We start from the raw sequence: 208,201 nt of genomic DNA on the forward strand, positions 1-208,201 counted from the left end.
TTCTCTAGGTTTATAATTCTACGCACCCGTAGTCAAGCGAAAATCTAAAGCGCTTCATGAAACTGGTTTCTGTGTAAGTGTGCTTAAAATATCTCACAAATCTATCCTTCCATTTCTAAGCATTTAGTTCAGGGGTGGGGGACCAGTTCCCTCCCCATGTCATGGACTCCAATTTCCATCAGACCCAGCTAGCATGGCCCATGGATCGGGATGGTGAGACCACAGCAATGTCCGGAGGACTTCAGGCTCTCTACCCCTGGTTTAGCTACACTAAAAAATAAATGTATACTAATGCAATAATAACAGCAAGAGAACATCTAATTGCAGTGGTAAATTCTAGTGAGAGCAGGTAAGCTGTCAGTGACACCCTGCTGAAGGTTAAGGTGGCACATTAATTATAAATAGCACGCCTAATTGTGAATTATCCACTATTTTGACACTCGGCCACGCAGAAAACAAGTTTTGCCATGCATTAAGATATTGCTTGATGTAAATCTGAGGATCCATTTTTCATCATAAGTTTTGTTAACACTGTTGAAGGATTCCACCCAGAGCTCTAGCCATTTGGGTTGCTATCCCATACACACTAACTTGGGAGTAAGCCTCATTGGAATAAATGGGACTTTCTTCTGAGTAGTCAAATACAAGGTTGTGCTGTCAGATAGCAAAATACCGTAGTCAACGGGTTATTAAAACAGCACTGCATAGGGCTCAGTTTGGTGTTCTCCTTGATGGTCTAATATTCAGGGACCTTTTATTTTTATTTATTTTTCGCAGGGACAAGTAGGAGAGCATTTAACCTGGCAACCACCCACCTGCATCCTGAACTGGGAATTTTTAAAAACCACTTTATTCTGCTGAATGTGCAAACTGGTCCACATTTAACAAGACCTGGTCCCCTGCCCAAAAAGGGCTATTCCCCAGGCTTCTATATCTCATTGAATCTCAGGTGGTATACAGAAATATAAACCAATAAACACACACACACAAACACACCCCAACAGTTCAAAATTAGTTAAAACCAGTAGAGCATTAAGAACATAATCAAGCAGTAGAACTGCAAGCAGGTCAAGCAATACTTTAAAATGCCTGGGTGAGTAGAAAATATATTTGCATGGTGCCAAAAAAGACATAGAATTACAGAGTTGCAAGGGACCTCAAGGTTCATTTAGTCCAACCCTGTGCGATGCAGGAACCTCAGCTAGAGCATCCAATGCAGATGGCCTTCCAACCTCTCCTTAAAAACCTCCTGAGGGAGTCTGTTCCACTGCCATACAGCTGTTACTCTCAGAAAGTTTTTTCCCGAATATTCAGTTGGAATATCCTTTCTTGTAACTTAAAGCCATTGGTTTGAATCCAGAGGAGGAGAAAACAAGCTTGCTCCCTCTTCCATGTGACAGCCCTAGAGGTGTCTGAAGATGGCTCTCATATATCTCCTCTCAGTCTCCTCTTTTGCAGGCTAAACATACCCAGCTCCCTCAACCGTTCCTCATAAGGCTAAGGGAAAGCGGGAGTCAAATCAGAAACCAGGATGGCGTCTGGTCCCTGGACTGCTCCTGGAAAAGAGGAACACTTGGAGGGTCTGTGGGCATGCAGAAGGCAAGCACATAGCAGCATTCAGAGTTTCAACAGGCAGCCTCCTCCATGAACTTGCAATTCTGCTGCATCTCTTCATCCAGAGCACAGAACAACCCCATCACACTCAATGCAGGGATGTGTCTGAACTTCCCGTCCCCAGTTTACTGTTTTGGCCTTCCCTCTACTCAGAGAGAGTAACCTGCATTGAGGCTATGGGGCCAAAGGAACTTGAATTATTGAATGAATCATGACACATTAGCAGTGTTCTTGCAGTGAATTATGAGGGAATTACTTATCTAGCCTTGGCAAAACACCCTCCCATTACTGTTGGGGTTTCTCTCTTGTTGTCTCTTAGCATTAGACTTTTCATCCTTAACTTATGTTCCTTGCTATTCTGGAAAAGGAGAACAAGCACATTGCTAGAGAGGCAGATGTTTCAACAAAAATGCTAATCGCTACGACTAAGGGTTGCCCCTAGTCAGCCTCCCAGAATCACTGTGATTAGAATGGCTGTATTCTCCATAGCCTGAGATGCAAACCTTCATATCTATTATTAAGCACAGAGATGGAGAAACCCCAATTATGTTTTGCACACACAAAAACTGTCAGGTGAAGCAGGACTGCGTTCCTGGCCCTGCTCTTAACATCCCACCCATGAGCTAGCCCTGCTCTCTGACATCCCTGCTGGACTGGCTCCCATCCAAAACACGCAGACAGAAGCTCTTACTTGTAAGCAAGAAAGAGATCTTTATTCAGCCAAGTAACAGTGTAGGCCCTGCAGCAGACACAGTGCCTAGGAGTCATGATTCAGGAGTTCAGGAGCAGGACAAGTACTTCAGAAATGAAGCGAAGTGCCAAAGATGTCCCCCACTTTCCCACCAAGCTTGTGGGGATATCAAGATTGCAAGTGGATGCTCTGTCAGGGTGGCTGGGTCTGCTGCCACCTGAGAGAGCAGCACCTGGTTCAAGATGAGAAGGCTGCACCCTCCTGCTCAGTTGCTGCTGTCTTCTGTTTGGCTGACCAAAGTCCCCCACTCCCAGCCCCCCATAGGCTCTCTGCTCCAGGAAGGTCAAAGGGGGGAGATGACATCCCTGGTCCCCCTTCAGAAATGACTGAAGTCCAGACCCTCCAGTGTCCCTATTTTCCAGGGACAGTCCCGGATTTACAGATGCCATCCTGGTTTCTGAGTTTAATCTTGGAATGTCTCGCTTTTCCTTAAAAAGGTAAAGATATCCCTGACCATTAGGTCCAGTCGTGACCAACTCTGGGGTTGCGGCGCTCATATCGCTTTATTGACCGAGAGAGCCGGCGTACAGCTTCTGGGTCATGTGGCCAGCATGACTAAGCCGCTTCTGGTGAGCCAGAGCAGTGCATGGAAATGCTGTTTACCTTCCCGCCGGAGCGGTACCTATTTATCTACTTGCACTTTGACGTGCTTTCGAACTGCTAGGTTGGCAGGAGCAGGGACCGAGCAACGGGAGCTCACCCCGTCACAGGGATTCGAACTGCCGACCTTCTGATTGGCAAGTCCTAGGCTCTGTAGTTTAACCCACAGCGCCACCTGCATCCCTTTCGCTTTTCCTTAAAGGTAAAGGTAAAGGTACCCCTGCCCGTATGGGCCAGTCTTGACAGACTCTGGGGTTGTGCGCCCATCTCACTCAAGAGGCCAGGGGCCAGCGCTGTCCAGAGACACTTCCGGGTCACGTGGCCAGCGTGACAAAGCTGCATCTGGCAAGCCAGAGCCGCACACAGAAACGCCGTTTACCTTCCCGCTGGTAAGCGGTCCCTATTTATCTACTTGCACCCGGAGGTGCTTTCGAACTGCTAGGTTGGCAGGCGCTGGGACCGAGCAGCGGGAGCTTTTCCTTAGGACGCCCCTATTTTCATGTTGGAGGGTATGAAATGCATTTGCAGGCAGAATTGCGGGAGGTCATTTTCCCAGGCTCCTGTTTCCCCTGGCATGCTCCTGAAAAGCTACTCCAGAGGGTCTGGAGACCCCCCAGAACAGTGTGGGAGGTGATACAGGGACCTGCAGGGGGAAATCTGTGAAAATTGTTTCCTTTATTTCCTTTGGTGGATTGGATTCCCACCTGGGAATGCAAAGATCCTGCTCTTGGCAGAAAGGCATCCCTGGATCCATCCCGCTACTACCCTATGTTTGACATTTTAACAGTATCTCTACCAGCAGAGATCCATCTGTGGTTGAACTGATATTAATAGTATGACTGTGAAATAAATGGCTTATCTGTTGCAGCCTGAGACTGTAGTATCCATGACATAATAATATGGGAGCTTTGTAAGTGCAATGAAGCACCTGCAGAGATCTGGACTGAAGCCTATGTTTTTAGGATTAAGGCAAACATCCCTTACCCTGCCCCCTGCCCCATTATGTATCCTGCTCTGTTGTGAGTGTATTCCATTGCTGTCTATGGAAGCCCTGTGTGTGAATTTCTTTGCACGTGTTCCTCTGTGATTGGAGTTTAAGTATTCCTTTTGAAGTGTTAACACCCCAATAAGTTCATATATTACACACACTGTATTTTAGAAGCAGTCCAGTGTGGCTTAAACACTTGAATCAACAGTTATACGGCTCACACTTTGTTAACTCTATCTGAGCTCAGGCACAGTAGGACAGGAAAGTTGGAACATTTCTGCTTTACGCTGCTGCCAATAAAAACTCGCCCTACCTCGCTGGACTGAGTCATGTAAGTCCCACTGTGATGATGGAGTTCGGGCTGCACAGAGAGTTCAGGTTGGGCTGACTGCGCAGTACCACCCTGGAATGCAATGTACAGTATCTCTCTTGTATATTCCCCAGAGGTGGGGAATTTATAGCAAGCACTGCTTTGGGGAACTGTGTTAGCAGCTGAGAAACAGCAATATAAAGTAGCTTCCTTGTAACTCAGGGCTACTAGTAGAACAATGCCAGCAAAACAAAAATAGCATTTTGCTGGCTCATCTAAAGCAGCTTTAAACTGGTCAGATTTAATTAAAAGGGGTCACGTTAAATATACTGGAAGGATTTAAATTTGTGGAAGCAGCACTTAAAAAAATATAGATAAACCAATTCCAAATCAGCTTGGCAAAGATCTTTGGGGGCACAACCCCTGCTACCTGTAAAACATAATTTTAATTAAGATTGTATTTAAATAAATAACTTGATATACAATGCAGAGAAAAAGATCTACAGGGTCACCTCCCCATAATCCATAAATCTGAGCTGGATAAACTGTGACTATTTTATATGAAGGACAGAGTGGCCAATGCTTTAGATGTGGTATAAGCACTTCTCTTATAATGTGTGAAATGAGACTTGCGAATCTTTTCTATGGTTTCCTGTAAATTTCTCAAAATGGGTGAAATATGTGGGTTATACTTCAAGTGTAATAGTAGTATCAAAGGGGAAGCAAAAGTAACTTGAGGTTCACCTTACTAATGTCATTGTGTTGTTTGATTCAGCTTCAGTGAGTGATCCTAAATACAGTAAGTATATTTCTGTCTCTCTGTTCCGTGTCAGACGAGCCTTGTTTTGATAGTCTTCCTGCGTGAAAAGTTGTTAGTATGAAGTGTGGAAGTGGATCTGGCTGATGGGCCAAATCCTAATCTCCGCTTACACTCCACACAGTGGAGTGCAATCAGTGGACTGGGGGACTAAGCTAGTCCCCTAAATGTTCCCAGTAAATTAGAGTATTAAAGTATTAAAGCCTGGTGCCTTCTTCCCAAAGCCTGGGAAGCATCTGCCTGCCCAGCTTAGGGAGGAAGGCATGATTCTTCGATGGGTTCAAGAGCTCTTCTGCCACCTTCCCAAAGTCCACCCAACTTTGGGAAGTAGACAAGAGGGCTCCAACATCCTGTTAGAGCTCTGACACCTCCTTCCTAGAGACTTATGCCCAGCTTAGGGGGGGAAGCATGCTGCTCACATACGTGACATGAGGATGCCATGCACGCAACATCCTCCCCACCCCCAGTCATCCTTGCAAGCTGGAGCCTCTGACTCTGCCGGCCAAATCTGACAGGTGGGCAGGGCTCCCATCACCTGACATCACAATGATGCTAAGTTACACTGTGCTTTGAAGCCCTGACAATTGTTGGAACTTATTGGAACTGCACAGCGGGGCTTGGAGTTGCAAAGAGCCCTGCTTTAAAATCATGCCTTTTGGCCCAGTCCAGACATGTTTTTACTTGCCCATATGACGGGCAGGTGGACATGGTTTGGCTAAAACGACCCCATCCTGTATCGTGCATTAGGTTGTATATCTGTATGCCTTGATATAATCTAAGCCAAGAATGGTGAACTGGTATATGTGGTCCCCAAGGCAATTGTGCTTGATCCTTGATTGTCCTACTTTTAATCAAGGTATGGCAGAAATTTATTGCAGCCACAGTTTCACTTATAAGGAATAGAAAAACAGTTCAGTTGTAAGATATAGGGGTACGTCTTAATCTTTGATTATGTACACAATGTACAACTGCCTATATTTGTATGTTATGCAAATATATCCAGGACAAAACCAAATGTGATGCAGCTGATCCTGATCAGGATTTCCCATAGCCAACAGCAGTTTTGTGGGGATGTGGGATGATTTAGTTTGGGAAAAGAATTCAGATTAAGACACTGTACCCATCGGGGCAATTTCCCCATTATTCAAAGCGGTTGTGGGGATGTACTAATTAATGAAAGCAAAAAAAGTGGGTGATCATGGATGTCCTACATCACATATGCTTTGGCCCCAAGCATGTGTACACGTGTGGCACCAAATTTATTAAAGAATCTGACTGTGCTTGAGAAGGTCAGTTTGTACACAGCAGCTCTCAAGTGTGTAGAACTTGGCTACCATCCTAATGTTCATACGTTAGGAACACACTACTTTTGTGTGCATGCATCCATGTGGGGGGCTGTGGATCTCTATGGATTGTGTGTTCTGAATTCTGTTAGTCCCCCGAGAAGGGGATAGTGAGGGTGTGATGTGTGGGTGTGCATTCTCAGCTGGCATCCCTAAGGGCAGGGCAGATCTTAGGGGTGTCCTCTGCACAATGCATCAAGCCTGGGTGGCCGTGGACTTTGCTGTCCCTTCCAAGTACACGCCTTAGGTTAAGAAGAGCATTGTTCTTTTGGGTGGCCATGTACTTTTGACTCCTCAGAGAACAGTAATCTAATTTGTTCCACTTCCCGACCAATCCTTTCCCTAGCAGGTAACATTCTCATTTTTATTTTTTTTTGTGACAGCCTACACATCCTGTGCAGGGTCAAACCTCACCCTCTTTTTAAGCTTGACTGTGTTTAAAATGCAAATAAACAGCACTTCCCAAACTCTGTCCTACTCTCTCCTTTGGATCATTTAAACACAAATACTTTTGCTAGGACAGTCCAGTTGTGATATTTGTTTCCTCCATTTAATTACCTCCAGCTGATGGACTCTCTCCAGGCTTTGTATTAATGACAAGTATGTAGGATGGGGAGGTACCACCAGACTTTGATCTAGAAGTGACTAATAACAACTTATCTTCCTCTTTCCTTCCAGCCCAGCCGCCTTGTGTGGTTTATTGACCATTCCACGACACCTTCATTTGTAACCATTTCTTCCTGCTCTTATGTCTGGAATGTAGGACAATAATCATTGAAGGCTACAGAGACTTGCATTCCCTTCAGAGCTGAATGTTGGAACGAGCCTTGCAGACTAGTTTAAAGATTGTGAAGCCTTGCCAAGGTTGGAGGCTGTAACTTGAAACATCCTTCTGCCTTGCCTGTGCAGCTTTACTAAAATGTATTTCAGGTTGCAGCCATTATGAAAACAGCCTCCTATTATCAAGCATAATAGTAGTCTTGTCTAAATTTAACTTCGTTTTCTGAATTCTGGCATACGCCAAGGGCATGCAATTAAATTTCATGAAGGTCCATAAAAATCACAACAGCAGTAGCGGAGGGTGTGTGTCTGGAATCTGGTTGCTTTCTCCTGCACACAAGAGCACTTTCTCTTTTATATCACAGCTGAGTGGGTGGCCTATAAAACATGGAGTGGAGGTCCAGTTATGGACCTCAGACCACAAATGGTTTAAAGTCCACCTCTGCTCTAAACCTTCTCTTTTTCAAAACTACCGAAACAGCTCTTCTTTGTCCTAAAACGTTGTTCCCATACACCTTTATGTCCCTTATGAACACATTTCGAAGTAACTGCAAGGTAGATATTGAGCTAACTTCACACAAATGTTGTCTAGTAGACAGAATGCTGATGCACAAAATCTGCAAAATCTATGTAACCATGAACTAGAGGCATGGCCTTGGAAAACCTGTTCCCTGGCAGGTCATCATCTATCTGTTGCAATGGTATATATTTATTACCTAGCTCAGTTTTTTTGGGAAGCGTTAAGATTACAAGGCAAGATCCTGTGAGTGCCATGCAACCCTACTCAAAAGCCTCAGGGCGTTAAGCAGGGCACGCTGCCGGCACACACACTTAATTCCAATTTGTACCTATCAGGTTCACAAAGCATTGCCCTTCTTATTCAGAAAATGGATCTTGCATCTTTACTAGTTCCTACTCCATTTTGAACGCTAAGAGCAAATGCTGCTTTGGGAAGTGCAAATCATGGCCACCAACTTGGATGGCTTTAAAAGGCATATAAATAATAAAATGATCATCACCACCATTAGTATTATTGAATAGTTTGTCCCTAATTTCATCGGGTAAATGCTGGAAAGTATGGAGTTATGTCCCCTTCATGGATCACTGCCTTGCTGTGGCAAAGGGGCTTCAATAACTCAGAGAAGCTATGAGCTATGCCATGCAGGGCCACCCAAGACGGACAGGTCATAGTGGAGAGTTTTGGCCAAACGTGATCCACCTGGAGCAGGACCCGGCAAGCCACTCCAGTATCCCTGCCAAGAAAATTCCATGGACAAAGAGCCCCTCAGGTTGGAAGGCGTCCAACATGCTACTGAGGAAGAGCGGAAGACAAGTACAAGTAGATTCAGAGCTGATGAAGCGGCTGGACCAAAGCCAAAAGGTCGCTCAGTTGCGGATATGTCTGGAAGCGAAAGGAAAGCTCAATGCTGTAAAGAAAAATATTGCATAGGAACCTGGAATGTAAGAACCATGAACCTTGGTAAGTTGGATGTGGTCAAAAATGAGATGGCAAGAATAAATATTGACATCCTGGGTATCAGTGAACTAAAATGGACGGCAATGGGCAAATTCAGTTTGGATGACCATCATATCTACTATGGTGAGCAAGAATCCCGTTAAAGAAATGGCGTGGCCCTCATAGTCAACAAAAGAGTGGTGAAAGCTGTACTGGGATACATTCTCAAAAATGATAGAATGATCTTGATACGAATCCAAGGCAGACCTTTTAACAGCACAGTAATCCAAGTGTATGCACCAACGACTGGTGCTGAAGAAACTGAAATTCACCAATTCTATGAAGACTTACAACACCTTCTAGAAATGACACCAAAGAAGGAGGTTCTTCTCATTATAGTGGATTGGAATGCTAAAGTAGGGAGTGAAGAAATAAAAGGAACAACCTGCAAGTTTGGCCTTGGAGTTCAAAACGAAGACATCTTGAAGGCAGCCCTGTATAAGAAAGTTTGTTTAATGTTTTATTATGTTTTTATATATGTTGGAAACCACCCAGAGTGGCTTGGATAACACAGTCAGATGGGTGAGGTAATAATAGTCGTCTTCTTCTTCTTCTTCTTCTTCTTCTTCTTCTTCTTCTTCTTCTTCTTCTTCTTCTTCGTCTTCCAAATCTTTCGGGGGGGGGGGTCACCCCAAAATCAATAAATCAATTTTTTGTACAGTATATGAAACTGTATAATGTATTATGTAATATAGAGCTTGCAAATTTTGTAAGACTTGTACAACCTGATAAATCAAGCTGGCGTTTGTCTTCGTTTCTGAGGCAAGCGTCTTTCTCAATACCAATGTTTGGATTTTTCTAAAACATTCTAAACAGTATAATAACAACAGCAGCAGCAGCAACAACAACATATTATTTATACTCCCGGCCATCCGGCTGCGTTTCCCCAACCACGCTTCTTCCAGCAAAATATTAAAATACAATAATTCATCAAATATTAAATTCCTCAAATATTTTAGGAACTTCCAGGTAGCTGTAAAAGTTATGAACAGTTCCCCAAAGTTTTTAAAAGTGAAAATCTTTATTTTCTTAGGAGTTCTTTAATCAGATGCAACACTAAAACTTAGTTACAGTATCGTGGCAATCCACATTACCATTTGCTCGATTTTGCATTCTCCCCACAACAAAACCAATACTTAAAAACTAGAGAGAGAGATCCAACCCATATGTTAGCACCTGCCAGACAGCAACACCCTAAAAATGCTTCTTTGTAAAACCAACTCGGAACACCCCCAGCAAACAATCTTTTCATTCATTGAATCTTTTTAAAAATACAAGAAATTTCCTGTTCTCATCTGTAAACCTCAGAAGCCTCAAGTATTTTGTTGCTGTTGGTACAATGGATGCTTTTCTAGATTTTATGGATATTGAAGATGTATGTCTCCCCCAAACATAGCTGTCAACCTCCCCTTTTTTTGTGGGAAATTCCCTTATTCCAGCGCCGTTTCCTGCTGTTTCCCGCTGCTATCCCATTAGATATCCTGTAGACTGTGAGGCTGCTGATCCCTTTTTTTCAAATCTGAAAGTTGACAGCTATGCCCCTAATCTGTACTCCCTCCAAACTGGACACAAGTCTTAGAGCGGAGAGAAGGACAGGGGATATGAAGAGAGACACGCACAAAGACTGATTCAGTACATTATTTTGGTATTCTCTGGAAAATAAAAGAGACAGGAGAACAGAAGTTGCGAGTCTAGGGGATGGTTGGGATGGAAACAGAGAAATGACAAGCATCCCTACCCATGCTTCTAAGGGGCTGGGGAGACGTCTACAGTGGAGCATCAAAGAAGTTGCTTCCCCGAAACACGGAGAGACGATCTTCCCGGTGGAGTTGATGGTCCCTTCGCTGTCTGAGCTGGACTCTGAGTCGCTGCTCCCAGAGTAGGCCCCGAGGCCCGGCAGGATCCCAATGCAGACAGCAGCCAGTGGAGGGCAGAGCCGCTCATGGAGCCGTTGCTCAGAGGGCGGCCTTTCTGGAGTCTTGTCAAGGTCAGGATCCGGATGGAGTTTCAGTCTTTTCACACTGTTGGCACCTTCTGAACTCCGACATTTCACAGCTCCAGCCAACAGCTTTGCCTGTGAGAACTTGTTATTTTCTGCTGATTTCGCCGGCAGTTTCTTGTCTGCCGCCTCCTTCAGGTCAGCACTGGCCCCCACCTTTGACAAAGTGCTTCTGTACTTGGTAAGTTGTGGGTGAACATATCAGACAACACAGCGATTCTTCAAACGGTTCTAGTTTATTCACAGGCCAGAACAGAACTGGGCTGTGAAGGGTTCAGCCAACCTGCTTATACAGAGCTCAACTACAAAGCAACAGTAACAACTTTCTGTACACATCCAATCACTGAACGTCACTTCCAATTCCTTATTTGCATATGCGGACCTGAGTGAAAACTATCTACAGTATCCCCCTGCTGGCCCAGGGTGAGAACTTCAGTACATAACAGTACTCATTCAGCTCGAGATCCTCCTCTTGCCACTGCTTCTCTATTAACGCTTGCTGCCAAGAAACCTCATTGAGAAACTTGGTCTCCTCTTCGTCTAGGCCTCTGACCATGTTTTTTAACCTGAACTGCTCCTCAAACTCCTGCTGATTTTTGTCCTTCCGCTCCTGGAGCCTTTCGTAGTCTTCACGGTCTTCGGATTTCCGAACGTTCTCCCATTCTTCCTGCCTTCGCTTGCGCCACTCTTCTATCTCCACTTCAGACACAAACCTTTTGTCACTCACGAGGTCGGCGCTACCTTCTCCTCCATCCATTGTGGAGCAGCCTCTCTGCCATGGACCCCTCCAGCGGGGCCTTCAAGTGAAAATACTTATGAGTAGTAATGTTACATATAGGGTGACTTTTCATTTCGGGGTGACCTTTGTTCACAGCTGAGGAGAATGAGCCCCCCTTTCAGTGTTTCTAAGCAAAAGTTCACTCCTTTATGACACTGGAAATCAGGCTTTTTTTTTGGGGGGGGAGTCTAAAAGTTATAACCCCAGTGTGTACAGTGGTACCTCAGGTTAAGTACTTAATTCGTTCCGAAGGTCTGTACTTAACCTGAATACCACTTTAGCTAATGGGGCCTCCTGCTGCTGCCGTGCCACCGGAGAACGATTTTTGTTCTCATCCTGAAGCAAAGTATTTAATCTGAAGCACTATTTCTGGGTTAGCAGAGTCTGTAAGCTGAAGCGTATGTAAGCTGAAGCGTATGTAATCTGAGGTACCACTCTATATGCAGATATACCTTATCCAGCAGGTAAGGCAGTTTTCCAAACTTTTCATGTTTTTGACAGACTTTTTAGACACACAGCATTTCGCGACGCAGGAATTCAGGTTTTACAAGCCAACTGGAGGTTATAAACTAACCCCTTATTAGAGATACGGACATAGACATAAATTGTAATATCGAAATGTGTGGGGACACAGCTTGTAACACCATTTGGAAAGCTCTGAGGTAAGGAATTGTTCAAGGGGGAGGAAGTTAAAAACAACACGGGTGGGGAAGTTGAAAAAGAACCAAAGGAAAATTTATTACGTTTTGGAGTGTATACGTGAAAGTTTTTGAAATTTAATAGAATATAATAACTTTTCTCCCCATATCCCTCTCAGTGTAAATTGGGCCTATTTCCAAACAGAACACCAAAAAAATTCTGTCCCAAGTGTCTCTTCAGAGGCAACAGAAGGTGCGAAAACGCAGAGTTAGGAGACGCACAGGAAAAAGAGCGGGAGTCTGAGGCGCGAAAACTTGCGCATGCGCTGTAGCGACGCACGGACATTAAAAAAGAAAGAGAGAAAGCATTTCCCCCTTCCGCTCCCCTCCATCCCCGCTCTGCAGCCGTTAAACGGGCGGTGCGGGACGCGGCGTGCTTTTTCCTGTGGTTCCTATCGCCGCCCGCCCTCACTCCCGCTCTGGAGAAACACATTTCGAAAGCAAGCAAAAGCGGGCAGAAGAAGGACGCGAGAGGGAGGCGGGACGGCGACGAGGAGGCGGTGCTTCGGCGGAGCCCTTCGTCTCATTGGTTCGCAGGCGCGCTTTCGATTTTCAGTGGCGCGCGAGGCGAAGGTTCATCTTTGTAGTCTCCCCCCCTCCCAACTGCCGCTCCCCCCCACCAAAGAAGGGTTTTCTCCTCAGCATGGCTTCTTCTTCCAAAGGAGGGAGGAAGAGTCCGGCTCCCGCCGCGTCAGCGGCATCGCGGGTCTTGGCCCTGGAGGAAGAAGTGCGGGGCCTGACGGAGGAGTTGAGCCAGTGCCAGGTGGGTACGGGGGCGGAGGAGGAGGAAGGGGCGCAGGGCCTCGGGGGCTGGGGGAGAGGAGGGCCTCCCTCACTCCTAGACACAAAATCCACTCGGCAGGCAGGCAGGCAGGTAGGCAGCAGGGGAAAATAGCGCAGCTTTGTGTGGCGTGGGGAGGGGTCCCCAGAGGTCATCCAGTCCAACCCCAGCCATCCGACAAGGCAGGAGTCTCAGCTAAAGCATCCCTGACAGAAGGACATCCAACCTCTGCTTAAAAACCTCCAAGGAAGGAGAGTCACTGAATCATAGCGTTCTGGAGTGGGGAGGGGCCCCCAGAGGTCATCCAGTCCAAACCCACCCTCGGTGCCAGGCAGGAATCTCAGCTAAAGCATCATTGACAGACTGACATCCAACCTTTGAATTTGTTCATTCCAGACTGGAGTATATATGATAACAACAACAACAACAATAATAACAACAATTTACTATTTATACCCCACCCATCTATCTGGGTTTCCCCAACCACTCTGGGCGGCTCCCAGCAGAATTAAAAGCACAATAAAACATCAAACATTAAAAATTTTTCCAATATAGGGCTGTCTTCAGGTGTCTTCTAAAAGTCAGATAGTTGTTTATTTGCTTGACATCCGATGGGAGGGCCTTCAACAGGGCAGGCGCCACTATCGAGAAGGCGCCTGGTCATAGAATTTATGAGTCCTAGAATTGTAGAGTGGGGAAATCTACCCAGAGGTCATCTAGTCCAACCCCCCCCCCCCCAATACCAGGCAGGAATCTCAGCTAAAGCATCCCTGACCGATGGCTCTCCAACCTTTGAATTTGTTCGTTCCAGACTGGAGATTATATGATAATAATAACAACAATAATAACAATTTATTATTTATACCCCGCCCATCTGTCTGGGTTTCCCCAACCACTCTGGGCGGCTCCCAACAGAATATTAAACAGAATAAAACATCAAACATTATAAACTTCCCTAAACAGGGCTGTTTTCAGATGTCTTCTAAAAGTCAGATAGTTGTTTATTTTCTTGACATCTGGTGGGAGGGCGCCACTACCCAGAAGGCCCTCTGCCTGGTCCTAGAATTTACGAGTCCTAGAATTGTAGAGTGGGGAGGGACCCCCCCAGGGGTTATCTTTGCAGGAATCTTTCACTCCTTGTGGGGCTCGAACCCTGGGCATGCCCCATCAGGCATGCCGTAGGAACCACATGCTGAAGAGGGATCAGTTGTGCCAGGAGAACAAAAAAGTGAATGCAGAGCAAATACAGTGGAACCTCGGGTTACATACTGTCCTCCTTATGAATGCTTCGGGTAACGAGCTCCACTAACCCGGAAGTAGATGCTCCTGGTGGCGAACTTTGCCCCGGGATGCGAGCAGAAGTCATGTGGCGGCAGCAGGAGGCCCCATTAGTGAAAGTGCAACTCAGGTTAAGAACGGTTTTGGGTTAAGAATGAACCTCCGGAGCAAATTAAGTTCGTAACCGGAGGTACCTCTGTAGTCCCTGATGACTCAGGCAAGTAAGCCAAGCTACACACTATAAGGAAGGGAAACAAGAAGTAGTTATTGTGACGGCTTCTTTCTTCTTAAGGGCCTTATGATTTTTCATATGGAAGCTGAGAAGCCTGCCATAAGTACGTTTTGGTCTGCAGCTTTGGTTCCACTGCTTGAGAAAATCCAGTACCGAGGCAAATTCCCATGCAGTCTCGTTGACTCCCCTGCATATGAACATTACAAAAGGCTTGTTCACACGTTATTCCGAACACAGGTGCTGTGTTCTACGCTTGCGCGTGTGTGCAAGTGTCTTCTGACTGATTTGTACACCACCACTGTTGTATACACAGATACTCCACCACTTGGTGAATGTTACATGTGAATGCTGCTAGAGCAACTTGAAAAAGTTAAATATTATTAAATGATTACAGTCATACCTCGGGATAAATATGCTTCAGGATAAGTATTTTTGGGTTGCGCTCCGCAGTGACCCAGAAGTAATGGAGTGTGTTATTTCTGGGTTTTGCCACTCGCGCATTCGCAGATGGTCAGAATGACGTCACGCACATGCGTGGAAGCAGCGAAACGCGACCTGTGCAGACACGCAGTCATGTCTTACGTTCTTTTCAGGATGCGAACAGGGCTCCGGAACGGATCCCCGTTCACATCCTGAGGTACCACTGTAGTAAGTATTGATGATGGGACGACAAGTTAGCTTAGGGGGCGCATGGCAGACCAGGTGGCACATGTGACTTGCGCCTCCACCTTTTCACCACTGCTCCCTGCACCTGCCATCTCACTCAGCCTAATGTTAGCTCCCTGATACAAATATGTGATACCACTTTCATATTGCAAGCTCTCTGTATGGTTGTTTAAATTCCACATTTTATTTTAGCGGTGTATGTAAAATGCCTTCTGGTATTATGTGTGACATTGCTGCCTATGACAGCCTGGTACTGCAAGTCAGTAATAACTCCTTTGCTGGATGAAGTAGAAATCCTAGCTGGTGAAACATATTCTCAAAGGGCAGCTAGATGCATCTAAGAATCTCAAATGCAGTGTTTGATGATGATCATCCCCTATTTTATTTCATAGGCAGAGGTCACCTTTCTCTGAACATGCAGCTTCTGTTTTAAGCTATCATGACTAATAGCCATTGATGCATCTGTGAATTAAAAAAGCCAATCTTGTGGCTATTGCTTCATTGTGTGTCATTGAATTCCCTACATTATTTATGCATTGCATGTAGTCTTCTTGTGTTCCCTGAATCTGCTGTCCAGTTACTCCCCTCTCTTTTTCTCCTCCTTTCTCCCAATTGCCACCAGTATGAGGAAAATTAACTATGTCAGCTCCCGGCCTGATTTGTGGATGTGTCAGGATAATGTTGGGTCTTTGGATCCTCTGAATCTTAGGCTGCCTTGCCTTGTCCTTCCCTACGATCTGTAGAAGTCCACTAGTGGCACATCCTCTCTCACAGCACAGTGGCATTTATGCCACTCCCCTCAGCTGGCCTCATAGAATTGTAGAGTTGGAAGGGACCCCAAGGGCCATCTAGTTCAACCCCTGCAATGCAGGAATCCTGCCCACAGCTGTCCCTGGTTGGGCTCAAACCACCAACCTTCTGGCTAACAGCCAGACACACTGACCCATTGTGCCACTGGGGGCTCCTTCATCTAAGTCTTTTTTGGGGTATATTTTCCAATTCTCTGATAGCATTGTGATTCTTGGTTTATTTTCAACCCATATCCTAATAATTCCTAGTACTTTCTTTACTTGCCCCTTTCAGTGAGCTTTCTGCTATGCCTTTAAAGACCTACTTTCTGGGTATGCACAGCCATCAGAATTTATGTGCGTCGCTTTTTGCACTTACTGTTTTTCAGTCTTATTTGCCATTTTGTTGGCCAATCCAGCAGTTTGGAGAAATCCTTTTTCAAACTTTCCAGTATCTGTACTACCCTGAATAATTGGTGTCATCGGCAAGCCTGGCTACTTTACTGTTCTCCCTTGACTCCAGATCATTTATGAATAAGTTAAATAGCACCAGTCCCAATACAGATCCTTAGGGGACCCCCTGTTTTCTATGAATTTATCTGGGACAGATGTTAGGCTGACTGGTCTGTAATTATGTGGATCCCCCCTGGATCCTTTTTAAAAAATTGATGCTGCATTGGCTACCTTCCAGTCCTTTTCTAAGAAGATTTATTTTAGTGATAAGTTGCATATTTTTGTTAAAAGATCAGCAGTTTCACATATGAGCTCTTTAGAAACTCTTGGGTGAATGCCATCCAGCCCTGGTGACTTATTTTTAACTTGTCATTTAGTTCTAAACCAGCTTCCTTTGTCACCTCCAATTGACACAGTTCATTGGAGTGGTTGTTCAAAAGTAGGAATCTCTTCCAACATCTTCAGTAAGGACTGATGAAAATAATCCTTTGAGCTCTGACTTGCAGATAAGACCACAAGAGATACAATGCTGCCTCCTTCAAAAAGCTTTCATTAGTAATTTTTGGCATGCTATTTGCCACGATTCTGGTTTAGAAAAGCTTCTGCATGGTTGTTTGAAGGACATACTTATTCTTCACAGGCAGCTAGATGAGTGGCTGTGTGCAAACATGTGATTTACGGTACCTTTCTATAATTTCCCTGTTTCCTTACATCCTGCTATTGTACCTTTGTCTTCTTGTATCTGGTATACTGGAAAGCAACCACAGCTCAGTGATAGAACATATGCTTTGGATGCAGAAGTTCCTACCTTCATGCCCATCATCTCTAGTTAAAGGATCTCAAGAAGCAAGTCCTGTTCCTATAGGGAAGATACACAGCTGCCTGCCAGAATAGACAATACTTGGCTAGACATATCCAACAGTCTTCAGATGTTCAGGGTTTACATGCTTCTGATCTACTCAAGTATTTATTCATTTTTAAAATATGTGTCATGTATCTTAAGGCTGCAACCCTATAAAGTGGTACCTTGGTTTATAAACTTAATCCATCCCAGAAGTCTGTTCTTAAACCAAAGTGTTCTTAAACCAAATCGTGCTTTCCCATAGCAGCGGGGGACTCAATTTACAAATGGAATACACTCAACAGGAAGCGGAACATGTTCTGCTTCCAAGGCAAAGTTCACAAACCAAAACATCTACTTCTGGGTTTGCAGCATTCTTAATCCAAGTTGTTCTTAAACTAAAGTACCACTGTACACATATGTTTAGGGGCATACTTTTATTAGGTCAACCTGGGACTGGCACTGTGCTCTTGTGGGTGTCATGTGACTTGCATAGGTGTACGGCCCTGAAAATGCATGGCCCTCTTTTGCCTTAGGACGTGTTGGAGGATATGGTGACACCATTTACATAACAAAAACTACCATAGAAATATCAACATTTTCAAAAGTAGGAGGTCCATGGCTTGGCTTTTTGAAAAGTGGGAACCATTGGGCTAGTTACTAGTACACTACCAGTAGCCTTCAAAAAAAAGTGCATTATGGATTAAATACAAACAAATTGACCCTGGTGTTCAGGCTCTGTACAATGATGAATATGCAGCCATCCCCTGAAACATGCATGTTCTCTTTCTGAAACAGCTGAACATCAAGCCTGAACCCACTGGGAGTGTTATTTGTCTTTGATGCTACATGTTTGCAAATGCAAGCTTTAAAAATATGGAAACTTTGATACAAAATTGATGTCAACAAGGACCACCTCAGCAGTGAGATCATAAACTCTTCAGTGCTCATAATTCTTTAACATTTTTATGAAAAGCTAGTTGAAATTTGAAGTAGCTTATTCTATCTGTACACCATTGTCACTTGCCAGACGGTGGCAAAGCACCTGCAATATTTTTCTTCATTCCTCTTCTCCCAAAATACAGATATATACAACACGATTATCGGTTTTGAATAGTTTTCATTTGGTTAGGGCCAGGGTCCTTAGAGTTGAAAGCTACTTTTTTTTACCATGACTGCTCCTCCCATTTCCTTTTTCTTCTCCTTAGTATTTCAGATATTTTCAGTATTTTGCCAAGACCTGTGGAATATTGTCATTTGACATTTGCGAGCCTAATCAAGGAATTATATGCTTGCAAGGGTGTGGGACAGAAGTGGCTTTCTCCAACACTTGTGAGGAAAGGGTTAGTCCCAAATTATTAACCTGACTTTCTCATATTGATGGAATGAGTTTTCTCTTTAAATTTCACTTTTCCTCCAAGGAGCACAAGTTGGTATACACAGTGTGACAACTGGTCCCCAATTTTATTCTTGAAAAAATTCTGTGAAGTTTTAAGCCAATACAAGCTTATTTTCTGAGTTTCTAATCCTATTGTTATAAGGTTATAAGGCATTCCCCTCCCTCTCTTCCTATTGATGCTTTCTCCCCCATCCAGAAAATACCCCAATGCTCTAGAGCAGAATTTGGGTGCTACAAGAGGGGAAAAGGAAAAGGAAGCCCTGTTTGCTTGAGCAGAAGTTTGTTGCCAATTGAATATGGCCCATCATTTAGCACAATCTAAGTACGTAGGATTGTTTCACATAGTTCCTAAAGTGATTCTTGTCTTTGATCCTAGGTTTTTGCAGCTATAGTGGATTGAGATCTATGAGGCTTATCAGTGGTTCTATCAGTGGCTTATCACCAAAGCTGTGGCTCTCTATAGATCCTAATACAGATTTTCTGCCTCTTGAATTAGTTGTCAGATAAATGATCTTCCAACACTGCAGTGAGCTACAGAGTGCTTAACAGTTAAATTTTCTCTATTTAGCCACATCAACTCTCAAAAGAATGTGCCAAGTATATATGTTTGGCTAGGCTATCTGTATCCTGGGATTTCACAGAAATTCTACATTGAAAACAGCTTTGAAATTTACAGACAGATGAACACTATGCAAATGCTGAGCATCATTAGGAAGCAAGGAATAATAAAAGATTCCCATCAGTCCGATGGATGTTCTGACCATTAGAATCCACTCTGTTCCCCGAGCCAGTGATCAAATGCAGAAATCCTGATTTCTCAAGTTTTGCTCACCTAGAAGATAGCTGTGTTAACCCATAGGGATGTATGTAGTTTCGGTATTCTATGTATTTTTTCACTAGGTTTCATTTGTTCATGCTGAGTTCTCTGAAAGAGTAACTCATTGAGGGTACAATCCACATCTTCATTCAAAAATTTATAGCCTATCTTAATGGCTAAAGTGAACAAGAAAATAGAAACGAAATGACAACCCCAAAACATATCCCAGTAAGTGCCGTAATCTGAGTCAGCCCAGCTAATAGCTAGCAGACCCAAGACCCAAGATATGGGCAGGCCCTGCCAGTGTGTGGAAGCACTAGGGCAACTTTGGTTAATTTTAACTATTATTTTTTTTTGCGGGGGGGGGGGGGAACCAACCTCAAACCATGGTGTAACATATTTCTCTAAGCTATGGTAGAGACTTAGCATAGTTTTGATCCAGACATGACAATAAAGGTAAAGGTAAATGAACCCCTGACCGTTAGGTCCAGTCGTGGCCGACTCTGGGGTTGCGGCGCTCATCTCGCTTTATTGGCTGAGGGAGCCGGCGTACAGCTTCTGGGTCATGTGGCGAACCAGAGCAGCACATGGAAACGCCGTTTACCTTCCCGCCGGAGCGGTACCTAATTATCTACTTGCACTTTGACGCGCTTTTGAACTGCTAGGTTGGCAGGAGCAGGGACCGAGCAACGGGAGCTCACCCCGTCGCGGGGATTTGAACCGCCGACCTTCTGATCGGCAAGTCCTAGGCTCTGTGGTTTAACCCACGGTGCCATCCGCGTCCCGACATGACAATAATCCACTGTTAATTCACAACAGAAGTAAAAGCATCCCACAAGCTTCTTTTGGGCCACTTTTGAGAATAGGATGCTTTCTGGATTAAATGGGCCTATGACCTGATCCAGCAGGGCACTCCTTATGTTCTGGTGTCCTTGCTGCTGTGCCAAAGGCGGAGAGGAGATGGGGAAGTTGAATGTATGTGAGCCTTGTGCAGATAAACTACAGCCTATGGCTTAGTGTTTTGTCCAAACCAAATCAAAACACAGGCCACTTCCCACTTACACAGCGGTTAGGTTCTGGGCCCCTACGCACATAAGTGAAATTGCGTTGGGAGCACCCTCTAAACATGTTTTAAATGGCCTCTCTGCCACACTTTCTTCAATCCATATCCAAAATACTGTATCCAAAAATATGTGCAACTAGAATTGGAGCTCTGGGGCCGGCAGGAGGGTGGAAGATATGGGGGAAAGCAGTTGCTGCTGCTGCTGCTGCTGCACTACCCTGCACATCATCTGTTAGGCAGGGAGGCTGAGCAGTGTAAACAAGCTCCCCTGTGCCTCTGGTCTCTTTGGGGCTTCATCCGCCCTCACCAATGTTCTCTTTGGGCTCCAGGGAGGGTCTTCTCATGAGCTACGAAGACTCTCCAGCTCTCTCACCATTTCCAGGTTTGAAGTATTTCCTGATGCCGTGCATATACATGGTCACAAGTGAGTAGAATGTGCATCAATGGGAGGGTGGCTGCATAAGACTAGCCCGTGGCCCACGCAGTCCAGCAGCAAGTTCTCATGGTGTTCAACCAGGTGCCCACAGGAGGTCTGTAAGCAGGGCCTGAGCTCAACAGCATACTCCCCTTGCTTGATTTCCAGCCACTGGTATTCAGAAGTATAGACATCATGGTCAGTAGTTATGGATAGCCTTATTCTCCACAAACTATCCCAAGCCTTGTTGAACATAGCTTCCACTCCCTCGCTCATCTATTTTTCTAACACAAACCAGTCTGAAAGATGTACGTATTTGCTTGTGGGCCTGAGCATTTACTTGAAGCTTCATAGACTTTAGAATGGAAGATTTACATGAACTGAAATGTGCTTCTCAGCTCTTTCACAGGTGGCTTGTTTCAATTGTTTGTGTATTTTTTCAAATGTTCATCAGTTTCTTTCACTCAGTGAGGCAAGTGAGAAGCAAGAGGAATCAAGCTGTGTTGAGCAAACCTTGCAGCTATGTTGCAGGGGCAATGTGTTTGCCAAATTCCTGGCTAGCTCTCCTGAAGTAAATACATGAAAGTGTTCTTTATTCTGCAGCATTTGAAAGTGCTTTTTCAAGATCAAGTCCTAAGAGCTCTGTTTGTTTAGTAATCCAGTCAAGCATAGTAGTAGTGCTGTCTTAATTAACATGCTACGTTTGAATCTTGGATCTAAGAGATTTGCAGCAATATGAACTGGTTGAAATAATATTATTTTTAAAATATTGCTTTAGATGAGCTGTCTTGGACTATTTTTTTTAAAAAAAAGAAAAGGTGGGTTATAAATTGTTAAAATAAATCCATAAGATAAGTTACACTGAGATGGTCCCTTAGCCTGGTCCTCACTTTTTTCTGGGATCAGGTCAGGAAAAAGGGCAACAAAATACAGCCTGATTCAGTTGGCCAGCCCGGATACCAGGACTTTGCAAGTTTTCCATCTTCCCCTGGAGATTTGTTCTGTGCAGCCAATAATTCCTTGCCTGTTTCATAACCGATAGAATTCTACAGGATGTGCTGCTCGTGTGTGAAAACAGTCAAGATCTAATAATCTCCAGGCATGCACCTCCAGACAGGGTTCGAAATTAGCAGGGTGCCAGGCACATTTTGACCTAAAGATTCTCCATTTGCTTGCACGTAAAAAAGTGGGTGCCATTTTCTGCGCCTGGCAGACACTCGGGTATTCCTGAAATGTATGTGCTTTGAAGCCTCAAAGTATACGTTAAGGAGTTTAACAACAAAGAGTGTTTTGAAAACTGAAGTATGCTACCAATATTTTTATTGCAAACACCAAATTAAACATTTATTAACAATTTCTGTTAAAATATGGTATCAACAATGTGTCACTTAGGTGAATTGTATATTAATTCATGCTAATCAAAATAATAAATAGAAAGTGTTGCAACCCCCCCCCCCCAAATGGCGACTAGACAGTCTGTTTTGGTGCCCACAACCCAGGTCCCAGAAGCCATTTGTCTCCTAGCTTTTCTATCCCAGTTTCTAACATTTCCACCAGATGGTAGAAATGTCAGGTCCCATCCTGGCACCCGGGCATCTTGGTTGCAATTGGCCGATATCCAGGTGCAAAATGTGCCTGGCGCCTGCTGAATTTCAAACGCTGGGAGACTGCTATTGCACTCATGCCCCACATGAGGCATCTGGGTGGTAGTACTGTGAGTACTAGACTAGATAGGTGTTTGGTCTGATCCAGCTGTTCTGTTTTTATGGCGTTCTGGGCTTGGCCCATGTGCCTTGGGTGGATTCCAGCTGGTATCCTTATGCTCATGGAAGGATTTGGATACAGCAGACACCTCCACTAACACAAGAGGAAGGAAGGCATTTTCTGCCATTCCCCCTGCAGCCCCACCACTACCTTCCATCCTATGCTGGCGTGTCAGTCAACCTTCAGGGGGTTCCTGTTGGGATTCGCAGGATCCTGGATAAGTCTGCAGGCTTCAACAGGATGATGCAATACTCTGCTGGGTCAGAGTGACTCAGCAGGAGTGTGATTAATGTGATTGGCTATCACCTGTTTTAAAAAGGAAAGCCTGTTTAACAGTGGGTGTGGTTGGTGTGGTGGTTGTGCTGTAGTGTGGTGGTGCTGTGGTGGAGAGTATTCATTTGTAAGTACTCTGTATGGACTGTTTCTTTTGTAAATGCCTGTATATAACTCACATTAAAAAAAGACTGCACTGGAAAAACCTGGAACTCTTAGCGTCTCTGCTGAAAGCGCCGCGTGGAATACGCGACAGGGTTATGGGCCCAGCACGCTTCCGCTGCGCAAGAGTACAGGTGGCAGTTATCTAGCCGTGGGTGCTGGAGTTGAGCTGCAGTCATGGAGCAGTCCAGAATTGGCGTGTTGCTGGAGAAGCTGACGGCCACGAACTACAGCATCTGGTCGGTCCGCATGCAACACTTCCTCAAGCGTGAGGGCCTGTGGAAGGTAGTGGAAACTCCACCGCAGCCCCCTGAGGAGGATGAGGACAACGATGAAAAGCTGGCACTTGCAGAGGCCCAGCTTGAAAAGGATGAGAAAGCTTTGGCTACGATCATCCTTGGAGTGGACGACAGCCAGCTAGTCTACGTAGCTGATAAGGTGACGGCAAGTGAGGCATGGAATGCACTCAAGGCTGTCCATGTGCGAGAGACAGCTGGCTCACTGATAACACTGACCAGGAGACTGTACCGGTGTCGGAAGAAACCGGGGGACTCCCTGGTAAACCACCTAAAATTCCTAACAGGCTGTTTCCAGGAGCTAGCCTTAAGTTGGAGGCCTGTGGGGGAAGAGGACAAAGTCTTTATAGTACTGAGTTCCGTGGATGACAGCTATGATATGCTGGTCAACTCCCTCGAGTCGGTAGAGACTGATAAGCTGACTCTGGAATACGTTACCGGACGGTTGTATGCAGAGGAGGACAGGCGTGCAGAGCGAAAGATGACCTCAGCCCAGCTGTTGGAGCATCCCAGAGGGAACAACAGCCGGGAAGAGTAGAGGTGTCGGGAGCCGGAGAAACAGCCTGGAGGAGCTGCTGCAGACCAGCCGGTGGTCAACAGAGTAAAAAGGTGTTTTTGCTGCAAGTCCAGTGGACATCTGCTTCGGGACTGCCCGAGAAAACAACAAAAACAGCAGAAGCACAGGAGGCAGCAGAGAGAATCTACCGCTTGGGTGTCTGCAGATGGTCAAGAAAATGAAGAGCTGTGGGTTCTGGACAGTGGAGCTTCTCAAACCTTTTGTAAAAGAAAAGCATTGCTAACTGATGCTAGGGCTTCAAACAAAAAACATGTAAGTCTTGCTACGGGCCAGAAAGCTAATGTGGTTTGTGAGGGGGAGGTTGTGTTCCCACAACTGGGACACACATTCAGGAATGTGTTGTGTGTGCCTAGTTTGCAAAACAATCTCCTGAGCATTCCTGACTTGGCAAAAGCAGGCTTTGAAGTAAACTTTGTGGGAGATCAGTGCCAGATAAAGCAAAATGGGGCAGTGTTGGCAAATGCTAACCTTAGAACTAATATGTATGTACTGCAGTGTGAGTCTAAGGTTGCGAATGTGCGAAATGTCCCAACCCATGATATGTGTATTCATCTCCTGCACAGGCGTCTGGCTCATGCTAGCTATAAGGTGTTAAACAAAACATTGGAGTTGTGTGGGGGGATGAAAAACATAAAAAGTTGTGATAATTACTTAGACTGCAATATCTGCAAGGAGGTTAAAAGCAGGGCTTGCCCAGTAGCAAGAGCAAGCCAGAGAGAAACCAAAAAACCACTGGAGTTGATTCATGCTGATGTAACTGGTCCTTTCCCACCAAGTGTCTCCCACAACAAGTACTGTTTGATCCTAGTGGATGACTATTCTAGATTTGGCTGGGTCTATCCATTAAAGCAAAAGTCTGACGTTGCCCAAACTTTGAAGTTCTGGGTAAGAAGGGTAGAAAGGCAACTTGGTGAAAAGGTGTGTTCTATTCAGTCAGACAGAGGAGGAGAGTTTATGGCAAGCTCCCTAAGAAACTGGTTGCGTTCCCAAGGGATTAAACATAGGCTTACCAATGTGGCGACGCCTCAGGAGAATGGAGTAGCAGAGCGTAGGGGAGGTGTCTTGCAGACACAAATGAAAGCATTATTAGCAGATGCAAATCTCCCAATTAAGTACTGGGCTGAGAGTATTAAGACCGCAAATTATATTGGGAATCGCTTGTGGTCAAGGGTACTAGATGACATACCCTATAAAATTCTCTATAACAAAAGTCCCAGTTTGCAACATTTGAGAATCTTTGGGACAAAGGCATGGGTTGACATACCTGTAAAGAACCGAAGAAAAGGTGGGAAAAGGGCACAGCAGTTACTATTCCTTGGGTATGAAAGTGGTACGAAAGCCTACAGGTTTGAAGATGATAAAAATCTTTTGAGTTATAGTCGATCAGCCAGCTTTAATGAGCAAAGAAATTGGCCCAAGATACATGCAAACCTCTTGCCAGAAAAAGTTTTACTGCCAAGCGTACCTGATAAGGCAGTTGAAACAAAGCTAAGAATTGGTAGCTCTCCCAGAGAAACTGAAAGGGAGGAGGTAAAGGTTGAGCATTTTTCTTCAGCTGCTAGCATGGAGCAGGGGAGAGAAGAAAGTGCAACAGGGACAGGAGGAGGTAGATCTCCAGAGTCAATCCACCCCAAAAGCAGTCCTGAAGGTAGCCCAGGGGGTGAGATTAATGAACCAAGGAGGTCTGGAAGAAGTAATAAAGGTCAACCTCCAGACCGTTATGGGTTCCCAGCCACCATAAACCAGGTTTGTGTAACTGAGCCAGAAAACTTTGAAGAAGTGCAAGAGTTACCTACTCTAGAGAAAGAGGCGTGGTTAAAGGCAATGCAGGCAGAGTATAACTCTCTGCTAAACAACAATGTGTTTGTACCTACAGAATTGCCTGAAGGTAAAAAGCCCATAAGCTGTAAGTGGGTTTTTAAAGTGAAAAAGCTGGCTGATGGTAGTTATCAGAGGAAAGCCAGATTGGTGGCAAGGGGCTTTACACAAAGGAAAATGATACATTATGATGAAGTGTTTGCCCCAACAGCAAAGGCTGAAACAGTAAAATCAGTTTTAGCAATGGCAAGTCTGAGAGGGTTAAAAGTTAATCATTTTGATGTTGCCTCAGCATATTTAAATGCTCCTATTGACGCCGAGGTGTATTTACAGCAAATACCAGGTTATGAGCTTGAAAAAGACAGCATGGTGTTAAAGCTGCAAAGGGCACTATACGGTTTACACCAAAGTGCACGTCTATGGCATGAATGCATAGACACAACTTTGAAAAAGATGGGATTCAAACAAAGCCTGGCTGATTCCTGTTTATATTCAGCAATGGTGCAAGGAAGTATTTGTTATTTACTTTTGTATGTTGACGATATCTGTCTGATAACAACTGCACAAAAGCAAGTGTCTTGGTTTATAAACAGCCTAGGTAACAAATACAAACTGAAGTATTTGGGAGAGATTCAGAATTACTTAGGAGTAGAGGTTCAGAGAAATGAAGAGGGAGTCTACTCTCTGAGTCAGAAGGAAAAAATTGAAAAGTTACTGAAGACATATGGAATGGAGAGGGCAAATGAGGCTGACACTCCCATAACTACCCAGTACACAAATGAACCAGAAGGACAAAAATGTGAGAATGCAACAGCATTTCATTCTCTGTTGGGTTCTCTGTTATATTTAAGTTGTTGGACAAGACCTGACATAACATTGGCAGTGCACATGTTAAGCCAAAGAAGTGCAGACCCGGCTCAGAGAGATTGGGTAGCACTTAAAAGAATCCTAAGGTATCTGAAAGGCACAAAAGATTACAAACTGGTGCTGGATACAGGATATGATCAGCAAGTGTATGCATACGCTGATGCCAGCTGGGGGGACAGAGAAAATGGAAAGTCTACCACTGGCTATGCCATATATATTGGAAATGCCCTGGTTCAGTGGAAATCCCAGAAACAAACATTTGTTGCCACAAGTACTTGTGAAGCAGAGTACTCAGCCATAAGCGAATGTGTATCACAAATAGAATGGTTTGCTTGCCTAACAAAAGAGCTTGGAATACCTTCTGAAATGCCAATCACTGTGCTAAGTGACAACATGGCTGCACAACAGCTTGCTAACCAACAGAACTTTAAAAGCAAAAGTAAACATATAGCTATAAGATACGGAAATGTGAAAAATGCTTTGGAAAGAAATTTGTTAAAGGTACAGCACTGTAACACAAAATGTAATGTGGCAGATTTGTATACAAAATGTTTGGATGCTCCTAAATTTCGAGACTTAAGAGAATTACTAGGTCTCAAGCCTTTGACTTAAGGAGGAGTGTTGGGATTCGCAGGATCCTGGATAAGTCTGCAGGCTTCAACAGGATGATGCAATACTCTGCTGGGTCAGAGTGACTCAGCAGGAGTGTGATTAATGTGATTGGCTATCACCTGTTTTAAAAAGGAAAGCCTGTTTAACAGTGGGTGTGGTTGGTGTGGTGGTTGTGCTGTAGTGTGGTGGTGCTGTGGTGGAGAGTATTCGTTTGTAAGTACTCTGTATGGACTGTTTCTTTTGTAAATGCCTGTATATAACTCACATTAAAAAAAGACTGCACTGGAAAAACCTGGAACTCTTAGCGTCTCTGCTGAAAGCGCCGCGTGGAATACGCGACAGTTCCAGGTGTCACGGTCCAGTTCACGGGCGATCGAAGTCCCGGCTGGGGATGTCAGGACCGGGGCCAAGATGGCGGGGTTGGAGCAGGAACAGGAGTCCGGAAGCCAGGAGTCCGGAAGCCAAGAGTCTGAGGGTCAGAGAGCTGGGAGTCAAGAAGCCAAGGGTCAAGGAGCAAGGAGTCATGAAGGCAAGGGTCAGAGGAGCAAGGAGTCAAGGTACCAAACACAGCAAGGCAGGAAATGTGTTGCTGTGGCAAAGAGCTGAAGGGAAATGCTGACCTTATATCCCTTCCCAGCTCTTGCCACCAGGTGCTGTGAGTAACCAATCGGCCTCACTTGTGCGGCCGTGCCTTGCCTCTTCATAACAAACTTAGGAAGGCCACAGGCCTGGTTACAGGGCCTGGCTCCTGCACACACACCTGACACCAGGGAGTGTTAGCAGAGCTGCTGTGGAGGAAGGCTAGGACAGAAATGGAATAAAACAATGAATAACTTCCTGGATGAAAATACCTTCTGTGAGCCTGAGGACACCAGTTGGATTTCATTCCTGCGTATCTTGGAATATCATTGACTGCAACTTGGTCAGGAATTTTAGTTTATTTGGGTATGTCTTGGGCTATGTGCCTGGGACTAACGCTGGCTCTGGGACAGAGTGTTGCCTGCATGCCCCTGAAAGAGACTGCTCTTGTTGAAGGTCTCCATGCTGCTCCTGGGAGGCTTTGCTGCTTAGGTTTCTTGCTTAGCAGCTGCAAATTAAAAAAAAATGAAGGGACCTGGATGCTTTGAGCTTAGGAAAACAAGAGGCCTGGAGGGAGCTCATGGCTGAGTGTTTGTGTGTAAGGGTTGCCTCCCGAGATCTTTGGCATCCTCAGTAGAATAAGTGTGGGCATGATATTAATGTAAATAATACTTTCTGCTTCTGAAGTGTCTCTATGTGAATAGAGGTATCAGTATTCTGCTTCTGGCTCAATTAGCACACCGGGAAACCGGATTGATGAGAGAGTATCAGAACAGTTCACATTTTTCTTGTAGGAAAACAGTAGTAGTGTGTGTATGTGTGTTCAGGAATAATGGAAATTGATAGAATAGTGTGCTTCTGAGCTGCATTTAATTTTAGAATGCTTTTCACCATAGCCATGACTCTGTGTGCTTTTCACTTGGTCTAGATCAGTAGCTCCAAAACTTTGAGCCAGGCGGAGGGATTTTTGTGCTGCTGGTAGTAAGTGAATAAATAGCAGCCAACTTCACCAAGGTGAGAACCTGCATTCCCTCCAGTGGAACCTTCGAAGGGTTGGTGGGGCAAGAGGCAAAAGTGAATCAGTTGATGTGACTCTTTGTACTGTAGGCTACATTCCAGGTGAAACTAAGAGATTTTCTCACACGTTTCCATTTCTTCATTCAGATAGGCAAGATGGATGGGTCAGTCAGCCAGTCAAGTTTATTGCTAATAGCCAAAGGCTGCTGCAATGTATACAGTGAGGATGGATCAGTCTGTTTCACTTATACACCACTTTTCTACAATGAGCTGTGCCCAAAGCGGCTTACAGCAGACATTCAAAACATAAAAATAGAGAACATTTGATGTACAAAAGTACAAAATACAGAACATGCCAGGAAATTCAAAATAACAAAAACCAATAACAATTGCACTGTACTGAATGGAAGCAGGGGCTTTCCAGAGATTGAATATTTGATCACCATTGAATTATGTATGTAAAAGGAAAACAGCAAGTTTTGCCTTCTTTACAAGAGAACTTCATAATACAGGGACACATTCCAGCCAGGTAGAAGGATTCAAGGAGGGAGGTGTTGTGATTTGTGGCCTGTGGAGAAAGCTCATGGTTTGTCAATTGAGCCACGGGCTGGGGAGAATCCCAAGAGCTGGAGAGAAAGGGCTCGAAGGCTGCATTTGCCCGCAGACCCAAGATTTCCCATCTCTGTTCTGGCCCCCCTTCTTACAGCCAGTGGCTAATTTTGCCACATCTCAGTTTTCCGAGAGAGGGAAAAAATACCTCAAGTTTTTCCTTCCTGTCTCGTAACAATGGAACTTGGTACCACCCAATGAAGCTAAATGTTGGAAGATTTGGGACAGGCAAAAAAGTACTTTTTCACACAGTTCATAGCTAAACTAGGGAATTTGCTCCTGTGAGAAGTAGGAGCCCATTGTGCACAAACCTCTTGTATTTATGCTTCTTGCTTCAGCCAGATTGTTGGTGACCTCCCATTGGAAGTCCAACTCCTTCCCAAGAGAAGTGGCTAGCACAAGTATGGGACATTGCACTGCCTGAATATTTGACACACAAACGGAGAGTCCATAACGGTTCTTTAAAGCAGTTATTTTTTATTCAACATGGTATAAGCCTTTTTCCCTATGTTAACTCAATTGAACAGCCCACTAAACCCCCTGTTCCACCCCATTTTATTTTTTCTATCTGCATGCATTTATTTTGGTTACACTTATTACTTTTACAGTATTTTGTATGTGTATATCTATATCTATATCTATATCTATATCTATATCTATATGTATGTATGTATGTATTAAAAAACAGCAGTGATGGCCACTGACTTGGGTGGCTTTAAAAGAAGATTAGACACATTCATGGAGGATGAGGTTGCTAGCCATGGTGCTTGTGTTCTGCCTCCACTGCCAGAGGCTGGGCAGCACAAGTAGGGAGAGAGCTGCTGCACTTACGTGCTGCTTGTAAGGTCTCTGGGCATCAGGTTGACCACTGCAAGACAGGATGCTGGACTAGATGGGCCTTTGGCCTTATAGCAGGCCTCTTCTCACGTCCTCCTTTGGTGTTATTGGACACAGTAGAATTACCTGTTCTTGCAAGAGGCCCACTCAGAATAGGGACCACCACAGAAACATGTTTGTGTTGCATGCATGTGTGTAGTTCTCTGAAGGCGAGTCATTCTGGTGCTGACACTCAAATCTTTTCAACTGAAAGAGTACAGTGTTCCAGTTTTAATTTACGAGAAGAATTTGTGTCGGCTATCTGAAGTGTGGAAAATGTGTGTCTAGGGTGAGCATCTCCTGAAATGTTTTCAAGGCCAGGGCTCAAATGCTGAGGGCTGAATAGTCCTACAGTACTAAACTGAAGTCTTAAATAAATGTTGATGTTTTTACCTTTTCATAGCGTATGGGCTTTTCGTGGGGCGGGAGGGAAGGTATATGTCTGAATATTGCATGTAGGGATCTGCTCTGTTCCTATTATGACACGACCGTATTCAATAGTAGCAGGGATCAGAGGCTGGGTTGTTCTGCATTTCCATATGTCTGCTAACATGACGATGATGAGGTATAATTATTTTCACTCTTGACTGAAGCACAATCCCATTGTCTCTCTCTTTCATAACTGTCACTTTTCCAGTGCGAGGCCTGACCTGCAATCATTGCAGATCCTTTGCTGCACTGGGAAGAGCATCTCACTTTCAATATAGTTCCCAAAGCACTCTAAATATTTATGTTTTATACATCTCTCTTTCCAGCCTGCACACACATTCCCAAAGTGAGCAGCTTCTCTTTCTGACACACAGTGGTAGTGTGGGTAATTTTATTTTTAATGAGGAAATTTGAGGGAACCTCCGAATGACATCTGTGTTCTGTCCTGCACAGATAAGTTCTCAGCTGCTCAAGGTACACCTCAGCTGACCTCTCTGTGCCGTTAACATACGCAGAGTAGACAGAACAGTCCTTGGGTACATTGAAGATTGATATATCCCAGGCATTGACAGCTGTAGAGCTGGGCTGCTGTGCCAATTTCAGACGGGAGGTTTTGTCTTGCTTCAGAAAAAAATTAGTTGGCTCTCAAAACCGTTTAGAGAGCCATCTTACCAAGATGGCTAATTGTGCAAGGAATTTTATAAAAAGCCTTTACGATGTTTTATTCTGAACAATTGCCAGCTAATATCACTACTTCTATTAGTCCAAATGCTTCTTATAAAATTAAGAATATTTAATAGCAAACATTTTGGGTATTTTCAGTTAGAACGTAGTTCAGATATTCAAATTTTTCATGCCCTCTATACATATGAAGAAGAGGAAGAAGAATTTGGATTTGATATCCCACTTTATCACTACCCTAAGGAATCTCAAAGTGGCTAACAATCTCCTTCCCTTCCTCCCCCACAACAAACACTCTGTGAGGTGAGTGAGGCTGAGAGACTCCAGAGAAGTGTGACTAGCCCAAGGTTACCCAGCAGCTGCATGTGGAGGAGCAGGGAATTGAACCCGGTTCACCAGATTACAAGTCCACTGCTCTTAACCACTACACCACACTGGCTGGATGTGCCCTGTTGCTTGCCTTCCTGAGTTCCTAGCCATTAGAACTTAGAATCCTTAGGATGTCTGTGATTCTAAGAAATGATATTTATTGTTGGGGATGGAGTAAGCTGAAATGCTGGGCAGGCAAAGTATGGTGGCCCACCACAAAAGCAGACAGACCTTTAGCCTTTGTATTTAAGAGGGAATTTCAGCAGGTGTAGCTTTTCTACATCTGGCTACCTTGTAAGTCTTGTAAATGCCTCTTTTTAAAAAATAAAAATAAAAAAGACTCTTGGGAGATAGACTGGTTAAAAGAAGTGGGATGGGTTCAGCAAATGATGTAGGGAACTGAAATGATGGGGATGAAGAAACTGGAGTAGGGCAGGGGGAGATCGGACAAATCCTTGATTAGAAATGTTCCCATAGGAATCAGTGGAAACCATGGACTTGATATGTGAATGAATGAATTATTTCCAGGAACACATTGTGTTTGGTAACCAGGACCTGCATGTAGTAGAGGTTTTGTATGGCTTATAATGTAGTGTCAACATGTTTCATGCTTTCATTTTATGTTTGTATTATTAGGCTGATAAAGAATTTGTGTGGTCTTTATGGAAACGTCTTCAGGTCGCAAACCCAGATCTGACACAAGCAGTCAGTATGGTTGTCGAAAGGTGAGTATGGGCGATTTTTCTCTTTGTGTTGTTTTCTCTTTTAATTATAGTCATGTTCAAGTGTTCGCCTGAACATGCAATGCTTAAGAATGAGGACAGGGTGCACATGCAAGCCGCAGCCAAAACATCCTCGTGTTCATTCATCCTCATGCACATTAACATTGACCTTCCCATGTAGGCTTTTGCCTAGATTTGCTTGAATAGTGGTAAAAACTCTGCACAGTTTGAGACATTGATAAAGCACAGTCTCCCATTGGATGGAGAGTTATAGTCCCGTTTAAATGCTTCAGACTTTTCGTGCTCAACACAGGAAGGTCTGGGCTCATGCACGCAGGGATGCTGTGTCTGACTGCCCTTTATTTTAGATATTGCATGTTCAGGCCTGAACATATCATTCCTTTCTCAGATATGAGGAAACTGTTTAAAATCACAAGGGTTTGCCCTAGGTAGCTGGCCATACAGAGAGGGCAGAAATGATGTCGTACAATACAGTTGAATAACTCCGTTCTCCATGTATTCAGGAGATCAGTGCTGACTTATTGAAGGTGACAGGCCTAGTTATATTTAGGGCTGCCATTTGGTTAAAGGAATCTTAGTCCATAAATTTCATGAGTGTTAGTTGATTGATTAATTAAATTGAATTTGCATATGATCAACAATACGTCTAAAGACAGAAATCAGTTGTGGGGTGAAGGTAAGATGATGCATGTATCTCTCACAGCAGGCATCATTCTACTATCTCATCTTAGAAGAAGCACTCCTATTGTGTAAGCGAAGGGTGAATACTTTTTGATGACACTTGCCATTTGCAGTGTGTGTGTGTGTGTGTGTGTGTGTGTATCTTATCATCTATATCTATATCTATATCTATCTATCTATCTATCTATCTATCTATCTATCTATCTATCTATCTATCTATCTATCTATCTTCTGCCTGATTAATTTTTCAGTTGATCAGAAGGTTTTGACCTGATTTATCCTAGCCTATCAGCCAGATAAATGTTGTAGCCATAGCATTCATCTCTTGATACTTTGTTTTAGATACGTTATAAAAATTTTAAAGTGACAAAAGTTGGTTTTAAAACGTTGTTGTTGTTGTTGTTGTTGTTGTTGTTGTTGTTGTTGTTATTGAACCATAGAACTCTAGAGCTGAAATGAATCCCAAGTGTCATCTAGTATGATTTTAGTAATTATATATAGAGGGAGAGATTTAATTCTGTTAATAGAAGAATAGACTTTATTTGCGTAGCCGACAGACCATAGCATCAAAGGACAAACACTGACAAAAATACATTACGAATATAATGTTAATTCTGTTAATAATTGTTTTTCCCATCAGGGAACATGGCAGGATATAAATAAATACCACTACCACCACCACCATCATTAAAATGACTTAAGAATGCCACTTTCTGAGATGTTGGAATACTTGCTTGTTAAATATACGGACCTTAATTGTTGAAAACATATAGTCCTTTTTTTTCCTGAGTGAAGAAATAATATGAGAACCAATAAGGTATGAAAAAATAATATGAGAACCAATAAGGTATAGTTGTAAAGTGTGGAACTAGGACTAGGGAAATCTGAGATCAAAATCCCACTGAACTATGAATCTTATGGGGTGAATTTGGGCCAGACATTGGCCTGCTTCACACATCATGCTAAACCAAACCATAGCTTAATTCAAATGTATGGGCTCTGAGAGAAGAGGTTATGGCTCCTTTCTCATCCCTGGTCTCTCTTCTGCTGCACTACGCTGAGCTGAACCACGGTTTGGTTTGCACATTGTCTGAACCAGCATACTGTACTGGTTTACCTCCCTCTAACGGTCATGAACCTTGTCACTTTTGTTGTCAATTTTGTTCCTAATGATCTCTAGCACCAAATTAGCCCTTTTCACAGTTGCTGCACCTTGGGTAACTGAACTATTTTCTATGACCCTATGATCTCATTGTGCTTGTTCAGACCCCATTATTTAATGTACACATGAAATTAGGATTTTTTTTTTGGCCCTATATTAATGTTTCCATACCTGAGATGGTCACCACCAAAAAAAAAGGCCTGTCTTTTTTAGGCATTCTTTATTTAGTCTAATTGTTTTTATTTAACCAATTAATATTTCAGTAGACTTATTTGCAACACTTTTAAATATCCATTTTTATGAGACTATGATAATTAAGCTGTGCAGTTGAAAAATCTTTTGGGGAATTATACCTTTGTACTGGTTTGATGTGGAAATATTTTGCAACTGAAGAAAGTAACTTTTTCCTTTTCAGAATTCTTTCATGTTCCCAAATAGGGATTGAACTGCCCTAAAAATTTCAAAATGAAACTGGAACCTCATTGTCTGTAGCGTTGATTCCTGAGATACACAAAATAGATTTCACTTTTCAGCATTCGTTGCAGTTCTTATCTGGTGACTGTAATAACATTCTCTGTTTTAATATTCAGGTACAAACAAAAAATATCTTTACTGTGCAAATGAGAAAAGCCTTTGGGATATGTTAAAGCCTCCAGGTATTTTCAAACAAGCCATTGTAAAAGTATATCCATGTTAGTGTATTTTCCAACTACTTTAAATACTATTGATCTCTGAATTATGTAAAAAAAAAAAGGTATGCTATTTCTAGTTCATATGCCTTTTGAAACTTTTTTTTGATAAAATTAAGCACAAATAAACACTTAATCAGTAATTTTGAATACCTGTGTTTATCAGGTAAAAACCTGGAAATGCTTCTGTTGCTCTGTAAATGTTTCTAGAAGGAGCAAGCCAACTGTACGGAGTTTTGAAATTAACTTTTAAGCTATTTTGAGTACCTTTTATCAATGTTTTCCCACAAACTCAGCATATTTTAATGAGTGAGAAAGTGGACAGGATAAATGAAACAGTCCATCTGACCATATGTTCCCCTGGTACCCGCCCTTCCTGGGCTGGTTAAAGATAGCTAGAGCAGGGTGCCCAGGGTGTTGTGAACATGCCGTTGTGTGATGGGGAGGTGCCAGCTGCCCTTATAGAGGTGATGGTGTGACCCACCTGGAACCAATGGTTGTAAGAACAGAAGAAGAGCCTGCTGGATCAGGGCAGTGGTCCATCTTGTCCAGCATCCTTTTCTCACAGTGGCTACCCAGATGCCAGTGCGAAAGCACAAGAGCAGGCATAGGCAAGCTCTGGCCCTCCAGATGTTTGGGACTACAATCCCCATCATCCCTAGCTAACAGGGCACTGGCCTGGTCAGGGATGATGGGAATTGTAGTCCCAAACATCTGGAGGGCCAGAGTTTGCCTATGCCTGCACAAGGTAAAGGGTAAAGGGACCCCTGACCATTAGGTCCAGTCGTGACCGACTGGGGTTGCGACGCTCATCTCGCTTTATTGGCCGAGGGAGCCAGCATACACCTTCCGGGTCATGTGGCCAGCATGACTAAGCCACTTCTGGCGAACCAGAGCAGCGCACGGAAATGCTGTTTACCTTACCACTGGAGCGGTACCTATTGATCTACTTGCACTTTGACATGCTTTCCAACTGCTAGGTTGGCAGGAGCAGGAACCGAGCAACGGGAGCTCACCCCGTCACAGGGATTCGAACCGCGACCTTCTGATCGGCAAGCCCTAGGCTCTGTGGTTTAACCCACAGCGCCACCCGCATCCCTAACACATGCCTGCACAAGAGCATAGTGCAAAAGGTGGTGACGGAGCGACTTCAAGTGTTCCTGTATGACCCTGATTATCTAGATTCATTTCAGTCTGGGTTTAGGCCAGGTTTGGGGAGTAAACGAGCTTCCATTGCCTGGATGGAATGAGCTGCATTGGGAGAAAGCCAATGGGAATGCAACCGTGTTACTGTTACTCAGTCTCTCAGCAGCTTCTGGATTGGCTGTGTAGGATGGTGTGTAGAAACACTGTACTGCAGTCATCCCATTCCTACTTGCACAGTTGAGTGTAGAGAATAGGATTGGGGGAAGGAGTGCTTGTTGACCCATGGCAACTGTGCTATGGGGTTCCGCAGGACATTCACTCCAATGCTATTTAACAGCTACATGGAGACACTGGGGAGCTGTCACTAGACATTTTGGAGCACACAGCCATGGTTACACTGGTGACCTGCAACTCTACTTCTTCGTAACATCTGAATCAGAAGACACTGTGGAAGCTCTGACCTAAGGTCCAAATGTAGTGCTGGTCTGAATGCGTATGAATCCTGGGAAGTTGGAGGCTGTGTGGTTAGGTGGTTTCTGTGGCCGGATGATATGCCAGGGGCCTATAAGCAATAGTTTTTGACTTGTGTGACAAATCTCCAATCAGAAGCAAATGGAAAGCATGACCCACATACATAGTTTTTGCTAGCAGACCCTGGTCCTACTAGGACTTGGGGTGGGGGCTCTGCTTCCTTTTCATAGAATCTTTGTAGAATGGTAAGGGAGCCTGGGGGCCATCTAGTCTAACCCTCCACAAAGCAGGAATCTCAACTAAAGCAGCTGTGATGGATCGCAATCTAACCTCTGCTTTAGAACCTCCAAGGAAGCAGAGGCGACCACCTTCCAAGGGAGTCTGTTCCCCTGTCGAACAACTCTTGCCATCAGAAAATTCTTCCTGATGTTTGTGAAAACAAACAACCCTGACTTTTTAAGATAATATTTTTGTTTCCTGTTAATTATGTTGCTTTGAATGTATACTTTGTATTGTATTTCTTTTGTGTGTGGTTTTTCTGGATTGTTTTATTTGATGTTTTAACGTAGGTTGTAGACCACCTGGAGATTTTCTTGTTAAAAAATAGAAAGCGGTATATAAATGAATTAAAGAAGAAAAAAATTACTTTGAAGACAAGGCCAGAGAATTACCCTGAAAACTCATGCACATAAGTTACCACAGTGACAAAGAGTGCAAGGGTCAATGATGTCCGATAAGTTTCCAAACCTCCTATAAAATGACATTGGTCTTGTTGGGAGTGGCCATTTTAATGTCGTATATGAAAAAGGACCTAATAATGAACTTCTGCTGTTTCATAACAGCTGGAGGAGACATGTCTTCCTCTGGCTTACACATGGATCATTCACTTGGGTGAGCAAATGCCTTAAATCGGAATATTCCCAAGTAACAAATTTCTTTATTCTGGATCAGAATAGAGATTTTGCCATGCAAGGCCAACTCCCCTCTAAAAAAACAAAAACTAAAAAACTCTTGGGGGCAGAGCAATAATTTAATGAATTTAACTACATATTTTTAAGCCAAATACTAGAGCAAATATTCTTAAAGTTGTGCAGTGACATTGTGCAGTGCTTTGGCTATTCATATCTTGGTTCCCCCCACCCTGCTTTTTAAAAAGTTCCTTTATCCAGACAGCTTGCAGAGATTGCCCTGTGCATCTAATGTGCTTCCGTTTATTAAAGAAATGTGTGAAGCTTTACTCTGTTTCAGTTATAAGTTATAAAATAATTTTTCGTTCCTTCACTTACATATGGGTAAAGATCTAAGCAACCGGAATCTGTTTTAAAACTACTTGGTCTGTTGGGTTTCCAGTCTGTTACGGAATAATGCCAATCTTGTAACTACATGTTTAAATTCATGAGCAGGGCATTTATGTTGGTTTCAAGTGTCAGCTTCCTCTAGGGATTGTGGATTATGTCCAGCATGGACTACAACAGTTGGGCTCAGACTGGTGAAGGTGGAATAAACCATAATATTTTTCCCCCATTGAGTTGAGGCTGTGTGTTACATTGTCTGTACAGCCTTCTTCAGTGTTCTATTTAGAGGGGAAATATAACACCATGGCAGGATTTAAACATCAAGTGATTTATATCTGATCTTCTGGTGGCAATATCAAATGAACTTGTTTGCATTAAATCATTTAGCAATGCTCATTGATTATACTGCCAATAGACAGAGTAATTCAATCAATGCAACTTTGTCATTTATCAGCTTCCTTCCTCAGTTAATCAAGGCATACAGAGCACCGTCATAGACCGCTTAGCATATGGGCACTCATTTAAACTATAAGATTATGCTATAGATGTGGATTGGAGTAAAACAAAATGTAAATGCCTGGTCTTTCTCACTCTAAAACCTTTAATGTAAGCTGATTAATATTTTCTTAAGTGAACATATAGCAGCAAAGGTTTTAAAACAAGGATTTTGTTTTTAGCCAGATCACGCAATCGCTGACTGGCATGCAGAAAAGAATAGTGGGGTGTCGAGGTGTATAACCTTTGCCTCTAAGGTCAAATAATTGTGATTGTCCACAACTGATGAAAGTTTAATACCCTGTTTCATTAAAAATTCTCAGAACATTGAACATAAGTCAACATTCCATGGAGAAGAAAGTATTACGCAGCTTGCATGTGTGCATATCTGCATATCGGAGCACAAAATATTGACATGATAATTGCAGTCAAGCCTGAGTGAACAGTGGCCTATGGGAATTCAGCTGGTGTTGTACCAACTGGATGGCTGCTCAGGACACAGTTTGAAATGCAAGGTGCAAGTTAGCACTTTATTCAGCACAGGCAGGCATCATTTAAAAATCCTTGGGGGAAACCCTGGTGATGTGCAGATGTTAGACCAGTCTGTTCTGAAGTGCTGATATTTTGAGCACTGTAAGAAACTTGTGCATTTTATATGATAAGATGCTTTCAAAATTAAGAAAGAAATATGATACTTAAAGTGTTCAGCTTAGTACTTTAAGCCACAACCTCCACAATGTACAGGAATGCATAAAGAGTCATCTGTGTTCATAGCTATAAAAATCATGATTGATTTTAGTCATTCAGTTTACAAGTACAAGACAATTTCTTTCCTTGAATCAAGCTTCTCTAGTAGACAAAGCAATATGTAGTGAAATAATGCACAGAGCAAAGACATAATCAGTTAAGCAGTTACTTAATTTTAAATTAAGCGATGTTAGAAAAATGTAATTTATATTGATCATATGTTCTTTAAATGTTTTCATTATAAAAATAATTGATATGGAGACTCAGATATTTTAATACTTTGCAAATTAGGCTTTCTAGGTTGTTAAATAAAACAAAAACGGCATGTAAAATTTGGTTTGGCAGTCTCACGTTTTCCATTTTTCACACATGTTAGCATGTATGGAGGTTTAGATGCAACCCTATACTTGAGATCTCCTGGCTGAGGGGCTGTATAATGCCACAAAAGCCCCACTATGCTGGCAGAGTCACTGAAGTGGGGTGGAATTATGGATGGAGAGAACACAACCAGTTTCACTGTCTCCCCCACCCTTCCTGTTCAGGAAGCGCTGAAGGCTTTCTTCCAAAGCCCTATGTCCAGAGAAATGTTGACCCTCCCAGCCTTCATTTCCTGTGGGAGAGAATGAAATATATTGTCACTTCTGCAAGGTAAACTGCACCAGGAGGCACCATCAGCAAGATCCTGCCGTAGCGTAAACTGCTTTTGAAATTCTGGGGAAGTTTCTTGTGTCTGTTTGTGGACGGTGGTGGGAGAAGGATAGTCAAAGCAACACATATGTGTATATGTGAGCTCTGGTATCCTTAAATGGTCTCACAAGTCTCACCTGCACAATCTCCATTCATTTTAATAGCAAGGTTTCCTAGTAACACAGGGTTTTGAGTAGACTCAATGAAATGAATGGGAAGTGCCATGAGCAGTCCAAAGCAGTTGAGGTTGTCAAAGTGGGGTTGTTTGTACATGTGAGAAAAGCAACGAGCAACTAAATAAACTGTGATCTACACAAAAGGTAAAGCCTTGTTTGGTGTAAGGTCGTTTCCTGTATTCCTAGAGTGGCTCGCATAGGGCCCAGTCCATCACCCATCTAGGCATTGCTCAAGACCACACTTACTTTGCCTAAGCTAAATTGTCTCCTATGCCTTCAGACTCCTTTTTTCAGCATCCTGCTTTGACAAACCCAAACATTGTGTTGGCATTTCAAAATGCAGCTTTTCAGTTCAGAGGGGGCTTTGGGAGAGAAATTACAAACAAACCCTTCTACACTTGTTGGCGCCTCGTTGGGTTGTAGCCACTGCCTTTTATCACTTACACTTTTGCTACAGTAATATGAAATAGCATAGCTTTTGACTTCTCTGTGTTTCACTTTGTGTTATGAACAAGTTTAATTGATTTCCACCACAGATCTCTATTTGTCCTCCTGCCCATAATTTCTCTTCAACACCACTGCTTTGCATATTTATTATAGAAAAGATAATATTTTATAAACTTCAGCAGGGCACCTTTGAAAATATTTGCGGTTTTTTAGAAACTGCAGGTTCTATTTTCACACCTCATTCGTAGTTAAATGCTTCCTCGTCGTATCCAATATTTCATTTTTGACAACTCATTAAAAATGGGCCAAATCCCAGAAAATATGGTCCTGTCATGTTGTATAATATATAGCGTGGGCCATATGCAATAGAAAATTGTTAGTTAATGGTTTAGTATAATTTCTCAGATTTTTTGGCTTTCGGTGGCTGGTGAAAACTGACTGTGAAAAATCCATGTGGTTAAATACAGCTCTGTTAAACATTTAAAATAGGCGGTACTCGTGGGAAAAGTGATTGGAGCTTAAAACTTGTACAAATTGACAGCCTCTCTTCACTCCATTTTTCATCCTAAAGAAGTCTGCAAATATTCTTAGCTCACATCATTATTGCTCATCAGTGGTTCTAATTAGCTAAACTGGAGTTTGTCTCGGTCATTGATCATCATCAACTCTTTGACAGTGCCTGAATTATGTTTTTTTCTTATTTGGGCGAACACTTTTTAATGTATTGTAGGCATGTACAGTGTATATTAATTGAATCAACCATATTTTTTTCCGACTGTGCCATTTACCTTTATAAGCAAGCCTTTCCTCTGCTTCTACCCTTTCCTCCCGTTTATCATACTTAAAATGTAGCAGTGGGTTCAATGATATGCTAGTAGCTTGAAGCATACAGCAATATTACTTAGCGCCTCTTCTGGGACCTTCCCTGTAATGAGTATTGGAAGTTATCCTATACCACCAGGAGGAGCTGGTGATAAAATTCTATACCAGGTTTTTAATTTATGCTGCAGCATCTACTTGCACCCACTGTATGCAAAAATTGGAGCATTTACACAGTATATACAATGATTGCACATTTCTGACTTAGTTTGTACTGCAACTACTCTACTAAAGGCTGCTTACCGAAGGAACTCCCCCCCCCCCCCCCAAGGTGTTAATTTTTTCCCTTTTCTTTAATGGAATGTACATACATTCTTGGAATTCTCATTTGTGCCCCTGTTAGACACTGGGAGTGATATCTAATTTGTGGCGTTCTACTTGTACAACAGACGCTTGGATTGCAAACATGATCCATACGGGAGGCAGGTTCGCAACCCGAAATCGCACAACCTGAAGCGTCTGTAACCCTAGGTATGACTGTATGGGGCTTCCCTGCTACCCCCCAGGTTTACAGCTTGCTATGAAAGCGAGAGAGCTCATTTCCCCCTCAGCCAGAAGATGACCCTTCCTGCATCCCCAGGGGGTTGGGCTAGATGTCCCTTTGGGTCCCTTCCTACAGTTCTATGATTCCATCAGTGAACGGAGCAGGTCTCTAAACTATTGCCTCGCAACTGCGAGGTGAGAAATGACAACTGTGAAGGTGGAGATGCTCTTTGTCCAGCTGGCCAGTCTTCATTTGGAATTTTTTTACAATTCCTCCAAACATTACCCACAACTAAATCAAACTCCTGAGGCACAATTGATTGCAGGATTTGTTTAAGAACTGTATAAACAGGTTGCAGTAACTAAATGAAGAGTAAACCAGCAAACCTGATGAATGCAGCTGAGAAGCTGGCACCATTTGTTTTCTCTTTCTGTTCCCATATTATCATCCTAGTTGAAGTTATGATACACAGGATGGGATGGTTGCCAATTTGGAACTTGACTGAGGAGAATAAATCATTAGGGAATGAAACATCTCAGCCCTGAATTTACCAATTGTTGACGGTTTTAGCACAATATAACTTTTTGCATTTACCAGTGGGAAAATGGCGATGGTCCTCAATTTGTTGCTCTTTTTATATCCCTAAAATGAAACCCAGATTTTATTGATATCAATAATGAGGAAGCGGGGGAGTGCTCATAAAAAAGGCTTCATTTGCAAGATACTCCATATATCTTTTTTTTTTAAGTAAGCATATCTAGACTTGGTATCATAAATGCTGCTTCATTTAGAATAAAGTTGTCTTAGTTGTTTGCAGATAAAATTTGCTGTCACTTGCCATATGTTCCATGATTAATTCTGCAAGGGCTGTCAGCCTCAGATAATTTAATTTCCCATGCTTTAAAATGACATTCATTATCAGGACATGAAAAATTCAAATGATTAGCAGCAAATTATGACTAATAAGTGTCAATATATTTTTGTTGTTTCTAGAGAAAAGCAGAAAGCTGAACTCAAGGACAGGAAGGTTTTAGAAATTTTGCAAGTTAAAGACAACAAAATACAGACATTGGAACAGGTTAGTGTTATATTTAAACTAACAGGTGAGAATAATGTTGCTTCTTCTAATTTGGCTTAATCCCTATTGTTTGAGTTCTGTTTCCTAAAGTGTAAAGAGCTACTAGAGGGCTCTGGAGCTTATCCAGCTCCCTGAACCCTACTGTATTTCCATATTGTTTCCAGTTTCCAACTTTTCATTCCCAGTTTTCAACCTAGAGATGAAGAAAGTGTAGCAGCTGATGAAGTTGGCAAGAGCATTTCACTCTAATTCTTCTTCAAGGCACAGCTCCTGTAAAACTAGCTGTCATTGTTTTTAAAAATATATTTTTATTAAAGATTTTCTTGGTTTACAAAGGTACATATACCTTGCCTCTTTTTTCAGGTTGTATAGTCTTTCTTACAAATCAGTTACATTTGTTGTGAGACATAAGTGTTGAGTACAGTATCAGGTTGGGGAAGAAGAGGGGGGAGAGGAGAGGTGGTGTGGTGAGGCTTATATTATTTTATATAGTGTACATGTGGTTTTGTGTCAGCATCAGTTGGGTAGGTTCTCTTTCTATCTGTTTATTACATTTCCTTGGTAGTGAGAGGGATTGGGGGGCAGGGTGTGGTTGGTTGTCTGCAGTGGGGTTTGTTTGCATTTGTGAGGGGGGAGGACTTGTTGGGTCAGGTAAGCCAGATTGATTCGTATGGTGTTGGTGGATTCCTGTTGTTGTCTTGTTGGGCTGTGTATGTGATAATGGGGTGCCATACTTGAGTGAAGGCGTCCTCTTGTATTTGTCCCCGTGTCAGTTTCAGTTTATTGATTAGCATTTATAGTTAGGCCATTTCCCATACATGGTCCATGTTTACGCCTGACAGGTCTCTCCAGTGTCTGGCTAAGAGGCTTCTGACTGCTGGGAGTAGGTGGGTTATAAGCTCTGTATAATGTGAGTGATCATTATGATCGTGGATGATGTTCAGTAGGGCCAGTTCTGGGGTGAGGTCTAACACCTGTTTAGTTACCATATTTTTCGCTCTATAAGACGCATCAGACCACAAGACGCACCTAGTTTTTGGAGGAGGAAAACAAGAAAAAAAATATTCTGAATCTCAGAAGCCAGAACAGCAAGAGGGATCGCTGCACAGTGAAAGCAATCAATCAATTTCCTTTATTCAACCGATAGTCAGAAATAAAACACAGAAATAAAACACAATACAGAATTATGAACTAAAACATCATAGGGGTACATGAATAAGGTAGGGCCACAGCACTAAACCTCTCACAGATAACCCACATCAAGGCATTCAATTGTACGTTTTCGACGCTTGAGTGCCAGGAAAATGAATTTAGCCACTGACAAAGTTGTTTTCCTAGAAGACTTATTTAGCAGATATGCTGTCTGCTTTCCTCTTTGTCGGGGACTAAGCTGGGGTAAGTATGGGGTTATAAGATACTGTCTTAAATCGTTGTAGAAGGGACAGCTCATTAAAATGTGCTCTGTGGATTCTACCTCACCCAACGCACAATGGCATAATCTCTGGTCATATGGGACTCCTCCATATCTTCCCTTCAGAACCACCGAGTCAAGAACATTCAGCCTAGCCGCGGTAAATAGTCTGCGGTATTCCACGTAGTGGATATCCGCCAGGTAGCGAGCTGGAGCAGCTCGGTACATCTGCTCCCCCAGAAACAGCCCAGGTTTCACACGGGCTATGTCCTCCTGTCTCGCAATATCCCTTAATCTTTGGGCGATCACTGCCTTTGCGTGGCTATACGTCATGGACTCTATATAAAGGGAGGACAACCCACACTTCTGCACTTCCTCCACTATCTCCCCTTCCCATGGAGATTTAAGGTTATCCCTCAGAATCAAGGGGGCCAAACCCACCGGTCTGAAGCAAAGCTTAAGCCAAAGGCATAACTTCGCTTTCAGGGCCACATACCAAAAGGCTTGGCAACCGGTTTCCAATCTCATGATCGCACCTGCCACGGAGGGGGGGGGGGATCCTGAGTATGGCCCTGAGGAATTGGGTTTGGATAGATTCCAATTTTTCAAAGTCCCTACGTGAGCCCAAGGCAATGCCCACCAGTAGAAGAGGGAGGACTTTCATTTTAAAGAGTCGCAAGGCAACTTTGACAGTTTGTGCCTGCTTCTTAGAGTACAGGGTTCTAATCACCAAGGCTGCTTTCGATGCGTTCGAGGCTATGTATTCTCTGTGCGCCAAGAAGGACCTATTTGATCTAACAACCTGACCCAGGTATTTGAAGCAGCTGACCTGCTCTAAAGGAATACCATTAATTGACCATAAATTAGGTTTCGGTCGAGCGGCAAAGACCATTATTTTGGTCTTGGCATAATTTAGTTGGAGCTCATGTTGGGTCACATATTCATGAAGAGCTCGAAGCATCCTCCTTAATCCGATGGGGGACGTAGCTAATAGGGCGGCATCGTCCGCATACAGCAGGACATTCAAGGCTCGTCCTGCCAGTTTTGGTGGATGGAAATCAGTATTTGCCATATGCACCACTAGCGAATTAATATAGAAATTAAACAGGGCAGGGGCAAGCAAACAGCCCTGTCTTACCCCCCTAGTGGTGGCATCCGGATTGGAGACTAGCCCCTTGCTATCTAGCCTAATCCTCAGGAAGGTATTTGTATGCAAATTAATAATCAGCAGGAGAAGGCGGCGGTCGATAGATGTCGCTGCCAATTTTGCCCATAGCTGGTTCCTGGGAATTAGATCAAAAGCCTGCTTAAAGTCTATAAAGGCGACGTGGAGGGCTTTTAGGCCATTGTCAGCATACTTGGTGGCCAAGTGATTTAGGATCAAGATTTGGTCTGTTGTTGATCTTCCAGGGCGGAAACCCGCCTGTTCCTCTGCGATGATGTTACTTTCCATCCAGGTCATTAATTTGTTAAGTAGAAATCTTGAATAGATCTTCCCGATAACATTTAGCAGGCTAATTGGTCTAAAATTGGCCGGGTCTGTGCGTGGCCCTTTCTTGTGGATTAACACGCACAGTGAAAGCAGCAATCCCTCTTGCTGTTCTGGCTTCTAGGATAGCTGCGCAGCCTGCATTCACTCCATAAGACGCACACACATTTCCCCTTACTTTTTAGGAGGGAAAAAGTGAGTTATAGAGCAAAAAATACGGTATTTTGCATATCTCTTGTAGGACTGCTGTCCAGAAGGGTTGGATTTTAGGGCATTCCTACCGCATGTGGAAGGGACGCAGGTGGCGCTGTGGGTTAAAGCCTCAGCGCCTAGGACTTGCTGATTGAAAGGTCAGCGGTTCGAATCCCTGCGGCAGGGTGCGCTCCCACTGCTCGGTCCCAGCGCCTGCCAACCTAGCAGTTCGAAAGCACCTCCAGGTGCAAGTAGATAAATAGGGACCGCTTACCAGCGGGAAGGTAAACGGCGTTTCCGTGTGCGGCTCTGGCTTGCCAGATGCAGCTTTGTCACGCTGGCCACGTGACCCGGAAGTGTCTCCGGACAGCGCTGGCCCCTGGCCTCTTAAGTGAGATGGGCGCACAACCCCAGAGTCTGTCAAGACTGGCCCGTACGGGTAGGGGTACCTTTACCTTTTTACCACATGTGGAGGTATGTGCCTGTGAAGGTACATCCTCTCCAACATCTTGGTGAGGTTCCTGGGCATATCAATGCCAGTTTCTGTGGTGTTAAGTATCACCTGCAGGTAGGCAATGTGTAGCTTCATGGTGTTTATGTATGAGGTGATGCATTTTCTTTTGGTAGGATTTCCCAATCTCTTCACATTTAATGTAATTGCTTTTAAGATAGACATTTTGCATGTCTATTTTATAGGATGATTCCCTGCCAACCCGTCTGGGTTGTCCTGTATTTCTCACCTTATATTGTCTATCAAACCTAGTGTGTTGTGCTGACATATAGTGTGGTGGGTGGGGGAAGAGGGGGTTAAGAGTTAGGGGTGGGCTGAAGATTGAGGGGCAGGTTATAGAGAGTAGCCTATATGTAGTTATATAGGTGTTAGTTAGTTTGTTTGTTATATAGTTGTTTGTTAGCTTGGACCATTTGGCTCCCAGCCGGTTGGTCCTGTGTCTCAGCTGGCATGGTTGGCCTTGTCTGAGAACAGGCCATCCCCCCTTTCGCTTGTGATAGGGGTGGGTCAGTGAGACTGTGTCAAGCACCTTTGTGGCGCTTGTGTTGGGTGTAATGTTCATTGGTTTGTTGGGGTATTAGGGTTGTGTATGTGGGAGGTGGATTCTTATTTTTGTTTCTGTGCTTATTTTTTGTGTATAGTCATTGGAACGAGGGGTGCATGGGGTTGGGGGGGTTGTTGGTGTGGGTGGTGAGTTCTAATCATTGGCAGTTGTTTTGGAGCAATATTTTCATTTATTATTTGTATTTGTTCCAGATAAGAGCGATTTGAGCATGTTTATACAGAAGTAAATCTGTTCAATGGGATTTACTTCTGAGAAAGTAGGTATAGAATTGCAGGCTTAGATTCCTCCTTAGGCAATTCCTTAATAAGCCTTAAACACAAACATAATAATTTTCAGATCACAATAGTGAAAGAAGGGGTGGACACATAAAAACTAATATACGTCTTTGAGTAAGTACATTTTTCTCTGTTATAAGCATTCAGCTTTCAGAAAACCTGTCAGTGCTGAGCTCGGCCACTTGGATGCAGCAGAAGATCTATTCAAAAACCATTAAAAGAGTTGCTTATCTTGATTTTTCTGTCTTTATTCTCTACTTATACCATGTTTCTGAAATCATCAAATACTAAGGATATTTTCCCACATCATGTCTTTCAAGTGACCTTTTCAATTAATGCAGGTTTACGTTAATCAGCTGTGCAGCTAGTTGTTTGTCAACCACATGGGGCAATGTCACTTTTGCCTCATGTGCATCCTGTACAATTGGCTGTTTGAGATGCATTTGACTAATTCTCATCCATATACACAGCCTAGGCTTACCCACTTTGAGGCCCTGGTTTACCAAAATCCAGTAAGACACTTTGTCTTCTTTTTTATTTTCATTTCACCTCTTTTCTAGGATGCTCAGTAGCATGCATGGCTATCCTGGTTTTTACCCTGAGATTATTTCTCAGGTAGATAAGGCTAAGAGAAAAAAGAGGGGGTGAGTGTCTGGCTCATGGTCACCTAGTGAGCTTTGTAGCTAAGCAGGGGTCTCAATCTGGGTCTCCCTGATCCAGAACTATTGCTGCTACAGTTGGGTGCAATTGTGTAGGTTGCTGGTGGAAAACTGTGGTTGTACCTGGAGACAACCTGCAGCCACTATAGATAGTGACACTTTGTGCCTTAACATCCTGAACTATAGTTGTCTCTCCAATGACAGAGAGAACAGCAGTTAGTTTGTGGAGAAACAAGACACCCATGATGTTGGTAGCAAGTAGTGCAGAGGTCACCAGTGTTGTGTTCTCCAGATGTTGTTGGACCCCAGCTTTAATCAGCTCTAGCCAGCTTAGCCAACAATAAGAGTTGTAGTTTAACAATATATGGAGGGTACCTTGTCAGCTACTACTGGATTCATGTTCATTAGCTGAAACAACAATTATTATAATAACTGGGTGCTTATTAGGAATTGTTAGGTTAAGCAAGAGAGGATGTTATCAGCTTGGATCTTCTTCTCTTTTACATGCTTCAGATTAGCTCCTTGCTCCTAACTCTGGATGTGCACTCACTTACTAATTCCCCTGAGCTGATGTTCTTCCTTGAGGTGATAGTCACCTGGTGTAGGGAACTGGAATGCTAACTGCAGCTTTGTAGGAACTGGCTTTCATAAGTTCTGGTAGCTTCTGCATTTCTGGTACTTTTACTATTTTTCAGATTAATTTCATCTAACTATTGGTTATAATTGTAGCAATTGGTGAGGAAAGATTTGTTCCGAAGGTGTAGTACAGAAGATTGGGTTATATCTAGTAGCATCAGGAATACTACATTGTATATGCATGCTGACCCACAGTTCATGATGAATATTCTGTTACATCTTTTGGGTAGCTAATTAGCATTTGTTATTTGTGAACTGCCATTTGGTCGTCTTGACATGTGGGTTAGCAAAATCATTAAAATCAGTTTCTCATTTTTCAACAGAAAACTGCCCTGAGCCCTTGGGATAGAGTAGGTTATAAATCTCAAAATAAATAAATGGAAACATCTTTTATTTATTTTTTAACTTTAAAATGAAGACATATTTAGATCTTGAAATACTAATTTTGTGGCTGTTTTTTTTTTAAAAAAAAGACCTGTAGTTCAATCTCTGTACTTGCAAAATTATGAGCTTTAGCGTTTGCACAGTTGTGAAGACTATGTGTCATCATTGCAGGCACACAGATCAGAAAACCAATGGAGGGAATGTAATATGTGGTATGGCGTTAAGTTCTGTGAATTAGTTTCAGGGCTTGTTAATGTTAATTAGTTTAATACAGGTAATCACATACTTGAAACTGGTGCTAATCCACATCGCTTACACTGGAATCATCTGGAAATCAGTGATGTGTGTGTGTTGGAATTTAAGTTGGCGTTTGGAAAAAAAATTATGTTGGCATGCATCAAATTGTGTTTCTCTGGAGAGGCAGATTTTCCATGGCCCTCCCATTGGTTTTCCTCTAGCAGAAAATACCACATAAATATATGTGCAGATTGTAACTATTGCATTTCCATTTTGTTAGCTGTGGTTATCCTATTTTATACCCATGAAGACCTGTAAAATGGGCTAAAGGCCACCCATGGAGCTTTGTGACTACCTAAAGGTTTGAATTTGGATCTGGCTTTGTTGAGTCCCACACTCTGTTCCCATACACGGCACTAAATAAAGCCCTACCCATACCTTTGACTCTGACCTCTTCAAAGGTTTTCCCTTTTAGGATTAGTTCAAACCGCACATTTTTAATCTATGCAAAAGACCCTAACCATTGCTAAGCTATGTGTCTCCATCAATAAATGCAATAAGCGAACCATGGAACATATAAATGGCAGCAATGTTTGTGCCCAACAACAACAACAACAACAATTCAGGGCAGCTTCCAACATGTATAAAAACATAAGAAAGCATCAAACGTGAATAGTAGCAATCTGATGCAATATAAAAAAGTCAAAATGACTACACAGTGCCTTTGTGATACAAAGAATTCCTGGTGACACAGAAATTACGGTATCATGTCCACATTTTAGGTTTGTCCATGTCTGTTGGTGGCTTTAATACTATCTCAGGTGACAATGTAAATCTTGTTCCTCCTGTGTAGTCCACACAGTAGTCTCGAAATAAAATGTAAAGAAAATATGCTCACTTGTTTTTTCTCGGGAGATGAAAATTAAGGATGAATAAAAGTACAGTAAACCTTTACCTTCTTTTTTTATAGCACTGTTATTTAATTAGCTTTCAGTTTTGATCTGAAGAGACTAAAGCTAATCTTTTTGTCCTAGACCTTGTAATCTTTCAAAACCTTATCAACCAATTATACTCCAGAGGGGTTAAAACAGTACTAGCTGCCTCATTATCTCCACTTGAAAATCTTTGGCTTGCTGTGCAAATCTATATTAAAGCCCCCTTTAATAGGTCCAATTGAAAGAAACATAACTCTAGCTTCGAGCATTAATTAACTTTAATACATTTCGTTCTTAACTTTTACCTAGCCTATTTATTAATTCAATTTTCTATACCTTGATTAAATTAAAATCATATTGTAGAAGAAATTACTGTAATATTAATATTTTTTGAAAGATGGAACCTCAATAAAACGTTACTGACAAAATGGGAATATTTCATCATGATAAAAAGAGACAGTTGCAACGTGTCATGCAACTCTTGAGCAATTGTAAGAAATGTAACATGATTTTTGGAAGGCTTGAAAGAGGCCTGTACAATCATCAGCCGAAGTGCTGAGTGGCCAGAATTGGAGTGGGGAACCTTGTCTGCCCCTCCCAGTCTGACCGTGCCTCTACTGAAAAGGGTATTTCACTCACAGCTATTCATCATGATTTCTTCTTTAGAGTCTAGTCCAAGCCTCCACAGGATAAGGTCCAATGGGGCAAACTGTGACCCTTTCCCATCTGTTGCAGTTTTCTGGGGGGAGTTGGAATGCCTGTTGTTTTCATTGCTTTTTCATGTCTGTGTAGGACCATCTATCTAATCCTACTTGCTTCACTATACAGTCATACCTTGGATCCCGAACGCCCTGGAACTCGGACATTTTGATTGTTCCGGTTTGCAAACGTTATTTTGGAACCTGAGCATCCAACGGGGCTTCTGTGGCTTCTGATTGGCTGCAGGAGCTTCCTGACACCAATTGGTTTTCAAACGTTTTGGAAGTCGAACGGACTTCTGGAATGGATTCCGTTCGACTTCCAAGGTACGACTGTATCTGTAGAGCTTTTAATCTCTCTGGATTTAGAAATGTATGGTGGAATTAGTGCCATTTTTTTCATCTTATTGCTGTCAACTAACAATGTTGCATGGCTCACCTGCGTCTGGTATGCATTGCTTGGAGAGGGGAAATTTTGTGTGCTGTTGTCCCTAAACTTAGTGAGATGGAATAGGGATGGGGGGAATAGAAAAGGGGTGCAGGGAGAGGAATAGATTAGAAGAAGAAAAAGGCGGTACAAAAAGGATGTGGAGAGAACAAAAGCTTGGAAGGGGGTGATATAGGATAAGAGAAAAAGGGAGGTAGCGTGTGACATGCAGTGTAGTAATCATAGATCACAGAATCATAGAATTGTAGAGTTGGAAGGGACTGAGGACCATTTAGCTCAAATCCCTGCATTGCAGGAATATTTTGCCCAATGTGGGCTCAAACCCACAATGCTGAGATTAAGAGTGTTGTGCTCTACTGACTAAGCTATGCTTAGGGCAAATTCCATGTTCATCTGTGGAGGCTTCCTTCGTGTTTTGGAACCCTGATTTTTCCAGAGATCCACACTAAAAGTGCTCACAGTGACGTTGGAAGTCTGAAGTAATGTGTCCCAAAGATGTGAAATATACTAGCCTACCTGTGCTAGATACATAGGTACTGCTCCGGTGAGAAGGTAAACAGCGTTTCCATGCGCTGCTCTGGTTCGCCAGATGCGGCTTAGTCATGCTGGCCACATGACCCGGAAGCTGTACGCTGGCTCCCTCGGCCAGTAAAGTGAGATGAGCGCCACAACCCCAGAGTTGTTCGCAACTGGACCTAACTGTCAGGGGTCCCTTTACCTTTACCTGTGCTTTAAGACCTGCTGTGGTGCAGGGGTAGGTGGCAGGGCATTCCACAGCTTTGCAACGACCACCTCTTTGAGGTGCTTCATGCTCCAACATTGTTTTCATTTTCAGCAAGTGACTGTGGAATGGGGACAGATAAAGATCTGACCTGCCAGGCCAAAATTGTTCCCCACTCAGTTGGTCAGGAGCTGCCTGGGCAGAAATCTGTATGCTGCTCCTAGTGTGGCCAGCCAAAATTGGTGCAGGTTGGAGTGTTCCGGTGGCAGTACGCTCCTAAGTAACTCCATCAACCCAAGATACCCATCGGCTCCCACTGACATTTTTTTAAATAAAAAAAATCTTGAGTTGGACTAGGATATTGCCTGATGAACATCTGTATCCTCTGTTTCTGGCTCCTGGGTATTTAATCTTCAGCAAAACGAAAATCTTCCTCATTTGCACAAATTTATGATGTAATGGATCCTTACATTCAGGCAATAGTTTCAAATCCCTCTCTTTTTGATATGCCAAATAGTAATGTAATAATTGGTTTGGTTACTGATAAAATGTTTGTGTTTGTCACAAAGCTGTGCTGCAAGTACAGGCAGATTAGATAAAACAGCAAATGTTTTGCTGCCTGGAAAATGATATTTTGAAATGTGTTGATTTTCACATCATCATCATCATCATTATTATTAAACAATCTTTCTTAGAGAACATGTGGGCAACAAGAGGAGATAAACAACCTGGTACAGAGAAAGCTTGCTGTGGATGAGGAAAACGCAGTCTTGAAGACCGAGCTCTGCATCTTCCAACAGAAATGTAAAGATAAAATCCAGGAACTTAAGGTATATTGACTCGTACATAGTACTAAGATGGCCACAGCTTTGAAGTAGCTCTTTGAGCTGCATCTGTCTTTGTGGCATGGAAAGTGACAAGCTCAGAGGAAATATAGCCTTAGGCCTTAGGCTGTACCTTCCAGTCTTCTCTCATGCACAAAACTCGGAGAAAGATGCTTTAAAGTGAAGAATCCACGCTTTGTAACTTTTGAATAAATAGTTAATGATGGAAATGGAGCAAAGAAAGTAGGAGTGTGAAGATGTGGCTTCGTGTAATTAGATTCTGATGGGACTGGCATTATTAATTGATAAAGCCGAGGTCTGGGAGGATATGTCTGTGTGGGTCTCAAAAATAGCTGGGGACAGCATCAAAGGCAGCTTGATCAATTAATGGGCTCTTTGCAAATGTGTACTCATCAAAGCTGTCATCCAGCTAAAAAATATGACCCTTCCACCTGCATGAAAGAGGCCAATAAAAGTACACAGGTGACCTTGGCCATCAAATATAGAAGAAGCTGCTGCGAGGGTAAAACTGCACAGTTTATATTTGCTGATTAGTTCTCACTTTTCTCCCCCCCCCCTCCTTTCCCTTTTTCCTTGGTTTTGTTTTTGTTTATCGGCCCTTGTGGTACTGTTGTACAGGACACTAAGGAGTGTGCACTGAGAAAGGAAGAGCAAAGCAGACTGGTTATAAAAAACCTGGAGGAGGAAAATGAGGGATTAAGTACACGCTATGCTGACCTGCTAAATGACCTGGAGAAACTGAGGAAGCGGGAGGCACAATGGAGAATAGAAAAATCTGGCATCGAAGCAAAAATAAAGGTATGAGGAGGAAGAGACTCCTGGATGTGATTTCGGCACCAGCTTCTCACAGGCTTTATGCTACATGTTATTTTCTTTAAATAACAAGTTATATATTCATAAGTACCAATGGGGACTGACATTCATTTACATTCCTTCACTTAAGACCCAAAGCTTTTTAAAAATTGATGTTGCAAAGCAGGAAGCTGACTTCAAATAGCCACCCTAAAATGTAATCATTAAATAATAAAAGATATTTCATTCAAATATAAACATGTAGTTTTTTTAAAAAAATAAAATAAATAGAAATTATCCTATCACTCCAAGATTTCTCCCCTCGGTGAGATTGGCAGCCCAGTCCTGTGCATAAAAATGATCTGACCCAAAGGTGGGTCATTCTGTTCCCAGCAGTCCAGAACAGGTTTACTTGGAAGTATGACCCACTGCAATCAATGGGCCTTACTTCCAGGTAAGTGTGCAAAGGTTTGTAGTGGTCATTTCATTTCTCTAATGTTAATGTCATGAATTACAGCATGTTGTAATTAATTGTTCTTAAACTTTGCAATACATTTCTATCATTCTTTAGAGAGCTCCATGCATGTTGAGTTTTTATATTGTATCATTTTGCTTTCAAAACAAACAACTTTTTGGAGTGATTTTGATAAATATGCTGACTCTTCCATTTTGTTAGGATGTCTCACATATACAGATTTCGGCGTCTGTTTGTGCATATCTATAGCAATATGTTGTGTGATGTATCTAGACTTCTGTGAGATCGAAATTATTAAGACTAAATGCCACTTACATAGCTATAGCATATTTGTTGCTTTTGCACAAATGAGACATCCACAGATAGATAAGCTATGAATGCTTTATAAATTAGGCACTTTAAACCCTTGTATTTTTCTCATAGAGATTTGTTGCTAAGGCATGGTGCGGTTGTTGAGTGAATCTTGCTATTTCTCTGGACATAATCTATATTTCAGACATGTGTCAGTGCATTTTATGAGGCTTGCCCCCTAGAATCCTGGGAATTGTAGTTTGGTGCTGCTGCGGATAATTCTTTAATAGATTCCTAGTCCCAATCTCAGAACTGCATTTCCCAAGGCTCTTTGTGGAGAAAAAATGACTATTGCATGAGGAGTGTGGCTGTGTCGATGGGTGAGTGTCAGTGACCTAGGTTTCACCTCGTACTATTCCTCACATTTCCCTAATTACTCCCTAGCTGTCTCCTGAACCCCTCAATTGCTTCTTCTAATCTCCTTCTCACTCACCTTGCTTCTCCCAAAGTCCCACCTTTTGCACTCTCTCTGCCTCTTCAAACTAGTTCCCTTGTTTTGCTCCCTCCTCATTTCTTCCTGCTCTTATGCTCTTTTGCCTCCTAAATCTTTTTCTTTCTATCACCATTTCTCATGTCTTGTCTCTTCCTTGGCTTTCTTCACTTCATCTTTTCTGTCTGTTTCCCCCTCTTTCAACTCAATCCGTTCTGTGCATCCCCTACTTTGTCTCTTTGATAACTTCAGCTTCCCTTTCATCCTAAAACCAATACCACAAATGCCTTGAAATGTTGCTGTTGCTGCTCCTGTCGCTCCCACCAGCTTTCCCTCTGCCGGCCTTGTCTTTTAAATACATAGTTTTATTGATTTCCAGTATAGAACAATTATAAAAAAAGAGAGAAAAGGATACAAAAACAAAATCCCAATTTGCCCCCTTCCCTCCCCCAGGACAGATTAATCTAGTTAAATTTTCCAAAGTCTAATCTGTGATTTTGGTAGTTGCCATTCTTCAGTATCATCAGTAAAGCATTTTATAAAAGGAGAAGGAGAGAGTGGTGATGGCTGCTGCTCAAGCTGACCCCAGAACCGTGCACTATAGAACACTCTGACACAGATTTTTGTGGGGAACTCAGACCACCCACAAGGTTACCCAGCTTACCAACAGAAAGACACAAGCGAGCGCTGGCCTGATGGCTGCTTGATCCCTGGAGCTCTTAGAAGGAGAAGAAGAGTTTGGATTTGATGTCCCACTTTATCGCTACCTGAAGGAGCGGCTAACATTTTCCTTTCCCTTCCTTCCCCACAACAAACACTGAGGTGAGTGGGGCTGAGAGACTTCAAAGAAGTGTGACTAGCCCAAGGTTACCCAGCAGCTGCATGTGGAGGAGTGGAGACGCGAATCCGGTTCACCAGATTACGAGTCTACCACTCTAATCACTACACCACACTGGCTCTCCCTAACCTAGGGTTAGAAGGCCATCAAGCAACACAGTCTGAATGAACTCTTAACAATCACAAAGAAACCTACCAAACCACCCAGCCCCAGATTGACACCATAATAATAATAATAATAATAATAATAATAATAATAATAATAATAATTTATTATTTATACCCCGCCCATCTGGCTAGGCCTCCCCAGCCACTCTGGGTGGCTTCCATAGAAACCAAAAATACAGTAAAATATCACACGTTAAAAACTTCCCTGAACAGGGCTGCTTTAAGATGTCTTCTGAATGTCAGGTAGTTGTTTATCGCTTTGACACAAGATCTAGTCCAAGGTCAACAAGAAGACCAAAATGGCATCGATTAAGGGAAAGACAGAAACCAAAGAGACAAGTTCCCCAGATAGTGAATACGCAACAGTACCAAAACAGAACCTGGAGGAACTTGAATTGAAACTGAAAGAAGCCATTTGAGGCTCTCTCATGGACTATGCAAAACCTGAAAAGAACCCAATGACTCCCTTGGAGCAACAGATCAAAGAACTGAACTCCAAGATGGAAATTCTTATGGGCACCATCTTCAAATATAAGAAGTACAAATAGTCCATGTCTAGAAGTAAAACACAAATATAAGAGATACACTAGCTGACTTGGAGAACTGCCTCCAGAAGCTTCCCCAGCTTCCCCAAACAAGTGGAGAAGAGAGACCCAGCAGGCTCTGGAGCAATAGAAAACACATTTGCTGCATCATCCATATAACAGCCCTTCAGATATTTGAAGATGGCTATCCTGTCTCCTCTTAATTGTCTCTTCTCCAGACTGAACGTACACAACCCTTGATTCTCAGTACTTAGTTTCTAGATCAAATCAAATCAAAATCCGTTTATTGTGAGGACCATGCCTGTGCACAAAAATCAACACTACAATAGTTAAAAATATTAAAATTCATTACATACTGTGCCAACAAAACCTTCTTCCCACAAAATAGAAAAGGAGGGAAAGTTTCTAGAAAAGGAGAGAGTTTCTAGATCTCTCGTCAGCTTTCCTCCTTGTGCATAGTCTCTGCTTGTTTCCTCTTATGTGTCCATGACAGTCATTTGGAAACCTGTTGCTTTATATGGGAAAACAATTCCAGGAAGAAACAGTGTAATTTGAAGGAACTTCAACATTAGCATGCTTTGAATGCTATGTTGGATGGATTTTTTCAGAGTTCCTCACCAGTCACATTCCTTATTTTGTGTTTTTGGGACATCTGAAGTTTTATCAGCTCTGCTGATGTTTTCCCCTTGTTAACATGCTTGACAACCTAGAGATCTAAATCAGAAAGCTTATTTTACTTTAGCAGTCTATTTCCCAGAATGGAGTTCTGCAATTTGAACTATTTACAATATTAGAGGGTTTCACAAAATGCCTGACCCCATTGCCTGCTCATTTGTAAAAGAAGATATATACATTTATCTGTGTATACATGACCGGCTCATTAAAGCAAGCTCCAAGGAGGCAATCAATTAACATTGATCGCATTCTCACACTACTGTAACCTTTTTCATAATAAACGATGAGAAAATCTCTCTACTGTTCTGTGGCCCTGGAATAGGTAAGAGTCATGACCACTAGAAATTAGCAACAGACTCCATGCCTTAGTGTTTCCTGTAGCCAGCTGTTCTCTAAACTGTGGAGAACCCAAATCCAATGCCCGTACCTTTTAACTAGTGCAGTTACTAGAAATATGAAAACTCCATTGCCTCATGGCAAGGTTTGTGTATGACGATGGTCGAGGAACAGTAAGAAATATGCTGGAATCAGGGAGGAAGAAGAGAATTTTCCTTTTTTTCTAGGGGCACTTGGTAGAACCTCTGGCCAGTTGACACTGTCAGCATCTAGAGCATCAAGAACCCATGAGTCTGTGCATCATTACGCCTGATGCACCTCAGCTTTCCATAAGTCCCACCTGATCCAAGCAAGACATAATTTCTTATTGTGAGTCAAGTTAAGAAGCCCAAACCAGGAGACTTTATACCAGTTCACAACAGTGACTTGTTTTTATGTGATGTCCAGCAAACTTAACAAGGCCAATAACATTTCTGAAACCATTGAGAAATAATGTGTGATGATTTCATTTAGCACTTATTCATTAAATACAGTCTACTCTGGGTGCATCCGTACTGATCTTATTTATGTGATCTGATTATGGGTGGTGGTGGAGAGAGTTTATTGCTCCACTTCTAAGTTTTCTCATGGATAGCTCGTACCTTGTTTTTTAAAAAATAAGTTTTTTTCCAAAATTTGTCTAGTGACAGGTCTCAGTGGTGTCCAGAGGCACCATTCTTGTTGAACTAATTAAATTTGATATTGTTCCTCACAATCCTGGTATTACTTAAGGCTCCCCTGTCCCCCCCCCCTTTTTTAAGTGCCAGATACTGTATTTCCAATGATAATTTTTCATCAGTAATCAAATCCACAACAAAAATCTTTGTGCCACATCTGTTTACTACTGCTTCTTCCTACAGGTTGAATGCAGAGTTACCATGAACTTTCCTACTAGAGGAAGCAAGGGAGGAAGTGATTTTTTGCTGATTCTACCTTCCCTCTGCGACCTTTCCACAAACAGAGAGAGTCCTTCTCCTCATGGAAGGAACATTGTGGTTTTAACCTTCTAGCTTTGGAAGTGACTTCTGTAAAAACACATGTGTCTACATGGTCAGGTATCACATTGAAAACGAATAGCTCAGTTGGTAGAGTTGGGTCATGGATTTGAGTTCCACGTCAGGCAAAATATTTCTGCATTGCAGGGGATTGAACTAGATGACCCTTGTGGTCCCTTCCACTTCTGTGATTCTATGAGCTGATGTTATGCTCTGAATTTATGTGTGATGATGCTACTTTTAATTTTTTGAAGTGGATGCTATAATTGCATCATGAATAGCAGACCTGTATTAAGCAGTTTTGGCTCTGCAGCAAAAAGGCTATGTTTTAATTTCATTTACAACAAAAAGGTACCATCTACAGCAGCTCTTTTTTGGCACCCACATGAAACTTTTGAGCCATGAGTTTGCCATTCTTAGTTTGAGCTGGTAGCTAATTATCTATGAATTAATTGGAGTCACAGAGTTTTCTTGGTAGACAGAACTTAACTCAAAGAGCCAAGCTTCCATGATATGATGAGGGTTGTTTTACTGCCTACACCATTATTTAATCTAGCTGCAGATATCATTTTAGTTTGCTAAGCTTTTAGCATGAGTTGAAGTTCCACCACCCAATGATGTTGAATTGTTTTATCCTGTTGTTGGTTATGGCTGATTTTAGTAATTTGAATTACTTTTTAAAAAAAATATTTTACGCAGCTTGGAGTTTTCTAAATACAGAAAAGCAGGGTGTTGTTTTCTTAAAAAGGGGCAAAAATCCATACTATTTTTGATCCTGTTGTAATGATGTGCATCCTTTCATTTCTGGTTTAATTTTGTCTATAGCATAATATATGTTTTCCAGAATTTGGAAGCTGATTTAACAGAGGCAAGTGGGCAAATGGAAACCTTACACAGCAAATGCAATGATCTGGCATCTCAGCTGGGTGTTAAGCAGATTGAACTAACACAAAAAGATTTGGATGTGGCCAGAACTAGGTATGTATGCAATGTTTTTATAAAGGGTTTGTGAGCATTCCCATGATAACGAATATGGGGCAAAATCAAATGGTTTGCTTTTTGTAGTATGTTTTGTGCATTATGAGAAAAGTTTAGAATGTCTACTGTTTACGCTGACTATCTCAATGCCTTTTGACTTCTGTTATGGACATTATTTAAAAATTGCACATCTCTAATTAGCATTGGGTCAAAGAGTTCTCAGTCTCTGCTGCAAGTCACAAAACATCAATATGATTAGTAACATAAGCAATTAATTTGAGAGGCTAAATGCCTGAAACTGACAAAAGTTTGAAGCCTAACTTTCACTTTTTAATTAGAGTTAAGTCTGACAGGTCAGCAGGAGTCTGCTACTAAAGGTTTAAAATGTTGTGATTTTAGCTTTATCTGAGCGTTTCACATATTAAGTTGGATCATGAGGATTAATACTGCATGTATGAAATATGACTGACACGTAAGGCAAGTCTGAACCAAGAAGCACAAGCAGGGCAAACTTACGTTTCAGCTAATACGACTGTTGCTATGCGGGAGCTTAGATCAGTGTAAATAATTGGAATCTTATGCTGTCCCCAAAGAAATGTCCAAGCACAATTAACAGCAGTAGAAAAATGAGGGAACGTATTAATGATGACAGCCACTCAGAACCCCTAGGAACTGTCTCGCAATCACCAATCACAGTGTTGCTGCAGATGATGTCCCATATTAAGTGTGCATAGATTGTGCAGACAGTGGCCATGTTTTGGATGTGAGCTGGCAGTCAAGGGCTAGGCAAATTAGTTTGTGCTTGGGCCACACTCCTTTCTACCTCACAGCAGGGGACCAAACCCAAGACAGCTTTGCTGGACACACTTCAGAACCCCTTGAAGCTATCCCACCAATGCAGGAACCTTTTGGGTAGTGCTGGTATGACACATATTGCTGCTGCTCCCTGCTCAAGTTGGCATTATCTGTTCAGGCATAATGTCTGGAAAGAGCTTATGTCATCTCCAAATACTGATTTTCTGAACGGCCACTGTGCTTATCTAGCATACATTTAGCTTTCCATAGAAATGCCATGATGCCTCTACCGTTTGCTTCCACTTATTACAACTCCCATCATCTCTCTGCACTGCCTATGGGAGCTGGGACTGATAGAAGTTGTAGTTAAACAACACCTTGAGGGTCACAGGTTGGCCATCCTTGTTTTGCAGTTTTATTTTCTCCCATGGCCTTTCTGTACCTTTTCTCTCTGTGCATGAATTTAAACATATATGTGCATGCACACAGAAGATAGATGTCAATTATTTGCATGCTACCTTTCATTTCAAATAAATACAAAAGCAGTTTGTAGGACAGTAAAAATGACAACGTTTAACAATAACAATAAAAAACCAGTGTGTCTGAAGAAGTGTGCAAAAGCTTATACCCAGAACAAACTTAGTTGGTCTCTAAGGTGCCACTGGACAATTTTTTAATATATTTCGACTGCGTCAGACCAACATGGCTACCTACTTGAATAAAAACCCAATAATCAGTGGCCTCCTCCAGAGGGAGATCAACTTGTAAGGGAGGTGCCAGATGGTGAAATCCCTTCTCTGCACCCCTGTGAGGTAGACCTCTGCAGGCTGTGGTCTGGTTAAGAGGGATGCTTCCACAGTTCACAGCAATCAGACTGGTCATTGTGGCAGAATGAAGTTCGCTCAAATCACCTGGTTATTTAGGGCTTTATAAACCTGTACTTTATAAGCCAGTGAGAGCTGGACCATAAAGAAGGCTGATCGCTGAAGAATTGATGCTTTTGAATTATGGTGCTGGAGGAGACTCTTGAGAGTCCCATGGATTGCAAGAAGATCAAACCTATCCATTCTTAAGGAAATCAGCCCTGAGTGCTCACTGGAAGGACAGATCCTGAAGCTGAGGCTCCAAGACTTTGGCCACCTCATGAGAAGAGAAGACTCCCTGGAAAAGACCCTGATGTTGGGAAAGATGGAGGGCACAAGGAGAAGGGGACGACAGATGAGGAGATGGTTGAATAGTGTTCTCGAAGCTACCAGCATGAGTTTCACTAAACTGCGGGAGGCAGTGGAAGACAGGAGTGCCTGGCGTGCTCTGGTCCATGGGGTCACGAAGAGTCGGACACGACTAAACGACTAAACAACAACAACAAGCCTGTACTTAAACTTCAAACTTTGCTCAGTATCTGATAGCCAGTGCAGCTCTTTCTGAACAATTTTTCATGCATGCAGTGATGAAGTGGGCTCTTGTCTGTGGAAGATTGTGCCACGATAGGTCTTCGTTTAATGTGTCACAAACCTCCTCCTTGTTTCTGCGGTAACAGTCTTGTCCTCAGGCTGGCATTGGAATGTTTACCCATTGGGGACATCGTGAGACTCAGAAGCAAAACATGCAAAGGTTTGCACTGTTAACACAGCTGCACCTCTGGAACATTTCCCCTTATATTCTAGGCAGTAATTCTTCTATACAATGTCCATGGCAATAAGTAGCCTTCAAGGAACTTGTGTGGTGGTGACAGAATTGTCCGTCTTTACAGTGCACAAAGCCAAGAAAAAGATAATGCCATTTAGTATGCAAGTAGAAAGAGGCAAGAAATCTCCTGATAGTAGTGTTGAAGAAATTAGCACGATAGTCATTGTTTATAACCCTATAAGGCTCTTATTCTGTACCTACAAATAAACATACGACTACGACTGTGAAAGATCTACAATACTTGTTGTTAGTATACCAGTAAGACAAATCTACAAAATATCAGCAAGGGTTATCCTGAGGATGATAGATGCCATGGGCATGATGTATGTTCATAATTGACACATCTAGCATCTGGATTGGAAAGTTGCACTTCAGTTTGAAACCACTAAGATTCATAGGACTTAATATTCAGTTCAGGTGTGAACTGGGTGCTTGGAATGGGAGCCTAAGTGAAACTCTGACATACTTGCTTTGCAAAGAAGCTGCGAAGGATATTGCTTCTCCAATTGTCCAACTTAAAATTCTTTTTATTTCTTGCTGTATCTTTTCATTGCCTGTGGTGCATATCTATTATTGGCTCCCTACAGCTCACAATGTGCAGATTCTGAAATCAGCTTCAGGAATCATGCTCCTTCCTCTACTGCACATTAACTCTCCACTTCAAGTGCTGGCATTAGCATTGCCCCAGTGTACAGCTAAGTTAACCATGGCTAAATTAACCAGGGTTCTCAAAACCACTTGAAACCCCATTTTCAGTCACCCACATGGATTAGACTGTGCACACCACTTGATGACTAAAGCTTAAGACATTAATCTGTGTTCAGTGATCTTTGCTATTATTCCAATATGTTGCGGGGAGCTTCCTCTGCTAAAATTGTGTTGCGTTGGCTACATCACAAAATGGCAATGCCTACCTTTATTACTTGGCCAGAAAACTAATAGGGGAAGAATGACGTCATTGCTTATAATTACCTCCCCTAGTCTCTGTATTTGCATGATAGGAACTGGGATAAATGTAAATGTATCCCTTTCTTGTTTGTATTATTTGGGCAAAATTACTACTTTATTCAGTCCATACATGTTCAGAAACCTGCAAAATTGAGCTGTGCACCCAGCAGAATTACAGCTGAAGCAGCGAACCACTTACTAGCAACCCTGTCGCTTATGCTCAGGTCCTTTGTTCTGCTTTGTTGTTTAGACATTTACTTGTAGGGCATTAACCTTGAAATTTGCAGATAAATGCTTGGAATTGTGAGCTTTGAGGTCTCTTCCTTTTATAGTCTTCGCGAGGCTCCATTAAAACTGCTAGGTTTTGAAAAGTATCCTGTGATCAACTGCAGCATCCCTGCTGCTTGGCTGCTCTATCTCTTCTTACAATGTAATGACTGTGCTTTCTATGAAAGTTCGCTCGGCAGGAGAAGGCTTTGACTTCAGCAGCTGTGGGAACGAACAGAGCAGCTGCCTGACCTAAAGCTCTTTCAGACACACACACACACACACACACACACACACACACACACACACACCAACCATAGAAAATCCTCACTTGCTCCACCAGTCTGGTGCCCTCCATGGCAAATTTCAGAAGTGGGGAGAAAGGGCAATAATTCCATTTTAGGTATCAGATCTTACTGACATTGGTATCTGCATCAGGGAAATGTTAATTTAATTAAAGTGCATTGTTGTAGCACCTGAGAGCAGATACTTGCTTCAGAAAGAGCAAATTATAATACATGGGTTTTTTTTGTGAGAAATGATAATAATCATTTTTAAACAGGGAGATCCTTGAAGTAACTCCACAAAGTTAAATTAGGAGAGGGGATATTGAAAACTTGAGATCAGCATAGAGTCCAGTGGGTTCCATCATCCTTAAATCAATAGCTAACATTAATCTGGCCTCCATTCTATTACCTGCATTTCTTTAGGGGACCCCCAAGGAGATCATAAGCAATGGAAGCATTCAGAAGTGCAGGGCAGACCACATTATACCAGTGCCAGGAATCTCAGCTCATGATATACTTGTAATTGGTGTTTCAAGCAAGCGACCCCTCACTGTTGGGGAAGTTATAACTGGCATAATACATCCAGTTTGTGCACAAGATAGTTTCACCGTGCAAGTTGGGCTATGAATATAATCCAGAGCGGACTGCACATAGCCAGATTTTTGCTGTGTTGCTTTCACTTCCGCTAGCACCATGGAACTTCCCAGCTGAGTTTGAAACACCCCAAAGTTTAAATACAAGTTTGAAGAATTAGTTATTTAAAAGAAAGACTATTGTGGCACTTTAAATACTATACTAACAGACTAATTGTGGCATAAGTTTTCATAGCACAAAGTGCTCTTTCCTGGTATTTATAGACCTTCCTATTTGTAGGTTTACAAGACAGCCTACAATAAAGTTTAATTAAAAATTCATCCAGTAAAATTGAACAGATTAAAAACGTGTTGTAAAGATAAATTGCCTAAAAAACTAGCAGTCAATTAAAAGGCATTGGAAAATAAAAAAGACCTTTCCCTGTTCCTGAAATGATATCCTGAAGTTAGCCTCCCTGGTAAAGCTGTTCCACAGCAAGGGTGAAAAGACCCATCCCAAATAGTCAATATAGAATTGTCACAAGCAGTTTCTCTTGTATTTCCTGGTAATGCAGTCCTACTTTTGCAAGGTAGTCAAGAGGGTTGTGGTTGTGCAGCTTCAGATGAAACAGGTTATCTTCACCCATTTTAGCCTGGCTTTGGTTTTCGTACCAAGACAGCTTTGGTTAATCTGGTTGATCACCTGCTTTGTGAGAGATGGGGAAGTTCAAGTATGTTGGCCTTGTGGCTTTTGATACAATCACTCCACCTCCCCCCCATCCAAAGGTTGGGGTCACAGGGTTAAGGTGTTTTTGCTGCTACGTACAGGGCCACTTCCAGAGAATAGCATTGGATTACTTCTGCTTGGCCCTCGTGGCAGTTACTCTGTGGGGTCCCACAGGTTTCCTCCTTGTCCCCAGTACCATGTAACATCTAGATATAGAGCTGGGTAAGGTTGCCAGGGAGACTGGGAGTCTGCACCACCAATACACTGATTACTCCCAATTCTGTATCTACATACCATCCAAACCCGGTACTGGAAGGCATTGACAAGCTGGAAGAGGGCCAAAAAACTGAAACTGCATCCTGACAAAATGGCGGCACTGTTGGTGGCAGTTCTCATGTCTGAGAAGTGGAAGTTTGGGTTTTTCTGGAGGGAGTTGTAAAGGAGCAAGTGTGTAGTTCAAGAATGCTCCTAAACCCAATAACTTCACTAGAGACCCAGGTTTGTTTAGCAGCTGTGGTCATTCCTGGATTGAGATTCCCTGGTGGCAGTTTTGCTTGCTCCAAGATCTCCCATTTGGATTACTGTAATACACTCCATATGGGTTACCCTTGAAGGCAGTCCAGAAACTGTAGCTAGTGCCTAACATTGCCGCACAGGTTTTAACAGTTGCACTAGTAGGGAGTCATAATTTCCACTGGCTGCCTTTATGCTACTGAGCATCTAGCATATGTTTCCATTCTTCCAGTAGTAAAAGGCATTATTTTGTCAACTATCTGTTAGCATATTAATTCTCTTGAGTCTTCTGTTTGTTCTGTTACATAATTCATGTCCCTGTCATCTGAATTTCTTTCCTCCTTTGGGTTTAAATGGACACATAACGATATTTCTGTTTGTTTTTTTCTGTAAACAGCATGCCATTTTAATGGCATTAGGTACCTGATTCATACGGTAAATCTACACAAAATGTTGTTCCTCTGTAATAAAGAGAAGCTAAGATTTTAAATTTTTAAAATCTTAAGATCCTAAATAGATACAAAGAATACTGAAAATAAAAAGCAAGATCAAAATATATAAATCAAACTGAACCACTGTTTTTAGCTGTGCTTTTAATGATCACATATCTGCTCTCATAGGAAATTCTGAATTGCTAAACATTTTTGCTATATAGTAGAATGGAAAATCAGAAATTCAAAAGCTAAGCCTTCTTTGAGTGGTATTCAACAAAGTTTTACACAGAATAGACCTGTTAATATTATTCGGTCTAGCATAGTCATGTTTATTGATTTCAGACAAGTAGAAATGTTTGCACTGGCAGAGTGATCTGCTTAGCACTATCTTGAATTCTACCCCCTGTCTTTGGCCTGATATAAGGTGGGTCTTTCAAATTCCTTAAACATTACAAGAAGTTTCACAACACCTCTTTGGACTAGTTCTTAGTGTCCCCTTGTTATGTGTTCTGTTACATAAACTCCTTAGTAGGACTTTTTCACTGCAAGCATATTTTATCAGGAATCAAAAAAGGTATGAATAAAAACAGTGAAAGTCACCATGTATCCCTTCTTAGGTTTTTGCTTTAAAAAGTATATTGAATAATGAAAGGAGAACTGCAAGTGTTTCTGTGAGAACTTGTTGAAGACCATTTATTTTACCATTCATATTGATGAAATGAATTAAAATGAAAACTGACATTACAGTTAATATTTCTTTTCTTTTTAGTTCATCACTCTTTATTATCACTTAATGAATCTGAAACTATAGATGAGAGTAGAAGATTTTCACATAAAAACAGCTAACATAACTGTTTAATTGAGATGATTGCAATATTTCTTTTGCTCAAGTTTCTTGTTTCTTGCTTGCTTTGCACAGGAAGGAGTTGCAGGAGCTGCAGAATCTCTACAAACAAAACACTGAACATGCAGCACAGCAGGCAGAGCTGATCCAGCAGCTTCAGGCTCTCAATATGGATACGCAAAAAGTACTGAGAACTCAGGAGGATGCTCACACAGCTGAAACGATATCATATCAAAAAGTATGTAGGCGCTCTGAAAGTGCGTTTCCTTCTTTACAAGGGCAAAACTTTGCAAAAGTGTCACCTTCACTATAAGTGCAATATGTGGTTGGACTTGTGTGAGTAGTCATTGAAGGTCAGTGGCAAATAGCTTGTTCCATCACTGCCCTTGGCCTCATCACTACCACACTGTTATTGACATTTTTCTCTTTGCAGCTAAGGAAGGAAGGACATATAATTCAACACTCCTGTTTCCAGACGGGGGAAATATAGCACAATCAGTGTGCACCAGTTTGCTGTGTTTCTTTTTCTTATTTTATCTGTTTATTTTAATTAACAAAATGTATATACCACTTACACTATAAAGGTAAAGGTACCCCTGCCCGTACGGGCCAGTCTTGACAGACTCTGGGGTTGTGCGCCCATCTCACTTAAGAGGCCAGGGGCCAGCGCTGTCCGGAGACACTTCCGGGTCACGTGGCCAGCGTGACATCGCTGCTCTGGCGAGCCAGAGCCGCACACGGAAACGCCGTTTACCTTCCCGCTGGTAAGCGGTCCCTATTTATCTACTTGCACCCGGAGGTGCTTTCGAACTGCTAGGTTGGCAGGCGCTGGGACCGAGCAGCGGGAGCGCACCCCGCCGCAGGGATTCGAACCGCCGACCTTTCGATCGGCAAGTCCTAGGCGCTGAGGCTTTAACCCACAGCGCCACCTGCGTCCCTTACACCTTACACTATAGAATCATAGAATTGGGAGGGACCCAAGAGTCATCTAGTCCAACCCCCTGCAATGCAGGAATCTCAGATAAAGCATCCATTACAGATGACCATCCAACCTCTGCTTAAAAACTTCCAGGGGAGGAGAGTCCACCACCTCTCATGGGAGTCTCTTCCACTGCTGTACAGCTCTTACTCTCACAAAGTTTTTTTCTGAATATTTAGTTGGAATATCCTTTCTTGTAACTTGAAGCCATTGGTTTGACTCCTACCCTCCAGAGGAGGAGAAAACAAGCATGCTCCCTCCTCCATGTGACAGCCCTTGAGATATTTGAAGATTGCTCTCATATCTCCTCTCAGTCTCTTCTTTTCCAGGCTAAACATACCCAGCTCCTTCAAACGCTCCTCCTAAGGCAGGGGTCGGCAACCCGCGGCTCCGGAGCCGCATGTGGCTCTTTTACACCTTTGCCGCGGCTCCGGGGTGGATACTAGCGAGGGGAGGAGGCGCATTGTGCGCCCCGACATTCCCCACTGTGGCAGGCGCTGTACTGGCTGTGATGTCGCATGGGTGCGGTGCGTGCGTTAGTCACGCACCATCCTGATGTCACCTTCCCACCCGCCTGCTACATTGTAAGGGGCATGTACGCTGGTCACTGTTTTGAAGGGGAGTGAAGAACACACACACACAAAAAGGTAACTTGTTAATTTAACGTTTATTTCTATGAGGAGGAGTAATTCTGAAGGGTCAAAGAAAGAAATAATAAAAAAGTGACAAAAAAGTTATTTTTATAATGACGAGTTTTGCGGCTCCCAGTTTTTTTTCCTTCGGAAACGAGTCCAAGTGGCTCTTTTTGTCTTAAAGGTTGCAGACCCCTGTCCTAAGGCTTAGTTCCCAGGCCCTTCATTATCTTGGTTGCCCTCCTCTGCACACGTTCCAGCTTGTCAACATCCTTCTTAAATTGTGGTGCCCAGAATTGGACACAGTATTCTAGTTGTGGTCTGATCAACATAGAACAGAGATTTATAAAAGACAATCTAAAATATTCATTAACAAAACAAATAAAATGAACATGTAGAACAACTTACATTAAAAAACCCTAGAATTTTCAAAGCAGTTATACTTAATAAAATTGTGTGTTTAGAATTGCACACCAAAATTACATGTTTGGGTGGGCTTGCTGTGTCTGTGTGTGGGGGGGAAGGTTTTTGTAGGCCTTGAAAACAATATTGTGAAGGCACATGGTTAATATTAATGGGAAGGGAGTTCCAAGGATTGGGTGCTACCACACTATAAGGTTCAGTTTCCTGCAGAATGAACACTATGTGGCACTTCATCACATACAAGAAACAGTGTAAAACTGATTAAAATTAAAATTAGGAACAGAGACAGCAGGTTAGAAGCCAATGAAGGTTTACAAAAACCTAAATATGCCAGCAGCCTGAAAGGTAAAATACCTGTTAAAATCAGCAGTCTTCATATGCAAGGTTATAATCATGCCTCCCCAATGGTATTATTATTTCTTTTGATCTGGATGCTGTACTTCTGTTGATGCAGCTTAGAATTGCATTAGCTTTTTTTTTTTTTTTTGCTGGTGCATCAACACTGTTTGTATTGTGGTCTACTAAGACCCCTAGATCCTTTTCACATGTCCTGCCTCCAAGCCAGGTATCCTTCAGCCTATATTTGTGGAACTGATTATTCCTGCCTAACTGTCTGCATTTACAGTTGTTCTTGTTGAAATTCATTTTGTTAGTTTTGGCCCAGTTCTCCAATCTGTCAAGGTCATCTTGAATCCTGATTGTATCTTCTGTGGTATTACCTATCCCTCCCAGTTTAGTGTAAAAAATAATAATAATGACTAGCATCTGCTCTATTCCTTCATCCAAGTAAATTATAAAGATGTTGAACAGCATTGGGCCAAGGCCAGAACCTGTGGTACTTCTTACTTTTTTCCTGGATGACGAGGAACCATTGGTGAGCACTCTTTGGGTTTGGTCAGTGAACAGCTACAAATCCACTAATAGTAATATCGTCTAGCCCATATTTTACCACCATCTCTGCAAGACTGTCATGGGGGACTTTGTTGAAAGCCTTACTGAAATCAAGATACGTTACATCCACTGCATTCCCCTGCCAGCCAAGCTGGTAACTCTATCAAAAAAATAAGATTTGTCTGACATGACCTGTTTTTGAGAAACTCTTGCAGGCTCTTAGTTATCACAGCATCCTCTTCTAAGTGCTTACAGACCGATTGTTTAATTATCTGTTTCCATCCTTATAAAATCTGCTCTCTTGATCCACTTGGAAAGTCAAGCCTGTTTTTGTTCTCCCTCTTTCTCTAGGCTTCGGACAAACAAGTGTGATGTCCTTTCAAGCTAATGATGTGACCATGGATTTATATTTGGAGAGCTGATCAAGTTCATTTCGGGTTTATCAAGCTCATTTGAGCAAGCTTTGAAAAACAACACTTGATTGAGTACATCGAAGACACTTTGTTTATCCGTGTTGCTGGTCCCAATTTCTGTAGATAGAGGAAACACAGATGTGGTCTAGGATTTAAACTTAGTTTCCTGTTTGGGAGCAAACAGTGTTACTTTTGGACCATTGAGAAAGCTTTCCTTTATGAGATTTTCAATCAGACCAATTAATAAATAGCTAGGCAGCCAAGACCTCGCTGAAGGGAAGTGCTGCATTTTGAAACAAAACTTTTAAACTGTAAATTTCAGAGTGTGCTGATAAGGTAGTCTGGAGACCGAGAAACTCTTGTTGTCTTATTATCCTTAGTATTGATTTAAGACTCACTACCTTGAGTCTTAGGTGAGGATAAATCTATTGAGTCTCATTAAAACCAGCATGCTACTGGAGCACTTGGTGTGTCTGGGACCAGTGAAATAGTTGGTATACATTTTTAGAAAATAATTCCTTTTCTTGAGAAGAAGAGCTATAAATACAGTATAAAATAGATGTCAATGAGTTTCCATAAACCCACTAACCTAAAATATTTGGGCTGAGGGGAAGTAGTGTTGTGTAGCCCATCTTGATATTAGTGTGGAACTGAATGCCTACATCCAGTTTTTCTAACTTGGGATCATTGGTTAGACTGTGTTCTACAAAAACGCCTGAGAGTTTGGAGATGTTTTCCATTGTAGTTATGTCTGGATATGTATTTATAAGCCTCTCAAGATGTTATATCTAAGAGCATGATACAAGCGTGAATGGGCTCATGTGATTAATCTGGGGCAAGACTGTCCAAATTTAAAATATAGGTGGAGAATTAATAATCATACTATGCATTTTTGTCATGCGTTTCAAGAATTCAAGATTACCAAAAATGTCTGAAAGCATAAAAACCTTTAGACTGAATATTTCCTATATTTAAAAAAACAAAAAACAAATCCTGGATATATAGATGCTAACACATCATAGAAAAGGTTCGGGTAACTCTTTTTGACATGTTAGGTTTGTTTGTTCATATGTGTTTGTTCATTCAGGGTTTTTTTTATGTTGGGCATATGGGAATGTTCAAACGTTCAGTTGCTTACTCACAGCCTGATTACAGCCTGCTACTGTATTGTTCAGAAGCAGGGAAGGGCTTCACCCTTGGTGTCTCTAGTTCAGGCTGGGAATACCTCCCATCTGAACCCTGGGGACCTGCCGCCAGTTTAGGGTAGACAATACAAAGGAAAATGGATCAATCATTTGACATGGTATACGGCAGCTTTCTGTGTTTGTGTATATCACATGAGATTACCAATCATTTGCCTTCACTCCTGAAGCTGCAATCCCACACACACAACTAGGATTACGGTATGTGCCATTGAACTCATTGGGACTTACATCCAAGTAGGCATATATACAGAATTGTGCAGCAAGTTTGTCAGAGCAGCTTTGTTTATTTCAATCTTCTTTTGTTCAAGGCAGCTTGCAGTAGCTTTTAAGCCACGGGATCAAGTGAGACCTAATAAACTTGGTCTGTCTGTGCAAATTCCATTATGTCCTAAATGATATGCCAGTGAGTCACATGACCTGAGGTTCTGGGCATATGGGCTATCTGACCACTAACAGAGGTCATTGATCTTGCTATAAGGGACGATATATCATAGGACGTACATGCTGATAGGCATTTGGAAACGTAGAAGACTTTTCCTCTGTGAATTTGCCTATAGAGTGGCTGACAAGTCCTTATCTAGTTCTTCCAGCCAGCACACTAATGCAAGGGAGACAGTTGTCTTGGAATACTGCACTTTTGATTTGTTAGGGGAATATAAAGTCTGTTATCTGGTTTCAGCCATTTGGAGGATGAAAACTTGTTGGGCCTTTTGCAAATGTAGACATTTGCGTTGCTGGGTGGCTGCAAGTTTTGTTTTGTTTTGTTTTGTTTTGTTCTCTTTAATATTTTTATCCAGACAAGTTAGATGGCTTAGAGAAACCTGATCATCTTACCTGCTATGTAAATAACAATAAGCTACTGTGGTGCAGGAAAGAACTAGGAAATGGTATTCTGTTATACAGTAGCTTCAATTAACAGAGAACTATATATATATTAAATAGAAACTAGAAAAAATCATTTGTATGCACAAGCCCTAACCATCCATTTTCTATAACCCGTGACATGTGAAACTGTAACCATCAAGCTAAAGCTGAGTTCATGTTCTTAGGACCAAAATAGCCCTGGCAGGCAAAAAATGTTTGTTGCATTTGTCATGTTGCTGTGTCTGTTCCATTCATGAATAAAGTAGATGTGGTCTAATTTCTGTAGGAGTTTTTTGCAGAGGCAAGTTCCTTTTCTGTCCCTTTCCCTCTCCCTTCTGTCCCTGCATTCTAGGAATCTCAGGCTCTTTTCTCCCAGGGCAGTTCTGATACTGGAAGTGTGCCAGAGCACGGCAAGATTAAGTTCAGGTGGATTCAGGTCCTTTCACATACTGTCACCTTTCGTTATAAAAACTAGACCCACCCCAATTTATATGTCAATGTGATAGAATGGTTGCTTCTGTCATGTTTTGTTTGGCCTATAGCCTTCATTTAGTAGTGTAGAATTTAGATTTCTGGGATAATATTGTTGCGAGCTGTTACATCTAAGATAGTTTTATGCAGAATAGCTTCTGTAGATTTACTTAGTGTAAAATATAGGTAAGTACACTATAGGTAGTACACTACAGTTCCAGTGTCAAGCATTTTCTTTCTATGTGTTGATGAAGGGCATTGGAACTCTGTCTCAAACGAAATCTGGCAGAGTGGGATCAGCATTTACAAGGGTAGAAAATGGTTTTAATTATACTGGTTCTCTGAATTTTGTTGCTGGATTTCACACTCCAGTAGTTGCATATTTATGAACATGTGCTCTTGTTCATGGCACTTTTTCTTAAATCTTAAATTTTTCTTAAATTTCTTAAATTTTAAAATAGCTTTACAATGAATTGACCATATGTTTTGAGAAACTCAAAGCAAGTGAGCTGGAGCTCCGGCAAAGTCAAGCTTCTCTTCAGAACCAACTACTTGAAAAAGAACGACATATCAGTCAGCTGGAAGAACAACTTCAACAGGCTCTCAGCTCTCTGTTTTCAAAACCTGAAAGTCCTTCAAAACAGAGAAAAGAGGTGAGAGAAAAATTGTTGGCAAATAGTATTTTTAATTATCCCACTGTCCAAGTGAACAACCTGGTAGATATAACACCATGCACCCATGAAACAATCAAGCAGCAGCTAAGTTAAGTTTTTCTGCAGCACTTGTGTTGTTGTTGTTCACACAAAAAATGAGAACACAAAATACATAATGAAACGAAAACAAAACAATAACCCCCCTCCCACAAACACATTTAAAAGGCCATAAAATGTTTGATCAGCCCAATGCCTGGTTATAGAGAAATGTTTTTGCTTGGCACCTAAAGATATGTAAGGAAGGTGCCAGGTGAGCCTCCCTGGGGAGAGCATTCCACAAAAGGGAGCCACCACAAAAGAGGCCTGTTCTCACGTTGCCACCCTCTGGACCTCTCATGGAGGGGGCACATGAAGAAGGGCCTCAGGTGATGATTGCAGGGTCTGAGTCACTTCATATGGGGAAAGGCGGTCCTTGAGGTATTGTAGTTCTGAGACATTTAAGGCTTCATGGGTCAAAACCAGCACTTTGAATTGGGACTGGAAATTAATTGGTAGCAAGTGCAGTTGGGCCAGGATCAGTGTAATATACTCTAACTGTCTTGCCCCAGTGAGTAACCTGGCCGTCGAATCCTCCACCAGCTGAAGTTTCTGAACTGCCTTCGGAGGCAGCTCGACATATAACATGTTGCAGTGGTTTGCCAGAAGCGGCTTTGTCATGCTGGCCACATGACCCGGAAGCTGTACGCCGGCTCCCTCGGCCAGTAAAGCGAGATGAGCGCCGCAACCCCAGAGTTGGTCATGACTGGACCTAATGGTCAGGGGTCCCTTTACCTTTAGTACAGTGGTACCTCGGGTTACATACGCTTCAGGTTACATACGCTTCAGGTTACAGACTCTCCTAACCCAGAAATAGTCTCCGCTCCTCCACATGCAGCTGCTGGGTGACCTTGGGCCAGTCACACTTCCTTGAAGTCTCTCAGCCCCACTCACCTCACAGAGTGTTTGTTGTGGGGGAGGAAGGGAAAGGAGAATGTTAGCCGCTTTGAGACTCCTTAAAGGGAGTGAAATGCGGGATATCAAATCCAAACTCTTCTTCTTCTTCTTCTTCTCCGGTCAGCATGGTCAGTGATGATGGAAGTTGCAGCCTTGACAGCATTGGGTGGTGGTGGTCCAGGGTTTCCATTCCTGACTTGCACCATCCTCTCCCTGGTCCAGTTTTCTGCCACCCCAGCCCCCGCTTGAGTTGACCCATGCTTAGCAGCGCTGGCCACAAAATGCAAAGAAACTTGCTGTTTCTCCTGAAATAATCTTGAAATCCTGGATCAGTGGGCATATTCCTGCATTTATTTTTTTAAAGATTGTTATGGGAAATTAATGTAAAAAACAAAAAATGCTTTTCCCTGCTTCAAAGTGGTCAGTTCTTCAGGTGAAATTGTGTGCCTCTTTTAATCAATTGTTTTAAACCCATAAGATTAATCAACTATGATTCTTGCCCCCTGTCCTTCCTATTTTAACCCCATCCCTTTGGAAAAAACCTAAATATTGAAATTTACTCAGCGGTTTGTGAACACATGGAATGAGTATTATTTATGTATTTATTTCCTTTGAGAAATGCAAATGATAATCCTGCTGATTCAAATAATAGTACTTAGGATAATGTTCTTGAGTAATCCATACACATTTTATCTTCTGCATAAGCACCCCTATAGTAACCCGTGTGTGTGTGTGTGTGTGTGAGAGAGAGAGAGAGAGAGAGAGAGAGAGAGAGAGAGAAAGGGTTATCATTTCTAACTTTCATTTCAGTAATTTCATTCACATCGCTAGCAAAATATTTGCAGAGACAGTATTCAGCTAAATGTGCTGTATACAAGGCTAATATTAATCATTACTGACCTTTGCCTCTTATTTACGGTTGCAGCCATGTGATGTTTAGAACTGTTTTATTTTAATTTAGTAGCTTCCCAACCCTGCAACGTGGTATTTTGCATAGGTGGAATGCATAGACAGTTCTCTATTGCAAGGTGAGGAACATCTCATGTTCAAATAAATGTGGAGGGTCTCTGGTAACAGGGCTGCTGGGAGCAGTGCATCAGCAACATTATTGTATGTAGAAAGGTGCACAATAGGAAACATAGTTTGAAAAGGTTGCAAGTGTTGGGTTTTACCATCTCTAGGAGCGGTTTTGCATGCAAGCCCCACCCCTGCCCTTTTGATTGAATTCTATTATCCAGTAAGAAGTTTCAAGCCAGTAGCAAAGTGCCGTATCCAAAGTTTCTGTCTTCAGGACTTGTTGGTGAAGCTTAAATGTTTATATGCTTAATAAGCCAGCAAAGCGAATATCCATTTCCCACTCAAAGCAAAGGCAAGCAGTAAGAATGGGAAAGTGCAGGGCTTTATTATGGAAACAGCAACTCAACTTTAACTACTCTATAGTGGCAGTGTTCATGCCGCTATAATAAAACTTAAGAACGTTTTAGTAATTTTTTCCCCTACAATTATTCAAAATTACATTACCCTTACTGAAAACTGAATGGCTTTTAGTGGATTAATTAAACTGTAGCTGGTTTGCCATCTGGGTGCAGCCTGTTTAGCTGCTTTTCACAGAAAGATTTTTCACAGAATAAAGAGCATTTTTGTTGTTAGAAAGCAGCTGCTAGAGAATACGCTTTAAAATACAAATGATGTGTGCCCTAATAATTTATGTTGCTCTATATTAAAAATAATGTGGAAAAAGAACTTTTTTAACATCTTATTTTTTTGTCAGTGTTGCTTTGTTGAAGCCATGGAGCCTCTTACAAATCAGCTTTTATAAATATATTCACTTTTTCCCATTCGGGTTGCTCATGATATTGTGCTAAGAGTTCAGGGTTTAGGCTAGATGCAGAAGAGGAACTAAAAAGGAAGAGAGAATTAAGTAGATCTGATTTTATGGCTCAAGTGGTTTCATTAAATTAGAGTGCTGTGTGCTCCCGTTCATTAATGAACTTTTGCCATATGCTTTAACTGTTCTGGTCAATAGCTGATAAAGAGAAGCTTGTGTTAAAAAACAAATCTGGATAAAAATATCCCTGTGATGGGCTTTTATCAAAGGAGTTGCTTTGAATTCAGTAACTACTACTGAGGCAATATGGCTCACAATTTGCGACCCAAAGGTAGTCATACATTATTGGAATAGAGCCTACTGCGCTTCACATTACACAGATGTGAAGACCTGATTATAGCTGCTTCATAATTAACAGTGATCCGATTTGTTTTGTGGCATAAATGGTGCATGTGTAGAACATTAGCCATGGCACTCTCATTCAAATTCAACTCGAGGGCTCAGCGGCAGGCGGGTCACGAGCTTCAGGGAGTAGCAGCACAAGCTCCTCCATATGTTCTTGCGGCATCTTACTATGGCTATGAGTGCAAGATAAGTTCCCCAAAGAACCTAATCGTGTTCTGTAATTACAGTGCGGCTTTCTGCTGGCTAGAAATGAGGGAGAAGCTAAAACCCTCATCAGATAATTTGTAAATTACTTTACATGGCGGATGCCTAACTCAGTTGGTTTTCAACTGCTGAAATTATAAATAATTGTAACAGATGTGGCAATATGGCTGGCCTCCAATAAATGAGGCCCTTGATAATTTGGCCGACCCTTTGACAGGCCAATTTAATAAAATGTGAACAAAATCTTCTTGCTAATAATTTATCATCCCTTTTCCCAATAGAATAAATTTAATTACCCTAGCAGTTAACAAGGTCACACCCAGATGCCAAACTCAGCTACAGTTTTGATAATGCAATCAGGAATTGAGAGGTGATGACAGCGTTGTTGTTTTTTTCATTACCTGGCTTCACATAAACACAGGTGGCGTAGCTTTCTTGTCAGTTTTTAATAATTACAGGCTATTATGGAATGCATAGTTAGCAGATTGAAAACCACACTTTGGTGAATTTGTTTGAGTATGATTGAGATTCTAATGTATAGAGATGATAATATATAACAAGCGTCGCTCCTGGTTTACTCCGTTACTGTGCAAGATTTGATTTCTACTGGTGACAGAAGTGTAACCATTTTGCAAACTTTGGTGTAGCTGGCTTATAAGGCTGTGTTTGTTAGCAACAGTAAGATGGAAGAGCCAAACAACACCTTTTCCTTCCTAATCAAACTAACTCTGCCTTCCCAAGCTAATATACAACCGTATCACACAATTGCATGCTGGTAACCCCAGAGGAAACCTTAAGGTCACCAGGTCCGACTCTGCATATGAGGCAAGATGCTCCATACACAAGCGTTACTATATTGGATTAGAAAACACAATCTAGGTGTCAGTGTGCTGAATGCAGAAAGAGCGTGCAAAATATACTTAAAATGGCGTGGAAAGGCGTTTAATTGGAGTCTCTGTAAAGTACTGACTGCATTCAACAAAATTGTTTGAAAGTCTTCTCTAGCACTGATAATATGGTCAGCAATATGTAGAACAGTTTAGCGTGAAATTAATGCTGCAGTTTTGATTTCAGTGAGGCATTGGAAAGGACTTAGAATGATAGTCACAGACAAATGTCCAGATGGCACCCCACACATTAACATGGGGCTTTAAGCTACAACAGGAGAAAGGTGTCTAAGTATTGCCGAACTGTCTGGCATATGGACTCTGGATTATGGCCATATGCAACAATCATACAGAATTCATTATGAAGTTAGAGCTCTGTGAGTCGTCCCCCACCCCTGCTTTCTGTCTGCATTGGGCATTCTTCATCATGGACATGGAAGATTCCAAGATGTAGATGAAAATTGGCTAAGCTCATCACATCCTGATGTCTTTAGGCTCAATAAGGCTCAGCCCTGTTGTGTTATGGAATGTTATCATGGTCTATAAAGTTGTGTTGCTGTGGCTTCCCTGATGAGTGCCCCATTTCTCTGAAAATTCTGTATCGGCTTCTAGGAATTGTAGTGTGATCCCCATCCTTGTTGCCTTGTTTTCACTCCACAGTACCAACCATGGTGGAGTGCACCTTGAAAATTCAGCCTCCCCTAAATTCAGTGTTCATTTAAAGGTGAACATACCTAGTTGTACCTTCTGGAACAACAAGTAGACTGAAGCTAGCCATCCTTACATTTGCATTTCCCCCTGAATTTCACAATGCAATTATCCAACCTAGTAATAATGTGTACAGAAATGCATATACTGGGGTAAAGTATGCATAAAATATTTGGGGAAATTGCTCTGCAAATATGTGTATATTGGGCAAAATGATACACACAGGTTTGTATATTAGCAGAATATCACATTCGAATCCTGATGAGGATGTGCGTATGTATTTCAAAAAATTGCATGTGGAGACCTGAACTTAAGACTGGAAAATGACAAACCAAGAGAAAACAAAATTGACAGATTCTCTCCCCTCATTCTCTCCCCTCCTAATAACCACATTAAGAGCATGCAAGTCTCAAAAGAAGTTAAGAGTAAATAGTTTCTACACATTCCAGCTTTTCAGATCACCTAATCACCAAATCTGATTTATCATTCTGAGATGGAGAAGAATTTTTGGGGGAGGAGGGCAGAATGGTACTCAACTTACATTATAGCTGGGCCTTATATTTTGAACAGCTTGTATGCTATGCCTAGTAATTACAAATTTTGATGCTATTCCTCACTATATAGTGTAGTAAATATTGTTACGATGTTTATAAAAATTGATTTTGCTTGCTAGCTGCACTTGTATAAAAACTAAGTTACTGCAGTGTTAACTAAGAAAAACAATTAGTGAGATGTTTCCTTTTATCTTAGCACAGTTAGATACAATGCATCTTCTCTATATGTTCAATGCAAACTTGCAATGTGAGCTGCACACATAACTACTGTATATGCATATTTCTTGCTAATGTCATTTCCTTATTAGGTTGGTTCACATACAACCTACTATTGGTTCACATGCCCCTGCTTTCCCTCATGCACTCAGATTCATAGATACAATTAAGAGTCCTTATGGATTAGTGAAAGTATGCATCTTACCCGTGCCAGGCAGGTGCCAACTTTGAAAGTCAAGAGTATATTCAACCAATTCTGGCAAATCACCCACATTAGTCCATCGAGTCTTACAAAATGCAGTGTGAACCCATTTTTTTGTTTCAACTCAGGTGCCAAAATGTCTTGGGCCAGCCCTGCAGGTTAGTAATTTCTTTTGCAGGCTAGTAACTTCATTTTTTCTTTTATATATTAGCATAGTGGTAGCATTTGTTGATTTACAAGGAAGTTCTAATGAAGTAAATATCCACTTTCGCTTGAGCAAGTAATCCAAACCTGAGTTACATAAACCTTAAACCTTGCAATGTCTCATCCAGTAGCTGCTAACCAAGTTGTTTGGACATAGCATGCTAATAAAGAAAAAGTTGAAGGGCAAATTCTGCAGTGCATGGAAACATTTGACATTTGTACAGTCCATACCTGTGTGCCGCAGCACAATTCTGTATGCACAAAAATGGTTTATGGATGCAGCCAATAATATCCAGATTAAAATCTGCCACAAATACAGAACAGATAAAAGTGAACCAGGTCAGAGGAACCCATGACAAAGAATAAGTTTAGAAAAACAACCCCAAGTTAAGCAGAACTAAATTGAGGCTCGCATAATGATTTTTCATATGCTACAGTGGAAGTAAATGCATTGCCAAGCGTCCAACTAGTAGGAACAATTTATTCACCCATTTTCAGTACATGGTAGTCAGATAGGGGCTCCATTCATGGAATCAGAGAACTGGAGAGTTGGAAGGGACCCTGAGGATCATCTGGTCCTCCTGCAATGCAGGAATATGCAGCAGTGCTATACAGGGATTGAACCTGCAACCTTGGTATTATCAGCACCACACTCTCAGATGCTGCTTCTTCTGTCTTGGTGCTACACAAATCCATATTGAGTGTAGAGTCTCTTTGTGCAGCCTTTTTTTTATTTGCCTGGTGAGGGAGTTGGAGGTGGCTTCTGCAAGCCCAAGACTCACTTCCAACCCTTGAGGTGGGCTGGGGTTTTTGAGTCGCTTGATAGTTGCTAAGGGTTTGAAAATCAAAGCCATTTGCTGAGGCATCCACTATTGTCACCTTCTGGTTTGGGAAGATGTGCAGTTTTGTGTTTCACTTTTTGTCACGTTGTAACTGATTGTATTCTCTAGAGTTGCAATTGTCATAATGGGCTACATGGAGAAGGTTTAGAACTTTTGCTAGCAAACATGTTAGAATTGTGTTACACATTTCATGGCGAATAATCCCAAGGCTCCCATGGTATATCTATAAGTTTGTGCATCAAAACAAAACAAAACAGATTCCTGTGTTTTGATGATGGTTTGAAACTTCAGCTGATAAAAACTTCTATGCCATCTTTTGGGCCATGGTGAGGGGTGCATTATGAGTGCATTACACCAGTGTTCTAATGCCTTTTTGCTTTTCAGTTAAAAATGTTGGCAAAGGTAAAGGCAAAGGGACCCCTGACCATTAGGTCGAGTCATGATCGACTCTGGGGTAGCGGCGCTCATCTTGCTTTATTGGCCGAGGGAGCCGGCGTACAGCTTCCGGGTCATGTGGCCTGCATGACTAAGCCGCTTCTGGCAAGCCAGAGCAGAGCACGGAAATGCCGTTTACCTTCCCGCTGGAGCGGTGCCTATTTATCTACTTGCACTTTGACGTGCTTTCGAACTGCTAGATTGGCAAGAGCAGGGAGCTAGCAACGGGAGCTCACCCTGCTGCAGGGATTCAAACCGCTGACCTTCTGATCAGCAAGTCCTAGGCTCTGTGGTTTAACCCACAGCGCCACCCGCGTCCCTTGGCAATGACCTACAGAGGCCTCAATGGCATGGGCCCAAAATAGGAAGTCGTCTTCACCCCATGTTCTTTTGAAGCCTTTAAGAGCTCCTATCAACTGTGTCATCTATGTATTAAGCCAGGACAGAAAAGGCACTAAGAGATGTATTCCCAGTAGTTGCACTGTAACTTTGGACCTCCTTTTCCTTAGACACTTCCCCGTGATTAAATGCCTTCCAGAAGCAGTAAAGTGTTTCTTTTACTGACTTTTGATGCCAAAGATAGGATAGGTGAAAGTGTTAGTATAGATCAAGGTGGGATTTTTAAAAAAAATATTCAGTGTTTTATAATTAGCATATTTTTATCCGTCCTGTTCCCTTGGGATAAGGAAGGCTATGGAATTGAATTAAATAAATTAAATGCCTGTGGGAAATATCTAAATCATTATGAGCACAGTTCATATCATAACAGGTACAATCCAAAAAAATGTTTTAGTGAACTTAGCCCTGTGGCCAGTTGCACTTGAATATTTTCTTTTATTCCACCCCAGCCCCGCCTATAAAAGGTGGTCTTTTGGTGTGCAACTTTTTGATTTAATATGTGAAGCATAGTATGTTGGCAGCAGTATTCATATTTTGCTTTTATCCCCAAATATTCCAAAGTACTTGCCCTTCTGTTTTCTAGGAATTCCAGCAGTATTCTTTAAGTGAGCTAGAATATCTCATACTATCACAAAAATCTGAAATAAAGCTTTTGAAAGAAAAATTGAAAAGAGCAAATCATACACTAGCAGATCATAGCCTTTGCAGCAGAGATTTCTTGGATTGCATCAGTGTTAAGGCTGGGAAGAAATACAAGGTAGGAAAGCTTTATTGCCTTGTGTATTTGTGTCAAAATGAGGTTGGCAAAGCTTGACATTTTGCTCTGGGACTCGGATAATACCAGTTTTAATAACTGTCGATGCTACTTAGAATTCTGGAAGCTTGATCGAAGAGTGTTTTTATTATCTGCCAAAGACTTGTTAAAATAACTGTTGGGAGTAGGAAGTTTTACCTTATTAAACACTGAATAAAGGATTGTTAATTTAATGAAATTATTTAAAGGTTCAATTCTTTGTAGGATTCTTAAGATGAATATTTATTACTTGATACTGTTTGTGAGGATGCCCATTCTTTTCAGACAGATGAACTTAAGAAATTGAGTTTGAGATTTAAAAGTTTGCAATTAATATAAATGCTGAGTTAGGAGTTCTGTACAACTGGTGTTGTTTTATCTTTAGAATTAATTATTGAATCTGAACTCAGTTATTTTCCATTTATTTTACCTATTAGAATTTGTATTTCTCTCTGCTCTTAGATGTTCAGGGCTTGTTACATCATGTCATTTAAAAACAAAAACAAAATGTATTACATCAAAATAATCCCACCTATACCTGTATAACACTAATTTCAAGAGACCCGCCAAAATATGTCTTTTCATTGGTTCTGATTATTCTTAATTGTGAAGCAGCTCCACAGAACACTAGTCTTCACACTTCTTGCATGGATAGTATTGTTAATAAAGTAGTTTTGTGTAGTCATATTAATCACAATCAGGAGGAAGGAAGATATTTTTCAGATACAGGGCTTCAATGATTATAGCAGTCTATAGGTCAGAACAGAACAACTATCTTGAATTATACCTGGAAGCTTGCAAGAAGAGCCCTGGTAGATTAGACCAGGGCTATCTTGTCGAGCATCATGTTTTCCAGAGTAACCAACCACATGCCTATGGGAAGACCACAAGTGGGATACAAGCTCAAGAGCCCTGCTGTGGTGCTGGTGACATTGGACATAGCATACAGCCATCATGACTACTAATAACTGATAGCCTTACCCACCATGAATATTTTTACTCCCCTATTAATGCCATAGAAGTTGATGGCCAATACAACAAAATCCTGTGGTATTTTGAAACTAGGAAATTTGTAAAGATACAAATATGTGATCAAACAGGGACTCCTTCATCATTCTGACCCCCGTGAAAGAAGTGGTGCCTTCTACTATCCCAAATTTTTCTAATTTGGAACCATTAGACACAATTAAGGTGGTTCTATGTCTGAAATACTGTAGAAGGAGGTTCAGTTTAAAAACTGGGCGAAGTGAATCAGGCACCATTTCGACGGTGTTTTTTATTTTTAAAGGTAGAACATACAGCTGCAATGGATGTCCTCTTGTCACCCCCTTCCCACAAATGCTGTGGACACAGAGTAATTCTGAAACAATTTTGGAGGAAAATGGTCCTCTGCACTAAGACTCACCTTTTTTTGCAATGACTGCCCTATCCTGCCAGAATGCCCAGGATCTGGGGTAAGCTGCCATTTCCGCTTAGGATGCTCAGGGACAACACTGTATCTGAGGCATTCTAGGTAGGAAATAGGTAGCATAGAGGGAGGGGGCAGGAGGCACGTGCCCCCCAAATAAGGAGCTCCCCCTCACTTGCCACCTCCTGTTACTAGACTCCTGCCATTAACATATACTGATACTTTTAGTTCAGAGAACTTCCTCACCCAGAAATATACATTGCCTTTTCTGTTCCCACCCCCACCCCCCTGGAATCTTTTTTTGGTGTTGCCGCTGGAAATAGCATCTGCCACAAGAGGCACCTGACAAGAGGACCTCTGCCATTGCTGCTGCTGCTGCCTGAAAAAAAAAACGCAAATGGGGCAACAAATTTGGGGGCCATTCTTTGTCCCACACTGTAGTAATGTTTGAAGGGGCCCACTAGCTGTGGTATAACAGAATCTACTTAGTTATGCCACTCTAGCGACCCTTATAAACTATACAGTAGTTCTATTAGCAACCTTCTCCCCACTTCTGACCTGCTCCCGGAAAGCCTCTAGCATGGAACATTTGCACCTCATCGGGGGTTGCACCGACATTGACTCATTTTGTTGCGTCAACCTTTCTATTCTATTGAAGACTTCATAAATGTTCTTCAGAATTCTCTCCATTCCTGTGCTCTTTGGCCTGTGCAACCAGTTCATCTTTACTTACGGATGATGTACAGCAAAATGTGTTTTATAATCTGTTCGGCACCATCAATGTACATGGCACTTTACGGATCTTATTATAATAGCCTTTACAATGCTACAAGCATAAAAGTGTTCTTAAAGATTTATATAGCATAGCAATGCATTAGCGGCAAGAAACGCACTCTGCCAGAATAGTCAACCTGATGTCATCTGTTACCTTAAGTACAATTCTACGTAATTCCTACTGAAATGTGGATTGACTCACTGGAGTCAGAGAAAGGGTGGTGAGTTGGTGGTGCAGTTCTGCAACATCCACCTTGAACACTTGGCAAGAGGGCATCAACCTTAGACTGCAGTTATGTTCCTGGAAGTGGCAAGGAAGATGCAAATGTTTGGAAGATGGAGAGTAGGCATTAGAGTTCAGCCCTGTTCACCAGGTGTCATGAGTGCCCCTTTCAGAGGGACCAGGGAAGCTGAGAAAACGTGAACAGTGGTCATAGAATATTACGTTAGGGACAGCAAGAGAAGTGCCTCTGCCATCCTAAGCCTTCAGTACAGGCAGATAAAGAAATGAATGTAACTTTTATTGTTTTGGTCTGTGGGCCAGTTCACACTCAACAGTTCTCGTGCAAGCACCCCTGGAGTGTTGGAGACAATACTAGGGTTGTGGCCGGGCAGTACTCATGTCCACAAGCCACTTGCCTTCACAGTGGCTCAAAAAAATAATAAGGCTGCAATTGCACAAATCCTGGCGATCAGGGATTCCAGTTTGGCCCATGAGGCCATTTCCCCCAAACCACGTCTATCTGCTCTTCAGCTGATGTCAAGGGAATGTCAGTTGATGGGTGAGAAAACAGAGTTTAAGTCTGAATTGGCTGCACAATCCTGTTCCCAACAGGAAACAGGATTATGCAGCCAAGTAGCATACCTCCTCCTCCATCAGATTATTCTTATAGTTGATGGGAAGCATATATTTAAATATGTTTTGCAAAGAGGTGTTCCACTACAGTCCGAGTCCTTATCCGTTTTGCGCAAAAACAAAGAACAGCAGAACCCTATTTCTTTTCTTTTGTGTCATTAAAAAACTGATGAATTTTGAAGGCACTGCAATTGCTCCTTGTTTTACAAAATAAAAGAATTGGAGAAGCTAAAGGAGCATTATATATCTTAGGCTGCTAAACTATTAAGTGCACCATAATGGTATTAAGATACTGCCCAGCCTTTTAACCAAAATTATCTAGGAATTCAGTGAAGTTGATCTGAATCTTTCATGCCTTTTACATAAAGGCATATGACATGGTGCGAGCAAGAAGGTTGCCCAGTTTAAGTGCTATTTTCACACATCCTTTCTCCAGATTGCCGTAGAAAGCTGCACATAATATAAACACACACTCTTGTCTCTAGTTAGGCATATTATAGTTAATGACCATATGGTCATTATGGTATAAGATCTACTGTCTGTTGTATTTATATTCCTCAAGCATATTGTTCCTTCAACTTCACAGTGTGTTAAACTATTTCAAAGGGGAAAAAATCCTTTCCCTCTTGTTTCTGGTTGTCCTATCAAGTGTAACCTTGGACCCTTATAGAGCAATTAGATCAGCCTCTATCCCCTCCTTTGTAATGAGGTTTCTTGCATTTCTGAGTCTATAACCCTTTAGTCTTCCCTAATGGGACATCATTATTCTGAAAGAAACAATGTAAATGTAAATGAATATTCTCATTAACGAGTCACAGAGAAACCTTTAGTGGTAGCGCTGTGGTAATTCTGCTTGTTATTTCTCTGGTATTCCATGCAGGATTTTTTTTCTTTATAATTCATTATTAGTATTCAAAATTACTTGTTCTTTAATTTTGCATGTCTTTCATAATCCGGTGTTCCAACCAGTTCAACCATGTCCTTGTTTTATTCTCGAGGAACCACCTGTGAAACGTTCAAGGTCTCTGTCCCCAAAGAGCTTTTTGAAAGAGTCGGAGGAATTAAGAAGGCTTAAAATAGCTGAAAGAAAGATTGAAAACTTAGAAAAGACACTGCAGCTAAAGGTGAAAATTATTATTATTATTATTAGAATTAGCTTTCAGTTGGCATAGACAGAGGCAAACAGAAATCACAATGTCATTTTATAAAACCCAGCATACATAGCAATGCATACTGGAAATTGAAATAAACAAGATGTGTTTTTCATGAGCTTAAAGTTTTACCATTTTCACAGTCAGTCCTGTGCAACAACAAAAAATATTTTAAAAATGCAGCTACTTAAATAGAATTTGACTTAAGGATTGTGGGGCTGGATCCCTGCAAATCTATCTGTCCCCCCTAGAGAGTTATATCCCCATGTCTGAAATGGCCATAAGAAGAGTCTCCTGGATCAGGCCAGTGGTCCATCTATTCCAGCATCCTGTTCTCACAGTGGCCAACCAGATGCTTGTAGAAGACCATCAAGCAGGCTTTTGGTTTCTAGCAACTGGTATTCAGAAGCTTTGCTGCCTCCAACTGTGGAGGACAGAGCCTAATCACTGAGGCTAGTAGTCTTTGATAGACCTCTTCCTCCATGCATTTGTCTAATCTTTTAAAACCATCCAAGTTGGTGGCCATCATTACTTCCTTTGAACTATGCACTGGGTAAAAGCACAGCTTCAGGTTTTGGCTACTCTCATCGACACAAAACCATGGAGTCAAGTGCTAAAGAATCAATTCTTTTTTGCAATGCACAGTTGATCTGTATTGGCTGTGTTACTAATAGGAAGGAACATGACTTGTTAGTCCCAGGAATAATGTACTCTGCATAGGACAACTTGAATTTTTCTGATGTCTTCTTTATCTCAAAGAGGCCACAGGTGCTTCGAGGATACAGTGAGGTGGTAATGAGTTGCTTCTTGTCAACCAGTTTCTGTAGTAATTAAACTATTGTGTTTGGTCACAACTATTTTGAATATTTGTAAGAACGTTTGTGAAATAAATCCATTTCTAAGGATCTGTATTTCCAATTATTGTTTACAAAAACAAAAGAAACAAAACTATTCACTGGCTATGTTCTTTTATGTCTTCTAAATCTTCCAACGTCTAGCTTCACTGGATGTCTACGAGTTCTGGTATTTTGAGAGAGGGGGGAAAACTTTATCCATTTTCTCCATGTCATGCCAAGTTTATAATTGTATAAACTTCTGTCATCTCACCCCTTACTCGCCTTTTCTCTAAACTGAAAGTCCCAGACATTGCAACCTTTCTTTGTAGGGGAGTCTCTCCATCCCTTTGATCATTTGGTTGCCCATTTCTTTTTCCAACTCTAAATGCCATGGGTGTTTCTGTCACTGTGTATGAACATTGTGTTGTCAGTTGATCGTAAATAATAATAAAAAACTTAGCTGTGGCAGACTGCCATTTTAAGCGCTTGCATTTTACTCAGTTGTATCTTATCACGTCACTTTGGTATTATGCAGATCCAAGAAAACGATGAGCTGAGGCAAACCCATGAAAAGCGCAAAAAGAGGCTGCAGATGTTACAGACCAACTACAGAGCAGTAAAAAAGCAATTAAAACAATGGGAGGAAAGCTATAGCAAGTAAGTTACACAGCTCATTAAAAACCATTATATGTATTAAATCTGAGTGTAAGTTTTGCTGCTTAGGTGTTCTAGAAAAGAAGTAGATTAAAGCAGGGAAAAGATAATTTTCTGATACTGTTGGTCTTTATTGCACAGGCTCATATGAGTAAATGTTACTGTATAAACAAGTGGCATAAACTGGAATTCCATTTAAGTTTAGATCCCATTATAAGTTTCACGAATGAACAGAGCCACTAATTACTTCTGTTGTGACTGGTCACTGTCCTTTCCTTGTACCTTTGTTTTGTGGGCATTTAGTTCCATTGTTTATATATCGCTTTTTTTCTCTATCCATGAAGAATGGAGGAAGAAGGCTGTGCATATGCTTGGGGAGAGGGCATGAGCAAAGGCTCAGACGAGTAATGCCAAACCACCCCTTTGTTTTTGCTGCAATGAACTTAACACAGTATGACTACTTTCTCTAAGTTGTCAAATGGTTTGTTTCACCTCTCCTAAAATCCTTAATTAATGAGTTTACAGTAGGGGATAATCAACCAACTTTACTCAGTGTAGAATATCACCCATTGTTTTAATTGTTTGTTTACATGTAGATTTCATTGTACACTCCAAATAATTCTGCATAGCATGCAATAATCATTATAAACACCTTAAACATTTATTAATATATGCAGTTATACTCCAGTTTTACCGTTAGGTCACATGGTATAAGGTCTATGAGCAATGGGCAAGAACAGCTTTGATTTTAAATTATGGGCAACGTAAGCAGGTCCATAGCTTGGTGACCAGGAGTGCCTATTTCCAGCTATGGCCCCTTTGGACAGATATTACATAGCCAATGTTCTCCATGCTCTGATAACTTCCAGATTAGATTATTGCAGCATTCTGTACATAGGGCTACCATAGAAGACAACAGTTCCAAAACACAGCAGCCAGATAACTGGTTGGGGTTCCATCTCTAATTTGAATAACCCCCGTTTTAAAACAGCTGCACTGATTGCCGGTTCGTTTCTGGCCCTAATTCAAGGTGCTCATGTTAGTAGATATTTGCCTTAAATGACTTGGGCCCCAAATATCTGAAAGTCAGCCTCCTTCCTTACAGACCCTCTTGAGTGTTATGGTCAGTAGGGGGGGGGGGTTCTCTTGGTAGCTCCACAATTAATTTGCACAGATTGCATTGTTAATTCAACACCAGAATGTGTTGCTAATTAATCATTTATGCTTATAAGTTATAGGGAAGAAGGTGATCAATTCATAAACCCGGATTAAGCAATGGTAGTGAAAATAACAGTAAAACTAATTGAGATTCTGCTACTTCTTTGAATGGGTTTTTAGGAATAACTCTGAATCAAGGCCATGTATTGATTTCTTCAGGGGCCTTTGCTGGTTTTTCTATTCCCCGTAGATAGCTGTTGTGTGCCTGGGTTTATTAAAAGAAATGAAATGACCCCCTTTTCTGCTTCCATTATTTCCCTGCCCTAACCAAATGGGGGCTCTAGGTATGTTGAACTGGTACAAAAAACCACACACAACAATCTTTTATTTTCTGTTTTAAGATGTGGAGCACTCTGAGACCCTTGGGTTCATTTACCAAATTAAATAAAAGCAGTTTTTGTTGAGCTATTTAGCCCAGAATCACAACCACATAGGGATGGTGTTCAATGAACACAGCAAATTAGCATGGATGTTCCTCTCCCTGGAAAAGCCCCAGTTTTCAGTAAGAGGAGTTTTGATATGTTAGTTGGGATAATGAATAAATTTAATGTTATAAACTTGTCATCTGTGCACAGGGTTTGTAGTATCACTGAGCAAGGAACTTTCTGGACAATTAAAACCCCCCTCAAATATTTGTTTTAGGACCACTGTTATGCTAGCCCTGATCCAATATCAGGATACCCTTGGATCTACAGGTATAGGGTGGTATACAAATTAAATTATTATTATTATTATTATTATTATTATTATTATTATTATTATTACATATTATTATCATGCCTGGTTTCCCACATGCTGCAGGGAATAGCAATTATATTATCTTAAATCGGGAGGCATATGTTCTGAGCAGTACATTACTGGAAAAGTTTTGGATGGCTAAACTGTGAAAAAAATTGTTTTTGAAATAACATGGTATAGGGACATAGGAAGTGGTCGTATACCAAAGCCAACCATTGGCCCTTGTAGCTCAGCGGTGGCTTCAACGGACAGCTCTGACTTTCCCATTTCACATAGATCCTTCCCAGACATGTCCAGAGATCTGGACTGAACCTGGAACCTTTTGAATGCTAAACATGTGCCATGCCACTGAGCCACAGGTCTCCTCATTATTGTGGAGAGAGGAGGAGAGACTTTTAAGTGGTTGCATTTCTTGAATATTTAAAGGGTTTCTTGATTCCTCATGTATAAGGGGAGGCATAGCTTATAAAGAGGGTTTTCCAGTCTTAAAAAAAAATCAAAATCAAATATAAGCTTCTGGCAAGGGAAAGAGTTGTGTCATTTATCACAACCCTTTAGGTGTCCAAAGCAGATGCACAAACACATTCCACAAAGTAGTATTGACTGCTAGAAATAACATTTTGTAATAAAGAAAATGCTGCTACTTGAAAATGTGAGGCCATTGCAACCAACACACTTTCCTACGGAATGGTGACTGTACGCAATTATTCTGAAGTAAATTAGTAATCAGGAATGGCTCTGGTTGCACAGAAGGTGAATCCAAAGGATGCCAAGAATCGTTCCATACACACTGGCTTTTTTTCAGGGGAGGTGTGAGGCACTTTCCATAAACATGTCAGTGTTTGGGGCAGCTCCATGCTTCCCATCCCCTTTATGTACCTGAAGCTCAGCATTGTTTTGAATAGGAAATTCTTGCAAGGAGCTCCTTGTATGCAGCAGAGCACCCACAGAACATTGGATCAAGCTGAATATTTCTATTTAAAATATAAAAGATGTTTTGTTAACTTGCAAGGTCACTTTGAGAGAAGTGATTCTAAGACATAATTAGACCAGGACTTTGTCAAACCAGATGCAAAAGGGAAGATTACAAACCGTCACATCCATACCTTACCTGAGACACAAGAAATCCAACCAGAGTTGCTGGAACAAAGGAATCTCATGTTCCTTGAATTCGCCATGTGGCTTTTACAGGGACATCAAAGGGCAGCATGTGAGTAAAGCATTGTACTACCCTAGAACTCATTCTCAGAAGTCATTCTGCTTGGCATTATCGCACACAGTAAACTGTCCTTCTGGTGTAAATGAAAATATAGGGCATTGCATGCACTTTTAAAACCTATGCATTGTTCATATATAATTTTAATGGAGAACATTTGTTGTATAAATTTATTATTTTTAGAAGGCTTTTTATTTTTCTAAAAATTAAATGATTTTAATTTACAATTTATAATGGTTAGAAATAGGTATAATAATAGGAATAATAATCTCATAAAACTAATAATAAATCAATAATACCTTAACAGATGGTATTCAAAATTCAAATATTAATGTATAAATATATGAATAATATAGATGACATAGATATTTTTCAGGAACATGTGCAAATACATCTGAATTGGCTTATAATTTGATTCAGTTGCTTGGTTCTCTTCCTATCACTGTTAATATGACCTCTATTTATGTCCTTTCTTCTGTTACAGTTTTTGCACACTATTGCCTATCAAATGTTTCCCATACCACTTTCTTATTTCAATTTGGTTTTGCACTTATGACTCACCATAGTCAGCAAGGTTGTTTATGCAAGGCATAAATTAGAGGGGTTTTCTCCTCTTGTCTGCTGATTATTTGTCTTTTTCTGTCCACACTGTGTGGGATCATGCTCAAACCTCCCCAAACACAGCACAATGGGAACGTAATTGAACATGTAGTAAGGTCATAGGCAGCATTCTCTTGGGAGGAAAGTGGACAATGTCATGTGTCAGTTCTTGCCACAAAGCCTTTCATGTAATGTTTGTGTTGTGGCATGCTTATGAATCACATCTCCAAATTTCTTCCGAAGAAAGGCAGTAGAATCCCAAGCTTAGTTGTAGTGTCTTGTACAACAGCAACATTCTCTTCAAATGCAATTGATTTACTCTCTCCAAACAGAAAACTGGCACTATGTGGATTTACATAGTTTTATGTTAGTAACAACCCTGGGGCAGGGGTAGGTTTGTCTGAAAGGCTTGGATGTATCCAAGGCCACCCAGTGTGTCTCTTGGCTAAGCAGAGCCCTGATCTGAGTTTACCAGAATTCTGTGCTTTGACTATCAGCCAGTTGGATTGTGGAGCACAATGAGTTAAGAAAAGAGGTTTCATGTATGCCTGTGATGTCATGAATCTTTGTGCAGGAAGTTGTAGACTTCATCGCTATGGTGGTTTTGGGACTACAGAGGCCTGACAGTGGGCTTGTAACTGGCACCGCTAATGTCGAAGCACCATTTGCAGGAACCAGCGTCTCCATATGAGGGCTGTGTATGAAAACACCATGGTTTGTGAAGTTCTGATTGTCTGAAAAGGAACTGGCAAGATCATGAAGAAGAGCTTCCTCCTTCTTGTCTTTTTGTGTTGATATATGCTTAGCTACTTCCTTCAGATCGAGTGTTTGTGCTACTTAAGGATCAGTTGACACTGGGTGCTGGGAGAATTGGTGGCTCCTCACCTTTCTCTGAGACCGTGTCTGACATCTCTACCTTTCACTTTCTCCCTGCTGACTGTGCAAACGAAGGCGAACGTTGCAGTTTGACACACACCATTTCTGAACTCTAGTGCCACATCAGCAGTTTATCCTTCTGAAATTAGTTAACGGGAATTTCAGTTTCTTGACGTGAAAATTTAGGGGCTATGTTTCAGTAATGCCATTACATGTCAAGTGTTGGGACATTACACTTTTCACTGACATTTAGAATCGTTTATTTTATAGATTTTGTTGTTGTCATTGTTTGTTTAAATACAGGCCTGGAAGTGGTAAAAATGGAGCAGAGCGTTCTCATCCCCGGCAGCTGTGTCAAGAAGATTCTGATGCTGTGTGGAACGAGTTGGCGTATTTCAAAAAGGAACACAAAAAGCTATTGATTGAAAAGTGAGTTTCTTTCTTTCTTTTTAAAATACATATACATTGAGAAACATGCTCCTAGTTTGCTAAATCTTCTTCTCGTTGGGGTTTGAAGGCTACACGAAGGAATTCCTTTCAAATACCAAAATTAAATCATCTTCGTCTCCTAGAAAGAGGAAAGCACCATCCTCCTCCCACCCCTCCTTTTAAATCAGTGACAACAAGTTTGCTAGCACTAACAGAAACTGTATTACATGATCTAGGGATTGTGTTAATTAATGTGGCTCTCATCTGTTGGAGGTGTCGCTCTTCATTAGCCTGTATTTTACACACTGCCGTGCTTCATTTTTGGAATGAGGTGGTGAGGGGATAACCTAGCCAGCCATCCTTGTTTGATCTCCTTGATACATACGCAATGCAGAATGCCTCAGCTCTCTTGGTTCCCTGCCCTGTCCTGCTAATCCCAGCTGAGCTCATTATGGTGTAGCCTTGCTGCTACTCTTGGAGCCAGAGCTGTCCAAGCTAATTACTGGTAGCAGCAGAGCTGCCTGTTAAGGGTCTGGAGTGGATCTGCTAACATGGTCCTTCGTAGTGACCTGCGAAAGGCATGAGGGAGTTGCTCTCTTTCTTGCCATGCACAGCCTGTCCTTTGGGTTTAGTACTGATCCCTTCACACAGCTCTTTTAGCTGTGGTAAGTGTAAAACTTGGAGAAGGAATTCTTACTTTAGAAAACATGCAGTTTGCCTCTTTGATCTTATAATTCATAGACTATTACACTCACCCTGGTAAAGTAAGAGCATTTCCCTTTCATACTAGAAAAAAGGGAGTTGGTAGGGATTGCATAATTATTCTTTTAATTATGTTTTAAAATGTCTTTTGTCAAGTTGATTTTGTTGTTTAGCATTGAGTGTGTTTAAAACTCTGAACGTTTCCCCCCCTGTTCTTTTGAGACTTCAGCAAATTTGTCAGAAGTGTGCCTGCATTGATAGAACATCTAGAATATTATCTTGGCAGTAAAATGCTGAAGGGCTTACCTTTAAAAGTTCACTGTTGGAACTACAAAAATACTGCTGTATCCATAGCACAAGCTATTTTTGGTTCTGTCTGTGTTGGCCACTTAACAATATATATATGACACTATGATCGCTTGGATAATGATTTTCTGACACATTTACTGGCATCATAGGTTTTTGTATCATCACATAAAGATAGTAGCATATGGGATTCTACCATAGAATTTCTGAAAGCTGGAGATCTTCTTTACAATTTTTTTACTGCATCTTACAATGTTTTAGAATTCTGATTCTACGCCATTGTTCCAAGCACTAGATCCTACACTGGCCAGTTGCATTTCAGCATTATTCTGACATCTTAGGAAAACGCTATGGGAAGAAACATAGGCAGTGCTTTTTCCAGAAAGATTGTCATGTTAGTTGGTTGCAGCAAATATAACAGGGGTTTGTATCTAACAATCAAACAATTGCCTGCTCCGAACAACTTCCATGAGTGCAACCAAACTTCCCCATCCTCTCCTCCTCTCCCTTAAAGTTGAACACATTTATTATGTCAAATGCTTTCACAGACGTCAGTTGACTTCATCAGATTCAGGGTTATCCTGTCTTATGAGGTTTGCATGGTTGGGAGAAGGAGAAACATAAACACTGAGATCACAAAAGAAACGAAGTGAAATAAAATGCAAAAAAGTACAGATGGTGCTAATTGCATTATCAACAGTGGCCATTTGCAAAAAAAATAATACAAAAAAATATTGATGACTCTGTTTTGGGAGGCCAATTAACATAGTGTAGTGTTGTAAAAGCCTGTTCCAGTTCAATCCACATTTGAGCTTCCTTGTAACATTGGTCTTCAAGGAAAAAGCAATATTAAATGGACTGGGGTTTGTTAAGGATAGAATACTGGAAGAAATAAATAAAGCTTAAAAGACTTATACAAAGTTCTGATTATGAACTGTGCTGTGATAGATTTGCAAAAAAGGAGCTGCTCATTTTTCAAATGCTTTATCTCCAAAGTCATCAAATCTACCTCTGATTTGTAGCAAATGCTGTTCAGTGACAAGGAAGATCATAAATTGACTGGTCCTACTGGTCTTTTTCTTACGTTTCCTGTGAAGGCTTCTTGTGATAAAGCCATGTTCTTAGAACATCAGTATCACCAGCAGAAAAATTGGGTAAGATGTAAGACTGTACCAGTCTTCTCTGATGTACATATTACATCAGTAATGTTTTTAGTCAATGGCATCTGCTGATAGTTTGTATTTAAAAAGTTGCCTATCTCTGCTAGAGAGTCAGCTGAAGGGGGAGGGGGGAGAACACAATAAAGATAATTTTCTAAAATAAAGATATTGAGAGGTGACAGGCAAATGTTTTCCCCTTTGCTCTAATAACAGACACTTACTGGTCTATATTTGCAGTTAGTACAGATGCCCAATTCATTAATTGTAGCACTGTGTCCAATATGTCTCAGTACCAGGCATGGTTATCTAAGTATTCTATGACTAAATGGTCAACTAATGTTCCTTAAAGGCTCCCCTCCCCCACAGATTTTATATAGCTTGTCTTGTTAGTTCTTGTATGGAATGTAAAGAATTGATCAGGTACGCTGTTTGTGATAAAGCCCCCTATCGCATGTATCCTGTGATGATTCACATTCCAGGGAAAGAAACTACTATGCAGGACACACTCAGCAGACCTTTAACACAACACATGGCAAAATAGTAATTAATTAAGATAGAGCATTTGTACCCCAGTCTTCAGCTAAATCACCTCCCAAGGGGGCTTAAAGGTAAAGGTAAAGGTACCCCTGCCCGTACGGGCCAGTCTTGCCAGACTCTGGGGTTGTGCGCCCATCTCACTTAAGAGGCCAGGGGCCAGCGCTGTCCGGAGACACTTCCGGGTCACGTGGCCAGCGTGACATCGCTGCTCTGGCGAGCCAGAGCCGCACACGGAAACGCCGTTTACCTTCCCGCTGGTAAGCGGTCCCTATTTATCTACTTGCACCTGGAGGTGCTTTCGAACTGCTAGGTTGGCAGGCGCTGGGACCGAGCAGCAGGAGCGCACCCCGCCGCAGGGATTCGAACCGCCGACCTTTCGATCGGCAAGTCCTAGGTGCTGAGGCTTTAACCCACAGCGCCACCTGCGTCCCAAGGGGGCTTACACACAAGCAATTAAAACAAGGCAGTCTCTGCCTGCATGCTTACATTCTAAAAGGCATCACACACATACACAGACACACACAGACACGACAAGGAGGAAAGAGCAAAAAAAAGGTGCACTCAGGCACCAGTTCTTAAAGTTAAATAGCAGCTCTTAAAATGACCAAGTGGAATGGAAAACAGTTTAGGAGGCGCTGAGCTGATGGAAGGAGCTCTCCTTCTTTCATCTTATTGGTAGTGTTTGGCTGATGACCTGTTCAGATGCATGGACCTCTTTATTTGTTTCATACTGTTGTGAGCTGTTCTGGGAGCAAAGGTTTAGCAATGGGATATAAATATGATGATCATGTGCAGGAGGACAGGAGATGATTTTTAAAAAGGCATTCTAATGGGGAAGTGGTCAGGAGTTCCACTGTGTGCCTCTGAAACATTTATTCTACCGGGGGTAAAAAGATGAAATTGTCCATTTTAGCAAAAGCAATTATTGTAGCAGCCTTTCTCTCATTACTTCAAACTAAGGCTGCTTGTAGGTTAACTGTATAGCACAGAGTGCACTATCCGCTTTAGATGGCGTAGCGGTTGAAACAGATCCATCAACACAGGGGTACAGTAAACATCAACCTCATCTCAAGAGACAAGGATCCTCCTGTGGCTCTGGATTTAAAGAATCCGATTCCACCTTTTGCCTCCAGAGAAAATCTACTGGATGCTATTTTGTAGATGCAAAGATGGTGGCAAAGATGTTTCCTTCAGTTGCTGACACTTATGCCATAGATACATATTTTAAATAACACTACGGCAGTTAGCATAGCCACTAGCTCTTCTGAAAAAGAACTGTGAGCTGCAATAGAAGAAGAAGAAGAAGAATTGTCAATAGCTACTAGGAATTCGGTTACATTCGCAGTGTAGCCATGCACACACGATCATGGGTAAAGTATTTCATCTCCTTTTCTTCCCAGGTAGAAGGGATGGCAGTGTATTCATGTAATCTGCATCAAAAGCTTTGTCCTTGATCACTCATGGAAGAAAAGCCCTAAATTTGCTGATCCCACACTTATGACTGCTTCCACACTTCTTTGGGATTATGCTTCTACATGGAACTTGATGCTCTTATTGGGCTAATTGATTGTACCTTGCTTGGCATCCAAACCCACGTCTTTTCTTCCCTAATTTGAGACATAAGTGCATGTGAGCTAAAGTACATTTTATGCTGCATATCTTTACAGCCACTTTTTTTAAAAAAAGCACATCTATTCTAAGAACTATACTTTAGATGTTCTTCTCGAGAGTTTTGTATAAATCCTCATGTCTACAACAATTTTAAATGAACTGTACAGTGTACACCGTCTTCAGACCAATTGCACCACTATCGTCGGCATCTGTAGTCTCCACCCCTCCTTTATTAACAATTTTAGCAAAGCAAGCAAAAAGAACAGAGAAAGAGGTAGGCAATGTGGGGAAACCCATTAGCTCACATTAAAAAATACAATAAGTATTGATACAGCCATCTTAATTTAAACATATAAATTGATATGTGTCAAATAAATGTCCAGATAGGTATCCACATGAAGCTGACATTTATAAGAAATGTGTTCAAATGTGGCAAAGGCGGTGAGGTCCTCAGACCCTTGCATGGCGGGTATTTACCTTTCCATGCGCAACATATAACTCTCCTAGCAACTATAAAAGGGTTCATGAAATACCCTTTGGTTGTCCTTCTATTAATCCCCATACTGGAATAATGTAGTTTAAAAGTACATGAAAGATCAAGGATTTCACCAGGACAATATTAATATGGACAACAACTTCAGACCAAAATGAATATATCACTGGACATTCTCACATCATATGCCACAATGAGGCATTATTATTACTATTATTTAACAACATTTATGTACTACTTTATTTTTGTTTACAAGAAATATTAAAATTATCAACAAGAAGTGTTAAAAGCAAGTAATTTTAATTATCGTTTTTTAAAAAAATGTATCTGCAGACTACAGGTTTTTAGCCGGTGAATAAAGTCAAAGTTGTGATTGGCAAATGATCTTTTTGGCCAATGCACAAACGTTATGAATGACTAGAGCAGCCTTTTCTGCCTTTGTCTCATTGCTGCCCAGCTCAGACACTGTGCATTGGTTGATGGTGTGTCTATGTTTGCAGCATGAAACTTGAGTGATTTTATGGCTTTCAGCAGCAGCAGGTGTACCTGCCCCCTCTGTTGTACACATCTAGCATGAACACAGCTGCAGCAGAATTATAGTTTATGATGCCCTTAAAAGTGTTGATGGTGTGTTTTATTTATAATTTTTATTTATTTATTAGATTTATACCCGTCACCTTCCTATAAAGGACCCCAGAGCTACTGAACAGGGCAATTTATTTGTCTGATACATAGCCTGTTCTGAATCTGGTTTCTTCCAGTATCCTGTTGCTGTACTTACTTTTCTGGAAGTAAGGCTGCAGTCTCAATCCTATTTACCTTGGAGTAAACCCCATTGAGTTCAATATGGCTTACTTTGAGTAGACATGTTTAGCATTGTGATGTACATCGGTGGGACTTGCTTTGGACTAGCTGTAGGATTGTGTTCCTAAAATCTCTCATCCTATTTTTAAAAAGCAGTTAGGCAGGTCTGGGGCAGATGGGGAAAAAGGCTGCCGTGGGCACAGAAACCGTCACGGGCTAGGTCCCTGTGCCACAATTTATACACTACCTTTATTTATTATATATTTATTTCATAAAATTTATACACTGCTTGGTTGTAAAAAAAAAACCCCCAACAATTCAAAAGTGCTTCACAGAAGAAATGAAATGAACAGCTGCCTAAAACATCAAAAAATTAACAGCAGCGATAAACTAAAAACAGAATAAAACACACACCAACACTGCACATTTGAGTGTGAGGAAGGATGAGTTGAGACTTTTCATCGGAATGAGAAAAGGCCTGGGTGAACTAACTCTTGGTCTCTTGTCTCTAATTGGGTCATTTTTCTTGCAGCTATTCTTCCAAGAGCACATACCAGGGAAATAGCACAAGAATTTAACATTAAGTGGCCATATCAATGCCTTGTTTCCGTAATTAGAATTCTGTCAACATCCTTTCTGTGTTAGCTTGTTGTGGCCTTCCCTCCTCCTCCTCCTCTTACCTTCCAGGCATTTATAGAAGCCCATTTAGTTAAGCAGCGTTTTGAAGAAAGGCTGCTACAGATGAGACTGGAATTTTTATTTGGGGGGGGGGGGGAAATGTGATGTGGAAAGGGAGCGGCTATTTTATTGGATCTTCTGGCTGCTGATCAATATGAGAGATGTTTGGGAGCCAGAGAAGGAGAACCGCTGCTGCTCTGATTGATTTTGTAATTTTATTGTGCTTTTAGATTTGCCAAAGGTTCTCGAGGGCCTGGAAGGGATGTGTCTCCTATGAAAAAGTTTATGTACAAATGAGGCAATGATTATCTAAATAAGGTGTTTCACAGAGGTTAATAGAGATAGGCCTGTTACATTAAATTATTTTTAATAATGCTGACTGTTATTAAAAATTAAGGTGTTCTGAGCTTCAGTCACTTTCCCTCTATGCAGGTCCTTAAGTGGATTAATACCTACATGCTGCCCAATAACCTCCTTTCTCAAATTGAAATAATGAGGAGGAATGTAATACTCCTCGCATACAATTTGTGGTTGGGAGAACTTATTAATATGATTTATCACTGACTAACTCACTCAAAGGGAGTCAAGGTTGTGTTTTATGACAGAGAGAAGGCAGCGATAAAATGCAAACTCCCTTCTTCCCTTTTGTTTTTCTGTTAGGACTGAGCCCAGGCTTCATTCAGAAGCTACCTTTGCAACATGGGAGTTGCTCGCGTCGCATGGTCCCCTCCAACATTGCTCTGGTGATGCAACAGGCAGGCAGTTGGGATGGCAGAATTGCTTTCTATGCTGTCATCTTCCCAAGCCACACAGATATGTTTGAAGGGACTCCCAAGAGCCAATTAACCCTAGGAATGGCAGATTAAAATGCGCTTATTTATTTACTTACAGTATATATAGGCTACTCTTTGTTCAGCTTTTTAAATCCAAGAGCTGAGAACAAAGTACCAAATGTAAACGGGGTGTGTGTGTGGAGGGACAATATGTAAAAACCACAAAATCCTATAAACACTTTCAATAAACAGCAAATTAGTATTCTGTCATCATAAGGTAATGAGGAAAATTAAAAGATGCGGTTTAACCAAATAACCAGATAAAACACAACATTTTGTTGCCAGTTTTGGACAAATCATACTTTGCAGTGGTACCTTGGATCTCAAACGTAATCCATTCTGAGAGTCCATTCGATTCCCGAAACCGTTCAAAAACCAAGGCGCGGCTTCCGATTGGCTGCAGGAGCTTCCTACATTCAAGCGGAAGCTGTGTCGGATGTTCGGCTTCTGAAAAATGTTCGCAAACTGCAACGCTTACTCCGGGTTTACAGCGTTGTGGGAGCCGATTTGTTCAGCAACTAAGCCGTTCGGGAACCAAGGTTCCACTGTACATTTGAAACAAATGAGACTTGCAACAAAATGTTACTTTGTATGTCAAACACTAGCAGAAGTGCTCTTATTTAGGGTGCCAGCCGGCTATTCCCTCCCTGTGATACTAATCAGCTATAATAGGCTCAGGCGTGCCAATTCACTCTCACTCTTCAGTGTTTCACTTCTAGCTGACACTCGAGAAATCCTTTAAGGAATCGGAGCACAGAGTGTGGTGGGGCTGGAAGGAGGAGTGCACAAGCTCAGGGTTTACTCGTGTAATGCCCAACCATAGTTTACTGCTGCTGCGAACTGACCCAGTTCACAACTGTGAACATGCAAATGTTTCTCGGTCATTAATTGGGGAAAAATATATCCAGGAAAGACATTAAGAATTCATACAGATGCACACCCAGGCACCATTTGTTTCTATGATATACCTTATTTGGGCATTTCAACCATCTGAAACTTGATGTGCTTGCAGTGGCTGTTCACCTAACCCTGGTTGGAAGATCCAGAAAATGTTGAACAGCTGTCCTTGGCTAGCTGATAGTTATCAAACTGCAATCACTTTCAGATAGTCCAAATTGGCCAAGGAATTCAATAAATCATTCTCTGTAGCACGAACATGACTAAAATGTAAGTAATGCTTGTACTTCTCTCTCTTTTTTTTGCTTTACACTCTTTTGGCAGCCTTATCCCCCAAAGTATGTAATGGTTTTTTGCTTTCTCACACAGGCTAGATCAAACACCTGCTCCAAGATTTGCTCTCGCCTCCCAAAGCTGTCAGTTGACACACAAATATACAGACCTTTTGAAAGAGCATATCTTGCCCTTATTGCAAGCAGATGTACCTGAATCTTAACATTGAAGGAGCAAAGGGAAAACTTTTGTCATACTAGTATTTGACTGCTTAAGAAGTCAGATCTGGTTCAAGCTTATTTCAGATCTTGCAACTTTAAAGACTGGCAGGGTGGGGATATTGGCGAAGTAGAATAAGAGAACATTGAGCCATGTTGTTTTCTTCAGCCTTAATTTATGACATTTGTATTGACAGCAGAATTAAAGGGCAGGTTTTTTAGCAGTTTTACAGGGATTCGTTGAGGAAAAATTGGTGTTAGGTTTCCTTTTTCTTAATAACAAAAAACAGCTTTATTTCCCTAGTAACACTCCTATATTCACATAATAGCATTCTTCACAGCAAGTGAAAGAATATTTTTGGTTCATTGGGTCATGATGAAAATCACTTTAGTATGACGATTGTTCTGGTTTATGCAACTAAGTGGTAATCCTATGAGCCACTAGGCTGACACCATAGTATTTAAAGTAATGTGTTGTGGGGTCTTTGCTTTTCCATCAAGGGGCATAAAGAAATTATGTTGCGCCACAGCAAGTCACGTACCAACATGAATCATGCTATTTATTTGTGAAGAGGCAGCTATTGGCCATGCTCCTCAGTGCTTCCAGCCCCTCATGCTACCTGAAAAATAAATACATAAAAGCTGCCCATCAGCCTTTCATGTTTTTTCAGTTACTATCAGGTAGCACAAACAGATTATTGATAGGGCTGGGCAATCTATCACTATATCATCCAAAACCAGTTAGAGGTTATATCATGATATCAGTTTCATAATTTTGACCTGGCAATATATCACAAATCATGGTGTGAGTGATGCAAAAATCACTAAGTGGGAAAAAGCGTGAAGCCAACCAATGCCTCTACCAAGCTCCATCCTTATTTCAGACAATATGATATATCAGTATATCATGATGTTTAGCTGGTGATTTATCACGACGTTGAAAGCCAGATATTGCCCAGCCCTAGTTAATGAGTTCCTAGTGAACCAATTGTTATTGGCTGTGCTATGGTGGCTATGTTTTACAAAGGACTTATGTCGAAAGGGAGGAGGAACAGGGCCAGTTAGAAGCATTGAACAGGAACCTTCAGCTTTGTATGAGTAGACCAGCAGTGGCATAAATTCTGTCTAGAATTAACAGTAGTCACATTCATCTTTTTAAATGCAGTTTTTATTAAATATTTTTTCATGCTTTTAACCCGTGTTTGAGAAGCATTGAAAGAACAGGTAGCAGTTTACAGGATAAAGGATCAGTGTTAGTAACATCATTTGTACATGGGAAGCATTAATGGCTACCAAGCCCCTCCCCTCAAACAAAGTCTAACTGTACAAGATTCTGCAGCAGGTGATTATGGGTAGTCTCCAGACTTGATTACTGCAGTCTGTTTTATGTGGGGCTACCTTTGCTCTGCCCTGGAAGCTCCAGCTGATACAGAATGTTGTGCCTCAGTTGCAGACAGGTGCTGCAGGATCAGCATTGCCTGCCTGTATGCTGTCAGACCAGGATATGCAATAAGAGTGCAATAAATACAATCAATCAAAACAATATAAAACAAGGTAAAAGGTAAAGGGACCCCTGACCATTAGGTCCAGTTGTGGCTGACTCTGGGGTTGCGGCACTCATCCCGCTTTATCGGCTGAGGGAGCCGGCGTACAGCTTCCGGGTCATGTGGCCAGCATGTCTAAGCCGCTTCTGGCAAATGAGAGCAGCGCACAGAAACACCGTTTGCCTCCCCACCGGAGCGGTACCTATTTATCTACTTGCACTTTGACGTGCTTTCGAACTGCTAGGTTGGCAGGAGCAGGGACCGAGCAACGGGAGCTCACCCTGTCACAGGGATTTGAACTGCCGACCTTCTGATCGGCAAGTCCTAGGCTCTGTGGTTTAACCCACAGCGCCACCCATGTCCCTAATATAAAACAATTTATAATATAAAAAATGCAAAACCACAAAATACCCACTGGTCACACTGGGTATGTGCTCATGAGCTGCACTGATGCTCTCTTTGCAGACGCAGCTGCCCAGCATTCCACTTCTGATTTGGAAGGCAAATTAAGTTCCCGCCCCATCTGCTCCGCACTCTCGCCTGCGAGCAAGCCCATCGCAACCCATCGCCCACAAGGAGTCTCCTCACCCTCCTCACACCTCAAGCTAGTACCAGTGAATAAAGCCATGAACAATGTGGTAGCGTGGTATATTAATGAGCACCTCACCCCCTGTAGGTCACATAGATCCCTGAGATAATCAGAGGCCCAGCTTCTTCAGGTGCTAATGCCCCCAGAAATTAAATTTCTCTAAGTTTGCTAAGAAGAGAGCATTGAGCGCAGTAGCCCCTGCATTATGGAACACTCTCCCAGTGGAGATGAGGCAGACGCCAGCGTTGTATGGATTTCGACGTGCTGCGAAAGCATTTTTATATTTCAGCCAGCCTTTCCAGAATGTTAATTTTATCCAGTCACTTTTAATATTCTGCTGTTTTATTTTATGATGCGAGTTATTTTATATTTTATTTAAATCACTTAGAAATCTATGAATACGGGTGAATCATAAATACTTTAAATAAATAGTAAAAGATCAGTGACATTCAGAAGCAGAAGCATATACCTATACTTTTGGGGAACTAACTTCTTAATAGTGGAATTATCTACATATGTATCAGAAGGATATCATACAATAGGAAAAGTAGATTTTTCCATGTTCCCTTTTTGCAATTCTGACTGGGGGTGTCCTACACTACAGATGTTTTCCATATTTTGGCAAGCTGGACAAATATGCATGGAATGCCATTTTAATTACATCACACCCCTTTGGACTTTTCTTCTGCCAAACATTACATAACTATATATTTGAAAATCCGTTAAGATTTTTAATGAAAATCAAGGACTCATAGAATTGTAGCGTTGTAAGGGACCCCAAGAGTCATCTAGTTCAATCCTTTGCAATGCAACTAAATCTCAGCTAAAGCACCCATGACAGATCACCAAATCTTTGCTTAAAAACCTCCAAGGAAGGAGAGTCCACCACCTCTCAAGGGAATCTGTTCCACTGTCGAACAGCTCTTGCTGTCAGAAAGTTCTTCCTGGTATTTAGTCAAAATCTGCTTTCTTGTAACTTGAATCCATTAGTTTGGGTCCTAGCCTCTGGAGCAGGAGAAAAGAAGCTTGCTCCATCCTTCATGGGACAGCCTTGATGCTTTTGAATTATGGTGCTGGAGGAGAGTCCCATGGACTGCAAGAAGATCAAACCAATCCATTCTGAAAGAAATCAGCCCTGAGTGCTCACTGGAAGGACAGGTCCTGAAGCTGAGGCTCCAATACTTTGGCCACCTCATGAGAAGACTCCCTGGAAAAGACCCTGATGTTGGGAAAGATGGAGGGCACAAGGAGAAGGGGACGACAGAGGACAAGATGGTTGGACAGTGTTCTCGAAGCTACCAGCATGAGTTTGACCAAACTGCGGGAGGCAGTGGAAGACAGAAGCGCCTGGCGTGATCTGGTCCATGGGGTCACGAAGAGTCAGACATGACTAAACAACTAAACAAAATCATATCTCCTCTCAGTCTTCTCTTTACCAGGCTAAAAATACTCAGTTCCCTCAACTGTACCTCATAAGGCTTGGTTTCCAGACCCTTGATCATCTTGGTCACCCTCCTTTGCACACATTTTCAGCTTGCCAATAACCTTCTTAAATTGTAGTTTGCAGAATTGGACACATTATTCCAGTTATGGTCTGACCAAGGCAGAACAGAGCAGTACTATTACTTCCCTTGATCGAAACACTTTACTTATGTTGATGCAGCCTAGAATAGGATTAGCTTTTTTTGCTGCTGCATCACACTCTTGACTCATGTAAACTTGTAGCCTACTAAAATCCCTTATCATTTGTACTGCTGGCAGTCCCGGTGTCCTCCATCTTATATTTGTGCAGCTGATTTTCCTGCTTAAGTGCAGAACCTTACATTTGTCGCTATAGAGATTCATTTTCTTAGATTTGGCCCTGATTTCCAATCTGTTATTGTCCTATTGAATCCTGATTTTTACAATGTTTTTCAGGCAAAAATAGGTGGCTGCAAAGCTTCAATTATCGTGTTTCGCAGGACTGAAGATTTTTATTTTGGTGGAAGTCAAACCCTCCTCACTGGTTGTTTCGCACAAAATGCAGGGGAAAACGAGTTTACCACTAAATGTATTCTTAAATGAGAAGTGCAGCCAATTCTAGCTCTCTGTATGATTTTGATGGTTATATCTGTATGATTTTGTTTGAAAGATTGTTTGAAAATTTAAGTACTCTCCTTCATCCAAAGGGTCAGCAATTATGTGTAGTAAAATATCTTACAGACAGGGTTTTTTTTTCAGCCGGAGCCTACAGGAGCTCAGTTCTGGCACCTCTCAGGTGGGCACCATTGCCATTATAAGAGAATTAGAGAGATGTTCATGGTGAGCTCCTGTTTTTCTAGAGAAATAGCACTGCTTACAGAATATAGTGTACATTGATCCTCAGAGTTGTCACCTGGTCCAAGACAATGCAAAATGAAATGAAATAAAATCTGTTTCATAAGGATGGATCATAGAGAAGTTGTGGGGAGTGATCTAAAAAGTTTTCTGATGGATCCTACTGGAATTGCTTATGTGCTTCAGGTGCTTTGTGTATAAGATTTTACATAAATGCCTCTGGTTATTGCATGTATCCCCGGTACCTTGCCTAAGGTCATGATAATTGGTTAATCTGTAATCATTATGATGTCTTCATAAAGACAATTATTCTGTTTCCTACTTACTTGTAATTTTTTTAGGCTGAAATTTTGAGGTCCCCCCCCCCCCCCAGTTTTCTGTGTCCTGGTTTAATTTAGCTAAATGCTGGTTGCTAATATGCTTCAAATGCAAGGGATATAATTAAAATAGTTTTAGTGTAATGCACTGCTGTTTTTCGGGGAAAAGAGGTTTCTAGACTGAAAGGACAGGGCTGCTCCTGCCACACAGTTCTTCTCATATAGAATCACAGAACTGTAGAGTTGGAAGGGACCACAGAGATCTTCTAGTCCAACCCCATGAAATGCAGGAATCTTTCACCCAACATGAGGCACGAACCCACAACCCTGGGATTAAGAGTCTCGTGCTCTACTACCAACTGAGCTATCTGCTGCTGGACAGATGACTTGATGGGACTTTGACTCATTATGTTGTTGCTTAGTTGTTTAGTCGTGCCCGACTCTTCATGACCCCATGGACCAGAGCACGCCAGGCACTTCTGTCTTCCACTGCCTCCCACAGTTTGGTCAAACTCATGCTAGTAGCTTCGAGAACACTATCCAACCATCTCGTCCTCTGTCGTCCCCTGACTCAGGGGAGGGAGCTATTTTTAGCTGAAACCCTGATTACTTACAATGGAAGCAGAAACCACGCACAGGAAAGAAAAAGAGATCAGCATTTATAAGGGCTGTGCTGTTAACTGACAAAGCTTGAGAGTACCAGCAAGTCACAGTCATTCCAGTACTGTCTAGTTAATTTTTTCATTTGCTGTGAAATCTGTCAATGGGCAAATACTCAAACTTGAAAGCATAGCATCATAATAGAGAGTATATTGCATTTCAAGAAAATCAAATCAAATACAGACCGTTGCGACAATGCTTTCTGTTTTCAGATCTTTTACAAATCTCTTCTTACGTGGCTGTGATTTGATAACTGATTTCCCCAAAAGTTGGCATTGTAACTAAATGTGAGAGTGGATGTATGTACGTGTTTTCAATTAAAGAGACTAGAAATGGAACAATAGGATTTTCTTGCTGATCGTACTGTGCTGGAGCAGGACTGCTCATAACATACTAGTGTTAAAAGTTACCATATTTACTCAAATGTAATGTGCACCTGTTTTGGCCAAATTATGTCGTGGAAATTAGGGTGCACATTAGATTTGACAGTACATTTACATTTGCCAGCAAATACTTATTTGATTTCAAAGATTTGAAAATTGAGGTACGCATTTGATTCAATGGTACATTAGATTCACGTAAATACAGGTAACACTAGTGCTGATATGTGTTTCCTGAAATTCAGTATAAAGGTTTTCAGTATTTTAAGTGACATGTTTTATTCAGCACGTTTTTGTAGGGTATGTCTCCTTGACTCACTCACCCCACATTCTTTCTGCTGTGCGCTCAGTTCTTGTGTGTCTTTTTCTAGACTGAATTTAGAGGAAGAATTGGATCAGATGAGAGTGTATACATCTAGGGATAAAGCTACAATACAAGAACTGAATATATGCCTGCAACAAGAAAGAGAAGGTAGGCTTATTTCAGCCATAATGTCAAACAAACCATGTGTCGTGCTAATTATAGTTTATAACCCAAACCATAGTTTTAGATCTGTTTCTGTGCTTTTCTTTTCTGTCCTCACAACGCTCAGCTTCATAAGTTCATTCTAGGCCCCTTGGTACAGTTGCAGTGGGAAACAGAGCGATGGCTGTATAATTATGATGTGTTAATTCAGACATCACACCAAACTGTATTCTCAAACACTATTAAAATCATGGCCTCTGATGCTGGTTTGCCAGCCAAATGCAAACTGTGGTTTGTCAATTCACAAATTACTTGAAAAGATACTTAAGCTTCTTAAAACCCTGGCTGGCGAAACCAGAATCCAAAAACCACAATTGGTGATAACCATAGTTTGGTATGATGACAGAATTGCCAGGGAGGTCACAAGGCTAAACAGCTGCCCTGAGCTTTTTGGAAGAAATGTAATAAATTTCCCTCAGTTTACTTACGCAGAGGTTTGCTGTTGTAAGAATTTTTCAGCTTCTCCCTTTTTAATCATGAGGATCACATACATGGATATAAGAAATGGCCTATCAAACCATATCTATGGCAGTTGTCCCTCTTGCATCTAGCAACTTGTCTGTGTCAGTTATGTCAGTCACTTCAGATATACGTTGCTTCAAGTGCTTTCTTTGTTGTGAAGCTCTTCAATAAGTAAGAAATGAGTCACAGTTCTCCTAAAATGGCACTCTACCATAAGTAAGTCATAAAGAAGAAGAGTTTGGATTTGCTATCCCGCCTTTCACTCCCTTTTAAGGAGTCTCAAAGCGGCTAACATTCTCCTTTCCCTTCCTCCCCCACAACAAACATTCTGTGAGATGAGTGGGGCTGAGAGACTTCAAAGAGGTATGACTGGCCCAAGGTCACCCAGCAGCTGCATGTGGAGGAGCGGAGACGCGAACCCAGTTCCCCAGATTACAAGACTACCGCTCTTAACTACTACACCACACTGGCTCTCAGTGTGGCTCTAAAGGCATTGGCTCTAATGTGTGCCCTACTGCATCAATTGAATTTAACTTCAAATTGCACTGTTTGCATAGCTGTTAAGGAAATTCGGTTTCCAACCATAAGAACGTTAGACAAGTCTGAATCAGGCCAGTGGTCCATCTAGTCCAGCATCCTGTTCTCACACTGGTTGACCGGGTATCTGTGGGCAGCCTGCAAGCAGGACATGTGTGCGACAGCACTCTCGCCTCCTGCTTTTCCCATGATAACACCGGTCCTGAAAGACCTACATTGGCTCCCAGTATGTTTCCGAGCACAATTCAAAGTGTTGGTGCTGACCTTTAAAGCCCTAAACGGCCTCGGTCCAGTATATCTGAAGGAGCGTCTCCACCCCCATCGTTCTACCCTGACGCTGAAGTCCAGCGCCGAGGGCCTTCTGGCAGTTCTCTCACTGCGAGAAGCCAAGTTACAGGGAACCAGGCAGAGGGCCTTCTTGGTAGTGGCGCCCGCCCTGTGGAATGCCCTCCTACCAGATTTTAAAGAGAACACCAACTACCAGACGTTTAGACGATATCTGAAGGCAGCCCTGTTTAGGGAAGCTTTTAATGTTTGATGTGTTACTGTATTTTAATACTGTGTTGGAAGCCGCCCAGAGTGGCTGGGGAAACCCAGCCAGATGGGCGGGGTATAAATAATAAATTATTATTATTATTATTATTATTATTATTATTATTATTATTATTATTATTATGCCTCTGGCAGTGGAGGTAGAACATAGCCATTGTAGCTAATAGTAATCAATAGCCTTGAATGTGTCTAGTCCTCTTTTAAAGCAATCAAAGGGGTCACATTGCCTCCCATAAATACTTGCAATTATCTTTCTTCTTTTTCTACGTTGGCACATTTTGACCCTCTAGTTTAGAGTGCAGAAGCTGAATCCCTTGGTGGGGGAAAGCAACATCCCTGTGGATGTGCGCAGCCCAAAACTTTGAACACTCCAAACCCAGAGTGGCTGGGACAAGCCAGGGGCAATGATAAAATTATTGTTATTATTATTTGTAGTATTCTGAGATTCCATTTCCAGACCGGCTGGGGCATGGAATGGGAGCACCATATCCTCCAACATTTGTTGTTGTTGTTTAGTCGTTTCGTCGTGTCTGACTCCTTGTGACCCCATGGACCAGAGCACGCCAGGGGCACTCCTGTCTTCCACTGCCTCCCGCAGTTTGGTCAAACTCATGCTGGTAGCTTTGAGAACACTATTCAACCATCTCGTCCTCTGTTGTCCCCTTCTCCTTGTGCCCTCCATCTTTCCCAACATCAGGGTCTTTTCCAGGGAGTCTTCTCTTCTCATGAGGTGGCCAAAGTCCAACCATCTCGTCCTCTGTCGTCCCCTTCTCCTTGTGCCCTCAATTTTTCCCAACATCAGGGTCTTTTCCAGGGAGTCTTCTCTTCTCATGAGCCTCAGCTTCATGATCTGTCCTTCCAGTGAGCACTCAGGGCTGTTTTCCTTCAGAATGGGTAGGTTTGATCTTCTTGCAGTCCATGGGACTCTCAAGAGTTTCCTCCAGCACCAGAATTCAAAAGCATCAATTATTCGGCAATCAGCCTTCTTTATGGTCCAGCTCTCACTTCCATGCATCACTACTCGGAAAGCCATGGCTTTACATTACTCCATTGAAAATAGGGTTGTCCTATTCAACAACAACAGTTTTACTCTCTCTACCCTGCCCATCGGACTGGCTTGCCGCAGCCACTCTGGGTTGCTTCCAACATATATAAAAACATCATAAAACATTAAACATTAAAGAACTTCTCTATGCAGGGGGTGGGGAGCCCCGCCGGGAGCACAGGGTAACGGCGCACAGCCCACCCACCGCTCCCAAGCCTCCCCTGAGCCACCGGAAAGAAGGGGGAAGGCTGCCAGCAAAGTGGCGTGGCTCTCTCTCTCCCCCTCCCCCCCCCAGGCAGTCCGGAAGTGTAGGGGAATATCTATTTTTCCTATTGATTTTTAAAGGTGTGGCTTATTTACAGATGCGGCTTATGTCCGCTGTTCCTGGAAAACTGGGGCACTTGGAGGGACTGCAGCATTCCTCTGAGGGACTGGAGATACACTGCCAGTTCTGGCTTAATTTTAACTGTAATCTGGACATTTAGTCAGTGTTGTGTCAGTTAACCTCACAATCGACACCTGAATCTAGAGTGAATTCTGCATACTTTGCTTGGTAGCAACAAACTTTTGTAACTCCTCTCTCTCTCTCTCTCTCTCTCTCTCTCTCTCTCTCTCATTTGTTGCATTGTGAGTTTCCTAAATTCTGGATCACCGAAAAAATATATATTTAAATCACCTTTGTTTTCAGTGTGTGTAAATCTTATATTCAGTGGTAGTAATTCATATATCTAATCATGTTATAAGGTTTAACGCTGAGTGCTTTGATCAGTTTATTATTAGAAACAAAACAAAAAACTCCCTCAAAAGTAAATGTTGATGTAAAAGCTACAATTGACATTCAAATGAGTGAATATTTAGAAAAAGATGAAAAGCCTCTATGTGTTACCATTGCATGTTACTTAAAGGAAGTAGCAAATGTATGCAGTACCACTGTGCTGAGGGACTAGCCTTGGAACTAACATGGGAGCTGATAGATTAATATCAAGGTAAAGGTACATATTCCCCAGCTGCACAATTTTACTTTTTTCAGCTTCTATTATCTTTAGACTGGTGCTCCATTTATTTTGTGAATACAGAAGTTTTAATTGGCCATGACATGTTCCAAAGACAAAAGAAAGATCTAATTCTCTCTAACAAACTTGTTAGTCACTGTTTATGCCAAGAGGATTGCTAACCTACAGAGAGTAGCAGGCTTTTCTTCTGCTCCTCCTTTGTTTGTGAATTGAAAGTTCTTAAGTGACCTGCCATGTCTGCTTTACTTTTGAATGACGGTTCTAAAGCAAACCTTTAGCCGGTATAGTGGATATTATTCTCCGAGGAGGCATGTCTTGTTTACCCTAAAAATATTTTTGCAACATTTGAGCAGTTTTGCTGCAATCCATTTCCTTTATATAACATTTTTTAAAAAGCTCAGTTCACAGTTAAAAGCACAGCTGTGGCTTAGTATATGCACACAAACATACTTTCTTTGCCCTTGGCTAATGTGCACTTGATGAATTTAATTTAAATATGGGAATGGACAATTGGAAGGGGTGCATCACTGCATATTTTGGGAGAGAAGGACTGGCTGGAGTGAACCATTCAGACACGCAAACCATGATTTCATGCTGCATTCATTAAGTAGCCATCTTGAAATACCTCAAGGGCTGTCACATGGAAGAAGGAGCAAGCTTGTTTTCTCCTGCACTGGAGGGTAGGACTTGAACCAATGGCTTCAAGTTACAAGAAAGGAGATTCCGATTAAACATCAGGAAAAACTTTTTGACAGTAAAAGCCATTTGACAGTGGAAAAGTCTCCCACGGGAGGTGGTGCACTCTCCTTCCTTGGAGGTTTATAAACAGAGGTTGGGTGGCCATTTGTCATGAATTCTTTAGCTGAGACTCCTGCATTGCAGGCGGTTGGACTAGATGATTCTTGGGGTCTCTTCCAACTCTGCAATTCTATGATTTGGTCCTTTGGGCAAGCTAAGAAGAAGAAGAGTTTGGATTTGATATCCCGCTTTATCACTACCCTAAGGAGTCTCAAATCGGATAACAATCTCCTTTCCCTTCCTCCCCCACAACATGCACTCTGTGAGGTGAGTGGGGTTGAGAGACTTCAGAGAAGTGTGACTAGCCCAGGGTCACCCAGCAGCTGCAGGTGGAGGAGCAGGGAATCAAACCTGGTTCACCAGATTACGAGTCCATTGCTCTTAACCACTACACCACACTGGCTAGTTGTGTGAGTGAGTTTATGCCCATGTGGTCATGAATATATCCAGCACAAAGTGCAGAAAAGGCATTGGAATGATGTGGTGGAAATGGTTGGAACTGGGCCGCAGCATTGGCTTATCAGATGGAGCAGCGGGGCGTGTTTTCAAGGCGGGTTCCAGATTGCCTATTTGAAACACATGTTTTTACTTTTATAAACAGTGGTTAGTATGTGACAAAAAATAGGTTTTGAGTTTTCAACTTTGGGGCTAGAGCGAGGAGGAGGTACAGTCGGGGGATACCATCAAGCGTGTGGATGATCTTCAGAGTGGTGAATAGAATGATGGGTCACCAGTGGGTTGCTGGAGTTTCTAATTGCTATGAATCTCTAGCATTTCAGTGGAATGGCATGTGCGACTTATCCTGTAAAGTACTTGATCTTTCACCTTACAAGAAAGGGAGTTTAAAGTTCCGTCCACCCTAATTCTGTTTCTGTTTGCTTTGTTCGCCAATCACTCTGATCCTCCTAGCAGGGGATAAGACCCAGAGAACAAAACTGCTAGTGACTGTGTAGATAAAAAGACTTGTGAATTTGCCTTTTATGGCACAGAGGGAATAGTCTATAAAAGAATGAAGATGGGAATAAAAGTACAGCATCTTTAACCTGCACATCTATTGTACCTTTGAAAAGCTTGTACTGGGGGGGGGGGACATGGTGATGCTACAAGGATTAATAATTATACAGCATAAGACTTTAAAAAAAGGTCACTCTTTTGAGGCTGACCAAATGGCTTGACAAGAAAATAGACCACATTATTCATAATTGGGAAGCCAATGAACCCATTTCCTTAAAATGCCTTGGTATTGTTTTACTAGGATATTAGGTGTCAAAATATATTATTTATTTCCTCTTCCAGAGCTGCTCTTTAGACTTGGTGAAGAGGATGGGGTCAAGAACAGTACTCCAAAGAAGAATGTGAAAGAAATACCAGCACAGACATTACTGAAGGTACCCTAATCTGTAAGATATTGAGTCCAGCAAGTTAAATCTCAATTTCAGTGTAAGGGATCATAAGTTAAAAGACAGAACTGATGAATGTAAGCCATGTGTTCTTTTTTTTAATTACCACCCATAATTCAAAATAACCCTAACTGCCAAAATTGTGTCAGAAATCAATGCTTGTGGAAAATATATATGTGTCTCTTGTAGAGGGAACGAAAATTTTTAAAATGTATTTAAAGAGACAGGGAAGATCTAGATGTAAATGGAAGCATTTCTTTGTTTTATGAAGCTTTAGTAAACATTTTGTGTGCCGCAGTTTGCTTTTGTATAGTACAACACGTGAATACTACACCCCAATGGCTTTTTATACTTGCAGAAAGGACAGTTTCAAGACTCGGTTGTGTATGCATAAGTGTGTACGTTCACAGTGCAAAATAGTGATATTTTTTTAAAAAAACAACAACAACCCCGATGTAATTGGTTTTATGCCTATATGTGGTACCTCTAAGATGATGCCACTGGTTTGCTGATTCACAAATCATGTATGGGGGCAGAGGCACATTGGTATATTGCGTGAAGGAAACATGTGAAAAATAAATGAATGAAATCATCAAAGACTTCCAAGAGCCCAATGTACCCCCCCTGTATATAGGCTTCTTATTGGCCCAGTTTGAATGCTGCAGTAAACCATGGTTTAGTGCTGTGCACACACTGCAGTCATCCTCAAGCTCACACACTCTCCCCTGCTTTTGCACAGCTAGGACAGTGATTTTGTTTCCCTTAAATATGCCTTTTAATTCTGACCAAACTAGGGGTCATGTTTTACATTAACTTTGTAGTTTAAACAAGCCAGCTTTGTAACCCATGGCCGAAGTTGACATATTTCGAAACTGGTGATGGTTTGTGTAAAACACAATCCCTGGGTTGAACCCAACCACCACTGAACTGAAACTAAATTTTTCCAAAGTTATTCTCTGACTGCACAAGAGGATTGTAGCATCAACATAGCAGTGTGGTGTATATTACTTGGTTTACCGCCCACAGCGTGAGGGGAGGAAAGAGGGGAATTGTTGGGTGTCGGTTGTTGCTGCTCGTCTAAACTTTCGAATCAACATAATTATGTCAGAGGCTCAAATCTTTTTGCTAAAAACCAAAGCCAAGAATTACAGGCTGTTTGATCTGTGATGATAACATTAGCATATTTCTTATGAAACATGAAGAAATGACCACAATTGCTCTTAGAATATAGTGCTTGCTATTTAACAGTTTAATCTAGAATTTATCTGCACCTTGGTTGCTGCAGATCTTAATCCTTTTTAGATACCTGGCCCAGCAATCTGAAATACCACACCTGGTGTTATATTGAAGTAAATATTTCCAGCCTAAATTAACTGATGAAAGATGTACAGTGACGTAACCAGTTTTCAGCTCATGAAATCGAATTCTTGGGGGAGAACTGCACTCTTATGCCTTTAACAGATGCATGGCAGGCAGAAATTAAGCAGGTCAAGCCTTTGCTAGTAGGGCAGTAGAATTATGGGAACAGCTTGACCCACCAACATTCTGTCTTCTTAGTTGTTTGTGACCCATTTGGGGGCCATTCACCCCATCCACACGTGCACCCAAGTTGGATATGACACAAATCATATGCAAATTTTATGCAAACTTATCCCCCCCTTTTTTTTGCAAGTGGGCAGAGGGCCTAATTCATATACAATGTACTGGCCCCAGAAAGCCATGTTGGCAGCCCTTGAGGAACAAACTATTTGGATGAGGTGCAAGAAATGGGAAGGCCTGGGATAAAGGGGGTGAAATGTTGCTGTTACTTCCTGAGCCTCCACATCTCTAGAACTGATATTAAGTAGTTCATTTTGTTAACAGCTGCTCACTTAGGAGGCTGTGCTTTACCATATGTCTGCTCCAAAAATATATTTAAAAGTGTCTTTCCGCTTTTCCATCCCCATTTCTTGAGCTGCTTAAACTGAAGTTTTAACAGTGGGCTTGAACTGAATAGGCGAGACCTTGTGACTTAATATCAGGATAGCTATGTCCATTTATCTTATATTTGTGAATTAGCTTGTAGGAAGTACAGTAATTTACAGCAGATGATGTGATTGCATATACTTCTAACACTTGCCATATGGTCAGGTAATGAAGGCTGTCATCTCGTTATTACTGAATGACAAACATCATGTTAAAATAATAACACAGAACAGGAAATGCTCACATTCATTTATCTTAAGGTAGAGTGAGTAATTGAAATAATTTGAGCGATACAGTAGAGGATGTCACACCAATCACCTGTGTTTCAGAGTAATTTTGTTTGCCAGGTACATTCTAAATTCCATCTCTGTGGATTAAAGGTGTTATCATGAGACCTTAGGGTATAAACCTTGAAGACATTCATTGTTTCCTTTCAACTATTGTAAATGATCTAGTCCTGCGCCAAATAAAGAAGAATCTGTTTTACAAAACTAAAAGGCACCAAGCATCTTACATAGGAGGGCTTTATGATGGAGGCTAATTTGACGTAAATTATTATCAGACAGGCTTCAGCTCTGGCACTAACTCCATAGTGTATGTACTACCCAGATATACAGGGTGGTGTTTCATTGCTATTTGCTGCAATTGTAGCTGGCTTATGGTGGGGAATAACTAGAGCTGAGAGCTGTAGCAATTCCTTCTGGAACATCATCCAACTATTTTCAGTAATAAATGACAGTACTCCAACTGGACTTAGGCAGAGTGCCACTTCTTTTAGCCTCAAAAGCACTGACAATTGGTCAGAGTAACATCCCTGAGTTCCAGTTCAATCTTGATTTTAATTGAAACCAGAATTGTATCAATACACACCACCTATGCAAGTTTAAATGCTCTGACGCTAACAGTATTCACTTGGCTCGTGCAACAAAATGACAAATTTGATGGTGAGGTTTATTCATTCAAGCAATATCCTGGCAGAATCACTAACCATTTTGTCTGTATTTCTGAAAAATAATAATGAAGGATTTAATAGGCCAAGGTTGCCCTGCATTGGTCTGCTGTGACCATGCAGAAGTATCATTTTCATTACAGTTGTGACTGGGGATTTCCCCCAGCCTCACTCATCTTTACTCCAGATTTCCCCATGTTCACCCAAAAGGTATTTGGGGGGACAGGACCTGTCAATGCATTTCACGGAATGTTCTTACACTCTTCCCTGTGCAGTTAAGATTCCTGATAAGTGATGGGCAGTAACCACTGTCATCGTCAAAAGGGCAGGGGTGGAGAACACAGGGCCACCACACTACTGATGTGAATTACGGCTTGGGGTGGGCAGCTGTTGCCATCCCAACGCGGCAGGCTCAATCCCCAGGGAGCAATACTGGGCTCACTGGGTGGGCAGGGCTTGGGAGAGGACTGTAGTGGTGCAGGCTTGACTCCAGTCTGCACCCAGCCTTTAAAAGTTGGTCACATTCAACTCCAGGGACCACGGTTGGCTGAAGAACATTCAGATAAAGATCTGAATGAAGCTACAGTGGTACCTCAGGTTAAATACTTAATTTGTTCCGGAGGTCCGTTCTTAACCTGAAACTGTTCTTAACCTGAAGCACCACTTTAGCTAAAGGGGCCTCCTGCTGCTGCCATGCCACCGCAGCACAATTTCTGTTCTCATCCTGAAGCAAAGTTCTTAACCCGAGGTACTATTTCTGGGTTAGCGGAGTCTGTAACCTGAAGCGTATGTAACCCAAGGTACCATTGTATTAAGTTTATAAGCATCAAAATAACTGAAATTATAAATATTATTTCTTGTGACAGTGTATCTCAGTCTGAATTTAATGTGCAGAATTTATTTTAAAGTTTAATAATGTCTGATATCTGGGATAACCTTTGGACACACGGCTCTCAAGGTTGTGTATAAAGCAGACGTGAAAGCAATTTTAAAAAGAAGAAATATAGCTAAAAACAAAAATTGAATGTTGAGCAATTACACCTCAACAAGACTAAAGAGGCTATTATTAAAAAAAGAAGAAAAATCTCTTTACTGTCATCCAGAAGCTGAGCAATGAAAGGGTTAATCTAATCTCCCTAGGGAGGGAGTTCCATAATCGAGGGGGTGGCCCAGAAAACCCATCCCACGTTCCTGTCTACTGTTAGTCTATATGCAATCCATTGCAGTGTCCAGGCAATATATTGCTTCCAAGGGCCGAGGTCTCTTCAGCCTCCCCAATAAAATATTTGAGGGCACACTCCCAGAGCTGATGGACGTTGCCATTCAAATGTTGTGTGCATGCCGCATCTTGTGATTATGTGGGGCGGGCTTACCTGCTCCTCCCATATTTTATTCAAGTTGGCACCCCTGACTGCAATTCCGTTCCCACTTACCTGGGAGTATGCCCCACTGAACTCAATGGGACTTCCATCTGAGCAGACGTGTATAAGATTGTGCTGAAAGTCTCTGACTATATTTAGACTTCTGTGTCACTTTGTTGGGAATGTTAACTTCCTTTTACCATCTGCCCTTTGTATAACAGATGTATTATTGCAGTTCAAATGCATTCATCTGCACTACCTTGGAATTATTTTTCGATTAGGTACTTTAAATAGCTTTTGCCCTTGCATTGGATGCAATTTTGTTTTCATAGAGAGTATATAGGACATTAAGACATAATTGCTAGACTGACTGCTGTCTGAAAGGTTAAAACTGAATTTATTATTATTTTTTTACTGTTGTATTTAGGTTTTGGAACTGGAAAGGAGGCTAAAGAGTTTCGAGAGAGAATCAAGGAGATTGAAGGAAATCAACAAAGAGTTAACGAAAGGTAACAGTGATCTGAAAGGATTGCTCAAACAGCAGAACGAAGAAGCAGAGGCCAGTGAGAAGGAGCTGGAGATGCTACTGAAACAAATCAAAGAAGTCCAGCAGGACAAAGCAGACCTGCTGCTACTGATAGATGGGCTAGAGAGAGAGGTTGCCTCTCTGAAGAGGCAATTGGCAGAAGCAAACTCGCTGAGAGATGAAAACAAGGATCTACTGAGTCAAGTGAGGCAATTGCAGAGTTCGCTGGACAGAGCAAGGACAGTGCCTTCCATGGCCAATGCGGAGGCATCCTGCAGGCAATGTCTGTGTAAGAGTAGAAGTGCCAAAGTTAAGTTGAAAACAGGGAAGAAGAAAGGCTTAGTGGGATATCACCAGTCTCTTCTCAATCAGTCCATCAAGGTTATGAGCGGTGTATTTGAGAACTTCAATAAGGACGGCTGGGAGGATGTGAGTGAAAGCAGGTACGGCTCTCATTAACTTCGCTCTGTAGAGGGGACACTGTGCATATGTAAAGTACTAGCAAATAGAGATTGAATTTTAACTACTGTCGATTTGGTATTCAGAAAAAATACTGTCAGAGCCTTTGAAATATCTTGGGAGGTCTTGTTCTGAGTTTATTGACTGAAATTTGCATGCAAAATTAGCCACAACTGCAGGAGTATTTGAGTAGGTGCCAGGAAACCCAAAAGAAGGCGATGCTTGATTTCTTCCAGTGATGCTATTTTCATGCAGTCATGAGGCTTGAAATTGACAGTTTGGCAGGTTGATTTAATTTGCTGGCCCTTTGCATATTTACCACTGACAGCTAAGGATTCCCAGGCAAGCCTTGCGAAGTCGGTTTAGTTATCTTGTGACATGCCGACCTGGGAGTAGAAACATTTTCTCCCCTTAATTTAGTTAGATAAATTTTGAATGACCCATTTCAGCTTGCAACCAGATGTCTACAAGCTGTTTAACGTCCTTTAAATTAAGGATCATCCACACTAATTATTTCATGTATGTTTTATGTGCATTCATTGTACTAACTTTAATTGAATGATGGTTGAAAAATCAGTTTTCTGTAAAGGTAAGTATAACTGCATAGGTGCTTAGAAACAGTCCTTAGCAAATGCTATTTGAAGCCACTTCAGGATGTTTCCATAGGTTGTAAGAGGCCAATGGGTGCAAAGTTCCTCAGCTTCCCACTTGATTTGATTTCATACATGTAATGTGCGTCATCCAACTTTCAGAACTTGCCATTTGCACATGAGAATAATGCCTTGAATATTTCCCAGTATTCCCAAAAGGGGTTAGCTCATGTTCATTTGTGTGGGTTTTGTGTGTGTGGTTTTTTTTTAATCTTATGAATGTTGTAAAATCAAATAAATTTATCACACCCCTTTTCATGTTCAACCTGAATTGTATAGTACATTTGTAAATTTGCAGTTATGGAAAGTTGGTTTTGGACAGTTATTTGTATTCATCAAATGAACCAAATGTGTGCAGAATAAGTCTGCAATAAGAAACATCCGTTTTAAAAATGGGTACAACAAAGGATCTTCCAGGTCATGTGATGCTTGTCTTAACCAATAATAATTGAAGATCCTTTTTAACAATTTGCACATTATCTTTATAAGATGTTTAAGAGTTTAGATGTGGGTGGGGAACCCACGGCCCGCCAGAAGTTATTGGACTCTAGTTCCCATCAGCCCCAGCCACCATTGCCAATGCTTAAGGATGATGGGAGTTAGAGTCTAGCAATATATGGAGGACTACAGGTTCTTCATCCATGGTTTCGATCAGACCTTGACTTTAATTTGAAATCTGGATAATATATAAATTTTGTAGCTTTCACATTCCTTCCACGACAGGAGGAGTGGTCATTTTCAACTTCTGCTACTAAAGGTGGCAATATCACAGAAACATAACACTGTTTGGTAGTAAGTAGTTTGGGCCATGATGGAAACATTTGAGGTTTCTTTTTATCTCAAGTATTTGATCATGTGTGTGTGTATGTCTTTGTGTATATACAGTGGTACCTCGCAAGACAAAAAACGCGCAAGATGAAAGAGTTTTCCGTTTTTTGAGTCGTTCCGCAAGACGAATTTCCCTATGGGCTTGCTTCGCAAGACAAAACGTCTTGCGAGTTCTTGCGAGTTTGTTTCCTTTTTCTTAAAGCCGCTAAGCCATTAATAGCCGCTAAGCCGCTAATAGCTGTGCTTCGCAAGACGAAAAAACCGCAAGACGAAGAGACTCGCGGAACGGATTAATTTCGTCTTGCGAGGCACCACTGTAATGTTAAGGGCTTAGGAAGCTGTCATGGATTGAGTTAGGTCATCCGTGTTGTCTTATACCAGTTTCCCCACCCTGATCTCATCTTGTTGTTTGGGATTACAGTTCCCATCAGCCTCAGTCTGCATGGTGTGTGGTCAGGGATAATGTGTATTGTAGTCCAAAGCACCAACAATCTGAATCTGCTTTATTCAAATATGCGAAATCAGCGCTCTCAGGATACAAAAGAAACATACTAGGCACATGTATCCTTAGAGGCAATCAGATGAAGCTTAATTCAGTTTTAAAAGTTTGAGATTAAGTTCTCCCTTGCCATCACTGAAGGCTTTCAGTCGGCATATTCTTTAAGTCACCTCAAAGTAAGCTGGGCACCGTTGCTTTTCATATTTATCAATGATCCTATGCCCTTTATATGGTTACCATTAGGTTCTTTCTGAATTCTGGGTGAAAGTTCTCCCACAGATTTGGGGACAAGCAAGGCCACATGTGGCCTATGCAGAAATGTCACGCCTATGCCAGTGAAAATATAATGTCTGAACTATGCATAACCCTGTCTAGAGGAGAGAATTAATGGCTTCTCAGAATTTTCCCAATACACATATTTCCTTAAAGAAAAACAGAACAATTATTCTATTCTGGATCTTTAGATACAGTTGCAACATCCAAGGGTCAAGTGATAAGTGGCCCCCAGAGTCCTGGGCAACTAATGCAAGGAATCAGAGCAGTTGTTGGGATTTCTTGCTGCTGTTTCCTTTCTCCATTCCCTTTCCTTAAGCAGGGAGCATCCATTACATTTTAAAAGGAATCAAAATAAAGATGATGAAATTACATTCTTATAGTCAGTACTTCATATAACTTATTTCTCTAAATTTCAGGATATGCGGTGAAAGTTTGGAGGACTAAGGTCCTCTGAGGGTCTTCTGCTGGTTCCCTCACTGTGAGAAGTGAAGTCACAGGGAGCCAGGCAGAGGGCCTTCTCGGTAGTGGTGCCCTCCTTTTGGAAAACGCTCCCTTCAGGTGTCAAGGAAATAAAGAATTACACAACTTTTAGAGGACATCTGAAGGCACCCTTTATCAGGAGATTTTTAATGCTTGATGTTTTATGTTTTTTGATATGCTGTAAGCTGCCCAGAGGTGAAACCCAGCCTGATGTGTGGGGTATTATTATTATTAATAATAATAATAATAATAATAGCACTTTAGTTTGTGTGTTTGTTTTTCCTAGATCATTATGTGGTTGCTTTATTTTCTGCTTTGTTGGATAATTGGAGATCATTAAACCCCAATGTTCTAATGTTTCCAAATCTGGTCTTCATAGTGACTCTGAAACACCAGTTTCCGAGAATCTGGGGACAATAACTGCAAAAAGAGCACAGCATACTCCACTGACAGACAAAAATGACCAACTGGAACAAAATAAGGTGGAAGATAATTGCATGCCTCCAAACAGTGTGCATTTAGAAGGCCCAAGCAAAATATGCTACAAAAAGGTAAAAATGGACTTGAGCACATTTAACCATGCTGCTCTTCAATGTATGTGACAAATATTTAATGGTGATCAAATGCATTTGTCTTGTACATAGTGGTTCCTCTCAAGATATGTTAACAGAGTGGCAGGGGATCAAACTATGAGGAAGTGGCAACATCACAAGTCTGATAAGGCATGAACAAGCTGGCTAAACAGCCACTCTGTTACCAAATATTGTTAGTGTTGTATGACATTGCACTGGGGCAACAGCTGAAAATCACATCCTGAGCATTTACTTACCTCTGCAACAGATCTTTTAATCAGTCACAAGTATAGTAGCCCTGTATGAAACCTGTGCTGTGTGGCAACTATTTATTTAAAGTCACTCACAGCACGGATCTCTTTGTTTTCACAGTGTCACTGCAAATCCTGTTAGCATCTGTGTAAGCTACCAGGTGTTCCCTTCTTGGCTCATCAGGCAGTGCACCCTTCACACCATTATTTGTTGTCCAAAGAGAGCTTAGTTTATATGAACTCTGATATACAGCTGTTAAATGCTGTTCTAGTAGGAGCCATGATTGAGCTGAATGAGATTTGCATTGGCATTTCAGATATGTGTTCCACAGAGAACTTTTTGTTTGGTATCTCGCAATATTTCTTAGCATAATAAAGTGTGTTTGGGAAGATGCCTTGATCTGCATTAAGGTATATTTTGATGGTCTGTCTGAGTGATTGCCCGGGTGAATTCCCAAAGTTTGTTCTCCTCCACAGAGCAGCCTTCCAGTTATGCAGGGTGCGATTGACCACTCCTGTATTCTTACTGCTCTCACCTTACTAAGCAACACATGCACAATCCCAATCTTTATGTATTCAGAGTTCAGTAAATACGGGAAGTGCTTCACTTTCTACATTGTTGATTAGTCTCTTGTTGATTCACAAAGGGAAGGATAATCTGTACGTTTTTAAACAAAAATAGTTTTTATTAATTGTTTCCTTGTGTTACAAAACAAACAAATAAACAAGTAAAAGTGCATCTAACATCTCCACTTTCATAGAGTCTATTTCATAGTTCGTTCTCATTTGGTATAAGACACTATTGTCGTATTGTGCTGTTGGGGGGAAAGAGAGGGGAGAGAGAGAGAGAGAGAGAGAGAGAGAGAGAGAGAGAAGGAGTGAGGGAGGTAGGGGGATAATGATCTTTCGTCCTAGTGCATAGTGTTTGTGCAGGGTTTTCGTGTCAGCGTCACGAGGGTAGGTTATTTGTGTGCATATGTACATAGATAGATAGGCATTGCAAGAAATTAGAGAGTCCAGAATTTGGTTGGTTGCATTCAGTTTGTTACAGTGTGGTTTGATGGTATGGGTTGTTGGTTTTTTTTTTTTGCTAGGGCCAGATTATCCATATTGATTTGTATTAAGTTGTGGGGGATAGGTAATTGTTTAGTTGTGCTGTATGTGTGATAAAGGGAAGCCACACCAGGGTGAAGGTGTCCTCCTTTGCTGATTTGTAGCTTTTTAAAATACCCAACTATCTCATGTATAGCCACATGCTCTACTATTCTGTACATGTTTCTTTTTGGTGACTCTAGCAAAAGAAAGAAACAGAAGTAGTTCCTTTCCACAGAAAGAAGATCTTGCATTCAGCTCTCATCCCAAGTAAAGGTAAAATTCTTATAAAGTAAAAATTATCATCCTATTATCATTGCACTCTAATATTTGTGTAGAGTGACTTTTAATGTAAACTAAGCCAGTTAAATATCACGTATGCATGTATTTTTCTCCTGTCCCTGGTATCTGAGGCCAATTTCTGTAACTTATTTAACATTAGCAGGGTTTTGAGCAGTAACAGAACAGTACATACCACCTTCTGTGGTCCATGCAGTACCAAACTGCTGCCCTTTACTTATTTACCAGAAGCCTAAATCACTGAGAACACAATTGATGAGCAAATTCATGACTGCATTAGTGCTGAATTTTGTACAGTCTTATGACCTAATCCCAAGTATTTGGGAAAAGTATGGGTGGCGCTGTGGGTTAAACCACCGAGCCTAGGACTTGCTGATGAGAAGGTCGGTGGTTCGAATCCTCGTGACGGGGTGAGCTCCCATTGTTTGGTCCCAGCTCCTGCCAACCTAGCAGTTTGAAAGCACGTCAAAGCGCAAGTAGATAAATAGGTACCGCTCCGGCGGGAAGATAAACGGCGTTTCCGTGTACTGCTCTGGTTCGCCAGAAGGGGCTTAGTCCTGCTGGCCACATGACCCGGAAGCTGTACGCCGGCTCCCTCGGCCAATAAAGTGAGATGAGCGCTGCAACCCCAGAGTCGGCCACGACTAGACCTAATGGTCAGGGGTCCCTTTACCTTTACCTATGGTATTCAGTTGAAGTAAGAAAGGTGTTGGAGATGGTCAAATTCTGGACAAATTCTTAACTGGGAGAGTGCAGTATTCTTCATGTCTGCCTTGTATCCTGAGGTGGGGGCGCACAGCCAGTACTCTCTGGAGTTGCGTTTGCAGGTCAAGTAGAATGACTCAGAGTTTAGGACCTCGGGGGGCATTTCCTTTAGCACAGTCTGATCCAAAATCAAACGATAACGTCTGGCCTGCTCCGCCTGTTGTCTCTACTATGATAACCAATGTGCTTTCAAATTTGCAAAGAGAGAAATTTGAAGACACACCCTCTTCACTTCTGATACATTACTTTTAAATAGTCTTCTATCAGTCATGCGCACAGCATCTAGCATGCATTTAATGCCCACATAGTAGTAAGTAAAGGTAAAGGGACCCCTGACCATTAGGTCCAGTCATCTCTCTTTATTGGCCGAGGGAGTCAGAGTACAGCTTCCGGGTCATGTGGCCGGCATGACTAAGCCACTTCTGGCGAACCAGAGCAGCGCACGGAAACAGCGTTTACCTTCCCGCCGGAGTGGTACCTATTTATCTACTTGCACTTTGAAATGCTTTCAAACTGCTTGGTTGGCAAGAGCTGGGACCGAGCAACGGGAGCTCACCCCGTCACGGGGATTCGAACCACTGACCTTCTGATCGGCAAGTTCTAGGCTCTGTGGTTTAACCCACAGTGCCACCCGCGTCCCTCGGCATAGTAGTACTGTATACTAAATCCTGCATTGTCTCAACTAGAAAAGTGGGCTTGATTAGGACTTGATTCTAAAGAATGTTTAGTTGTGAGGCATTAAAGTGTGACAAGAGGATGACCATTTCATCAAAGGTCAATGGAAACCATCAAATTAATTGTTGATCTCTGTGACCAATATTTAGTAAACAGAGAGAAGAGAAGTATCGTGGGTCAGAAACCTGGCTGTGCCATTTCACTCAGGGGACGGATTACATCCTTACAGCAGCAGTTAGCCATTCTTCAGAATTCGAAAAAGACAGCCATGTCATCTCTCAAAACGTCCAGGGAAACAAATAAAAAATTAACATCCCAGCTGCATCTTGTTGAACAAAGACTTCAGGCCAGCAAGCAAACTATTCAGGTAATGGAGCACTGTAGTCTCGACATGCAAGAAAAGCAAAGTTTGGTGGCCAAATTAATCATATACATCTGTTTACCTATCTATCTGAATTCAAAGATACCTGTGGGTGCATGACACTGGTATTGTGAAATTCACAAAGGTACATTATACTTCTGAATGTGGAGATTCCATTTAGCTATCCGTGCCAAGCATCAAAAAATATGAACACCTACCTGACACTTGTTTGTCTTGTGGTAAAGGAATACAGGTAGTGCTCATATTGGCATATTCCTCCTGAGCGATCTTCTGATGGTAAGTTAATTGAAAGCCATAAATAATGTACCTAACCGCAAAAGACTGTGTTGGACTGGCATGTGATCAAAGCCTAGAAATTCTCCTTGCCTATTTAGGGCTTCTGAGGACAGGTAGAACTGGATTTTGGCAAATGTGTTTTCAGATTTCTTCATCCTTTCTCCTCCCCTAGGTGACCAGAGTTTTTGAAAGGTAACTTTTGAGAAAATATGGAAACTAAACCACATGTAAAAATAGTCACACACATTTTTTCCTTGCTGCCTTTACTAACAAACACACTAGACACAGGTTTCAAGAAAAAGTAATTCTCTCCAAGCCAAAAAAGAGAGAGATAAAACTGTTGCAGAAAGTTGGGCAAAATATCTATACAAGTTATGTGCCAAATCTCAGCATCCAATTTTAATTTTCTGATTTCAACCAGTTATGCTTAACGTGCTCTATTAGTGCTACCAAAGGAGAAATCACTTTAAGAAGAGGTTTCGGCTACCTTCCAGTGAAAATTAAGGAGGTAAAACATCGCTGTAGTCACTGCAGGAACATATGCATTTTAGAGGTAGCTTTGGGTTTCAAAAGACCAAGTGATAGAAAAAACACATTTTTAGTACTGCCTATGATCAAGAAATTGGCTGGTTAGCTTTCCCAAACAATCTGCGAGCTGTAAATCAATGGGCAAACTTTAGTTATAGCTCATGAGTCTAGGTTCCGGTGATACACCAAGCCAAATCTTGGCTAGGATCAGCAAAGAAAGTTGCAAGCTTTTTTCCAAGATTGTGTACATTGGTGCCAAGCCAAGGTTTGGCTTAGTGTGATATGAGAACTAGGTCACTGAGTGGTAATGTAGTAACTTAGTGGGCAGCAGGAGATACTGACATGTGCTTTTTATGATGTGATGTTACACTTACAATTCACTCTGGAAATGTTGTAATAGATGTAGATGATCTTTGGCATCTATTGATTACAAAAGTTTGTGGACAACAGCAGATATTTTCTTATGCTATTATCCTTTAATGACATGCTGTCATGCTTACTGCCCACCCACGTAATATTTTAATGGATGTAGATGGTTTTTGGCATCTATAGGCTGCAAAGCAGGATAGGATGGAAGTGAAAATACAAGCCACTGGAATGATCTGGACGGGTTTAAAATTGTGGGTGTTAGTAGCTGTAGGGAAAGTTGCTCTTAGCTCAAAAAAACCCACCCCTGCTTATACATCATAAAAACGTGTTAATGTAACATTCTTTGTATACCTAATTCATGACCCTGGATCAAACGCAGCCCAGTACATAAGCTTTTGTTAACATAGTATGCGTAGACAAGATAACCTTTTGACTGAATGAAACTGAAGAAAAAGGTATGTAAATCAACACAAACAGGTGTTCATTCAGTCAATACTTTATCATCATCCCCATGGACTCTGGTCGTATAAGATCAGCTCTAGATTTAAGATGTAAATGTTCCAGATGTTCATTTTCGAGACTGATTTTACAGTTCCTGCAACCCGAGGATTGGCTGGCGTCTGATTCCTGGATGGCTAGATTCATTATCCCTCCCTCCTCCACCCCTCTCTCACACACAGTGCATGTTTGTAACTATCTCATAATATATATGTTGGATTTAATATTTTCTCTTAGTTACATGAATTATCTGTAGAATTCCAGAGCCCATATTGTGTTATCTTTGCAATGAAAACCTTGCCCCCCATATTTTCCAGCAAAATTACCGCAGGGTGACTGCGCATTTGGGGTTTGGTATACAGTTTCCGAGACTCATCATAAGTACTGAAACAAGACCTTCTGTTTGTGAGTAAAGTAGTTAGGCTTTCCACTCAGTGTGTAGAAATCACAGCTGGAGTTGTTACTTAATGTGGAAGTGATGGGATCTGATCTTTCAGGAGTTCCTTAGAAAAATGTCATGGAAGAATTATTGGCAAAATTCAGGGAAACTCTTTTTAAAAGCTTGTTTTTTCCCTTACACCCCCTGTGTCTAATGGCAGTGCTGGAATTTCCATCACCAGATGTCTTCTCAGATTAAGACATCCTCTGCTGTACGTACTAGGGTAATGACAATTATACATGGGTAAGATATAACATTAGCATAGCAAAAACTCATAGAGGCGCAAGGGAAGCAAGATACAATGCAAAACTGCCATACTGTAATTTAAGTCAGTAATCATTGCCTTTTAAATGTAGCGACCCAATTACAAAGCCCCCCCACGACAAAGTTACCCAGAATCCTTTGCTCCCATTCCCATAGTGCTACAGAAGTGGCTCCGCAGGAGTAATCGGATTGTTTTATGGGTTGCCTTTGACATCTGAAAAGGACTGAGTAGCTGAGCAAACCCTTCTCATCTGAAGAGGCCAGGCTTTTAAAAAAGGGAACAGACTTGCAACCTGCCAGGCAACTGTTTGCAGCTCCTATGGGCAGCAGTACACAAAGGCTGTGAAGCAGCTCCTCTTCCAGATGTGTAACTGTTGTTTCTCCTTCAAGCCTCTGCTTGGGATTGCTGCGTTTCAGCCTAAAGAATTCCTCCAGTAGCATTTCAAAAACGACTGCAGGCATTTCTTAAGGAGTTCCAGTGATGCTAGTAATTTGTAAAAGAAAATCTTTGTTGTTCAGTGCTTTCCGTGTTTTGCCCTGAAAAGGTCCTTAGCATTTCAGAGCTCTGTTGGCTTAAGGGAGGTAACTTTTGCTTTAACTTGGTACATCTTTAGAAGAGACTGTGATTTACTTGTATCATTGTCAAACACTTAAATTGAATTCACAGAAGCAAAAGCCCTGCCATCAATTCCATTCTAGTCATTCCTTTTCTCTGCCCTCTCTCAGCTATATCTCACAGAAAACCCAATTTCACAACTCAGTCTCATTCACTGCCTCTCCCCTAGCTGGACCCTAAGCCCCTTTTTTGTGTGCCTCCTCCACGAGAGGTCCAGAGGACGGCAACAAGAGAACGGACCTTTTCTGCAACAGCTCTCCATTTGTGGAATGCTCTTCCCCGTGAGGCTCGCCTGGTCCCTTCATTATACACCTATAGTTGCCAGGCAAAAACGTTCCTCTTTAATCAGGTCTTGGTTGATTGACATACAATGCCCTTTTAAAATGTGTATGTGGTGGGGGGATTATTGGGTTGTTCTTGTTTTTATTTTTATTATGTGTATTTTATATTATACTTTTAGGTTGAGAGGGTGGCGCTGTAGGTAAAACCTCAGTGCCTAGGACTTGCCGATTGTATAGTCGGCGGTTCGAATCCCCACGGCAGGGTGAGCTCCCGTCGTTCGGTCCCAGCTCCTGCCCACCTAGCAGTTCGAAAGCACCCCTAAGTGCAAGTAGATAAATAGGTACCGCTTTATAGCGGGAAGGTAAACGGCGTTTCCGTGCGCTGCGCTGGTGCTGGCTCGCCAGAGCAGCTTCGTCACGCTGGCCACGTGACCCGGAAGTGTCTTCGGACAGCGCTGGCTCCCGGCCTCTTAAGTGAGATGAGCACGCAACCCTAGAGTCGGTCACGACTGGCCCGTACGGGCAGGGGTACCTTTACCTTTACCTTTTTTATGTTGAGAACTGCCCTGAGACCTGTGGGTATAGAGCAGTATACAAATTTAATAAATAAGAACAATAATAATGTATACCAGTTCCCGACATTCCATAACACCCTACAGCAGTTCTCAACCTGTGGGTCTCCAGATGCTGTTGGACTACACCTCCAATCATCCCTGAGCTCTGGTCTTGCTAGCTAGGGGTGATGGGAGTTGTAGTTGAACAACAGCTGGGGACCCACAGGTTGAGAAAGGCTTCCCTAGTATCTATCGCACAGGGTGATTCAGAAACAGAATCCAGGCAGAAACTATGCAGATTTAGGCTATGGGGCTGCACATATTGAAGCTGATTTCTATACATACAGTTGTCTGCAGTGTGGAATTTTTGTTTTTCTGATCGATTTCCATGGGCGTGCAGGGATTCTTGTATCATTCCAGACATTGGGACATGCTGGCTGGGGTTGATGGGAGTTGGAGCCTAACGATATCTGGAAGAGCGCAGGTTTGGTAGAAGCCATCTGAAGCTGTTTGCCCCAAACGCTTTTCTTGTGTTCAGCACTCTCTGCTAATGTGGGTGGCATTGTGTTGGAGATGACCTTTAAAGCCCTCAACAGCCTCGGCCTTGTATACCTGAAGGAGTGTCTCCACCCCGTCATTGGGCCCGGAAACTGAGGTCCAGCTCCAAGGGCCTTCTGGTGGTTTCCATACAGGGAACCAGGCAGAGGGCTCTCTCCCTGGTGTCACCCTCTGTGTGGAGCGCCCTCCCATGAGACGTCAAGGAGATAAGTAACTATATAACCTTTAGAAGACATCAGAAGGCAGCCCTGTATAGGGAATTTGTTAATGATTTGTGTGTGTGTGTGTGTGTGTGTATATATATATATATATATATATATATATATATATATATGCAGGTTTTGGTGTCCTCGGGTGTCTTCCCGTGTAAAAGTTGGGGTGTCTAGGCGACGTTTCGACGAGGTCTCACTCGTCATCTTCAGGCTGGTGCTTTCGGCTTCTTGTTACTGGAACAGAGCGGGATCTCAATGTTTGAGTTCCTATAAATACTGTAGAGGGGGTGTGGTGTCTAGCCTCCAATGTTCTGGGCAGAGAGGAAGTTCCCAGGCTAGTGTGCCTTTTCTTCTTTTGTTCCTTAATTACTTGAGAGATACCTTGAGTGATTTCTTGAGTGATATCCTGAGTACCACTTAGGTGGGTCATTAGGTGTGGATTAGTTGCTAAAGTCTTTGTGTCTTGACCTCTTGAACTTTGTGAAGAGTTTTCCTGAGAAGATGGCTGTATTGCACTTAGTTGTGCTTTGGCTTGGCTTCGTGTATAGGGGCGAGCTGTGGTTTTGTGGCTTGTGTCAGCCAGATCTGTGTAGGGATTGCAGGGGGGTGCAGCATCCGGAGGTGCCACCATGGATTGGCTACTGGATGGTGTCAGTAATTCATCTGTGGAGAGGGTCTGGGTTTGGGTCTGGTGTGGTTGATTGGTGTTGGCGTTCTGTGTGCCTCTGGATCTGGTGTCAGTTTTTGTGGGGAGGGCTAATTTCCAGATGTCTGGCAAGCGGGATGTGTCGTCACGCTTGTTCATGTTGTGAGGGTGTTTCTCTATCTCGATGGCTTCCATGATTATTCTCTTGTGGTGATGTTCCGTGTTAAAGAGCAATTTGGAATCTGCAAAATTAATTTCGTGTCCTGTTTCTTTCATGTGTTGGAAAAGAGAGGAAGTTTTTTCTTCTTTTTTGACGGCATTCTTGTGTTCTGCGATACGTGCATTTATTCGTCTGTTTGTTTGTCCAATGTACGTGGCTGGGCAGACTTTGCAGGGTATTTCATAGATCCCTTGGTTTTCCAACTGGATTTTATCCTTGGGGTTTCTGAGGATATTGGCTATTTTTTGGTTGGTGCAAAAGGCTGTTTTGATATTGTGTTTATGGAGGATTTTGCTAATTTTATCTGTAGTGCCCTTGATATAAGGAAGGAGGGCCATGCCATTGTTTTCTTCTGTGTCTTGGTTTTTGGGGGGTGTTTCCTTTTGGATTAGCTTCGTAATCCTGTTTTGCTGGTATCCATTGGCAATTAACACATTTGAGAGATTCTGTAACTCATATATATATGCTTTCGTAGATTTTCACGGGTACAGGAATGCAGGTTTTGGTGTCCTCGGGTGTCTTCCCGTGTAAAAGTTGGGGTGTCTAGGCGACGTTTCGACGAGGTCTCACTCGTCATCTTCAGGCTGGTGCTTTCGGCTTCTTGTTACTGGAGCAGAGCGGGATCTCAATGTTTGAGTTCCTATAAATACTGTAGAGGGGGTGTGGTGTCTAGCCTCCAATGTTCTGGGCAGAGAGGAAGTTCCCAGGCTAGTGTGCCTTTTCTTCTTTTGTTCCTTAATTACTTGAGAGATACCTTGAGTGATTTCCTGAGTACCACTTAGGTGGGTCATTAGGTGTGGATTAGTTGCTAAAGTCTTTGTGTCTTGACCTCTTGAACTTTGTGAAGAGTTTTCCTGAGAAGATGGCTGTATTGCACTTAGTTGTGCTTTGGCTTGGCTTCGTGTATAGGGGCGAGCTGTGGTTTTGTGGCTTGTGTCAGCCAGATCTGTGTAGGGATTGCAGGGGGGTGCAGCATCCGGAGGTGCCACCATGGATTGGCTACTGGATGGTGTCAGTAATTCATCTGTGGAGAGGGTCTGGGTTTGGGTCTGGTGTGGTTGATTGGTGTTGGCGTTCTGTGTGCCTCTGGATCTGGTGTCAGTTTTTGTGGGGAGGGCTAATTTCCAGATGTCTGGCAAGCGGGATGTGTCGTCACGCTTGTTCATGTTGTGAGGGTGTTTCTCTATCTCGATGGCTTCCATGATTATTCTCTTGTGGTGATGTTCCGTGTTAAAGAGCAATTTGGAATCTGCAAAATTAATACAGCCATCTTCTCAGGAAAACTCTTCACAAAGTTCAAGAGGTCAAGACACAAAGACTTTAGCAACTAATCCACACCTAATGACCCACCTAAGTGGTACTCAGGATATCACTCAAGAAATCACTCAAGGTATCTCTCAAGTAATTAAGGAACAAAAGAAGAAAAGGCACACTAGCCTGGGAACTTCCTCTCTGCCCAGAACATTGGAGGCTAGACACCACACCCCCTCTACAGTATTTATAGGAACTCAAACATTGAGATCCCGCTCTGCTCCAGTAACAAGAAGCCGAAAGCACCAGCCTGAAGATGACGAGTGAGACCTCGTCGAAACGTCGCCTAGACACCCCAACTTTTACACGGGAAGACACCCGAGGACACCAAAACCCATATATATATATATATATATATATATATGCTGGAAGCTGCCCAGAGTGGTTGGGGCGAGCCAGTCAGATGGCCGGGGTATAAATAATAAAATTATAATTATTGGATTGCTCTCTGGCTAGTGGGTGGGTGGTCCCATGGCGACTGGGTCTGGGTGACCTTTTTTGGGGTTCCATTTCAGCGGTGTGATACTAATTAGTAACTCTTTTCATTTTGTGACATGCGTATTTTTTAAAGTACAAGGGCACGATACAGTAGGAGATTTTTTCTTTCCGTAGGTTTGTGTTTCCGCGATCAAACAAAATGCCTTTTATGTTCTACTGATCTCTAAAGCAGGATTGCTATTTAAAAAGTCTTCCATTATTAATGAACTTACATAGGCTGCATGTTGGAAATGCGGCTTATTCATAAATTACAGCAGCTGTTTGGCATGAATCAGACCTGTCTGAGTGCTTATATTCATTGTAATGCAAACTGAATGTTGATAGATGCTAGATGCTAAAAAGGTATAATGTGGCAAGGCAAGTGAATTATCCTCAAAGAGGGAGTGCTGGTATTCAAATATTGGTGCATAGCCTTCCTAGAAAACAAAGGCACATCCCTGTGGATTTCCTTGGCATAAAGTAAGGGGCCCGATTCAGTTGATGTTCAGCACTTGAAAGTCCCATTTCCAACGAGCCCGTTAGGTATGTGCTTTATATTCTTTTATTTTAATTTTGAGAGTTGAAAACTATACATGGCCCTCTCCGTTTAGCTGCAAACTTAATACAAACTATAGTATATCAGTTTTTTCCTGTACATATGGCATGATTTTGCTATAATTGTATCACAAGTTTTCAGTTGTGATTCATTCCAGTGCAAAGAAAATCCCTTATTTTGTTTTTATTTTGTTTTCTTGGTAGTGGTTTATAACACAGAACTCTTCCTTTAATATATACAGTTTCTGGGTGTCACATAATACTTCATAATGCTGATAATATGTAACTTAATAGTTGTACCATTTCTTAATCGCTTTAAGCGTTCCTGCTAAAACTGGTAATATTTATAAGCGTTCCCCAAAGCACCAGTTATTTTTAACATATTCTATTTATTTTTGTATTTAATAATGATTTCTCTCACATGAAAGAATAAAAAAGCAAATGGTGTCTGGAAGTCTGAAAGAGTCAGTGTTCCCCATCTCTGTTTTCTAGAAAGAAAATAGTCCTTCTGGATCCCTGAATTATAGGATTAGAGGGTGCTACTTCTAAATTGTGTTCTAGAATCAGTCATTTGTATCTTTTATTATTCTAATTACTCACTGATAACAGGAGTTAAAACCATCAACATTGCCTATGTCCTAGGTAAACCTTTAGCATGTACAAAAGTCACTTTTTAAAAGCTTTTAATTGCTTCTTTTGTTACATACAACTTATGTGTGTGTATTCCAGATACAAAAGCAGTTGTTCTGTATAGATGCAATTTAACTCATCTAAACTTAAACTCAAACAATCTGAGATGAGAAGCAAATGTCTCCTGGATGGAAACTGTTTGCACGTTCTAGAAAATTTATAAATTCCTTTATATTTGCATACTGGGGTAGGAAACATTTCCTAAGATCTTTTCTCCACTGTTGTGAAGAGGGCTTGTGCCTTTTCTTGGTGTGTGAGACTCACAGAAGAGACACAAAGTGGGTTCAAGTTGGCTTTTCCTTTGCAGGGTTCAGTACTCAAGTTCTTTCTGTATCAACTATATTCAGTAGCTAGTGTTGGTGACTGCCAAGAAATTCAGAATATCTCCAACCCATCAAAAAAAATCTGTAGCTCTCTGAAAATGAAGTGTGGTTGGAGTGGTTTGAGGCCATTCCCTGCTTTCTGTGCACAATTTGTGTCAATATATTTGCATTTGATATAGGTTCAGGTATATATTTTGAAATGAATATTTCAAATGTGTGTGTGTGTATGTCATTCTGGATTGTAGCCAGAGTACTGAATACATTTCTGCTGGCTCAAAATTGCATCTACCAAAAATTTTGTGAAATTAGTTTTCAGTTTCTGTTTCACAAATAAGACTGTTAGCTTCATTTTGCATGGAAACATGTAGAAACTAAATTGTAAGGCATTTTTGTTGCTTCTTCTTGTTTCTTCTTCTTGTTGTTGTTTATACCAAAAATGAAGCCCATACGATTTCCTCATTCCTACAACTAAAGGCAGGGACGTGGATGGCGCTGTGGGTAAAACCTCAGCGCCTAGGACTTGCCGATCGCATGGTCGAATCCCCGCGGCGGGGCGCGCTTCCGTTGCTTGGTTGCAGTGCCTGCCAACCTAGCAGTTCGAAAGCACCTCCGGGTGCAAGTAGATAAATAGGGACCGCTTACCAGCGGGAAGGTAAACGGCGTTCCATGTGCTGCGCTGGCTCGCCAGATGCAGCTTGTCACGCTGGCCACGTGATCCGGAAGTGTCTGCGGACAGCACTGGCTCCTGGCCTATAGAGTGAGATGAGCGCACAACCCTAGAGTCTGTCAAGACTGGCCCATATGGTCAGGGGTACCTTTACAACTAAAGGCCAGCAGATTGGGTGTTGGCTCTGCCCACAGATTGATGTAGGGCTGCCAGGATTCAGTTTGCTCCTGCCTTCGTCAAGTGCAGCTAGATGGCCATTTGCCCCCATTCTTAGTTGTTTCCTCAGTTGCATTTATTGAAAGCTTTCCAAGAACTCAGATGATGGACTTGCCAACTGGGCTTTCCAAGATTCTGTAACTTGAGAAGCTAAGCCCTGCCTAAATACTGTACTCTGATAAAATGTTACACTAGGTGTTTTTTATTTTTACTTTCCTATATGGGGTCTGATATTTTTTCTATGTACTACCATAGCCCAATGAATGTCTTTTAGTGTTTGTGGCCTTCATACTCAACAGGACAGTTTATTTTCTGGACAAAGCACCTCATGCTAGCAGTTAATTTTTCCAAAAGTATTTATGCTAAGAACTGAAAAACAGCTTTTCTTTTCGGCAACTAGTTTGTGATTTTCCTTTGTACAACTCTGGTGATAACAACTGAAAAGTCCTATTTATATAATTTTTCATTGTCTACCCCCTGAATTGTTTTTACTTTGACTTGGCAGCCTGCATAGCGGACAATCCTAGTAGGATATTTAGTATATATATGTCGGGTTCTCAAGGGCTATGGCTTTTGCCAGATGAAGCACTTTTGATTTTGAGGCTGATGAAACACGGTGCTATTATTGATCTGTACATGACACAGCCTGTCTCTCTGCTGGCAGAGTGTAGCAACATTTATCCAGGAATTTGTGAAATGTCACTTGGATCATGTTCGTAAGGTAAACTGGGCAAAAAACAGGATCCAAGCTGAGAATCTATGTGGAATTGGACGTGACTGTCTTATCCCTATGTCCTATATTCTAGCTCAGGCGAGTGATATTTGTTAACCCAATGGCTGTGGTTTTTATATTATGTTTCAGAGAAGTATGATTATCATTTGAAATACCCTGTCCAATAAAGTCATACTATTTTTCCACTCTGTTTTCAAATGCACTTGGGATCAGAATATTTTAAGTCAGTAAATGTGATCTGAACAACACAAGTCAATAATTTCTGTTCTGTTTGTAGCAAATTGATAGTTCTCATACATCACAGAATAAAAGAATCTGCTTATATTCCCTGTAGGAATTCCCTTGCTAGTCTCAGTTCACCTACAGGTGTGTGGGAGAGAGGGAGAGAGGGAAAGAGAGAGAGCCTGTCTCATTAAAATCTCAGCATGCACTGTGGTCACAAAATTTATGGCTTTGATCTCATGGTAATACCATCCAAAAAAAATTCCTGCACTGTACATGTTTTCAAAATGTTTTGGTATGCATTTCAAAAATAACTGAATTATTTATTTTAGAATGTACAGATTTTTTTCCAAGAAACTAAACTGTCAAATCAAATGTGAAACAAGTTTTTGTTAACTAATAAGAAGCAAAGGCTCGGAATAAAAATTCCAAATTTCACATTAGGGCAATACCTTGATGGAGACAACCAAAATGTTACTAACAGGGCGTTAGCTTTTGAGGTTGCCAGAAATATTCATCGGACCAGAAGGCAGTAAAGAAATCTAGCTGGGAAGAAGAAGCATGCAATGGCTGGTCCTCTGTTTTTGAAAATATAAAACCCAGATAATACCTAAGGAACTGTGGTGAGGGATGCTCATCATTGGGCACATATCTTGGCCGTGCTGAGGGATCACCACTGGCTGCCTATCAGCCACTGAGCCAGCCCTAAATCAACTGGACCACATAGAAAACTATATTTCTCTGAACTGCCTGATAAGGGCAGTGCGATCAGCAAATGGTACCCAGTTAGATTCGCCACAGCTGGATGATGATGATCAGTTTTCAGTAACATGGTGGTAGGCTTCTTTTACTGGTGGCGCCAGTGTTGTGGAGTGCCCTCTGGGCTGTAATATGAGAGGCCCATCACTACTGGCATTCTGTCGGCTGCTGAAAACATACTTCAAAGATCTTCTGATCTTATTGTTTAAACTGCTTTTAAGTGTTTTAAGTGTTTTGTCATTCTTTTTAACTAGCTTATTCGTTGTATATTAGGGATTCTCTATATTTGGATTTTATTTATAGTTTTAAACTATTAAGAAGCTATATAAGCATATGACTGGCATATAAATTAATAGATAATAGCAATAGTTCCTTGGTAAGTGATAAACAGGAATACAGAGAAAACTTTGTATACACAAAGTCAGAGATTAAATGTAGGTGATCAACTATTGTATGCTTCTTTCCATCACTTCTAGGTGTGCAACCTGGAACCTGCATGGCACCTAGTAGCTTCATTGGACTGCCTGCTTCCTCCCATGGTTCCTCTTTCACACATAGAATCCTGGGAAAAATAGTTTACTCCTCAAAGAACTACAATTCCCAACACCCTAAACAAACTACAGTCCCCAAGATTCTTTGAGGGAAGCCATGGCTCAAACATCCTTCAGCATAAGCTGTCTCCTCCCCCTGTTTTTTAAAAATTAAAAATTGAAAACCCAATCTACCCTGAAGAAGTATTCAGGAAAGCTTCAAGGTGGGCACACTACTTTGTAACATTTTAGTTGCCTAATGAATATGCCATCCAAATGTGGATTTTGCTAACTAGCATTTGCTCTGGCTTTTATAAAAAATAGACAAATTTTTCAAACAAACTTACCAATAATATTCAAATGACTGAAGCCGCAAATATGTGACCATGTGCCACAACTAATATTAATAAACGAAAACCTGAGTAGTGGGAAATTGGCAGAAAACAATCATTTTTTTAGTTTGATTACAATTCCATTTAATATTACTATCGTTACTAATTAAAACTTGCCAAATTTTTAATCCTTACGTTGTTATAACACTTTTCAATAATTTGCAGTGTTTCACCTCTGTCGTCTTAATCACTACAACAACCCTGTACAGTAAGTCAGCCGTATTATCCCTGTATTGAATATTGGACACTGAGTATTCTTCCTTCCCCCTTAGTGAGTTTATGGCTTGGGAAAGATTTGATTGGCTTGCACACAGCCTCCACCCTTGGTCGTTACTTGAGCGCCATTAGTTTGGCCTGTACGGATGTTTTCTAAACTGTATCATAGCACTTTGGTGCATGCAGTGATTTTTATCCATTGCTGAGTGATTTCCTCCCACCATCAAATCCCCTGCCAAGTCCATAAAGAGTACCCTCCCAGCCTGAATGTAGTTCAGCACATGAAGTGTTCATAGAACCATTTAGGCAGGCCCTCTCTTTGATAGGAGATAAAGATTGACAATGTAAGCACTCAGCGGGGAGCAGGCTAAGTTGCTCAGAGAGTTAATTCTGCAGCTCAGAGCCAAATGGCTCATCAGCACTGAGCCAGAGTACAATCTTGAAAAGCCTGGTAACTGAAGGCACAGGTGGAGTTTGACAACAATATTGTGGCCAGGATTGGCAACTATAATTTGCCAGTGAAAGTGTGCCTGGCTTCCCTCCCTATTAGCCCTGGTGAGATTCTGCTTACTTTCGCAGGCCTTTCCACGTTGCAGAAGACGGGTGAAAAATTTAAGTGGCTTCCTCAAGCTGTTGGATCAACAGGAGTCCTTTAAAAGTGAGAACAACAGATGCAGAATTAACAAGAAAATGATTGTGTCCATTTTAATTTTCACTTGCGTTTACAGGTTTGATGGGATTGGTGACCTTAGGAGTAAGGTCTCAAAGCATTTTTATTGAACAATCACAGATTTCAGGATAATGGTAGCAGAAATGTCATCCAGAACATCTTATGTGGCTTGGTATCCTGTTTTATTCTCATCATTTTAGTATGAATGAAAGTCAAAGATATATAGAGCTTTGTACTTTCTCTAGCCGTTAATAGTCACTTTCTTTTGTCCAGAGGTGTTATTATTATCATGATTTCTCAGTAGTATGTATACGTTTACTTGTGTTAAAAATTATTGAGAAAATTAACAATAGCTCAGTCCTAGAACGCAACGTTTTTCATTTCAAAAGATCTCAGGCTGAATTCCCAGCATTTCCAGGTAAGTTTAGGAGAGACCACTGTTCTGTAAGCTGCTTTGAGAGGCTTTTTGGCTAAAGGGTACAGGATTCATGCCAGTAAGTAAATACCTATAATTCTGAGCTTCGTGGGCCATTGATAGGAGACAGCTTCCTACATTCCATGCAGTGTAACGTTATTACAGCTGAAGAAGAAGGCAGTGAAATGCCTGAGCTGCATGGAAGCAAAAAAAAAAAAAGGGGGGGGGGGTGGAATATTGTATATTTTTCTATTGTACTCATTGCACAAGAAGAGTTTAGAGAAAATGCTGCTTCCACTCCGAAAGAGAACTTAATGCTTCAAATTAATTTTCAGCATCCCCTTATTTTTTTATGCATGTAAAAAGTCATTTGGAAGACTGTATACTTTGGTTACATTCAATTTAAATAATCAGAAGCAATTTTTAAAAAACCTTTAATATTATGTTAACTATTATGTTAATGTCTGTTTCTCCATATTTTTGTTAGCTATGTGGAAAACAGATGGAAGCATCCAACGCCCATTCCACAATGAGTATATTTGTGTGTTACCTGAAACATATCAATACTGAGCATTGCTGCTGTTAAATTTGTAATGAGCTGTAGGGGCTGTGAAATTCCCTGACTGGCTCTCATATAAGTACTTCATTTACAGCACTTAGATGTGGCAAGATGCTGGATAATAACGTAGTAAAGCCAGCCTCTACTTTGAGATGTGCTAACCTAATTTTGCCATTCTGAACCTGTTGTTTTCCTTCCTCCAATATTTGGTGTGAGCAGCAACGGTTGGGCAACTGAACTGTAAAGTTAACATCCAAAGATATCCTCTTGTGTCATGCCTAAGTGGCACATTGGTGCCTACAACAGGATTTTGACCTTATAGTGGACAGTGAGCTTAAAGGTATCACATTTGCCTGTGTTCACATAAGTGTACATATTTGGTTTTGTATAAAAGATACTATAAAAGTTCACTCAATAAGCCAGAACCAAATGTGTGATTATACATCTACAGGCAGTGACCATTTTAGGTGTGTCTAATTGTCATGTGACCGCCAATGGGCCTAGAAGAAGGTAGAATGGGAGCATAATGAGGTAGGCATGATCACGCATGATCACCCAGAATGCAACTCTGCACAGTTTGGTGGTTGCCTGTACTTTGATTACAGGAAATGTATGTAGTAGATAAATGCAATAATGTCTATAGCCAGATTTATATGGTTATATAAATTCTAACCAATAATAATAATAATAATAATAATAATAATAATAATAGAATTTATTATTTATATCCTGCCCATCTTGCCTGGGTTTCCCCAGCTACTCTGAGCAGCTCCCAACAGAATTAAAAGCACAATAAAACATCAAACATTAAAAACTAAACAGGGCTAAACAGGGCTGCCTTCAAATGTCTTCTAAAAGTTGGTTGTTTTATTTCCTTGACATCTGATGGGAGGGCATTCCACAGGGTGGGCACCACTACCGAAAAGGCCCTCTTCAAAGGAGCATAAGAGCTTTGTGCCCCTGGTCACTTGTGCATTCAAGTAAACAGTTCACAGTAGCTATGATGAATTCATTGGTCCAATTCATCTGAAAGAATTCTAGCTCTGTGGGATACTGGTTTAATTTATATTTATCTCTGGTAATCAGCAACTTACAATTATTTTTATTACATTAATTAGTTTGTTAGTTTATTGATGTTCCTTTCTGCTAACACTCAGAAGCAGTTCATAAAAAGTGTACACACAGTGTTTTGATTTTTAAAACCACAAGTTTGCACATTCGTGGAACATACATAAATGTAGTAATGCCATACATTAATTTGCTCTGCCATTCCTAAACTTCCTTTCAGTGCCCTACTGTATGAAGCTACAATCAAGAACTTGATTTGGCCCTATTTGAAAAGCAGGGAGAGAGGGGAGACGTTTTGAGAGATAATTTCAGGATTATTTTCTTAATGAATGACTTCTTTAGATGGGTCATCTTCAGTTGGTGGCCTGCTTAACACATTTTTGATGTGTTGCCAAATTGAGACTTTTATTATATATAAGGACATAATAATAACAGGATTTGTCATAAGTTTCAGCATTTAATTTCCACACGTGAGGTGAAAGTCTGCAAAATCTTCCTTAAAACGTGTTAGTGTGATCTTTTGAACTGAAACTACAGTGTGAATCCCATTGGCAGGAAAAAATACTTACAAATGTTTTTTTTTTTTAAGACAAAATGCAGTATTATCAACAGGAACATACCTCTATTTCTCTGTTGGGATGTAGTTTAAACACTTCATTAGAGATTGGCATTTTCGGTACCTTTAAGCATCTTTAAAAGCTGCTTTGTTAATTGCAAACCATATTTAGTATGACCTCATCATAATGTAGCACACCTCAAGTGTCATGGCTGTCTATGCAGCATGCGCTAGAGCAGTGTTCATTTATACTAGACAACTGAACTTCAAGGGGAGCAAAATCTTGATAGGCAATTAGCAGTAATTAGGAAGATTCAACTCAATGAGATGTCAACATTGGATTGCTTTAAAAAAAGAGTTGAATGTCAGGGACTTGAAAATAAAGTTTTTCTCTCGCTGACATACAGGTATGGCATATGAAATATGAAATGTTAATTTAACTTTTCTGCTTATTATTCATGCACAATATTATTTTGTCATTCAGCTGCTACTCTGACAGAGTGCAAGGGGTGTTAAAACAGTGCTGCTGGAATAAAAGATTAATCTACCACTGGCCAATTAACCAAAGGGTACTTAATGGTCTCTAAAGGCTGATGAAGTCTAGCAACTAGCTAAAGTACTCGTTAAAAAGTCCTCTGCATTACCTTCATTTGCTCGACATTTTGCGAAATACACTGTTATCTTTCAGTAACTATCTGGAAATAGTTTATAAATGTGTAATCTTGGCAGCTCTTACGAAACTGAGCAACTAAGGATATTCTTTCCCTCCCTTCTCTGTCCGTCTTTTCTGACAAGGTGGCCATTTCTCATTTCCATTTTTCTCCATGTAGTTATGTGGTAGAAGAAAGACTTTCTTTCTTTCCTTTCCTTGCATGAAAAAAAATATGCACCTTGGAATTCCAAGTTATTAAATTATTATAGCCTCTTATCTGAAGGCAGTAGTGGCCTGATGTCCCACATCTGTTGTTTTTCATAAATATTTTACCTATATGAAGCTCCAAATCTGCAAGAAATAGAAGACCATGGGTATACTTACCTAGTCCCATTTGGTGCTATAATTTTGCAGAGTTCTGTGTAAATTTATAACTGCCGCAACACTTAACCATTCCAGCCTGCCTTGCATCCTTCCTGTCCCCATAAAAACTACTTTCAGTCTCTCAGTTCCTCTATGGCATTCCCTTCATATGCCGCACAGATGATCCGAGCTCCAATGTCAATGAGAGAGGACTGGGTATAAGTGATGCTGGAGGAGTCAGTAGGATAATCTCTGGAGGAAAATTGAATCACCAGAGAAATTACACTCTCAGCATTGGAATATGCTCAGATGTTGATGGGAATTTCATAACATACACTAAGGTAGCTAAACGTTTCAAAGTGGTGTGCTGTGCTTTGAGTCGCATAATGCTGGAGGCTACAACTACAGATGGAGCGCTTTGATCAAATAACAACTTAGGTGCAATGACCTCCCCGAACTCTCCCTGTAATACATTGCTTTTAGTGTGTTGGTAAATGTATTACCATTGTAAAGATGAAACATACCTTAGAGCAGGGGTAGGCAGCATGGTGCCCTCTGGATAGCTTATGTGGTTTGGGTGATTTATTTCATTAGTTTCAATGAGACTAAAGCATAAATTATTGTGTTTATTATTTGTATACTGTCCTATTCCCACACATGGTATACAACATAAAATCACAGTATAAAAATGCAAAATACATAATAAAAACAAAAACAAAAAACCACCCAATAATCCCCCCTCCACACCACCTTTTAAAAGGGGATTGGATGTCAACCAGCCAAAGGCCCGGTTAAAGAGGAACGTTTTGCCTTGCTCCTAAAGGTGTATAATGAAGGCGCCCGGTGAGCCTCCCTGGGGAGAGCATTCCACAAACGGGGAGCTGCTGCAAAAAAAACACCCCCGTTCTTGTGTTGCCAGAACTTCTGGACCTCTCGTGGAGGAGGCACATGAAGAAGGGCCTCAAATGATGGAGCTCAGGGTCCGGATGGGTTCATATGGAGAGAGGCGGTCCTTGGGGTATTGTGGTCCTGAGCCTAAATGGTTGGACAGGACCACATGACACAAGCTCAAATTCTGCTTGTGGGCTTTCCATGGGTATCTGACTGGCCACTGTGACTGCAAGACTAGACAGGCCTTTGCTTTGGCTGATCCAAGCAGAGCTTTTCTTATGTTCTTTTTTTAAAAAAAAACCCCTACAATTTTCCATTTCAGACAATTATTTTCATAAAGGTGTCAGAATAGGGGTGCATGACGCAGAATGTGGCATTTGGTTAAATTATTTTTCTCCAGCGTTTCTTAGAATATGATATAAACAGCAATGTAATCTACTACACAAAGATATGATTCAAAGCTAAAGCTTCTAGGGGCAAAGCCTTTGGTAAAATAGTTTACTTGAGAGCTTAGAGGAGAGGCTGATATACAAGAAAACCCTACAGGCATACTCGGTTATGCAGAAGCTTTTTACAAAGCATTACTGCATCGAGTCAGTTTTTAAGGCATTTTACTTAATAATATCACTGTCTCCAATTTAAATTCTAGTACCTTAATTATGGTTTTGCTGTTGCTCCTGGACAATGTAGAACACACACACAGGTAATTAAAATCCTCTGAGGATCACTATTAAAAATATATATACAGAAAAGAAATTTGATGTTTTTTTGTCTACAGCTGCTATCCTAACCTGCTGCCAGTTACCTAGAGAGTTTTTGGAATAATGCATGCTGTTTACACTAACTTCAGTCAGCTTATCCATACATCTGCTGGCTTTTGCTATTATCTACTGAGTTCATCAGATCAGCAAAGAAGTGTATCTTGATTATCTTGATTAAGCAGAAGCCCTCAGCTACCACCCCCTACTATGTTTTTAATACTAACGTGGCAGTCCTTTCTTTGTCTAATCTAAATTATAACAAGACCTATCATTAAGTGCTAAAAGAGTATTCCCAAGGTATGTACTATATGAAGGGTCTATTTTAATACTATTACAAGTTTATATAAATAAGGTAGACATGAAGATCATTTTTACTATAAATCGATAGCTATTTATATATTTAGTTCCAATTCTGCTGGAAGGTGCTTTTGTTACCTGTCCAGAGCCCTTGAGAAAAGGAAGACTAGATCTAGAGCAGGGTTTCCCAAGCTTGGTTCTCCGGCTGCTTTGGGACTGCAACTCCCCTCACCCCTAGCTAGCAGGACCTATGCTCAGGGATGATGGGAACTGTAGTCCAAAAGCAACCGGAGACCCCAGTTTGGGAAACCCTGATCTAGAGTAACAGATCTGAACAGACGGCGCCTCAACTCTGTGATTCTAGATCTACAACCTGTCCTTTCTCAAAGGCTCAGAGCAGATTACAAAAGCAAACACCATCCATCAGAACATAATAAAATATATTCAAATGCAGTGAAGTTTCCCCAAGCTTTCTTGACTCTTGAGCTGTAAAGGCTAGCTTAGACAAGTAGGTTGTATGCTCTGGAAGGTTTATACTGGGAGAGACTTCCATACTGGAGAACAGCCTATGACACTCCTTCTCTTTGCTCCCCTAGCTTTGGAACTTGGTTGTTGTTGTTTAGTCGTTTAGTCGTGTCCGACTCTTTGTGACCCCATGGACCAGAGCACAACAGGCACTCCTGTCTTCCACTGCCTCCCACAGTTTGGTTAAACTCATGCTAGTAGCTTTGACAACACTGTCCAATCATCTCGTCCTCTGTCGTCCCCTTCTCCTTGTGCCCTCCATCTTTCCCAACATCAGGGTCTTTTCCAGGGAGTCTTCTCTTCTCATGAGGTGGCCAAAGTATTGGAGCCTCAGCTTCACGATCTGTCCTTGGTACATGGACATAATTAATAAGATGTCTTCAGTGGTTCTCAGAGGAGCATGTGGACCTTCCTCTCATCTCCAGCCAAAATTATTAGAGATAGCTGGGGTTCTTATCCAAGCACATGTGTAGACCCAAGGTTGAAGAAGCCTTGTTGAGACTCACTTTGATGGATCTGGGCCACTGAATGTCTCAATAAGTAAATTATGGTATTGACGTTTGGATAGGCTTTTGGGGTGACTAGAGTATAGGTTAAGTTTCAATGTTTTTCAGTCTCATTTTAAACAACTGTGGTTTTGTTGCTTAAAGCTTTTAGGGAAAAGTTGGTTTCTTTTACAATTGATAGTTAATGTCTTCGTTGCTTTCAATATAATTATGTGTATGTTACCCATCTCCAACCTGGTGCCCCCAGACTACAGCTCCTATCGACTCCAGCCAACATGGTGTATGTCATATACACAGGATCATACAAAGTAAAATAGAGTGTGAATTGTTGTTGGCACCCATCTGTCTTGAAAGTGCGCCTCTGGGGGTGAAGTCAAACTGCTGTGTTAGCAGCACCGAAGTGACCTCCCCAGGGCTCAAGCCAGGGCATTGTGTATGGAGGTCCTAGGCTGCCCAAATAAGACCCCCATCTTGGCCTCACTGATATCGTTCAAAGGAAAGCAGAACAATACGTTTGGCACCAGCTTGGCTGCAGGAGTTGCTGGAAGGAGGCGTACAAAGTGTCATGCAACAGTCTCAGTGACCACTCCAGATTTGTGTAGGGTTTACGCATTTGCCTTTTCTTCTTCTGAAGATATCCCACAAGGCAGAGAGGTTTAGGATCAGGGTTTTCCTTCTCTTAGATGGGCTCCCTTTCCTTGTTGATGAGTGCCATCTGCTACTCCCTTCCCTCTACATAACGTGCTGTTAGACCCACTATGGGTCAATCAACCGGACCCTATCTTTGCATCCAGGGGAAGTCCCTAACTCACTGAGGGTTTGAGACCCATCAGCTACCTTCACCTGGGTTAGCCAGCCTGCTGAAGCCATTCCCGGTGTGTGTGGTTGCTGTCACATGCTGACAGCTTCTAGGAGCCACAGGTGAGAGAGCTGAATGAGGGTGGGGACCAAAGGTGAGCAAAGTACCCCAGCCGGCACAACACATCTGACACCAGACATATTATAATTTATCTGCGTGTCTTTCCACCTCACTGAATTAAAAATAAATACCATATAGCTCTGGTTTGTGTTGATCATATATTGTACACACACCTCCACCAACCCCACAGTAAAATTATTCAGCTCAAAAGAAAGCACTGCCCTCTTTTAAACGAGCCCTGTGATTCTCCATCTTCTTCTAGTCTTTCAGGTTCAGTAGTAGAGAACAGGAGATATACACACATGCACACACACAAATGATTTAAATGATAAAATATGAACATTATCAGGTGTCCTGATGTTTTTAAGGCGAGAGACATGGCAAATTTAGTGAAGACATCAATGAAAAGGAGCAAGAAATGAATACATGAGTCTTAAGGCTTTGTGGAGAAAATATATGTTGGGCAAACCCACTGCCTCCCAATTTTTCTCTGGGGCGGCTCATTGTCTGTTTTAATAACGCCCCAATATTTCCTTCCAATTCTTTTTTTAATGTTCCCTTTTCCTGTCTACATTCTTTGCTTTTGTGCATGCCTCCTAAGTCCTTTCTTCTATTTCCTGCCTTCTACCTTCAGATTAACATTATAGTGTATCTGTTTCTTATCTCCTTATTTCAGTACAAAATATAAAGTAGCTACAGCTAGCTGTTTTAAATGGTAGCATCTTTTGCAGTGTCTAATTGGGAGTCTTCACAAGGGAAGTTTTTTGCTCCTCTGAGAGATTGCAATACCATTTTGTCTAATTGTTCCTTATGTTAAACTACCATATTATAAGCATCTTTGGAATATTAAAATAGTACTATTGTTGAGCTCTTAAGGAGCCTTCGGCTGTTATGCCATTAAAAGCTTGGTGGCTTTCTGCTGACTACAGACTGGTAAAAGATTATTCCAGCTATTATAGAATAAAACATGTTCCTATATTCCACAGCATAGCAAAATTAAGGTAAATACTGAATACCTTCATTTTACCATTTTAAGACTTACGCTGCAGCACCATTTCACATCGCATAAATGCTCCTGATCCGTTGTCAGTCAAATTCAGTAAGACTGAAATAGTTTATTTGCTTGCTATTCATATGAACTAAATCCCTAACAAGCCTCATCTGCTAATTGGACTTAACATTTATGTTGCTAAATGAGAAGCATTTTGGCTGCAGTGTTGGGTGGTAAGACCTACCCAGTGGAATAAACAACTAACATCTGCTATCTTGTCGTGCTCCAGCTTGGCTTTTACCAGTTAAGTACATCAGCCCCAGGGTCAAGGTTATGGAATTTGTGGTTTCCTGGCTCTTGTGTGTACATGAGGAACGGAAGAAGCAACAACATAAAGACCAGCCAAACAGAAGTTCTGCAGTGCATATGGTCTATTTTGCTTTAACCTCCACAAGTCCTACAAACCTAATAAGTCAAAGCACACTGCTCCATAGCATTTGTCAATAGAATATTCATGTGAACTTATTCCAGCGGCCATTACATTCAATCCACATTTCTTACATAAAGTGAAATCTGAGAACATTTCACTGTTTTCACATACACATCACAGTGGCAGTGGGGAACGGTATTAACTATTCTTTAAAGCATCATTTCCCTCTTCCCTTTGATGGGCAAATATCACTAAAGGCAGCCTGTCTCCTTTCTCTCTTCCTCTTTAATATGGTTGTGTCTGTTTTGCAACCAGTGAAATCAGCCAACCCATTTGCAATTTGGACAATGCACGGTGCATATGTTGTGTTTCGTAATGCTAAACTGTAAAATTATACAGCACGTTGGTCTCTATTGCATTTGAACACAACTGTCGCTATTATTACTTTCTTTGGAAAACAGACACTGACGTCCAACCTGACTGAGTTGCAGCGAGAAAAATCAGATTTACAAGGGAAGTTGGACCACCTGACCCAGTCTATGAAAGTGAGAGAGGGTCTGTCTCCTGTGACATCTGGCCCTACTGGAATGACACCAGCAACTCCATTAAAGAATGTAGATTTGGAAATGAAGCAGCTGCAGTGTAAACTGAAGGTGACAGTCCACGTTATGAAATTATTATGAAATTTGCACTTTTATGGCCTAAAGAGAGTATCAAGCGCTGAAAGACCAAAAATAAAATGCATCTTGCGGCTTAGGTAAATTTGCTATTAAATGATGGTCACACAACCATAATTAAATAAGAATAACTTAACATTCAGTCAGATGAAATTGAATTGGCTCGCTTCATCTGTTCAAAGATTAGAGAAAATAAATCAGATTCAGGACTATGATTAAATCTGGCTTGTTGAAAGTGTTAGGCTGTGTTTAAGACAAGTCATATGATTCCAGTCCTTACAGTATAAGAAGTGAGATTTAAAATTGCTATATTCACTGGATATATGTGTCCTATGAAGGATAGAAATCACCATTACAGCTGTTTGAGAGGATAGTGACCTCCTTGCATTTTGGGACAGTATGAAAATATAATCTAGAAGAAAGAGGTCCCTGTAGTCATATTCTCTTCAACCCTCTGTTGCTGCCCACTACCAGAAACAACTTCCTTTCTGGAACACCTGTCTGAAAGTCTTTCTAATGTTTCTGGGAAAGCCTCAAGCCTAATTGGAAAATGCTATTGACTTTCAACAGTATTGGTGAACATTTAAAAAACCCAGCATGACTCCACCAATCACATTTATAACAATGATTATTTTGCATTCCTGACTTATTGAAGGGAGTTAGAATTGCTGTATGGAGGTTAATCTTAATGGAAACATTGGCAATATCAAAAAGTACATAGAGAGCACAGGTTGGAGAAACAGAAAGGAAGAGTACATGCAGACTGAAGGTTTTGTGATATTTGAATGTTGATAGCGACATGGAATAGGAATTGTATTAGCAGCTACAAGATAAGATTGTGGAATAGCTGGAATTGGATAGGCTAGGAGTAACCAACATGGTGCCTCTCCCATACTGTTGTTGCACTGCAGCTCTGATAATCTCTGACTGTTTGCTGGCTGGGGCTCATGTGAGCTGGATTCCAATAGGACCTAGACTATCCCCAGTAGCCGTTGGCAGGGCAGACAGGACAGAGTTACGTTCTTGTCTTCCCAGTGCTGAGCAAAAGGCAGGGAGGGAAAGGGGTGGGGAGCCCAGCACCGGATGGCCACAGAAGTGCTTCCATACTATGCACAGGTCTCAGAAAATAACATACTAAAATTCGGATTCAGATAGAGCTTGGTACCTCTTGGTAAAAGGAAAAACCCTGGGGTAAGCTGGAGGGGAAAGCCCATGGTTTCATCTTTGTGGACAGACTATTTCAAAGTAGTGAATTTTCGTATGTTATTTTCCTATCTCATGGATGGCGGATAATGAAATATTTACTTGGAGCCAAATGAACCTTCATAGCACTGTGCGATGGCATCCCTGATTTATATAAAAAAATAAAACAAGTTTGTTCTTGGTATAAGCCTTCGTGTGCATGCACACTTCTTCAGATATGAAAGCTTATACCAAGAACAAACTTAACTGGTCTCTAAGATGCTACTGGACTGTGTGTGTGTGTGTGTGTGTGTGTGTGTGTGTGTATGTATATATATATATATAGAGAGAGAGAGAGAGACTGCATCAGACCAACACGGCTACCTACCTGAATCTAATTCCTGATTTAGTTAAGCAGATTTTAGTGGAACCCTGCTTTAGTCTCTCAGTACTTACTCATGAAAACCCTAATCAAGTATCCCAGTGCTTTTCCAAAGTCAACATTGTTTTATTATTTATTGCATTTATATCCTGCATATCCTGCCTTTCCTTCAGTTCACTCAAGGCAGCATATATTTTGTCTCCCCTTCCAAAATAATAATAATAATAATAAACAAATCCTCACCACAACCCTAGGAGGTAGGCTGGTTTGAGAGATGCTGACTGGTGCCAAATCAACCAGTAAGGTTCATGGCTGAGTTGGGAATTGAACCGGAGTTTTCCCAGTCCTAGTCTATCACTCTGATCCCTATACCACAAGGCTTCCTAGTATAGCCCATTGGTCATAAGACTGCCTTGCTTTTCAAGCAGTTACAATGGATACACCTGGAAGCTTGCTGCAGTATGGAAAAACACAACATGGTGATTTGCTACAGCTACCCACATATCAAAGTTTACATATTAACTGTGTGGCTTCTTAATACACCCCTCGGTGTGTCCTGCATTGTCCAACAACTTTAGCAAAGAGAATTTTAAGAAAGCTATTAGCAACACAATAAACTTATACCATGCATCTGACTTCCTGGGAACCTGTTATAAAACCATCATCGTTTTTGCACGCGTCTCGGTTTTCCCTGCAAGGTTTAGGATAAATAGTCTGAGATTGTACCTTATTCATGTATTTTTTCCCCCCCTTTTCCAAATTCCAAAGTCTAACCACACAATAAGTGGTTTTTGAGAACCAGGCTTCCTGCATCTTAACACTCCTACCCAATCACTGCTGGAAGAGATTTGCTTCATTTCCTTTCCCCTTCTTTGCAGCGTTGTTTTCCACAGGAAGTGGTGACTTTCCCCCTCGGACACAAGCACTGCTGTGTAGCTCTTTGCAGAGGCCCACGTTCCGCACAAGTGTCCACTTTCACTTGGCACATGTAAATGCCTCTGACGGCGTGTTGCACTTCACCCTTAATGAAGGTCACGCTGCACAAGTTGGCCTAAGGAACTTCAGTTATTATTCTGTTGCCATCTATCATTTTAACTATTCTCAGGTTAAACTTCATATATTTCAGGTTGGGGTGACATGCCCAATGCAGAACGGCTGGAATCCTAGGCATGCTTTGACCACATGAAAACATTTTGCTTCCCCCTCCCCCCCACCTTTTTTTTTTTTTTGGTAAATGTAATAAATGACTGCAGCTCTGTTCTGAAAAATCTTTTTCCTTACCCAGAGAAAGCTCCTGTTGAAGTGCGCTGTAACGCAAGAATTATGACTTGCATTCTTTTTGTGGCTCAGGAGTATAAACTAGACATTATTTTTCATCCCTTACAGTATGATTGTGTTTATGAACGTGCAGAGCCAGCCTTAATTTTTTTTTTTTAAAGAAAAAAGTAATTAGAGGTTCAACTTCCTGGCATGCTTTACCAAGTTGCGTTTGAATCCTTCGCAAACCTGCTTTTAATTTTTATTTCATTATATGAATGTTAAAACAGGGTCGTTATAGTCCCTGCCATGAGAAAATGTCGGAATTTCAAGGCACTGTGGGTTGCCAGTATTATTGGATTTTAATTAGAGGAACAACTATCATTTTATTTTTAAGCCAGTGAGTAAAAGGGTGTAGCAGTGCAGAAGAGGCTGCTCAATATAACTGCAGTTTACCCCATACTCTACCCATCAGAGTCTATACTTCCCTTGAGGGGAAGAATACTATGTGCAAGGCTCCCATTAATGTTAATGGGAGTTAGAAGGCTGCAGTGAGCAGGAGACTTTCCAGCAGAGTTTGGCTTTACTGCCTATCCCATCTCTTCACTCACAGTTTTACACCTAATGTGTAAATTCCCCAGGCCAGAACAAGGGCTGAACTTGCAAATAGGAATGCACACCTACGGTGAATTCATCTCCCACTTCTGCCCCGAAAGGTGGAGGAGAAGAGAATGCCATTTACTCTGAAATACTCTGAAATGAAAGTTAATTGTTGCAGTTCCATGCCACCAATTTTAGCTGTTGATCACTCTGGAAAATATGGTAGGATTATTTCAAACGGCTGTGAGGTTTCTTTTTGTGACATTCCCTTTTCCCCCAGAATTGCCTAAAATAACTGATTTAAGTCAGTTATTTTGATCATCTGTGTACAGTGAGTTGTGCTGTCTACTTCCGAGTAGTATACATAGACAAGACAAGGTCTATGGACATCCTTGTTTAGGCTGCTAAAATTCTGACGTGTTGGCGGTGAAAATAGTAACAGTAGAGGAAGTGAACCAGATGCTGGTGTCCTGTGTGACTACTCCTAAGGAGGATATGGGACAACAGACCAAAAATCTGTACGATCAACTCCTGCTCCTACGAAATGTTTCTCATAGGTCTCATGCAAATCTTGAAGATCAAAAGACCGAGAAGAAGCACAGGTCTCTCAGACATATGCCTTTTGTTTCCCAAGCCTACCCTTTGAGGAAACACAGTTGATGGAAAATTTCTGTAAGCCGATCGTAAGAGTTTAATATTTTTTCTGCCAAATAAGACGAGACGTATCTACCTCTGGGCTGGCCCTGATAAATAACCATTTAGTGGTTATAAAGTCAGCAGTGTGAAACATTAGCAAAGTGTTTCTAAAGGGCAGAATTTCTAAGCGCAAAAGCTGTAAGAGATATTCTTTTGTGCTGTGATGTACACTAATGATTGTTTAATAGTGATCAAAATAGACTATAAACTATTATACAGTAATTTTTTTTGTTTGAAACAAGATCATTATGAGTTATACTTTCGATAATTCTAAATCTACACTATTGAGGCTTTAATAAATATTTTATTCAATCTAGAATGCAAATAATGAAATCACTAAACAGTCATCAACCATTAAATCTTTGAAATATGAAGTCCAGCGAAAAGAAGAACAGATGCGGGAACTACAGGAAAAGTAGGTTCACTTTGCTTCTCCATTGTGTCTGGTTCCCCCCAGTGGCAGAAATGTAATTACTTAACAGAATTTTGGATCAAGTAGAGACATTTTTCTGGAAGTGATATTTTCCATCCAGTTTCTTTTTTTCCTTTATGATGCCTATTTCAAACTATTGCAGCAGTCCATGCTGATGACTTTAAAAGCAAAAGACAAAAACTGATGAGTTGTTAACTGACTATAATTTCTGTGTAGCAAAAAGAGTATCAACAGTCACATTTCAGATTGCACAGTAGGCTTGCTTATCCCTTGATGTAAATCTAAATGATTGCCTCACCCTAGCTAAAAGCAGTCTTTCAAATACAAATGCCTAAGGGCTTAAAGACAAGTCAAGGTTTAGATGCTTAAACAGGATTAAATCTCCAGTTTTACATCTGTAAAAGGTGCAAAAGGGCAGTTAGGCTTATTCATTTTTATGTTTGTTAACTCTGCAACCCTATTCCTGTTTACTCAGAAATACATCCCATTGTATTCAGTAGGGCTGACTCCCAGCTAAGTGTTTATTATAGGATTGCAGTTTTAACTCTGAAAAACATTAACTTTGAAAACCACATCTCATTTATTTTACATACATAACACTGTATTTTAACTATGCTGGTTTATTCCAGAAGTGCATACTATAGATTTGTAGATTGATTATCTAGTCAAATATTAAAGTCACAGAAACACCTCCAAATGAGTAAACCTGTTACCTACTAATGTGTGATCTTGGAAATTAAAAATATTTTATTGACGTGGTTCCTTCACCTTTAAGATGGGAGTATGTTTAAAATACATTCATGGAATGCATATTTCATTGATTAATGCCTTAAGATGCACCTAAAGAACCCAGCACCTCCATTTTTTTAGATTTTAGATAAGACTGTGCCCTACCATTATTTTATATAGTAAATACTGAATGTGCTTTGCTGGAGGTGATCTACTTGATTTCTCCCAGTACACTGTTAGGTGACCATTGAAATGTAAATTCCTTCTATCCTTTTTTATTATGCCATGGTTTTCTTGCTGATTTTATGTGACATGATATCAACAACAATGTATTCTGTATATTCAACAGACTGATTTGATTTATTTGGATAAAGTATTGTGTCCATAAGAAAACAGTTTCAAGTAATAAGGCAATAGGCATCCTGTTTGTCTCACATATCACCCAATCAGCAGTTTTTAAAATTCCTTTGCCACAGATTTGCTACGGAAAAGTTTGCATTTCCTTCAGAGATGCTATGTGTGAAAGCAATGCTGTCTTTGAAATCAGCATATTGATTTTCCACAGATATTACCCACAGACATATTTTAATTCCTTCCTTTTTATTGTTATGAAGCTTTCTACATCCTAAATAAAGGTGTATAATCATGCTGGGCAGTCCACATATTTGCACTTTTAAATTGATACTTTAGTAAATTACATTCTTCCTCTTCTTCACTTTGTCAGCCTACACCAAAATAATGCAATATTCTGCTTTCCCTTTGCTCATAATTGTATGCTCACCTTAGTATGATTAACTGTAGGAAGTGCTGTGTATTTGCATTGCTGGTATAATAATGTTGTGCTTGCAATTCAGAAGTCCACAGAGTTTCAATTTATGTCTTGTATCTTTATATGTGTAGAAAAATGCAATGATTTTCAACTCCTTTGCACTGGCAAAATGTACAAAGATTAGCACTCATCAGAGTCATACATTTTAATTATTCAAAATAAGCACACAGTATTAATGTTTCCTAATTCTGTGGATATTGCATTCCGCCTTATTTGAAGGATTTCTCGAATGGAGAGAGACCTAAGTATGAAAAGAAATTTAATAGAAGATTGGAAGCTGCGCATGAAAGCAAATCAGGAAAAAGAAAAAAGCTTTAATGAAAAACTACAAATTCTTGAAGAAAAGGTATGTCATGTTTTGTGTGTGTTTAATCCCTCCTCCTCCAAAATGAGCATCACATACAAAAATCAAAATATTAACACCGTTGGGGAGGTTTTGTTTGTTTGTTTTTAAAAAAGTGTTGCATTTGTATCCACTTAGAAATGCTATCAGATTTCATTGATTAATTGCAGTAGTCGTGATAATTCCATTCATACATAGAGAGAGCACATTTGTGCTATCTAAACAGTAAAATAATTTAATGTGAGAATGAAAGGTTTGCTGTGTACATATGGTATATAGTGAAGCTGGTTTTTCTTATGCTTGTTAATTTCAAAAAAAATGCAGCTCAAATCCCTGATATGTGAAATATATGTGTTTGTTCTATCTAACATCTAGCAGAAAGAAAAGATTACATTTCAATTAGCTTTATAATAACAGTGACATGTTATCCCTTTTGCTGTTATATATTTAATGATTCCATTTTATGCTATTCTGCAAGTTGTTTTCTCCCTAAATATTTAATGCATTTTGCAGATGCTTAAAGGGACGAGAAGTGAAATTGCGCCTTCCTTACTCTATCTGCCCAGCACCCTTTTATTCCCAGCAAACAGGGCTCACATGGAGGAACCCCTGAGGCTTCACACTGTACAACCTCAGAGCAGAAATAGTTTTCGAGGCGAGCCCTACTTTGATTCTCTTTAAAATCAGGTGCTGGCTGCGTTGCTCTGAAAGTAGCCTGCACCGGCAGCCATTAAGCACTTGTCAGTTCCAGAGAGAACTACTCTCTTGCCCTCCATGTCAGAGATAAGATGTCATTAAGAAATCATCAGCCAAAAAAGGGGGGGGGTGGGGTTGAGAGGAAATCACACCAGGAAGGTGCAAAATGAATCCTTGATTTTGTTTCTGTTTTAGAAAATCAATGTTTTGAAGAGCTGTGATATTAAATCTTGCATGTTTTGATTTCGGGGAGAGAAAGTATCTGCATACCATAGATTGCATAGAACTTGAATACATTTCCTTTACAGTTGTTTGAGAAAGGCTGATCCAAACAAAATCTATAGGTGCTGGATACTAACAGAAGGGTTGTGTGGTTAATATTTGTTTCCATCAAAACCTGAAAGCACTAAATCTCCATGTAGCTATACTTTCTGCATGCTTATATCTGTCTACTTGCTAAATGCTATGAATTTTGTAATAACTACGAACTTGCAGCTCTGTAGCCAGTTATGTGTGAATAAGTTCTATTGATTTCCATGGGATACAGTCCCTGCAGGAACAACTGAAAGAGATCTGCCAGCCTTTTCACCTAAACTGGCAAAAGAAATGTTTACAATTAAACGTAGTTGTTATTTTGGCAAAACGTTTTAGGTTTCCCCTCAAAACGATGCAAATGTTTTCCCTAATAACAGTTATTCTCTGGGTGTTACTTCAGGTAAAGTCATTGACGGAAGATTGTTCAAACAAAAAAACGTCGATTGATTCACTAAAGCAAAGGCTTAATGTAGCTACAAAAGAAAAGGCACAATATGAGCAGATGAATCGCAAAGCTAAGGAGGAGCTGGAGAAAAAGGTACATGGTTACAGATTGTTTTGGATTAAACACAGAATATTTAATTTCTACCTAACCTTTTCATGTACAGTGTTTATTACCAAAAGGAAAAGAGTGGTGAGGTCAGCAACTCTGCATTTTCACTCTACCCATCACTGTATCTCTGTGGTTTTTATTCTCTTGGATTTGGAGCCTTTACAAGATACGAATGTAATGGCAAAATGCATATTTGAAGATGAATTAAATGAATCACAGTATGATGTTCTGTGATATTAGCCTAGGTAATGAAATTCAATATGACCCTGTTTGTAGCACCCTAAAATGGGTTCAGCGGAGCTGCTTTTTTCTGTGCAATTCAAGAAGCAAGGACTGAAACTTCTGGTTGGGGCAGTCAGGGAATATGTGAACATGCTCCTGTGGTGCACACCATCATTATCCTTAGGTCAGGGATGAGAAACCTGTAGGGTCTGGTGTGGGGGGCACTGCTGCTCTCCTGGCTCCCAAACACAGTGTGAGCACAATCTGGCGCTGTTCAGGGCCACAATGGCAATAGTGGCAGATGGGCTTCCCAGCACCACACAGTGCCAAGTTCCCCATGCCTCTCCCCCCCCCCCCACCGGAGAGCACCAACGACATGCAATGTTTGGAAGCTGGGGGAGAAGTGGACTCGTCAGGAATTACAGCTGTCCAACAACATATGAAGGCCCATAGGTTCCCCATCCCTGCTCTACGTAGAAAGCATATCTTTGGCTCTCCATTGGTTTTCTATTCATATTGTTCTTTTAGCCTAGGTAGAGACAGAGGTTTTAAGTGTTGTTCCTGTTCCCACCTTAAAGGTAAAGGGACCCCTGACCATTAGGTCCAGTCATGGCCGACTCTGGGGTTGCGGCGCTCATCTCGCTTTATTGGCCAAGGGAGCTGGCGTACAGCTTCTGGGTCATGTGGCTAGCATGACTAAGCCGCTTCTGGTGAACCAGAGCAGCACATGGAAACGCCGTTTACCTTTCCGCCAGAGCAGTACCTATTTATCTACTTGCACTTTGACGTGCTTTCAAACTGCTAGGTTGGCAGGAGCAGGGAACAAGCAACGGGAGGTCACCCTGTCACAGGGATTTGAACCGCTGACCTTCTGATCAGCAAGCCCTAGGCTCTATGGTTTAACCCACAGCAGCACCTGCATTCCCACCTTACTTATTACCTATTACCTAGTTGGGCTGGCCCAAGGCGTTTTGGCACCTGTGGCAAACCGCACAATGGCACTCCCTCACCAAGGGAGAACGGGTAAGGGAAGATGCATATCAGGAATGGGGGGGGATAAAATTCTACATCTGGAGCAAGGATGGGAGGAGCAAAAGGTCGTTGCAGAGGTGGCATTGGGTGGGGCTTAAGAAGTCCACAAACCCAGGCTCCAAGGAGTGGTAGCAGCAGCAACAGGGGGCAATGAATTCCAGATCTGCTGCTTCTGTGGATCTTGCTGCCTCACCTTGCCTTATGGGTTGGTACCTAGGAAAAGGGGGAAAGAAAGATGGAATGAAGGCCATGTATGAACTCAAAGTTTACTCTTGTCTCCTACTGGGCCAAAAACCCTACATTCGTATTATGGGCAGGTCGTACCCTGAGCCCATATTAGGACAGCAATGGCTTCATTGAGCCCAAGGCCCTCGGTAGAAAATCCACAACTGTGTGATACAGTCCAAAGGAAACAGCACTTAGGTTTAAGCCACTAAGGCTTAACACCAATACATAGATCCTTTCTCTAGTTTGTTTAATCCCAAACAGCTGAGGAAGAATGGTGAGGACATGGGAGAGGGTAACAGGCTGCTCCATTGGGAGAGAGTAAGGTACAAAATCGTTGTAACCTAAAGCAAATCAAGCAAAGGTACCTTTATAGATAGGTGACACTGGAAGAAGACAGCAATGGACATGGTAAAGGAAGCTGAATACAGTTTTAACCTCACGAAATCAGACAAGAACTAAGGATGCCCCACTCTAAGGGTGAAGGAACCAGGTTGTGGTCCCTACAGTGAATCTTCCTAGAAAGGGGACACAATGGACTTTGTGGACTCACTATGTATCCACAAAACTCGCATTCCCTCTCATGGCTTGATTGACTCACTTTAGGGTATTTTGCTCTTGAGTAAAAAGTATACCAATATCATTTTCACGTGGCTTTATTTCAGGAGCTTAAACTCGCCAATCTAGAAGCTAAAATGGCTGAGGCGGAATGTGCCATGACAGAACTCGAAACCACTGCCTCTCAGCAACTTCATGGCTTGGCAAAGCAAAGTGAACAAGCACTCGAAGTACTGCAGAAAAAATTGATGATGTCCAATGACAAGGTGGAAGAGTTCGTTACCTTTGTGAAGGTTCGGTATTTTAAAAAAATTGTCTTTTGGTTTAGTGACATGCCTTAGGTCCGCTTTCCCCAACCTAGTGCCCTCCAGATGTGCCCTCCAGTGCTTAGGGATGACAGAAGTACTGTTCCAACATCTGGAGGGCACTGGGTTGGGGAAGGCTGACCCACACCATACTAATTTAATGCAAATATTCCTGTGGACTCCAGACTTCAGGGTTTTCCTATTGTCCTTCTAGCAGACGGTGAGATGGGCCAATGGTGACATTTCTGCCTCTGCACTTGGGGCATCCACTGTTGCCAGGACAAAGTTTTCTTCTGGCTCAGCATATCCCCAGCATCCAGATCAAGACCCCCCCCCCAGCCCCTGGGACCCTCCCTCAGATTGGTTTCCAGACTGCCATCCCACTCCTCTTCCCCCTATATATGTATATATTAAAAAACACCTCTCCTCATGTGAACAAAGATGGACAAAGCTGTTGTTTCAGTGACTCACCTTTGATGAGTGACTGCCCAATTTCTCCTGAGCACAAAGTGATGTCCAGACAGCACAACCAGACAGGAGATCTGTGAACAGGATGTCCACTGAATTTTGTTTTGCTAATTAGCAGCCCTATTAAGGGAGGGGTATGTATGAAGGTTGGGGGGGAGGGCTTGATTTGGAAGGTGCTGTTTAATCCTTTTCTCCCAGGCAGTTTCTCCAAGGTAAATTTCCTAAAAATTGGTTGTTAGCTGTGCAGGGCAGAAAAAGGCATGTGTAGATGCTGCCCCCCTCCCCCACAGAACTAATAGCAACAGAAGTATCTATGAAGGTGGGTCACAGTAAAGTGAGATAAATGTCATAGGGCTTCTTTTGCTTTGACGTAACCTGTTATGAATCTGGAATAGAACATTCTGTTTTCTCTATCAACATTTTAAATTTAATTTAATAGACCTTTCCAAATAAATGCCATCTCCAAAATATCATAGTTATGTATCCTCCCTCTGTTGAATAGAAGATCACTGCCAAGTTGTCAAGAGCAAAGGTAGCTAAAAAGAAATTGCCAGCAGGAGTGAAATTAATAAAGACTAAATGAAATTAACTTGCTTGCTGACAACCTAACAAGCTAATTACTACTTTGGATAGTAAGTGATAAACACAGTCAAGCACACGGCACCTAAAAACAGCTGAGTAGCTTTCAGAGGAAGAAGATGAAGCACGCTATCTCAAAAGATGTGTCGCTGCATGTATTAAAATGGTCAGGGCACAGTTCTCGTCTGCTAAGCACACCTAGAACTGATGGATTTCATTGGAACTTAAGCACATTTTGCTGTGCTTTGGACTGCGACTGCACAAAATGCAACGGAATGAGCTTATAGTAACAGGACTTTCCTAGATGAGCACAATTTGTGAGAAGTAGACCAAACAAGATTAGGGGAGCATTGCTCCAAAGTTACCATGTCAGAGAAAACACTAATTTTGAAAGTCAAGGACCTCACCACATGCATATATTGATCCCTTCAAACTGAAAACACAGAAATCAACTCCAAGGTCCTGTTCTACATAATAAAATGGTTAGGGAGCCTCCTTGAAACAGCATCCCCAGGACACCTTTCGCATACTGCATCTTGCCCCTGTGGCATCTTCCCCGTAGTATTTTGTATTATCCACTATGTGTGTTTAGGAATGTACCAGTTCCAGAATATCTGTTACTCCTCAACACTGCTTTCTAGTTTTGCATGCTTCTCAGAATCTATTAGGTGGGACGCAGGTGGCGCTGTGGGTTAAAGCCTCAGCGCCTAGGACTTGCCGATCGAAAGGTCGGCGGTTCGAATCCCTGCAGCGGGGTGCGCTCCCGCTGCTCGGTCCCAGCGCCTGCCAACCTAGCAGTTCGAAAGCACCTCCAGGTGCAAGTAGATAAATAGGGACCGCTTACCAGCGGGAAGGTAAACAGCATTTCCGTGTGCAGCTCTGGCTCGCCAGATGCAGCTTTGTCACGCTGGCCACGTGACCCGGAAGTGTCTCCGGACAGCGCTGGCCCCTGGCCTCTTGAGTGAGATTGGCGCACAACCCCTGAGTGTCAAGACTGGCCTGTACGGGCAGGGGTACCTTTACCTTTACCTTACAGAATCTGTATTTTTGGGCATTTCATATCTGTTTACATTTTTAACACGGCACTCATGCATAAACATACCTACCAACTTAGTATAACAATGCATGCAGCACCTGTAGTGCCCGGAAGCTTGCAACCATGATACAGGTGTTTAATCTTTCAGGGGCCACAAGACTCATTGCTTTTCATGCTGCTCTTCTACATTGTATGGATACCTCCTGAGTGATAGCTCAGTTGGTAGATAATGAGACACTTAATCTCAGGGCTGTGGGTTCGAACCCCACACTGGGCAAAAGATTCCTGCATTACAGGCGGTTGGACTAGATGATCCCCGTGGTCCCTTCCAACTCATATGATTCTGTGATCTGCCAGGCCAGAGCCAGCTGCAGGTAGTCATGTGCAGCACTGGTGCAGATCCTCTCTACACTATTCAGATACTGAGCTCTGCTGCATGTTGCTTTAGCAGTATAGAGAATGTTGTAGCATAGGGTTGCCATATTAAAATGCCAATTGAAATGGGAAAATTTGCACCGGGGGGGGGGGGTGTGGAGCTCAACAACTTATGTGTCTGGATTTTTACTTCTTGAAATATGGCAACCCTATTGGAGCATAGAATGCTCTTGTTCAAGGTTCTAGCCTTGCACAACCCTTTCCCCAGGGTTGTTTGATTACAAACAAGGCTTACATCTCTCTCCCAATCTTGGCACAAAAAAATAATAGCCAGTTAGCATTCCATACCTACCAAGCCTGCTGAATCCTAACTAAGCTGTTTTTGTGCCTTTTCATCCTTTCGTTTCCCCTCGCTTTTATTTCTGCAGATGTGTTCCTGCCTTCCATTTGTGTGGTGTCATTTTGCCTACATACAAATCCACCCTCATAGAATGAGTTTTCTATTAGTATATAGCAGGTTGATTGGGATCTACTGGGAGATCTTCAGGTGATTTGAGGTTGATCATCTGGGATTTCTGGCTCCCATTTGTTTAACAATGGCAACATGTCAAATGACTTCCCAACGCCTTAGATTATACTCTTGAAATGCTGTTATATGGTTACACCATTACATGGTTAACCGTTGCAAGGAATCAGTGGCTTCACACATTTTGTCATTTGTGAGGACTGCCTTTTTCTACATATTTGTGACAATCTTAAAACGTACACAGTTACAAACCTCATAATAAACAAAACCCAGGTCAATATGCATTTGATAGAATAATTTTGTTGAAAACTGTTAATCTATTGTGCCTGGTAGATAAATTGCAAGGAAACAAAGATGTGGTCTGGAAATCAGATATTGATGATGAGCAGAGCAGCCATTATTGACTTGAATTCACCTAGTTGCTAAATATTTATGCAAGGAGAGTCCTCTGAAACCCATTTTTAAGCACAGTGTGTTACCGAAAAATAACAGCTGAGATTCTTCCTCGGGTATCAGTAGCACTATATACTGCATGTAAAAACTACTTCTTAAGCATTTCCCACTAAAACCACACATAGGGAAATTAAGTTAGCACAATGAGGCAGTACCTGTGCCCCTCCCCCTGGCACACCTCCTTCTTTGAAGTATACTCTGTGCCATCTCTACCCTCTCCCTCTAGGAAACTGCCAATTTTTCTTCTATTCTCGCCCTGCTCTTCCCTTTTCCACTTTGATATGTCTCTCCCTCCTGTATCGGCCCTTATTATGAGACGGCTGTATCTTCAAGTGAATGACAGAGACCCTTTTCACACATTCTGCATTTGAAGTGTACACCAGGCATACAAACGTACCTTGGCTTTTGACCTTCAGCACTGTAAGGGCTGCATCAGTACAAAACACGGTACCATTTCTCGGTTTGATCGTAATTTGCATTATGCCTTTACTTTGCATTATAGATCTTGCTCACTGTAGACACTGCTGCCCTTTTCTCTGCTACAACACGCTCAGTTCAGCTGCCTGCCACCCCAGTCCTACAGATAAGAGTATGTGTCCCCAGGTTATTGGCCAAGCAGCTGTCCATATTGCTTTCACCTTTTCTCTCTCTTCATTTGAGTGATCTGATCCGTGTGTTCACAGTACTGTCAACCCCCAAAGCCTTCAGCCTTGAGTTACTTTCAGCCATCATATTTATCTACAGGAAACTTGGATTCTTGTCAGCTATGTCTGCACCAGTAGATACGTTTGGGAGATTTTGAACTTGAGGGGGAATACTGGAGAATATGGGATGTGTGAAAGGCTTTCTTTAAAAAAATGAAAACTTGTTTGATGGTAATTTCAATCATATATCTCCTTTAAGGATGTGGGATGTTTTCATCTACATGTTCATATCAGTTTTGGTATTTATAGCAGAAGCCTAATTTAACATATTTATACTGTATGATTGGTGGAAATAAAGCAGCTTTTGTTTTACAAGTGGAGGGCTTCATATTGGTATTTAATATCAGCAGATACTGCAGAAATGCCACAAATACTCCACCATTTAATTAACAAGCTGAATTTTTCATACTTTATAGATCTTGATTTAATTATTGCTCTGGGACTACATTCATGCAATCTGAAATATGTCTACTCAGAGTAAGCCCCACTGAGTTCAGTGGGACCTATTTCCAGGGAAAATGTTTAGGACCAGAGCCCTAGAACTATGTGAGTAATACACTGGTTAAATAGGATGTAGCCTGATGATAACTAAGATTTCCTGGCTTCTCTACTGTGACTGGATAGATGTTATAATATAATTTTGGTTGGAAGCACCATTCCTTGTATATTAAAGCTTTTGGTCGCAGGAAACAAGCTTAATGTCAGAGCAGTTTGAAAGCAAAGACTGAACTTTTTGGTCCATTTTAGCTCAATCTTACAGTTGTAATTTTAGTTCAGATTTGGAAAAAAAATCCCGTATGATGCATTTGCACCATTGTCGCCAGGCAGTGAGCTTGCCAGTCTGTGGACATCCATAATATGTGTGATAACAAAATAAATCAGAATAGTTTTTAATTTAAACACTTTCATATGTGCTAGAACAGCCTTCCGCACACTGCTGTCCGTGGTGCTATAGTTCAAACATGTGAAGGTCAATAGGCTGGCTTCTTTAGAAGACTACCGCAAGTGGCTCATGGGAGCATTTTCACGACGCCTCTGGAAAATCTTGATGTATATGATTCGCTGACTATTTTCTATTCACCAGGCTTCCGTTTGGTGGCAGGTCAGGCGCCAATGCTTGTATTAAGAAACAGCCACAGTAGATGGTTCTGAGAAGAAATTGGTGATTAAATTAATTCTCCATCAGGATTACTCTTCAGATGGGATTTAGGCAAATTGAATCAGAAGCCTGGATGGTGACAGTGAATATCTATTAGAGTGCAAGGGGAAAATAATAGGCTATCTGGATTTTAATGAATGAAGTGAATATCTGAATTCTCGCTGTTTCGCGTTAGCATATGGTAAGAAATACTACAGTACACCAGGAGCTATAATGTAGATGCTGGACAGACTCTGTATCGCTCCAGATGAAAAATTGAAAACTTCTGGTGTGCTGGAAATTAGGCTCCATTTATGATTTGGACACAGATAGCACATTTCCTTGGAGGTTTCAATATTACAGTATAAAAACTGTGTCTGGATACCACTGTATTTATAATCTTTGAAAATCTTTCAGCCTATGTTGAAATTTAGAATATATATATAGAGAGAGAGAGAGAGCGCGCGCGCGCGCAGCCAAATGGCAGTGGGCAGCATCTTTCCAGCAGCTGCTCATATAATTCTGAAAAGGCAAGTGTCTATAGACCTGATTCACATAACTAATATAGAAGCACATTTCGTTTTAAAGAGTTACTGCAGTATAGCAGTGTAGTGTGCTGATCCAGAGCTGGTATAGGGAAATTATTTGTTCTTGCTCTTGAAATGCCTTTTGGGTACAATCCCATAGTTATTTCCATACAGTATATGATAGATGTTCAAGATTGTTTTGGCAAGAGGGCAAGTACATAGAACCTGCAACCAATTCTATTTTGGCAAAAGAAAATATGGAAATCTCTTCAAGGAGATGCTTTCTCCTGCTGATTGTGAAGACAGAGACTGTTCTATACTGTGAAGTTCAGGTCTACTAAATCACCACCATATCTGTCATCCACAGGTCAGGAAAATGTCTAGGCAGGGGGGACATATGATACTGGGTCCATAACCTAAAGGGGGATCCCCATAAGTGGTCTTGAGAGGGGCATCACAAGGCACTGGCTCAAACTCAGGGTTTTGAAATTTTCTTATGGGTCAACATGGCTACCTTTAATTTTTGAATCTTTTCTTTTTCTGGCTCTCAGGGATGAAAAAACATAATTTGGTCAATGTCAGGGAACTGCCATCAGTTCAGGGGCGAGAGGGGAAAAGCCGGATGGATTACAGAGAGCCCCCGAAGATCGTGGGAAGCAGCACTTCCTCAGCGGAGGAAGGTAGCCCCGCCTCTAGTGGAGAGGAGATGCAGGGGATGGAGGAGGAAAGGCGGTGCCAGGACACCTTGCCGGAGCAAAGCGGGGAGGAGGGAGGTCCCCCGTTACCCAAGTCTTCCTTGTGCAGAAAGCTTCCGTGCAGAGAGGGCAGGCGCAGACTGGGCGTCAAGAAACTACTCTGCTGGGGAAGGTTTAAGGACTGCCCACTCTCAGATTCTGCCAGTAAATGAGCAAGACACGGAATACAGGCGCTCTGCATTCTAAAGGTTTTTATCACTAATAAGAAAGCTTTAGAACACACTTCTGAGACATATTGCCTGATTGCTCTCGAGCAACCAACCGATACCTCTAACAGTCAACATTTCCAGAATTACAGATAGGATATATAACATTTTTAAAATGTATCCATGGGCTTTGTGATAAGATTTCTTATTTTACTCAGTGGTATAGTTCAGCAAACTTACATTACAGGGTGTGTCCAAAATGTGGTGAATTTTGACAATACCAGCTGAATTTTGTGAAATCTTGACGCTAGTTATTTACTTCACGGTTTTTTGGGCATACCCATGCTAATCCTGACAGAAAGATATAGGTAACTACCAGCATTAAGCATTGGATCTCTAGTCCTAGTCATTCAATCCCCCCCCTGTGATTACCAACATTTGAGGGGGAGATTAGGGACAGTGGCTCCTCCCACACTTTTCCATTGGTGTCCCTGCAACACACACACACGCCCCTCTTCTGCAGCCTGCTCTACCCAGGTGAGCTTCCTGCACAGTTAAGAACCCTGGAAGACCAGGGGGGAAACCACAGTTTTAATTCTTGAACTTCTTGCATGTTCTGTTGCTGATTTGGTCATCTTTCTGGTTTTTTTTGAAATTGTAAATCACCCTGAATATTATTATTATTCAGGAAGACGGCCTAGACATTAAAAAACCCCCCAGTATTTTCATGTATCTTTCTGAATATTATGCTGCTGAAGCTCTGGAACTGAGTAGTGTCAGGCTTAAGCATGCTTCAGTTCAAAGCACCCAGAACCATTTGCAAAACTGGATTAGGTTTTACCAACTGCACTGGCTCCCGGTGGAGTACAGGGTCAGGTGCTGGTTTGGACCTTTAAAGCCCTATGCGACCTAGGACCCTCGTACCTACGGGACCACCTCTCTTGGTATGCCCCATGCAGGACCTTAAGGTCCATAAATAGCAACACTTTGGAGGTCCCAGGTCGCAAGGTGGTTAGATTGGTCTCAACTAGGGCCAGAGCCTTTTCAGCACTGGCCCCGACTTGGTGGAACGCTCAGGACCAGGGCCCTGCGGGATTTGACATCTTTCCGCAGGGCCTGCAAGACAGAGCTGTTCCGCCTAGCCTTCGGCTTAGACTCACTCTGACGCCTTATTTGGGTTTTGGCATATAAATTTTCCTTTGGCTTTTTTGCTGGCCCATGTAGCTAGCATGGATAGCTGGCTCTGGTGAATATCTGATGTTCCCTCCCTTTATGGTCTTGATTTATGGGCTACTACTAAAATGAGGCTGCATTTTAAGCCGTATTTTAATTAACTTTTTTTCTATTAGGGTTATTGTAATTTATATTTGGTGTTAGCTGCCCAGAGCCCGGCCCTGGCCGGGGAGGGTGGGATATAAATAACTTTTAAAAATTATTTATTTATTTATTTATTTATTTTCACATATTTTTGTTGAGTCTTTAGTTTTATGTCTTACTAAGATTGCAAAACCTTTGTCATTCATCTGTAACCTGGCGGGGGATAGTATATAGCTATACAGATACTCCGCTGCTTGCAGTACCAACAGTTTTAGTGCTGTTCTCCAAGCACTGAACAAGACTAGTGGTTCTTAATTTCTTATTTGCCAGTAGATCAAAGCTCAGACTGACAAAGCTGAACAAAAATGTTAGCGGACTTTAGCTAATGCTCAAAATGTATTTTCTGAGAGAATATCAAATAAGGTCAGTAAAAGTGTGACCTTTATTTCTAGGTCTTTGAGGACATTTAAGATTCCTGGGAGCTGAAATGCTTTAAGGAAAGTTTCATGGGTACTGACTACAGTAGAAATATGCTCAAAATCTAAATGTAGAGGTTTTGAGTTAGATTCTAGAGTTTGAGAGGTACTGCTTTGTTTACCAGTGAAATGCATAACTGTAGGTTCCTGGTACTTATACCAGGCCTGACCAAACCAAAGGCTCCACATTGCCTGCCAACCAGAGGGTTCTTTTCCTCTAACCTTCTCTTCTGGATTTAAGAAGAACTCTGAGATCTGAGGGTACACAGCCTCAGGCTAAGGTCCCAGCCTCAGTTTGAGTTCAAATTTCAAGCCCTGGTGTCCCTTTGGGATCCTCATTACAGGTTTTTTTTTGGGGGGGGGGGGGAATAGAAATTGAAATATACAGCCTATACCCTCAACATGCCCCTATATCCACAAAATGATATCCTCTCATTTATCAATGCATGCATGAGCAAAAAAATAAATCAAAGATGTTTCATCCAGGCCTACAAGTGTCTCCGAGACAAGAGACTATGTTAAAATAAATGAAGAGATTTCCATTAGTTTTCCATGAATTTATCACAACACTGCCTTGCTCTTTTCGTTTGCTGATCTTCGTTTTCTGCTGTCTTTTGTCTTCTTCAGCCCATAGTGAACTGCTGACAAACTGCAAAAATATCAAAGAAATAAGCTGTTCTCAAGACGTAGTAAGAAAATTACCATAGGAGTAGTCTTTTGTAACTATTGATTTCAGATTACCCAAATCTCAGATTGTGAAATGAGTAAAGGGAAATAAGAAATGGATTTTCAGAATTAGAGAAATCTCTTTAGATATGTTTCAAATAGGTTTACAACTCCTCCCTGAAGAACATGTTTTGAATAAACCAAAGGCTTGAAATTAGAGTGCTTTACTCAGCACACCAGTAACCATGCTTCATAATACTGTAATCAATTTTATATGTGGTTCCATGCTTTGTACAAGGGAGGCATTCATTCCGTTTTTTCTGTACACATACATTATTAGGGAAGAAAATGTACTGAGCAAAAAAGCCCGTTAGTCTGTGTTCTAAACTCCATGGTTCAAATCAATGGTGGTTTGGCAACTGGGTCCTTCCCTGGGGCTCACACTCCTTCCCTCTTTCCCTTGTGTTTGGGTTTCCTCTTCCACTTCCTGATTTTTGCTACCCATATTTTGCTGCCACATCTGAGCTGGCAAATTGTAAGTTTGTAAACTCGTTTCAAAATCATTATTTGAAGACATTGTGCTAATTCTACTTTGCCAATGTAGATGTCATGGCAAGCTATGACTGGCGAAAACATAAGACATGGAAATGGGAGGTAATGAGTCAATGGACGCTCCCAATCACCAAACTCTGATTTGGCACCCAAGTGGAGAACTTCATTGATTAATCCTTGTTTGTTTCATGCACCTAAGGTCAATCCTAAGGTCAGTGAGCAAATAGCACCATCCTAACTTTGTATAGTTTACAAATTTTGTGTACCACTCATATTCTACATGTCACATCTTTATCTTATTCTGAATCTTATCTTAATCTGCATGGTCAGTCATTTTAGTGGCTAACAGTATAGCCAGTGATTCTCTGTGGCTCTTTTATGAAACCACTGGGAAATGAAGCCAAATGGATGGGTGCCTATGAGGTTTTCCCCCTAAAATGTCCAGTTTGGTTCTTTTCAATAATAATAAAAAATGTCTGTAGAATGACCACCTACTACGTGTGGCAGGAAATAAAAATTAGTGTAGTTCTCTTGAGTTTTTCCAGCTTCAGGCTGAGTTCCCATCTTCTCCCCCTCTATCCCAAGAGTGACATTTAGAGTGAGTGTCACCCCCTCCCTTATTATAGACCGCAAACAATTATTATCATCTTACTTTTGGCTGTCTCACAGCATCCATAAATAAAGTGATTACTGTTATAAACAGTGCTAAGTGTATGCATGTCAAAAGCTCTTGCTATTATTTATTTTTATTTATTTTTTTGCAACTAGTGCTCTGTTGAAATTGGACCATCCAGCAGAGAACAACCAGTCTGAAAATGTACTAGGAAACTTGCCTCAAAGGGCACCTTCCATTTGGCTCTTGAAAGCAGTAGAGAGCACAACTGCTAATGGCCAGAGTGGCAATACAGATGTTTTCAGTGGTATTCCCCTTAATGTTACTCAGAGTAGACCCACTGAAATTAACAAGCATGGCTAATTTGCATCAGTTAATGCCAATGGGTTTACTCTGAGCAATACGTAATGGAACACCATCCTTTATGACACATTAAACATGAATGCATGCAGGAACAAAGATTTGGAACTTGGTTACTCTCTGAAATATGAAATGGTGCATTTCAGTGGTGCTCCATCCTGTGGGTTCTGTTAGTAGTCCCCCTCATAAGCCTGTTTTTCTGTCATGTGTAGCAATGCAGACACTCGACTGGCAATGTTGATGGTCGTGTTTTTCTTAGCCATGGCTACTCTTGGAACCAGGGGAGCCATCTTGCCCTCAGGAATGTGGGTTCCCGCTGTCGTAACACGAACGTGTGATGTGACAAGCACATGCCAGCACGTAGTGCATGCGATATCGCATGTTCGCCTTGCGGCAGTCGTTCCTCTTCCTCCTACGCTCCACAGCCAGTGAAGCACCCTTTTCTGTGGAGAGGGGCTCACACTTGGAGGCAGAGAGGCTCTGTTTCAGCGTCTAAGCCCCTAACCCAGAAATGGTGCCTCACTGGCTAGCTGTGCAGGGCAGAGCTGAACAGCTTCTCTCTCTGAGGCAGTGCCACTGCCACCTGCTGGCTTTGCTCCTTGACTTTGTGGGTGCCCAACCCTCACAATTATATTATTGTGGGTGCCCAAGCACCCACGGCCCCCTGCAGTTGGCTCCTGTGCTTGGAACTATGCTCCAGAAGGCCACCAAGCTGTTCCTGTGCTCATTGATTGTCATCAGCTTTACCTAGGATGGAGGTTGGAGACTGACACATTTATTTAAAAAAGAAAAAGAAATCACAGATAGCAAATGTAGTCTGCTATCTTGCACAGTTATTTATATATTTATTTCAAGAAAGTGTATACCCCTCCATATCAGCCACATTCTCAGAGCTGTTTACAATTGAATTAGTGGGAAACTGCTGGATGTTCACTGAATTATTGAGTGTGGTGACTCCCCTTTCTCTATTCTACCATATTCTTCCACCTTTCTGCTTAAATCTTTTTCATAAACCACTTACTCGTTCTTTAATCAGACTTTGGCTCTCATTTGCTGCCAATGCTAAGCCATTGCTTTCAGCTGACAGATAATACTTTTGTTTTGATCATGTCTGAATGCCAGCTGTTTAAGGCCGACTGAATATTTCAGGTGTGATCTCTCTAAAGCTGCGCAGAAATTTGCCGTTATTTATGTAGTTCTCTCTCTTTTCCATCAAACCAGTATGAGCTAGTGCTGCTGGTGAAACTGTTTGATCATTCCCTTACATACTCAGCATTGAACTTATTAGCTACTTAAGAAGGATTGGGTTGGTGAGTTTTCACAGGGGGAATTCTATCTTCTGTAGTACTCTAGTGGGAAAATAGATCACGAGCCTCTAAAACATATGTGCGCCTCCATTGTAAAAACTTCAAGCTCTTTGCCATTTAATTATTTGCTACCAAAATTAAAAACATATTCAAAACTGCAATGCTTCCCTTGTGGCACTGATGGTCGGGGAACACTAGGGATAGTTTTACCGTTACCATGAGAATCCAGCACAGGGGAAAACAAAAACATCAGTGGAGTACGAGTTATTAAAGTCCTGCCTGCTGATTAGCCATTTGGGCTGCAATCCAGTATTCAGTTAGAGGTGCTTAAGAACAATTGAAATCAATGTGCTGGATTGCAGCATTGCCCTCCAGTGCTATAGATCTAGCAACAGAAGCAACATTATGCATCTCTTTATCCCTGGAGGCAAATCCTCTCTCTATTTCTTACTTTCAGTGTTGGAGGCTGGAAGTTTGCAGTGCAGCCTTGATGGTGTTGATGGGCCCAGAAGGCCCATAGCATGTAGTGAATTGTAACGGGACCATACCTTTGCCCCTCATTCTATCCCAGACAGTGCTACCCGAAGAATAAATAGTGTCCTTATTTCCTAGGGACAGTCCTGGATTTACGGAAGCTGCTCTGGTTTCTGATTTGATCCTGGAAAGTCCCACTTTTCCTTAGGACGTCCCTATTTTCATCGGAGAAATGTTGGAGGATATGGAGTTATGCGGCCCCCAAGCCAAGGCAATAAGTAACTACTGGTATACATCCTTAAGAAGACATCTGAAGGCACTCATGTATAGGGAAGGATTTTTTAAATGCTTAATGTTTTATTATGCTTTTATATATGTTGGAAGCTGCCCAGAGTGGCTGGGGCAATCCAGTCAGATTGGTGGGGTAGAAGAAGAAGAAGAAAAAGAAGAAGTAGTCCCTATTTTCATCAGAGAAGGGTTGGAGGGTATGAAATAACATATTACTCTCACCAGGAAGCCAATCTACTCTGGACTGGTTTTGAGGGTTTGTTTCTGGTATTGGGCCTGTCTCAGCTTATGAAGGACCCAATTCATATGACGAGACACAACCTTGACCTGGTCTTTGTTACAAACCAAGGATCTGTTGGTCACTGGTTTGTTGGTCAGTGGATTGTAATAAGCCCATTGTCAGGGTGGACCATTCCCTGGTGGGATTTGGAGTGTCACTGGCAAGGGGGTTGCATCCCTGGAGTCTTAATGAAATCCAGTGGACTCCTGATTGCTCAGCTGGACTTCCTTGATGGCATGCTGCTGAAGACCTGGACTCCCTGTGAAATGGTGGTATTGGAGATGGAAAGGAATAGATACTGGAATCTGCCATGCCTGTACCAGAAGGTAGTCTAATAGAGATAGATGCTAGAGATGTAATGCTGAAAAGCGCTTGTTGAGGCATATGATGTGGCTGTATCCAGTGTGCTATATACTTTTTGGTCTGAAGCTGTCCATATGTTTGTGACTTCCATGTCCCTTTTTCATCTTGCTTTGTTTTTCGTATTGGAGTGGTAAAATTTAATGATGGCTAAGGACTATGATCAGTGATCTTCTTGTTACATGTGTTCTTCCCTTTTTGTCGCCTGAATTTTTAACTTTATTTCAAAATAAATTCCATGTTGTTGTTGTTGTTGTTTTTGTTTACTCATGAACAACTGTATGAATCTTATCACTAATAGAAGCTTGCTCCAATGAGGCAACATCTGGAATTTGATGCGCATGTTTATGATGCATTATCTTTTCTTAGGTGCTATTGCAGGTTTTAGGCTGCAAATCTTTTTAAATGGGAGTAAATCCTAACTAACTCAATTGAACTCATCCTATTGAATGAGTAGGTATGCACCGTTAACCCCGTTGTGGAACCAAAGTTTAATATCTAGAGCAAAACACGGGTCTAATATTCAGGCAAATTCAAAAGAGGATAACAGCTGTGGCAGCTTTTGGGGACTGTAGGCAGGGTTTTATTATTATTAACTTAATTACCTCATGTGGTTTCTCATGTTGAGGTTCTTTTAAAACAATAAATAGGGTGGTTTATTTGTAGAACTGTCTTGTTTAGCACATCAAACTTTGTCTAAAGTCAATCCAGAATTCTGCTCTGTTCTATTCTAGGGATGTTATTAACATACATATGCCAAACAAATGGGGTGTTTCTCGATTACACACACGTGTGCTTCTGCAGTTACACACCTATATGTCATGTGCAGCCTACTTTCTTTTGATTATGACTTCTACCCCAACTGCAGCCATACCTTAAAGCATTTGTGATGTGCCAATATGAAGACCAAAGACGTTGAAAGGTGATCTGGAAATGTACTGATCATTTATTTCTTTATTTCATTTTCCTTAGAGTTTGGCCACAGAGTTGCAGTCTAGTGTGAAAGAGATGAGAACGCGAATCAGATGTAGTAAAAAAATGCAAGAAAACAAAAAATGCAACAGCGTTTCCAAAGCATCTGTTCACCGAGCCCAGCACGTGGCAGCATCTATCCTTAATATTTCGAAGACTGATTTAGACAATTTACTTGATGTTGAGGATGATGAGGTAAGCGACCAATAACACCTGGTTTTGCTAAAAGGAAGCCCCCTCTTTTGCTGGTGTGGATTGGCATAGCTCCATTTAACTCGGTGGGCTGTAGCAGTGTCACTTAGACTCTGTAAATTTATTCTCCGCTTCCTCTTCTTCTTCCTCTTCTGATTTCTTACCCACCCTTCACCATAAGTTTCCATTAATGCAATAACAAGATTAGACTGGGTGTGTGTCATGAATGCTTTAGCTAAGTTTATATGATTCTATGTATGTACAGTGGTACCTCGGGTTAAATACTTAATTCGTTCCGGAGGTCCGTTCTTAACCTGAAAATGTTCTTAACCTGAAGCACTGCTTTAGCTAATAGGGCCTCCTGCTGCCGCTGCGCCGCCGGAGCCCAATTTCTGTTCTTATCCTGAAGCAAAGTTCTTAACCTGAAGCACTATTTCTGGGTTAGTGGAGTCTGTAACATGAAGCGTATGTAATCCGAGGTACCACTGTATTGGGTTATTGCTTGTTTATATGGTTTATTCTTTAGCCTTTTCTTCTCCCTAAGATGTCCCACAAGACAGCGGGTACAGATTTTTCATTGGGGTTTCTTCTGGAAGCCTTTCTCATGAATGAACATAGCGGAGGTTTAGGACCAGAGTTTTCCAGGTTGAGGAACCCCATCTGCTCCTCATTTCCCTCCACAGCACATGCAGAAACTGCCTTCTTGGTCATTGGACCCACTATTGTTTTCATCTGCTCGAACCTGTCTTTGCATGCAATTTACTTCCAGTAATGGATTGTAGCCTCAATTTGGGCCCTTCTGCATGTTTTCTTGATCACTGTGCTCTGGGCCTTCCCTAGTTTTTTCTTGCCTGCCACTGCTCAGAAATGAGTGACAATTTAAATGCAACATATTTCATACCCTCCAATTCCAAATAAACTATTCCCCCAGTAGTAAGTATGGCACTCCAGACACAGAATTGATCTTTGCCTCCTTGGACAGAATTGAGTCCAAAATGACCCCCCAGGCTGCACACCTGGTCCTTTAGGGGCACAGTCATCCCATTCAGGACCAGGGAGCCCCCCCCCACCTACCCGTCCATCTCCCCCAGAAACAGTATTTCAGTATTTTTGGGATGTAGGCTAAATCTATTGGGAAGGGCGAACTGCTCATGAATAAATGGGCAAGGTTTAAAAGAACTTATTCCACAGATCCTTGGGGAGTTTGGAGTTGTCCCTCAAATGCATCCCCCATGCTAAGCTCCAAAAGCCACATGTTTTGTGATAGAAGTTCTGTAACCACTGACTCATCAGCTGTGGAGGTCCACCATTTGTGCCTTGAGAAGCCACAGACCTGACATCCAAGTTAACAACACAGTGGAGCTGTACTGAGGATTGGGACTGCATTGAAGAAAGCCCTGCTCGATATTGCCTGGGACAGAAAAGTCTTCTTTCTCTACTTCTTATATCCCTTTAAATGTTGCTGCTAGTAGACAGGGTGATCTGGCTGACAAGGGGTGGCAGGCCTCAACTTCTGCACCCTGTAATAGAGGAATTGTTGTGCATCAATATTTATTTATTTTGGTGTGTGTTTTTAGGAAACACAACAGATGAAAATGGAATATGAAAGCGACAAAGAATGGATGGGCTACTTACAGAAGCTTCTTGAAGGACAGGTGCTTGGTTTTTGCTATATCATCAAGTATAACCTTGGCTATAATTTGTTTATTTCATGGCATGCAGTTGCTTATCCACTGGAAAGATGCTGTTTTTACACAATATTGTCCAGAAAATATGTGCTACACTTGCTGACCTCCTCAGCTATGGGGGAGAACACTCTTGTTATCACCCACTTTTGCAGCTAAGATGGGGAGAGTTCAGTTCCCAGTGTGAAGAAGGCCAAAGAGTCTCATTTACCTCCTCCTTGTATTTATGGGGATCCTTCCCATTGAAAAAGGAGAACTTCTTCAAAGGCTATTTGCATGGAAGATCTGGAGTGATTTCCCAATTCCTGGTAGGAGAGGAGCCCGTTATCTGAGTAAGAAACAGAGTGCTTCTCTTCCGAGGAAATGGCTGGCTGGTCCAAAAGCTCTGCTTCTCACTCGCCTATCGGGAGCCCTTCCTACAGAGAAATAATTGATAATAATGATGCCAGGTGGAGGCCCCTATTGGGATTTCCTATTTTCCAGTGGGAAGCTACATTGGCCAAGCCAAAAGCGGTGATCAGTGCACATCTCACCTGGCCTCCTGTGATGTCACCTTGCTCCCCACTCCTAGTGGCACCTGCAAGGTGAGAAGCCACTTGCTCAATACGGCAAAGGAAGACAGGCGGAGGGGCTGGAAGAAAATGTCAACCCTAGCTAAACTCAGCCCCAAGTGAACCATTCCTGCTTACGTTTTGGGGAAAGAAGGGAAGTTGAATACCTTAGGCAGAGTTCACCTAAGTCTGAGAGGTTCAAGTACAGATTTAATTAAAGTGCATTTCAGTATCTTTTTACCCCAAAAAAAAAAATTATTGAAAATTTGTAAGGGTGTTTCCTAAACATCCTTTTCTCTTAAGCTTTTGAGACTTCGCATGAGATGGAGGAAAGGTTAACACCATATTTGTTTGAGCTAATGATACGTATGGAAAATAGAACATCTAGGGAGACAAGCCTACATCTCGGCAAACATATTAATTAAATTATTGAGTCTATCTATATCCATGGTGGAGAGAAAAGGATCTGTTCCCTCATACGTCTTAGGAAAAGGAGATTTTTTTTATCATGTGCCTTTAAAGTTAGTAGTTGATATGGACACCTGAGGAGTTCATGGGTTTCTGTGACCTTTTACTATGGACCTGTTTCCAGTCAATTCATGTTTTCCTCACAGCCAGACAGCTGTTTATTACCGTGTCTTCCCGCATTCTCTACAATATTTTCTACTGAGACCTCAAGCAGCTTGTTAGTGGGAAGTAAATATTGATTTGGCATCCTGTCAATGCAGAAAGAATGAAAAAATTTCCACCAGAGGCCCCTCAAACATTTTCTTATCGACATTTTCTGGGCAGAGTGGAAGGCTGCATAGAGGATGACAAGGCTGAGACTAGTTGAAATCCCTGAGGGGTCCATTGAGACTGCCGCTGTGACCTGTGTGATACTTTTTCTTCTCTTTCAAGTCTTTTTTTTTTTAATACACACACAAGTCTGCTGGGATGCTCCCCTCTTGTAAGTGATCAAGGGCAGCTTATTGGCAGGTGAGAGCCCTGCTTTTCTAGTCATAGCCAGCTTTTGTTTCAAGATGGCTGACAACATAAACTGGGTTTTGAAACTTCTTTCCTGTGTAGTATATTTATCCTCCCAGTTCTGCTAATGTGTCTCCCTAATCCAGGGAGAAACTGTCCTATGAAGAGAAGAGTCTATTTATGACAGATGTGCCACAGTATTTATTGCACAAATGTCGTAAAATGCACATGCAATTTCTCTTCAGAAGGTGAAAAGGGGGGTGTTTAAACCAGTTGGGGAGATTTGTGGAAATAGCTTTCAGTCTGTGCACCCAGTTAAAAGCAGCAAACATTTTCACCATAAATGAGACCAAAACTTAAAATCCAGTGTTACAGTGATGGCTGATATTTATTGACTGGCTGGTATTTAATTTATTATCAAAAGGTGAAAGGAGCGCCAATACTTTCATTGCCCAAAAATCCCAGAAATGCAAATATCCAGTCAATAGGAAGTGTGAATCAGGCAACCGTTTTATGGGGTTGGTGCCTATGTAATTCTGGTGATACATTAACTGTGGTTAAGAGACTGGGAGCTGATGAAACAATTGAGAACTCACTCTATACTTCCCCTTTTGCTCATTGCTCCCTTTCTTCCTTCGTGGCACAAATTCTGCCATCCTTCCTCTGACCACCTTAGCCCTGGCTAAGTGTTACTGTCACTGACGTTTGTCATTATCAACGCTAAGCAGGCTTCTGTCCTAGGCAGTTTCTGAAACTGGCTTCAACCTGTAGTTAAGCAGGGACTCTGGTTAACAGTAATGCTGACGTAACACAATATCTGGGGAAGACAAAAGAGGGAAGGTGGTAGTCTCAAAAACTCTTAACCATAGTTAAAAGGTCGCCAGAACTACACCTCTGCCAGTCTATACGATAGAAAGATCAAATACCAAAAAACTGTTTTCTGTATCCTCCTTTTAACTTCTCACCTGGCCATTAGTGCATAACTTAGGCAAAGTTTTAGGTTGCTGGCTGGAATCCACGTATTTTGGAAAGGCAGGATCTTTCCTGAATCCAGTGGGACTTCATGTCATTTATAGCATAATGCTTTTTCTTTGGAAGCAAGCCCCATTGAGTTTAGAGCTTACTCCCACGTAAGTGTGTTGAGAATTGCAGCCTTTGGGGATGATTCAGATCATACTTCTGCTCATTTCTCACCACCACCAAGTGGGAAGCACATGGAACTCAGTTGCTGAAGAAAGGAAGCGGCTTCCAACTCCAGCTACGGGCTCCAAAAGTTGACTGTGGATTTACAATGGTCCTTGTTCTATCATTCTGCCATGGCTTCCCAGCATGTGTAGAAATACCAAAACGAACATACGTTTGTTCCTTAAGCATGCCAGTGGACATGTGATGAGCACAGTTGTCCTACATGGAAGCATTGACGATGGAAGAAAATGGAAGGCAGCCCTCAATCACAACAAAACTTCACAAGCCTAAGCCAGATAGCTGCCTTTTTGGCATATACCTGGGAAAGAGAGGGTAGTATCATATGTTGCAGTTGCACATGGAAGATATCGAATACCCCTTCTCTCAGCGGACCAGTACCGCAGGCACCCACCCAGTTTTGTGGAACACGAAGGGCAGCACGTCCTGCAGACAAGGCCAGGCTGACATGAAAACTCCTGCCTGTTCTGTGGAGGCCAATAAGCTTGGAAAAAAGTTAGCGCCCTCTTGTGTCATTTGCGTTTCCCATCCAAGATGTTTACGTCCGTTTTGTGATCTGCTGGGCCACCTCCCCCACCCCCACTTCCTCCCCACCCCCTCGCAGAATGTCTTGCAGCAAAGTACATGAGATCACTTAATACCGAAGTTTGATATAGTGTCTTCTTGTGCCATTGAGCCTGGCCTCTAGAACATAATTGCCCAACAGTATTGATTTAATTGCCTAGGTTTATTTGTGGACTCCTAATTATTGACTGGAGGTAAATTTAATGGAGAAACCTTTATGAACACAGGGAAACTGCTGCTGTTGCTGTTATACATAAATGAACAGCATCACATCCCTTTGGATCATTTTTCAAACTAATTTTATTCCACTGTGACAGTATGATAACATTTAAAATGTCATAGACGTTTTATTTTTATTGCTGACATGCACCGTTTTAGTACTACATTAGAATTTGGGAGGGAGCAGTTTCATGGTGAGGACTGGTTGTTCTTTATTGTCATTTAAAGATTCCCCCAGAGAGGAGTCGTAAACCGGGGCACACCTCGTAGATGTTGCATCTCCACCTGTGTTTCCTGTATTGCTGATACCTAGAGGGGACGGGATCTTTTCTGCCTAAGGAAATCATCAATAATGTTGCTGATTAACAAATATAATATCTCTGGGCAGTTGCTGAACAAATATATCTGCATAAAGTGACCTCCCCACCCACCCCTGGCCCATATGAGTGAGATTACAGTTAGAGTGGAGAGAAAGCTTCCAGCAAGCTCTTGTTTCACCTAATGGGCTATTAGAGTCTTTTTACGGAGCAATCCTATCCTCGCATTACCCGTGTTGGGGGTGCAGGGGCGACATATGCTAGTGGAATGGCTACCATGTTTCGCCCGGGAGAGGAGAGGAAGCATGGACCTTCGTATGAGGTTGAAGAAACGCAACCGTAACATATGACAGTGGAATAAACACAGCAGAGGCACCCACAACGTCCCCGGAAATATTGCCATAAGCCTTCAATCAGGGACTCTGCCAGCATCAGCACATGACATCCATGCATTGGGACACACACACATGCCTCTTATCCCCATGTGCACTGAATGCAAGATAACTTCACAGCATCCTCAGCCCCAGTGGCTTAGCCAACAACAGCACTTCTACTGCCATTCCCTTGGCTGGCTCCACATTTCACTGGCATATCTGGAGTGTCGCGGCAATGGTGCTTCTTGCTTTCCACCAGTGTAGCAGGGCTTCCGCAGAATCCTATAGCCTCCTACTGGACCTTCAGTAAGGGCTGCGCCTTTCGTCACCAAAGTATCTATGGTTCACTTACAATGCCTTTGGTCCTCCTGATGTTGGTGAACTGCAAACCCCATCATCCTTGCCATTGGTCCTGCTCACCGGTGCTGATGGGAGTTGGCCTTCATCAACATCTGGCTGGAGAAAAGTTCTGCATCCCTGGTTTAATGGCTTTCTGCCCTGCTCTTCTGTTGAAAAGTCTCCAAGAGCGGCTTACCTACAGTCAAAAGAAGCCAGCCAAAAAGGCTTATGAACTGAAGGATATGACGCAAAAGGAAAATAGGAAGAGGGGGGAAAGCAAACGGGAACCAATTCTTAAAGTTACATCGTTTTTATAATTTCAAGCTGGAATGGAAACACATATCCATGTAGTTCAGAAAGCCTTGGGGAAGGAAAGAAAAAATGAATGGGTCCCTCCAATGCATAACATTTCTTAAAGCTCATGGAATGGAGAGTAATCAATGACCTCCCATGGCACAGATGCACACAGAGTTTATGGAGAAAGACTTGGTTAGGAGATCTATTACGTGGCATACCTACGTATATACAATATCCAATGTACATTTCTCCAGTTATCCATAATCAAAGTAACCCTTTATATAGTCACACTTCTGTCCTTTAAAAAGTGAAAATATGTGTTTCTAAATCCTTGTTCTCGAAGAGACACTTTGGGGGCAGCAGGGTGTGTGTGTGTGTAATATAGCACTGTGTGCTGAGGATGAGAACCTAATGAAAGAACCCGGCTTCTATTTAAACCATTGATATTTGCAAGGCTGACTTGTAAATAAATATTTGGGTTTGGCAATATAATGCCTGGCTGAGATGCAGGAGCCAGGACACAGCAGCCAAATCACAGATGGTCCACTGCTTAAGCCCTTTCCCCTTGCTTCAGTGCTGCAGAACTTACCTTGCAGCAGAAGCTAAAGGTCACCTGTTAAAGGGCTGACCAAAATTCTTGCTTTCCCTAAAATGCCGTCACTCTAATTAAGAGGCTCTTTGTGTGTGTTAAGAGGACCAAATGTCAACCCTTCCTTCTGCCAAGTCAGGGGCAGGGTGGAGGCAAAGTGAGGCAGGGCAGATCTGTGGCAAGAAATTTTTTGGGGGGGTGTTTCTACAATCAAGTAGTATATACATTTTACGAAAATACATACATATCAGTAATACCCATAGTCACCCTGTTGCTTTGCACAAACATGGTGGCACTCCCTGTGTGACTCTTTCCTTTCTGTTCGCTGTCCCCCCCCCCCCCCCGCCTTGCAGGCAGAAGGATAACAAATGGGAAATCCATAGCATAGTGCAGTGTCTTATCAGACACCAAACATTGCTGGATCTTTAAGGACCACTTCATATGAATCTTCCGTTTTTCTTTCTTTGCTTACTGTAATCTATGACCCTTGGAAATGGGTCATACGAGTCTTTTTATCATGTACCAAACCTGCCATTTTTCTTACTACCACCAATGCTTAATTTAAGCAAAACAAAACACAGATTGGGAGGGGCCAGTTAAATTAAAAATTGCCCCCTAGTTGTACCTTAGTTGTAGCTGCCCTTTGAGCTGTTTCACGGGACTTCCCTGTCCCTGGAGACATTTGCTAGCAGAGTTACTTCTCTGATGTCTGCCTCCTCTCTCACGAGGCCTTGCTCTCTTGAAACCCTCAGAGAGCAAAGCTTCTAGTATCCTTACATTAAAGGCAGCTGAAATCTATACAATAGGCGGCTTGTGAAGAATCGGCATCACCCAGCACACAACGCAACCGCTGTTCCCTTCATAGCGATTATAAACTTTGGTAAAACTGTTTTCTGTTGCTTGGGGTTGTCTTTTCAATAAGGTAAGATGAGCTCTGCAGTGATGTGGCTTATGAAAAGCAACTGAACATTGCAGCACACAAAATTAGCTGAATAAACAGGTTGCAGTGTGAGGCACAAGGTATCCCAGCGGAGATATGCATAACACCTTGACAGACCCTGTCAGGCCATGCAACTGTATAGAAAAGGGGTATTTCCTTTCAGGTTAAGAACTTAATTCGTTCCGGAGGTCCGTTCTTAACCTGAAACTGTTCTTAACCTGAGGTACCACTTTAGCTAATGGGGACTCCCGCTGCCACCACACGATTTTTGTTCTCACCCTGAAGCAAAGTTCTTAACCCGAGGTACAATTTCTGGGTTAGCGGAGTCTATAACCAGAAGCGTCTATAACCTGAAGCGTCTGTAACCTGAGGTACCACTGTACTGACTTAAAATTTTAATTCAAATGGGAAACTCTGAAAACTATTCTTTGCCAAAGCTAGCGGACTCTAAATCAACCCGTCCTGCATCAAATTAATCTGTCAAACATCTTAAAGTGGGCAAACTGCAGGGGAAGTGGGGGCAGCAAAGGACCAGAGTGAGAGGCCTAATCTTTACATTCTGTCACCTCAACCAAAGAAGTGTGTGTTTGATTATGGTAGGTGGAGAGGGTGAATATATATACAGTTGTACCTTGGATTCTGAACGCCTTGTTAGTCGAATGTTTTGACTCCTGAACGCTCCAAACCCGGAAGTGAGTGTTCTGGTTTGTGAACGTTCTTTGGAACCCAAACGTCGGACGGTGCTTCCACGGCTTCCGATTGGCTGCAGGAACATTGGCTGCATCTTATCAAATTTGTCACTCCCTGCCACAGGAATACACATTTTTATTCCTTCATTGTAAATGCCCTGGGTAGAGACCAGGCCTAAGTCATAAAATATATGAACTCTGGGCCCACCAACATTCAGCCTGGTCCTTCCATTCAAACAGCTGTTTAAGAGCCATATCTCTTTGATTTATGCAACCTGAATTGGTGGCTCTTGCCTTCCGTGCCCCATATCTTAGATGGCAAGCTTGCAGGCAGGATAATCTGTAACTCTTGTCAATTAAAAAAATCATATATGCAGGTAGGGTGATGTTTGGAGGCTGCTAGGCCACTGACTGATTGGGGTTCCACCAGAAGCACTGTGGGGGACCCCTAATATTTGTCAACCCCAGCTGTCAATCAATTTGCACCTGAGCTGGTTGGTCATTGGATACATGCCCAGTGCCCACACCAAACACATTTGACCCTAATCAATAAAGTTATGGCCTGGTTTTTATTCATGGCCTGCTTCCCCTACACTATGCATACGAAGCAGGCATGCCAACTCTAGGGGGCCAAAGGCACCTAGGCCCCCTCAATATTTGTTTGAAGGGGCCAGGCCCCCACAATCTCCAGGTGCCCCCGTGTATGTTGTGTGTGTGTGATGTGACATGCACAATGCAGGTTCATTGGCTGGCTCCTCCAGCCTCCTGAGCCGTTCCCAAGGCATGCGGGTCATACATGTGATGTCACACATACTGGAAACCCCACCCCACCCCCAATCTTGGGGGCAACCTGGTGCCTCTGATACTGAGCTAAAAGGGCTTGTACTATGACTCAGTATAATGTAGCTTCCTATGAGATAGAGTAAACATTTGGGCCCCATTGATAGGATTCTGTAGGGTGAGCTCTTTTTGTTCAGGAATTATGAACACACAGAGGAAATCTGTATATTTACTAACCCATTAATAAAAATCTGGCAGGCTTCCACTGAAGATGAAGCCTGCAAAGATGCAGTGCGGAATGTATGTCTATAAAGAGAGCCAGATAAGAACATGGACACATTCCCAGAAGCTGATAAATGTGCAAGACATCTGCAACATTTCAAGCTCTCTTATCCTTGATTGCACTGAATGATTAAGATAGAAACACCTCCTTAAAAATCATTTTACAGTGACAAAGGAGCCTTGGAATGTAGTGAACAGCAGGTAAAATATAGAATGATATGAGCCCAAGACAGTGGTAAAGTAATCCATTCATCTAAAGGGGAGTGCTATTAGGAAAAAATAAAGATGCCTCAAAAGCAAATGTGGTCTGGGTGGTGACAGACAGGTCTGAGAAACTTTGAAGAATTGAAAGGATGGCGGTTACCCTATACATAACTACATGAAGAGGGGGAAAGCATAACGTAGGGAAATGATATTTACAAAGTCACATGTGAACTGCATTCCACGATTCCCACTGGCTCAGTATTCTTTGGCACAAGAAACCTTAATGCCAGTGTATAAACTGCACACATGTTGATGTTTTTTTCTCTGTATTAGTTTATTTTTCTCATCTGTGATGGTTTGAGTTAGTCATTTGCTTATGTCCCCACATACAACTTTTTCTTGTTCTTAATTCATCTATGAATACTTAACTGGAGAAGAAAACTTCTTTAAAAAAACAAACAAACTCGCATATCCTTATTTCTGATATTGGTCCATTTGGATGTGTGGCCTGCAGCGAAGGAAAGGTCTTAAACCCCCCAGTGTGGGAATACCTCTGCATCTCTAGGGATTTCTAAGCAAACCCCTTTGCCAACCTAGCCTATTTTGTTGAGGTAGCAATCTTCAGGTACCATGGGTTGGTTCCACAGGTGCAAGCAGAAGCCCTCATCTGCAAATGAAAAGACTTCCTCTGACTTAGCACAAAACCTTTGTGAAAAAGAAGTGAAATTCAGTGGAGTGCTTCTGTTAGCACAAGACATTGTGAAATATTTTCCGCAGCGTCTGCTGGTACAAAGTGTTGCACAAGGACTTGCAAAACATCTCAAGAAGATGCTGTGTTGAGTGAAGTCTTCTGCTAGTGCTTCTGTTTGTTGAACAGTACTAACTGCTGAGTGTTATCTGTCGACCAAACCCAACCTTCTCAACAAAATGACTTAATATGCTTGATATGTCCATCTGTCATTACATGCTGCATCTACCTTGACCTAGGCTCATGCTTGAGCATTTCAAATCCAGCCCCTGGTGTCACTTTTGCCATATTTGCTAGTTACCGTTTCTAGCTCTTACCAGAAACCTGGCCCACTTTGTTGAGGTTCATAACCTTTGGGGCCAGAAAAGGTTGGATCCTCAGAAGTCCTTCTGCAACTGAAAGGCTTTTTTCCCAGACTTAGCACAAGATTTCACACCTGTTGCGTGGCCTGCTGGGGAAATCACTTTCTTCCTTCTCAACATCATGATGAGCTCACAGAATTGGTGTAGATTTAGATGCTCACAAGCAACCCATTCACATGGTGAAAAACATTTCCTTTCCGCTGTGAACTGTTGCTCTAAGGCAGCCATGTCTAAAGACCTTTTTGGGTGCCTAATCCGGCTTGCCAGTCTGTTTAATCTGGCCCCTGTGGCAGTTTATCTCTTGGGGCAAAATCCTAAAAATACCTCAACAACTTCAACCTTAAACAAAGCTCAACAACTCTGGAGTAAAATCCTAAAAAAAGCTCAACAACTTCTTCAATCCTAAAAAAGGTTAACAACTTTGGTTGGCCCTTTGGTTTGGCCCTCACGGCCCTTCATCAGACCTGGCCCTCTTTGAAAAAAGTTTGGACACCACTGCTCTAAGGACACAAAGACTGCTGACTTGCCATGTGACGAAGGCTTTCTTGAGAATTAAGCCATCCTGTGAATAATGTCGTTTTTCTAACTTTGACCGTAAAGTATAAATAAAGTCAGTGCAAGCTTGTCCTGCGCCCACCCCAAAGTTTTCTTTATGCTTATGTTTCCCAATAGAATCCTGATCTGTGAAGGGATTTTCCCCCCCTGCATTTAGTCCCCAAAGTTTCACTGGATGCCTCTGAAAGCATTTGCCTCCGGCCCGAGGAGCTGTATTGATAGCTCCCTCTCTCCCTCTCCTGAGAGCAGTCAGCATGCAGTGCTGCGTCTACTTATAAGTGCCCCAGAGATGACTGTAACCTCATATTGATCAGCTGATTGAAGATAAATGACAGAGCTGCTGGTATTGCAGATTACATCATTAACATGGTCAGTAAACCATGAATTGTTCAATAAGGCGTTTATCTTTTTTCATTTTATTCTGCTCTTTTATCATTTTTATGATAAGGAACAGTTACACACACTAATCAGGAGGATCCGTTTTAGGAGAGAACGGACGTGGGCAAGTGTGCCAGTGTCAGAACTAAGTGAAATCTAATGGCTTCAGAACACTTAGTAAATGTTTTTTAGCTGAAGAAAAATATAGGCTTCGCTGATCATTTTTCTTACTCTGCTTCTCTTTCAGTTTCCTTTTGCTTCGTATTTAATGGATGCAGTGCTGGAAAAACTAAATGAGCAGAAAAAACTGGCGGAAGAATACAGTTCTCTTGTGAAACAAATGACCTAGGTGTTGCTGAACAGAATCTTGAAAGAGAGAAAGGGGACTCTTCTCCCTCCTGTTTTTGGTTTTGCACTTTGACTCCACTCCCGATTTGGGCTCATACTAACGACCAGTTCCCAATCTGTCGCAGCAGGTGCATTTGCTGCATTCGCAAAAAAGTACAGCAAATATGAAAAAGGAAAGATACCCACCAATGTAGACATAGCAAACGTACCTCTTCTCATTAAGTGTGAAGCAGCCATTGGCAACCTTGCCGTCAATGAGTCTTCTAAGTAAACAGGCGTAAGATTTGGCTGTGGATCTCCCTTCTTCTTTGCTAGCCACCTTCTACACAAACACATTTCTAAGCATTAGCTGCAGAGCCATTTGACACTGGTTATGCTCCCAAGTCCAATGGAAATAGTGTAAGCATTTTGCAGAGAGATTGCCTTCAAGCAATTAAAATTTAAATTTATTTTGCCAGTAGAAAGTCTGGATAAAGCAAGATGCAGTTGCAGAGGTCGTCTTAAGAGCAGTTCCCAGCAAACATGCCTGGAGTTGTAGTCCAAAAGTGGTAGAGGCTGCATCACACGACCGGCATTGCCAAGCACAATCCATTAGGAACTTGAGCAGGTTCTTTTCTTGCACAGCTCCTGATCATTTGAATGGTGTGTGCACAGGAAACCCCCTAGGCAACTGTGCCATACATTCAGAAAAGCAGGAGTGCAAATTTTAATAGAATTCATTAAAACTGAAGTGAGTGTCCTTTGAAAACCCTCGATTATGACTAACCTAATAGACAGCTTCTAAATTCTCTTTTTATGTGAAACAACAACAAAAAAAAATACAAGGCATGTTTAATGAAGCATTTTTAGGGACCATTCAGCAAACATGTGCTTCCTATTGTTTGTTTGTTTTTTTTTTTTTTACTGTGAAAGAGTGCATTAAGTGTGCAATGTATTTAATTGTATTTAAGAAACATTTTGTTTGAATAAATGATTTTGAGTTGAACTTTTTATCTAGGAAATCCCTGAAAAATTATGTTTCTCTTCGTTTCTCCGTCCCTCTGTCTCTCTCACACACATAGCTGTAGTAACGTTTTGTAATAATAGAACTATCAGTAATAGGCTTGAAAATAGAGGTGCATAGATGAGCACGTATTAACCTTACACCTTTAGGACAAGGATAGCAAATGTGGGACCCTCCATATGGTTTGAGCTACAACTTCTAGCTCCCTGACCACTGACCATTCTGGCTGGGGCATCTCACCACATTGGCGACCCCTGATTTAGGGGATTACAACTGTGGACAGGTGCTTAAAAGGGTCTCTTAGTTATGTGGGAGCTGTTTCCCATGGAAACAGGAGAGCACATGGCATGAAATAAATTCCATGTTAGAGACCCATGCCATCAATAGCACACCCGTGGCTGGGTCAAGAAAAAATGCCTCCCACACAACTACAATAATATTTAAAGACCCGTTCGATTATTTCCTAAAGAAGACGATCCCTTTAGAACAAAGGTACATTCTTAGAGCACAGACAAAATATTCAGCTACTGGTAAATTGCTTCTGTGTGAACAAGATTCTGGAGACTGCTTGACAACTTGTTCTAGTCTTCCATATAAAGTATTTTCTTTTAAAATGCCTTTGAAGATATGCTCAAGGAAATGAAACAGTGGTGTGCCTTATTGGTTGGTTGGTCAACGGAAGTTCCAGGTTTAACACTTGGTATTTTCTTCAAGGAGTTTGGCACGGAAGAATGGGGCCACCCATTCAATTATTTAATTAGAACAACATCAGAACACTTATAAACAGCTGCATACGCGATTCTATTTCTACAGATGAATTTTATTGTCTGGTTTAAAAAGAGAGACTGAATTTCGTAACCATAAATGCTGTTCAGCACTGCATAATTTTTTTGGATCTTATTTGTTGTGGCGTAGAAAATTGAGCAGACATATGCTTTGAGTGCTTAAGCTTATCTGAAGTTAACCCTGTAAGCCACGAATCCTGAACTGATGTGAAATACCTGCACACCCTTCAGACGGTTTAATGTGTTATCACACCTGCTATTTAATTAAGTTTATTCAGTAAAAAGAGTATAAGAATAGCATGATGGGAAATTCTCTGATCATACCCAATCACAACTTTCCCATAAAGCTAGAACTAGTACAAACATCTATCTACACTTGCTTGTAAAAATAAATAAATCAACATTTCCTCACCCCAACCCACCACTTTTCACATTTCCGGTTGTCTCCAATATTTTTGTTGAGCGGCTGAAATAACTTTGGAGCAAGCTGCATTTTTACAGGTACTTTGTGCATCGCCTCTCATTATTTCCACACCTGAATGATGGCCTCACCTAGAATGCAGACCAATCCTCTGATTTACTTTCCTCCCCTTCCTCCTCATTGCTTATAAATTTTTCCCAATTGATCCTGTTTTCGGATTGATTCTAGGCTCCTCCACAAAGTGCGGGAAAATATTGTCTTTGGATTATTATAAATTCTGGGCCAAAAAAGTTTGCTTCCCTCCTGACATACTTTGACAAAGTATGGAGAAAAAAAGGAGACCCATCGAGACATTCAAGATGAACAGCTGTAACCCCCCCCCAACCTCTTCTATAAAGGAGGACTGTAAATCTGCTGTTGGGTCTAAGAGTTGAGCTGCATGTTCAGTAAAATCTTGTTACACTGAAGTGGGGGATTGCATATCTGAATCCTGCGCATAGATTCCAGCTGGCACACTGGAAACAAATAATTGGCCTAGGCTTTTCCATGAGCTGGTAAGCAGTCTGAAACGGGCACGCCACATAATTTAGCTGAACATGTAGACCAGCCGTTAGAAGGATTACAATCATTGATTTAAAACTCTAGAACGGTGCCACCCCAACTTTTCCTTACCCCGTGAACTACTTGAAAATTGCTAAGGGTCTTGGTGAGCCATTTAATGGTTTTTCTGCCAGTTGTAGAAACTGCAATGCACTGTAAAGGTAAAGGAACCCCTGACCATTAGGTCGAGTCGTGGCCGACTCTGGGGTTGCGGCGCTCATCTCGCTTTATTGTCCGAGGGAGCCGACGTACAGCTTCCGGGTCATGTGGCCAGCATGACTAAGCCGCTTCTGGCGAACCAGAGCAGCGCACGGAAATGCCATTTACTTTCCCGCTGGAAAATTTATCTACTTGCACCTATTTATCTACTTGCACTTTGACGTGCTTTCAAACTGCTAGGTTGGCAGGAGCAGGGATTGAGCAACGGGAGCTCACCCCGTCGCGGTGATTCGAACCGCCGACCTCCTGGTCGGCAAGTCCTAGGCTCTGTGGCTTAACCCACAGCGCCACCCACGTCCCACGCAATGCACTATATTTGGCGTTTTTTGATTTTCAGCTATTTAATGAACATACCATAAGCCATCTGAATGAAGCTCACAGACAACCAGTGGTCCACAGTGGTCCACCAGTGCTCTAAAAGGCTCATGGAAGCTTATATTATGGTCTGTTGCATTAGAGTATGCCTGAATACATCCATTAAAACTAGGGCTGGGTGACATATCGTCCAAAATGGGTTTGAAGTCCTTATCGTGATATCTCTTTCATAATTCTTGACCTGGCAATATATCACAAATCGTGTATGTGCCATGCAAAAATCACGTGGGAAAAACCAGGAAAGTCAGCCAATGCCTCTTCATAGATCCATCCTTATTCAGACATTGTGATGTATCAGTATATCGCGATGTTGAAAACCAGATATCGCCCAGCCCTAATAATAGTTTAAAATGAATTGGAATCCCAGGGATCATAGGAAAGATCATTAAATTACAGTAGCAGCACAAGAATTGGAGCAAATGCCTTTGACTACACACGGCAACAGAGCTTACAGCTTGAAGAAATTGTCAGGTGGAGTGGCTGAACAGCTGAAACCCTGGATGAGGAATCTGTGACCCCCTCAAATATTGTTGAATTATCAGCCTCAGCTGGCATGTCCAAGGGGGAGGATCCAACAATTTGGAGGAGTGCAAGTTTACCATCCTTGGCTTAAATTCCCCACCTTTGTTGGATTTAAGCACGACCAGTTCATTCGTTTCATTTTTTTACAGGAAAATGCAACTTCAAGGCAGGGTTGCCAGCTTTTAACTTCCTATCCTCAAACAGAATATCCTTTGCCCAGAGCATCTCTGACAGCTTCTGAACTTCTCTTAAAAATCCAATAGTGAAGATTCTACAACTTTCTTTAGCCTCAGCCTTGTACTGGTTAATGAATTAGTTTTGTCAGTGGGTATGGACTAAAGAGGCATAATTAATACTATACAGTATAAACTGTTCTTTCACAAATCCTGGCTTATTGATAATGCCAATTATCCAAGTGCTGTGTGTATCCTTAGATATTCTCTCTCTCTCTCTCTCTGGAGTCTTATGTTTTGCATTAGCTTTGTGCAAATTTCATTTTAGTGAAATGGAAAAAAAGGTTCCAGCCAAAGGAAGAAGTAATGAGAATCCATTTATAAACCAATCTAATTTGTTTATAAACAAAACAAATTAATACCCTTTGTGAATGTTATGTTCCTGCATCACCAATTCATTTAGCAGCACTGAATGTTTCTAAATTGTCAGGTTGCGCTAAATTGTATCTGGCTATTAATTCTGAGACTTTTGAAAATGAGATGAGTAATAAAGCTTAGTTTGTAGTAAATAGTATCAATGTCGTTTTCTTTTTTTAAATTAATAATAATTCTTTGAGCAGTTATTCCTTATTACTCATTGGCAAGTAGCCATTGCTCTAACAAGAAAGCATTGTAGCCAATTTTAGTCATTCTCAGAGTAGACCCATTTAAATTAATGGATGTGACTAACTTGGATCCATTCATTTCAGCTGAGTCTACTCTGAGGAAAACCGAGTTGCAGTACAACAACAGTACAACCTGTTGTTCCTTGTAATAGTGTGTTTATTATAAGAACAGCCACCTCTGGCTCAATCAGTCAACCTAGCTTCCACAAATGTACTTGTGAAGGAAACTGCCCCTTGACCCTCTGGCAGTGACTCCTGCTCTGGTCAAGAAGTCCAGCAGCATAGAGATCTCTACCTCCAAGTTCATCAAGAATTGAAAGGTCTCCCATGTCAAGCCAAGTTTTAGGGCAAGGAGAAGCTTTTTCCTGGTTGATATCTCAGCACAATAAAGGAGACTTCTTCTGCCCATCCCTGAGTCCTGTCACAGACCCTCACAAGTGTCTCTATTTTCCAGGAACAGTACTGGTCCTGGATTTACAGAAGCCGTCCCATTCTGATTTGATCCCGGAATGTCTTGCTTTTCTTTAGGACATCCCTATTTTCATCAGAGAAATGTTGGCGGGTATAGAGTTTTGCAAACCCCGAGCAAAGGAGATAAGTAACTCTACAACCTTTAGAAGAAATTTGAAGGCAGCCCTGTATAGGGAAGTTTTTCTAAAAAAAAGTTTCATGTTTTATTATGTTTTTATACCCGTTGGAAGCCACCCAGAGTAGCTGGGGCAACCTGGTCAGGTGGGCAGGGTATAAATAATAAAATTATCATCATCATTATTATGGAATAGGATGTCCCTATTTTCATTGGAGAAATGTTGGAGGGTATGCTGTCCCACATGCAACAAGCAAGGGGGAGGACTGGAGGTCTCTCATATTGCGTGGAGCCATCAATGAAGAAGCTGAGATGTTTGAGAGTAACAGCTACTGCCTGTTAAAAAACACAGTCAAGTCCCTTTGTTCTTGTTCAATACCATTTGAATTCTTCACAGACAAGTTTTCCACTATAAACATCAAGTGTGAGGAACCTTTGGGCTCCCAGTTGTTGCTGAACTACACTTCGTTCTACCTGGACACTGAGGTCCAGCGCCAAGGGCCTTCTGGCAGTTCCCTCACTGTGAGAAGCAAAGCTACAGGGAATCAGGCAGAGGGCCTTCTCAGTGGTGGCACCCGTCTCCTGCCAGATGTCAAGGAGCTTCACAATCTTCCAATATACCTGAAGGAGAGTCTCCACCCCCATCATTCAGTCCAGACACTGAGGTCCAGCTCCGGGGGCCTTCTGGCGGTTCCCTCACTGTGAGAAACAAAGCTACAGAGAACCAGGCAGAGGGCCTTCTCGGTAGTGGCACCCTCCCTGTGGAACGCCCTCCCGCCAGATGTCAAAGAGAACAACAACTACCAGACTTTTAGAAGATATCTGAAGGCAGCCCTGTTTAGGGAAGTTTTTAATGTGTGACATTTTAATGTATTTTTAATCTTTGTTGGAAGCAGCCTAGAGTGGCTGGGGAAACCCAGCCAGATGGGCAGGGTACAAATAATAAATAATAATAATAATAATAATAATAATAATAATAATAATAATTCTCATCACCCCTGCGCCGAGGCAGATAGGAGTTGCAGTTTGTCAACAGCAGGAGGACCAAAGGTTCCTCACACCTCATTTAGAGTCATATGTATTTTCCGCTGTTAAGGGATTACCAGGAAGGTGTGGAGCAGGAAGCGATGATTAAATTCTTATGAGGTCTGCTTCTGAGTAGACAGACACATACAAAATGGCACTTTGAAGAAGTGATTGGTGCAGTCAACAACAACTGCAGCCCCTCCTTCTGAACGGGGTGGAAATGTATGAATAACATTGTTTGCATATGTTGCATATGTCGTTCTTCCTGAATTTAGAGATAAGTATTCCGACCTGCTTCTGGCCTAGCTGGTTCAGGTTGCTGCTAGCTGCTTCTTTGTGACAATTAAATGACCAAATAAAATTTCTAGAGCCTAGCAGATTCTTAAGGGTTTAATTTTTTTGTGTGTCATTATTTTGCATTATTTATTAATTTTGCATACCACCCTATACCCACAGGTCTCGGGGCGGTTACAACATAAAATCACAATATAAAAAACAAAACAAAATACATAATAAAAAAGGAAACAACTCAAGAAATACAGCACATTTTTAAATGGCATTGGATAGTACAGGGTTTTAAATGCACATTTTGTGTACACCTCCGCAAACATGACCAAGGAAACTGGAGAATAATTCAAAGAAAATGTCCTCTTACTTTATATAGACAATGGGGGCTTCCTGGCTGAATCTATTCTTCCATTAAGTGCTCCTGATGCGCCACCTAGTGGAAGGAAAGTTCCCACCTGCCTTAAATAAACTTTACACAAAACAACTTTTAGTACTTCCTGTGAGCTTTTTCAGTAAAACAGTTTTAATGTGGAAAAATGTTTTTTGAGTTGTCATTGTTGTCCCCCCCCACACACACCGCAATGCCTGGTTGTATCACACAAACACATCATGTTTTTTTCTTTCTTTTAAAACAAACCAATGTGCAATAGGCAGAGGGAATGGAAGTAAAAATAAATGGAAAACTAAAATATTTCCCCTCCTCAATATGTACAAAATGAAGAATTGTCCAATAACAGTGAATAATTCTGGCTTGAACAGTATGCAGCGGTTTAGATTGCAAACTGCCCATATTGATCACTTATTTGTTCAGTGTGATCCTGTCTCCATTTAGTAAATTGACTGGCATTCCCTGCTTAACTTTGAGGGAGCTACTTATGCCTTACAACTAGGTTATCTGCCATGACATACCGGTAGCTGCTTACCTTTCCAGTTTACCTTTTCAGACCTATTCCTTAATTTTTTAAAGAGTTCTTTTCTATAGCTACGTTTGCCAGCACGACAAGTTATTGCTTCTCTTTACGTCATCCATGTTGCTTTTGTAATTTTGTTAAAGAATAAAAGGATACTTTCTTGGATGCCTAAGAGCCAGGTTTGGGGGCAAGTACTCTTTGTTGAGAAAGCCACAGCAGAGATTTAAAGTCACAAAACATGCAGCAAAGTTATGCATGGAAATATAGGCTGTTAGACCTTTAAATACCCCATTCTAAGTCACTTCCAAAGCTTCCATAGCATAGAAAGAGACAGCACATTTGGTAAGTTAATAATAGTTTAGTTACAAACTCTTCAAAGTTCAAATTCATGTGCTTTTCCATACAGCAGCAAGAAAAGACAGGCAATATAGCTTAGTTTCAAAAAGTGATACAGTGTTTCTAAAGTTGTATGCAAACACAAAGATGGCTTGCTAAATCCGTGTGGTCTAAGCTTGGTGTAGACTTTCTTACTGGTAGCGTTCACATAGTGGAAAGAGAGAGAATAAAGAGTTTGGTCAACCTTCCTCACAAGGTAAGGGTGTGTGACCTAACTAAGCTGAGCGGGGCAGTTTATGGTTTTAACCCCTGGCTGAATCTATTCTTCCATTAAGTGCTCCTGAAGGCATTAATTAGATTCAATTAGATTTAAGCATGTTGGTTATATGAGGCTGGATATATCCCACAACCCTCAGGTGTTCAGCTTCAAAAGCCCAGACGGGTCCCATATACAGTCGGAGAGCTTTGCACTTTCAGTATGAAGGTCCAAAGGGAGATTCCAAGTGAGTTCATCTGAATGTGTGCCAAAAGCCTTCCTGCAACCCAGAACCCTGCTCAGTTGGGTTTCATAATTATAGAAAGATTCTGTGTGCATTCAGCTGAACTTTCTTGGACTCTACATTTCAGAACATGCTGAAGCTACAAAGGTCAGCATTAGAGTTAGGGAATCACAAGAGGGATAAAGGCAGGGCTGGCACATGTTCCTCTGACCTCCCAGTATTACGTCCTTGGGTGTTCTTTTGAACTCCTAAATAGAGTGTTCAAGTTTTAAGAATCCTAACACTGAGTGAGGCATTATATTGGTATCCCACCTGATCATACTTGTGTTAATAGCAAAAACAAACTGGAGAAATCAAGGACAGAGGTGGAAAGATTAAATTTGCCAAATTACCTGGGAGTAACTCTCATTGACTAGGGATGCAGGTGGTGCTGTGGGTTAAACCACAGAGCCTAGGACTTGCCGATCAGAAGGTTGGCGGTTTGAATCCCCGCAACAGGGTGAGCTCCCGTTGCTTAGTCCCTGTTCCTGCCAACCTAGCAGTTCGAAAGCATGTCAAAGTGCAAGTAGATAAATAGGTACCGCTCTGGCAGGAAGGTAAACGGTGTTTCCGTGTGCTGCTCTGGTTCGCCAGAAGCGGCTTAGTCATGCTGGCCACATGACCCGGAAGCTGTACGCCGGTTCCCTTGGCCAGTAAAGTGAGATGAGCGTCGCAACCCCAGAGTCGGCCACGACTGGTCCAAATGGTCAGGGGACTCTTTACCTTTACCTTTAACTCTTATTGAACACAGTGGGACTTCTGAGTGGGCTTGCATAAGATGGCATTGGAAATGTCCTTCAGTTTCACTAAACTTGTTTAAAGCAGGCAAAGAGTCACAAGTTGGCCCAGTCCAAAGATGGTGTGTTCCAAGTTGTACACACATCTCTGTGCACTTGTCATCTTTCTTCAGTTGAGAGATCACATTTACACATGCAAAGTGATTTCTCCATTCAAGTGAAGGAGAAGACGCTTACAGAGAAATCATCTGACTAGTGTTGTGTTGTCCAAACTTGGGCCTCCAGCTGTTTCGGGACTACAACTCCCATTATCCCTAGCTAGCAAGATCAGTGGTCAGGAATGGTGGAAATTGTAGTCCAAAACAGCTGGAGACTCAAGTTTGAGAAACACTGGACTAGAGTAAGAGCAGCAACTGTATACAGTCATACCTTGGTTCTCAAATGCCTTGTTACCGGTACTTGAGTGTTTTGGCTCCCAAACGCCGCAAACCCGGAAGTGAGTGTTTCAGTTTGTGAACGTTTTTTTGGAAGCCAAATATCCGACACGGCTTCCGATTGAGTGCAGGAAACTCTGCAGCCAATCTGAAGCCACGCCTTGGTTTTTGACTGCTTTTGGAAGTTGAATGGACTTCCGGAACGGATTCTGTTTGAGAACCAAGGCATGACTGTACATCTTAAACTGCTTGAGATGATCTTTGACTTTCAGTACCATTTGGTATCAACAGGTTGTGTGTGTGTGACTAGATGAAACCTCATTACCTAGTCTAAACCAGAAGCAAATAAATTCAGTGACTATATGAAATGACTTCCATAGTTCTAGTTACAGGTAGGTAGCCGTGTTGGTCTGCGTAGTCGAAACAAAATAAAAAAATTCCTTCCAGTAGCACCTTAGAGACCAACTAAGTTTGTTATTGGTATGAGCTTTCGTGTGCATGCTTACTTCTTCAGATACCGTATCCATGTTCATTGGTTAATAATAATAGCAATAACAACAACAACAATAATAAATTTTATTTATACCCTGCCCTCCGCTGCCAGAGCATTCAATTTGTTACAGCGATTTTTTTAAATAAAAGTGATAAATGCAAACACATCCTCAATATTCCCATTAGATGGCAAACTTTAACTGAAAATGTATTATGTTGGCAGAGAAAATGAGTCCATCACATGTCTATTATCTCTCTCTGCATATGTTTATGTTTTGACCCACAGTTCTAATGGAACTCTATTGGTTGTGTAGAAGATGCGATTTTGCACACGCTGCTTGACTTGCTAGTGGGAATGAAGCGTCATCAGCTGAACTTCTGTCTTCAAATGAAGCAGTACAGGTAACGGAGACCTCTTCTCCTTCCCTTCCAGTAAGACGAGGCAGGTAGAGCCTGCTATTACTGAAGGACCACGGCAACTTTTTGTCTGAAATTTGGTAGGCTTCAGAAGGGGTGACCATGCCTGCGATTTGCATCCAATTCTAGCAGCGGGGAAAAAAGTTTAAAGGTTTCCTGCATGAAAGCTCCTGGATGAATCTGCCTGAAATATGGAAAACTTGTTTTATTCTAGTGCAGGCATAGGCAAACTCAGCCCTACACATGTTTTTGGACTACAACTCCCATAATCCCTAGCTAACAGCACCAGTGGTCAGGGATGATGGGAGTCCCAAAAACATCTGGAGGGCCGAGTTTGCCTATGCCACTTCTAGAGGGACTCATTTCTCTGCAAATTTCATCCATCTATGTGGGGGGAAAGGTTATGGCCATTTCTAGATTCCCCATTATAACCTATTTGGGAGGGTAGAGGCAGAGCCTCAGATTTAACAGATGCTACAGATAAAAGACAAATTTTGTGGTCGCTGCATACCAAAAATTTAAATTTCCTCTGCCCACCCTAGCATTACGTTAATTTTGTATTTCTTTTGGCCACCATCAACAAAATATGAAGTTGAGGGAGCATCAGGTCCCCAGGTTTCGGCACCCTTGGCCTAAATACTTTTCCTAGGAGATAACTTGGTAATTATTTGCCAACACTTGACCAATATATTATCAGTAAAGGTAAAGGGACCCCTGACCGTTAGGTCCAGTCACGAATGACTCTGAGGTTGTGGCACTCACCTCGCTTTACTGGTCGAGGGAGCTGGCGTTTGTCTGCAGACAGCTTCTGGGTCATGTGGCCAGCATGACTAAGTCACTTCTGGCGAACCAGAGCAGCATACGGAAACATTTACCTTCCCGCCGGAGCAGTACCTGTTTATCTACTTGCACTTTGGCGTGCTTTTAAACTGCTAGGTTGGCAGGAGTAGGGATTCGAACCGCCGACCTTCTGATCGGCAAGTCCTAGGCTCAGTGCCACCCACCAAATGCCAAAATTAATTAGAGCAGGTTTTTTGTAATGTTGGCTAATTCTCTTTAGTTACTGCTTCTCTTCTTTCTGTTTTTGGTTTCACTACAGTTTTCAGTAATGTTTGGAGGTTGTAAATTGATGATGATGATGATGATTATAAATCTATATCCTGCCCTTCCTCCCAAAGGAAACTAGGCCAGTATGCTGATTGGGGTTTTGAAATTTGGGGTCTGTCAGCTGCCCTGCAAATTGCAAAACTGAAGGACAGGATGGGAAGCATTTCAAATAAAATATCTTTTATTTTACCCTGTAACAGTGAGTTACAGGAGCAAACATTATTTAGCATTTGAAAGAATAGTTCTATCAAACTTCGCGATCATTTGGAAATCACTGAGTCACCACCATCTTTTCTAATAAAAGTTAAGTTTTCCAATCGAACACATGATGGTGCTAAAGTACAAGAAATGAATTTTCCATTCATTTTGGAATTATCTGTCCCATATAAGCACTTATGGAGAGTGACATCTGTACTTTTGGAGCTTTCCTTCCTTAAAATTACAGCAAAGCGAGCTGAGCTGCCTTGATGTTTGTGGGCGCAGGATAGGAAAGAATGGATTTTAAAGTTAGTTCCAAATCACTGTCATGGCCTGGCTGGGTCAGGATGATGCAGAGAGCACATTGTCCGAGGACCGGGGGAGGGCTCCAGTGGGATGTGGGGAGTTGGGGACCTCTGATGGGATTGGAGAAGCCTATTGGTGGGGATGGAGGGGGGCAGGGGTGCCAATCTGAATAAAATATTGGGGGGACAGTTAAGCTCTGCCCCACAGAACTGATCGCATGACATGACACACACACACACCATTTGAATGGCATTGCCCATCAACTTTGGGGGGCAGCCCCCTCAAATATTTTATTGGGGGGGGACCGAAGGGACCTTGACCACTACCAGTTGGCTTCTGCAAGAGATTGGGTAGAGGAGGAATGTTGGAGACCGCCTCTCCCGCCGGAGCTATACCTATTTATCTACTTGCACTTTGACGTGCTTTGAAACTGCTAGGTTGGCAGGAGCAGGGACCGAGCAACGGGAGCTCACCCTGTCGCAGGGATTCAAACCGCAGACCTTCTGATCAGCAAGCCCAAGAGGCTCAGTGGTTTAGACCACAGCACCACCCGCCAAATGCCAAAATGAATTAATCCAGGTTTTTTTGTAATGTTGGCTAACTCTCTTTAGTTACTGCTTCTCTCCTTTCTTCTTCAGAGAAGAAGAAGACAGTTCAGATTTACAAGAAGGGAGGGAGGTCACAGCTCATAGGCAGATGAGAGAGAAAGCTGGGAAATAATGGGAGAGGAGGAGGAGGAAGAGGAAGAGGAAGCACCAGGGGGGCGACAGCTGACGGACACAGTGATTTTAGAAAGCATTCAAGACCTCCCCTCCCAGAACTTGGCAAGCCTTGAAAGTAGGAGAGCAAAGAGCTCAGATGCAGAGGGCACTTTTCAGCACCCATAGCAATGCTATAAGAGAGGAAGGGGGTGGAGACTCAGGCAGGGTAACGCCATTATTCCAAGAGGCTGCATTTCCAAGCCTCTCTCTGTGAATATTGAATAAAAAGCAATTGGTAAGAAATTTTCGCTTGCCGTATCCGTTCCTGGCAACCTGCCGTGAGGGTTGAATCCTCTGCCGCCTGACAGCTTCTATGGAGCAGGGAGTGTCTTAACCTGCTCTCTGGTCTCACCTGTCCTTGAAGGCTGTAACATCGCTGTGATGGCCTGGGAATTGGATTCAGAGGCTGAACCTGAGGAATCCCAGCCTGCACAGGAGTCCCCGCCTCCAAGACTGGCTGAGCCGGGACTGGGGCTTGAACTTGAAGGGCCCTCACCTGTGCCGGATCCTCAAGAGCAGACACCAGCTGAATCTGCTCTGGCTCCAGAGGTGATGGAGGACCCATTGCCTGCAGGTGCTCCACTCTCAGCCCCATCAGGGGAAGCTGAGGTTGCCTCTGGGTCCGGTAACCCTCCAGCCTCTCCTGAGCTGCAGAGGCTTAGAGCAGAGAGGCGGAGGGAACTAAGTTCTTGCCGGAGGAGTGCTCGCCTCCAGGCCAGGAGAGGCGAATCAACTGTGGACCGGGGCTGCCCTATGCCTCAGTGCAGATAAAAGCCAGCCAGCCCAGTCCCAGGTTGCGGGAGGAACATTGTTGGTAATCTGTTCCTGCTGGCACCCTGTCCTGCTCTTCTACCAGAGTTCCTGACCACACCCGACTCCTTGCCTTGGACTCTGCTTCAGCCTTGACAGACAGCCTCCATACTACACCCTCGACCTCGGACTGGACCACACTGCATGGTAACCCCCCCGGGACCAGCACAATCGCCTACCTTTGGGTCATGGGATGCTGGGATTAGCTCTGCCTTTCCAGACAGGGTGTTTCTCCAGTGCCAGCAACCTCTCAGGAGGCAGAGACCCAGCACCTGGGTCCAGGAGGAGCCCGAAAAGAAAAGAACAGAAGGTTCCACCTACTGGGCATAAAAAGATATTGCAGAAACCCTTGAGCTCTAAGTTGTTCACAACCCCACTCCTATATATAGGATAGCAAAGGGGTGTGACAGCCTCTAGCCCCTCATTACAATAGCTTTGTAAATGAATGTTCTTCCTATCTGTCCTAAACTTAATTTCCCCCTTTTATATCTATTTTCGTTCACTGGCATTTCAATGGGTCATCTGACCTTCACCTGCCTTTGCTGACATCCGTGAGGCCTGGTGGTCAGGCTGCCTCAGGTCTCTGTTGCTAGGTGAGAAAGCAGTTCGCAGGAGGTCCGTCCGTTCCACCTAAGGAACAATTTGCCAGCCTGTGATCTGGCATCCCATCAAAATGCAGGAGCAGATGGTGTGCTTGCCTCATATCGGTGGCTAAACCAAGGCTGACAGAACATTTCAAACTGCATTAGCGAGCCTAGTGAGATAAGACAGCAAACAGCTAAATCAGCCAGGATCCAAAAAGTCAATTTCCCCAACAATGTTGCTTACTGTATCTGGATAATAATCAGATGCTGGTCCCTCCTTGAAACAGCATGATGCCCCCTGGACCCTGAGACGCAGGCAAAGCAAAATAATAATAATAATCAAACATGCTTCTTGGACATTTCTCCTCACAACAGAAAAGGCCGGAAGGTATATTAGTTACTGCTTCAGAGCCGAGAAGAATAAAAGGCGATTTCTCTCTCCAGATGAGCCCCCCAAAGACCTTCTGCACTTGTATTCATACAATAAACCTCAGGGCGAAAAATAAACCCATAGAACCACGAGGGAAAGCACTCTGGAAGTCAGTTATCTTTGAATAGGCCTTGTCAAATAAATTGAGCTTCACTTGAGCCATTGGCCGGTGGCCAGACTGGAGTCTGTTGAATAGAATAGAATAGAATAGAATAGAATAGAATAGAATAGAATAGAATAGAATAATTCCTATGGAGCATAGGAATCATATATATCCCAGAATGGATTATAGCCCAAGGTGGTGGTGGTGGTTGTTTTTAAAAAACAACAACATTCTAACAATAAAATTATATTTCCAAGTAATAAAAACAGTTAAGAAAGCAGCAGCATAAGGCAGCAAGAACAATCACCTCAAAAGCTGAAGCAACAGCAGATCAAATGAAAAAGGAAAGCTGAACACAGAAAGCTGAGGTCAGAAGAAAGCAGAGCAGGGCTTCCTTAGCATGTTTGGTCGTAAGTAAAATGGGGAGCTAGAAAAAGTAAATCTATTTCATTCAGACTCCAAATCTTTCTTAACTGAATCACTAAAGAGCAATAGAGCTATTTATGCACAGCGCGCTGGTAACACTTTAGCCCAAATCTCCGTAGGACTTCGTCTAGCGGTTTCATCAGTGGTAAAGAGCATTGGGGAGAAGATACAACCTCTTGCACCCAGGAGCTAAAATCTGTGCATTAGTTTCTTATCCCCATCTTCTAGAATCTGTAGCGACCCCAAAGGACCTCAGCAGGGTTCTTCCTAAACCCACCCTTGAAAAAGGACCCAGAAGGAAACTATAGGACTCAGCTACATTACTAAAAAACCAACACTTTGATTGCATTATAAACACGCAACACCAGATGGCGCCGGAGAGCAAAAAAATTCTATGCGGTTTTTTACGTAGTGTTTTTTTCTTTTGTTATAACGATTTGATTTCTGACTTATTTATAGCTCCCCTCCCCCGTGTGTAGATCCATCCTATGTTGATGGTACTGAAAGATGCTGAGAGGTTCAGAATCGCATCCCTCCCCATCTGTCTCCTGGTACGAGCTGTTTACGAAGGCTTCTCTCCCAAATTAGCTGCATCCAAGATGATTAGCTTCGTTCAAGTAAATGCAGAGCTGGGTGACACACTCCAAGCATTTTACCTAAGATTGGAATATTTGAACCTGAACAATATTTTTTAGATTTCAGATATGGTTTCTTACAGAGAGGACATGCTACTGCCCCACTGCGGACAAGTTACACAGCTGTCCCACATTTACAACCTCAGAGGTCCAGGCTGTTTAATGCTCTCCTTATTGTCTTAATCATACAGGAGGGGAGATATGCATAGCTGGCCTTACTTCCTGAAGAATCCTGGCACTTTCTCCAGGCAGAACAAACTGAAAGCTATGCACAGAAATCGGCTCATTCCAACATTTCCACCTCTTACCTAACTCCTCAGCAATGCCAGTGTGCATTGCTGTTCCCCCTGCAAATACAGTCATGCCACGTTGGGCAATTCCTGCAGCTGCAGGAGGAGGCGCATGGCTGTGTGCGCACACATGCAAGGAGGGCTGCAATTAATGTGCTGAGAGCAGCTGCACAGCATGCATGCAGAGTGCGGAATTGACTAGAGGCAGAAGCAAAGATCTGGAAGCCTGAAATCATTACGAAACAAATTAGTTTCATAATAAGATATATCAATCTTTGAGAGGAAATTGAATGTGGAGTGTGCTTAAAATAATTAGAAAGGAACGGATTTGCAAGTGACTAGTGATTAGGAGGCTAGAACTGTGTTTTCATGTATAATGGATTATTTTTGGTTTTGTAAATATATCTGAGCAGGACTGATATTCAGCAACCCACAGCTTTTGACAACGCTTTTTTAAAGGAGCACTTTTTTAAAATTTGCTGCAGCATCCTGTGAAATACTGTTCTTGTTTCTTTTGCTTAGTTTTGGTTCTTATGCTTCTCAGAGAAAGCAGGTGGTGAAGAAAATCATCCCAGCAACAGGTATCAACTCCCAGGGACTGTGGAGAGGAGTCTGCAGCAATCTACAGTTACAATTTGAGTGTGGCTCGTTGGCAGGTTATGGCACAACCCCATCAAAGACTGAGCTCTCCTCGTGTTATTCTCTGTGCCATATGCTGGAGGCCGGAGAGCAAAAAATAAGTGGGAATCTGGCAGGGCTCCACTTTAAGACTATTAGAACTAAAAACTGGCAGTGTTGGATCTGTGCAAGTTTAGACTACCTCAGCGTCCTGTTCCCAGTGGCAGGCCAGATGCCTCTGGAATAATAATAATAATAATAATAATAATAATAATAATAATAATAATAATTTATTTATACCCCACCCATCTGGCTGAGTTTCCCCAGCCACTCTGGGTGGCTTCCAACAAAATATTAAAATACAATAGTCTGCCAAACATTAAAAGCTTCCCTAAACAGGGCTGCCTTCAGATGTCTTCTAAAAGTCTGGTAGTTGTTTTTCTCTTTGACATCTGTTGGGAGGGCGTTCCACCGGGCGGGCACCACTACTGAGAAGGCCCTCTGTCTGGTTTCCTGTAGCTTGGCTTCTTGCAGTGAGGGAACTGCCAGAAGGCTCTTGGAGTTGGATCTCAGTGTCCGGGCTGAACGATGGGGGTGGAGACGCTCCTTCAGGTCTACTGGGCCGAGGCCGTTTAGGGCTTTAAAGATCAGCACCAACACTTTGAATTGTGCTCGGAAATGTACTGGGAGCCAATGCAGATCTTTCAGGACCGGTGTTATGTGGTCTCAGAGGCCACTCCCAGTCAACAGTCTAGCTGCTGCATTCTGGATTAGTTGTAGTTTCTGGGTCACCTTCAAAGGTAGCCCCACGTAGAACACATGGCAGTAGTCCAAGCTGGAGATAACCAGAGCATGCACCACTCTGGCGAGACAGTCCGCAGGCAGGTAGGGTCTCATCCTGCGTACCAGGTGGAGCTGGTAGACTGCCGCCCTGGATACTGAATGGACCTGTGCCTCCATGGACAGCTGCGAGTCCAAAATGACTCCCAGGCTGCATACCTGGTCCTTCAGGGGCACAATTACCCCATTCAGGACCAGGGAGTCCTCCACACCTGCCCGCCTCCTGTCCTCCCAAAACAGTACTTCTGTCTTTTCAGGATTCAACCTCTTTTTTTATAATATTTTTTTATTAGTTTTATATAATACAGAAAAAAGAATAAAGAACGTATTGCAAAAATAAAGAAGAAAGGTTACAAATTTTTCTTACTCCTTTTTCCAAATCTGTTGGACTTCCCCACGTCCTCCCAACCCTGCATTCTCTGTGATGCATAACGTCTGCAATTTGTTAACTTGTTTCAATACTTATTATATCTTCTTTTTTATCATGTTACCCAATTTCAAATGTAATATAACCCAAATCATGTACATTTTCATTTTAACACAATAAAGTTGTTTCATTACTCTATCTCTGACTCCTTGTACCTTAATTTCCATTTCTTTAATTTAACATTACTGAAACTAGAATTTCCTAGAGGGTGCGTTTTTTAACATTCATACAACTTATAATGTTTTTGCAAATAGCTTTAAACTTTCTCCAATCCTCCTCGAATGTTTCTTCTCCCAAGTCTCGGATTCTGCCAGTCATTTCGGCCAGTTCCATATAGTCCATCAACTGCGTGTGCCATTCCTCCAGTGTGGGTAAATCTTGTGTCTTCCAATATTTTGCAATCAGAATCCTTGCTGCTGTAGTAGCATACATAAAAAAAGTTCTGTCCTTCTTAAACACTCTCCGGTCCACCATGCCCAGAAGGAAGGCCTCTGGTTTCTTAGGTAAGGTAAATCTCAGTACCTTTTTTAGTTCATTATGAATCATTTCCCAGAAGGCCTTCACTTTCGGGCAGGTCCACCAGAGGTGAAAGAATGTCCCTTCCGCCTCTTTACATTTCCAGCATTTATTATCAGACAGGTGATATATCTTAGCAAGCTTGACTGGGGTCATGTACCACCGGTATATCATTTTCATAATGTTTTCCTTCAAGGCACTACATGCCGTAAATTTCATTCCGGTGTTCCATAACCTTTCCCAGTCTTCAAACATAATGTTATGCCCCAAATCCTGCGCCCACTTTATCATGGCGGATTTGACTGTCTCATCCTGAGTATTCCATTTAAGCAGCAGGTTATACATTCTCGAAAGTAGTTTACTTTTTGGTTCTAACAATTCTGTCTCTAGTTTCGATTTTTCCACCTGGAATCCAACCTTCTTATCTACTTTGAAGACCTCTTGAATTTGTGCATAATGCAACCAATCTCGCACCTTGTTTTTTAGTTTTTCCAAGCTCTGCAACCTCCAATTGTCTCCAATCTTTTCAATGATTTCCCCATATTTAGGCCAATTGGCTTCCATATTAGGTCTCTTACGTGCCTTGGCCTCCACCGGCGAGAGCCACCTCGGAGTCTTACTCTCCAATAAGTCTTTATATTTTGTCCAGACCATTAAAATTGCTCTCCTGACAATGTGGTTTTTAAACAATTTGTGCACTTTAACCTTGTCATACCACAAATATGCATGCCACCCAAAAGCATTGTCAAACCCTTCCAGATCTAGGACATCAGTGTTTTCCAGTAAAATCCAATCTTTCAACCAGCAGAAGGCTGCAGCTTCGTAATATAACCTCAAGTCTGGCAGGGCAAATCCCCCTCTTTCTTTCGCATCAGTTAGTATCTTAAACTTTATTCGGGGCTTTTTGCCCTGCCAAACAAACTTAGAAATATCCCTCTGCCACTTTCCAAAGCATTCCACCTTGTCCACGACCTGTAGGGTCTGAAACAGAAATAGCATTTTTGGCAATACATTCATCTTTATAGCTGCTATTCGGCCCAACAAGGAAAGTTTCAATCTTGACCATGTTTCCAAATCTCTTTTGATTTCTAACCAACATTTCTCGTAGTTGTCCTTAAACAGATTCAAATTTTTAATTTAAATTTGATTCAGGATTCAACCTCAATCTGTTAGCAAGAATGCAAGAAGCGCATCATAAAGCCAAGCCTTTCTCCTGCTGTCTCCCAGCATGTGGTCCTCACAGGTACGTTCCCTCCGATCATGGGGGATAGAGTTTACTGTCCTGGATGTTGTGTATGCAAATCTCAGGCTAAGCTTGGGAAAAGCTGATAAAAAAGAGCAGGGCATTGGAGTAATCTTCTTCTACCAGGTAACCACAGCCACCTGTCACTTTGCAAAGGCATCCTGATCAAATCAGAATATAGAGCTCAGAGTTTACAAGTACGTGATATTGCTCATTTTAGAAATTAGCAACAGAAGTGGCATCTGCAGTGCTCGAGAGCAAGGGCTGAGTAATGAAGCAGCATGGAAACGACAAGGAGTTTATATAGAGGATGCTTTAGGGAAGGGACAATGCAGGAGCTGTGAGAAATAAGGAGCAAAAAACGCAAGCGGGAAATGAGTGGGGAATGGTGTGGAGCTATGGGGAAGATGGTGTTCCATGGCCATGTTTGGGTACCTCTCCATAGTTTAGGGTACCTCTCCATGTGTGTTTGCACACACATCCCTCTCTGTCCTCCATGCAGGCAAGCAGAGGGCATTATCAGAGCTCAAAAATGCCTTGCGCCCAGGCAAAGACACTCAAGAAGGATGCAAAGCAGGGCAAGATACCCTGTCCCTGATTTAGGCAGCTGCAGTGGCTGTCAGAAATGCATCCCTGCTGTGTTGCCCTTTTCTGCCTTGGAAGTCTCCGAGACTGGAGAGGAGGGACAATGTGCCAAGGAAGAACTGCACAGATTTTGTCAAGCACAAACTCTGCTTACCTCTGCAGTGTCCCAGCCTCCTGGGAATTGAAGGCTTGAAAGTATTAACACCTGCTCATCCCAGTGGCTTGGCACCTGTTGCTACTAGACATGCAAATGAAGACGAAACGATCCTCTGCTGGTTACATGGGAAGATAATGCAAGAGAATTTGCACTGAGCTGTATGCGACAACGGCCGCAAGAGTTTTAGTAGCACAAGGATGGAAGACTGAAGAAACCCCAACTAAAGAATCTTGGCAAGAAAAATTGACGGACTATGCAGAACTGGCAAAACTGACATACAAGCTAAGGGACAAAGATAACTGTGACTTTAAAGATGAATAGGAACCTTTACAAAGTATTTGAAGACGCAACAAAGTGAACTGGACTCCTTGGCTGGTTTTGAATAAACATTCACAAACTTTTTATTGATAATAATCAGTTAAATAGTTTGAGGATCTATACAACTGTGTAACATGCAGAAAACAGCATCTTTAGAGAAATCAAAGACTGGAACTGAGGGAAGTCGGGAGGTGGAGGTGGGTGAGTTATGTGGGGGGAGGGAGGAAAAATGGGGAAATAAGGATGATAAATTTCTGGATAATATGTTTTGTTTTAATCTTGAATAAAAAGTTATTAAAAGAGAGAGAGAGAGAATTTGCACTGAGCAAAGCAAGTAACCATTCAACTTATATCCAGGTCACACAATAATTTCCACTGTCATGGGAGTAATTTATTGGGTGAGCAATGACTTCACATGTTGGCTATGGGACCTTCACTTACCGTGGCTTGAAGGTCACATCGTTCATGGCTGAAGACAACTCTTTCTGTGTTAGCTACAAAATATTAGACATTTGTGTTCGGCGTTCATCATAATCATAGAATTCACACCTCAGCGACGATGATGTTGTGGAGCGGCATGCTGGGCACCCACAGTCGGGTCTCCAAGTTGGCACCCCTGTCTGGGAGTAAAGCTGATTGACCTCAGAGGGGATTACTCATGAGTAAACATTTATCGGGTTTTGCTGTCATTTCCTAGCTTTGTGCAAGTGTTGTTTCAAGGCTGCTGGAGTATTGATGATTCCTGTTTACTCTCAAAACCAGATGCAAGTGGTTCAACATATATCGGCTGAAACAAGAGCACACTCCTATCATTTTGAATTATATTTTTTATTAGCCTCCACAAAGAGAGCCCAACTGTCAGCAACCCACTATGACTGAAGATTAAAGCTATAAATATATACAGAACCATGAACTACTTTGTTTTTTTGGAAGGTGAATCCTTCAGAGGCTTTGCTTGTATAAATGGATTTTGTGTGTCTCTGTTCAGAGCATTGTTATTTATTTCTGTGCAGTATTATCTTGTGGGGGGGGAATGAAAATTCAGTGTTAAAGTTTACTTGACTTTACTGCACTCAATAAAATAACTCCAGAGAAACCCATATATTTTTATTTCTGAAACGAATCTTCCCTGTTTGTTGCATATCAACTATTCTTTATAGCTGAAAGAAACCCCTTCGTGAAAGAAGATAACTAATAAATGTCCTCGTCATAGAAAAACATTCAGTCCTCTCTGTATGCGTGCCCAGATCCTGTGTTAATTCAATATGTTACTACAAGGCTTCAACACAAACAACAGCCCCAAAATATATCTTACCCCTAAGACCCACAAAACCCAGCAAGAGTTACTTCATAGTAAAATTTTGCATTATACAAAATGTGCAAAGGATCGTGACTTCTCTATGTTTGTGGTCATTTCACAATTTATTCCAAGGATAAGATAAAGGGTCCTAACTTTTGTAAAGTTTTTGTTCTCTTTTAATGGCAATGGTGCCTACCTGAGAGGTGTCGGAACTGAGTTCCAGCAAGTTCCGGCTTGGGGGGGGGGGGAGCCCTGAGCATAATTGATTTAATTGATGCAGAAATTGAAGATGTATGTGTATTAATGAAAGTTTAAAATGGAAAATGATTAAATGTGTATTGGTAACATTGGGGTTTTTCCCTGGTAGTTTTTTTTTAAGGGGCTCTAAGCTCCTAAATGGGTTAATGGTTACCCACTGATTCTGTTACTCTAAACTGTTGTAACTTTAGGTCAGGTGACAAAGGTGGTTGTTGTTTAGTCGTGTCCGACTCTTCAAGA

General features: G+C 41.8%; 1 protein-coding gene and 1 pseudogene across 4 annotated transcripts; one reads left to right on the plus strand and one right to left on the minus strand.

Annotated features, from left to right (window-relative positions):
- Nucleotides 1-10,341: 10,341 nt before the first annotated feature.
- Nucleotides 10,342-11,537, minus strand: LOC310834482 (PSME3-interacting protein-like; annotated as a pseudogene). Its single transcript has 2 exons — nt 11,158-11,537; nt 10,342-10,895 (listed from the first exon to the last, which is right to left on the minus strand). The product of its transcript is annotated as a PSME3-interacting protein-like (transcript).
- Nucleotides 11,538-12,469: 932 nt separating this feature from the next.
- On the plus strand, nt 12,470-186,510 carry CNTLN (centlein). Of its 3 annotated transcripts, XR_014559314.1 has the most exons (27): nt 12,574-12,957; nt 32,493-32,581; nt 42,952-43,036; nt 52,893-53,027; nt 53,661-53,840; nt 59,530-59,663; nt 66,815-66,977; nt 73,079-73,270; nt 81,731-81,904; nt 85,977-86,102; nt 87,501-87,622; nt 92,571-92,696; nt 107,386-107,486; nt 113,244-113,335; nt 118,050-118,591; nt 121,720-121,891; nt 123,459-123,531; nt 125,145-125,362; nt 147,994-148,185; nt 152,644-152,741; nt 154,537-154,663; nt 156,072-156,209; nt 158,369-158,554; nt 172,939-173,133; nt 174,708-174,785; nt 182,902-183,126; nt 185,420-185,537. XR_014559314.1 is itself a non-coding variant. In XM_083718416.1 (26 exons), exons 1-26 carry the CDS (start codon nt 12,838-12,840, stop codon nt 185,519-185,521), a joined length of 3,960 nt encoding a protein of 1,319 aa, XP_083574542.1. In that variant the 5' UTR covers nt 12,574-12,837; the 3' UTR covers nt 185,522-186,510. The 3 variants fall into 3 exon arrangements, 2 of the variants coding, with proteins under 2 accessions (XP_083574543.1, XP_083574542.1); XM_083718416.1 differs by lacking the exon at nt 182,902-183,126 and having other exon boundaries at nt 185,420-186,510; XM_083718417.1 differs by lacking the exons at nt 81,731-81,904; nt 182,902-183,126 and having other exon boundaries at nt 12,470-12,957; nt 185,420-186,510.
- The last annotated feature ends 21,691 nt before the right edge of the window (nt 186,511-208,201 follow it).

Source organism: Podarcis gaigeae (assembly GCF_964106915.1).
Source record: "Podarcis gaigeae genome assembly, chromosome: 17".
Lineage (NCBI taxonomy): Eukaryota > Metazoa > Chordata > Lepidosauria > Squamata > Lacertidae > Podarcis > Podarcis gaigeae.

What these genes read in the sequence shown, in the direction of transcription:
- CNTLN (XM_083718416.1), top strand. Translation starts at nt 12,838, where the DNA reads ATGGCTTCTTCTTCCAAAGGAGGGAGGAAGAGTCCGGCTCCCGCCGCG. An exon ending in CCTGCAACAAGAAAGAGAAG is followed by an intron (nt 107,487 to 113,243) that starts GTAGGCTTATTT and finishes TTCCTCTTCCAG; the next exon opens with AGCTGCTCTTTAGACTTGGT. An exon ending in CAGCACAGACATTACTGAAG is followed by an intron (nt 113,336 to 118,049) that starts GTACCCTAATCT and finishes TGTTGTATTTAG; the next exon opens with GTTTTGGAACTGGAAAGGAG.